We start from the raw sequence: 288,358 nt of genomic DNA, 5'->3' as shown, positions 1-288,358 counted from the left end.
GATATGGAGGAAGCAGGATCTATGTGCAGCAGTTTTATTAACAAACGAACTCAAACTTAACAAAATAATCTCAGCACAAGAACAGAACAACCTAAACATGCAACGTTAAGAACTGACAAAGAACCAGACAGAACACAGGGTTTACATAGACAGAACTGAAGAGCAAATTTACAAGACACACCTGAACTGAACTAACAATCAATCAAACACCATAGAAACAAACAGGCAGGGGGCGAAGAAAGACAGAACTGAACTAATTGACAGAACACAAAGACAGAAATCAAAACAGACTGGCAATGTGACATACGGTACAGTCATACCACTTATTATTTCACCACATAAATAATTATGGGAATAAGAGATAATGATTTGAGAATCGTACCGATTTGTTACCTTATAATCCATTACAGTGTACAAAACAACTGTCGCAAAACGGCAGCTGTTGCGTTTGTATGAAACAAGAGAGAGCGAGTCCGCCACACCGGATGACATAATTATATAACCGTACACAAAATATTGATTTGAGTTTTAATATTTTATTAGCTCACCAAACGCAAAACTTCCACGAGGAAAAAACGTTCCTAGCAAGCGTAAAGTGCTGACTTCAGTGACAGGTACCCGGATAAGCCTGAGTTAAGTTTTCACCTGTTTTTTTGGGGGGGGATAAAATACCATTAGATGGAGTGATTGACCAATCAGAATCAAGTATTCCACAGAGCCATGTAATAAATATTTATATATCTATACACATGCATATGAGTACACACACATTATAAAGTCACAATTACCTAGGTAAGATATTTCATTCCACAGTGACAATTTGGCTTCATAGAATAATACAAAAATTGAAAGATACAAAGTATTGTTAATACATAAAGCACTGGTGAATGTTCTTGGGCCAAATACTAATAAGTACAGTGATGTTGTGGCCTAGCGGTTAGCGGTGATGCTCCTACACACAAGCCCTTATGTTCATGTGGGCAAAGTCTGCCACAAACAATGGGTCAGGATTGTGAATTAATGAGATTGACTAGTGAGATCATCTTGGGTTTTTTTCTTAGTGATGCTTTAAAACAGTTTTTTTTATTTATCCTTTATTTAACCAGGTAAAACTCATTGAGATTAAAATCTCTTTTACAAGAGAGACCTGGCCAAGATGCAGCATAAAAAACATAGAACAATTTCCAACATATATAAAAGAACACATCAAATACACATACATATATATCACAAGACCCTGTGCTGAAAAATGCTTAATACTTTATGAACAGTTACACTGACCAATGTTCACCTGCTCCACATTTTTCAGAGTTGAAACAAACTGTCTATAAGAAATAAAGGTAGTCATTTTCAACGATTTCTGAAGAATGTTCCAGGCAGAAGGTGCTGCAAACATAAAGGCTTTTTTGCCTAATTCTGTTTTGACACGGGGGACCAACAAGTGTAGTACATCATTTGAACGTAATCCAGTTGAATTTAAAGACATTTTTGCTTCTTGGAAAAGGTTTAGCTTTTAGCATGCTAATAGTCCAACAGTAACTGTTATGTTTACACTGGAAGTGAGTAGCATGTCACACATGATGTTTGTTATATGTGTAGACAAGACTGTTAGCATGCTAAAATGCTTGTAACAAAGTTGCTAAATTAAAAAGCATTAAAAAAATACATTTCAATACCATTACTGTCAGACTATGACAATTATGTACAATAAAAGCTTATAGGTATTTATTTAGCCTACGTATTTAATTACGTTTTTAATTAAGTCCCTTTAATCCGTTCACTTGGCATCCATCTTGTTAACAGTTGTTTTCTCTAATAGAAATACAATACAGCTCCCGTTTTCTTAAACTAGGACCAAAATGTCCAAAACTGTTTGTCAGAATTTTAATCAGCAATACAACAATTGTATCATAAATCTGGCGTCTTTCTTGGCTTTGGGGGAATTTCTCTTTTCTTTTCTTTTTTTAAGAGAAGAGAAGATTTTAAGTTACAAAAGAGTGATCTTTTATCCATAGCCTATTAAATGGATCTCAAAAGTCTGGGTAATGTTCAGGACATTTCATGGTTCAACAAAAATCTCAATCTCTGAGCATTTGCAAAAACAGACACAATTCCAGAAAATTGCTTGAAACTCATGAATCTCATAATTGAGCAGACCGCTCCCAGCGCTGCATACAGAGAGCCCTTCAAGTTGCTCAGTCTCCCTCTGGAAGAGAATGCATTTGGGTGTTGAAGACCCAGCAAGGGAAACGCTCAAAGGTTTCAGTCAGTCATTGGTGGAGAGTCTGTGCGGAGGCTTTAGAGAGGGTTTCTCCGGGTGAGGGCAAGTGTGCTTGAGGAGCTATGAAATGAATTTCAATTCCTTTTTCTATCCCTTCCCCTCATTTGCCCACAGTCTCTGAGTGAAGCTCGCAGACTCAAGATATGTGTCCCACTATTACAGGACTAATCCATCCATGACAGCTTTCAATTTCCTCCGGCAATTTTTTTGCACCCCCTCAATGAAGGTGCAGTACTGTCTGGATTAGAAATCTCTTTGAGTTCTTACACATTTCCAGGGACCCCCTCCAATTTCTTATATATCCTACAGTATTCCAAGGAATAATTTTCTTTGCAAATTGCATTCAAAATCCAATTGGAATACTGTAGGATATGTACTGTATATATAGGACACTCTTAAAAAATATATATAGACTATATAAAGAATCTTTTATGGGATGGAAAGTTTCCATGGATGCTAAAGGTTCTTGCGACCGTCGATACCAATAAAGAACCTTTATTTTTAAGAGTGTACATATAATGCCCTTGCTGCTGGGTTATTCAGAAAAATAAGGAAGTGAAAAATGGAGCTAGAATCATGACCTAAGAGCTCTGAATCAATTTAGTTGGCTAATGGAGTGGTGGTCTGGTAATCCAGTCTATCAGAACAAATCAACAAATCCCTCAAAGAGCAAAATGGGAATCAAATAAAATGCTTTTGCAGGCCAGAAACAGCAATGCACATCTGTATGCTAGCTAAGCAAATCTGAAGTCATGCAACATCTCAATGTCTGCAAAAACACGAATGCCTCGAAAAACCTTTTGACACAGACATGTTGATGCAATTTTGCACGCTGCACCTACATTATACATCAGTATATATATATGAAAACATTGGTATGTATAAACGCTTGTGTACCTGAATAAGGACATTACCCATCAAAAGACACAACAGCCCCTGACACATATCTATTATTACATAGCAATCACAAAAACACTTTAATAAGTTGCAAGATAAGCTGTCATTGCACAGCAGCAAAACACCACTTCACTAAACCTACATTGGAGCAAAAAACCATTGTGCATTCCTAGACCTGTACTGATGCATGTAAATTATTGATCATCTAGACTTCAAAGAGGGTTAGGGTGAAGATGAGAAGCGGAAATTGATTTACGTCTTCTATTTTTATGATGCTTTACATGTCTACACACACACACACACATGCATATATATTTCTCGAAGTATATATCACACCCCTATTACATTTAATCTGTAATGAGTAACACACTATCCATTTATTCTAAATTAAAGGAGATGTTAAGTAACCATCTGTACATGATCGTATCCACTTTGAAATCTACATGTTGGTTTTTATCTCTAACAATGGGAATAAATACATCTAATTTATTTTCAGAACGCGTAAATCATTTTATTCACGCTGTAGCATCACCATATGGACTGTGAGCAAACCCAAAATATTTATATATAAGAAAACAATCTTTGTCCATGTGGATTCTCATAAAGCTTTGCAGCTTTTAAACTGATATCAAACCTTGCTGATATTTTCTATATGAAAGCCACATTATGTAAGCACTGGCCTTATAAACTGCAATCTTTAAGAGGAAAAATGAACATCACTACTACATAAATAAAAATTTGAATGCCATTTCTTCAACATTAATGGGGACTAGTCATTTTGAATGTGTCCTCGATTTACATGGCTCTCGAGTATAGCTCTAACACAAAGTAAACTGTTTAAATAATAATACATTTTAATTGCCTTTAATAGTAGGCAATATGTTAAACTAATGCCTTCGACATTTGCAGAGGAAAATGCTTTTTGCACGAGAGAAGATAACAAATCCACAAAAGCTGATATTATCATATTTCTGTCAAACACGCACATGAGCTGTTACATGCATTTCTCTGCTGAAATGTGATAACCTTACAAAAAGGGGAAATTACGAAAACAATCTCGCTACTGTTTCAGGGACAGTGTTCTATAGTGGGACAGATCTCTTTGTTAAGATCTTTGATATTTTTAGGCCGTGTTTACACTTCGTATTAAGATTCATCTCAGATGATCTGTTCACAAGTGGTCAGGTGAAACATCGCCGTTTACGCCTGGTAAAATGCATTTCCTGTGACCCCTTGTGATCGGTTTTACTAGTGAAAAAGTTTTTAAAAATCCTGGCGGAATAGATCTGCTACGCTGCTGCTGCTATTATTGCTGCTGCCTCAGAGCAAGAATGGGATTTGCTAATGCCAAAACATACACAACACCTGCTGTAAGCAAGTACTGCTGCTGTACAATAACATGCATGAATTACCCGTAGCAGATCTATACAGGTGGAGCTGGGGAAAGTGGAGGGTTTCTGAAAGTGCGTTGTAAATGCTAGTATTTGAAGATTGAGCAGTGAGCTTGTTGGCTACTGATTCAGCTGTGCCCTATACAGTCCCTCCAGAAAAACGCGATTATGCGATCGCATAATTCAATGCATAATCAGCCAAAGTCCGCATTAGTATTTTTTCAAATACGCCGCACTTTCGCCGCATAAATTGCTGATTTCCGCGCGCAAAATATGCGGGGCTTGCATGATTTCGTAATACCCGCATTTTTGTTGCAAAAAAGTCACATATATCTTAGCAGAAAGTTGAAAAATGTTGCGTTTACTTCACACAAGAGCAGCCATTTTCCCCTGTTGCCGTGGGAACGTTATGAAGTGACGTTATTACAGTTGTAAGTATATTAGTAGTATGTAAATTTACGTTACAGTAAGAGATTGCATTTTGTGCATTGTGTGAACAGCCCCTTAAGGATCTATCAGCCTGTGCCATCTAGAGTTTCATGACAGAATTTACATTTTTATCCGAGTAAATTTTAACAATCACAAAGAATCATTTAACCAACAATTGACAGGTGAGTAGGTTGTGATTTGATATTGTCCAGGATGTGTCAGGTTAGTGTTTAACATGCAAAATTGTGTTTTGCATTTCTGACTACTTCCTATCAAAAATGTTCCTCCTCACAAAATGTTTTGGACCCCATTTACTCCTGTATACTTAGCATTAACTGCTTGTGATGAGATTTCTAGAAATTATGTTAATACCAGGTGTATGCACTAACCTAGTGGGCGGAGTCAGCTCTACTTACACCATGAGATCACAATATGTTACACATACAACTACCCAGATACATGGTTCAACACAGTATTGGCATTGCAATCATTTAGCAATCACATACAACAGGCTTCATTTATTAGTCGTCATTGATTTTGTCATTGTTTTTTGTCATCGCAAGATGAAAGGCCCCAGCGCACTCCAGTCTCCACAGCGATGAGTTCAGCAGCCAGGTGATACAGAGACCACGAGGACCAGAACACAATATAACAGTACAAACTTTCTCCAACCGATACACAGATTGATCCTATGGCACAGTTTACAACCTACTGAAGTGAATCAGAGACCTATAAATAAGAAATTAAAAGATTTCAGTCATATTTCAGAAGTGTGCTTACAAAACAATATCAAAGCAGCTGCCTAGGAGAAATCTACAGTCTGAGTTCAAATGCATTGCATGTTGGCATACTCAAACGTTATGTAGAAACGCACACAGATACCAAGTCTATAAGTCATATATCTTTGGTGTGTAGAAGAAGAGCTCTATGAATGATAATAGATGAAGCTGGGATTCTCCAGCTGCGCAAGAGAGTGTTCAAATACCTTCTAGTGCTCCTGCTATCAGCTCAAGGTCGGCCCAAATCAGCCATAGATTGCTTCATATCACTGCCATTGAATCTTCAAGCACTAGCCGCTTTCATCTCATCAAAAAGGTCGGAAGATTTATTATTTTACCCTTCCTTGGTGAACAAATGGTGATTTCTCCTTTGAAACTTTGTTTTAGCCCAAAAAAGGTCTTTGCGTGTGGTTTAAAGGCTTTTAATATTCCGTATTTTGCCCAATTTATACTTTAGACTGGAATATGATGTGCAAAAATGGAGTGACAAAGGCTGGGACACCTCACTTAAAGACAAGATGTTGAATTCTTGAGTTTCCAGAAGCTCAAGAATAGGTGAACAAGTAAGAAAAAAAAATTAACTGTCTGCATAAAATAGTGGATTTAAGACTAAAGATAAAGAAATTATGACTAATGGGCAAATGTAATGTCACCTTAGTCTTCATAAAGTAAACAATGTAGATGTAACACAAACTATGAGTCTATGGGTAAAAGAAAGGATTTCGGGTAAGAAGTGTTGCATAAGTAATGCATTTAGTTTTAGAATGATACACTAAATTTACCCAACATGGGTTTGAGAATGTATAAACTTACTTTTTTTACTTTTGTCAAGTGGACCTTTGAGTGCTAATTTGGATTTGGATTTTTCTGCAGATCCCCTGGGTTGCTAGCTAATGATAGCTATCTGCATGCTGACAGACTACATTGTGCACTTAGAGCTTGTGTATGATTGCAAACCAGGTTTAAAATAACTGCATAAAAACTTAAATCATAAAGCTGAGAGGACTAGATGAACAAAGTACAAAAATACTAACTTTTCTAAATATTCACACTTTTGCAAGCAATATTTCAACGTAGAAACCTACATCTTATTTAATAACCTCCTGCTATTCTCTAGGTGCTATCTGCACTACAATAGAACTGTTACTGTGCCATGTATATTAATCAAGTTGGATGGAGATGTAGATGTAGGATGTAGAACTGCAATTCAAATTCCAGTGCAAGGGAGAAGAATTAAAACTAATTGAAATGCAGAGAAATGATTTTTTATAACAAACATTAAATATAGGTTTAACAAAAGCAAAAAACAAAAAATAAAATAATTAAGTGAATATAAATATTTGTAAAAAGTTTCAAAGTTTATAGTTTATAGGATAGATTGCTAGCTAAATTAACTGATTTGCATAATTTCTTTAGTTTTTCACTTCTCTATGTTTTTCGGGACTTAAATTTACGGGCAAAAAAACCCCACAATTTAAAAAAAAATATACTGTAAAAAAAACTACGGTGGCAATCTTTTATGTTTTACGGGACTTAAATTTACTGGCAAAAAAAAACGTCAGCTTGGTTGCCAGTATTTTACCGTAAAAAAATATGGTAGCAACCTTACTTTGACTTAAAAAAAAATAAAAAAATAAACATCAGCAGGACTTGAATGTGTGGTAAAAACATCAGCTGTGGTTCCCAGTACTTTACCATAAAAAAATACATTCCGTATTTTTTACGGTAAAGTACTTGCAACCACAGCTGCCAGTTTTTTACCGTAATCTTTAGATCACTGCCGTAAAACCTAAAATATTACTACCATATTTTTTACGGTAAAGCACTTGCAACCAGCTACCAGTTTTTTACCGTAAACTTTAGTTCAATGCCGTAAAACATAAATATTTCTACCGTATTTTTTATGGTAAAATGCTGGCAACCACAGCTGCCAGTTCTTTTTACCGTAAATTTTAGTTCAATGATGTAAAACTTTGTAAAAATTGCTACCGTATTTTTTACGGTAAGGTACGGTAAATGCAACGGTAAGGTTTTTTTTTACAGTGTACTTACAAAATCCATACATTTAACTGTATTTTACTGTAAAATTACATGAAATGTCCTGTAAGAGCTATTACAGTTTTTCACTGTATATAGTAAGGGTACATACTGTTAAGCAAATAACATGTCTTCTCAGCTGCTTTTTTACATTTTTTTACCGTTAAAATTACGGACATTTTTTACAGTGCCATCTGATGATCCAAACCTCTGAAATGAAAATTACAGACACTTGACCATGATTAACAGCATCCCTGTCAATTACCAGAACTCAGCAAAACTGCATGCGTCCTAATTAAAATCAATTGAATGAACTGAATTAAGCTGAATTCATTTGTCACATAGAAATGACCAGATGCTGTGGAATCTGGCGTTTGTTTGAAGCTGCAGGAGTGTTTGATTACAGTCACTCTTCCAAGAGTTCTTTGCATCACCCACAGGAACAGAGGAAGCGGAGGCAAGGCAGCAGTGTTTGGCTCGCTGTAAACAGCGCCATATCAATTCTTACGTTTTCTTGAGGAAAGTCGATGCAGCAGTGCCTCGGGAAGACTGACTGGCTCATTACTCCATTGATATTCTCTGACCATGGTCTCATGCTGAATGCTTCACTCAGACAGGAACAACATTAAAGAGCCTCAAGTTTCTCTTCAGCTGCCCAGGCAGAAGATGCCTGGTACGGTATAACACTGACTCACTCTTGGATGGTGGTCTGAAAGCCTGTGTGCCACCTCATTAAAGGCTTGGTCATCAGACACAGCTCATAGATACAATGAATACAGAATGTTAGCATGATGTTGCAGCTGGTTGTAAACAGGTTTAAACCCAGCACAACAACATGTTTTTTTTTCTTCTGTGTAAATCAGTAAAAAGAGACTGATAAAAAATAAAAAAGGCTTTTACTCTAGTCTTTAGAGGGCCTAAAGGAGCTATATGTAAGAATTTTAATTAATTAATTAATTTTATTGCCAATATCTTCCCTTACTTCCTAGGTTGTCTGTGAAAGCCCGTAGACTGACTCTGTTCAAAGACACATGAAAGTAATGCTTATACAATGTTCAGGATAATGCCGATATTCTGCATTGTCAATGTGTCATGCAAAGAAAAGGGATTAATTCAAACTTTAGTCTCACATAGCCCTATATTGTTTATTGCCTAAAATATATTTTATAATCAAACTATCATAACAGTGTAATTTTAATTACCTCATCTGTCAACATGATGTCTGTAAATTGCAGAACTGGTGCAAACATATCCACATTGCTATGATCCGATGATTTACTCAACCTCAAGCCATCCTAGGTGTATATGACTATCTTCTTTCAGACGAACAAAATCGAAAATATATCCTGGCTCTTCCAAGCTTTATAATGGTAATGAATGGGACCCAATATTTTGAAGCCCAAAAAAGTGCATGCATTTATCATAAAAGTAATCCACACGGCTCCAGGCGATGAGTAAAGGCCTTCTGAAGCACAGCAATGGGTTTTTGTAAGAAAAAAATATTTCGAATTTTATGAACTATAATAACTGACTTCCGGCAACTGCCATTTTGCAGCCTTAAAAAATTTTTTTTTAAAAGCCACAAACAACTTTTTAATCTGTAGTTGTTTAGAAAAACTGTGAATGTACTGGAACTTTAAAGAAACCAATATGCAGATCTGCATAATGTAACATCAATAACCAAAGAACAATATATGCAACTTTTCTTATAAGGGGCTTTCACACCGGGTTATAGGAACACAGTTATAGGAACTAGCCACCAGGGTGCTCCCTTGAGAACTAAATGTTCTCCTAGGGCCATGTTCCTTGTTGCATTCGCACCACCAGTTGGAACTCTAGCTGTGTCCCAATTCAGAGGATGCATCCTTCGATGTTCTGATCCAGCTTTGTTAAATGGGATGGTCTTGCCTAGATGTTTATTCTTGTCGCCTGGCATCTGTGACAGCTGCCATTGACGAGCGGCAGTAACTTCTGCACTGGACTTTTTTTTAAAGTTATATTCAGCTGTGTGAAAACAAAACAGGGTTCACAACCTGTCTAAATACTGTACGTTCACCTTGGTCCATTTCTGTACATACCTGTAATAAAGAGCAGAAACTATATGAAATCGCATCTTAGTAAGATATAAGTCAACATTTGAACCGCCTTATACAAACATATTCTTTTTTTTTTTACATTTGTATTATTAGATATTTGAGTAAGTTGTAACCCAATACTTCCATTTAAAAGTGTAATCTGGCAATTTCTCTCAAAAAATCCTTTTGTCACCGGTGCACAATGAATTCTAGGGTAGGCAGCGAAGGATCCGTCTGTTGAATCCTTCATTGCCCGGGAAACACAGAACGTATTTCGAGGCCGCATTTGAAGGAGCCATCGAATTGGGACAGCCTTCATCACGGTGCAATTGACGCAATTGGCCTAATGTGGCCTTTGAAGGATGCAGCCTCTGAATTGGGACACAGTGTCTGAAGTGCCGGCAACAGGTCAAAACACAGGTAGGCAGTCCAAACAAACAAAACACACAAGGTTGGGAACAAGGCAAACAGGTAATCTAAAGGCAGACATTGAGTCCAAAAAACAAAATACATGGAACCAGAGAAATACTCAGAAATGCAGCGCAACAACATACAAGACTTCGCAGGGAATGAATGAGTATGGGAAGTACGGGCAGTGAGTTATGGGAAATGTAGTTTGTGAGGGAATGACAATAGTCTGATGTGGAGTGCACTCTGGTGGCTCTCAAGGGCACTACAGCTGGTGACTGTTACAGTGGCATTTAACAATTGGAGGATGGAGGACGGCGTGATCAGAGCTTTGTATTTGTTGTGGGTTTCGTGGTAATGGAGATGGAATGTAGATGAGTTATGTGATTGAAAGAGCGAAAAGGAGGACTAAGTGAAAAAATTTCCTACAACAACTTGCAGTGCAACATTTCATCGTGGCTAAGAAAATAACACAACACCACAGACAAAGGCGACAGGTAAATGCCATCTATCGCTGTTTTCCATGTTCGATGAGTTCATTCAAGTCATGTGTGTAAACTTTTTAAAAATGGCGTGAATCGGTGTTTCGTATGGCATGTGTTCATCCAATCAACTTACACTTGTGTCACTGGTAGTACCAATTGTGCTGGGTTAGATTCTACTAATTTAGTCCCCCGAAAAGGTGTTCCTTAAACTAAAATCATTTACAGTTCCTGCGTTTTGAATACGCCAAAAAGCAGGTACATTTCCGCCAATAGTTATAGGAACTATGAAAACATTCCTCCGGTGCGAAAGCTCCTTTTTACAGAGATGCTGGACCTAAAATGCTTTAAAGAACCTATATTTTTAAGAGTGGAAGGAGGCGGTTTGGGTTTCCCCTTCTCCTCTGCTGCACAGCAAGAGCCAGCTGACTGTTATAAATACAGCATCCTAATGGTAACTTTATGATGTTGCCTGTGTGAGTCTATGACCCTCCGGGGGCCACTTGCCTCCAGCCCTTCTCCTCCTTACCCTTCTTACAACTTTCTCTCTCTCCCCCCTTCCTTTCGTCTGTGGATTTACAGCCAGTGTGTAGAAAGACGGGAGCAGTAAATTTTCCTCTTGCGTTGAATAATTCATAGCAAGACCTATAACACATAAATAACAGATGAGGACTCTGGTTTAGGAGATAAAAGCTGGAAAAGTGTCGGGCTAATTGTCCATGATGGCTATGTAATAGTGAAATTTTTGGTGAGTGGGACACATAAACGTGTACGTATGTCCACATATGTGATTCTGACAGGCATGATTGTGAATATATATGAGCGTGTGTATACGCCAACCTTCATTTAGTTTAAACCCTCTGGCCAAAAAGCGAGCTGTGTTTTGTGGTTTATGAAAATACATCTAATTGTCTCTTACACAACTTTCAAAGTCTCCTGTTGTGGTGTAAATAGATTTGTTACAAGCTTGCCCTGGACCACATGGACGTTCCTGTCTTGTAATTGTTTTATCCCATGGTCTGTACAGCCGTTCAAATGATGAATGGCGATAAAACAAGGCCATTAGCACAGTAAAAAGAACCTTGGAAAGGCCACAAAAAGAGTGTGATTCACATAAATTGTCAATTTTCATTAGCTCACGGTGAAATCTAGCTGTATCAGAGCATGACCTCTGAACTTTGTCCTCCTAATGTAGTTTAAATGCAGTTGTCACTGGAAAAACTTTGAAGTGTGGCCATTCCGGAATGGTAGATTCTCTTCCATTTCACCTCCAGCATCCCTTGAGGAAAAGAAAGAAGAGAAAGAGAGTGAGAGTATCGGGCCCAAAGTCAGGCTCCCCTGTGAGGGCAAGGAACGTAGGATGTAAGGAGGGAAAGATCTGCAACAACAATAGATTCTTATCTGACTCTCACCATTGCCCTGAAAAACACCACGAGCAACATGTCCACCAAGATAAATAAAGGAGAAAAAGCAGCACGCAGGGCCTACGGATCGATCCCGGATTCTGGAGCCCTGCTCTAACCTTTCTCACTGATAAGGCGACCGTGAAGGTCAGGAACGGGCGCGCTGAGGAATGGACCTCCCGGCCTGCTCGCAACCGCTCTGGGGACCGTCCTACAGATTGGCAGAAACGGAGCCGCCCACTTGACGAAACAACGCCTGTCAGCTTGACCTTTTTTGCAATGCATCGTGGGTCAAAAGCCAGAATATTCTCTGTCCTTAACCAAGTATCACTGTCTCGTTTCTGCTAAGGCTCTCAGGGGGAGCGTCAAAAGAGCAAAACTGAAATTGTGTTTACTTTCAGTCATAGCTCGTGCAAACATTTACATATAAGCACAACTGTATATGCATAAGGATGCTTAAAGGGACACTTTACCTCTGGAAAGATGAATGTGTATTTAAAATAGGTCATTTATGTAGAAGAAATATGAAATTATTTTTGAATTTGGAGCTTTCTAGACTAAGAAAAGCCAGAAAATGTATTTTTGGCTGATGTGGATGAAAGACAACAACTCCCAGAATGCACTTGCTTCGCTGCCCTAGGAGGCCACTCCCAAGCCACGCCTACTGGTAAGAGAGGGCAGTTGACAACAACAAAGCTAAGCTACTAGCGAGTCTCCGTGATGAGTTTGCCCTGGATTTCGAGATCGCCCAAAATGTCCGGGATTCGGCTTTTGCGTTCTACAGTCGCCATTCATCATGTTTACTGTGGCGAGCAGGACGAGGCTGAGGGGCGCGGGAGAACGGCGCGAGGCCGGTGGCGTGATTACTGATGACCGACACCTGTGAGGCACTGTGTCTCTCACGGAGGAGCGGGAATCTTCTTAGCAATGGTAAAACGCACATCAACCGATCACTTGTTTAGCGTTCATGTAAACACTACATTCAGATCACCAATCGGAATGAATTCAGCTAGATTGAAACAAAAGGTGTGCATGTAAACAATGAATGGCGACTGCAGAAAGCAAAAGCCGAATCCCGGACATTTTGGACGATCTCGACGGCTGGACATGTCCAGGAAAAAGAGGATGACATTGGAAATCAAACGCACTGGCACTGATCTGTGATAGGTCTGTTAGCGCATTAGGTCCAACCCCCTATGGGCGGGTTTGAAAGGGTGGGAACTAGTGCTTGTAGTCTCAACAGAAATCCCCCCCTCTTACACTTCCTCCGACAATGACGCAAAATGACGATTTTTGCGTCATTGTGGGAGGAAGTGTTAAGAGGTAAATACGGATTTCTCCCGTCTCAGGGGAAAATGAGAGAGTGTTGCATGACCATTCAATAGTATGACTGGGTTTCTAACAATGCAAAGCTTAATGCAAATGGGTGGAGTGTTCCTTTAAGAGAGATATAAATCTTTAAGTACATTATAAGTTTACATGCCCATCTTTGTGTATACGTTGATTAAAAAAAAAAGTAATCATACAACCTGCAAACTCGAAAAGCATTTTAAAATATATAATTATACAATTTTAAAGAATAAGATTTTGTTTTAATCATTTTAATTACTTTTAATATTAATTTATTATTTTAATTACCACCTGCAGAATCTGAAAGACGTTTAGATGGATGGATGGATGGAGGGATAGATAGATAGATAGATAGATAGATAGATAGATAGATAGATAGATAGATAGATAGATAGATAGATAGATAGATAGATAGATAGATAGATAGATAGATAGATAAACTTGTTTCTTCTTTCTCATTCTTTCTTTATTATTTTGTCTTGTAGAATAAGGACAGGTCAAATAGCAGAATCAGGGCAGAAAAATGCGATTTACTTTTTTTTTAACTGATATTTTTTGTATAACAGGCTAAAGAAACAAGCAAGCGAAGCACTGAAAAACAGAGATGGAAGAGAAAGTCCCTGTCTCCCTGACCCACCTCAGCAGCATAACCTTGAAGGAGCAGATAGCTAAATATATAAATAAATAAACAAGTGCATTTTTTCAGTAAGCCAGATTAGACCTTATCTTGAGTAAAGTGTTCCTATGTGTCAGCTAAGAAGCAGCTGATCAAGATAATAAGCTCCCCCCCCCACCCTACCCTTTTTCTTTCTCCCTGCCTTCTCTTTTTGAGGTCTGGGAGGGGGGGGTTATAAAGCACTCATCTGTTTTCTCCTCTCTGGCCTGGCCTCTCCCCTGGTGAGCAGCTCACCTCTAGGCCTATCTGTGCTATCACAATCTTTATTTAGCTGATAAAAGGCCACGTCTCATGGCTATATATATATATATATATATATAATGTGCACATCTCTGGTGGTACTCGAAATTGGAGGCACATCCTTCCAATGCATTTCTATTATGGTCAAAAATATTAAACAAGTACCTTTAAGCTCTGTGTGGTTGCCGGGATTTTGCTATGCAGCTGCTAAGCTGGCTTTTAGAGTGTTGCTATGTGGTTGCTAGGGGATTCTGGGTAGTTCCCATGTGGTTGCTTGCTGAGAGGCCATCCTGAAGTCTTGATATTCCAGTCTCTCGGATCCCTATGTCAATACAAATATAAGGGATATAAATATCAGCATGCAAATGAGAAGACTGGGGCTGCACTGGCAAGGCAACTTAAGTTTCCAATGTTATAGACTCTTTTAAGTCAGTTTAATCTAATTTAAGTTGAAATGACTTGAACAACCAAGTTGATTACTTGATACTTAAAAATTGAAGACAGCAACTGAACTTAAGTTTTTATGTTGAAATAGATGGAAGTTTATAAAGGTCTAAAAAAAAACAGTGTAAAAATAAAAAATAATAATAAATCAAAAACATTAAACTATGTAAATAATAAATTGAATAAAATAAATAAAACATTTGATCAAAATAAATAAATTGATTTAAATAAACAATACATCTACAGTACAGCACAGTTATTTTCCAAATACTATTTGACGCATATTTATAATATTAATGTTTAAAATATAAATTCAATCTTTATGCATGAAAATACATAGCTGCCTTTTAAATTTTAGTATGGGGTGGTGGGGGGTGGGTGTCATATTTGGGGGTCTAAAAGATTGAAAACCCCAGCACAATATAATCTTAAGAATAAATTCTTAACTGCTATTTTTTTTCTTATTTTCTTACTTAAGAATATTTTGTATTGCCAGAAATACTTTCTTTCTTGGAACTGTTCTTGAGACAAATCTTAAGAAGAATCAAAATTCTATCTCAAAAATAATAAAAAAAAGAATCTTCTTCAACATCATCATAAATAAAGTCTTACTTTAAAATTAGGTCCATAGATAGTTTTCTTCTTAAGAAAAATATATATATATATTCTAAAGAAAATATTTTAGAACTTCTTAAGATTTTTTCAAGAACTGCACTCAGGAACATTCTTAAGAACTTCTTGGAATTTATCTTAAGGAATTTCTAATCTTGACAAGCAGCACGATTTGATGCATCATTCTGGTCCTTTTAGTGTGGAAACAGTGCCCGAAAAAGAAGAAAGGAGAGGCATAAGTATAAAAAAAAGTCAAAATTCTGCATTAATACTGGAATTTGAAGCATTTTGTTGGGTGTATTGTTTGAGTGGCATTCTCGTGTTTAACGGGGAAAAGAAAATGTTTGTTTGTTTGTACAAGAGTATCCGTGCGTGGGCTTTTATTTGGGTGAAAGTCGTGCGCCGTTCTGTGCAGATGAGCGTGAGGACACAAGCAAACAGAAGTTGGAGAGTAATTGGAAAAGACATCGGGTGTATATAAAGACGGATCGGGCTGCTATCTGGGCCTCCTCCCCCGAGATTTAGTCTATTAACACTGCCACTCTTATCATCTGTGCTGCACCTGACAGGCCTTAATCACACTCTAATGGATTTAATTACCTTACACAGGTATCCTGCATACAAGCAAGTCTGCTGTCTACATGGTTAAAGAGACAGACCAGGGAGATGATACAGGTGGCTTTGGTGATAGGCTTGTTTTGTGCTAAAAGGTCACAAAACACTGACCTGAAGTGTCTGTGGTCACACTCACACACACACACACACATACACACACACGTTGGGTTTTCATGTTTTATGGGGACTTTCCATAGACATATTGATTTTTATGCTGTACAAACTGTATTATTATATTCTTTAACCCTACCCCTAAACCTACTCATCACAGAAAACTGTCTGCATTTATAAATAAATAAAAACCGTCACAGTATCATAGTATGATTTATAAGCTTCCTCGTGAGGTGTCATTCTGTCCCCACAATGTAGGGAACTACACACACACAAACTCGCACAAACACACACACACAATGGGTGGTAAATGTGAGAGATGGCAATGTAGATGTTTAAGATGAATAGTTTGTATGGTGTGTATGTGCGGCGCGTGTGTGTGTGCGCATTCATTTGAATCTACGATTCAAAGACAGGAAGAACTTCAGAATGTTATTCAGGCAAACATAACTTATTTTAATGTGTTAATGCTATTCAGGCTGCATAGTCTTTTATCTGCCATAGACATTTGACATATTCTACAATTTCTGTGACGCCTCAGGCAGGAAAAACATAAAGGCTCTGTAAATATTTATATTAAAATGGCGGAATTGAATGCTTTTTATATTCAGATAAAACAGACTGTTTGTTTTGTCATATATCATTAGCTTTCACTTTTCTTAAACCCTTAAAAATGGGTTTAAACCCCCTTTTTCAAGCAGGGTTTTTATAAATGAAACTAAAACTAAAACCGTTTAAAAAAAAATTGTTACTTAAAATAAAAGATAACTAAAATAAAATAAAAATATAAAAAAAAACTTTAAAAAAAACATCCCATTTTCATTTATTTTAACTTGATGTCCAAAAAAGACTCTAAAGCTAAAACTGAAATAAAAATTAATAACAACTATATAGACATACTAAAACTTTTAAATCAAATTTAAATGAAAACGAAAATTATAAACATAATTGAAGGACAGTGAAGATAACAAATCCCCTACGGATGTCCATTTCCACCTCAGAGTAAAAATAAAAATAATTGTGAAAATAACAATAATAAAGTCACACTGCGAAATATGAAGTCACATTGCGAGAAATAAAATTGCAACTACGAGAAACAAAGTTGCAATGTGAAATAAAGTCACTTTGTAAGATATAAAGTAACTATTTCAAGATATAAAGTTGCAATTATGAGGAAAAAACTGAGATGGAAAATAACACTTTAAGTTGCAATAGAATAAAGTCACAACTTAAAAAAAAAAAAAAAAAAAACAGTTGAAAATTCCAGTTGAAAGAAATTAAGTCGCAATTACAAGAAATAACTTGTTTACTCTGAGACACAGAAACAGGCTTTAACATAAAACATATAGTATAAAAATTCAGAGTGCATGTATGTGTGGTTCAGGTAAACCCTACATTATGGGGACAAAATGTCGCCAATAAAGATGGCAATATCCTTGTCTTTATGGGGACATTTTTTGGTCCCCATTAGGAAAAACGCTTATAAATCACACTAAATTATGTTTCTTGAACATGTAAAATGCAGAAAGTTTTCTGTGATGGGTAGGTTTAGTGTAAGGGGATAGAATATACAGTTTGTACAGTAAAAAAAAAAAATCATTGTCTATAGAAAGTCCCCATAAAACATGAAAACACAAAAAGAAAGTCCTTACTTTGACAGAAATACAAACATCCACATGCTTGTTTGAGGTGGATTTGGAAGGAGGAAGCTGCTGTAAAGAAGCCATACAGAAAAGAGAATTCAAAACATGACCACTCCATCTAGCGCCAATGACAGCAAACATCATGAAAAGATATGGAGAGAGGGAAAACGAGAACTGTAAAATAAATGACATCTGAAGCATTTCCTGCGGGTTTTGCCATGCTGTGCAGATTTGAAACTTTATGGAGTTATGTGGCGACTTAAATTTCCATTAGCTGAGGAAGAAATTTAAGTTTTCTGCGATGAGAGATTTTGGCATTCAGTGTCATCTAAGATCCTGATGGATGTGTGCAAACTTACTCCCAAAGAAGGAACCATAATGATGAAAAAAAATTACCATTGTAATGTGAACCTTTCCTTTCCTGTACAATAAGCATTGTTCTGTATTACTGAGTATGCCTTTCGAACAAAACAACCTCGGACACATGGCTGTGTTTCACTAGTGAAAATGGAAGTCTGCACATCTGTGGGCAGCTGTTGAAGGAGCAGTTTTCATCAGATCCAGCTTTCATCGAGCTACCACTGTTATTCCCTCGGACATCAGCACGCATGCAAGAGCACAGCCTCCAGAACACCCTACGGCTTTAACCAAGGAAATAAAATGCCTTTGCAAATCCCTCACACACTGCGAAAAAGGATGATATAACATCAGAGAACTCAAGTTGGATATCACATTTTCCTCACTGCAAGTCTCACGTGATGTGACATATATAAAGCATGTTAGCAATGCAGCAACTGGTGTGTTGATGAACTGATAAGTGTTACAAGACAATTAAAAAAACTAATTGAGATTTTTTGTGACATTCACTTTAAGGATTGGTTAAACTAGGCGAATCTTTGAAGATAATTATGCACTACAGTTTTTCTCCATTGGTTTGGACCATTTCTTGAAACAGAAATTACATTCTCAAAACTCTAAGATCGTTTGGCAAAACAGTCTTACAGTTCAGCACAACACTATAGCTCACTTGCAAAAGCTCATATCTCTCCTAAAACTGTTCACTCATGCTTCAAAACTAAATTTGTTTCCCATATAAAGAGTCAGTGCCACGAAAATGGCAAAGATCCTTCTCAATTGCTTTGGCTCATTTCTTGAAACAGACCGGACGTTCTCAACACTCTTGGTGCTTTTGCCAAAATAACGTGGATGGTTCAGCACAACACCATGGTTCATCTGCAAAAGCTCATACCTCTCCCAAAACAGTTCACTCATGTGTCAAAACTAAATTTCCTTCTCATTTAAACAGTCAGTGCCCCCAAAATGCTTCGTCCCTTTGACATTGTGTAAGCACTGCAAGTCAAAATGTTTAGATGTTTTGTCACTATGGCAGAGGACCATTGAAATATCCCTCGTGTCCACCTTTCAGTCTTAGCCCAGTCCTTCATTGACAATGGTTACTGTACTGTTTTCTGTCTAGCTAACAGAATACAATTGTGTATAAAACTGAAAAAAAGAAATAGGATTTTAGGGTAAGAGTAGCCTCCAAGGTTTGACATCACACACTGCACTCATACTGCCAAGGAAATTGTAACCATTATCATTCACACACATAAAGTAATAAAGTAACTTCCATACATCAGAGTAAAAAGAAAATGTATACAGCATAATATACTGTAATATAAACACAAACAAAAAACAATGAAAATGATATGCAGCCTACAGTGCTGTAAATAAAGCTGGAGTTTCACAACTAACACTGGTCGCTGTCCTCACCTTCCCTCTCCTGGCCACCGTCCTCACCCTCCTGGCCATCCACGCTGCTGTCTGTCTGGCCACAGATCCTCGTCCACATCACAGCGTATATTCTCCCTTGCGATGCAACGAGGGAAGAAACGGCGTGCATGTCACAACCATCCCCTACACTGAGCTTCTGTAATATCCTCACACGCAGCGTCCATTGCATGGAGCAGGGACCTCTGATCTTGAGCCCGATGCTCTTGAAACAGACCGGACGTTCTCAACACTCTTGGTGCTTTTGCCAAAATAACTCTCCACCTCCAAGCAGAGAAATACTCCTCAATAGGATTGAGGAAAGGAGAGTAAAGTGGTAGGAACACCATGACCATCCTTGGATGAGTAGTGAACCAGGCCCTGATGAGCGAGCCACGGTGGAAATTCACATTGTCCCATACAATGACATATTGTGGTAGGTGAGGCCCTACGAGGCCTCTCTCATTTTCAGGGATCAAATCAAAATGAAGGCGGTCCAAGAAGATGAGGAGCTTCTGCGTATTGTATGGGCCAAGACTGGGGATGTGAGTGGCCACACCATTCTCAGATATGGCAGCACACATAGTTATATTGCCCCCTTGCTGGCCTGGGACATCCAACGTGGCCTGGTGGCCAATAATATTATATATTCTCTCTTGGACTTGGATTATATACACTCTCTTGGAGGTGGAGAGTGTTTGAGCATAATATTCATGGTATTATGTTCTTGACTAATTTTGACAACTGAACAGACTATTGTGCATGTGATGACTTATACAATGAAATGACGCTGACATGTTTTGGAGCGAACAACCATTAGACTGAGAATCAACAATCAGTTTAGATCAACAAGATCTATTCACTTGGAATTTGTGCTAAATGTAGGCTACCTGTACTTAATCATTTGCAAAGATGTACTGAGACATTGAGACATGTACTTAGACATTTGCAATTTGATGAAATTAATGAGAAATTCAATTCTGTTGTGAACAATTGCCAAGTGGTTTGGAGGTTTGTCCATGTTGTTTTGAGAATGTCATTTCTGTTTCAAGAAATGAGCCAAACCAGTGGAGAAAAACTGTAACATGAAAGTCAATGTGAACTGGCACTAGCAACCCATTTTATTTTTGTAATATAACATTTCCGTGTAAAACTTGATATTCTACGGGGTGGGGGGGTGGGGGGGTATAGTAGCACAGGGATTTAAATTGTATCCATTGGGAACTGATTGGACAGTGAAAAATGGGCATTACATATATCAGAATGAATCCAATGAATTCACTGAGTTAGCTAAAACAATGCCTAAGTTAGCAATTGGTTAATGTTATCTAATAGCGGAAAAAGGAAAGTAGTAACAGAATTTCAGAAGTACAGCGATTTATCAAATTTCATTAAAGGGTACAAAGACACATTTTTCTTTGGAATAACTCACACCAGTGAATTATTAATAAATAAGACGATGTAGGAAAGTAAACCGGGACAGTTTTAATTTCATGTTGACTTTACATCAGCATTTCTGTGTTGAGAGCCACAATGAGGTTTTTTCCTTTTGTTTGGATGCAACACTAGTGTATGTACCAAGAGGGACCTGACGTTGATGGAGAGGGTGATTTCAGGCCTTGCCGTTAGCAGGAGGAGATAGAATATCTTCTTAAGGCCCAAGGATAGCACTTTTTATGAGATGTTCATTGCAGAAGCTACATCAACCTGTCTAGAGCTACTGCACTGCAAGCCCATCGCCTCCTTCTCTCCCTCTCTTTCATCACTCCCATTCTCTTGCCCATATCCACTACCTCTTTCCTCTGCCTCTTTCATTGAACCTTTCATGCTCTGAAAATATATATATGTGTGTGTGTGTGTGTGCATCACAAGGAACATCCATGAAAGCTTTCCATTCCACAAAAGGTTCTTTATAGTGAAAAAAAAAGATACTTTAGATTATGAAAATTGTCTTCACGTTAAGAAAAAAAATGGTTCTTTAAGAACTGATCACTGAGAGGTTCTTTGGGAAACCAAAAATGGTTGTATGGCACTTCTGCAAAAAAAAAAAAAAAACATTTTGGAACATGTATGTGAAATATTCAGGACAAACGTCCCAGCCGTGTTTTGTCTCTGTCTAAAACCATTCAACTAATTTAAACATTCAAACGTTTGTTTCAAACTAAGCAACAACATCCATCAGCAACTTCTTCCAAACCACAGTCCTTTAACACGGCAATCTAGTGTGTGTGTGTGTGTGTGTGTGTGTGTGTGTGTGAGAGAGAGAGAGAGAGAGAGAAATAGAAATAGAGATAGGATGGCAGGTGGCTGTCGACACAGTGAAAACACAGCCCTGCGGAATTGTTGTGCCTCAGTGAACACTACCCCCCTCTCCACCACCACCACCACCACCACACACACAAACACCCTTCATCACCACCATCCTCTTCTCCCTCCTTCCCTCCTAGCCTTCATCAGAGAAGAGCCGTCAGCATTTACACTTCCCATCAGCCCCCAGAGACTTGCCATCATCACACAGCTTGGCTCAGTGACCCCCAGCTCCTATCTGCCATGTTCCTCCTCCATGTGAGCGCAAACACACACTCACACACGCACTTGGATGGCACAGGCGATGGGGGATGGGGCGGCACAGGGTATAGCAACTGTAAAGCTAAATTATTGCCAATCAGATTTTGTTCACAGCTCAACTGTTAGACAAATTGCAGCTTGTGCTATTTGCCATGGGTCAGAGAGCTGAGTAATTTCATTTTAATAAGTCATATTTGATGGAAAGATGGCACTACAAATACACACAGATATGTACACGTGTATCAATGTATCCCATCCACACTAATACAAAAACAAAGAATTCTCTGACTGACTTCCCCTGTATAAGTTGTTCCCTGTAAAGAGTTTCAGACAGACAGAGATAGATGGATGGACAGACAAACAGACAGACGGACGGACGGACGGACGGACGGACAGACAGACAGATAGATATTTGCACTGTAGTCTTTTCATAAACTTTTACAAAAACGAGTAGAAGGCACCTACAATTCTGCACCTATATTTCCAAAGGCATAGTTTTATTTTACATACATGATCTGTCTTCAGTTGTCCTTGAAATGTCTTTATAAACCCAACAATGCATGATCAAACTCATCTCTGCCTCAGACAGCAATACTGCTGTTGAATTTATATAGCCATCTGATTTATTTAATTTTTTTTTTTTTTAAATGCAGTCTCTCCGTCTATGCAGCCAATCTAAATTCTGCGCTGGCTGCACAGGAGGCAAGTTGATTAAATTAATATATATCTGAGCAAATAAACAACTTCTACCTTCAGGGCTTATGGTCGGTATTCCTTTAGAACTCCCCCGAAATCAAAGCGCCTGATATCCACAGCTGCCAAAATGGCATCAAAATCAGCCTCGGTATAAACACATCAGCCGTTCCAGGCAACGGCAGCACAGATGTACAGTAAAAGGAAATCTCAGATGATAAAAAATAATAATTTGGAAATAGACAGTAAATTTCTCTCTAAACTGGAATTGGTCTCAAAGGGCTCGGCGTCCGAGGCCTGTCATGTTGAATGGCGGTGTCTTTGAAGTCGCCCGTCAGTGGCGCTAGCAGAACCCACTTCTGAGGCCGGCTTCCCTTTCAAGTGTTCATCAAGTGTCCGGGTGTTGCTACATCTGCTGTGAAGCAGATAACCGGTGTGCCGTCATGGAATTCTATTAAATCCAACAATATTTTCTATGCTATAAACATATTCATTAAAAGGGTTCAAGATTCCCAGAGTAAGGCACGTTCAGACTATTACTGTTAAATAGTGCTGTGTGACAGATTGAATATTCATGATATATTTATGCTTATATATATAATGATGATTGTGCTGGCCTGGCAGTATAAAATTAAGAAACATGTGAATATGCGTCTTGCTTCTTGAGATTAAAATATAAGAGCATTCAGTGGCTTTTCTGACTCACAAAAATGTTCACAAAAAAGTCTTTGTGGGGCATCTTTTATATATTTTTATTTAATAAATACATTTAGATTGGGGTCAGTAAGATTTTTAAAAAAATAAATGAATGCTTTTTTTTAGCAAGGATGCATTCATTTAATTAAAAGTGATAGACTTTTACATTGATTAAAATGTCATCATAAATATTGATCAAAGAATCCTGAAAAGGTTCCACAAAAAGATTACCACAATGTTAGAATGAGTTCTGAAGGATCATGTAACACTGGAGACACCGGAGACTCCGATCTTCAACCAGATGGAACTGGATAAATATTCTGAATGTTCCGATCCAATCTGACTTCTGACCTGTAATGCTGTAATGTTTGTTCATGGGCCAGAGGAGAACTTATTATGGGTTTATGTTAGGATTGTTTTAAGTTCACTTAAATTAAAAGTTGTTATATTTTTTGAAGCCTAATAAATGTAAAAAAATAAATAAATAAAAATAATGTAAAAAAAATTACACTGTAATGTTAAATGGCTATAATTAATGTTTAAAAAAAAAAAAAAAATTCATTGAGACATCATTAGCTTTATTAGTATCAGTGATACTGGCCTTCATTCATAAAAAGATGCCATTAAATGTTTGTACATTAATGTTTCTACATTAAACTGTGAAATTATTACATTATAAAATGTTAAAAACATAAGTGTTTTTAAATCGTGATTAATCGCGATTAATCAGATTTTCTTTTATTAATCTATTTAATTTTTTAATCGATTGACTGCACTAATATATGCGATATATCAATATTATATATCAATATTAATATATTGACAGCACTAATATATATATATATATATATATATATATATATATATATATATATATATATATATATATATATATATATATATATATTATATATATATAAAAAGTTTTGTCCTTGCAGGGGTGGTTTCAGTAATACACAGGATCAATACTCAGAGAACACAACCACAAATAACGCAAACGAGACCGACAACTGGACAAAGGAAGCTAAAGGGTTTAAATGCACAGGGTAAAATAATTACATGGAACAGAAACAGGTGCACAACTAAACAGAAACCATAGAAACAAACTAGTTGTGGCCGGTGGGAAAATGGGAACAAAGGAAACAGGTACAGGGACTAAACCAAAACAGAACATACACGTGACAGTCCTAAGAGTTCAAGTTTTTTTTACATACAGTATAACACATCACAAATGTGCAACAGTGCTCAACCCCCGGTCCTTCTGGTTGCCAAATATTTAGCCCTTGACAGCCTATTACCGCTTCCCACACAGTATAATTACACAAAGTGATTTCAGAGGGGAAAGAAGTAGGAGGTCCAGTATCTCACAAAAATAAAGACAACATTATCTTTTAATTAAATTCACATCGTTTTGCAAAAACGCTTTACTGTATCATTTGGGAAGTCCTTCTGACTCCACGGTTCCGAGCGTGTTGATTGGAAAGCTCATTTTAAACTTAAATGTATTTCTTTTAAATAATCAGATGAAACTACAGATAATCAGTTCCACACTACCTGGTAATTGAAAAACTGTTTAAACTGACACTTTAATAGATTATTTCTTTGAAGCACCATTAAACCTGGTTTTTCAATCTACAACTGATGCAAGAACTGCAGCAGCAAAATTTCACATACTTTTATCTCATTCTTAAAGGGACAGTCCACCTAAAAATTATATTTTTGTCATCATTTACCCACACTCATGTCGTTCTAAACCTGTATGACTTCTTTCTCTGAAGAATGAGCTGGTTGCTCTTTTCCAAACAATTACATAAATTGGGAAAGGATGCAGAAGCAACATAAGTATCATAAAGGTGGTTGAACTTTATTTTAATCATCCACTTTAAACATTATACTAACTATAAGTAACTTTGCAACTACATGTCAACTAACTCTAAAAAATGTGCAACTACATCCCAACCAAATCTCATTAGAGTAATAGTAAACTGTTAGGTTAAGATTTGGGTTATAGAATAAGTTGACATGTACTTGCAAAGTTACTTATAGAATGTTTGTTGGGGAACCATCAAAATAAATTGTTAGCAAATATTAAGCAGACAGTTTTTATTAATACTCTAATGACTGGTAGTTGACATGTTGTTAAGTTACTTATAAGTTACTTATAGTTAGTAGAATGTCTAAAGTGGACTAAAATAAAGTGTTACCTTTTATTCCAAGTTTATAGATGTCATAAATAGGTATGTGTGAGAAACAGACTCACAGTTTATGACATTATTCAAAATAATATATTTTTAAAAAACTCATTCGTAAATGAATCATTCAGACCAGGCATAGAATTTAGATATTTCCAGTATTGCTACTTTTTTTCTTTCTTTTTTTACAGAATAAGGGAAGTTTTGAAATGGTTTAAAACTATTCCTTTAAATGCGGATTAAACACAGGCTGGGCCAAATGAGGCAGGGATTTTAATGGTAAAGGCTTACAGTAATGATGATGTAGATTTTACCGCACCACGCCGTGATGATGAAGATCGGAGTCAGGCCGTGTAAAGCCAGCCCCCGCTCTCATGATTGATGGCCCAGGTGGCGAGTCAAGGGGCTAAACACCACTAAAAATGCATAGGCACTACACCCCACGCCCACCTCTCAGCAGTCATTCGGTGAGGCATACATCACCTTAATGAAAATGAGATGCTAATGCACTAATTAAAGAGCGGAGTGTAAGCCGACCCACTCTGAGGAGTTTCACTAGGTTTGGCTTGCCATTGTGCCTCAGTTCTGGTCTAAAGAACCCGAATTGAATTCCAAAGGGGCACAGCCACGAGGACAGGATAGAAATTCAACCTTTGATTCAACAAATAAAATGGCTTTCAGTTAAGAGATGGGCCAGTGTTGGTCTTAAAGCTGATGAGTTTAGAAAAAAGACAATAAGAAATTGACGTAAGTAAATATACTGATACAAAACAGTACAAAGAAAATCCTAATATTCCCCAATTTAAAAAAAAAAATATATATATATATATATATATATATATATATATATATATACATAATTGTGGATAATATAATAAAAAAACAAAAGATTGAAAATATTTTTTAAACAACAAATATACAGAAGAATACAAAAAAACAAAACAAATTAAAAACAAATTTACTTGAAAACAAGTAAAAAAAAAACTTTTTAAAAAAAGTCTCAGAAAGTAGTAGCCTAATTATACTTTTTGTATTTTTTCTGAAAAAGAACAAAAAATGTTCACTTGAAATAAAAATTGTGAGATTATTTACTCACCCTCATTTTGTTCCAAACCCACTGCCCTTCTTTTTATTTGTTTTCCCCATGTTTTTACCAGAAATCCACTGTATGCATTCATTCCAAAATGGCATCTGTAAATGCATGTGGGCATTTAAATGAATGAGATATGAGAGCCACAGCCCAAAAGAAGTTTATAAGTTAATAATCAATTCAACTTCTGTCCATTTTCATTTTTGGGTGATCTGTTACTGTTTTATCTGCATTTCTTCATAAAACCTTCATATAGCACTGCTTTATATTAGCCATAATGTACTACTACAATGCTCAAACCAATCTTTTGTTCATATATAATTTAATCAAGTTTAAAATAGTAAAACAAACAAAACAGTTTCACATAATCTGAACTCTGTGGAACAATGCATACATAGGAAACGACTTAAACTCTGCATAATGTCACCAAATTCAGAAATATTCTCTACCCAATTCAGAGTCCGAGGGGACAATTATGTATCGCGGATATGAGAATTTCACTTGTCTCAAAGGTTTGTCTGAAAACTGGAATGCAAATTGTCTATCTTCTAATTCTTAAGTCTCTGTAAGGAGACAACCACTCCAAGTTCTTCAAGTCATAATCAGGTTCTGTTATAGGTTTACCCTCCGCTAAACATTATTGCTTTCTCTCATCTCTACCTGACCACAAAAGGTCAATGGTGTGCGAATAAGTGCGATTACATGAAGCTTGCAAATGAGTCTTCTTTTGGACTGGTGAACAAAACCGAAAAGAGGCTGATGCATGCCGATGTTGCATGAATATGATGACTGATTTTAGGAATATGAGAACATTCGTTATAATATATCTTGACCTATGCAAATGGACTCCTGCAGAGAGAATGAGGACAGGCTCTGTGGGGGTCAAGACATAATGGAGAGACCCTTTGATATGGAATCATGATTGGAAGATTTAGTATGACTAAAGTTATAGCAAGTTTCTAAAGTTCCCAAGGCATGTATGACATTTAATAGCACATCTATATTTAAATTTATTTGCATTTATTCATTTGGCGGATGCTTTTATCCATAGCGACTTACAAGTGAAACCAATGAGTCTACTGATGTTTGGAATGCTGCAACTGTTCGCTTTCTCAACTTATGCACTCTATATGGATGCTGTAGGATATTTATTTGAGTCTTTAAAGGTGATGTGTGTAATTATTCATTAAAATACCTTCTTAATGTGCAGAGAGAACTACATTGGCCATTGCCAAGTTGATTTCTGCAAAATGTTTAAACACAGCGGTGGCATCAAAACATTGAAGGACGTTTGAGCATCCTGACCAGCTAATGTCATGAGATTCGGGTGGGACCATCAATTTGTCCAGCCAACAGAAGATGGAAAGCCGACCCTGTTTTCCTGTTAAAAAACAGATGAAAGCGAATTCACAAATTGACAATGCTTCACCTTCATTTTGAATGTGTAGCTAAAAAAAGTTGGCATGAAACAGAAGTTGCGATAGTATTTTCTACCCTATTGTGACATATCATGAAACGGCTTCTCAGAAAAGAAAAATGAAGGGTGGGACTTGATTTTGTCCATTGTGAATTGATTGGATCATTGTGGTTTGCTATTGCTGCGATAAGAGGAACTTGAGTGATCACCGTGCCAGTAAACATGTCATTGCATATTGGTGCGCTCAAGTCCTCCAAAGAAGTTTATATTTCCCACATCCCGCATTTCTTACTAGTAATTACGGACATTGCAGTGGCATTCATGTGTGTTCAACACGTAAATATGATTTTTCCAACATGACTTTTAAGACACCATAACAACTTGAACAACTTGAATAACTAGTGTTAGTCAACCGATGAAGAACTAGTTCAGCACTAACATAAACCAGCTTGATATATGGCTCATCAAGCCTGGTCATTTCAGTAGGCAAAATTGAACAGATCTGGAGGGCTGGTGTAGAAATGGGGTTTTGCCCAGCCACCTTTGTCTTCTCCCTCCAGTGTTCCCTCACATAAGAGCCTGTGGAAAGACAGCATTGGCTTTTCCTCATGGACTAGGATGTGCTCAGGCAAGAACCACCTACATATTCATGATATCTGTGTGTGAGAGAGAGACAGTTTCCATCCTGTAGAGAGCCTCCACTTCAGTGATCAAGAGCGAGGAAGAAAGAAACAAAAGGAGGGAGGGAGACAGATAGGAACGGTGAGAAACAAGGAGAGAGGGAGAGAGAAAAAGGCGAAACTCAGGGAGAGAGCGCAGCCATCCAATTCATCACCGAGCCCTCAACATGACTGCCGGGCCGTGAGATTGGGAATAAAGACGCTCGCCAGTCTGCATCCAACACAGACGGCAGCACTTCAAAAGCATTCAGCTTCACACTCCTACATACACATGACTGCAAGCATTCCCCACCACGAAAAAAAAGACATTCAAACAAACACCGAAACTGGAAAGACAGAGAGAACAAACTCAGAAAGCTCACTGAAGTGTGTAGCCCCGCCCCTTTTTGACTACCATCTGCAAATGACTGCTCGGATATCTTTGTGATTTGACATTGCTTTGTCTCTTTCAATAAAATGGGCAAAAGCCCCTTTTGCTAATTAGATTTCTTGAAATAATTATAGTGGGTAATGAAAATGACCCTGAGGACCTTGGTCATATGAGATAGAGGTGATGCTTTGATTGCATTCATCCACACCATTAATTGCAGTCAGATTTGCTGATGCTTCCGAGCGTGATTTCATTCCGAACGTGATTTTTACCTCGATTCTGTATGATCAGACAGGGCGATTGCCAGAATTTTCTCTCTCCATCTCTCGGTGTCTGATTCTGTCTGATTTGCATGCTTGTTGGTGAATGTGCACACGGATCAATCCCATATCTGCTTATTTAGCCGAATCAATAGGTGCACGTGGACCAGGTGTGGGGTTAGAATGCCGCCGGACCTGCCAGACTGGCGCTCTCTCCGTGCCAAAACAAGGCGATTAGATATTTAGCCGTTCCTTTTTAATTCAAATCTGTATATAATGAGACAAATCTAGTTGCTAATTTGATATAGCACACCTCTCATCAACTAGCCATTTTTAAGGTTTAAGGTATAATTTATGTCCATTCTTACAAAAAAGAAAAAGAAAAAAAAGAAACGTTTTTAAACCAAGATGAGATGGTCTTAGCTGGTCTTCCAGTCTGGTAAATCGCCTCTATCAAATTCTAGTTTTAGTGTAGGCCTATCACTCAAGCCCTATTTTAATTCAAATCGAATGGATTTTGTCACAAACTTTAGCAGCTAGACAAATTTAATTGCTAATTAGCAATAGCACATCTCTGCTCAACTAGCCACATGGTTTAAGGTATTATTTATGTCCATACTTGCTTAAACCAGTCTAAGATGTGTTTATGGTCTTAATTGGTTTCCCATGCTGGTCAAATAGCTGGTTTTAGAGTTGTTTTTGGGCACTTTTCAATTTAACCAGACTGGAAGGCTATAGCGAGCTGCTATAAACCAGATAAATGTCAGTTTTGCTGAGAGACACAAGCTAAACCAGCTGAAGACCAGCTTGGCCAGATTGGAAGACCAGGTAAGACCATATTGTTAGTGGTACCTCTGGTTAAAACAAACAAACAAAACCTGCATAAACTGGTTTACTGGTCTTAGCTGGATTAAGCAGGGTTTATGTAAACGCACAAACAGTGTGTTCATGCTGACGTTTAATACTTAGGGTTTGGAGTTTGTTATCCATTCATCTTGACAACCAAATCATCATTTTAAAATTAGATACAAGATTCAATATTTGAATGATATTTTAAGTGACAGCAATGAGATTGCCCCCCCCCCAAAAAAAAAATTAATCAAGAACGTATATTATAAAGCAAAGAGTTATGAAATGCACTTTCTTACTGTCATTCCAAACTCTCTTGTCTTTTTCTCTTTCACATATACACATTCACGGCAACTCACTTACAGATCTGTGATGCCCTTGCAGAGGTCAGTGGTGAGAGAGGTACTCCTCAGGAAAGGGCCAGCAGGTTGGGTTTTAGTGGTCTGATCTGTGCTTATTTAGAGGCTGTGAATAATGCATGAGACGTCGGTGTGCATGGCTCTGCAGGGATAAAGTGGCTCTCAGCCCGATATCCCAGCATTCCCAGGCCCTCCCAGTCGGCACCGCAGGTGAGCTTCAGCCGGCGCTCCGGAGGTAACTTTCATGCTCTGCTGGGCAAACATTTTCCAGGTCACATTTTCAATTACTCTGAGAGCCGTGCCGACTCGCATCCCTCAGGCTCCCTATCACACACGCGCACACACACGGCCGACGCCCACTCTAAACAAGCTTTGCTTGAGGAGGAAATGAGGAGCGCGAGAGGACAGGGATGCTGGGCTCTCGTTGTGTGACACCTCTGACAAACAACGGGTTTGTTCCAAGTGTCTGCCAGGGTTCTGCCAGCTTTCAGTCAGTGCCAAAACTGCAGAGGGGGGAAAAAAACAATCGTGTCAGTGAAATCTGTCAAAAACATCAGGCTTCAGGGAGGAAATGAACGGACAGTTTTCCCGGGATTTACTAAAAGACTCCACGACCTTTTCAAGGACCTAGACTTTTCAACAAGTCTTGAATTTAAAGGGATAGTTCACTTGAAAATGAAAAAGTTGTCATCATTTACTCACTCTCATGTTGTTCCAAACCCGTTTGACTTTCCTTCTTCTGTGGAAAACATACCAGAATGAAAAGTGAAATGACTTAAATGTGTTCACAACAAGGACAATTCACACATGATGATTTGGTTAAATATTGAGACATGTTTCATTTATAAAATGTTTGAATATTTGGTTTCATTTCTTTCTAGTCAAAGATGTTATTTTTGCTGGCAAATTAGATCCAATAAAAAAGATGAATACCTAACTGTATAACTCTAATTAGTAGGGTTGTGACGATACAATTATCTTACGAGATGAAACGAGACACGAGATTGGGTTCACAAGAACGAGACGAGACGAGATTTTTGCACAATTATCCTCAATGACAAAGTTCATGACTGGAAAAATAGTCTGCAGGTACATTTTGAAATGTTTTAACTAATAATATTGTAATGAATGTCATTTCAGTTCTACTTTATGAGTATGAATTATCATATGCATTGAAAGACAACAATATACAAGCACTGTAAAAGGTTTTGCCACAAACTCAACTGACTGGCTTTTCTCATGTATGATTTCACGAGTCACTTCAGACCTTACTGTACATTAATGAGCTTCCAGAACTTCTGATTGAGGCTGTGTGTGACCTCCTGATTGAACTTCTTTCCACAAATTGAACGTAGAAATAAAAACAGTATAAATAACAAAAATAAATAACAATTTTCTCTTAGTCTTATTAAATGTAAACAATAAGTGCAAGTGCAACCATAATCAAAGTACCGTAGCGTACATACCCTTTATAATTGTTGTGAAATTGCTGTTTTATTTTGCACCGGCAGTTATAGGGTTAAGGCGGTGAGTTCGGATAGTGGCCGGGTAGAGTGAGTGCGGCTGGTGCGTTTGTAACAGTTATTGCGTTCCGATTAAAAGTTCAGAAACGGAGCCTCCCTTGTCTTACGTTCTTCAGACGTTACAATACTCTCTCAATATTCAAAGTGAAAACAGAAGCCATAGAGCCACAACTACATTTATCAGAAGTTTAGGCTCTGTTGCGCAACGAATCGTCACGCGATCAGTGAACTGTGATTCCTGCTGCACTGTAGTGTGTGCGACTGTAACTCGTGCTGGATGAGCAGAGCAGACGTTTACAATAGTTTACAATGGTTTTCATTTTGATAAAAAACAGCAAAACTACAGTGCTGGCATGTAATGTGAATGTAGCCGTGGCATATTCTATGCTAATTTCAGCCTCACGCTCCGTCATGGCGATACCACGCGACGCAACTTTTCACTCGACGAGAAATCTCATCATTCACATTTTAGTCTCGCGAGATCTTGTAACAAGACCTTGTCACACCCCTACTAATTAGTGTTACTCTAATTAGAGTTAGTTGGCATGTAATGGCAAAGTGGCAAAATAATGTCTAAAGTGGACAATCAAAATGAAGTGTAGCCTAAGGATTTAATGTAAACTAGTTTAGTACTGGTTTGATAAAGCTTAACTACCATAAATAATGCCTAACCATATGTTCAGGTATCAACTTGTGGTGTGTTAATACTTGACTACTGCATAATTATGGATAATTAAAAAAAAATGTGACTCTCAATGACCCCAAACTTTGGAACTGTAGTGTGTGTGGAAAAAAGCTTCTCCTTTTGTGTTCTACAGAAGGAAGAAAGAAAGTCACACAGGTTTGGAAAGACATGAGAGTGAGTACACGATGACAGAAATTCATTTTGGGGTGAACTATTCCTTTAAATGTAAGACTGCCTGTTCTCCAGATCTGCCTTTGTCTCTCTTTCCCCGTTTCTGGTGTACATGGCATGTGCTCCTGCTCTCTCCTTCTTCAGTTTGTTCTTTCTGACAGGGTGGTGTCACAGAAGGGGATGTCGAATGTCAGCGTACGGACAGACTTACACTCCTCAGCCTGAACACAGTCTTTCATTAAAGCTAGCATCTCTACTTCGCCATCACGTCATCTTCACACCCACTCCATCACCGGTTTTCACACTCGTTCCTACTCACTTCCTCTTTTTCTCTCTGGGATGAACTCACTAAACAGTTGCACTTTTTTGTGTGTGTGCAGTATTTCAGTACAAAAACCTGTATATTGTTCAGTAAACCCTCACAATCAATTTGTTGAAAGGCATAGTTCACCCAAAAATTTTTTATTCTGTCTTCATTTCCTCACCCTCATGTCCCGTATGACTTACGAAACACAAAAAGTGTTTCAGAAAGTACAGTAAAAAGAAAGTACAGTATTTTGAAAAATGTCCATAAAATAAGTCCAATGTTGATTTGGATAGAGAAAAATAGCTGAGGGTGAGTAAATTATGACCATTTTAAACTTTTTAAATCTCTTCAAATAATAATTTGTTTTGCTCCAGGGTTATTATCATTAACTAAAACTAAAATAAGTTTTAAATAAAAAAGTTTATAAAAAAGAAATTATAAAAATGTAACCTTATTTTATTTCAGTTGTCAAGGCATCATTTCTGATTTTTGTTTAATTTAACTTGAAGTACTAAAATAACTTTTTAAATGTAACACTTTACAACAAGATTTCATATGTTAACATTAGTTGACTACATTTGTTAACATGAACTAACAATGAAAAATACTTTTAAAGCATTTATTCATCTTAGTTATTGTTAATTTCAACATCTAATAATGCATTATTAATATCAAAAGTTCTTTCTATTAACAACATTATTTAATGCACCTGTATGGGATATTGTCTGTATGGGATGTAACTCATGTCGAATGAGAGGAAAGAGAGAGAGCGACAGCATCACATTTCAGCGTTGAGCCTAATGCTGCTTGTGTAGCTAATAGTCCAGAAAAGGCGGCGTCGCATGCCCAAGCTGGCACTTTAAATTATTCATTCTGTGCTGTCTGTGGCACGGGCGCAGGCGAAAGCAGCGGCGCTCAGCTGATACACCGACGCTCATAATCTCTTGCTGTCCACGGGAGCAGAGACGAGAACTGGATTTGAGCAGCCACAGTGACTCCCAGCAGGATGGCGGACTGGAGGCTGAAGCGCAGGAGGAGGAATCTTCAATTCAATAACTCAATTTGTGAGAGGATGGGAAGGCCGTTTCAAGACAAAGGGTGGAAATGAAATCTTTGTGTTTGCAGGGTGTAGCCTACTTGAGTGAAATGGATTATGGGTAGGCAGCTGAGTTAAAGGTAAGGTAGATCAAGGAGGTTATGAAGAAGGTTAAATCAAGGGGTCAAGTCTTGGCTGGTTAATGTGACCCATTAGCCCACACGAGTTGATGCCATAACCATCTACAAGAGAAAACAGCATATTTCGGTAGCACTTTATTTTACAGTCCTGTTCCCCATGTACATACTACGTACTTATTGTAGTAATTAATTACAATAACTAGGTAATAACTAGTTACTAACCCAGAACCTACCCCCAAACTTAACCTTAACCCATGTAGTTACCTTATATTACCCAGTACTTTCTTAGGTAGGTACACTGTAAGTACACGTATTGTAAGTGGAAGTACTGTAAAATAAAGTGCAACCCATCTCTCTCCATTGACAGACACTTAAAAGTAGCAGTGCATTGAATTCTGACTAATAGATGTACAGTAGAGGTTTTGCCAGTTCCTAAATCTTCAGCCAGTCAGGATTGTGATGACTTTTTTTTTCTCATGACTCCAGAATGAGTAGTCACATGGCATTTGCATGGTTCTGAAAATATCAAATTAAATGCAATTACTGTACTGTTGATGAAAATAGGATGAGAAAACAAAAAAGTATTACCAATGCACTTTTTTAATTTTTTATTGTTGTTTCTGTTTTAAAGAGAACAACAATATCAAACCCGTAATTTATAGGCAATGTGATTTCCCCTACTAATTTATTCAAGAGTAAAATTGCACAGCAAAATTTAAAATAAATAAATAAATAATTAAAAATAAATCTTAATATCGTTTAAGTGTAATTTTGTCTTGCTTTCCAGTAATATAATGTATGTGTACTGTATGTGTCACAACACAAAACAATCCTCAAAAAAAAAAAAAAATTGTATAAAAATAAATAACATTTTTACTTTACATAGGATTAAAGAGAGTATTTTTTGCAGTGACTAAAATGAATGAATATGACATGAAAATATCCTTTAAATTTAGTCAGTATTTTGCCATCAAAGGACAAATACTACAACTAAAACAAAAAAACTTTGTAAAAACAAAACAATACAATACAGTATACAATAAATGGGTATAAATGGAATATAAACGAAAATACAATCTCCAGGTATTATAGACCACCTGATTGTTAAACAACCACTTTATGTTCAACATATCAAAAATCGGGAAAGATCCAAAATGGAAATATTCTTTGCCCCACAGGGTGACACATCTTGCCAAGTCTTTGAAGGCCTTTGAAAGACCAGGTTGTTTGGCAGTGGACAAAAAAAGAGGGTCAAGAATGGCCAATAATACAAGAGAGAAACTCGTGAATAAAAAAAGAAAAAAACACTGTAGCGTTTTAACATTCTCAAACCCAGCAACCCCCCAAGCCTTTCTTTCTGGAATGGAAGAAACAGCACAAGTGTTATGTGTGCTTCTCCTGTTTTTCCTCACCTCCTGCGCTCAGTATTTCTGTTTATCACTCCTGCTCAGACACAGTAAACAACACCATAAACCAAACGACAAAAAACTAAAACAAAGAGCTTTTATACGGTCCAGCTACCACCTCCGCTCCCTGGTATACACTTATGGGTAACTTTCTTCTCAGACTTACAAAACTTAACAAGAATTGTATAGATTCAAGTGTGATGATCATCTACAGTACCACCCACCCACGCAGACACTTCTGTACATACACGGACATATTCGGGCTGACAGCAGCTCTCGGAACGGGGTGGGGGGTGGGGGGGACAGGTGTCTAGGTGTCTGGGTATCTGGGAGCCAGACACACACAGGTGTTAATTAGACAGACAAAAGTGTTTGCAGAGTCTGACGCAGCAACCTCAGGTCCACCGTTGCCAAGATATAGCAGAGTGTCAAGGCCTGCCAGAACTTTCCATCTCTCCATCAGTCACAGGCAGACTGAGGACCTGCAGACAAGACAAAAAGTTGATTGAGTGAATGCTAATAAGCTATCAGTTGCTGTTCTACTCCATTTTAAGCAAGTCAATCTATTTGATGGCCATTTTGGTGCTGCCCCAGGGCAACTCCTTTCTACTTGATTGGGGAAAGACACATTTCGGGTCCTTCCCCAATCAAGTAGAAAGGAGCTGCCCCAAAAGCTGCCAAGCGTTTATATAACATAATAAATGTAGCTTCTTTAGCTCAAAAACACTCTATCTCGCAGGCTGGTCCAGATAATTCACTGCATTCTGAGATGTACAAATAAACCTCCCACAAAAGCTTGATGTATCATATTTAATACTCACATTTAAATATGATTTTTCTTAAAAATGGTATATAAAAAGTAATGCTAAGTTGCTTCCATCCAGTAAGTGTTCATCTTGATATTTCACTTACAGTGCAAAAGTTATTTTTACTTTATAAAAAACATCAGTAAAATTCACAGCATAAAGACATGTACCTGGACCTGATTTACAGTCATTTTACTTACTAAAAAAGAAAGAAAGTATAAACTATCAATCAGAGGGCAGAAGGCATGTAGTAGATTGTGTACAACAGGTTTTTAAATTTTGATCATGTTGATAATTTAGAAGCCTTAGAAATGTGCTTGTCAAATATGATTCAGCAGGCTTTATAGGTCTCCTATAGTCTATAACCAGGGTTTAGACTGCCAGCCGGCTGTTCTCCCAACCTAACTCTAGCTGAAAAGATAAGAATCCCTTAAAACTAGCCAACTAACCTGACCAGGCTTGGAGACCAGCAAACCAGATTCAAATTTAAGATGATTTTAGCATCGTGGCTGTTTGCCACTGACCTTTCAAAGCACAGTTACACATTACTAGAGAATTTGCATGACATAGACTGGCCAAGCTGGAAGACTTTATAACCATCTTAGGCTGTTTTTATAGCTGGTCAATGTATGACTGGTCCAGCTTGTAGGCTTGTGATTTTCACACATGACTTTAGCTCACTAATGATGTCTTTTTGTTTTACAAAGCAACAAGAAACAAGTTAGAAACAAGAGAAGCAGAAGAAGTTCAATCCTGAAAATCTCCGGAACCTGCCGTCATGGTGGCTCAGTTCTTATTTACAGAACTAATTTACATTTAACAAAAAAGCATGCTGAGGCAGAAAAGTTTAGTACACCCACGTTCAACAAGTCCTTTTTTCTGTCACTGATGTATCTAAGCCATTGCTAGGACTTTTTTTAATGTTTTTTATGGGTTTTTTTTAATGGCTCCCTTTCAATTTATGAGCTGAATTTGCCAAGATGGCAGTTGGAAATTTACTGAATTACAATTCAAAGAAAAATAAATAAATAAATGGTCCATGCAATGAAAGTGAATTTATTACTAAACATAAAGAAGTGCATATCAATTAAGTACAAATTTCTAACATTTCAAAAGATAGGATTTCACAATTAAAAAAAAAAAAATCTAATTTAAATGGCGCGAGTCACATGAAAAGGCCTAAATTTGGACATGATTTCCCTTACTTTCATGTTGAGCCTTGCATTTTTTTTTTTTTCATTCATTTTTCAACAGGTTGCCTTTTTCAGCAAAACAGAAATACTGTCTGTAACCTTGTACTCTCAAAATTTTAGTTCAGACTTGAAACATAGAAACAGGCCAAGAACTCTCCATGTGAATCCATTCACAAGCAGGTAATACAGATTCCCTAATTACAGATAATGGTAAATAAGTGTTCTGAAACTTACGGCAGCAGCTGTGGCGATCGGTTCCTCCTTGTAGAGCGGCTCGAGAGACGAAATTCACCAGAGAGTAATTGGAGCATGAATTCGCTCATTTACTTTGACTTAACGAAGCAGGGCCATGTACAGCAGCGCAGCGCCGGTCCTCTGATAATAAATAATGACCTGTCAATTATTCACAAGACTTTCAGAGGGATCTGCGGTGCATTACAAAGACTCTGTGTCCTGCAGAGATACACACAAACACACACTTTGTTCTACCTCTCGCTACGGATACACAAACTAAAAATAGTTCCCCTTTCTCTGTCAATGCCACATCTGAAAAATCCACATCCTCTCTCACATCAGTGTGTACAGATGGAGCTGTGCTTCCTAATTGAAGGTGTTAAGTGGACAGCTTCTTGCCGGAGGACACATTTAATTAGACAGTGGATGCCAGGGGAGACATGGAGGCAGACAGAGACAGTAAAACGTGGATGCAGAGGGACACTTAAACGTCGCTCGCGTTTCACTCCCTGACCAGACACAGGCTGTTCACTCTCATGTACACAATTATCTCTGCACTCTGTTGACGGGACTCTCATTCCACAGTCCGGCCCTCCATGATTGAGCACCAAATCCGGTTGTTCACGCTCTTATGCACCAAGGAGACCTAAAATACCTGGGGGTACCTGTCCTTTAGCATTCCCATTCATCTCAATGGCTCCCCGGAAAAACACGATTTCAAATCTGTCATCTTTGTTACCACAGGACATTTTAATGACACAACAAATGGCTAATTTACATTGGTCATCAATGGGGACTGTTTTATTATCGTTAACAAAAAGTAATTGAAAACATTTTTGTCAACTGAAATAACTAACCAAAACTAACTCAATCACAAATCATTTATGTAAAATAATAATAAAATTAAATAAAATAATTAAATGAAAAACTATAATAATGGAGTACTTGCAAACCATGTACTGTAGTTATAGCACTGACCCGCAGACGGTGCAATGCTATTCAGCCAAACCTTGACCATTTGCCAGGAACGCTCAGACTGGCGCCCCGCTGCATGCCTGACTTTATTAGAAGATGGCAAGGGAGATTGTGAGATGCTCCAGCCAGGCCCATGTCTCCAGAGTCTGTGCTTTAATCAGGATGGGTCACGTTTGTCGCCGTCTGCTTAGGGTGCCCTAAAGGAACATAAAAGTTTTGTACTTTATCTTATTGTCTGACAGATTAAAACCTAGAGGGAAATACAAAGACAATGGAAAAAGGGGCATAAGCAGGTTCTTCTGTGACAAATTCTTTGACTTGTGCTCCTGATGATAATCCTCCATCGCGGAGCTAATGTTTGAAATTCACTGCCGTGAAAGCTATTATTTTTCCCAAGCGTTATCTACCTTTCAGTGCAACGGTGGTCTCAGCAAGTCAATGGACGATTGGAATCAGAGATGGGGAAACAGCTGTTTGCTCCGATCTGTCGGCCACTGGGATAAATTTTCACATTCCTCTTAACCATAAAATTGAAGCTATCAAGGCCTCATTGGCCTCCCATTACACTTCAACCTGCAGGAGTTTTATCATATGTCAGCATCGCTCCTTCCCATCACTGTCTTCACCTCTCCTCCTTTCTTCTCTCATCTTCTCTCCACACATCTGCATATGTCTCGATTTTAACGGGATGGGATCTTATCTTTGACAGGATTCCAACTAGTCTGACTCAAATCAAGGTTTCAAATATTTGAACTCAAAATAAATCTGTCAACTGTGAATTTCTCTAGCCCCGATAAGCTCCAAATGATATAAAAGCCCAGTATAAATATAAATGTGATCTAATCATGTCATTCCGCCAAACTTCGGAATGAAGAGCAGAGCAGATCTTTGACCTTTGCTCTTCATAAAAAAATAATCTTGGATCCATTCCTCAGGAAGAGGAAGTTTTAATGACATCTGTTTCTGGAGCAAAATGCCAGGGGTAAAGACGAATCAAACAAAGGCAGCAAATAAATCTAATTAGGGGAAAATATGCTTGTGTGCCTGTAGGTTGAGGATTAGCCAGATGTTGTTATGTAATCTATACTCATCAGAAACTACATTTTGACTTCTGTTTCTAAGAATCGCGGATCGCACGGTAAACCTGGGGGTTTATCTTGTGACGGATGGCAATCTGTTCCCGTTATCCGTTCCCCCTCTCTTTCTCTCTCTGCTTCTTTTGCATACTTTTGGTTACAGGCACGTGTTTGAGAAGGTCAACTGAAGAGGAGCGCTGGTTAGAACGCTGTCACTCAAAAAAAAAAAACTTTTTTACTGTGTTACAACTGCAGTCCTTCTCATATTCATATGGCCCTAGTTCTGGATGTCATTTACAAGTACAAGTCTATTTAAGAAACTACGCCACAAAAAGTCACAGTCACTCTACTGTGGGTGATTGTCAGGGCATTGCTTGTCTCTAAATATGTCTCGGGTCCCTCTTTCAATGTAAGTTTATTAGATTATTTAATCTGTTTTATCATCTGACAGGCCAAAATAGTAAGACTATAATAATAATAATAAATTCTTCACGCTTTTTCTCGCTCATTTACACTGTTTTATGTAGAGCTGCTGCTAATGAGCGATAGAAAGACTTTGAAGAGATCCATTACCATTTGAAAGGCATGAAAATAGAAATCCCTAAATAGAGTTGGAGTTTAAATGAAAATAGGGAAGCTTTTAAATAACTGCAACATCATGAGCAAAGATGTCCACCTGACACGTTTGATCGTGTTCCTGTCATTGTTCACGCTGAAATCTTTGAAGACTTGGTGATTTTAGATTTAGAAGTTTAAAACGATACCTTTGAGTTTTGGTCCTTAAATTTTGCATGCTTTAATCTTCCATTATTTAAACATTAATGAAATATTCGCCCTGCTTAAAAGATTAACATCATCAGCAATCACTATGTGCATTTAATGAGATGTCACCTAAATCGACTTTCTCTTTTGAGTAATTGTCTTTTAATCATTGAACAAAAGGTTGGAAATACCTTTTTCGTGCTTTCAAAGGATTAGTCCACACAGAAATGAAAAATAATTTATTCACCCTTATGTTGTTCCAAACCTGTATGGCTTTCTAATTCTGTGGAATACAAAAGGATACATTTTGAAAAATGATACTGAAATTAATGGGAAGTGGAGTTTTTAAGCTTCAAAAGCACCATAAAAAGATCATACAGTATAGAAGTGAGCGAAAAAAAAACTCAAATTAAGTTAGTAAGTGAAAATATTGCACTTCAGTGAGACATCAGCCTTACAGTGAGTTGAACTCAACTTTATTTATTCAAACTGGCTTTGGAATCTGGATAAACCGATTCATTGAAAAGATTAGACTCAAGAATCAGACAATGGCTACGTCCGAAATCGCATACTCTCTTGAGTAGGTATTTATTTTGAATAAGTAGACTTACATTGCGAGCGCTAAAAAGGTATGTTCTATATAGAATGAATAATCCGGACGTACTACATTCACCATGTTGTCATTATCATGTGACTTAACCGAGTCAAAAAAGTATCTTATGTCACACAATTGTGTGCTTTTAAGATACTTTTGTGGTGCTTTTTTGTCATTTTGTTAAATTCAAGGAATGTAATGACATGAGGGACTTTGGTTACACTTTATTTTACTTATTAACTTATTATTTATTTATTTTATTTTTTATTATTTATAACTTATATACTTATTATTTTTAAGTCTCTAATGCTCACCAAACCAGCTTTTATTTGAGCAAAAATAAAAACAATGTCATTGTTACATTGTAATTATACATTTAAGTAGGCCTACTGAGTAATAATAATTAACTACATGTACTTACTATAGGGTTAGGGTAGGATTAGGATTTGGTTGAGGGTTAGTTGCATGTAATTATGCATCATTTACTGTTATTACTATGGTAAGTACATGTAACATATGTAACAAGGACACTGTAAAATAAAGTGTTACCGGGACTTTTCATTTTTGGATGACCTATCCCTTTAAGACAATTGCAGAGCTGATCCCTTTCCCCACATGAATTACAATGTGCCTGACCATCAGCGGAAAGGTGGGCGTTCTTTATTCAGATCTGACTCTATAAACCGAAGTCTCTGAGATTACAGACCCCAGAGATTTCTAGAATAAGAGGAGAGCAAAAGCTATACATTTTAAACAGACGGGTGTAAACAGGAGGCGTATAAATTATCTATAATTGTAGGAAGAGGCACATCATATAGATGAATGCATTTCCTCTCTGATGGATCTAGCTGGAGTGTCAGACAGCGCCAGTGGTCATCAGCTGTGCCGGGCCGACACCACTCAATAAAAGCAGCCGGTCTTATATTTACATTCAAATATGCTTAGATCAAAATGGACCCCAGGGAGACACGCGCCGTCAGATTGAAGAAGTTTCAATTCTCACTTTGCCTCCGTCTCTCTCCTCAGGCTGTCTTCCTCCATCACTCCTTTTCTCCCTCCCCCTTCCAATCTTTTTATTTCCTCCCTCTCTGTCTGTGCATTCCCTCTTTCATCTTCACTTTTTCTGAAACCACTTTTTTATACTCCTCACATTATTCATTGTTCTTAAAAAAAAAAAAACTTTTCCCCTTTCTGTCATTGCTCTGGTTACTAGAGTGACCAGATGATCAAGATATACATCGGGACAAGTTGCAAATGTTGCCTTTGTAGGTAGCCCAAGTTAAGGGAGTCACTTTGGTTTTATGTGGTTTTCACTTTCAAAATGAACCAAACTATGGGAACATGATTGTATTTAGAGCTCCAGACTGGACCATATCCAACTTAGCCTCTCCCTCACTCCCTGTTTCTTCTTCGAGCACCTCTTTCTTTCCTTCTCTCTGAATATTGAACACTCTCGTTCAACATCCTCCAAGAAAAAACTCTTTGCAGGACAGCAATAGCAGAAGATTTCCCTCCTTTTCTTCAGCATGCATTCAGGCACCATCTCCGATAGCTGTCATGTTAAAATCAATAATTGACACCATTGAGGATATGGTGAGAATGATGTTCCTGTCAGAGGTGTGTGTGCGTGGTCGGCGCCGGGTTTGACAGATGGACATGCGGGTTTATCAGGCGCACCGGCTTCAGCACCGTTATCAATTCCTTAGGCAATTAACGGCTGAACCGGGTGCTTGCATGCTGGATTCGCACAGATAAGGAGTGATACGAACCGTCTCCTTAAACAGGAAATTGTCAAAACACTGCACTGTCTTGGCATGCTCATATTTGCATGCTTGATTGAAAAAGACAGGTAAAGTTTACTCAGGAATGGCTGGCCAAGATACTCATACCAATATTGCATTTTATTAGAGTTCTCGATATTGGTATTATTCTTACTTGTGTTATTAGTATTCACATTCACGGCCGGCAGATTTTGAAAATACACAACTCAAATGGTCCTACCTTCTTTCCTTTGACTCCACCCATTCAAAGAACATGAGGGGGATGGGGGGAGGGGGGATGGTACGACCGTTTGATTGACGCACTTACTGTCCAATGATTCTAGGTGGTCTTGGAAATGATTGGCTGGAGTTTTTCGAGTCCTGCCCGTTCCACAGATGATTAAATTGCTTAATTTTCATTTCAGTGCTTCTAACTCAGTGGCTGTAAGGGGGTTAGGAATAGGATTTCAAGTGATTTTGAAAAAATGGCCAAAAAAGAGAATTACATACCCCACCTTTAAGGTAATACTGAGATTTGTATTAATTATTAGATTAAGAGTAAGACAAATACTTATAGGAGGACTAATAATACTACTAAGACTAATTACTGAGATTAAGATTAAAATAATACTAATATGAAGACTAATAGGCCTAGTATACTACTACACTACCATTCAAAAGTTTGGGGTTTTTAAACATTTTTTAAACTCTAATGCTCACCAAGCCAGCTTTTATTTGATCAAAAATAAAAACTGTTGTGAAATATTATTACAATATTAAATAACTGTTTTCTATTTTAATACACTTTAAAATGTTATTCAGTAAGTTAAACAAGATTCAAATTTAAGTTGAAATGACTTGAACATCCAAGTTGATTGTACTTTTTACAGTGTAAGGATTATTGGAATTTTCAGTTCTCCATTCAGACCCAGGTCTATTTAGCTGCCAGCAGAGCAGAGATAAGAGCGGAGACAGCCGGCTCCACAGCATCCGCAGAGGGACGGCCTTGTGTGATCTTTACATGCGAGACCTTCTATAACCCCTATATCCAATTCAACTTGGTCACCCTGCACTGCACTTTATGATGAACATAATGATCTGCATGCTACAGCTGAGTTGTATGTATTTTGCTAGACAATTCCCTTAGAGTCACAATGTGATAATGCGCAATGTAATTGGACAATTGCGAAGCAGATTAATATTCCAGCCACAAAGTGGATCGCATTTCCAACATTACCATTAGTGAGGGGGGAAAAAAGACCATCACCACCCATTTCCAAAATGGCCCTTGCGCATGGCTCGGGATGATCATATAATTTGCAGACTTAATTGGAAATATAAATCCCAATGCACACAACATTAGGGAGAGCTTTAATCCACACCTCTGCACTTGATGCATGATGACACATCGCAAATGTGCAGGGTCAGACATGTCACTTTTAAATATCACAACGTCCTGAGGGGCCCAACTGGAACCGGGAGACAGCAAACATATTAAAATCCTGCTATAGCCCCCTGTCTCCAAACAATTACTCTCTCCCTCTCTCTCTCTCTACCCATCTCTCGCTGTCTTTATATCATTCTCACACTCTCTCTCACCGTTGGTGTGTTGGTCCAACATCTCCAAGTCACCAGCAGATCATGCAGTCTCACAACATAGATGTCACTGTAGCATTGTTTCCGCTTGCATAACTTAAATGAAGGGGGGAAAATGGCGGTTTGGTCATAACTCTATTAACTAAAACTAAGACTACTAAAAAGCACTTTTGTTAAAGCTTAAATAAATTAAAATATAAATATTATGCTATAATAAACTTCATTTTTGAGATCTTCGACGTCCACATCATTTTTTTTACTTACAATAGCTTATATATATATATATATATATATATATATATATATATATATATATATATGTGTGTGTATATATACAGTGCAATGCATAAGTGAATACACCCATGCTAAAGTTGACTAAAAAGAGGAATAAAAAATCATATTTTGGAAATTGAACTTAATGCCTTAATTTAAAAAATTAGGAAAAATCCAACCTTTAAGGACACCAATTTTCTTTGTGAATGAATAATGTATCGTAAATAAATAAATGTTCTTCCTTAAAATACATGGTGCATAAGTGAGTACACCCCTATGTTAAATTCCCATAGAGGCAGGCAGATTTTTATTTTTAAGTTTTTTTTTTTTTTTTTTTTTAGGATACTATGCATCCTGATAAAGTTCCCTTGGCCTTTGGAATTAAAATAGCCCCACATCATCACATAGCCTTCACCATACGATTGGCATGATTTTATTTCAGTTAGCCTAAAAGCTAGTTTGATTTGCATTGAGAGATGATCTTATGGAAAGTACCCCATGCCAATCTCTAGGTATGGTGAATGCTATGTGATGATGTGGGGCTATTTTAATTCCAAAGGCCAAGGGAACTTTATCAGGATGCATAGTATCCTAAAAAATACTTAAAAATAAAAATCTGCCTGCCTCTATGGGAATTTAACATAGGGGTGTACTCACTTATGCACCATGTATTTTAAGGAAGAACATTTATTTATTTACGATACATTATTCATTCACAAAGAAAATTGGTGTCCTTAAAGGTTGGATTTTTCCTAATTTTTTAAATTAAGGCATTAAGTTCAATTTCCAAAATATGATTTTTTATTCCTCTTTTTAGTCAACTTTAGCATGGGTGTATTCACTTATGCATTGCACTGTATATGTGTGTGTGTATATATATGTGTGTGTGTATATATATGTGTGTGTGTATATATGTTAGCTTTTATTTTATATATTTTCATCTTTATTGTATGTTTTAGTAATTTTTTTGTATCACAATGGAACGTATATATTATGCACACAAATATTTAATCAATATTTACTTTAATTATTTAAACCAAAAATGCTGCTTTTAAACAAAATATATTTGTTTTTAATCAGAGAGTAAGCAGATCTATAGAAATAAGTAACAAATACACATTTTGACTTTTTAAAGTGCAGGCAGGAAAACTGTAACATTGCTGTAAAATGTTAAAGACTAAGATTTACTTATTAAAAATGAAACAAATTAAATATAAAAAAAAAAACACATTTATGTTCGAGTACGACCGAGAAGTTTTGTTGGTGCACAAGAAACGCTTCATTGACATTTCACTGTAGCCACTAGCTACTGCACACTCTCTCACTGAACAGCTGTTCTGCCGTCCCCTTTTACATTAATATGTTTTTGCTTCCTTGTCATCAAAGCTGGCGAATTACAATGTTGGACCATAATGGCATTTAATCTGGATAAAGGCCTCTTTTTTTAAGGCGCAGCAGAATCTATCTGATGTGCCACCAGCCCTGTGTACATTTCCACACCTCCACACACGTAATGCCTTATCAATAAACCACCCAGGCGTTGGCTGTTTTTATAATGGACTTGCGATTGCACGCTTTGGGTCCTAATTATCAAGGCAAACAGAGCTTGGCAGTCTTTCAAATGGAGGGGAGAAAAAGAGAAGCAGGGAGGGTAGGGAATAAAAAGAGAATGGAGAGTGAAAAAAACAGCCTTTTAATACTGCCCCTTTATTAATAACACATGAGGATTCTTTGTTTGGACACCAGCAATTTTTTTTTTATTTGGAAGAAATTCCTGTTTAAAGCAAGGGGGGTAAAACACTGGGTCTTAGGATATGCAAATGTGACACTGTCATCATTTTTACAGGCTTCTAAATGTTACGGTGAAATGTTAAAGGATTTTATGTGTCCTATTATCTATGGAGATATGATTGCATGTTAGATGTATGTGGATTAGCATCAAAGCCTCTAAAAATAGAGAACATATTTCCTGCAACAGAAAACAAAAGCAGATTAATACGGTACATATTTCCTTGCCAGTTGTTTTCAATCATGGCATCATGCGAGCAGAGTCCCAATATGGTTTTAATAACATGAATCATAATAATAATAATAATAACCCTGAGCCTTCGACCAAAACTAGAGACCCCCTGACATGCATGATCTTGTGGCTTTCAACTAATTCACTCTCAAAGGAAGCGTTGGCATTGCTTCAGCTTAGTGCTGCTATCTGCAAATGCCCTTAAAGACCATCGGAGCACGTTTACCTTTGAAGATACCTTCACACTTAAACCTGGGGGGGCTTGGTGTCAGAACATGTTACTTTGTGTTTATCTCTCACCTGATGAGTCGACCTTATTTACCCTCCGTTCCGAGATGATGTACACACATTTGTGGGAGCACATTTCTGGCTCAGGGCAAGAAGGCACTGGATGCCGTTTCAAACAAAACAAAAAAAAGATGAAGCCACCAGTTCAAGGAAACTTGAATAAAAAAAAATGGATTTTAAGTGTTATTGAATAGTATGTTAGTGACATTATTCTATTATTACTATTATTTTTCTCTCTGAAGATGTAACAGGGCTCACATTTTCAAAATGGCACAATCTGAGAAGTTAAACACTCTATGAAATCAAAAATTGGACTATTGTTAGCTTACAGTTAGCTTTAACGTATACGATATGTGCTAAAACCTTAAACTGATTTTGAAGGAAATGACTGGAACTGGTTTATTTGAAGTCCTTTAAATCCTATTTTAAGTCCTATTTTTTTTGCATGATGTGTTTTTTACCATGCTGAAAACACAAGATCAAGCTAAAACATTTTTTTTTTAAATAAACAGCCATTTACTACTGCCCCTTTATTAATAACACAAGAGGATATTTTGTTTGGCCACCATGCAAAGACACAAGAAATTCCTGTTTAAAGCAAGAAAAAAGCTGGATAAAACAAACACAGACGCTGCATCTGAAATCGCATACTATCTAAATAGGTACTACATTTGAATTTGGACTTCACGTCCGTTAAAAAAGTATATTCTATATAGTATGAATGTTTGTAGTATGAATGTAATCCGGACGTACTACATCCGCCATGTTTTCATTATCATGTGACCTACCAGCGTCAGTTGTGTCGCTTCACCTCCATTCATAAATCCTCTCCCGTGGCATCATGGGATAGTAAAGTTCCCATCATATACACACTTCAGAATCTCGGCGGAAGTCATCCGGCTATTGCCTACTGTTTTTCGAACACTACTGTATGAATTTGGGCATACTACTCTGTTGGTGTGCTGTATTTTGCATACCATACAGCAGAGAAGCATCGATTTCAGATGTAGCCTTGGGATATGCAAGATTTTTTCTTGCTTTTCTTGCATATCCCAAGAGTCTTGGGATATGCAAAAGTGACATTGTTGCCACCGTGAAAACCGGCTTGGACTATTGTGGCTTTTAGAACATGTCAGTTACACTGTAAAAAGTGAACAGTTGGATCAACTTAAAAAAATTACTTAAATTGGTAACACCTAAAGAAAAACGTGATAATTTAAGTTGAGAAAACTTAATTTCTTTAGGTGTTACCAATTGAAGTAATTTTTTTAAGTTGATCCAACTGTTCACTTTTTACAGTGTAGCTTTAATGCTGTGTATATGACATACTAAAACCATAAACTGATCTTGAACAAAATGACTGGAACTTGTTTTTAAGTCATTTTGGCGTGCTCCCGATTTCACAGACGAGGCTTAAGCCTAGTCCCATGCAGACTAAAATGCATGTTTGAGCCGTTTTAACTGAAAGTGTTTAATTGTATAATTTAGTTAATTCTGTGTTTGTGTTGTTAATGTGTGATGTGATTTTAAGCTGTAATGTGAATGTATCTATGTCAAAGATAAATTTCCGCTCTGTGACAAACAGAATGGACAATAAAGTTCAACTCAACTGAAAGCAACTTGTACTGACATATCTTAAGATATGCACACCAGGCATGTTTATAAAAACTACTTAAGCGTCCTAACTGAACTAAGGCCAAATCCTGGCTTATTCTAAGCACTGTCTGTGAAACCAGGCCATTGTTTCATATACAGGTCTTATTAAACCAGGAATAGGTCTTAGTGAAATTGGAACATTTAACTAGCTTTTATAAACATGCCTTAGAAAAAAACATCACAGGTGTGCATCCTCAAAATAATGGCACTGACATATTTTAGGGTATATCAGTGCAAGTTGCTTTCAGCTAAGACCGCTCAAACATGCATTTTAGTCTGGGACTACAGCCTTGTCTGTGAAACCGGGCATTTGAGACTTCAATGCTTTCTTGAAGGGTGTGGTTTTGCCATGTTGAGGACACATAAAAAATAATAAGAAAAAAATAAGACAAATGCAAAACAAACTTAAGCAAAGCAAAAAATAAATAAATTTAAATGTAAAATTTAAATGCAGTTCTGTTATTCTCACTTCTTTTCAAGCTTGCTTCCAGTAGATGGTTTTAGCAACCTCTAAAGTGCATGTAACACAAGGCCCCTGTTGTTCAATGGGGGTCTCCAGCAGTCTCTAGTGGTGGATTGTGGGATACCTCAGAATTTGGGATATAATAATATAATAATAATAAATAAAAAAACTACTACAGCTAATGGCTCCATTTGCACTTAGTCTTCTCTTCAGTTAATCCTTCAAAAACAGTATCCCAGTCAGAAATTTAGTGATTCACAAAAACAGAGGGAGTGAGAGAGCCCGGAGGAACCACCCAGAGGACAAACCGCTATATTCTAGAGTTTGGCAGAGGGAAGGAAAGATGGATTTGAAAGCAGGCATCCCTACCAAAGCCAGAGGCTAAGAGAGGAATGAAAGACACAGCTTCTTCTAATAAAGTTTGCCTGACAGGATTGGGAACAGGAGTGAGCTAATTATTGGGAACAGGAGTGAGCTAATTTTGAACAGGAACATGAGCTGTAGCATGAGATGTGAAATGTGTGCAAGTGAGTAAGTGTTTTTCTTTCTTTTTTTCTTTTTTTTTTTGCTTACAGAACTACTTCTAAGATTCTAATAAGAAACCTTGCACTGATAGCACATGAACAGTGTCAACATGAATATTCAGTGTGTGCATTTATTTCTGATGCCAATTATTAGTTTTCTCAGTTGCAACATATTGATAAAAAAAAAAATAGCTGCTGATGGATTTTAGCTCACAGTTAATCAGATTTGTAATTTAAAACATTATTTCTCCATTTTTAAGATTACTTGTACACAAATATATATTTTTCGGGTGACATCAACGATTTTTTTTTCTTTTTTTTAAGGGGGGGGGGTATATTAAATAAATATGCTATATAAAAAATATAACTGTTATCTTAAATGCAGATTTGTATGCAGATACACTAACATTTAAATGTTTAGGGTTGGTAAGATTTCTTAAATGTTTTTGTCTCTTAAGCTCACCAAGGCTTGTTGCTTATTGGATAAATGCTAAATGCTTATTGGATCAAAAACACAGTAAAACAGTAATATTGCACAATTATTACAATTAAAAATATCTGTATTTTAATATATTTCAAAATGTAATTTATTCCCGTGACAGCAAAGCTGAATTGTCAGCAGGCTTCGGTGTCACATGATCCTTCAGAAATCATTCTAATATGATTCGCTGCTCAAGAAGCATTTCTTATCAAAATTTATGTTGTTATGCTTCTTAATATTTTTATGGAAACCGTGATGCATGATTTTTCAAGAGTGTCTGATGAACAGAAAGTTTAAAAGAACATAATTATTAAGAACATATCATTTTTTGTATCAATGTAAAAGTCTTTAGCAATGTCACGTTTTATCAATTCAATGCATCCTTGTTGAATAAAAGTATCTGAGTGGTAGTGTAGACACACATGGCGGTCATACGGTGCATCATGGGTGTGAAAACACACACACAATCCATGCATCTAGGTCCAAATACAGTAAGCGTTTATGCTAAAAGCCTGCGGGATGCGTTTTCGGGCTTAGCTGGTCGATGGGGGGACGTGGGCGGACAGGTCCCGTTAATGGAAACTTAATGGGAGCCGTGTGAACGTACAGCCAGTGTGGCATCCTCAGCTCTATAGCCATGTGACAGAAGGCGCAGAGAAGTGACACATAGCAGCAGGGAAGGATGGGGCGACAGGGAGTGGGGCGCTAAAAAAAAAGGAAGGAAAAAAAGTCGACATGACACCTTTGACAGTGACCATGGAGCCCGGCCTAATCGTGACGCACTTCGTTTGTTTTGTGTAAGCCATGGCAGGAGGAACAGACTGCACCCCTCCGCCTCACCACAGCTGAGATCTGAGGGCATGCGTCACTATTCTGTGTGTGTGTGTGTGTGTGTGTGTGTGTGTGTGTGTGTGTGTGTGTGTGTGTGTGTGTGTGTGTGTGTGTGTGTGTGTGTGTGTGTGTGTGTGTGTGTGTTTCTTCTCCACAGCTTTCAAACGAGGTGGAGGTAGATAAAGGGAGAGCGAAGGGAGCATAAACACAAGAAACTCTGGGGGAAAAAAACAGCTCACACCTCTGTTAATTAAGAAACAGAGAGACTCAACCAATGAGAAGATCCAAGACAACAACCTGCCAGCTATTGGGTGACAAACATCTGAGGAGCTATTTTAAGGACGGATCAGAGTGGTGTTCCCTCCGAGTCGAGCGAGTAAGGGCCCACGACACACGCAATTAAAGTTTCCTCAGAAGAGAGAGAAAAATTTTGTCTCCTTTGTAAGAGGCTCTCTTAAGTTTGTAGAAAAGGGCCTTTTTATTTTATTTGCCTTTCATCCTTATATTTTCCAATGGCTAATGGGCGACCAAAACAGCACCAAAATGTTTCAAAATGCATCTTGATACGGCTCAATTATAATGATGGAAGGATGTGAGATGCAGATGTAGCTGGGCCTAATTATTGATCTCTCTCTCTCTGTCTCTCTCTCTCTCAACATGAATGTGGATATATAACTAGAATTTTACATTTCCAGAAGAATATGTGCTTTTTGCCCACACAAAACTCATCAAATCAATGCTGGTTGTGGGTGGTTCATAGGGCGTCGCATTACAGTTGCTGAGGGTTTTTAGCATGTTGCTATGTGGTTGTTATGGCATTCTAGGTGGTTGCTAATGTGTGGCTGGGTGGTTGTTTTCTCTAGATACAACTTGTGTCCCATGCACTGTCAATGTATCCCTGCTGAAAAAACTTGCTTAAGCCAGCCTAAGTTGTTAAGTTGGTCTTCCACCCTGACCAAGCTTGGGTTTAAGTTGGTTAAAGCCTGATCAGAGGAAAAGTGTCCACAACTAAACCTAATTTCAGTCATTGAAATAAAACTGAAATAAAACAAAATATAAATATTAGATGAAAAACTGAAATGTTTAAATGTTGCCATGGCTGAAAACTGAAAAAAGCTTAAACTGAAAAAAAAAAAAAAGTTTAGGTTGAAGTAGGCCTACTCTAAAATTAATAAACTAAAACTAAACTAAAAATAAAATGTTGAAATAAAGATTTCCTGGCAAAGACTGAAAAAAGTTCAGGTTGAAGTTTTAAAATTAAAAAATCTAAAACTAAACTAAAAAACTAGAAGAGTAATTGAAATAGAAAAAAATCCCTGGCAAAAAAGTTAAAGTTGAAGTACTAAAATTAATAAACTAAAACTAAACTGAAAATCTAGAAGAGAAAATTAAATAAAAATAAAAAAATCCCTGCCAAAAAAAAAAAAAAAAAAAGTTAAAGTTGAAGTACTTAAATTAATAAACTAAAAATAAAATTAATAAACTAAAAATTAAAAAATTAAATATATAGTTGAAATTTAAAAATGACTGCAAAAACTGAAGAAAAAAAAAGTTTAAGTAGGCCTAAAATTAATAAACAAAAAAAAACTAAAAATAAAGTTGGAATAAAAAATGACCAGGCAAAAGCTGAAGGAAAAAAAAGTTTAATTAAGTTTTAATAAATTAAAAAAAGAAAAAGAAAATAGAAAAAGAAAAAGATGAATTAAAGTTATACAGAAATGTTGAAAAATGACAAAAGCACATAATTAATAAAACTATAATTAAAATGAAAAAACTAAAATGTATAGAACAAAATAAATATTAATAGTAGTATAGATATAATACTAAAACAACACTGGCTGGGAGACCAAGAAACCAACTCCGGCTGATTTAAGATGGTCATTTGAGACATTCACACACACACACACACACACACACACACACACACACAAAACCCTGCTTAAAAACAACCTAATTCGCTGATTTGAGCGGATCTTCCAGTCTGACAAACTGAAAAGTACCCCAGACCTCTCTAAAACCATCAAATCAGATCCGTCTGACCAAGTTGGGAGACCAGCAAACCAGGCTGGTTTAAGCAGTTCTTCTATTAAGCCAGGAAACAAACACCAAAACTACAATGGATGTAACAAATTTAGGGCAATGAATCTGGCGGGTAATTAATGATGATAAGTCTGATGAGTTATAATGATGTGTTTTCTGAAAGATAAACCTTCTTCAAATTAGCAACAAAGCATTTAGCGCGTATGCGTGTGTGCGCGCGCTTATTTGGTACAGAAGAAAATGGAGAAAGAAAGGATGAGGTATGAGTGAAGATAGAAGGCTAAAAATGATATCAGTGAACGTCTCGGGGGGCCAGCACAATGCCACCGTGATCGAGGATGACAGCTTCCTGTTTTTAATTGCCATGGATGCGGTTGCTTAGCACCTGAGGGGACAGGAATGAGGCTGATACAGATAGTCTCTAATGAGTATTAATCTAATCATGCACAGACACAAATAGAGCCAACACATAATCACGTAAACCCCCCCCAAACTCTGACATTTAGGTAGGGGGTTATTAACGGATCTTAAAAATCACACCGCTAAAAAAAAAAGTGTCACTTTGAAATGGGGACGAGTTGAAAAATACAATATTTGCCTAACACAGTTCAAAATCATCCAATAATTGCAGTTTCATCAAACCGAGATGACTACATGTAAGCAGGGTCAGCGAGTGAAAACGCCGTCAGGTAACGTGTGGGAGAGAAAAAAGTTTGAGTTTTGAAGTCAAAACATAATCCAAAATGCCACCCTCAAAATCACCAGTATCGAATCAAAGCGGGAGACATTTAACATCCCATATTAAAAATAAACAGCAATAGATATGAGGTATTCGGTGTCTGAGGCGACCTTGCAGGTCTTTTCACATTTGCCGCTCCTCTAGGAGTCTAGACTGTAAATATCCTTTCACAGCCACAAACATCTAACGGAACAGCGATCTCCAGCTTTCAGCGCAGTAGTGCATGCTGGGGGTTTTATTTCTTTATAAGTCTCATTTAGCCGCATTGGTTTATTCATAACTTACACTCTCTTGATTTTTATGAGAGGACAAAAAGACAAATAACCAGGAGGAATAGCCCCTCAAATACCTGCCGTGTATTATTGAATTGTAAATAAAGCAAGGAAAAAGCTCATTCTGAAACAAGGGCGAGGAGAGCTCTTGCTTCTGAAACCGGCAGAATGTGAGCTCTATAATAGACCTGTCAGGATTGTTTGGTGTGTTTTTTCACACTGTTAATTCATTTACAATGCAGATTGAGAGTCTGGTCATTAAGGTGCTGACTATACATGAGTAATGCACCGCATCTGTACCTGTTCCCGTGTCACAGAACTTTGGAAACGAGCTGCCTAATTAAAGCGATTAGTATTTTGGAAGCAGTTCCGAGCCTACGGTCCGGCCTTAACAAATGAAGGCTGGGATTATCCAAACAAATAGGATGTCTGCCATCTTGTTTTACATGCCAACGCTGTTAGAATCACAACAAAATGTGCTGGTATCTGTGTGTGATGCTTTTTAAAACTCGGAAATCTACAACAACGGTGACATTTGACCCTAAAAAAAATTGCTAGATTTATGGGCGCAGACCGCCATTCTTCAGACCTTTGCTTTAGGGTCAAAGGACAATTAGAGCAGCAATATATTGATATATTTAAATGCAGATCACATGAAAGATTTTAGAGTATCCTGTGGTCTACTGTAGCATTTTCATTTTAATAAATCTACCGGTACGGCAGGCTAGGTGAGTGTAAGAGACTTCTTTTAAAAACATAAAATCTTACAGACTTCAAACTTTTGAATGGTATAGTGTAGCTTACTTGTAGCGATCTTTACATATTATGCTAAAGTAAGATAACAAAAAAATTACACACTTTAATGTATATTTGCACTGTTTCTTTACTATATAATGGGACACTAACCTGGAACAAGGACAGTCTTCATTTTTGTGCAGCCAGCAGCCTCAATCCTCCTCGTATGCTTCTATTAGCACTAACTATTTGGCAGTTAGCAACTGCGTCGTCTCTTGTTTATTGCCTCTCATTTTGCTTCATTTCCGAATGTGCCATTTACCTCATATTAAAAAGATGCCTACCTCCCTTCCCCTGGCATGAAAGCATACTTTTTCATCCTTACGCCCCACCATCATGAGCGAATAGCTAATTGGTAAAAACCACCACTAAAGAGGCTAATCTTAGCAGTGTTTAGCGTGAAACAAAAGGCCTCATTAGGGAATGATTGGTTAAAATAATAGTCACGCAAAGTGCCCAGCTTGCTTAACAGGTGTATTTATATTGATTGTGCAACCTCAATTTCCTGCAGTGAAAAGAAGTAAACAATAATTGCTAGTGCTTTTTTAGCGTTCGTCGCACAGACGATTATTAAATAGCACTTTAGCCGTTCGGTGAGAAGGAAAATAGCACTTAAGACATCTGTTTGGTCACCGCAATGGCCCCTACAAGGTTGGGATTATCTCTCCGATGAGTCTTGTCTATGTGTGTAGTTTCATTCCGTGGTCATTTCGGTGATGTGGACCATCCATTTGCCTCTTTTCATTTCCATAATTGTTTTCAGAGCGCGAGGCTGTCCCGCTCTTTACCGAGGACTAGGTGTGGACTAATGGACGCTAGATTGGATTCTGCCTTTATACATGGTGAAATGATTTCTTCTTCATTCTCTGTGCTGGATCACGTCTCTCTTTTGGACTCATGAATAATGGATGGGTTTAAAGCTTTGCCCTGCCCAGGCTCTCTCTTATTGAAATCTGTGCTCAGAGAGGTGCTTATTTACTGAGACTGATCCCACATCATTTGTGTCAGTTTCTATGCTCCTCTCGTCTGGCTTTCTCACGGTCGGTCTTTCGCTCTCCCTGTGCTGCCCTCCATCTCTTTCTGTGAGTCTCTTTCTGTTTATGACCCTATTCATTCCCTTACAGTCTCCTTATAGGCCTCTCTTGCTCATCTCTCTCTTATTAAAGAGCCACAAGTCTTTGAAATGTGTCCCATCTTTGGTAGCACTATTAAAACCGCATGAAATCAAAAGAGATTTGTGGCTTTTAGTTCATTGCTGAGTTTGGAACTGCATAGCGTACTAGAATGAAAAATGTCGTACGAGTAGTATACTAGTATGCGTATACTGTAAAAATACAGTAAAAACACTAATATTGTGAAATACTATAAAAAAAAAATTGTGGTATTTAAAATGGTGCTCAATAAATATTTCTTACTATTATCAATGTTGAAAACAGTTGTGCTTCTTAATATTTTTGTGGAAACCGTGATACATTTTTTTCAGAATTCTTAGGTTTATTTTTATGAAAGTTTATGAAAAGACAAGCATTTATTTGAAATATAAATCTTTTGTAACATTAATAATGTATACTGTCATTTTTAATCAATTGAATGCGTCCTTCTTAAAAAAAAAAAGACTTGAACAGTAGTGTACATTATTGGAGCTTTATCCTGTTTTTATTATAAACTGCACATGTACTTACTGTCCTACTCCAAAATGTACCTCAGAATAGCACAGTTAATCATGGCTCATGGCTGTAATGTAAATGTTTAGCTATTTTAAACCCTTCGGTATATATGTATATCCCACCACAGCTTAATTCATAAAAGAAAAAAAGAAAAAAGCAGTAGTAAAGCAATTTCTTTATCGCTGTCTTGAGCTGTTGCAATTAATAAGCTTTGTAAGCATTGCATTGGATTTCTTCTTAGCAAAATAAGTCAATACAAGTTGTCCCTTTCTAGAGCGGCATGACGCACAATGAACGCTACAATTACCCATTGCTCATTGTTGCTTTTTACATAACCACATCCAGCGTTTTATGTGACAGTCCCTGCATCGTCTTCACTGAAGAGCCTCTGCATCGAAGCCTTACATGTCCTTTCTAATCATGTGACTGCTTATTTCATGCTCTACAAACATTTACCACACTGACTGAGCCATAAAAGCAGACCCCATATCAATGAATGGAACTAGACTTGTTCCCCTGAGAAGCCATTGTTATCAAGTCACCTTCCTTGGGCATCTCCCCTTGAATTTTTAGTGTAAATGCACCACGCTAACCTGGGAATTATCTTCAGAAGAAATGTACCACAATACCACGAGTCCTATCTCTTCATGGCTGAAGCTTTTACTGCTTTTTTCTTCCTTTCTTTCATCTTGTCCCCTTCATTTTCCCTGGAAATAATAGCTTCCATTTAGTCTGCCCAGCTCTTATGCAGAGTCGATCAGACCCAGCCTTAATGAAATGCTGCTACCCAGAATCCCTCTCACTGGTGGAATCAGGGCCCAGGGCCATTACTTGGCTGTCTTCGGGAAAAAGGCACATCTACATAAGTTATTTCATTATCTCCCTAGGCTGTGAAAGAGGTAGCGGCGTACTCACTCGCTCTATCTCTCCGTGTAGATTGCACCATGGGGAGGTCATTGGAAAGCCAGTGGAATTATCTGCAAAATAAGGGGAGGCATTCTTTAATGGTGTCCCAGTCCAAATATTTAAAATGATCACCTAAACTTCCATTCGGCTCCTCCATTTCGGCTGATAGAGCTCAAGTGAGTTTGTCTTCATCTTGCCAGCAGCTTATAGAAGAAATTGGTGTGTGTGTGTGTGTGTGTGTATGTATTTTGCACATCACTGCCAGCAAGAAAATAAGGAATACTCTGTATTGCCTTTCTCATGAGACTCGACCATAACAACATAATGGAAATCAGCAGTGAGAGTAGCCTGTTGTGAAATAAAAATAAATTAATAATAATCTACAAAATGGGACACATGGCAAAACCTATATTCGTAATCTTTATTTTTGTCTTGCTTTGGGTATGTTTTTGCTTGGGAAAAACATAACATTAATTGCATAAGATGTTAAAACTTGTTTTCAGAGAATATTCTTTTTTTTAATCCATTGCCAAAATGTTATTTTTTTTAATCTGACAAAATTTCGCAAGTTTTTAGTATAAACTAAAAACAGTTTGACTCTCAAATTAAATGTTTCAATCGTTTTTATTCGAAAACTAGACAAAAAATATTGAATAACATATGATGAACAGAACAGAAGTTAACTTCAGGCAAAGTCTATGCAAAGCTCATACGAGGCGACGAAAAAACATTGCAAGATGCCAAAAAAAATCTTAAATATCACAGTATTTTTTGCAAAGTCAATTTGAAGTCTAAAAGAAATTATATTGAAATGTGTGCAAAAAGTTAGCGTTGACGCTTTAAAGAAGATTAGAGACACAACTTCTCTTAGAGTTTTAACTGACAGTCTAACAGCCTGCTATATTTCAACACTCTTTGAGAAGATACATCTCCAAATTTCTCCTTTTAAAAGCACCACCACACACACACACAAAATCAAAGCTAAAACAAAAATTACAAGAAAATCTTGACAAGCTAGCACCCGCTAATCAACTAGTCAGCCTCCAGACTAACTACAACATTCAATGGTGATCAAAATACCAGTTCTGAAGCGTTTAGTCATAGCTAAATCTCTCCAGGAAGGACTGAGCCAAGCACAGAGCTAAAAGACAATCCTTCTGGTAGCAGAGAGAAACAGCATGTTTTGCACTACGGAGCGTGGAGGCTGGCTCCGCGCTGCAGTTGGCTTTACAGATAAGTGAGAACAGACCCATCAGATACCAACTGCCAAGAGCAAGTTCTGCCGTGAAGCTGGCACTTTCTACATGTACGCCTGAGGAAAGACATAGAAGGCACAACCTATGCAAATGAGGAGTCATTCGTCAGTGTATGGGGAAGTGTTTGTGTATGTAGAACAAGCAAAGGGTTTGCACCGAGGTAAACGCATGCACGAGTGGGTGATCTTTTTTGCCTGAGTGAGTCTGTTCATCCTCGTATGCGTACGTCTTCCATTTCCTCTGATCTGTGACCATTCCCTTTGATTCGGACACGGTGATCCGGCTTAAACGCGAAGCAAACACAGGATTAGGCCTCAGTCGCGCAGATAACGCGCTGATCAAAGTGCCCTCTGAGCGCCTACAGAGGGAGCGAAAATATGTTAAAGAAAACAGCGTGCTCGCCTCAATCCGCATTTTATCTCCACTCAGACAGGTGGAGATCACCCCCACCCCCCTTCATTCCAGAACTTTCCGTGGCTGGCGGAGAATGCTCCCGCAATCAATCTTTTTATGCCAACTCTCTGGCAGCTCGAGATGAAACAAAACCAATATGATTTCTGATGAGCTTCTATTTTAGCCTTGTTGTCTTTGCTTTTCTCACACTCTCTGAAATGTGGAGTCGCATGTGCGACTGCGTTACACGGCCCTGTACAGTACAGACTCGGGTTCCTGCTGGTTGGTTTATTTCAAGACGTGCCACTAACAGCTCTTGTCGTCTTTTCTATCTCTACTCGCGTGGTTCTGGAAGGGGGTCTTGGCCCAGAATTGCACGCTTTACAGTGGACGAGTGTCCTGTGGCACTCGTTTGTCTGTACATTTTGTCATTTTATGACTCAGAAGGGACCTGTGTGCCTGCAATGGAAGCCTGCACTGGTGCGAACTGACAGCTGTTTCACTAATTGATTCATTTGTCAATTATTTCTTATTTGTTGTGTTATTCCACATCTTGCCAAGTGCTTTACTTTAAATAAAGTCCAAACGGAAGCCTATGAAAAACAAGTGAAAATGTATGAAGCTAAGAGGAATAATTTAAACCTAAATTCAACTTCTAACAAAAAATATTACATCAAAGTGAAATACTGCTCTCCCTTTCTCAGTGGCATTCTGTTAGAAAAATACGAATGCACGCACATGCTCCACACAGTCTTTGAAATTTAATCGTTGACTTATTTGCCGTTAGGACAAGCAGTTTTGTGGAATGGAAATCCTTGCATGACTTCAAATGTATAGCATTTACTGTTAAGAAAGTAATGCATTGTGGAAAACACCTATAAAACATAATAAAAAGCATAAGCACCTCTGTCAAAGCACAAGGTGTATCAACCTGGTTGTATAAAACTATATTCTAATCTGAAGCGTATGGTTATATGGTTGAACATTTTGGGTCATGCACTTTTACCTTCTGCAACTTGCTGTGTGGCTATGGAAGTTTTTGAAGATTTCTCTTCTACAGAAACGCAGTTTTTCAATAGCGCACTATGTACAAAGACCCAAACTAATTGACAATGAAATTCCTTTTCGACTATTTTCTTTATCGACCTTTTCCCGACAGTCTGTGACATTGCGTCACCAAAGTGAATTCAGAAGTAGACCACAAGGGTTTTGTGCCCTTCAGGGTCCTTGATGATTCATTCCAGGAGGTCCCTGATTGAATGACAATATTTTAACTGATTTATCCCCAAGCAGAAGTCCCGTCCCAAAGAGTCCAAATCAAGAGTCGACAACCAAATGAGTCAGACTGTGCTTACAACTGTTTTAAAAGGATAGTTCATTATTTTTTCACTCTTATGTTGCTCCTTTTATTTTTGAGCTTGTCAGAAATATCTCCTTTTACTCGTGTGGAAAATAGACAGAATATTCTTCGAAACGGAATCTTTTGTCTTCAACAAAAGAAAATAGTCAAACATGTTTAGAAAGATATTAGGGTGAGTAGCTGATGACAGAATGTCATTTTTTAGGAAAAATATCATATTAAAATACATTTTAACCAACCATATAGTCAGAGTTCCAGGGCATGACATGGGCAGACCTTTCTCCACTTCGCTGATTGATGTGTCCACTGTTGACGTAGACTAGTCCTCATTTACGCCGGTCGAGTCGAGCCTAATTAAAATATTTCCTTCGCACTGCTCAAACGCGTTTGTCAATGTGGAGAAGAAGAAGTGGTGCGTGACGACATGCTCTGCAAGTGCTTGTGACGTCTTGACAGGGAGCCTTGAATCCATCCATGCAATGCTAACTTTAGCGGAGTTCTTTTCCCAACAACTTTGATGTCAAAGTTTTTTGACTTCTCGGCGCAGTGGCAGGAAGCTCAGCCAAAAATCAACTCTGATCTGCATCAACCTAAACCGAGTTTTAACAAGAGAGAGGTCTGAGATGTAAATCATCCTGGTAATATTACAAACATCTTTGTTATAGCATGCGTTTGAATTACATAATACAAACAAATGCATCGTGATTATATAAAGGATCAGACTGTCTATTCTTTTTCCCTATAGTCTTGAACTTTATACTTGTTTGCGTGCGTCGCTGTTGATATTGTTTAGAAAAATGCTGCCATTTCACTTCAGTTCTTTGTTCTGTTTCTTTTGTCCTATTTTTTAAAAGTACTATTTATTTCTTCTGTTGTAAAACTTTGTAGACCTTTAAACAGTGATGAAATTTTTTTCCAGAGTTTTCCAAACTGTATTCGTGAGAGATCATGGGGGTATAGAGATATAAAAACTTGGATGTTTTGGCACTTTGGCACGTAACATTTCAACTAGTCAACTGTGTCTGTATGAAAGTGTTTGGCGGGTTAGGTATATTAAGTTTAGTGGCACGAGAGATTAATCTCTTATTTTAATCACACCCCGTCGATAAATAAAACCTTCACAAAATATCATGTAACAACAAAAGAAACTCTAATTGATCAATGTGCATGTCAGGGTGGTTCTTAGACAGAATAAAACACAATGTGGAATAGACTTTATGCCAAGTCCAAATATGGCCAAATGAGACTGCATTGCCACTAAACTTTGGTAAACCACCAGAGAGCAAGAATCGTTTGAAAGCTTACCGGAAGCAAAGCCCACAAACATTATTTATCACCATTATAATCAGAGGAGCTGTATATTTATAATTATATTCAATGCTGGTCACATCTTTCCCTATCGAAACAATTCAATTCTCATTATAAGTATAAGAGAAAAAATCAGGAGACATGGAGAAAGAAATCGTGAAAGAGAGAGAGGCCACTGTGTGATATCTTGGGCTGCAGAGCCACTTAGCAGACAGAGAGGGAATAGCAGAGGCTGAATCAGAAGAAAGATGGAGGTGATCAGAAAATCATCACTTTTGGACCCCAGCGGTTCTCTTAGACTTGATTTCATTGTTTATACTGTACCTGTGATTAACCAGTTTGTTGCTCTTTTTAAGAAAAAGAGCTCCCAAGTACATTTCTCTTCATATGTCAGGATGGCTATCAGGATAGAAAAAAAGAGAATCATTGTTTGATTATCGCCAAACCATATCAGATAAATCAAACAATCTGTCAGTCCCAAGGAAAGTGTATTAAGAAAGGCTAGCAGTCATTATAACCTTACCTTCCGAACTTTTAGAAAATACTTTTTTTCATAAAACTTTAATCCAAAAATAAACAAAAACCAAACCGAAATTAAAGCGACAGCCCCTCACGGACAACTGCCGCAAAAACATAAACAAAGCACAATGTAAAGTCCAGGCCTGGTCCTCTCTCCTTGCACTATCGTCACTCCTCCTTTTATCCTTCAGGAGCTCCTACGTGAGACTTGAGACCGGTGGTCACTTTTACTATGGTTCCTTCTTATGGTATTATCCCAGACAGCAACATAGTGTCGGCCCAGATCTGGTCCACATCTGGTATGTGTGGATTCCACGTGTACCAGATGTGGGCCGGATGCTGTCTGGGATCATTCTGCACAAAACCTTGCTGCTGTTTTGTGCTACGGACATGAATGACACCTAAAATCATGTCTGCTATTGAGGAGAGGTGTGCTATAACTTTATGAAGTGATCAGACTTATGGTTCTAATAAAATGGGGAAAAATATCTCATAGACTTACATTGAAAAGAGGCCACTCAGACATCTAGGGATCAGAACAGAGCAGGAGCCTTCAACAAGTGGTCCGTAGTGATGGGAATCCGCCATTCATTTGTATATCTTAAATTCTGGGAGGAAATGAAAATAATAAGTAATAAGAAGTTCAAAAGGGGTCAACCCTTCAACCCCAACCCCAAACATTTGAATGGTAGTGTACATATACTGAACTCCTTATACAGTATGGGCAATATGTCTGGCTTGGTGACTTATTTTTATCTACTCTTTATGTGTAGTGGTTAGGAGGTCTTGATCACTGAGCCTGACACTGACAATCATTTTAGTAATCAAGGCCCAACCACCGTTCGGCATTTACTGATCTCAGTTAGGACCTCACCTCGAGACACCTCAACTACGTTTCTGGTTTGCATACAAATCAAGCGCTGACTCAACCAGATGAGTCAGACTGTGCAACAGCAGAGTGTATTTATTTGTGACTGCTGCTGCAGGGGCGACGCAGAGATGTTGAGAACGTGGGCGTTGTTTGTGCGTATTTGTTTGTTATTCATAAACCCACATGTCTCACAGTCGTTCATGGGCACCGTACTCCACGAGGGCGTGTACTACTGGTCAGGAGAGGACGTGACCCTGACAGCACTCTCTAAATTAGGAATCAATAGGATCACATTAACGATCAGGCGGACAATGGAAAATGGAGTCTTGCAGTGTAGATTCGTTTAACTGCCTACATGATCAATCGCATAGGAAAAGAGATTACAGGAATAGTAAAATTCAGTTAATCACTCACTCTCATGTCATTCCAAACCCATGTGACTTTCTTTCTTCTGTGAAATACAAATGAGAAAGTTTAGGCGAATATATTTTAAATATAATGAAAGTGAACGAGGACTTAGAAGTTTAAGCTCTGAATTTACCAAAAACAAATGATAAAAGTAGTGTTAAAGCAGTACGACTCGTTCGGTAAAATCATCTGAAGCCGTATATGATAGATTTATGTAAGAAACAGCCAGAAATTTAAGTTGCTATTCATTGAAAATCTTTCAGGCTGGTGAAAAAAAGTGTATTCTCAAAGATTCTTGGAATCAGCCGTTTAAAACGTTTGGGAAAAATTCTTATATTAGAATAGAATTGTTGTTTAGGTAGCAACGTTCTGAAACACCAATGTCCTTAGTAACATCCTTAAAGGTAAAATGACTGTAAAACTATTATTTAAACAACTTTACAGTTCAAACAATACTAGTTTTGAAAAAAAAAACTAGGTTCCTGTGGTCACCTTGAAATGTTAGTCAGTATTGTTGTGTTAAAAACAGTCGTAACTTCAAATTTTGATAACTCAACAAAACTTGGAGACGGATCTGCAGTAACCACAAAGCCACGAGAACAATCTCTACTGATGGCTTTAACTGCTGCCTTTTCATCCAGAGAGGAAGTTAAGATGGTGCTTTAAATAAAATATATATCCCATTCTTCAACAACTAGTTAAGTAAATTTATACAGAGGCCCAAAGGCTTCTGCGATTTGTAATGCGAAGTCTATTTATGTCTGAAATGCATGGTCTCGCTGCGGACGCCATTAACAGATTCCCAAGCCGTTTGAACAGCAGCTGATGTGTATGTATAGATGGGACTCAAGCAGATAACTCTCGTTTACTGTCCAGCCCACACTATTACAGGGCTGCGTGGGGAAAGCACACGAGGACGAGAAAGAATGTCAAATCAATATATAGGAGAATAATATGTCTAAGGGAGGAGATGAGTACAGAATGGCATTTCATTACAGATCGATGCGAGAGTGCTTTTCATTGCCTTGATGCTATAGAACATCCCACTGGGTCCACAGAACCAGACCGGCTCCCTTCCGCCACGCTGGATGAAGAATGCATTGATGCTATGGACAGACTTGTGGGAATGTATTGAGTGTATTAAGTAAGTATCACAAACCAACTTGCCCTTAAAAAAATACATGAATTAATGTTCTGAAGTGAAGTGAAATTCAAGTAGGGAGTAGTGAACACTGTGTAGGGACCCTGACAATCAAAATGCAGTTCATGGTTGCTCTCTCCTGATGGTGTTAAATCGGGTTGACGTCAGAACCCAATGTCAGACTGATGTTAACATCCAAAATCGTACGGACGTTGCATTTTGGTTGAACATTTTATTCGGGTTGACATCAGAACCCAACGTCAATCTGGTGTTGGCTTCTGACGTCAACCCAGTTTTCATTTTCATCCAAAAACCTCCAACGTTGGACAGATGTTGCATTACATTCATGTTGAAACTGGCCATTACCTCATTTGTCATCAACCTGTGGAAATGGACGAGGATTTAAATGTCCAAATAATTAATTATACATAACACATTAGAAACCGGTTGTTATAATTTGTTAGGTATGTCATATCTAATGAAGATGTCACACTGGTTCTACTGTGGTGCTCGATAGAAGGTCATAGGCTCACCCAAACTGCCAAATTTGTATCTTCTAGCAACACAACTGACATCACGCAATTTCAAAATCTAAAACCTTCCTGGTGTTGATGCTAAAGGGCAGTAAGGATGTGAAAATGTAGTAAAATCTTTAACATTTACTTATAAATATGTACAGTACACAAAAAAAGAAAGAAGAGTAAAACAAACAAACAAACAACAACTGACTGAGCAATATATAACTATTAGATGGCATGTCACCAAAAGCAATGTTTTGGGAGCACACTACGAATTCAGTGATATCACCAGTCTGTAATAATTGTGCAAAAAGTTGGCAACATTGGCACATAATTGCAAACAGGGCTTGACATTAACATAGAATCGTCCTGTATTTAAGGCATCAAAATTGCATTCTGCATTAAATCAATATGAGCGCGGTTTGTCCCAAAATGCTTTTTTCACAACTGAAAATTATTTTTTGAAGTTAAATTGAGCTTGAAATTATTTATTTATTGAATCATTTATTGAATTTCAGTCAATTCTAGGACACTGACGTTTGAAAGATGCTTAATTTTTGTTACTTTAAAACACAAATTAAAACCAACAAAAATATCAGCGTCTAATAATGTTAGAATTTCATGTTGTGTGGATGTTAACATTATGAGGTTTAGCAGACGTTGGGTTTTGGTCATTATCACTGTTAAAAATTAAATAAAAACAAACCTGCCAGCTATGGCTGCCTAACAAAACCTGTACAATTAAATTAAAATATCTTAATTCAAGTGAAAAAACAATAATTTCACAGAAATTTTCATTAAAAATTTTAGTTGGCTTGATGTTGGATTTTAGTTAGTCAATACGACAACCGTAAACTAACAAAAGATTAACGTCTAATGATGTTAGAATTTGACGTTGTGTGGACGTCACGATTATGTCGTCAAAGAGACGTTGGGTTTTTGTCACCATACCTCATGACTAAATGTCAGTTTTTGATGTCAAATTGACGTTGGATTTTGGCTAGTAAATACCACAACCTAAAACCAACAAAAAATCAACGTCTAATAATGTTAGAATTTGAGGTTGTGTGGACGTCACCATTATGAAGTCAAAGAGACGTTGGGTTTTGGTAACTTTACAACAAAACCTAAAAACAACAAAACATCACCGTCAGCTGATGTCGGTATTGGACGTCAAATTAACGTCACCATTAGCCGTTGAACTGACGTTGAATTTTGGTCACCCGACGCCGCGACCAAAATTGAACCAAATATCAACGTCTTATGAAGTGGTGTGCCTGCTGGGTTGCTTTAATTATACGCTCAGGCCATCCGTCCTTCTCAACCCCTGCCAAGCCTCTCTTTCTCCCCCCATACCCTCCAGGCAATGGAACGGTCCACAGTTATGAAGCTTCCTCCTTTACCAGTCTCTCTCATCGCCTTGGCCTGGTACAATGAGAACGACAGATAAGAGTTTTCATTATCTGGCCCCTCTCTTGGGACTCTCCCCACTCTATCTCTCCCTCTCTATCAGACTCAAAGGGCTTTTTTAAATAGGGAGACAGTCCAGTTGATGGCTATGGCATCTTTTTGTCTTTTGTTCTGATTTCCCACTCCCTTCATTTCTTTCCCCCCAAAAAACAATCACAGCAAGAGGGCATGGGAGGCCTCTACAGTCCATTGCTTGCTCTCCCTCGTTCTCTTTCTAATTTTCATCCTGCTTTTCCTTTCCATTTTCAACAATGTGGTGAACGTGCGAGGGTGATAACTGCACGCAAAATGGACAACTCCCCTGTTTCTGCTCCTTTGAAATTCACTCCATTGTCTGGGCCGTGGAGTTATAAAGCCAAAGCAAAGGCAGCCTCTCTTATCTCGCTCTCTCAGTGAAAGGGACTTTCCTTCATCGCCACGGTTGTTGCGCATGTTTGCTGTGCGTGCGATGCTACGTGAGGATAATAGCCTCAGACAATGCCTCTCTATTCAAAAGACTGTTCGGACCATGCTCCACATCTCCCGCTTTGAAACGGCCTGTCCTCGCAAACAGACAATCAATCGCGGACAAACTTATTGCATGCATTTTGTCTAATCAAGGTATTAGAATAATAATAGGAGGCTTGTTTCTGAGAAGTTTACTGAATTCGATAATGACAGCAGGCGAGTTGGCTCAGGATGGTGAAGGCAGCATCTGCTGTCAGTTTAGTTGGCCTTTTTGTCATGGATGTGACAAAAATAGAGCCTTCTGCCATGAAATGCTTCTCAAAAATTTGCATCATTGGAAAAGAATGTCAAGGAAGGTTATGCAATACATGGGCAAGCCAGTGACCACCTACTTTTAGCAGTATTTTTCGAATTAATTTTCTCCATAGGATTTTTAAAAACCTGTTCATTGAACCAATGAACCAAACCAACCAGTTGTAGGATTAATCACAACAAATTTGAAACAAACATTACATAAAAAAAGTAGAAAAAAGACAAAGGTGCAAGACTAATACATTAATTTATGAAGAAATGAAATACTCATGCCATAAAGCACTGTGAATTATGTAAAAAGCAATATATTTGAAATATATTTCAGCAACAAAATATGTTGGAAATAAAATTATTGTTATTTAAGTAATTTATAGTTTGCTAGTGGGACAGAAATGACATACAGTACTTCACCTTTATGTTTATTGTGAAGTATTTAAAGAAAATACTTCAATACTGCTCAAAAACACTCATGGTAGGTCTGTCTTGAAAGGTTATGTTATCGTTAAAGTCAGTCTCTCAATGGAGAAAATCAATGAACGGAACCCATCCATAGAGTTCTATTGCATGATAATCGCTAGAGAGTATTCAGCCATTAGTTCAACATAGATAGCTAAAAAAAAAAAAAAAATTTGATTATGACTAGAATATCTGAAGTTCCAAGAAATCCCATTTTAGTATCTGAGTGTCTCTGTTTATTCTGGTACACTGGCTTTAATGGAATAACCAGTGATCCCTGAAAGAATGTTCTAGAATTCATCCGAAGCACAACAGCAAACAGTGAGAGATAACAACATATGTGGACTTCAAATGAGCTGAGCTCCGCTGGAGACGGTCATGTGTGCAACCTTCTGTCATTAATTTCATGTTTGAAAATGTCTCAGTGGCAAATGAGAGACATCTTCAGCACCATCATTACATCCGGATATATGGAGGAGTGTCAGATTTTGTCATTTATTAGCGTCTGAGCTGATTCCATCAGACAAATGTTATATTATGGAATCAGCTCTAAATTATTAGGCCTTCAATCGTTTCCAGAAAGCTGAGAGCATGAGGTGATTAAGAACAATTACTGAATACAGCACCGATCATGCAAACAAGAAGGTATGGGCCTGAGGAGACGTACTGTAGCATGTGTGTGCGTGCGCAAGTGGCACACAGTCTGTTACACTAATGAATCTCTGTGCTGATAGGTCTGGAGATGCAAGGTGACAGATCATAAATAATCATTTATGCCATTGTGTTTCTGTACTGCATAGCAGGCCACCAAGCACTGACACACAGCAACCAAGCACAGCTGCTCCGCTAATGCCACCACACTAGAGAGAGAGAGATGAGGGGGGAAAGATTGACTTAAAGTCACTGAGTGAAAAGTAATATATTTTAAATATGCACCGTGTATTTTCTGCCCCACTAGAAGCATCAAATAGTGTTTCGAAACAATCATTTTGTTCATTATTTTTTTATTATTTATAGCTCGCTAGTGGGACAGAAATTAATGCACACTTCACCTTTTTAAAAATTATATGACATACTTCATAGTTTCACCTTCACCTTTGCAAAGTTTATTGCATTTTAACAAATAAATAAATATAATATTTAATGTATTATTTATTTTTGAATAAATTCCAATACAGTATTTTCTACACAGTAAAAAGTCTATAAAAGTCTATAAAAAAATAAAAAATGTTTTTAATTCTTTCATCATTTACTCACCCTCATGTCAGTCCAAATCCACATGACTGTCTTTCTTCTGTGGAACACAAAGGGAAATGTTTATCACACTGTTCACGCTGATTTTTTCCATACAGTGCACAAAGATGGAGACTAATGGATGTCAAGTTTCAAAAAGTATGAAAATTAGTCCATGTGACTTGTGCACTATATTGCAAGTCTTCTGGAGCCATATGATGAGTTATTCACTGAAAATCTTTTTCTTTTTAACTATTGCATTGCATAGGCTACCTCATGAAAAATGACGTTCCTCATTTGTAAGTCGCTTATTTCACTGAAAAAAGTAAGTACAATCAACTTGGCTGTATAAGTCGTTTCAACTTAAATTTAAAAGAATTAGTTGAAAAAAAGTTCAACTTAAAAAAGTTGAAAATTGAAGTTATTCCATCACTCCAGTCTCATGCTAATACTGTGTAATGTTTTAGTGTCATGGTGAAAGTGATTGTGATTTTATATCTCCATTTGTGTCTTATGTCATAGTTTGACAATTTTATTTTAAACCTTAACTTACAATTAACTTGTTTTAATTTTAATTCTTCCATATGAAACAGTGTGATAACTGCATATTTTACACATTTATTCACAGAGCTGCCCACTTGCACACTGAGCTTCCATTATAATGCCTCGTTTCCACTGAGCAGTACGGTACGGTACGGGACAGTACGGTACGGTTCGGGTCTGTTAACCATGATCTGGCTAGCGTTCCCACTGCCAACAGTACCCTTACTTGATAGGCGTGGTGTTTCGATCGACGTCATTTTCGCGCGAAGAAGAACATAGTAAACTACAATGGATGACATGCAGCAGATCTTGTTCTTGCTCCTCGACATGTTTGTCACAAGAAGACAAGCGCCGACATTAGGCTTTTTCTCAATATCAAGTACGCAAAGTCTGTACTTGCCATGTGCGACTCCTACATGCAAATGGTACAGCGCGTTTTTAAAAGCGTCACTCAGCTCGCTCTGCTACTCCGGTTATCTCTGTTACTCTGTATGTACATTTTAAAGCAACAATAAAACGAAATCTGTTATAAAACACCACTCTGCCTCTTTTCGTTTTCATTTAAATAAATTAAACATTATAGGGACACAAATGTGGTTCATGCGCAACGCATATTGATTATTCACTGCACGTTATACGTTATTCTATTTATAACAAAACGAAATTTAAAACACAACCCTAACGTTACCTCTTTTCGTTTAAATAAAAAAAATTAAACATATTCCAGGCAATATATGCGTTTGTACAAATGTTGCAATAAACATCAGTGATAATCTTGTAAAAAAAAAAAATGACAAGAAACCATATTTCTTTTTGTAAAATTTCAGTTTTATCAATAATAGCCTATATAAAAGTTTAAGTAAAAGGTACAAGAAGCTATACAATAAGAAATAAAGCAAACAATTCAGTCAAATATCCAAATGCAGCGCTCTAGTCTAACATTACAAGTAAAGTTAAATACAAATAGCCTATAACGTTAATATGAAACTAAACTTCCCCTCAGCCAAAACGATTGACAGGGAACTCATTATATATTCACGAGACCAAAGATCGCCCGTTAGGTCTACACAAGACGAAATATCTCATGTTTAACCACTACCGTCGGAGTCAGCGTCTTAGCGACGAACGTCAGAAGACTAGCCGAGGAAAGGCTCATCCAGCCAGAAAACATGAGCGCCGAGCGCCCGCTGACCGCATGGATCTCACAACCGGGAAAAAAAAAATCATCTTTATAAATAAACCACAGATTTGAGCTTTAAACAACTACATTCTCGCCTGAAAAACTCTTAAAATAACATTTCGTGATACAGTAACAGTAGTATTATATTAAACTGTATATTAAAAAATGGCGCTTCTTATGTTGTCATTCCCCTTGTAGCACGCGCAAGTGACGATTCTCTGTCAACCAATCAACGTCCCGCAGTGAGTCTAGCTCCACCTTTTAGTACCGTTCCACTGTGCTAGGTACCCCAATGGAAGGGTACCTAAAAAAAAGTGGTACGGTACGGTTCGGCATTTTGGTACCATTCACAACTTTTGATAGTGGAAACGCAAATAAATGCGTACCGTTCCGTACCGTACCGTACCGTACTGCTCAGTGGAAACGAGGCATAAGTGTACTTGCTGTAATGCTTTTGACGCATATACTCACTGAGGGATGAGTCAAAATGAGTGTCTGTGGTAATTGACAGCAGGACTTGGATACCGTCCTGAGACATTTTAAAAGAGTTTAAAAGAGCTCAAAATATTCCTTTAATCTGAGGTGAGACGACAAAAAACTGTGAGATGTTAATACACAGCACAGCAGAAGAGAGAGATCTTCAAAAATGTTCTCTCCAAATCACAAAATATTTCTACAGGTTGAAAAGCATCAGGCAGAAAACCTGCGAGAGAGAAAGAGTTATAAAAAAAACAAAGCAGATGAGGGTGGAAAAAGAAAATGGCACCATAAAAAGCAGCTAGAAAAGAGGTGTAATGAGAGGTAAAAGAAAATCAAAGGCCTCTGTATTGTAATGTAGGTTATTTACACTATAATCAATAGTTGACATCCTATTAACGTTTAATGTGAACCTCCGGTAGATGGCAGAAATTGGAGATAGCACAGAGGATTCCCCAGCGCTTGATCATTAAGCAGAGATGTGCTTCTCACTACGAGAATCATTAATTAAAAAAGGGAAATAGATTTAAATGCTAGTTTCTATCCCGCAGTCTATAAAAGTGCAGCGCCGATTTCTCAGAGGAGGCCAAGGAGACACAAAATGTAGGATTAGAAATTAATCAACAGTACAAAAATAAAACTAAATAAATATTACAACAGCAAAAAACCTCCATGTTACTGTGACAGATTACCTTATAAATGTTAATAATGACCACCTTTTATGTTATTTGGTCCCACCCACTTTATATTACGTGTCTTAAAGTGTACTTAAAGTGGGTCAGAATATTTAAATAAGATGAAATAATATTCAACATTTTGTAACAGGATTTTCTACATTTGAATGAAAAGGTCAATATCACTTATTAGCTAAGCTAATGGCACAGCTTACCCCAAACTATCTTTTACACTTCACCCCACAGTTAACTTTTTTGAGAAAAATGCTCCCTTTTAGTAATTTACAACTAGTCTTTATCCAAATGGTTTTATACATCACCAATACAATTACATGCTTTATATTTTTAGACCTGGAAAATTTGCTTTGGCATAAATTAATTCTAACCGTCATGTAGAAAATTTCCTCTGACATGCAAAAACAGTTTTAGCATAAAAAAAAGCTTTTACTCAATCACAGGCAGCTGTAAATGATGGGAATCTATGGTGACATGACAACAATTCTGCTGCACAGTTTGCTAGATTTAGGGGAGGCGGCACATCTTACCCCACTCCCCTTTGCCTTTTTATTTTTCCTTCTGTCTCTGGAATAAATCGCAATCTAGTTCTGGGTGAGACGCCGCAGTATGATTTATTCGTAAACTGGATCACTCTACAAAGAGACTTTAAATGAGAGGAGTCACATATGAAAGAGAATCATAAAATTAAATGCAGTCAGGATTCATGAATATATTATGACGAGAGTCACACAGCCTGTATTTGGAAAGCCAAGTTTTTGCAATAGATCTCCTATCTCCCTCATCATCTCCATTCTCCTTCATTTATTTTGAAAACTAAGCACCATCGTTCTCCCGCATTAATACGTTTCCGTTGTTCTCTCTCACTTTTCACTTCCTCTCCAAGTGAAGTGAATAAGGGGGAAAAAGGGTTCAGAGCAGAAGAAACATTCTACTTTAATTTATAGCTTCCGCCACAGTGGTGGAACACGCCTGACTACAGCGCTCACTGGCGTTTATGATGTATAAAATTAAATTACACAGGAACACCAGCACACACAAAACCCAACACACCTTCTTTCTGTCTTCACTTCGATACCTTTTAAAAGGTGTCTTATTATTGCAGTGGATTATTAAAGTCTTCTCTCACTCTCTCACATACACACACATTCACTAACCGTGGATGTCCATACAGAAATCAAAATTCATTACCAAGTCTTACCTATTTCAACAAAGTTAGCCCTATCTGAGAACAGGTATAAAAAGCTGCCATATAGTGTAGGCCTACAGTGTTTATTAAGCTTTGATTATAAGGTGACTAATGAAAATGCAACGCATATAAAGTTGGTTAAAAGACCAAACAACTGGATGACCTACAACTGCACAATGCCAAAACGTCCTTCCACGCAGTGCAGCAACAGTTTTTCAATATCTTTCAGGTTTTTTTTTTACTCGCTACTAAATCTATGAGACCTTCTGGCAGGGTGAAATCTCAAACCACAATCTAATAAAAAGAACCATGATGGATCGTAAATATTTTTGATTGGGTGACTATAGGACAGGGAAGCCCCACAGGTCTTCTAGACTCAGCTCCAAGTAATATAGCAAAACATCAATTGACAGCTCCTATTGATGGGAATGTTTGCACGCATCAAGCCTGAGCTGTGATTAGAGAAAGACTGAAAAGCAAGATCCCATCTTCAGTATTATGTCATTTTATTAGGGCTGACAAAATATGAACTTATTTAACACAGTAAATGCGTTTACTTTATCTGACATAAGAAGATATTGCAATTTTGTTGAGAGACATGTTTTATATGTTATAACATTTATATACATATATCAAACATAAAATGAAGCTAGCATTAACGTTACATTTGGTCTAAAACTAGCAAGTAATAAAAAAGAACTGCTCATATAATATTCAGTTTGACCTCGCTTTTACGATCAACATTTGATAAAGGTTAAGCACCTCCTTTCATTTTTTTTTTTGTTGCATTTTTTTGCATTTTTTAAGAGTACCATGCTCTATTTTGTACACATTTCATGGAACACCGTTGTTTCGTTCTGTTCATTGTTGGTGATGAGAAAAAACCTTTTGACAGCTAATTTATTTTTAATCTAAACTGGACTTTTAAAAGTGCAGTATTTCTAATTAAAAACGTGGTACACTGAAAGAAAGAAAGAAACAGTACTTTTGATAAACGTGTAAAGTACACTCACATGAGATGAAGACTTCTGCCATATCAGCAGCCTAGACAAAGCCGTTTTTCTCTTCCTTCTATCATGGTGGCCACCATGTTAAGATCACATGACCAGCTGAATTCTTCTCACTTTATAATTGGTAATCCCCTTTTCGAATACAGAACAAAGCCAGCTAAACATTACAAACAAAAAATGACTTGCATGGCTGAACTGAATTATTATCAGAGCTCAACAGGTATGAAATATCAACTACGAGCAAATCAAAGGCTCATTTAACTCCTGGTGATATCAATAAAATCATTTTTGTTACATATAATGCTGTTGTCATTTATTCAAAAGGAATTAAAAGTGTATAAGCACAGTGGTTGTCAGACGTTTCATGCCAAGTACCACCTCTGATCAAATCAAAACCTCCACACAGTCACAACAATACTCATTCTAATTGTATTACAGGCAGGGTAGGCGATTTGTTCCAGAAACAGTTTTTGTTATGCTGGTTTAAAGTCTCTTCACATCCTGATAGAAATCACTAAGTTTACTGGTCTAAAAGTATTTATATGTAGCCTATATAAATAAATAAATAAATAAATAAAAGGTAATTTCCTGGGGGCAGTGCAGATTCCTCAAAAGGAGATGATTAATTACAATAGAAAAAAAATAATCATTGTGGTTATTTTAATCTACTGGCATCCCTAATAAACTATTTCACATTAAAAGTAGTGGCGACTGTGGACCATTGGTGATTTACAAGACGTGTCGTGCTCATGACACTTAGCGTGGGTGGATTGCAAAGGTGGCTTTGGGCCATAATGTCTAAGGTGTGAAGTAGACAGCCCATGTCATGCACTGCTGCTGTAAAGGCAAGGGATAAGCTCTCATCTGGCAAAACCCTGTCTGATTAACATCCTGTCTTATCCCGTCACCCTCCCCACCCCTCCTCCATCTCTCCTCATCTCGCTTACCGCAGGCCACTTCCCTGCCACTTCTTTCAAAAATCTGCTGAGTAATTCTCCCTCCCTCCGGTGCCCAGTTGGAGAGTAAAACAGAGAGAATGTGAAAGAGACAGAGAGACAGTAAGCGAGAGAAAAAGAGAGATCGAAGAGGGAGGGGTGGATAAGGAGCGGACGACACTGACGTTACCCTTCTCGCAGGACTTGTCCGTAAATTAACTCATTTTTCATCCTGCCTCCGCCGTTAATGACTGGCACTTTCCTCACGCAGAGCGCGGGCCTCTGAAGAGCGGCCCAAGTGACAGAGCTCCATTCATCTTCACATGACGGGAGCACAGGGCCACAGGACACAACGCCGCGCCATGCGGCCAGACACACGCTCACATGCGTCTGGACACGGACCCGGCGTGGGACCGCGGGGACGGCTGGACAGGAGAGGCACGGGACGACTGGCAGGGATGCTATCGCTGAGTGCAGCTGCACCAAAAACAACAGAAAGTCTGTCCAGGAGGCTGCCACTTCCTGTTTTCAGCAGTCGTTAACGCTCTTATAGAGCATAAATGCTAGGAAAGTGTCAAGATTAAGGTCGTCTAGTGTTGTTGACTAGTTTGACATTTTTGGTCATTTTTGATTTATATTAAGCATTTTTTTTTGATTTGTCAACTTTTGTATTTTTGCACCAGTGCTTTGATGGCAACTTCTCAGCGTGCAACAGTCTAGCGTGCTGACAGCGTTTTGTGCTTTAACTTGCTATAAACTGCTAAATTCATCCACTTTTAAAGCACTGTTACAGCCACCAAACATCGCTTGTGAAACAAATTCACTCACTGTATTAAAAAATTAGTTTACATATATAGTAAATATTGTTTGATATAATAGTGGCCACTTAAATAATTTATGTTTTTCTATTTGGCTGTTTGTTTTTTTCAGCCATTTGCACCATGAGTGTTACATTCATATGTTTAAAACCAGCTTGATGAAGTGCAAAAGAATGGAACACAACTTGGCAGTCTCAATGCATTTCAGAAACTTATTAACTTTAGTTACTATTACTATAGTTCTTTCAAATACATACAGTATATATTTCTGTGACTTGACAGGTTGCCACCTTAATGCCGGGTTCCAATATGTTTGTCTGTTACGATAGGCATTGTGTCAGACTAAACGATTTTGACTCTGTGTTCAGACTACACTGCTTCCTGACCAATCATCGCTTGTCGTCTTTAACGATGTGCATGATGTCATCGAGAAGGCGGAACTAGGGACTGACTGACTTCTGAAAACAAGGGTGTAACAAACAATGGCTACCAAAACGCTGTGTTTTGTACAGGCTGTCTTGTCATCAGAAAAGTAAAAAAAAGAAGAAAGAAAACCTGACAGTGGACACGTTCCTGGATTGCATGAAGAGGGCAGTGTGGACTGTCAATCCTTCAAAGAGAACTTGAGGTAAAATATCCACGAAACTTTCCTCCATTGCAAAATTCCACCTCAGCAACAATACCATTGCCTCAGTTTCGTTCCGCCACGTTTGAAAGCTCTGTACGAAAGAGCTTCTGTGCTCCTATTGGTCAACGTCACAGGTGTGACGAAGCCTGTTGTGGAGGACCAAAAAAAAATGATGCTAGGCTGCGTTTAACTCCACTTTTAGACATACACTCGCAAACTTCCCTAAGCACTCCCCCTCACGGGAATACCCACCGCCATTTTGAAATGCGTTCAACTTCATCACGTGGGCGAGAGAAGTTTATTTGGACAGATCCTTGATCCCCCGATTTTGACAGAGGGAGCAAGTCTACTCAATTGGTGCCTCTCATTACTCAAATTGATGCTTCCTCGTTTCCTCGCTCCTCCGTCCTCTAGCCCGTGACCCGCAAACCAATCGAACTTGGCCATCTTGAAGGACATATCAATTCTCTAATTGCACTGCGAGAAGGCGAGGAACAAGGATTGAGGAAGCTTCCTAAAGAGAGTCATGAGCAAGGATACACAGATGTATCCTTCCCTCGCATCCTAAGGGGGGTGGAGCTAAGACGCTCGGAAAGGAAGTGAGAAAAAAAAACAAGGATGCTCAAATAAGAAATGAGAAGCACCCAATATGTAAACTTCAGGCAGATCCATAAACCACAATGCAAAACGATTGTGACATCACAGCAGATCACGCTTAATTTACTCCCACCCCACACAGCTCTAGTTATTCTGACATTTAACCGGATGATACTTGTAGCTACCTCAAGCTGACAGTTATAGTTTATAGTATTGTTACCATTTTCGTTTGTGTAATTTTTTTATATTTTCTCCAACAGGCCAATATAATGGTGTGTAACACAAATTCATAAGGGAAAAAAACTGAAAAAATAAGGGTCCATTGCAGATTCCAAGTGATCAAGGGCTTAGGGTGCTCCATTTAAACACATTTAAATGTTCTGCCAGTAGTGGGCACTCGTGCAACGAAAGCAATGGCGTACATCCAAGTGAACTAGACAGAGGGAAGTTAGCTAGGGAAGGGAATAAAAAAAATTTTACTTAAATGCAGACATGATCTTTCTGTCGGGACGTAGCGAAGACGTGCCCTTGGACTAAAACAATGACCAAGTATACATTGAATCTATAGACTCACATTTTCTGCACTGACTTTTGGAGAAAATCCCATAGCCTGACCCAGGACTCTTAGCACATAAAGAGTAGAGAAAGTTAATCATCAGTAAGTAAATTAATATTTTTAAGCAATCACACATTATATAGCATGGCAAAATAGTCAACATTTGAAGTGGATCAAAAAAGTTCATCAAAGTTGTCCTATGACAACAGGTATTGTTCAAAATTTATGTTTAACCTTGATGAAAACACTTCAAATGTTGACTACTGTATTTTCACAAAAAAAATTAGCCAAGTCACTCACTAAAAGTAGGATGATGGGTTCTCCAAAGATCAGTCTTGCATGACCTTGATTCCATACGCACCTGCGTATCATTAAGCATATTACGAGAAAAATATTAAACGTGAAACAATAATTCAAACTAATGAAAACAGAAAACAAAATTGTTTGAAATATTATTAATAACTATTAGCCTAACTGTAATATCATGTTTTGAGATTTAGTATTGACTCATCTGGACCATATCAGAATAAATGTTTCATCCGTCTAACATTTGCAATTATGCATAATTTGAATATCTAAAACATGCTAATGACAAGGTCAACCACTGATCTTATTTTAGACCATCCTTGACTTAAAAGAGCAGACTGAGAGTCTCAAAGACGTTGGTCGGTGTGGGAGGGGAACTTGTATTAAGTATGCAAGTGTGCGAGGGAGACAAGCATCTCCCACTGTCAAACACAAACTTAATTGTGCCGCCTGTAGGTCCTCAGTATTATATTACCTTTTGGGTGAGTGATGAATCACTGCCATAAAAACAATGTTATTATGGGATGACAATAGCATAGGTCAGGGTTGAGGAACGACAAGAAAAACAGCACGCAATTCTTTAATTTAAAAGCTGCACTCATTATAAGATCACTTCTTGTTTTTTTCTTTCCGTTGGGTTCTGATGCCGCTCCAGTCTATCCATGCATGTTGACGCAGAACATTTGTTGCCCTTATATCTGTTCCTACAGGAAGCTCATAACCACAATGACAACAACAAGGGATCGCTGTGCACTTGTAAATTACAAAGGTGAAAGCAATGCTGTATTGTGGACTCACGTCACCATAATAAAACGATGCAGTAATGATGCTCTTTTATCAGTTTCATTATCATTATCAATTTGTTATCACAAATTTTTCGAGGTGGCTAATTCGTACGAATTCATCCGACCTCACTCGTACTAATTCATACAATTTTTGCTAAATCGTACATATTTTAAATCGTACATATTTTCGTACGAATGACCTACCCCTGACCCCGCCCCTAAACCGGATTAGACATCATACGAATTCGTACAAGTGAGGTCGTACGAATTAACCACCTTTTACTCACTCGTACAAATTGGTTGCGAGATAGCGTTGGATCATTTCACCATGTTCACAATTGTTTGTTCATAGCTCTGATTCTATAAAAACATAAATGTAAATTTCCTAAATGTAAACCTAAAATACAAAGAAAGTATTCATAAAAATAATTGAAAAAATAAATAAATATTTTAATTATTATTATTATTATTATTATTATATTATAATATAATATATCTATTTTATAAATAAATAAATATATATTATTAGACTATTTTGATGTTCATTAAGAATATAGTACTATGGAATAAATGTGAATAGCATACGTCAGATAATTTGGTCTTCATAATTTGGAGTTCATATCTCCAACCTTAGACTGCATTTTGATTTTGCCAAGACATGTCCCTGGATCAACCTTCCCAATCCGAAAATTCTGTCCTAACCATATCCCTACCCCTAAACCTATAACTTATCCCTAAAAACCCTGGTTGTACGCCTTGTCCCTCAAATCTAATTGGTTAATTGGAATGTTGTTCCAGGTTCATCAAAGATGTTGATCCAGGAACATTTTGCACTTGGTGAAATCATGTTCATCGGTTTAAGAGATTGTTGAGATGTCTTCTACAACTTGTTTTCACGTGTGAGATTACTGGGAAACAAGAAATTAAAGCAAGTAATACATTTTTCACCCAATCTCATTGCTGTCAAGGAAACGATTGAGATTTTAAAACAATTCTATATGACATTTCTTTTGGATATGGTTATTTTTCAAAACAGTCTAGTAGAGCGTATTAAGTGTAAAACTGCTTTTTATCCTGTATATGTGCTAAATCTGGTGGATAACCAGACATCAGCCCTGTATGAATGTCAAAACGAAAGAGATGAAAGATAGGAAGAGAGCAGACAGGAGAGGTTGGGATCTACACGACTTTCCACAGCAGATGGAAGCTTCTCAGAGTGACACTCAACAGTGAGGTTACACCTGGAGGAGAGAGACTGGCCACAACTGCACCTGTGGCCATCAGGAACGACCGCTGTCATGCCAGCCGTGCTGGCACCGGGGCCCGGTAGGGCAATGCCAACCTGGAGCAGTTATGTGCCAGAGCACATGGCAAACAAATCAACACTGAAATGATGTTTGAAATACATTAACAGCTGTGATAGGGGATATAACACACACACACACACACACACACACACACACACACACACACACACACACTGAGAGTTGAGGTGCAAAACCATTCAGAAAGGGTACACATTACTGATATTTGCTCTTTGAGCACATGTGTGCAATTATGATTAAAGTGGAAAACGTGTATCGCAGTGGATTATGGGTACTGGTCACGGTGATTCACAGCTGTTCGACGATCAGTCACATCATGCCAGAGAGGCTTTTGAATCATTCAAATTGTGATACCTATTAACTGAATACAAAACAAAGAAGCTATCAGCTAGGATTACCTCAAATATTTTTTAGCTGAAGTGTTTTGACCCCTTATCCTGTTCCTAACACAATTTCTGCTTATTATCTGCACTTTATTCACTTTAAAGTAATGTTATAGGTTCAATGCAAGTTAAACTCTTTTGAAACTCCACAGATGCTCATCGAAGACTGACTTTAATTTGTAAAAACAAGGAAAGACTGTGTTTACAGTAATGTACAACTGAAGTCTATGGAAATGAGATGCATAAATACCCCCAGTTTTGAAAATAATGCCATAAGATTATTTTAAAATTATTAACTTAATGTTATTAATAAAAAAAACTATATTAAATACTAAAATATTAAATAGAGAATTAGTAGACTGGTAGGCTTATGGTTAGAATAAGTTGACATGTACTTGCAAATTTACTTATAGTCAGTAGAATGTCTGTTGGAGAAGCATCCAAATAAAGTGATAGCAGATATTAAGCAGAAAGTCTGCTAATAGTTTGTTGACATGTAGTTGAAAAATGACTTATAGTCGGTAGAATATCAAATCGAAATAAAGTGTTACCTAATATTTTAGTATTTAATATTATTTAATAGTAACCCTAACCCCTTATTCTACTAACCCTAACCATCTACTAATGCTCAACTACAACAGAATGTCTAATGGGGAACTTTAAAATAAAGTGTTACTCTGACTTTAACTGAACATTCATACGTTCTGCTCACATTACTCCTCCACTGCATGATCTTCACTGGCCACCAGTGGCATCATGAATTCACTTTAATATATTACTTCTAACATTTAGGTATTAAATGGTATTGCGCCTCCATCTCTGTCAGATCTACTCCACCCCTCTGCCCTGCCTGGTCCCTTAGATCATCTGAACTTGGTCTTTTGTCCATTCCTCATTTTCGGGTTGTCCACAGTAGGTGGAAGTTTATTTAGTGTTAATGCTCCTAAATTATGAAATTACGCATCATAATATATCAACTTTGTTTACCTTCAAGAATCAGCTAAAAACATATCTATTTTGGATAAAAGGTGTGCAAATGTATTGTATGTACAATGTAAAGCAACCTTGAGCCATAGTTCGAATTACAGGGGGTACTGGGGGGTACACTGTAAATGCAAACATCGTATTTAATTAAAAATAGTAAATTGACCTTAATCATTTTTTTTCAACCTGCTATTAACACTCGCTTTTAGTAAGTTACTTGTACTTTGAGGTTGAAAAATTGTACCAGCTTAGTCTACTTGAGCTGGATTCATTTAGAAAAAGTAAGTTTATGAATGTCCTCTCTATGCTAGACGGTGATATATGGCCACGCCAAGACTCGCCCTTCAATAGCTACTATTGGCTGAAGGTGAAAACCGTAATTTTAAGCCACCATTGTGGTGATTAGTGTTTGTTTTAGTTGGGCTCTTGACCATTATATCATTAATTTAACCTTTTGTTTGACTGCTGTATCTGAGTTAAAACAGCCAGATGAACAAACAGAAAAGGTGATCTGATGTTGATGGTTGTGTTTTAAAATAATCGTTATTTCACAATCATTTGACCTGATTCACTTAACTCATATAGTTCAGAGGTAATTTCTGAGTTAGGTTTACTTTATTAATTATAGCAGCACTGTCCTGGTACAGGATATTTTTTTTAGCCATTTCAATGAAATCCAAATAATCAAAAAAAAAAAAAAAAAAAACTTTTTTTTTTTATGTAGGCACACACAGACATCAAGAATTAGCGTATGAATCTCAACAATGGTGACAAACAGATCACCCCTGATCATAAGCTCATTATTTATTCATGCAGCAATGCATGATGGGAGCCATGAATGAGTTTTGATTGGTTGCACCCAGAATGCACTGCAACATGCTTTATAATTGTCACCATTGTTGAGATTCACAGGCTGATTCTTGATGTCAATGTGTCTAAAAACTAAATTAAACAATTTTTATTTTATTTTTTTGTATAATGGAAACTTTTAAGAAATTCTAAATATTATGCTGTACAAGGACAGTGCTATAATTAATAAAGTAAACCTAACTCAGAAATTGGTTTCTTTAATTTAAGTGAACTTGAAAAATGAGTGAGCAGAACTAAAAGTGTTAAGTTGTAGGTATTTAGTAATTCTAAGTGGGGTTAAATTTATATCAAGCAATCCACACAAAATGAAAAACTAAGTTAACACTAATCATGACTATTAAGTTACATGAACATAAAAAAAACGTGCTAGTGGTACTACTTGATTTAGTACTGCACACTTAAAATAAACAAGCTTTTCTAACTCACTAATCTTAAGCTTACTTTGCTTAATTTTTTTGAGGCAACGAGTTTGCATACTTTTTTTAAGTAAGGTCAACTAATTACATTTTACAGTGTACTATACCTGATTTGATAAAATTGCTTACTATCATTGTCTGTGTAAAGTTATAACTTCATCACACCAGTAAACCTGTAACGTCTACATAATACACGGAAAAGACCATTGGTCTAAATGGTATTTTCCATGTATTATGTATAAGTTACAGGTTTGCTGGTATTTGCAGCTTGAACAACACAATCTGTATGGAAGATAAGCATTACAAACTGCTCATTTCTGCTTCTAAAACTTCTGGAAAAATCCAAAAATCCAATGTAAGTGCAATGCTGTAAACATGTTTAAAGGGATAGTTCACCCAAAGATGAAAATTCTGTCATCATTTACTCAACATCAAATGGTTCCAAACCTGTATGAATTTCTTTCTTCTGCTGAACACAAAAGAAGATATTTTGAAGAATGTCGGAAACTTAACAGTTGATGGACCCCATTGACTTCCATTGTATTTTTTCCTACTATGGAAGTCAACGGGGTCGTCCATCAACTGTTTGGTTAACCATATTCTTCAAAATATCTTCTTTTGTGTTCAGCAGAAGAAATTCATACAGGTTTGGAACCATTTTCATTTTTGGGTGATCTATCCCTTTAAGTGCAGAATTTTTATGCATCCTTGAAAAAGCAAATAAATATATTCACACCACAAGCGTTCTACAGACAATATCGTTATCTTTTCAATATTACAGCGGTTTTCCTGAACTTTGCCCTTTAGTGCTTATCTAAGAACGAGTTTTCCTTTGCTTGTGTTTCGTGTGTGATTTGGAGTGGCTGATCTGTGTTTAGATGGCTGTATCTACACCGAGGACATGCTGCTGACAATTGAGTATATCCACCGCCTGACTAAACGGACAAAGTGTACCGAATACTCACAAAGGCGTCCCTCTCAGAACAAAGGACCACATTAATGTAGACAGGAATTGCCATTTGATTTCTTTCAGGTCTCTTTCTCCTCTCGCAGTGGGTCAGATAGGTCCCTGAATAAAAACAGACAAAGGCAGCTTTTCCTCTATTTTGAAAAGGAAGGGAGGGGAGAGAAAGGTTACAGGCAATGATAACATGTTTAATAAGACAAGGCCACAGCGGCAAGCTCTGTTATCTCACGCAAGACAGCAGAGAGAGTCAGAGGGAGAGGGAGAGAGAGAGAGAGCGAGCGAGCGAGGAGCCGTATGGTGCGTTAACCCCTCCCCACCCCTGCTCCGGTGGCCCAGCCCGTGGTCCACTCCAGAGCCCGGTCAGTCAGAAGCCATTACACCCACTATTAACTCCTGCTCAGCATCATTAAGCATGCAAATTGAAGGGGGACGACGGCTCGGAAAACTTTTTACTGCCGCCTTCCCCCCTCCCCATCACGCCGTCAGACCTTCTCACGTCACAGAGCCGAGGATCTTAACGAGAGGTGCCCTGATCACTGTCAGTCCAATGTTATCCTTAATTTAACTCCATTCCCTCCCTCCTTCTGCTTCGCACCGTGCACGATCTGTTCTTCTATGAGATCTGGCCTTCTGCGATAAACACAAATCAAAGCGTCGAGTGCACAAAAAAGTGAAACGTCAGAACATCACGGCCTTTTGAGAACAAATATTGATTGCGTATACACGCTTGGGTCTCTTTTTTGGGTTGGCATTTACTTGAAAGAAATCTAAGCTTGTCTGGTGCAAAAGGGGCTCGTAAATTCAGCAGAGATAGAAAGGATCGAAATCACCCGACATTACCAGTTTGAAACGTTCTGGTTGCAGTTATGAAATTGGATTTAAAAAAACATGTTCATGATTGTTATCAACAGCCTATAGTTAACATTGAGCATCTTTATATATATATATATATATATATATATATATTACCTGTCACATTAATCTTTTTTAATAAACTGCCTGAAATGTAAAGCAGAAAAACATTAATAAAAATCTAGCTCAGCCCTATAGTAATAGTAAAGTATATATATATACACACAGGCTACACACATCTAGAAAAATCTTTTATCTGTCAACGTAACTCATCTCTCTATAGCTTCATCCTTTGGGATTCTGAAGCGTGCTAGTTGACATTTTGCTATGAGGACATTGACAGCTCTTTTTGAGTGCTATAGGTAATAAAGAAAGGCATTCCTTGTGGTTCAGCTAATGATTTCATAGCAGCATATTATTTCATGGCTGTTGTTAATACGTCATAGCTCAGAAAATACAGGTCAAAGGAAAATGCCAACCTATTTATGCTACAGACCTTCATAAATACAGAACGTACATCATACAGTCAAGAAATAAGGACTTCAACAATTTCTGGACATATTATGAACGTATGGTAATCTGGAAGCAGCTTATCAGCAGGGGGAAAAAATCATATTGGCTCATTCTTTCCATTTAGCCTCATAGATGGAGTAGAATACATGCATTTCATGGGACACATCGCCCTCCGTTGGTGGCTGGTGGAAATGTTACATAATACTGTATGTTTGAAACTATAACAATAATGACAAATATTATGCTGTTTTGTAATGAAGGCTGTTTAAAATGCATTTTTCTAATTACTTTTTACAATGGACAATAATAGGCATTTAAAGAGGTGAACTTTGTGGTTGTCCAAGTTGGGATTTTATCTTTTATGAATTCGTTTTTTTTGTTCTTATCTTATGGTAAAATCATTCTCAATCTTCTTTTCAGCGTTCGTATTATAATTGACTTAATTATTTATGGCTTCATTAAGGCAAATGACCTTTTAATATTTCTGTGCATGTTTAATTTTGACGATAAGCAAGCCAAACAGAGTTGACTGGAATTGCAGACGAAAGATAAACAGCTTTCAAGGCAACAACGTAGATAAGTAGCATTTCATTTACTTCACTGACAGGTAGAACTTCCTTTGAGAGAAACTTTTTGAGTAGATAGAAGACAATTGATGTTGGCGGCCCCTCCTTTTACTGATTCTTTAAATAAAAACACTCTAATTAAATGGTTTAAATAGCATCTGATTCAATAATAGTAATTTTCACTTACTAATTAGTTATCAATTATCTGCTTAAACTATCTCAAACATTCTCAAGCCCTGTCTTCAACCTTTATTTAGGACTAGTCCACCTTCATGTTGTCCCAAACACAAAAAGAGATGTTAAGCCAAACTCCAGAAAGAACAAAAAAAGAAAACACTATGAATATGGTCCATACAAGTTGTGTACTATATTATACAAGTCATACAACAGCTTCATGTGAAGAAATTAAATCTTGCCCTCCATGTCAACGTCTGGTCCTCATGTGTGTCAGCCAAATGCAACATGGCAAGTTTTGAATATGACTTAAATTTTGGTCTGTTCCTCACAGCAAGCCATTGTTTGGAATATAGCATATGAGTTTAATATGACTCCATCTAGATAAATTGCAATCTCGTTATCTTTTCTGTAACCTGATAACACAAACACCTAGTGCTTTTAGCTTCATTGACAAACAAGTGTAACTTTGACAAGACCATCCGTCTCTGCTTGGACAAAAACGGTTGTTCTCCTTTATCTTTTCACTTGTTTCCCACGACACAAATCAGAATGATAAGACTGAGCGAATCTACAAAAAGTGTTTTGGCACTCCTAAGTCATGCCACTTACAACAGGTGTCAAATTTGCAACAACGAGGGCCAGCCAGATTGTTTAGCTCATTGGTTCATTATACAGGGGTGAAATTAAAGGCCTGGCGCAGGTCCTTTCATTCTCTAGCAATTTGGTTGTGGGCCAAAAGAAGCCTAAATGATATTTTGGCAATTTGAGGGTTATTATGCATTACATGGACAGGTTTCAATATCAGATTAATCAGAGATGGAACTGAAAAAATTAATTACAAAATGCATGTTTGCTTGAAAACAACAAGATTAGAAAGCCACCGTGTTTACGGCTGAAGATTTTAATAAAGCCGCACAAAAAGTGCAGTTACAGTAAGTATGACTAAATGAATGCCTTTCAACTTCATATTTTAATTTCATTCTCCCTGACTTTTCGGTTTCATTTTGATGTGACTCAGCTAGAAACTTGCTCGTGTTAATTGACGGTGTGTTCAGAGCTCAGGCGAGGGCCAGGGGCCAAGAGCAGGACAGGTGGAGGCCTAATCATGCAGAAAATGAGGCCTTTGGTGGAATGGAGGAAGAGAACGGGGAGGAAGAGAGGAGTAGACAGATGAGGGGGCGACACACCTGGGACCTGCCCTGACTGGAACAAAACCAGCTCCACTGCTTCATATCCTCATATTTCGGAGATGAGCCCAGCCCACCAGTCCTCTTCCATCCGTCCACTAGCCAGACCATCTGACGGAGGCTGATTCAGCTCATTGCACTAAAATAAAAAGCATAAGAGAGCAACAAGAAACCGAATTATGATTCTTGACAACCAACAAATAATGCAGATCACTTTTGAACTGATTTCATCTTAATCAGCAGATACAAAATTTACTACTAAAGCTTTCGCCAAGAGTTGCAACACGACTTAAAAACTAAAACGTTTTAGGGTCGTAACGTGACTTTATCCATTTGTTTCTAGACCCACAAAGACTGAACATTTCATTTCACAGTATATAATTATAAACAATTTAAAATATTTCGCAATTGTGAAAGTGACTACATACCCATACACAGCCTGTTTTTTTTTATTAATAAACATATTTTTTTACAGTCCCCGTTTTATGTATGGCATTTATTTATTTTTTTGTACAGATTTTTTTTTTTGTACAGATTTTTTTTTTAAATGTTTAATTATTTTACCTTGCGATTCAATTAACATGCTTAAATAATTGAATTAAAACACACACACAAACTGCATTTATATTAGGGCTGTAAAATCAAATAATTGTGATTAATCGTTTCTAACATAAATGTTTGCGTTTATATACGTGTGTGTATATATATGTATATGTATATATATATATATATATATATATATATATATATATTATTATAAACAAACTTTTATGTTAGATGCGATTAATCACAATTATTTGATTTTTTAATATATATTATAAACACAAACTTTTATGTTAGATGCGATTAATCGATTTTACAGCCCTCATGTATATGCACATGCTAAATTTAAATTGATGTCCATGTTTTCTAAACCAGTAGTGAAGTAGGTTGAGACAACAGGACTCTTTCTGTTTTCATTCATTTACACAGCTTTGGGATAAGTTATACATCTCAAGTCAACATTAATTTGTAGCAGACAAATGTGTGAAAATGAGATTAAAATAGTTCAAACAAACACTGAGTTGCAGATGTTACAGTAAAATGTGTTGCAACTACCCGCTACTGTTATTTAATGTTATAGACTAATACAGCACTTTCAAAATGACCCTGACCGTCTGCAATCCTGTCACTCTCTGCAATTCCTCAGCAGCTTGTTTAGAGTATTGTACATGACATCATATTAATCAGAAAACTAAAATTCACACCGGCTATTGGGCTCTATTACATTAGCTGAGAGAGCATATTTGTAATATGTGGAGAAATATCCTCTAAGATGGCATATGCATTGAGAGAACGTCCTTATTGGTGCAGAGATGGAAGTTGACAGCGGTAAATTGGTAATCAGCTTCCTGGATATTGAAAAATTTCTCATTTATCAGGTGGCAATGGTAGAAATTTTTTCACTGCATGTTTGTTAGTGTCTTCCAACCGTGGGTGTGTGCAAGGGGATATTGTATTATCCTGATAAGGTCTCCCTTCACACGCTTTGGATTTTTACAATGAATATGAAAGTATTGATTTTTACAATACATAATATGAAAGAAGATATTTATCTGTGCAAAAGGCCCGAACGTAAACACACGAGATGACACATTAAGACAAATGTGATAATGTTTTTGTAGCTAATGTATGCATAGTCAACAAAATAAAACCTCACATCTTGGGCTGCCAAGATGAAGGATTAAGAAAAAAATGAATGCTATGAAACACTTGGGGGGAAAAAAAAGAAAAGACTGGAGTTATAAAGGACGACAGAAAGCAAATCAACTTCCTCAGCTGTGGCCATATGTTACCAAGGTGATGTTCCATGAAATCGATCCCAGTCTTAATATCTGCCAGCTCTTGGGCTTCCAGAGTCTTAGCTGGCTCTTTGCATGCTGATCTGGGCATGGCTGAAAAAGTGAGAGTAGGCGTTACAGGCTACTGAGAAAAAAAAATATGCAGCTCTGGAGGTTTTTTTTTTTTATAATTTATTTTTAAAAGTTGTGTTAGATGTACTGATATTTCACTTGAACTGTCTTCAGAAGATCATTTTAAATGTATTTGAAAAAAAGTTCCTCCAGTGTTTTTGTAGGAAGAATCATCTGTCACGCTTTATATACTGTATCATTGCGTATGCACAGAGATAGTCAGAGTAAGTTCCAGCCTCAGTGTCCAAAAAACACACAAGCCAAGTTAAAACACATTGGTTTCCTTTTTTGGATAATTTGATAATTTGGCTAGAACATAGCATTCATTTTGAGACCTTTACAGAGGAACGGAATGCTTTTTCATTGATTTTTAGTGTTTTACACCTGAATTCTCGATATAAGAAACCAACTCAAACCTCTTTTGATGGACCAAAAATGATCCGAGGAACAAAGAACCCAGTTCTTTTTGCATTCACACTGTCGCTGCCATTAAAAATCGACTTTTGAAAGTTGTTTAGTCATAGGTGTTATCACGTAATGTTGTTATTGTCGTTGTAATATTAATTATCAAATCATATTACTTTTATTAAAAAAAATAAAAAATACATTATTATTATTATTATTATTATTATTATGATGATTATTAATTATCAAATCAATATTACTTAAAATGTATTTATTAAAAAAATTATATATATATACATATACATATATACATATATATACATATATACATATATATACATATATATATACACACATATATACACATATATATATATATACACATACACACACACACACATTTGGAGTAATATATATATACAGTCGTGCCCAGAATTAATCATACCCCTGGTAAATATGATCAAAAATGGCTGTAAAAAATAAATCTGCATCATTTATCCTTTTGATCTTTCATTCAAAAAATTGGCAAAAATCGAACCTTTCATTGAAGTAAAAGAATTGAAATGGGGGGGGGGGGGATCACATCATAAAATAAATGTTTTTCTCCAAAACACGTTGGCCACAATTATTCATACCCCTACAATTTTTTATGAATAAAATATCTCTGAAGTATATTCCCATTAATATTTACCTTTTTTAGCACACCAGGGTGACTAGGAACATGAAATTGTCCAGCTATGACTTATTGTTTCACAGGAGTTTAAATATGAGGAAGTACAAAGGCCAAATTCCCTTAATCATCCATCATCACAATGAGTAAAACCAAAGAAAATAGTTCTGATGTGCATCAAAAGATTGTTGAGCATCACAAAATAGAAAGTGGCTGTAAGAAAATATATTTTAGCTATAGCTAAAGAATTGAAAATCCCCATTTTGACCATCAGGGCAATAATTAAGAAGTTCCAATCAACTAAAGATGTTACGAATCTGCCAGGAAGAGGACGTGTGTCTATATTGTCTTAATGGATGGTGAGGATGAAAGTTTGAGTGGCCAAAGACTCTCCAAGGATCATAGATGGAGAATTGCAGAGATTAGTTAAATCTTGGGGTCAGAAAGCCTATTAAAAAAAAAAAAATCAAACAACCCCTACATCACCACATGTTGTTTGGGAGGGTTTCAAGAAAAATGCTCCTCGCTCCACCAAAAACAAACTCCAGCATATTCAGTGGTCAGACACGACTGGATCTTCAAACGGCACAGGGTTCTGTGGTCAGATGAAACTAAAAAAAGAGCTTTTTGGCAGCAAACACGCTAGATGGGTTTGGTGCACACAAGGATAAAAAGTACCCCATGTGTACAATTTAATATGCCATTGGATCTTTAATGTTGTAGGCACATTTTTCTGCTGGAGGTCCTGGACTTCTTATTCAGATACATGGCATTGTGGATTCTATCAAATATCAACAGATAAAAAATCAAAACCTGATGCCTTCTGCTAGAAATCTTATAATGGGCCATGGTTGTATCTTCCATCAGGACAACGATCCAAAACAAACATCAAAATCAACACAAAAATGTGTTAGGGAGCACAAAATGAAGCTTCTGCCATGGCCGTCCCAGTTCCCTGACCTGATGAGTGGAGTGAACTGAAGAGAAGAAGCATCAACATGGATCTGGGAATCTGAAGGATCTGGAGAGATTCTGTATGGAGGACTGGTCTCTGATCTCTTGTCAGGTGTTCTCCAAACTCATCAGGCATTATAGGAGAAGACTCAGAGCTGTTATCTTGGCAAAAGGAGATTGCAAAAAGCTATTTAATAAAAGGGTATGAATAATTGTGGCCAACGTGTTTTGGAGAAAAACATTTATTTTATAATGTGATTTCCCCCCCACTTTCAATTCTTTTACTTAAATGAAAGGTTAGGATTTTGCCAATTTTTTGAATGAAAGATCAAAAAGATAAACGATGCAGATTTATTTTTTACAGCCATTTTTGATCATATTTACCAGGGGTATGACTTAAAATAAATTTATTTAAATTGTATTCATTTTAAAATAAATAAATTATTGTTATTATTACTATTATTATTATAAAATCAATATTAAAATCAATCTATTTTAAAACAAATGAATGAAAATGTATTATTATTATCGTCAAATCAATAGAAGCCTACTTTAAATGAATTTATTTTGAGATAAATAAATAAATATTATTAAAACCTTTTTATTTGTGTGTAGGTTTTTAATATACTCATTCTGTAATGTCATTAGAAACAGAAAACACAACATCTCCTCATTTTGTGTCATCACTACCTTTGAATGTTAACCTGTAACAGCTAAAACTATTTGAAATGATGCAAGTGTGAGAATAAAGTGAGCTTAAAGCACTCTGCATTCACAATACAAATAAGTAATAAGTATGCTCATATACCCTTCCCCCACACGAATCATCACAACGGTCAGTAGGATTACACAGCCTCGGGAAGTTACAGCCTCATTCCTTTATATTGCATCACGCTCAGAGTTTATCAAATTCAGCAGATATCCGACAGTACATCTCATCACAATGCTAATACGAGGAGCTTTTGGATGCAAGTCTGTGGGAGGCATGAGAGACGCTGTCGGGGAGGGCCAGGGCCTGGAGACATGCAGCCAGACAGCAGGCGAAAAAAGGCCTTTTGTCCCTGTCCCTCTATTAATCTGAAGACTGTAGAGAAATCCCAAAGGGATTAAATGTGTTACTCCTAAAGTTTTTTTTTTTTTGCTCTTGCCAGTCTGACTGCAAATTAAAAGATGGGGAGAGGGGAATAGAGAAGAGGGAGGGACTGTTAATTGCTCGCCAATCGATAATTCTATAATTACTTTGTGACAAATGGCTGGCTTGCAGTGCTGGAACTGCTGAGGAAAGGGAGGGTTCAGGTGTCGGTAGGGACGTGTAAAGGGGGTTGGGTACGACCAGAAACGGAAATATTTGCTTTTGTGCCTGCAAGCGCCGTCACTCTGGGCATTGTGACATGGAATTTGTGTCAGGTTTAAACTAGGAAGCAAAAGTCTCCAGGGAGCTTCTGTCTGGGGCTTCAGGGAGAGTGAAAAAGGGAAAGAACTGCAGCAGGCCTGCATCCCTGATGAAATCACAGGGTGAAATTCATTCACAATGAGAAACGAGGTGGATTTAAAAGGGAATAGTTTACGCAAAAATGAAATTTGTGTCATCATTTACGCACCAGCATGACGTTCCAAACCTGTTTGACTTCTTCAAAGAGTTTTACTGAGCTTTTCCTTGCAATTAGTCCCCACTGGAACTGAGGCTTTCAGACTTCACAGACAATGCAGAAGCATCATAAGAGTATCATAAACCTGGTCCACATGACATAAACCCTATATAAACCCTATGTGTCTTCTGAAGTCGATAGCTTAACAGTCTGAAAACTAAAGAACAGGGAATCCATGAAATTGTGATAGAAATGCCAAAATAAGTGTATTAAATATAAGTATATTAGTATATAGTATATAAAGTAGAATAGTAGAATAAGCTTATTAGTATAGTAGTATTACACAAGTATCTTGGTAGCCTGGTAATACCAAACTCTGCTACTTCGCTTTGCTTCGTAGACAGAGTCTGGCATGGCATAATTGAAAAGCGTTTTCTTTCTCGCGGGGGGGGGGGGGCGCTTGTCTGAAGTTTAAAATCATTGGTTACCCGTAAGCCAATCACATAACGTTTGGTTATGGCGTGTGTTTTGCGCATGCTCAGCCGCATCTAACTTCCATTGTAAACACATGTATGATGCGAAAACAAAACCATCGAGCGAAATCCCGGAGTGAACATGGCTGTGAACGACTTTTGCAGATTATGTGAAGTAAATTTACGCATCCACGGTACAATCAGCGTCTACGTCACGGCTCTCAGCCCGCCCTCTGTTCGTTGATTGGCCCGGCTGCTCTGACGCTGTCTCAGACTGAGTACAGAAGCGAAATGAAATTGAGCGGAAGTACGAAGTCTGACGTAGTCAGGCTAGTATCTTGGTATATTAAATTAAAAACTATTCAAATAGAACAGGGTTACATAGAATAGTCTATAAATTATTTTATAAAAAATATTAACTTATTTGGTAAGATAAAATTCTTTCACAAAACATGAATTTGTTATTTACACATTTATATTTTATGTAAATTCATATTTACTAAAAGGTTAGCATAATGTAAAAACTCACTTGACAGGCATCTAAAATTGGCTGTCCAAAAAAGAAAAAAGAAAAAAATAAATCATCTAAGAAGTTACTGTTGTCAACTTTTAGAAGTATAATAGCATATAGATTTCCTCAAAGCTAGCAAAAAAAAAAAAAAAAAAAACTTATAAAAAAGATTATATGATCACTGGTAGAATGTATTTAAATTTAGGTTTAAGATATAAATTTATTGTTTTTTTTATGGATGGATGGATGGATGGATGGGTTTTGTTTTTTCAATCCAGGGCCTATATTTCTATGTCAAATCACCGGTCAGCTTGCCTTTGAAACCAAATCCATTATATTGTGTGTCACCATTAACCTTGGAGCAATCACATTTATTTACCTTCCCTTCAATCCGAACACTGACCTTTGTGCATTGTTACCAAAACCCTGTGTGATTTTTTTTCTTTTGTGTCTGCCTTTTTGCTTTCAGGGTTACATTTCCATTATAACACCACAGAAACAGAAAATATTCGATGCGAAAGCATTTAACTGAATACAAACTCTTTCAACTAACTGATTTGCATTCCTTTAGCTGACTCTTATGCATCTCTTATGTTTCTCAGCAAGTGAAAGAGCTTTTATGTGCCTAAAATCATCTCAATTTCAGATTTTCTGGTAGCCAACTCTTTTGAAAGAGTCTGAAAACAAGGAAAGATGTCAAATGCAAGATGCCAGCGTGGGCCAATTGATCCTGGACTTCTACAGACTGTTCAGACACCCCCCTCCCTCACAGAACTGTTTTATTTAGAGCTACTGTGTGTTTGCGCTTAAGTATCACAGGGAACTAATGAAGTGCGGTGGGAGGCAGTCGCACACACTGTGGCATAATAAAGCCGGCTATGGACCACCGATCTCCTGACTGCCAGACAGCTGCAGGAGAGTGGACAATGCTTGTCATTTAGCGCAAACCCTTTCTGGAATATATTAACCATAACCTTACTGCTCAGACAGCAACCATAAACCACAGATTCTGGAGCAGTGACTGAACATTTTGAGAGACTGAATGTTTCTTGCAACAATCAATCAATAATGTACAGTTATGTTATGTTGTGTATGGGATATTATTTTAAAGCTTCCACTAAGAATAAATACAACTTAACACAACTTGCTATTACTTGGTAGATTCTATTGGTGTTAGATATTTTTAAGTAAAGAACGTTGAGTAAACTCATATTTACGTGCATATAATAAAGGTTTTCTTGCTAGTTTTACATAAAATCATTTCAAGTTGGATTTGTTGTGATGCAAAAATGGTAAATCCAACACATAAGCAACTATATTAGAATAATATTAATACTGTGGTCATTTTCACTACAGTTTCAGTTAACCGCGTGAACGGTCTGATATACAACAATGTCATGGACAACATTGAATATTAAGAAATATCTGACCACTGGATGATGCGATTGACCGATCAGAATCAATTAGTGCCTGCCCACTTTTTTCATGAGTACTACTACTATTTTTGCCATTCATTTTTCCCATGGGGATTTTTAAAAAGTCTAAGTTAATGCATTGAACAAAGCCATGAACCAAGCCAATATATATAAGCCAGTATATATACATACTGTTAAAAATGATTATTTAAAAAAGAAAAATAGCTTAATTAATACAAACAGGTTGTTTCAACAAAAGTTTAGTTTTTACTTACAGAACCCTACTTTTGCACTCTATAAGATCCAATAACAATGGATTAATTCAGAATATACTAGCATAATACTACACAAATAGGAAAAGTAGTAGTTTGCAACTAAGTAATTTCAAATTTAGCCAATATGTTTCGAGTCCCAACACTGTAAAATAAAGTAAATAAACAAATATTATTGGAGTAAATATTAAAAGAAAATACTATTTCAGTCTTTGTAGTTCAATTTCACATTTAATACAATGTGTTACTTGCCATTTCTTTGTAATCTTAGTCATCTTTGTCAATGGTTTGTAGCAATTTCTCAGTGAAATCTGTTTCAAAATAAATCCTACTGAACTTTTTTTTAGTGTATGATCTTTTGGGAAAGAAGTTGGGAGAGAACATCTTGTGCAAGAGTAGCAGCTCTGTGGCCTAAAACCAAAACAAAAGAGCTGCAGTATTAATAGAGAAGTTTACACTGGTCATTTCAAAGGCTTAAGGACTGTTGAAATGAAGGAAGTAACAGTATCGGAAAACTGAAAAAGGTTATTTGAGGGCAGAAGGTTGTGTACTTAGTGAAGCAATGATCAAAGACTCTTCTTCTACCTCTACCAGCAATTCCAGTGACTGAAACCATCTCACGGAGCAAAGAAGCCAGCACTGTAGCTCTAGGCCAGCTCTTGATGGATACTGATTACTGCGAGTGTAAACATTTTCACACTCTCGACATGGTCCCTTTGTATCAAACCGAAGATGGAATGATTATCTCCAATTTTTTCACCACTCCTTTGATCCTAAATTGCGCCACCTTTGGTGCCTTCTGTCCGATTATTGGACATTATTGTATCTCGCCTGTCGTGGCTCCTTTGAAACGTCTTGTGTGGCATCTTTAGAACTCTAATTCGCTTCCTCCAGGAAACCTCTAGAGCTGCTGCATGCATTTGCACATCCCTCCATTTTTCTAGCCCCTGTTCTTTCTCTTTTTCACACATATACTGCTCTACGTTTTTTGCTTGTCAAAGTTACTCATGAATAAATTGGTTCTGGCTCAACTTGTTAAAGCGAGCGAGCTGATAAAAGTAGTGATTTTGTTTCTTGCTGAACAAGAGACTAAACATCCTTACAAGTCCTTGTCTGTTTGAATTAATTACTGCATTTACATTAGAATATAGTGTATGAGAACTGTAGCTAAACAGTAATCAAGAAGTGGAGGTGTTCAGGGTAAACAGGCTAAGGGGTTTCTTTCTGTTGCAAAATCTAATCCAGTTACATTTTGCACACATTACTGCTTCATATCTTGGCAAAGATTGCAGAAGATTTATGTGCACAATTAAAATGGAAAAGATACAGTGGGGTTCAAAAGTCTGAGAACACTATAGTTAAATGTTTCTGAAAAAAAAAAATGTTTTCATAATTGAATACCATTTATTTTTTCATTAGATACTATATAATGAGTTAAACTGAAAAATGTACATGAATTACAGAATTGCTTAATATCCCTTAGTATCCTACTATAGGATTGTACAATAATAGTATTGTACAATACTAAGAATACAATGTGTGTGTGTGTGTGTGTTTATTTACTATATATATATATATATTACTATTTTCAATTTTAATTAAAGTTTAGATTATGTATTGGCAAAGCTGAATGTTGAAATGTTGAATGTCTTTACTGTTACTTTTGATCAATTTAATGCATTCTTGCTGAACAAAAGATGAAAAAAAAATTCTTGCTGAAAAAAAAAATCTTACTGACCCCAAACTGTGTATGGACCCCCCAAAAGGGACATGGTGGTGGAAAAAAAATATGAGATCGTTTTGCGTTCCCCCAAGAAACTTTGCGCTCGCTCGGAAAAGGTTTTGCATTCCCACGAAAAACGTTGCTTTCGCTCACAAAACCTTTGTGTTCCCCCAAGAAACTTTGCGTTTGCTTGCAAAGACTCAAAGTTTCTCGGCAGAGCGCAAAAGTTTTTGCGAGGGAACGCAAAAGCAATGACAAATTATTTTATCCTCTATCCCATTTTTTTTTTTACTTCACTCATGTTTTTTCCACCACCATGTCCCTTTAGGGGCTCTGTAAAAGTGTATATTTTATTTTTATTAAATATACAGTATATATATACACACACACATTTCATTATAAATGTTTCTTTACAGGTTAAAATTCAAATTTGAATGACAGATTTTGTCTCAGACTTTTGAACGGCACTATATATACACAGTCTTAATGCTCATTTCAAGGAACTCACTTCGGTTCCAGGCATCAGTTGTTGACCTTTACGCAGGTCAATATTCCCTGCATAGCTTAACAAGTGGTTGCAGCTGACCTAGCTCATTAATGTCAATAGTCTATTCACTTTCCTCCAGGAAAACATAATGAAAAGCAAATGATGTCTGAAATAACATCTGCCTCCTTTTATGAGACCTCAAAATTATGCAGCTAAAACGTATAGTGCAAATGGAAACCCAACAACCTCAGCACTGTACATGCAGTATATTTAGAACATATGCAAATCAACCTTATCTTCCCCTACCTGGTGTCTTTTCTCTAGCACTCTCCAAATGTAATATACAGATCAGAGTTTCCTATGAAGTTTTAATTGGAGCCCCAAAAGCTTCTTAGTTCCCTACCAGAGTCATTCTGCAATACATCTATGGTGCAACTAATTACTTTTCCAAGCCGACATAATCCCCAAGACAGACTCTTGAGCATTTCTAAAGATATTTATGACCTTTTTGAACTCGCAAATCACAAAGTGTTAGGTCACAGGGCCATGGACAGGTATCATCTAAATATTCAACATCCCTGGAATTAATTGAGGAAGAAAGTAAGTTCTACAAAAAGGTTATTTGGAAGGCTTACTAAAACACGAGCGTGAAAAGTCGACGGCAACACCCGGCATCTCTCAACAGAGAAGTCCTTTGTGCTGTACAATTTCCATTTTCTCATTTATCTTTTGGATACATCTTGCAGACTGACATGACATTAATGAGCAAAAAATTCTCTAAAACTAATTTGAGCCTCAAAGTTATGGGGGGTTTTATGCTAGATTTAGATAATGATGGAAAACCAGTTTTGAGTGGCACATCAAACTTCCCCTGGCTCATTTGTGCTCAGATCAGCACAGAACTCTCATTAAATGGCTTGCGCGCTGCAGACCGGAGTCTTTCATTGGCACGGGCGGCCAGCAGACAGCCTGGAAAATAGCTGCTCAGAAACTGAGCGAGTGTTGAATTTTGGCAATACTTACTGTCGGAGTCACTCACTTTAACTCTGAAGATGATATGCTTTGCTCTGACACAAATAATGTGTTTGGATTCACGATGGCATGAATAAAGAAACCCTCTCAATGAGGTTTCAATTCATTTACAAAGTATTTGAATTTTCTATTCGCCCTGATTCAACAACATCAAACATGGCCAGTTAATGTGGACCAAAGCCATTGCAAAGTACCTTATCAGCTTTTGATGAAAGTAAGTAGTCATTGAACAGACAAGCACAATCCCACTAGATCATTCCATGCTGAAATCAAACCAGCAACTGTGTTCAGCCAGGGCCAATTTCACCACAAGGACATGATACACAGTCCCAAATCCTTCACATGCAACCATCTTGTTCTGTGATATGAAAGACAGAAGACATGCACTACTGTTAAACAGTCTGGGGTCAGTAAAATATTTATTTTAAGAAATGGCCCCCAACCCCTTAATCCTTTATATATATATATATATATATATATATATATATATATATATATATATATAATAAAACTGTATAATTTAAATATACATTGATTCTTATTAAAGTTACTAATGTTATTCTGTGAAGAGCACTGAATGATTCTCTTGTTTTCTTTTGTTGTTTGATTAACATTAAATGACAAAGACATTGGAAGGTTTATTAGGCTGTTGTCACTTTAATACCAAATGCAAAGATCTAATATACTAACAAGCATTCGATTACTTTCCCAACTGTTTATGTTCACTAAAGACATAACTGAATGCGCTTAAGTTAAAAAGTTCCCAGGACGGACATTTTTACATATTTTAGTCCGTTTAAAGGAGAACTCCGGTCAATTTTAACATTGAGCTCATTTTTTTGTAAATTTGGAGTGCTGTCAGTACAGAGAACAACGACAAAAATCGGTGTTGCCTACACCGTGTTATCCTCTTTTTAAAATTTGCACCCTGTTGACTTCAATGGGGCAAGTTTTAAACCTGCTTTTAGCCTCTTAACATCCTTGATGTGTCATTACAAGTGCACAGCCAATGTGAGTGATTCCTTCAGAGTGAACACGGGTGAATCTGACTGATTACAAAGTAATCAATTGTCGAGTTCACGCGCATAGGTTTAGTTACCTATGATCAGGGGTTAAAGTGGGCCGGAACGGTCCGGAACTGCGTTCCGGCACCTCAGATTAATAAATAAATAAATAAATTCAAATCAAATCATTCTCATCAAATTCAATGATTCTCATCATTCATCAAATCAAAACGTAATATCACCCCCTGGCCCCGCCTTCACAAACACGCTTCATAGGTTCTACTACACCTAAGATCTACACCGGTTCAGGCATGCAGACAAAGTCATTCCTCCCTCCCGCTGAACGCCAGCGATTACTAATGCGTGAAATGCACTCACGGTGGTTTAGCGCGGTAAAGTTAGTTTTAGATTCGATATTCGCCCGACATTTGTTTTCCCTTGTATTATATTTTATTATTTATTATTATATTAGGCCTATATATTATATTTATACCTGAGAATGTTTTGTCGCGTTTCCACAGCGCATGCCTAAGGGAACGTCTGCTAGTTCCACCAACTGTGTTAAACGTAGACTATAATTAATTTCTTTTAACATTTAAAAACAGACAAATTCCAAAGCTTGTAAAAGGTTCCTATTGGCAATACTGACTTAGGCTACAGCTTTCCTGGTAGCCTTGAGTAAATTAACTTGTCTAAGAAAATGATTCATAAAACATAAATATCAGTCGAGCCTTTGTTTACTTTCTTCACTGACACAGACGAAAATGAAAAGACTATCAGTCAAAGTTCAGCTTTAGGGGAAGGAATAGGGCAGGATAAGGAGACAGAGAAAAAGAAAGATGAAGATGAGGAGCGAGCAGGTATTGACAAATTATAATGACAAGGTTTTAAAGCTATTTCTTATTTTAAAAAAATTTGGCCTTCAAAAGCCCTAAATTGCACATAATAATGTCAGAGAAATCCAAATTTTCTCGGGGGAGCATGCCCCCGAACCCCCCTAACAACCTTACATTTGAGTCAGTTTTGGACTTCACATTTTTATGTTTACATTTACATTGTGAAAAACAGGGTTGTGTATATCATCATATCAGTGTAGATGTGGACCAAAATAATACCATTAAAATATCAAGTAAATAAGTATTGTGATACTTGATGCCACAGTGACACTCTTGTCCCAAAAAGTATTGCTATACCACGATACTCAATATGTTGTCCCACGGTGAGTAATTTTTCCCTGTTGCACCTACACAAAATTTGAGGGTTCCCCCACCTGCCCAATCCCACTTTAACCACTGCCTATGATCACGCGTGTGAACTCGACAATCGATTACTATGGACTTCGACCGAAAACAGGATGTAAATACAGGTATGTGCGCTGGCTGAAATAACATCATTTTTATTCATATCTTTCACATCTACTGCAGTCAGATTGACCCGTGTTCACTCTGAAGGAATCACTCACATTGGCTGTGCACTTGTAATGACACATCAAGGATGTTAAGAGGCTAAAAGCAGGTTTAAAACTTGCCCCATTGAAGTCAACAGGGTGCAAATTTTAAAAAGAGGATAACACGGTGTAGGCAACACCGATTTGTGTCGTTGTTCTCTGTATTGACAGCACTCCAAATTTACAAAAAAATTAGCTCAATGTTAAAATTGACCGGAGTTCTCCTTTAAGCACACACCCAAAAGCCCAAAGTAGCATGTACTTGCCCATGTTTCTCTCCATTTCGGATCGCATGGACAGAAAGCCACCTGTTGAACAAAATCTCTTTCGCAGCTCAATACGCTTTTACACGTGACGTTACAAGATTCGACTGATTTGGATGTTATGTATGGTGACAGCGGTTAGGAAAGGAACGGAAAGCGACATCATGTTTTCATAATCGTTGGAAGACGAAATCAAAAACTAAACTAAAACACAGCCCTCATTCTTGACAGCAAGGGGGCCCCCTGGTGGTTCGGGAGCCCTACGCAACTTGCGTACTTCACGTATAGGGAAGACCGGCAGTGAGCATAAGAGTCTTCTTTCAAAAACGTTTTTTTTTTTTTTAAACAGTAGTGAAAGTACATTCCAAAAAGTACATTTCATAGTTCACCCAAAAATTAATATTCTGTCATCATTTACTCACTCGAATGTCATTGGAACAGAAAATAAGATATTTTGAAGAATGTTTTTGTCGATACACTGTTGTTTTGGATCCCATTGACCTTCATAGCATGGCCAAAAATCATTAAAAAAAATAAATAAATCTTATTTTGTGAGTTTTTTTGGTGAACTACCCCAACTTTTGTGAAAAACACCTACCATGATACATAACATGAAATGTTAGCAATAAGAGAATTGCAACAACAACAACAAAAAAAAATCTTATTTTGAATAGTCATCAAAGGAGAATAATGCTACTTGCCCCCCAGATGGTGTAGTTATTGCATCAACCAGCAAGGGCCACCTCATCAGCCAAACCTAGACCCCTAAGGCTTGTCTTCACAGGGACCACAGGTGGGCGACGTTCAGGAAAAGAGGGTGAGATGAATTCTGCTCAATGCAACATAGGCAATGTTGCACAATGGGAGAGGAACTGAGCTTGGAGGCTTGTTCGATATATAATGCAGTCAAGGGAACCATAGCAAGATAGATAAGCCTCTGGGTGCAAGGTGCCATCTCAGAGGGTCAGAAAGCAGATGGATAGGGGGTGGGGTGTGCAGGGAGGCCTGGCAGACAGACAGAGAGCTCAGGCTGTCACACACGCAGAGCTGAGTGACAGCCACCAGCGTGCAGGACCAATTGCTACAATATGGCACCTTGGCCTAAGCTATCATGGGCAACCTGGCAGGCCGTTCATCTCTAAGGAGATGTACAGTGAGACAGAACAGTGCCTTTTCTCCATCTTTCCCTTTACACAAAAACATATGCAATCCTAATTGTCCTCCAACTCGAACCTCCATTACCAACTGTGACCACTTATGTATGCTGCACTCTCCCTCACTCAATAAGCAGTTTTAATTATGTTGAGTGAACAAAAGCAAACTACAACAGATGTTTTTGTAGTGTAGCAGGGGTCTGGGTGAGAGCAGGAAATTGAAAGGTGAATAAATCTCTTGAAAACAAACGCAAATTACATAAAATGTATTTAAAAATGTGTTCTTTCAATAAGCTTGATTGGAGAAAACTTTTCAATGCAATTAAAAAAAGTTTAATTACCAAATGTAAACATAATTTTAGCAGAATACTTCATTTAAAAATCTACGAAATTAAATGGAGATATGACAATAAGAATGTTAAAAACATTATGGTCTGGATCTAATATTGCCATCTGAAAGTATCTGTTTATTCTGACACACAGAGGTGGAGGAGCCACCATGGATTGAACTTGTTGGTCCAGCACATCCCACAGATGCTCAATTGGATTGAGACCTGGGGAATTTGGAGACCAGGGCAACACCTTGAACTCTTCATCATGTTCCTCAAACCATTCCTGAACAATGTGTGCAGTGTGCATTATCCTGTTGAAAGAGGCCACTTCCACCAGGAAACACCATTGTACTGAAGGGGTGTACCTGGTCTGCAACAATGTTTAGGTAGGTGGCAAATGTCAAATTTACGTCCACGTGAATGGCCGGACCCAGGGTTTCCCAGCAGAACATTGCCCAGGGCATCACACTCCCTCCACCAGCTTGTCCTCGTCCCACAGTGCATCCTGATTTCACCACTTCCCCAGGTAAACAGTGCACACGTACACGGACGTCCACGTGATGTAAAAAAAACAGGACTCATTGGAGCAGGCAACCATCTTCCACCACTCCAAGGTTCAGTTCCAGTGTCCATTGTAGGTCTTTTCGAAGGTGGACAGGGGTCATCATAGGCACTCTGTGGATACGCAGCAGAGTGCGATGCACTGCGTTTTGACACCTTCCTCCCATAACCATCATAAAAATATGCGCAACAGTAGACCTTCTGTTGGCTCGGACCAGACGGGATAGCCTTATTTGCTCTTTGTGCATCGATTAGCCTTGGGCACCCAACACTCGCCGTTTTTTGTTTGTTTCTCGGACCACTGTTGGTAAAATCTCACCACTGCTGACTGGGAGCAACCCATAAGCCTTACATTTCAGAGATACTCTGACTCAGTCACCTTGCCATAACAATTTGGTCCTTGTAAAAGTCACTCAGATCTTTATTCCTGTCAATTTCTCCAACACACTGGTTACAAGAACTGATTGTTTGCTTTCCATCTAATCTACCCAGGCCCTAATATGTGGCCTTGTTAGGAGACGATCAACGATATTAGCTTTACCTGTGACTGGTCAAATGTTTTGGCTCATCAGTGTGTGTGTGTGTATCTAGTGTCAGAATAAACAGCTACTTTCAAATGATCAATGGAGAAAGATGATTTTTAAAACTAGATAGTGTATTTACGGTGTCTAGCAGCAGGAGCTAACCAGACCATGCTAATCAGCCTAACCCTGACCCCTTGGTGATGCATATAAAGTACAGAATGTACAAACTTCGTATTGAGACCAGAACTTTAATCGTTTCTGAGGGCTTGGAGTTTGCACAGAAACTGGCAGAGTGCTATTCTAAAGATTAATGTTGGGCAGGTGGAGTCTTACTGGTACTGTGGCGTTGCTTCTGCCTGTTTATTCACCCTCTGCTTTCAACCAACCTCATCCTCTCCAGCATGTCATTCGTTAAATTTACAGCCATCCACAGAGCCGGTATGCTAATGAGGTTTATCCACAGGCTCTTTGGAGGAAACTCCCACATGGTTCATCTTTAGTTTTAATCCCTCTGACAACCGTCATTCCATCAGCATGCGAGTCCCTCCCATTGGCTTTTACCTAAAAATAAACAAGGTGGAGAAAGAAGGAGAGAATCAGACAGATGGATGCATGATGGCACGTCATACATTATGGGGTGGGTACCACTGTCCAACCTGTAATAATCAGTTTGCAGACAAGACAGCCATGTTTGGATTTAATCACCTTCACATACTGGCAAAGCAGGAAAAGGGGCAGTCACAATGTGATCTAGCACGTTCTTATTAGATATAATAATAATATAAAAACACAATCTTAGCCATCAGAACGACTGACTCATTCATTAAACTCAGAGTGTTTCCAGAGTGCTTATTAAGGCCTCATCAAATCAGAGTATGCCCACGGAGGGCGCCGTCTCAGTTGAAGGGGGCTGAGAGATGCTCACTCAGTATGCAGCGCTGAATTCATTGCTAAGTCTGTTGCCTTTTATTTTGTGGCTTGCCCATCGATCCCCTGTGCCGCTGAACCTTTGTTTGGCCTGCAAAGCCCGAGACATAAATCAAGGTCTGACTACAGAAAGTTTCTCCACAGGAAGTGGAAGAGGGAGTGAACTGCATGAGGCTGTAACTAGGATGGAAACAAAGCAACCACAAGACATTTTGTGGAATAATATACCATCAGCTTTTTATAATGAATATGAAAAACATGCTAGGTGCTCTGACAACATCTAGCGAAAGCAGTGGAATGTTTTTTCATTCCGGTCATATTTCACTCAAACATAAAAATAAATAATAGTAGTAGTAGTATGATTAATAATAATAATAATAAATGAATTGTAATTGTTTAAAGTTGTATTTTAAAAATGTATGGTCATTAAAAATAATAAAAATCTCAGTTAAATGCGAAAAATATCATTCTTATAAGCGTAATAAAGAAAATTACAATGTATATATTAAACTTCATTGTATTTGTTGTACTGATTTTTTTAAATAAAAAAAAATTACGTTCATTTGTGTAAAAACATACTCTAATTAAAATCACTGTTAATAATAATAATAATAAAGTATTAACAGTCTTAAAAACAGGCTTTATTTTATGAAATGTGACCTGAAAATGATTTGGTGAGAATTATTTATAAAAAGTGGTCTAACAAGTTCCTTAAAGGAACAGTTTACCCACAAATTTCTAACTTGTAACGATGTATCACTTCTGTGGAACACAAAAAGTATAGAAATTTGTGAAGACTGTTAACTATGCAATGAATTTTTTTTTTTTTTTTTAAATGCAAAAGCCCCAAAAAAGTATTGTAAGGTGATCATACAACTTGTGTGCTACACACCAGGGGTAGCCACATGATTACTTTCAGGGAGGAACAAATCAAAAAATGTTATATTATTCACTGAAAAATTACAGAACTATGAACTATTCCTTTAAAAACTTCTGAATTTCTACATTTGCTGTTCTAACTTTGGATGGCATGACTACAGACAGCAACAGCAGTAGCAGCACTCACAGAGAGACCGCACATTTCTCCATTTGCATTGTTTCACGAGCAACCTAAAGCTTTTATCTCCTGGGCACAATCCGCAACACAATTCACCACTGCTGAAGCTCCAGGAGCTATAAAATCACCATTATGGCACAAGTTGAGCTGATAGGAAATTCATTTGAGAAGCACATTAAGTTGGAATGGTATGCATGTGTTCCCTCCCCCCGCAATCCCCTTCCTGGTTATCTTCAGCTTTGCTCTGTAGGAAACTCATTAGCTTCTTGGAAATAAAACTCTGGCACACTTTGTCTCCATTTCTGAGAAAATTAATTAGAGAGAACAGACACCATCGCCGATGTGCCAGCCTCTATTCTGACAGTTGCTCCTTTCCCCCCCTCCCCAAGTATCATTATTTCCTGCTGTTGTTGTCGCTTTAGAAATGCTCTGTGCGTCTAAGGGATTGCGGTATTGATCCACTCAGACCTGTTAAAAAACTCTGGATTAAATTTGCTCGTCTCTGTGTTTGCTGGTCATGCTTTTAAAAAATACTGTTTACTGTGTGAGGGGAGATGGTATTGAATTTTAGTGTCTTGGTAGTATATTGGGCCATTTACACATCGCGCACGCTCCATCTCTTTAACACAGGCGGGCAGAAAATTACATGGGATATCTTGGATCTTTTGTTTATTTATTTATTTATGGGTGTTAACAGAGAAGCTTGCGGCGCTACACAAATTGTGCTACAGCTTATCTTTTTGGTCTGTAATATTCCTTACTGGATACTCCAACTCTATCTGTGAATGCAATACATGTTTTTCCCGTATCGCCAAAACCAATCACATTCCCTCCCTCCTCACCGCGTGTGTGCACTTGTTAACAGATAAGGCCAAACTCCTTCACCAAAGGACAATCATAAAAGGAATAACAGTGTCGTCTAAAAATGCAGATACCATAAAAATAAGTTCATATTATTAGTAGGGCTATCAATTGAATATGTTCATATAATGTGATTAAGACATGTTCTAGCATTCAAAAACAGAGCACAAAAGAATGAATCTTCATACACCATCTGAAAACCGCACTGTTCACAACAATATGCTAGAGAACAACAAGACAAAGCACCCGGCCAAAGACATCTTCTGCATGTGAAAGTATTTTTTAGAATAATACCATGAGCTTTTTATAATCAATCACAAAATAGGTGTTAGGTGCTCTGATGACATCATGTGAGAGTTGTGGAAAACCCAAATAAATCAAATACTGGAAAAAAAATTATTAAATAAACTATTTTGCTTTTCTGCATTGCATTGATGTTTTGGATTATTTCCAAGACAACTAAAACCGTCAATTAAAAGGTAAATAAGTAAAAACTAAATCTAAATATAATTTAATGTTAAACTAAGTTTTAAAGTTAGAATTAGCATATATATAATATATATATATATATATATATATATATATATATATATATATATATATATATAGACATTATGGTCTACATTTGGGGCTAGAATTGTTGCATTTTTCTAAATAAATAGATTGAGATTCACAAAAATGTATTGAAATAATGAAAATGAAATTCACAAATAAATAAAATGAGATTTGCAAATACATTTTTTTTTTACAAATGTGTTTTATGTCACACAAACAACTCTGCCTGGTATTCATTTGTGAATCGCTTCCTGGGCATTTGTGGATCGCTGCTTGTGCATTTGTAGATCACAGCACGCATTTGTAGATTAGCATCAAGAGACATGCAGACAAATCCACAAATAAGTGGACTCCAACAACCGTTTACTCAAGCCAATCTTAATCTATTTATTTGGTAATGATAAATTTTTCCACACACACAAAAAAAAAGTATTATGTTTATACATACAGGAAAAAGAACAAACAATATAGACGTCTATAGTTATCTTTTGTAATGTCTATTTAATGCCTTACCCATTTATGTTTTGAGACTTCAGAATACAGTATATTGATGCATGTGATTCACTGACAAAGTGTGTTTTTAGTATTGGTGAAGTATTGCTTTGACAAACCTTTTAAATGCCAGTTGACTGTCCTCAGTTTCTCTTTATTGTTGTCCTCTTTTCTCACTCTTGATTGAGGGCGGAGTAGGTTATTGAACTCTGGGTCAAACACCAGAGGGACTTGACGCCCTCTTGTAGGAGAGGTGATTGGGAGGTGTTTTTTCCAGCGGGAGCAGGTCGAGAGGAGCAGCATCTCGGTGATATAAAACATTGATCAGCATTGATTTTGTGTGTCTGCGAGTGCACCGCCCTCTCCGTCTCTACTCGCTCGCCTCCTTCTTCCTGTCTTTCAGGCTAAGCTATGAAACGATGTTTACTCCACCGTTTCTTAGTGGGCGGCATTTTATCTGAACAGAAGATGGTGGAAAAATCTATACAATAGATAAATAGAAGAAAAAAAATGTAACCTTCTTAGGGAATGAAGGAAGAAGAGGGAACCAGGGACAAAGAGAGGGAAGAAAATAAAACTGGTCCATTTTCTGCCTCGTGCCACAAGGCGTGCAAGTGTCCTCTTAGCATCGGTCTGCAATTCATCCTGCAGAATGTATGAGTTCCATCAACACCATCCTAAACAAGACATTAATCAAAACTGGACTTCAACTGAATGTCTACTGCAAAACACGCAGTGGTTTTCAAGTTACAGTGGTCTTCTAACGTTGTCTTAAAGTCAACATCAGGAATTGACTGGATTGTGAAAAGAGGAGCCAGAGGAGAGGAGGTGTAGATGAAAGATTATAGACTGAAACCACAAAGAACCTTGAATATATGTCATACTGAACAACTTCATATAGTTAAACTTCATCGTTGTAAAAACTCTTGTATCTGCTCAACTGGACTCTGATAGAGGCTGGCTAGAAGCCCCAGGGGAATCTGAGTTCGAGACCCAGGGTTACAGCCATGCTTTGGCATTCTACAAGCACAGAAAATCTGAAGTTGCATTTCATTTCTCACTCTTGCGTAGCTATTAAATCCTGCGCTCTGGGTTTTCTTCTGCAAGTTCAGGCAAAGGTGACGCAATGTTAAGAGAGTCAGCGAGGGCATCAGCGCCTTGCTGCAGAGCTCGGGCGCCTGGCCTTAAGGCCCCGACCGCTCGCTAGTGAGGCATGGAGGCCACAGTGCTGAAAATCCCATCAAGCCGCAGTTCCAGGTCCACGCGCAAGAAAGATGAAGCATGCTAGCTCATCAGGGGACACGGCCAAGCCCTGATGCCTCTCCTCTTCTTGTCCCCCACCCCAAAACTCTCTCTACCTCTCTTTCGCATTCACTTCCCACCACTTCCCTTCAGGGAGAGTGTTGCAAGGCCAACAAGCCGGAACCCCATGCGCTAGCCTCAGGGGCTGTTGCTCGCTTGTTGAATAAAGGAGCTGACTAGCTGATTGATAGACCTGCACCAGTCCATGCCCCTTGCACGTTTCCTGGATCACTGCTTTAAATAAGAATCCTTTGCCGGGCGGCCCGGTTTCAGCATTCGTTAAATCTGGTTCTTGATGGATGGCACCAATTTTCTGCCAAACCCAGATGAGCCACCTAAGCATCCCCCTTTCCCTTCTCTGCCTCAGGTAAATCCCCCAGAGCCAGAGTGAACAGGAGTATTCTAAAACGGTATCAATCACACCAAAGGCCACTCTGCCATGGAGCAATGTTTCAATTATACCTCCCGCTCCCTCCCGACTATATCGGCCTGTCCCGACACCCCCGTTGTGCCCTCCGGCCAAAGCTGAGAGCTCTCCGTCTCCCCGGCAACAGGAGCCTCTTTATCTCTTTTAATTCATTTCAGGGTTATTTATAAGCAACTCTATCATCCCCCCAAGGGTTGTACCAACCCCAGAGCTGACAGATGCTGCCAAAGCTAGAGTAAGCCGCTCTTGCCTGCTAGCACACCACTCGGTCCGAAAGATATCGTCTGGAGCCCACTGGGCCCTGAGCTTTGTCAGTCTGGCGCGATGGGAGACAGACGGGTGAGAAAAGTTAAGCAGGTGCAAGCCCATAGTCTCTGGTGCGTCAGGGTCATTTGTTACCCAGCAAGGACAGACAAGTTCCCCTCAGACACGACTCGGCAGATGGGAGGTCACTCTTGCGAAGGCGGGAAACCTTCAACTGAGAGCGGTTTTAGCAGCCCTGCAATTTTACAAGTCTGACCATATCAAACACATAAACTGGATAGTGAATCATCAGGATGAACAATTCTGGAATTGACAGCTTATTCAACACAGCTTTTGCTCTTAAAGGGACAGTTCACCTAAAAAAACTAAAATTAAAGGGATGAAAATTAAATTTGTCATGTCATCATTTACTCTCACGTCGATCTAAAGAAATCAGAGATTTCACTCAGTACATTCCACAACAGTCTGTTCCACCAAAACTTTGTTTAAATAAGCTTATAAAAGGATTATTAAAAAAAATCCATATGAATCGAGCAGTTTCATCCAAGTCCTCTGAAGAAACAATCACTTAAAATGAAGGACGAAAGTCATATGGGTTTGGAACGTCATGAGAATTTTCATTTTCAGGTGAACTAACCCTTTACGCAGAAAGTAATTAATTAATAACCTTCTCTGCCTAAGCTCATCTCATTCAAGTTTGTGTACCTTTAAATATGGCAATAATGCCAAACACCATTGGTTCTTATGCATTTCATGACCAATTGAGAAGATTCTATCTTTTCCCCACATAAAGCTGGCTTCAAGACTTCAAAATTAGTTTAGTTCAGTGTGAGGGCAAGTAAATTATACTATTTTAAGTTCTGTGTGAGACATGCCTTAATTATAGCACACGGCCAGACTTAATTAAATTGCATCAGTAGATCTATGCCTCTGGTTGTTATGAGAAATTAAATGCTCCCCACCCCACCATCTGCATCTACCTAAAAATGAATAAAAAGGTATATTTACTTGAAAGATTTATAATCCACCATCGAAAATAAAAAGAAAATGTTATCCATTCAGTCAAATAAATTCCCCGCTTTTACATCAGTGTAATTCTGAATGTCATAAAATTTTATAATTAATGAAACAGTCCGCCATCTTTCTCCATTGCTCCCTTGGCTAATCAATGTCACATTCAATAAGCACCCATTTATGACATTTTGAAAGTTTCAGCTTCAGAAATTACAGCTAATTTTTCTCAATCTCCTCATTTTTTCAGACACTGATTTTGAGAGGCATCGCAGTTGGTGAACCAGAGTTTTACTTCGGCACAGTTCATAAAGTATGACATTACTCAAGGTCAAGTAGCACTCGAAGCAGCCAAGGTCCTGTTTCCAGCAGTAACCCCCTCCTCCCATTGCTTAGTTTCAAAGCTTAACATGCTCGTCCATCAGAACAGCTGGGTTCTCAAACATGAATGATCCACTGTGGAGATCCTGCCTATTATCAGTCTCATTAAATAGCCCAGTCTTTACGATCTCCTTCCGGCCATGACTACTGATTAAAAATTCGACACTAAATGAAGTTAGATCAATGCATATTTCATTAAATCATCAACCCTTGACCAGAACTTAAGTTTACCTTTCACACAAGGCCCGACATGCGTCATCGCTCAGGGAACTTGTGGATATGTGATGCTAAATGTGGCATGTCTGCCACAAGGGATCTTCATCTTCAACTGTGAAGCAAGAAAAAGGAAATCTATTAAAAGCATGCTTTTAACCACTCAAGTATTTCAGAAAGAGTGCATGTATGGAAATGGTTTAGCAGGGCCAGAGGTGCTCTAAAGTGTATCCACACAGAAGAAGTTATCATTTAATGTACCATTCCACCAGATGAGCTTTTTAGATAGTGATACTCAGTTTTCATTAGCTTGAGGATATCTGCTCGTTTCTTTTATTTGCTATGCACAACCGAATGTTCATTGATTTTGAAATAAAGAAAAAAAATTATTGCCACAATTTGGAGATTTCCACTATTCCACTCATGAAAAAAACAGCCTAAGGTGGGTTAGCTGCTGTCTCTGCCTGGCCAAGCTAGTTAGACTGGTCTGCTTTGATGGTTTTACAAGGTTTTTGGGCACTTTTGGGCTAACCGGTCTGGCTGCAAGACTAGATAGCCACCTATACCTAGTTTAAACTGTTGTTTTCAGCACACACTGGCACTTCTAACTCCATATGGCACAAACGCAAAGCACCTAATTAAGACAATTTAAACGTATCACAACCATTTGTTTTCAGTAACTGACATATTCTCAAGAGAAACGTGCCATTCAATTAAATATTAATTGAAGTGAAGTTAAAATTAATATTAATTGAAGTTAATATTAAGTGGTGGGAACAGAATGCATAAACAACTATTGGTACTAAAAAAGAGACTCAGTTCATCGGTTGTTGAAAGAAATGGGCAGCGTTTAAGTGACAAAATGATTAGAGAAGTCCGGCATACTGTACGTCAAGTCAGACATTTCACCATATTGAGCTACGACATTGATTAAATTACAAGGTCAAAAAAAAATACAAAAAATAATGCATGATGATGAATCACTTACAATTTAATCAACAATCTGCATTTGGAAAATAAATTAATTTCCATTTCACTAAATACTTAAAAGTATTTTAAGTAAATAGGGTCAATAGGCTCTTTTGCCTATTCTAGGCAATTTTGATGTCATGTTGACTTAAAGGTCAGTTTAGACAAATAGATATTTATGGACATGATATGAAAGCAATTTTGTTTAGGGGGAAAACAAGGATTTGTTGTCACTCTCAAAACTCTCATATTGTACATACATATATAAATATTGCATATATATAAAGGAGCATAAAACCCCATATTTGCTTCTCTGATGGCATACAAACTCAAAGGTTTGAAGCCAAAACTGCAGTTGGACCAGCCAGCACACAATCTGGTTCCATTCCTTTTCATAAACCACAATACAACAAGTGGACTTTTAGACATCTGATCACTGGTTCCTCCCAGAAAGACTAGTAGTATGGTATCAGGGGGTTGGGGGGAGTTGGGTACACACACAGCCAGATACACACCTGCAAGTGGAGCCGATGGGCTTGATTCACCCTGGCACAAAAACAGAACAACTGGCGGGGCTCTTCTGCAGATGGGCACGCAGGTGGGCATAAGGCAGGGCAGGGGGCCTCTGCCAGGTTTGTGTCGTCCTTGTAGCTCGGAGTAGGTGCACTTCTTTTTTTCCAGTTGATCACATCTGGGCTGAGGTCCACAATGCTTTCAAAAAGGGAATCAATGTGAAGCTGTACTGCCCCCTAAAGGAGCTTCATGGAACTGCATGGTACTAGCAAACACTATAGGCTATATTCTCCACGCAAACTTTACGCCTCCAAATACCTTGAACTTAGAGGAGAATTTATACAGCTCCACAGCAAACAAATCCATTTATAGCTGATGAAAAAGATATGAATGCACAGTTGGAGTAAATACTGAACAGATTTCGTCTAACAGGTCATTCCATCACCAAGCGGTGGAACGAGAGCTTCAATTGGGTCTAAATGAGAACAGCCGCGTTGTTTGTTGTTTTTGGGCACAAGTGCGCTTACTCACAATGTGTCACCATGAGTCATTGAGCTTCTGCTGGTATAAACAACAGCCGCGCAAAAACAAAACTATTTGTCAGTGACGAACGCGATGGCACGTGACGTTATCAAAAGCCAAAGCGTATCGCAGACTCCGCCCACTTCGTTAAAATGACCCTCTCACGACGCGTTACGCCTAATTTCAAACAATATTAGAACGCTGTCTTTAGACCCAAAAACTATATCATTGTAGACGGGCAAAGCCACAAACAGCATTGATTTCTGAGGAATGGAATACAGACAGCTAATCGATATGAGTGTGTGTCTTCTGCAGGCCGTGAGTGCAAATCAATGTCGGGCAGGCGTCATTGACAGGCAAAGTAAACCTGCTCTAAAGCACAGTTAGTGGTTACCGCCAACATTTTAGAAGGGGCACATGTTGTCAAAATCAATTTGGTAAAAAAATATATAAAAAAAATACGAACACTCACATTCACAACAAATTGCTTATTTTAAGCATTGGACCTTTAGATCTAACAGATCAAGGGGTTAGATCAGTTTCAACATTTAACGAGACTTTCATCAGGCTAGCAGCTATCTGTGTTGCGCATGAGGGTGAGTAAATCATGATAGAAATTTAATTTTTGGGTGAACTATCCCTTCAAGTAAACGTTCATGCTGTTAAATACTATTTTACTTTTGTAATGTGCATTTCAAAGGGAAATGGAATATTCAATACAAGATGATGCAGGGCAGGACTTATGCCGCATTCCAGGCAACCTGTAACCCGTGTTTTTCCAACTCGTAACTGGGAGTACATCGATCTAGTACGAGTTCACGGGTGGGAAGTCACGGGTTTGACTGCCGTTCCAGTGCACTTTCACGGGTATAAGGTTGGAAAAACACGGGTTACAGGTTGCCTGGAACGCAGCATTAATTTTATCCTGAGGCATCATGCACCTGTTTTTTAAGGGGGCAGCACTGGTTCTCTTGGTTCACCTGGAGCCCTAGGCAAGAAAAGACGTGACCAGAAGATAAAATACCTTATTAACTTGGCAGTTCTTAAAATTAGTCTTTAGCGGGGTTGTATACTGGTAGTTTTTGTTTAGCAGCAATTTATAAGCGTTAGGTGCGACTCGATTGGACTGAGCTCATTTAAATATGTAAATGTGGATAATTCGCATGTCTGTTTTTTTAAACAATCATGCAACTTAAAATAGTTCACCCAAAAATTTAAATTTTGTCATCACTTAGGCCTACTCACCTTAGAGTTTTGTTGACTCACCCAGTCTTTTGTGTTTTGTTGAACAAAAAATTATTTTAAAGAATGTTGGTAATTACAGTAACAGTTGATGGCACCCACTGACTACCATAGTAGGAAAAAATACTTTGGAAGTCAATGACTACCTTCAACTGTCTGGTTACCAACATTCTTCAAAATATCTTCTTTTGTGTTCAACAGAAGAAAGAAACTCATACAGGTTTGAAAACACATAAGGGTGATGACAATTTTCATTTTTGGGTGAACTATCTCTTTAATTATCAAGATATTTTTTTGGAAGCTGCATTTAAAATCAACATGGTTTTAAAAAAATCTGAGGGGTCAAGTAGGATTTTGTTTATCCATCGGAAATCGATTGAAGTGTGACAAGTAGTCTCAAATGTATTGGAGATGGGAAAAAAATAAGATGAGAGGGAAATTTATATTTTAAAGCGTTTGCGTTCTCTCACAAATGTTTTGCATTCCCCTGAGTTCTTTGCAAGTGAACAGTTTCTCTGATGAACGCAAAATGTTTGCAAGAGAACACATAATGAGTGAATTTCTTTCCTTATATTCTTTTCCTTCATGTCCCTTTAGGGGCTTTGTACAAATGATAGGTAGTCGGAGCAGAAAGATTAAAAGAAATAAGAGTGCTTGGAGACGTCAACTGAAAAGGAAACTTGCTTCAGAGGAGGAGCAAGTTATTATATTTTGATGACATTATGAAGACAAAATGTTTCTTCTTTGCACCAATGTATCGTGCACATCAAATCCAGAAACATTCAATAAAAAAGACAGCTTCTTTTATAATTATATGATTCAACTTTATGAAATATGTTTAAGTATTCAATGCATTATCTAATATATATATATATATATATATATATATAAGCCACAACAGAAAAAAACCTCTAAATTCTTTTAATGTGGTATTGTGTTGTAAGTCTCGTCCAACGAATGGGCCAAACAGATTACCGTCAGGGCACCCTTGGTCTTTGCCCTTTCCTGCTCATCAAATCACTACTCAACCTCTGTCCCAAACTCAACTAAATGATTTATTGATCCAGGGCAACCTCCATATAACCTGTAAATTACCTCAACACTGTGTCATTATCTACCAATGATGAGCAGGGCCCAAAAAACCAAGAAGATGCCTCTCAGGAGAGACTTCTTTCAATGCCGGACCAAAGTCTGATTCAAACTTTGATCAGGCTTAACCTGCTTTGCAATAATTACTATTCCTGTGAGAGACTAGAGGAGGCTGGAGGTTCAATGAATCCATGGACCCATGACCGCCCTGCCTGAAAGCCTCGTTTGAACTTAGCGAAGAGATGCGGCCCAATCCGCCAGTAAGGAAAATGAAATGGAGACTAGGCAAACCGGCACTCATACTGCTCCGTAACCTGTGGACTCCTAACTAACTAACTATAACTAACTATATCTAAATTATCAGTCACCGCCTTATGTTTATCATGGCACATGCATACATGCAATTAAAACACATACTGAAGAAGATTTACATGTCACAAAAAATTCAAATAAAACATCTTGCTCTTGATTATACTTGGAAACTTAACGCATTATAATTTGAGTGACAAAGTCAACAAAACCATGCCATAAACGTTATTAACTTTTTCATTTACTGTCCACAAATTAGAAACATGATGGAAATCCATACTAAGATACACAGAGGGCTGAGGCTAGCAGAACTAACTGCATAATACCAAATAAACTAAACTAATAACCACTGGAAAGACGAGCCAAAATTTGTATCGTATCAGTGCCAAAATCCATGAGCTGCATGTGCTGATAGTCCAGCAACACTATCAAATGGGAAAATAGTGAACTGAATAGAGTGGGTGGTACAATTTGTAGGGCAGTACAATTAATGCAGAGGAGAAAGTACAATTAATAACTCATAACTCTTGAGAGAGGTCAAAAGTTTAATGGTACCATTTTACTTCAATATCAGCCTAATTATATTCAGAAAAAAATACTGAAATAAAAGTACAGGATTTTCTTGTCATGCCAACACACTTCACAAGCTTAAAGTGGAGGACTAGAAAAGCAGGTGAACACTGCCCTCCTGTGACACTCTGGAGAACAATACTTTCAGGGCAGCTGGTCAAAAATTTTAAAAAAAATTCTGAGAGATGATTACATTTAGCATGGCTTTACCAGGACATATGAAACTCAAAATAAAATGTAAATTCTGCCCAGTCATGCCTGAAACACACATGCCTGAACTCAAATAAGCACTGGTTTAAACGACACAAATGTATATGCACAAAATGAATAAATAGTTTCATTCACTAACATGTTTTAAAATAAAATAAAACATTAGTGTATTAGTCACACACACACACACACACAGTCTATGAGATGTACAAACAAAGCATCTTTGCTTCTGGAAATGTATATGTTCATACAATCTGTTTTTACGACGAAAAAAAAGACAAAAAAAAGCATGAAATTCCAGTCTGATGAAAGCTGACAGTGGTTTTGCTCTGGTGAGTTTCTGTAACATCAGCAGTGTACAGTCTGACTGGGTCAACCAGGGGCCCACACTGTCAGGGGTCTATCAACAAGATGTCCTCAGGGTAGAATCCACAAGAACACAGTCCCAGCGAAGAAAATTTCCCAAACCGGAAGACATCTCTCTACAAGTAAGTTATTAAAATACCATGACGCAACACTCTAAATTGTTATTTGAGGTACACAAGTTCTGGAAAGGCAGCTGCCACATGTCTACGTACTCTGCAGCTTCTTTTAGATCAGACACATTGCTTGACAGATTCATCGTTTCACCGGAGTGTACGAGTGCGCTTTTGCAGTTGTGTGGGAAGAGCTAAAAATAAGCTTGAAGGTCGTAGATTAGAGAAAGCTTGCAGTGTGAGTCGATTGCCGGCATGCTGGAAGAGCGTTAAACAAACACAACAAACACAAAGGTGACCCTTGCGCAGCAAAAAATATAATCTGATAAAGATTAACTGACTAAGCTATTAGCATTGTGCCATTATTGCAAAACAAAAAATTGTCAGCACAACATAATCAGAACAAGATGAGCAGCACACTTTCAATTTAATATAAACAGGAAAACTAACTTCTGTAAATTATGCGGCAGGAAACTTTTGTGTAAATGTGGCAGTAATGGAGTAATGCTTGACCAAGGCCTGTTGGTGATGTATTTGGCACTACATGATAAAATAGTATAGCAGTAGAGCAAAAAAAAGACTGCTGGCCATTTCCAAAGCAGCCACAGACACCCATTACTCATACATAATTCTAATGTGATTATTAGTATGGCAGATTATGTGCAAACAAATCATGCACAGCCCAAGTTTACTGTAGTGTATACATATATATATATATATATATATATATATATATATATATATATATATATATATATATATATATATATATGGGTTTCAGAATTGGGATTGCTTGCGGTTAAAAAGCCATACATTAATGTTATATATGCATTCGCAAAATCGTACATTTCAGAGAAATCAATTGATTTGCTCTGCGGACAACATTAGAAAGTAATTCAAAGTACGCCTTGTTAGATGAAGGCTTTTGTGCATAAGTTTCCCTTTTTAAAAATGCAGATGAGAGAACATGAAGCATACATTGTGCAAAATTACCCATCACAGCCCCTCAATAAATCCTTAACATCCTTAAAATTGGTTCATATTTGGCCACATGCATATCAATGCTTCATTCCTTTAAGGTTTTGTGCCGGTCTTTTGAAGACATTCACTGTTTAAATGCAAGGCACGTATTAAGACATTAGCCTCAGATATGTAATGCATGTTTAACTAATGGTGCTTAACGATCATATCCAAGCTGATGAAGAATCATAAATGTGCAACTGGGACCTTGCTTCTTAAATTGTCCTCTTTTACATTGTAGAATTTAAACCCTGGAAAAATAACTTTAGCTAATTCCCTGAAAAGAAAAATTAACTTCAAACACTTTAAATGGAAGACATGCTCGAAACTCCAGATGCTTCCCATAAGTCACTGAACCCATTCAAAGTAAGCAATTTCATCAAGATCAACTGGATAATCTGTTAGATGTATTGGCTCTTTGTTGTCATATCGTTCTCCTTTGTAACTTTTCCATCGTCCAGCTGGTAAGTAGATATCCCTTTCTTGCTTGCCCGGCTCCAGGACTGGTGCCACCATCAGGTCATCTCCTATCAGAAACTGTGAGTCAACTCTATAAGCAGTTTCATCACTGGTGGCAATCCACCATAATGGGCGAATTATGGGGTCCCCGGTGTCCAGAACTTCTCCAGCCAGTTCTATGACCCTGGGAGCCACAAGTGTCTCGTGTAGCTCAGTGAACCGTTGAGCAATAGCCACCACCTCATCATCGTACTCCCATGGGGGAATGGAGAACTGCATGGAGGGCATGAAAGCAGCGAGCTCCAGCCACCGAATATAGAGCTCACGGTCTGGTAGCTTGCCGTTTCCATCTGTACGGTTAGGATAGGCATTGCCTCCAATCATGTCTGGCAAGATGAACTGGTAGCCCAGGATGCTGATGGTGAGGACGGTTGGGATCAGGGACTTCAGGCCAAGTTCGTAGCCCCACACGGAGTCCCGGTCGATCGGACGGAAGAAACAGGAGATGTTCTGAGAGCCGTAGCCAGACCGGAGCTCAGCACGCTCGTTGAAAGGGATGGCCATTTCGGTGTAGCGGCGAGTGAAGGTGCTTGGGTCAGGGAGGTGGGCTCGGGTTCTGAACTGCCAGGGCAAGTAGTTGGTCTCGCCTGCATCCAACTTGAAGGAGGAAATGGCGTATTTGTGGCGTAAAGAGCGAAGCTGTGTCGTGAACCAGTTGCGAGCTTCTGGATTGGTAAAATCTAGGATTCCACCAATGCCATTCCACCACTTAACCAAGGCAGGAAGTTGGCCTGTCGGCTCCATCACGAACAGGCCTTTCTGTACACATGTCCCAAAATTAGCCGAATCATAATTCACAAAGGGATGTGTCCACAGGGATACTAGGATGCCATCTGCTTTGAGCTTTTGAAACATGGCAGAAGCATTTGGGAACTTGTGCATGTCAAACTCAAACTCCCCATACTGACTGGAGTAACGATCATCAAGTTCTAAGTGGCTACAGTTAAAACCATATTTGCGTATGTTCTCTGCATAAGTTAAAAATTTTTCCTGGGTGATGTTAGTCTTGTGTAAAGCCCAGGTCGACCATATTGGGTGCCGGAACATTTCTTTGGCGGGAACTTTGTTAGGTTTGGGGAAGTATCGGCGAACCATGACCTTGTGGATGGAGGTCACATCTGGGCCCACGCAGACTCTGTAACTAAGTTCAGCATAGGGAGGTCTTCCAGGTGCAGGTTTGTACGGACTGTCCTGATACCGTGCCTGGAAGTACATGGTTTTCTCTGTATCATTCCAGCCCAGGTGGAAAGGCACAGAGTCATTGATCTTAATGGCAGTTGCATTGGATGAGAGCCAGTAGCGTTCCAGGATGCCACCAAAGTCATGGCGATTGGAGTACACGTCACTGGTGACAAAAGGTTTGGCTGCCTGCTGACCCGAGATGGCAATAGGCCAATGCTGAACCGCAGTCTCAGCACCACCATACCAGTATGATTCATTGTAGGACATGGCATGTTCCACTGGCCGATCCGACTCCAACTCTTCCCAACGCACACGGTAACACACCACTGTCTCCTTTGGCTTCACTGTCATAATGAAGAAGTTCACCTTGCCAGCAAACGAACGAGAGCAGCGAAGGATCACATCCTCCTTTGAGCAGGAGTCTAGATCAAGTGTACCAGACCTGAAATCAGCAAGCATAAATAAATTTATTTTAGGTTTATATTGGTCATGTTATTTAAAAAAAAAGAAGAGCTTTTATAAGTGGAAAAATGTATACTGAATTTAGTTATCAATAAACTGATTCTGCACTCAGACAGATTGTACAGTGTACAGAGACGACCCAAAATAAAATAAATCATTTATCATACAAAATACCAACAAAAATGTCCCTAAAACAGTTATGCATTATTTGTATAAATGTATTGTTTATTACATGTATTGTTAATTACATGTATTGTTTGTATTTGATCAATGACATGTTTTTTTTGTTTTTTTTAAATCTATTGGTCAATTAATGTATACAAAAATATATGAAAAATTGCTTGAAAAATATATTTAAAATCTTTTGAAAACAATGATTTCATGCATTGAAGTTGTTAAAAAATATGTTATTACTTTTTACTTGACAGAACATTTGGTTTGAGAACGTTTGGTTTGAGTCATTAAATTACCTTTATAAAAATGGTATAAACATTTTTCAAACCCATATGAAACCAGCAGGAATGCCGTGTCAACTTGGCACGCATGTTTTAAATTATTATTTTTTTAAGACTTAATGGACACTCTTAAATACATGTCAATGACCCATTTTACTTGTGTCTGCTATCAGAACATTTTGGGTCACAACCCACCAGTTGAGAACCACTGGACTACAACATTTCTCTCTGTGAAGATTTTTTATGGTATCAGAAGAATATAAGCACCATGTCGATGCATACTGACCTGAAGCCCATCTTCAAGACAATCCCCCCAGCCTGGTTGCGGATGAGAAAGCCATCCTTATTGAGATCAAGCAATTCTGTCTTCAGCAGGTCAGCTTTACGTAGGGAGGCAATATAGTAACACCATGCAGTCACTGCTGCAATCACTAGAACCACACCAATAACTCCAGCCCCGACCAGAGGCCGACTGTCCTTGTTCATCTTCTTGATGGACACACCATCCGTGATCGTTCCTCCTGCGCCTCCTGGGACTACTTGGTACATTCTGAGTCTTAGTTTTTTATTAATTCACAGTTAAAACGTTGTATAGATGAAGTTTAATTGATAACCTCAAGGCTTAAATGTTATATGCACTAAAATAGATATCATTTGGTAGACTTATGTGAGAAACTGAAGCGGAGATAACCAAAGTGGATATCTTGCTAAATATGTGCAAAATGGAGTCTTGCATCCATTTTTCCTTGTAGCATTTTCCTCTTGTTCTTTATCCTTTATGAGCCTGAGGGGAAAGGAGTGGCAAAGAGTGTCAATGTAAAAGGTTGAAACAAAGTCCAAACAGAAATCTACTTGTCATGCAGATGTAGGAATCACAGTACAAACTCCAGTATTAAGTATTCAGAAAACACTATAGTTTTAGCTTTGATATCGCCCTGAATTGGTCTATTGGGAGGTAAAGGCATAAACAAAAGCAGTTTATTCATGCTGCCAAGGTTTCTCGCTGTGGCAGTGTGTGAATTGACTGCACCAGAGGACAACACAAGGGCCTCCGGGTCTGCAGTATGCAACGCCACACCTGCAGAATTTTGAGACTGGCTAAGTGCCACAAGACACACTTGGTACAAATGAAAAGCACAGTTAACGGACAATGTTTTCTACTGAAGAAAGACCTAGAAGAGCTGAACTGCTAATTCAGATGGTCTCGCATTCTGTTTTTGAGGGATATGTACAACACACTGATAAGGCGCAACAGTGACTGCACTCTTTTTCAGGGGCCTTCATTCTGGAAGCGTCTCATTTTGTCAATAGTCACTAAATTTGAATTAAATCAATGATATGAATCACAACATTACAACATTTGAGAAATAAAAATGTTGTACTTCTAATCATGAAATTATACTATACGTATCCCATGAAGCACTGTGAATGATGAAGCCAAATCAAATCACAAGTTATTCTCTATAAATTATTGATAATAAATATAATGCATTATATATTTGAAGCTTATATAGTTGTGTGAGGGTGTAAGGAGACTGACTCAATGTTTTTTGCAATGATTTATGGAAGTGGGCTGTCACTTTTGAGCCTTTTGCTATGAACATTTCCATGGTAAGATTAACTTTAAGTTGATCTGACTGGCAGATCGCTTTTTAAGATTGTGGGTAGCAGGGGTGTGCAGGCCCAATGAAACGGGTTTAGCGGACTAAGTCCTGCGTATGTCACCAGAAAGAAGTTCCAGAGAACTGCAACAAAAGAAGCAGTTATAGCATATATGAAAGAATCATGCACAATAACATCTATACGATGCAAAATCATCAATTTTGCATTTCTAATTTAAAATCAACAAGTAGGTTGCCTAGTGGCTAATATAACTAGAACGACTAATGGCTAGACTAGTATAAGCTGTAGCAACAATGTTTTAACGGGGATGAAATTGGAAGATGTGACAGTACAAAAATTCAAATGATTATACAGAATTATAATCATGGTAGGTCTGTCTTGCAAAGTGTACACGTTGTTGTAAATCTAATTATTTTTGGAGAAAATTGTAGCTTGATTTTTGCTTCTAGAATGGACTGTTCTGCTCTGTTCAGAACTGCTGATTATGCACATGTTCACTGGTAACAAGAGGCATGTGATTCTGACAACAGTCACTTCAGTTCTTCCCTAAATGAAAGAAGATCTTGCAAAAGATCTTGGTCGACTGAATAAACAACAGTGAATATTTGACAATAGAAATGTTTAACAAGGATACTTCATAGAGGGATACTTTGCCAGGCAAATGATTAAATGTACGCTAATGGTTAAACACCGCTGAATTGTGACACAGTGTTGCAGAAGTCTATCTTGACAAGAAAACATTGGAGGGATGAAGCAATCGTGTACTCTCACACAGCACTCAAATAAACAACATTTTTTCTTATTCAGAACATGCGGCAACATGCGGCTTAAAAAACGTGTTCTTCGATCTCTTTGCACCCTTAATTTATTCCAAATAGACACTCAAACAGGGAACTGAATGCACATACATGGACAAATAGGTCAGAGAGAGTTGTATCAGGTTGTATGATAAGTGAACTTTAACTAAAATAGCCACAGCACTAGAAACAACAAGAATAATATTGGCTGAGCTGTTAAAGATATTTGCATGCTCGTTTTAATAACTCAGGAAATATGAGAGCTAGCACGCAGAAATTACATAGGTCAAAGTGTAACAAGTTCTAAGACATGTAGTAGTAGCCACTACAACCACATTGAAATAGGTCTAAAACTCCTTAAATGGTCACATTATTATAGGAAAACTGCACCAAAAAAAATTATAATAATAATAAAATAAAAGGTTTTAACAAAACAGTGCGGTATTTTATCGCATAAGGGTACATGTGAAACAACAAGACAGCCAATGGTCGATTTATCAGGCAAAGGGGTGTCGACTCTAAAACACACGCAGGACCTAAATTCGTCGGGTGACAGGACGGATTTGCTATTTAAATGCCTAAACATTTCTAGTTACATGATATAGCATACTTACCAGCTTTAGTAGGCTACTGTAGGTTTCGTGTGCTGTTTCCTTTCACGAACGGTTCAAGACGCTGAACCATAGGGAGGAGTTTATTGGGCGACTCGCTGTTCACACAAACTCTGCAACTCTGGGAAATTGAGTTTTACTCAGCGAGTGAGAAAGGTTTGCTTTTGTCTGTCTGTCAGCCGCTGAACATAGAAGATAGTTGTTTGTGGAAAAAACAACAGTCATAATTTGTGAGTGTTTGTTTTTATTAGTCTACCATAGAAAACAACGCTTACCTGTTTTCTGTCAGTCTCTTACAAAAAAAAACTACAAAACAAATCCCGCCAAATACCAGTTACTACAACTACTACTTTAAAATTAAAACACTGCTTTATATTAATATGTGGATCATCCTTTGAATTGCATATGGTGTACAAATAGTTTGCCTATTTTATGAAAAAGAGTTTTCTACCACTACCACTAGAATTGGCCCCCAAAAAACTAAAAACTAAAAAAATCTTGACTGATCCAAGCAGGTAGAATGACCTGCCTAACTCAAGAAACGGCTCATTACTTTAATACTAAAACTTACAATTCTGTCACACTCACAGCACTATTGTTGGCTTGATTGCTTCTGCTCACCTCACTTGTAAGTCGCTTTATATAAAAGTGTCTTAGACATAGACTTCTTTATTGTCATTGTAACAGAGTCACAACGAAATTCTCTGTGACCCAATCCAGTTTGCAGCATATAAAAACAACAATTCCGACAAACATTAAAATGGCAAACAACAAATGGTCTGCTAAATGATTAAAGTTCAAGCTTGAATTGTCGAATTTACATTGTATGCAAACTATGGTTACCGTGGTAATGTTGCAAAAATGCAAAAATAACACACTTAGTGGGCACATCATAAACGTAGTTTATTTGTCATGGTAATGCACAACATCCAAAAATACATTTTACAGTCATTTGAATGAAGTTGCACCCAAGCATATTTTACCAGGCAGGATCTCCAAACACGTAACGTATCTAAATAATACACTGTAAAATGACATTATCAAACTGAGAGAGAGAAAAAAAACACATTATAAAAAATGCACAAACACTGGCTTTCAGTAGTGCTTAGCTTCGGAAACAAACTCTGGGTGGATGATGTAGTGTCCAACTTTATATGGCTTCACCACATGGAAACAGCTGTATCCTTCACTGCAAACCAAAACATCTAGATTTAAGAAGGATAATCTCAGACATTCAAATGCATTGACAACTGAGCCATGTTTATGCTGAAACACATTTACAGCTTAGCGGAATGAAAGATTAAATTACAATTTTTAAGATTACATTGAATTATATGTCTGAAAGATCAGGCCTATATCAGATCAGTGTGTGTGTGTGTGTACATATATATGTAGGCTAATATATACATACATATATATATATATATATATATATGTATATTTAATTGGGAATAAAATACCTGCAATCAGCAGTGGACTTTGAGCATGGTCTTCTGTGATGATGGGTAACCTGGTGTTTGAAGGGTTTTAAAGATGGCATGATGTCCATCTGTTGGTTCCAAGCCGATCTGATACGATCTGTGTCTGAATATTTCCTGAATACAAAGAACAAATTACCCTAAGCCGTGTGCAAGATATGAAGATAACTTATTTGAGGACAAAATCATAGCATGATCAGTTCAGAAATTGATAGTATATTCAGAGAAAACACACATATCAGGTATGCAATGCATTGGATTGCATTTTACTTTTAAAGACACAGTGCTGCGATACAGGGTAATATCTTGTTTATTCAGATGCATAAAGTAAAGTCATGAAATAGCATTTAAGTTCAACTAAAACTATTTATGCAATGCCCATGCAAATATGATTGCAAAAGTTTTACCCTTGTGTGTTTGTTGCATGAGCAAAGTTGGTTTGTTGTGGTTTGAGAAGCCAGGCAGCAGGTGGCAGTGTACAAACTGCAGAGGAGACCTCAGGTGGTTTGGAGTCACTTTGCGATGAGCTCTGCATCGTTGGTTGGTGTCCTGTCTGCTCGTCTTGAGGGCAATGATAATAGTTTTTCAGTTATATTATATACAAATATATTTGATATATTAGTCTGAAGCTGGTGCTGTGCAACTGATATACTACACTGATTTGCTCAACCTCAGCTGACAAAGAATGCATTGGTATACCTGGATACTGGATAGATATGTGTCTGACTGGAGGTAGAAAAGAGTTTGGAGGAGCCGTCATCTGAAAGTGTTTCCTTGAGCCATATCCTGTCTGCAGCATTCTTGGCATCAGGAAGTCCTGGGTGGCAAAAGGGATTCAGAAACCAATCCTAAGTGGCACTTAATAGCCTGTAACACTGATCCCGAAGAGGTTAGATTGTTTTGCTAACATAGTGAGAGTCGATCCCAACCTCTGATCCCTGTTCAGTGGTTTGGAAACAGTGTAACCGGAGCCTCCTGTACAAAGCCCCCTACATGTAGGTTGTTTTGCAGAATCAAGCGGCTACAATGTTCCCAGGCCTGGTGAATTATTAATGATTTGTCAGGTCAGTTAATTGAAAAATGTTGGCTGTTGTTTACAGCACATTTCTTACCTCAATACTGCATTTTAACCCAATTGTTTTGCTCATTCAGCTAAAACATGTCATTCACACGTCAGCAATAAAATAATGCAAATCAAGAGAATGCAAACAAACACCACATCAAATTCAAGTAAATAATTAATGTAGCACACCAGTGCTTGATTCTCAATTTTCTTGTGGTTAGAGACTTAACAAAAAAGAATAAGGTGTAAATGCTTGTCACACATATCTGATATATCTAACCCCTAAAATCTGAATTTAAAGATTTATAACTTTTAATGCAGACATTAAACTGATCAAAAGCGACCGTAAAGACATTTATGATGCTGTGAAAGATTTTTATTTTAAATGAATGCTGATCTTTTGAACTTTTATTCATCATGAAAATACAAAATTATTAAGCAGCAAAATTGTTTTCAACTGTGATGATAATAATAAATATTTCTTGAGCTCCAAATCAGCATATTAGAACTATATTAGAAGGATCATGTGACACTGAAGACTGGGAACATGGCTGCTGAAAATTCAGCTTTATCATCACAGAAATAAATTCAATTTTTAAATATATTAAAATAGAAAACTTTTAAATTGCAATAATATTTCTCAAAATCACTGTTTTTATTGCATTTTTTTATCAGATAAATGCAGCAATGGTGAGAAAAAGTCACTTCTTTCAAAAACATAAAGTATGATTTCTTTCCTGAAAAGTTTTAAAATGAGACCATAGAAGAAACGTTCATTTATGCTGGCGATCGTGCTATAATTGTCCAGGAAGCTCTTACCGGCCGTGGATGAGGATTGTTCCTGCGATATGCAGAGGACGGCCTGGGCCGGGTGGGTTTGACCCGAGCTGGGTAACTGAACTCCTCTGAGTAGGTGCTGCTGAAGTGTAGCTGAGGACCCATTTCCTCTGTGTACAGTAAGAGTGTGTCTGCAGCTCCTTGACTGCGGTCAACCAGACCTCACCCCCTCCCTCTCTTCAGCACCTCTGCTCTTGTGCGCTCATGCATCTCATCCTGTACCCTAAATCCTTTCATCTTTCCATGATAAGTCAAATAAGTTGCCTCAAAAGAGAACATTTTGTCATCGTTTACTCAGGTTTGAAACTACATAAAGTTGAGTTAACAAAATGTCTCACTCTGCCCCTTTTCTATCTACACATTTCGGATGTCACTGGATTGCTTTGAGATCAAACTTAAGGTTACAATCACATTTGAAATTGTAGTACACACAAAGCACATCTGAAGCAATCATATGGGATGTTATTCTGGTATTCTGGCCCAGTTCTGTATTAGACGTTCCACTGAAGAGAGAAAAAGAGAGCTGGCAATTGGATAATCTGCATAGGCATCCGTCTGTCACCAGGATTGAGCTGCCATTGTTTTCATTTCCCTGTCGGCCAGTGATCAATAATTCAAGCCTTAGATCCTGTGTGTCTTTTGTGGCCCCTGTTCATCTGGGCCAAACTGAGAGTTAAACAGGTGAGGAGAGATCTGTTTATCGGTCTGGACAAATGCCCTAAATAGAGCTGGAAAGAATAGGGGCAGAGTGATACTTTTAGTACTGATTATAAGAATAAAAATAACTAAAAATGTTGATTCTAAATTTTAAAAAAGAAATCTACAGAATGTATCATTTATTTAGCATTTCATACATTTTGCTAAAAATTGTGATATTGTGAAATAATATTGCAATTTAAAATAGCTGTTTTCTATTTCAAAATATATTTAAAAAAAATTAAAAGCTGTATTTTCAGCATCGTTACTCCAGTCTTCAGTGTCACATGATCCTTCAGAAATCATTCTGATATACTGATTTGCTGCTCAAGAAAGATTTCTTCTCATTATCAGTGTTGCAAACAGTTGTGCCGCTTAATATTTTTGTGGAAACCGTGATAAATGTATTATTTGATGAAAAGAAAGTTTGTTTTGAAAAATTAGTTTGAATTAGAAATCTTTTGTAACATTATAAATGTCTTTACAGTCACTTTTGATCAATTTAATGCATCCTTGCTGAATAAAAGTATTAATTTTTTTAAGTATTAATTTGTCTTTAAAATGACTTCATTTAAGAATTTGAACATTAGCAAATTTTCCTTTCTCTGTGAATGAATCATACCACTATGCCATAACTTCAGAATGCTAATGTTCTGACATTAGACTCCACATTAGAAAATAACTCTATGATACATTAAGGCAATCTGCTCATGTCATTGTAGCTACAATATTGTGGATGACAGTAATTAATGTGTAATCCTATATGAATGAAAGGAGTTCTTCATTCATAAGAGATAATCAAGACAGTCATCATTTAACTGAGCAAAACTGGCACTTATCCACAGTCCCTGTCAGCACCACACAAAAAAAATCCTCCTTGTCTGTGCCAACACAAGTAAATCAAATATGTCTTTCAGCAACCTATTATGCAAAGGACAGCTTTCAGGTTACTCAGATAGTTCCACAGGGAAAAACGTTCCATTCATAATTATTGACACAAAATGGGTTTGAAGGGAGGTTTCTGTCCAGGTCTACTTTTAAATAGTCACTCAAATGGAGATATAACCTAATTATATTTGTGTATCATTAAGCTCCAACTTAAGCTGTTTGTTTAACAAAACAGTAATATTTATCTTTGAAACATTATCGACTGGTGTTCGTAATCTTCTCTCTCATATAGGTGTTCAGTGACCATAATTCCACTACATGTAGGTGACCACATTCAACAGATCCGCTCACTCTTACTTAGCGTCAGGTTCCTTTTTAAAGTGACTCATGATTTATCCATGAGTTCCATTCTACTCCCGACATATCGCATTTGCATGGGGCAATCTAATTTAGTCAGTGTAAACAAAGTATAGTTCGAGAAGGATTCCAGAAAGTAGCTGATTTTAAAAGAGAGGGGTGATCTTTAATGAAAACAGAAAAAACACACCTAAAAAAAAAAAAAAAAGAATCATGGCAAGGGAATTATTAAACACAAGGTAGCCACTTTAAATTCAAGTTTTCAAGTTTTCAGTCCTCACAGGAATACATCGGCCATGCTGTAGACTTCTCTGCACTGGTTCTTTGATGTGTCTAGTCCAGTTTATTGGTGCTTGGCTTTCATGGTTGCTTTCAGTTTGGTGTAGATAATCCCAAAGTTCTGCAAACAAAAAGCAGTGATCAAAACAAATGAAGGAAACCTCTGGGATTACAGATTGAGATTACTGATAGATATTCAGTTCTAGCCGACCTCAGGTCTCTAGTTTGGTATACATCACCCACGGCTCACCTGGATTGCGTAATAGATTATTCCAAGGTATCCAGCTATACAGCCACCCAAAAACAGGTCAAAGGCGGCCGGCTTCACCCTAAAAAAAAAAAAAAACAGTTATAAAAAAATCAAGGATCGGTGTTAAAAAGGAAACTGACTGAAAACATTTTCGCTTACTAAAATTAAAACTACTGGAACATTTCTAAAAATGACTCCAAACCTTACTAAAATAAAGGAAAAAAATTACCATGAGTTAATTTTAGTTTTAGCTTGTGTATTATTAAACTAAAATTAATAAATAAATACAAATAATACACTGAAAGTAGAAAACTGAAAATACTAAAACTAAAGTAACCAATTGAAAATAAACTATTATACCCCTGGATCCAAGAGATTTAAGGTCTATTTTAACACTTTTTACACTTTTTACAGGGATTTAAACACTATTTACTTAATTAATATACATTTATGCACAGAGTCTGTAATCGAAAACTTCCCTACTGTATAGAATACGAAAAACAGGATGCCTAAAGTGTAAAGTCTGAATACATAGTATTAGAAAAATAGAAGGCGAAAAGTCCCTGAATGACCTACTTCCGCGAGATTCTGAAGTGTGCATTCGATGGACACTTTACTGTCCCATGAGGCCACGGGAGAGGATTTATGAGTGGCAGTGAAGTGACGCAACTGACACTGGTTGGTCACGTGGCAGTAACAGTATAGAACGTACTTTTTTAACTGTCGTGGAGTAAGCTTAAATTCAATTGTAGTACTCAGACAGTATACAATTTCAGACGCACCGACAGTTGTAATCATTGGTGCAAATTCCGTCTGTAATTTTGGTATTTATAATCTTTCATTAAAAGGTAGTAACTTCCGCTCCACCTTTGATGTTTCAACCTCTCCCCTGCAACCATCTTTCATTTACAGACCATCAATTCTCAATGGATAAAATTCATCCAAACCTCTTTTACTAGCTGAATATAACATTTCATTTGGAAATGCATCACATCTCTAAATTGTTTCATCACAAGACCAATCATAACCAACCAATCACAAGACTTACTCACCTGTACATCATCATTGGTTGGCTCATTTGATCAAAGAACGTGATTTCAGGATCCCTATAAAAGTCAGACAAAACAAGCTTACTATGTCTGTATCTACTAGTGTGTGTGTGTGTTTGGGTGGGTGTGAGCTGTAGTTTTGCTTTTTGCAGAAAGTGTGTCGGTAAACATTGTTTGAACTTTTTTGCTACTGGCAAGATAAAAATATGAATATGAGTGTATGCGTATTTGCAACTCTAGTACAATATGCATCTGTAAACCTGCTACAGAAGTCTTTTGAAGTCTTGCTTCAGGCCATTGATGAGGTGAAATACTGTGTCTGTGTGTACCTTCTGTCCAGGTTGAACGTGTGTCTATGGACCTGCTTTAGATAGTGTTTGAACTCCTGCTCCAGGCTGCTGATCAGGAGCAGTTGTCCTGGTTCTCTGTCCAGCAACTGGACGGCTCGGGGAACAGACGTCATCATGCTCATCAATGAAGACAAATGGCTGTCTTGAATATCCTACATAGCACATAAAGGTTACTTGATGAACTTTCAACTTGATGAAAATTCAGCTTTGCCTTTACAGGAACAAATTTCACTTTAAAATATGTCAAAATAGAAAAACGTTATTTTAAATTGGAATAATATTGACAGTTTTCACTGTATTTTGACCATATAAATGCAGCTTTGGTGAGCATAAGAGACTCATTTCAAACTTCCAAATTTTTAAATGGTAGTGTATCGAAATTGTACCAATACAAGCCTGATAAAATAAAAACAGAGCAGAAAAAAATGATTACCAAACTGCCCTTGAAAACCTGCATGTCCTTAGCAGAGCCCTACAGCACAAAAAATATGATATATATTAATGAAAAGTGGAAACAAAGACAAAAGTGGTCTGTATGTGCTTTCAAGGTTGCCGTGAACATTTAAATTTGGCGAGACCCTCCAAACGTTTGCCTCACCTTGTCTGAAAGATTGTACATGAATCTTGCCAAGGACTCAGCAACTATAATGGCGTTCCGCTTGAGCTTCCTGATGTCCACTTGTGCCCTAAATATACAAGAAAAACTGTGAGATGAGAAATGGTGCATATGTCATTTTAAAATGTAGTCTGAAATGTCTGCTATAACAGAGTTGCATTTCATGTAGTCCAAAACAATTGGATAGGAAACTTGATTCACACTGGTTTCAAGGATAAAAAATGGATTTAAAGGTCCTGAAAGAGATTGTTTTTGTGGAATGGTACTGGAAAATATTCATCTAACCTGACAGATGTCACTGACAAAAAGTGACCGCAGGCCACACTCAGAAACTTTGTTCAGCCAATCAGAAGACTTTGAGGCTCTTTCCACCTGTCAATTATTTTGCACATTCAAAAGGCAGCCAATATATGGGAAGCAGGAAGCTGAGTGGTAGCTGGAGTGAATCATTCAGGTTTACAACATATTCAGCTTCATAAGCAGGTGTCAGTTTTTAGTTTGTTGTGCAAGAAGCTGTGGGTTTCTTTGTGGGGTGGTTTTTGAAAAGAGTGGACGTGGCTAATTCACTGGCTCCATCTGGCAGACGTTCCAGAATGGGATTTGCTTACAGAACTTTAACTTTGGAAAATTTTGGTAGATTTTTCTCACATGGTGTCCAGGATAGATCCTCTCAGCTCTGATTTAGGGTTCTCAATATGCGACAGAGTGAATCCTGGGATATGTTTCATCCCATAGCGCTCATGCTCCCAAGCCACGTTGGTCTCCTGCAGGTTGATCTTCTTATGGACTGTTCCAAATCTCACCCAGGGGAACCTGGCAGAGATTATCTGTAAACACAGAAAGGGAAAAGATGTACAAGAGGGTCAATTGCCAATCACCAAAGATTTGATTGAACATAGACTGACTTCCACTTCATGCATAATTCAACTTAACCTGCTCTAGCTGCTGAATGAAGCTGTACTGAGGCGTTCCAGGCTTAGGTGGCCGTGAAACGTGTAGGAAAAGCTCATCTCCGGTGCCAAGAGAGTCCAGACATATAACGAATGCCACATTGTCATGCAAAAGGCTGGATTCTGCATAGAGTTATAAAAAAATGAATGCCGTCAAGATTCTTATCTTGTTTAAATACCTCTTGCTTGGATTGACAATACTGACAATAGTGTGATATTATCAGGCAATAGTTATGATGGCAAACTGAATAAGATATAATTTTATTCCTTGTCACAAAGGAAACATAAAAACTTTTTGAAAATTCAAGAAACAAAAATTAAAATATATGTAATATATCAAATTCTCACTATTGACTAGTTTCTTATTAGCATGCATATTACTAGAATATTGGCTGTTTTTAGTACTTATAAAGCACATATTAATGCCTTATTCTGCATGACCATATTCTACATCCCTTAATCCTACCCAATCCCTAAACTTAACAACTACATTACTAACTATTAATAAGCAGTAATTAGGAGTTTCTTGAGGCAAAAGTTGTAGTTAATAGTGAGAATTGGACCCTAATCTAAAGTGTGACTATACTGTATATCATGTTTTATAGTATGAAGGCTCATACTTTTTACACTCTTAAAAATAAAGATTCTAAAAGAATTTTTTCACAGCGATACCATAGAAGAACCGTTTTGGGTTCTCCAATAAATCAGTGAACAGTTCTTAAAATAACCATTTTCTTCTTAATGTGAAGAACATTTTATATAATCTGAACTACAATTTTCTACTATAAAGAAATTTTTGTGCTAAGTAAAGTTTCCATGGATGTTAAAGGTTCTTCATAATACCATAGATGCCAATAAAGAATCTTTATTTTTAAGAGTTTTGATTGGAGAGTAAAATGTGTGTAAAGAATACATATTGGCATTAATTTGCTTACCTGCATGGTCCATATTTTCCTCCAGCCAACGCTTGGTGCCAAGGAAATTATATTTACCACCACCAGTCAGGGAGAATAAGAGGTGGTATCTAAAAGATTTTGGAAATGTGATGCAAAATTTAAATGCAAAAAAAGAAAAAAGAATGAAAATGAATCAGTTGATCTACACATCTATAAACTACTGTGTTCATGTTGCCAGTTTTTCAATTATTTTCCTAACACAAATATTTTAGGTGGTAAAACACAGAATGAACTAACGGAGCCTGGTTTCGTGGATCACTGTAGAGGTGATGAAAGAGTCGAACCAGCTCGAGAAGAATGGTGACACCACTGCCATTAGAATCCGCACCATACGCCAGCCCCTATGGCACACACACACAAATCACTCACACATACAATTTCATAATACACTTTAAAATGGGTAAATAAATGCCCTTCAGTAAATACAATTTCAAAATTATCCCTATTCTTTTGGCCAAAGGAGAGATAAAGTATCAATGATATGCTAAGCATACAGCCAAGTACATTGTTTTCAATGTATAAAACGCCAATGGAAGTGATCTGGCAGGTGGTGACTGTAAAACTCATTACCAGTGGGAACATTTTACCATCTGAACCCGTAAAACACAGTGGTAATGAAATGCTTTGCTGTGATTACAAGATTACCACAGCATCATTACAGGTACATAACTCAAAAGTGTAGGTCTTTATCAAAACATAAATTCAATAATGGGAATCATATGGAATTTAACAATCCATATTTCAATTTTGAGAAAGTTTCCTTAATGGCTCCATTAACATTTGAAGGTGTGATTACACAAACGTTATAATTTTTTAGAGATTCTCAAACAAATTATTCTTATGAGCCTGTACTTTTTAACAAATCAAAAAAATTCCCGTAGCTCAAACAGTAGAGCATCGTGCTAGCAATGCCAAGGTGATGGTTTGATTCCCACAGATGGGAATGCATGAACTGATACTTTTCGTTATTTTTAGTGAATCAAACACACAACTTATTATTTACTGCATGATTAATATCTCTAAAAACTCTGAAGTTTCCAGCTCATTATTTAACATTATCATCACATAAGATTCATTATTTTGGGAATTGGTATGGTTGCATATTTTTTATTCACTTAAAAGGGAAAACTCATAAGGCTCATTCTTTCGGGAATTGGACTGGTTGTGGTGCATGTTTTTGATTCACTTAAAAGGGAAAATTCATAAGACTCATTCTTTCGGGAATTGGACTGGTTGTGGTGCATGTTTTTGATTCACTGGCACCACTTTTACATAATGAAAAGAGATTTGGAAGTTCTGAATTACAAGTTACAACCACTTGTCAGTTCCCAACACAATATTTCAATACAATTTTCATTGGTGGGGCTTTGAGATGCCGGTTATATGAATATGTTAATTTCTGACCGAAGTGTTTGAGTAAAGGTCAGTTCCCACAGCAAGTGAACCATGTCAATTGACAACATGCATAAATCATTCGGAATCATGTTTTAGGGGAGTGTGATGTATTATGTGACCAAAAAATGATTAAGGATATATTAATGTACACTGAAAAAAGGTTCCTTCGATCTTGATCTCCCAGTGTGTATGTGTGTGGACATTAATGAGGGTGACTTACGGGAGCAAGACCAAACGTGTCATAATGGGCAGTAATTACAATGGTGGGTGGGTCTTCTCCAGCTCCAGGAAGTACTCCCTTGAAATGAAGCAATAAATCCACTTGACTGACAGGTTTAATTATAGCTGAACAGTTTTACGTTGTACAGAAAAGGATAGAGTTGTTGTGTGTGGCCAGCTGCCATTCTCACCTCTAAAGTAATGATGGTGGTATCAGTAATAGGCTTGATGGGGGAGTTGTTGCTCACTAATATTTGGAAGCCGGTGGCGGTGATGATACTACGGAGAACTGAGAAAGAGCGAAAGTTGATTCACATGGCTTAAAATTTACAGTAAATCCAATTTCATGAATATTTACGAATAGCAATTAGTACATGCAAAAATATTTAGGCCAACATTTTTTAAAGATTTATGTATTTGAATTGCGTATTAATTCCATTTATTTGGATTACACCGTTTTAACCTAACTAATAAAGTACCTTAAATTCATTGAAAGTCTTTGGGATGTGCTAGAGTAGACTTTACAGAGTACTCGACTCTTGCATAGTCAATAAAAGATCTTGAACAGAAATTGGAAATAAATGTTGTGATGTTATTTCCATCAAGAGGTGCAACAATTTTTGGTCAAGATCTTGTTTTGACAATGCAAGAGTCCAGCACTCTGTAACGTCTATTCCAGCACATCCCAAAGACTTTCAATGAATTTAAGGTCTTGGACTCAGAGGTGCCAATTCATGTATGGAAATGATTCTTCATGCTCCCTCCCAACCATTCTTTCACAGTTTGAGCCTGATGAATCTTGGCTTTGACATCATGGAATATGGCCACGATTTGTCTTCCTACATGGTTATTTAAGAAATGAAAAGCTACACACTCCATCAGTTAGGGTTAGAAGAACTGTTGCAATAATGATCCAGTCATAGACTCTTAAGTATTTGCCTATTTAAATCCAAACAGCGACTTTTTTTTTTTTTGGCCTGGAAGTGTACATTTGAGTGTCTTCAGCTTTTTACAGCAGGAAGGTTATTTCGTAATTTTTATGTCTGCTGGCACTCTGCAGTTCCCTCTCACCTCTCACTAGCACAGAAGCAGACTTTGTTGCTGCAGCCTGACTGACTTCTTCATACATACAGAGCAGCTGGTCATCCTCTGGGACCACATACACAGGCATGAGGGTCTCCTTCTGCAGGACCTGAGATTCCGCCACCATGAAGCCCTAGAGATGGTTGGGGAAATTTTCTGACCTTTAGCTAACCAGGTTGGGGAATTGAGGGGTATCTAATGTAATCTGCTTACTTCGCTAATCACAAATAACCTACAGTTACTGGAAGAAACAATGAATCAGCAGTAATATATCAAGCGTAATTGTGCAAAAATGTTCCTGAATGACCTGCACTATATCCTCTGGTACAGACGAGAGATTTTGGGGTAGCAGTATCAAAACCGCTGCTGCATTCTGATTTTTGGCCTCTAAGTAGCTTTCTGTGGTGAAATCAGGCAGCTTCATGATCACACAGCGGCGAGTCAGAATCGTGTCCGCAGCCGATCGTGCCTCTGCCACCACAATAGCTCCACGGCAACCTGAGGGTCAAAGGTCAGAGTCTAAATGTCATGATCACCTTTGCACATTTGATATAGTGACATGAGTGTGTGCATTCTTAATTAAATCAGAAAAAGATCATTTCCATTGGTGCGTTTCAAGTCTTACTACATCAGTAAGGAATTCAGAATAAGTCAAATTCTGTGGTATGGCATCTTATTTAAGTGTCTCTATTATGCTTTTTCAGATATTACCGTGTTATATAGCTGTTTGTGAATGTTTAAGGTTGGCAAAGTTTCAAAGATCAAAGTGCATGACAAATAAAGTTATTGTCTCCCAAAAGAAAGAACCGACTGCCTGAAATGAGTCATCAGTAATTCCAGTCTTACTTCCTGCACAAACCTATATAGGTTTGTAACAAATTCGCATAATGCCAGCCTATGGTCTTCATTGGATGCCCGCCAAAAAACATCTACTTTGACCCGCCCTCAAACAATAGTTGTAGCTGAGGCCTTGAAGAGTTTGGTTTTTGTTATCGAGAACATGCTGTTTTCTGCGCTGCAAAATCAAATCCACTTTGCATGCACTTCCAAAGGATGAGAATTTAGGCTCAAATTGATACAGTAAAACCAACACAATCGTTACTGTTCGTATCACTGTGTATCAAGTGCTGAGGAACCCTCAACTAGGCTGGGCCGTCTAACCAATCAGAGCAAAAGGAGAGGATGCTACAGTGTATATTATGAGAAAATTACAGTTGTTTGACCTTGGATGCATGTAAACCTACTGAAGGAGGCCAAAACATAATTAGGAACCTTTAAAAAGCATAGTAGGGGAACTTTAAAAGGATATCAAGGCTATGTTTGAAGTAGCATACTGCCTGTTTCCCATAATGCATTGTGCTTGACTTGTAGACTTAAAAGAATAATTCACGGCACGTTTTGAACGGCTTAAGTGTGAGTAAATGATAATAGAATTTTCATTTTTTTGGTGAACTATCCTTTTAAACTGTTGTGTGTTACCATGTTTGTCCTGATGTAAGTTGTATTGCTGCATCCTGTAGGCGTTGAACCCATAGGAGGATGCTGCGGGAAGGGCAGATGCATGTAGGAGATGCACTGACAGCAGCAGCAGTGCCGCCACTTTAGAGGTTCTGAGAGTCATGTTGATACCCCACATCTGAGTTCGCCCAAAGAACCAACACGTCTATTGAAAAATGCAAGATGGAATATTAAAAAACAATAATAAACCCTTTTTTTCCCCAAGTGTGTGAACACAAAGACATTACAGGAGGTCCATAGACAAATTTATAATAAAAAAAATATAAAAAAATTACTAATACACTCTTAAAAATAAAGGTTCAGAAAGGGGGTTTCCACACCGGTGCCATAGAAGAATCTTTTTGGTTCTCCAAAGGAACTTTCAGTGAACAGATTTTAAAAGAACACAGTTTTTTCTTAGTGTGTAGAACATTTTAAGAATCCAAAGAACATTTTGTGCAATCGAAAGTTTCCAATGGATGTTAAAGGTTCTCCATAGGTAGCCTAAGCAATAAGGTACTATAGCGTCGTGCCTGCAACCCCTTCAGATGTCACTTATGATACAATTCATGATACAGCACAAACATTGAGTAGCCTACTGTATTGTTTTTATAAAACGGTTACCATACAATACCATTAAAGCCAAAAAAATATGTATAATGCAACTTTCATGAAGTAAAATCACTGAAAGGCTTCCTTCCGCTGGAAAAAATAGCGGTTAAAAAATAGTCCCTGACCAGCAACAGAATTAGGCTACATTGTTATGACAAAGACTGTCTTTATGAGTGAGTCACTCAGTAGCGAAGATTCTTTTTAATTGAAAGGACTGAAACTTGTTGTGAACACGGAACAACTGACAAATGCTTTGACTAGCGCTGTCAGTGTCATGGCACGGGAAAACCTCTTAATTGTTAAAAGGACAAGATATAGCAGCAGGCATTAAAACAGTTTTTTTTTTTTTTTTTTTTTTTTATGAACATATAGGACTGACCTTAAGGAAAATCCTACATCTGAATGTATACACTCCATCACTCAATCTCTCTCACACAATACTCTTCTACATAATACAGTAAGCTTCAATAAACAATGTCAATTGAGAACAAACAGTTTACTCGGTCATAGCCGTGTTTTATCGTGAATAAAAAACATTGACCAGTCAGAATCAAGGACTAGAAATAGCAGTTTTCCAAATGCCAGTAAAGAACCTTTATTTTTAAGACTTTATATATTTCTAACTACTTGAAAAAACTTTAACGTGTATAAAACAAATTTAACTGTAACACAATTTATTTTTTAGATAAGCTATTTTAAATGAAAATTATTTTATATTGGCAGTCCATGTGTCGGCTGTGAGTCTGAAAAAGTATTTGGGCCTTTACAATATAGGCTAATCAGCCATAAAAATTGCAATACTGTACATCTAACAGCAAAAAGCCAGTTTTCACAAAAAGACGCAATACATGCGTCATAACTTCTGTAATCATTCAGAATATGGACACAACGTAATGAGCAATAACAATATTTGCTGAATATCAACGCCACCTTTGCACTTGAGATTTGCTGCCATGTGTAAACCTTAATTAAAAGTACAACAGATGTACTAGAATTATATTAGCAGAATATAAAGGCCCAAGCCGCCAAACACGGCCCTATGATAACTCACCCTATGTCCACATTAGATCTTCCGCAGTGTGAAAAAAACGATCCGTCTTGTGGTTTGAGCAGAATGTGGTGTCCAAAGCATGGCCGGGGAGAAGGCTTAGAGAGGCCCTCAGGTAAGCCTAGTGTACCATATGGCCCAGACGGGATAAAGATAAGATTATCAGTCCTCCCCTCCAATCCCAGACAACCTACAACATTTCCAAACCCCTCTTCCCAGCTGGAAGAAAAAATTGGAACAAAACCCCAAAATTGGAAGAAATGTGGCTAAATGTCAATGTCAATGGGCAGTCAATGTTTATTGACATTGTTTAAAAACAATGTTTATAAAATAAAATGTAATTATTCTACTATATATATATATATATATATATATATATATATATATATATATATATATATATAGTAGAATAATTACATTTTATTTTATAAACATTGTTTTTATAAATTAAAATTTAGCATATAATTACTGTCAAGCGTGTCTGTTTTTTTTTTTTTTTTTTTTTTTTGGTGGGATATATGCATAAAAATACACAGGACAAGAGAGTTGCAATTGTATATTTCAGATGTATTTACTGGTATGATTCACTACACAGAACAACAAACATTGTTAAATACTGGTATGGAAACTGTTCATGTCTTTACAATCATATTTATCGACAGAAGGGGGGGAAATATGAAGGAAAGAAAATAAAACAAAAAACAAAATGTTAAATAAATGAATGAAAAACATACCACTTGCAATAAATAACATGACCCATTGTATAGCTTCAATTAAGGCATACTCTACTTCAGTGTAGTAACAGAGAATGGACAATGATTTAGTCGTTACACAGCGGAGTGTTTATCTCGAACCAAAGCAGACGCAGAGGATGACAGACATGTTCATTCATCACATACACAGATCAGTCAGTCTTATGGCACGTCTATAAGTACCATGAGAGAAACGGCAGACAAGGGGCTTAAGGGAACTTGCAATCAAATTATTCACTTACATATCTATTGAGAGCTTATAGAACAGGCATTTTGTAGGTTATCTATTGCTAAGCTAAGAGCTATACCACTGAAACATGGCATTTTCCCTTGTCAAATAAATTAACAATGGCATTGGCAACTGAAAACATCTGCATGATGTTCAATCCCCTAGTTGACACCATAACATACAAAAAAAAGAAATACTTAGTGAATGCACCTTTACTCTTCAGTGTAGTATGAAATATTTGCCTGCATATTAATACAGCAAAGAACGTTTTGGGGAGTTTGCATTGTTGTGTTCCGTATCCACTTGAAAAGCAGTAAAAAGAAAAGATGTCATAATACTGTTCTGAAGTTATAGAGTGATATAATGATCCACATTAAAAAGACTGTCAATTTATACATCAGATCTACATTATTGTTCAAAAGTTTGAGGTCGGTACTATTTTTTTAAATGTTTTTGAAAGAGGTCTCTAAAATACAGTAACTGTAATATTGTGAAATATTATAACAATCTAAAATAAATGTAACTGTAAAATGTCATTTATTCCTGTGATGGTAAAGCTGAATTTCATTACAGTCTCCGCTGTCACATGATCCTTCAGAAGTCATACAAATATGCTGATTTGATGCTCAAGAAATATTTATTATTCTCATTATCAATGTTGAAAACCGTTGTGCTGCTTACTATTTATTGTGGAAACCATGATACTTTTTAACAGGATTCCTTGATTATTAGAAAGTTCAAAAGCATTTATTTGAAGTCGAAAACTTTTGTAACCGTTAAAGTCTTTATTGTCACTTTTCGATCAGTTTAATGCATCCTTGCTGAATAAAACATGTCCTTACTGATCCCAAACTTTTGAACAGCAGCATATAAAACATGCTATATCATAATCTCCCTTCATACATTCTCTTAATTTACTACATCAGATAAATACTGGAGTGTTACTAGGGTATGTGCTTGGTGCAAAGGGGCATCTAAATACAGCTGGCAACGGCGACTGGGTGGCAATGTACATGCAAGACGATAAGGTGCTCTGAGTGTTCTACAAAATCAACAACAGTTTCATGACACACAGAAGACAAATACTCTACAGAACAGTACAATCTTCAAATCGACGCAAGGACCTTCATACTCTGAGTGTTCGATGTTGCTTAACAGACGTGATAGAGATTTAGCCACACAGCTGAGATGAATTTATAAAGATGTTTATGAAGAAAGGCATTCAATTGAAGCGAAACCGCAAACTCAGAGTATTCTATCCCAGGGTACAACACTTAATGTCTGACAAAATGGTATTGCACTTTAAAAATTACCATAAAGGCGAGAGCACTGAAGTGTAAAATTGATTTCTGGCATCATTTTGAATGTTGGCCAAAGGCTTTTAATGCCCGTTCCATCTATAAAATAAAGAAACAATGCATTTTGGCACAAATCAGATGAATAAAATCTATTGTATGGTATCTATTATGGCATATGTATCTGGCAGCTGCTATTATCTTCAAGTAAATTAATGCAAGCGTTCTTCCCTCTCTAACAAACCTCCAAAATTCTCAAAACAAGGAGCTCTCAAAAATGAAATGCACTGAATCAGAAAATTGTACCGAATAATCTTATCTGTCTTATCTAGAGGTACATTTTTAGTTTATCTTGGAAAACTAGTATTTAAAGGGATAGTTCACCCAAAAATGTCAATTCTGTCATCATTTACTCACCCACAAGTTGTTCCAAACCTGTGCGAGTTTCTTTCTTCTGTTGAACACAAAAGGAAGATATTACCGAGACAGTTGATGGACCCCATTGACTTCCATAGTAGGAAAGAAAATACTATGGTGACAAAATTTGAATTTTTGGGTGATCTATCTCTTTAAGGTGATTACAATTCCCTTAGTCCAGTTTAACAGTGTTAGGTTTGTGTGCAGCAACCCTGATCTAAACCTTACAATAAAAACAAAAAATAAGTTCTATAAAGAGTCTCCATTAGTAAACACATCTCAACTATTCAATGAGATTCCCTGACGTAAGAATAACACCTGCTGTCAGTATCGTAGCAGATTAGTGTCTTCTATATCTCAATTTCAGGGTGTGTTCACACTTGTAGTTCAGATCAATCATACATATAGCTAGTCCTGGTTCACTTAGCATTCACACCGTCATTAAGACCGAAACTAAAGATACCAAAAAAACAGCTTTCTGAACATCCAAAACAATGCTCGTTGTATGTGCATACAGTAGATATAATGGTATTTTTACCAGTTGATAATTCTTGACCTGCTTAGAAAATGTGTAAAGGAGTCAAAACATAACTAGTAATTTCTCTATTAAACATAAATGTAGATCTGCTGCAAGAAGGATATTCTGACGCCTGTATAGAACTGTAATGGGCAACTTCAGTGTGCATGGCATTCTGTCCTTTTTAGGGTCGCAAACTGACATCATGTCCTGTTTTTGGTTCGTTTAGATGCCTTTGGTCCATGTTGCGTTCATATTTCAGTCGAACCTCGTCAGAGTGCGTTTGGAGGTTCGCTTTTCAGGGGTCTCGGCTCACTTCACACTTGAACCGCACTAACAGAACAATCGCAGCAGAGTTTGTTTTTACCAAACCAAACCTGTCAAGTGTGAACACAACCTAAGAGTATTCCTTTTATTAGTGTTTGCTACAAAGCTACTGATAATATATTAATACATAAGTTTAAAATGTAAATGATCTGAGAATTCACCTGGTCACTATACACTCCCTTTCATTAGAAAACAAGCACATTTGTCCATATATATGTCCTTATAAAGCATCAGCTAAACAAAGGCAGATATTTTAGAGCAGTGATACCCAAAAAAGATTTTCAATTTCGCTTGGTTAAACCTATAAACAAAAATGACTTTAAATAAAAAATAAAATGATTAGGTCTGACGAAAGTTCAAAATAATATTATTCTATAAATTAATATATATTTTTTAAATAAGTTTAAGTTAAAAGGAACACATTTCTGGTTTGCTGTAAAGAGGCCCTTCCTGTTTGACTGTGTTTTTTTTTAAAGGGGTCATGACATGAGAAATCAGATTTGCCTCTTTTGACATATAAGAGCTCTTTGTACTATTAAAACATCCTGCAAGTTTCAGAGCTTAAAATGTCCTTCTCATTATAAACTAAGCATTTATTTAATCAAGCTCCAAAAACAACTTGTTTTGATATGGGTGGACTTGTGATGTCACACAAATACATTTGCATATGCCTGCCTCCAGAGCATACATCGACGAATAGTTATACATCAACGTCCCATAGGCCCCGCCCACTGGCATTCAGACGCTTAACAGTTGACATTTGCCAACACTGGATGTGAGCGTTGCGTCAAAAGCAAATAGAATCCATTATAATCACTGACGCTGTCTACACTGGAAACAGTACACAGATGCCCGTTCAATTTACTTGAGTCTGCCGACAAGACGACAAATCGAAGAGTAAATAGAAGCGTTAAGGAACGATCCTGTTAAAACACTGGTTTGCGTCTCTGTAAAGACTTTAGAAGTGTACCAGCATCAGGAACTACTGGATGGTTTATCTTTAAATGGCGTCCTGGATCGCGTCGGAGGGTTATATGTTTGTTCAGATAATTTGACTGCAGATTGTTTTGTAAACGAGGCACAGTGTAATGGAGAGTTAAAGATGAAGCAGTCAGCTGTATTGAATCTGACAGCAGTTGCATCACAACCCGTAAGTAGACCTAAATGATTTCATAATGCTTTGTCTGTAAATGATAGTTTTATATGGACAATGTTTTCAAAACACTTACTCACGTGCAATATCGAGTGACCGCTCGTACGATTTCCTATGCAGTGACTTTAGCCAATCATAACAGAAGCTGTTTAATGACAAGCCTTAAAGAGGCCGCCCTTTAAAAACAGATCATTTCAGACAGAGGGTCAGAATGAGGGTTAAAAAATAATTGTTTTTCCACATTTATATATATATTTTTTTTTGTGTGTGCAAAAAACCTTTATTAACAGTGAACCTTAAGGAACATATTAAAATAATTTAAAACAATCCATGTCATGACCCTTTTAAGACAAAAAAGTTTGGGGTATTGAGGAGTCTATAGTGTGAAATGGTAATTTTTGTTCTGTTTTAAAAGATACTTGAGCAGCTGTATCGTTTTTAATGTTGCACCATGCATTTATATACACTTCAACAAATCTTACAGCTATCCACACCTAAGTCTAGCGCCCTCTGGTGATGATACAAAGACTCGCATCCTACCATAGGAGGAACCAATGACAGTTACATACTTGTGCATTTTCATTCATTATTTTTCCCCTATTTTATACTCATTTTAATTCACCCATTCTATTGTTTTTAACTTCTTTAGCAGTTACTCTATGCTGAGGATACTAACTGTGAGCTTAACTCACAGGGTTGGGACAAGAGGGGTTCAAGTGAGGGTGGGGTTACTGAATTTGACAGGCTGTGGAGGAAGTGGCTTGGCAGCACATGCAGGTAGGGTTGACTGATTTAGGGGGGATGAGGTCCAGGTCTTCATCATCGGGGATTTCGTCCAATCGGTAGCCATCCTTCAGAAGCTGAATGTTTAAATCTTGGTTTATTTGCTGTGGCAAAAAAACAGAATTAAACTAAATTGTTAGTGATCAGAGAATTTATATCATTTTGGTACAATTATAATATAAAAAAATATATAAATTAATAATACAATTATAATTTTTGTGTGAACTAAACCTTTAAAACATTAGGGTTTATTCTATGACAGGACATGCTCTATGACATGATGCCACTTTAAAATAAAAAAAAATAAAATAGGCGACTGTAAATATGCCATTGAATTAGCAGTCAATTTATTGTAACTGTGTACTGTAGAGAAGAGTTTAAGGCTATGGGATGGCAAATGGTTAAGTGACTATTTCAGTGCATAAATACCTGGCCCCTTAGACATCTCACCTCGGCTGAGGAATATCCAGACGATGAGTATCTGGACATATCGAAGTCATCGTCACTAAAAAAAACAACAACAGGAGTTACACTGTCACAATTGGACACCTTGATTTCAGATAAACAGCAACAGACCAATTAATCTGTCCCTTTGCAGCAAACCTCATAAGAAATTGCTCACATAAACTACACATAAATTACAAAATTTCTAAAAGCAATCTACGGAATGGCTCCAGAATATTTAGTTGAGCTTATTAAGCCTTATAATTCAAGAGTGCGTCTCAAATCCAAGAGTGATCGCGCCTTTTCTGTCGTTGGTCCAAGATTATGTGAAACCTGCCCAGTGGGGTAAGATCTTCCCCAACTTGAAATATTTTTAAGACTGTTAAAAGTCATACCTGTGCTCACTTGCATTTTGACATTATTATAATGGTTATTTTATTGTTTTGTAGTGTTTTTTTCCGTTTTCTTTATTTTTTATATTGTATTTATTGTTGATTGTTTATATTTTTTGCATTGTCCAGCACTTTTGTAGCCTGAAAGGTGCTATATAAATAAATAAATACAAAAATATATACAAATACATAAAATGAAGAGTCAGCAAACTTCTGTTGAGATACATCAAATAAAGCCGTCACATTAAATGTTGTGATTTCTTTCAACATGTGGACTCCTCTTATGTTTCTAGTCATATTAGACACATTTTTATAATTACAAATGAGACTTTATTTAGTCACAGTTGAGCAAGAGAGAGAGAGAGAGAGAGAGGAATGTGAAGATGACATTTCAGCCAAATTATTTTATCAGGAAAAATCAACAGCGACAATCTGGAGCCTTTTGTTGATTTATGCTGTAATTACAAGCTGAGCTCTCCAATAAACGAACAAGAACACAGGCAAGAATGAGTGTTGGAAGAGTCTGTACGAGGCTTGTGATGGACAGAACGTCTGAGCATGTGACAGACAGTGGGTGTACGTACTAAATGTCAGGGAATGAGTGTTATATACAGCAAGGCTGAAATAGAAAAACAGAGAGAGAGAGACAATGAAGGACGGGTGACCTAAAACATGACTTAATCGCAAGTGCAGGCAGCTGAGGTCACAGATATCCAGTAGACAGCTGGCAGCACAGAAAACATCACCCATCTGTGTGAGACGCTGCACGCTGGGCCTGATCATCTGTACTGAACAGCAACCACGCTATTATGGCTGAACACATGCCGTGACACATCTCATTACAGAAGGGTGTAGGCCACACAAATGATACCGATGACTTCAAGTGCTTTGGACTGCTGTCAACAAACATGTTTACTTGCTTTTTCTCAACTCTCAGGGCTAGAATCCTAGACACAAGACAAATCCTGGCCAGAACTGTACTGTTAATGGTGATTCTGCACCGAGAGCACAAAAGAAGATATTTTGAAGAATGTCGGTAATCAGACAGTTGACGTGATTACCGACATTCTTCAAAATATCTTCTTTTGTGTTCAGCAGAAGAAAGAAATTCATACAGGTTTGGAACAACTTGAGGGTGAGTAAATGATGACAGAATTTTCATTTTTGGGTAAACTATCCCTTTAAAGGGTTAGTTTAATTAGTTTAGTTTAATTAGCCCATGATTTACTCACCCTCAAGTCATCCTATACTCTTAAAAATAAAGGTTCTTAAAAGGTTCTTTGTTGGGGTATATGGTTCCATGAAGAACTTTTAACATCCAAGGAACCTTTTCCATTGCACAAAAGGTTCTTTAGATTATAAAAGGGTTCTTCACCTGTGACCCCACATTGTTGGAGTAAATTTGTATAGGTGTACATGACATTCTTCTTTCAGACAAATTTAATCGGAGTTGTGTTCAAAAATGTCCTGGCTCTTCCAAGCTTTATAATGGCAGTGAATGGCAGTTTCTGTTTTAAGTCCATACAAGTGCATCTGTCCATCATAAAAGTGCTCCACACGACTCTGCGGGGGTTAATAAAGGCCTTCTGAAGTGAATCGATGTGTTCATGTAAGAAGTTGCATCCAAAAAATGCAGAAAATGCATGGTTTTCACAAAAATATGAAGCACATTTTGACATTGATAATAATAATAAAAAATGTTTCTTGAGCTTCAAATCAGTATATTAGAATGATTTCTGGAGGATCATGTGGACAATAATCATGTGAAAACAAATTATGAAAAATGATGTTAATAATAAAGTTAATAATCAATGATCTCAGAAAATGCTACAACAATTTATAATATGTCCACTTGAAGTAAAAGTGCTCCTTAAAGTTTAACGCATGGTGTAATGAGACTTTCTGGACAATTTTGTTCATCTCTGTAATGACTTTTTGCAAAAGCAAATGATGATTAATTTTGCTGAAGTTGAAGGGTCTCGCTTTGCCATCAGGAAAGCACATTCATTTTAAATCTTTTATGCTTTGCCAGTTTCTCACACCAGTCTGAAATCGCACCAGCTTTAGTCGCTTTCAAATTAGCTGGTATTCTGATTAAATGTCAGGTTCTTTTCAGATGGAGATGGCTGGCTTTACATCTGCTAGGAAAATGGCATAAAGCTTTAATTAGAGGATTTATTTCCATCTCATCGTTTGATACATTCTAATCCTTCCCTAGCAGTGAAGCATTCTGAAATAATCATGAAAGATTTCCAGAGCATTTCCCAGAGAAGAACAGGGTGAAGTTTTTAATGTGAAGTGTGTCATACCTGTCAGTGTCCAGTGCTACAAGCGGCTTCTCATCTGGACTCTGGTCTAAGGAGGAATACCCTTTATTAGGTACAACCAACCTGTAATGAAAGTGGGAAAAAGGAAGAGGCTGTCAGACCAGTGAAATCAAAGCCCATGTCTATTCATATACATATCAATGTATGCAATTATAGGTACTTATACACATTGCTTTGATGATGATCTGCCACACAGTGATTGACTGGAAAGGTGATATGGGTTTTTCAATAGCCATTATCTTTCAATAGCCAATATCTAGAAAGTTGTGTTGCTGATGGCCACTAGAGACAATTATATTCTTCTATTTTGCATTTGTATTATTTAAAACAATTTGTCATTTATATATATATATATATATATATATATATAAAATCTAATTAAAATTCTTTATCTTTTCTATCCACAGGCACAATACCATTAATCTAAAATGGCCACATATTACCTGATATATCTACATGTCACTATTAAGAACCCGCAAAAAACAGAAGCAGTCATTTCTTTTTTCTTTTTTTTAGGTTTTATTTTTATCTATTAACCTTTAATTTTAGCATCCAATTTTTCCAAATCCTTAAGTACTAGGACGATTTGTCCTGGCAAGGGAAATCATATAAATTAGGGGCATGGCTGAGTTTAACATCATCAAACCCTGTTACATTAGCCAGAGCTGGAGAATCTTTTGTTCCTCCTCTCAGGATGAAGTTAATCTCTGGCCCTCAGGCTTTTAGAATACCGTAAGCAGGCCTGTGTGCAGCTAATCTTCAGGCCTAAAGCTATATGCTCTAAAACAGGCCTGCGGACGGGTTCTAGCATTTGCGCTAATCCTAACAGGACACCAGGGACCGGTGAGATGGCAGAAGGACTGCACTAACACTAATTAACATTCACAGATCGTACAGCCTTCATATAAAACTGCTGTTTATACGATTTGATGTTGTTGCTGTTCATATTTTTAGATATACTAAAATCAACCATTATTATGAGGCCATAAATTTGTTTTAATGAAAATGTTTCCAATAATAAAAACATATATGGTGTTTCTCATGCACAAATGTTTCATCTGAGAACCATTCGTTGGTTTGGTAAGAAAGTAGTTTTAAGTGTTCACACTTGGCAGGTTTGGTTTGATTAAAATGAACTCTGGACCAAGCCCTCCTGAAAAGTTGGGTCTCGGTCCACTTGTTTGGCGCACACCAAAGTACGGATGGCAGCGTTCACACTTATAAAAAATGAACCATAAGTGTGAATGCTGCCATCCGAACTTTGGTGTGCGCCAAACAAGTGGACCGAGACCCAACTTTTCAGGAGGTCTTGGTCCGCTTCCAAACGAACTCTGGTGTGGTTTAAATGCAACACAGACCAAAGACATCTAAACGAAACAAAAACAATGTCACAGGATGCGACCCTAAAAACGACATGCTCAAACATGTATCTAGTTCTTCTCGTCATTAAATCTATGTTGACCATTACATTTCAGTACAGGTGTCAGAAGCGCCGCAGCAGCAGATCTTCGTTTTTATATGTTCCTCCAGGAATGGAGGAATTCCTGGCACTGTTGTGTCTCCTTTACACATTTCATAAGCTGTTCAAGAGTTCTCAGCTGGTAAAAATAGCACCATGTGTACGCACATACAACGAGCGCATCTAGCCCAGCACATAGCATTGTTTTGGATCTTCGGTAAGTTCTGTCTCAAAACTAACCAAAAGAACTGAATTACAAGTGTGAAAACACCCTTTATAAGTTATAACTCATGAAAATGATGGTGGAGAAGTCTCACCTTGTTCTGGCCATAACATTATTTTTCTTGGGTTGCTGATTGACTGGACTACCCACAGTTCCATTCTTCACCGAGCCCTTCCTCGCGAGTTCTCGTTGTTTCTCTACCAAAAGAATGAATTAAGAACAATTAAGATCAATTTTGAAAACCTCCCATTGACTTACATTGATAGAATGTTCAGCATTCAAAATGTAACAAACAGCGAAGGTGTCATCATGATATTTGCATACGGAATTGTGATTGGTCTTCATTCTTAGAGCCAACTGCATACTGAAGACAGATGCTGCATCAGAAATCAAATACTTCCCTAATATATAGTATAGTACCAAAAATAGAAGTATATCTGTATACATAGTAATTGAAAAACAGTAGATCCTGAATTCGAAAAAGTACCCAGATGACCGACTACTTCTGCAGAGATTCTGAAGAGCGCATTTGATGGGCACTTTACTATCCCATGAGGCCACGGGAGAGGGTTTATGAAAGGCAGTGAAACTGTGGAATATTTCTTCCACAGACGTAAATAACACGGGTGGGTCATGTGACAGAAGCATCATGGCGTATGTAGTATGTCTGAATATCATTCATATTATACACATTCTTAATATATAGAACGTACTCATTTAACAGTCGCGAAGTAAATTCAAATACAAAAGTAATACCTAGTATGTAACTTTGAGTCTCCTCTGCATACATATTTAACCACAGTGTGTTCTTTTAAATCCAGATCAATACCATGGCAACACATACAGTTTTATTATGCGTTGAGACTAGTCTTATTAATATTCTCCATTCTGCATGGTTCTCTGGCTGGAGAACAGTTTCTTCAGGCATGAAGTCTGAGGTTGACTTCTGCTTGACTTACACACACTGGCCTGCATGTGTGTGTGTGTGTGGGAGAGATTTCTCTGCGGTGCCGTAAGTAATACGGCTGTCAGAGTGAGGACTGTAAAGTGAAGTTTAATTAACAACAGCAACTGCTGTATTTCAGGAAGCCCTAACCGAACATGTCTAAACACAGAAACAGGGCTGAGCAATAAGCAATGCTGTTTTCCTTTCTGCTGTTAGCCAATGAAACAGTGAAATATTTTTTTAGTGGGGGGAATTTCTTTTTCTGAAAATCATGGAGGATCTAAAAGTTCAAGACATTGTTCAAGACATAAAATAGACTTTATTTCTACTCCTCAAAGCCTCCTTTTTTAAACTTTTCTCTTTGGACAATACTGATAGCAAACAATAACCTTAATGTTAAGGTTTGCAATGTTGTTAATGTTCATTAAACTTACACTTTTAAAAACTTAAAACAAAAAAATTGAAATGTTGCTTTGGCAACAGACTGAAATAAGTACTAAAATTACTAAAACTAAAATTTAAATAAAAATAGACTAAAGCTAAATAGAAATATAAAAAACAAATATATATAATAAAATGAATAGAACTTAAACATTACAATGAATTTAAAATATAAAATTCAATGAAAAAAAAATATATAACACCTTATAGTTGAAAACTGTTTTTTCCCCCAATGCAGACTACCAATAATTTTAATGTTATGGCTGATAACTAATATGATGTCTATTTATAATATATGTTTTGCATTATATATAAATTACTACTATTATTAAATTATTGACAGTTAAATTGAGCTTTTTTTAATTCAACAGAAGGATATTTCCCCCCCAAATTACACAGAAATTAATGTTATTTATTTAAAATTTCCTTTAAGAAAAGGAAAGCCCACAAAGCTCCACAATTGTATTTGAAAGACTGCAGTTACATGTTCTCTGAGAAACTCTGACTTGAAGACTCATTACACTTCTGCTTATCGAAAACCATGGCCATCTATTTCACACGGCCGCTTCTTAAATCTCGCTCCAAGCCATTTGCTTCACAATCACAGTATCAGCGGGAAAATCAATACAGTCACTTTTACAATCAAATGGACAAATTACACTGGTGACGATATGGCGTAGTCAGATCCCTGGCTGAATGAGAAAGTGCCTTACCTATCTTCACTTGCAGCGGAGAGGGCTTGTAGTTGATAGCGACTGACTCCGGTTCTCTCGTTCCTGTTTCAGCCTCCAAAGTGGACGTTTCCGCAGGATCCTGGGAAAAAAAAGCACAATCAGATGTAACACTACATTCACGGGCAGACCCTAGTTATTAGCAATGTGCAAAACTACATATTTCCAAAATCGATCAATTGACAAATGGATTTGGAGGAAGCGGTTTCAATATGAGTTCAGAGTGTAAACAGAAAAACCTTCCAAATCTGAAACAATGTAGAGGAGAAGGGCACTCTCTGATGCAAAACTATATATTTCAACCATGCTCAGATCAGTGTGCTGATAAAAAAAACAGACAGCAAATATCGGATTGGTAGTAAATAATGGTATCTGGTGAGTCAGAGGGTGTATAATTCTATTGGTAAAATAACACGAGTCAGCACAATGTCACCATGCTGTCGCTGGAACGGGTCATTTTAATGCATCTCTATCAAAACGTCTCAGATTTGCTTTCACAGCTGTGCTCCAGCGACTTATTGATTCTGAGACCAGAGATAGATGTTAGGGCCTGTGCAGTCGAAAACTCACAATAGACTGTGTAAACACAGAAAGTCACAGCAAATTTTTTTACTTAAAAAATACAATTAAAACTTCTTACAACATTACATACCAACTATATGGTCACACTTTAGTTAAGGATCTAATTCTCACTATTAACTAGTTGCTTATTAGCATGCATATTACTAGGATATTGGCTGTTTATAAAGCAAATATTAAAGGATAATTCCGGTATTTAGCACTTTGAGTCTCTTTTCTGGTTTGTTTTGGATGAACTAGAGTGGTGGACACAGAAATTTTGACGATGGGTCCTGTCTCGACTTTTTGACTCGCCTTTGACCGCTTCAGAGTGGCTGTCTATGGGCATGCACGAACATGTCCTTAAAACAACCCTTAACGCTCGTTTTCAAAACTGTGCAACTCACCGAGTGGTTATGCTGTTCGTTAATGATTAAAAACAAATATATCGGCGCAATGTATGATTTCAATCCGTGTTATTTGCTATAGTGGAACTATTTTTTCAGATACCTCCGCGTATAAACTTCCGCTCGATATTTGAGTCTGAAGCGCAGTAATATCAACGAGCAATGAGTCCTCCAACAGAAATCAATTGGATTTTACAAAATGCCAAATAAAACACGACAGAAACTGTATTTCGCTACGCTACTTGTTTTGGAACATCAACGAACAGCATAACCACTCGGTGAGTTGCACAGTTTTGAAAACGAACGTTAAGGGTTGTTTTAAGGACATGTTCGTGCATGCCCGTAGCCAGCCACTCTGAAGCGGTCAAAGGCGATTCTAAACGAGTCAAAAAGTCGAGACAGGACCCATTGTCAAAATTTCTCTCTAGTTCATCCAAAACAAACCAGAAAAGAGACTCAAAGTGCTAAATATCGGAATTATCCTTTAACACCTTATTCTGCATGACCATATTCTACATTCTTAATCCAATACCTAAACTTATCAACTAACTTACTAACTATTAATAAGCAGTAATTAGGAGTTTATTGAGGCAAAAGTCGTAGTTAATTGGACCCTAAACCAAAATACGATTTTTTTTCCTATTGTACCGAAATAGTACCAAACCGTGACTACACCCCTATTATACATATTATATCAGACAGACGGATGGCTGGATATATCTTACCATCTTATTGTACAATGTAAAATTTACAAGCCTTCATTACTACTCAAACTTGAAGTCTGAGCCACACCCTCTCTTCTCCACAGCTTCCTTTCTGCACAGCTGCTCGGATGAGAGATGGAGGAAAGGAGGGAGATTCTAGCTGTCATGGTAACCGACTGGTACTTCCTGCATAGCTGGCTTGCATGACACCAGACATGTTTTGTTGCTTGAGCCTTTAATATGTAGGGTCTGAGTGCTCAGTGACATCACCAGGGACCGGGAGAGACAGAACAGAGGGAGCTTGTTGGAGAAAATGTTGAGAGCACACCCAAGCTAACAGAGCGCCTATTGTGACCTCAAAAAGCCTGCCTTCATTGGATGTGGCCACTTGAGACTCTTTAGGCCATCATCGTGTATCTTTTTAGATGAAATATAGTTACAATTTACATAAATATATACATTCTAAAATAAAAATACTACAATTACTAAAAGGCTATACAGAAATATTTACTATTAAAACTGCAAATTAAAGAAAATATTAAAAAATAAGCTAATTAAAATATAAATACATACTATATAAATGCTATAAATAACAATTTCTAAACTTTTCCACTGACCACCTATCAGAAATATCATTATCAGAAGGCAATATGAAATGCCTGGAATGGATCAACATGACAAACTCATGTTAACGGTGAGTAAATGATGCTAAAACCTTTGAAGGGGTCATTGGATGTTAAAAAAAAGCTATCATAAAGAAAATTGCTTACCAAACATGGAGGAGGAAGCAGCCTTGTTGTTGAAGGCAACCTCTTTGCCCACTGGCTCAGCGGTGGCATAGTGCCAGCTGTAGGCCTGGCAGGGTTCTCACAAACCCTTTAAGCTCAGCACCAGCTAAAGAGACCAGCTGGGGATTGTGGGTAATAGCCCAGCAGGATACCATCAAGCTCCTAAAGCATCTAATCATATGCTGAGTATAAAGTACACTGTCATCTCGATCTGAAGCTGTTACTGGAACCACAGTATCATTTTCATTTTTCCGAGCATCAGAACACAACACAAGCAAGGGGTAATGCTTCACATCAACATAAATAACAGAAAAACAACTATCTGTCTTTTGATTTTGCGGTCTACAAAGGACTTTGTTGTGTAAGCTGACGTATTGGGCTTCCCAGACAGCCTTTGTTAGATTACACAGGCTACACCAATCTCAGAGCAACACCACCTAGCACACCATCAAAGTCACGCATATTCCACTGGCTACATGTACAACTGCCCGTGAAATGTATGCAGCATCTACTGGAGAAAACCAAGAGTGAGCACTATAGAGCCATGATATCTGATGCAACCCTAATCTCTGTTCTCATGGTTTAAAGCTGATTTAGCATGTTGTCACAAGATTAAATTGATCAGAAATCTATAGAAACTATCAGCACTGAAACCATGAAGTGAGTCTACATTAGAGCAATGCAAGACTCACAAATCCATAGAAACACATCAAAAACAAGATTGTGGCTAGTTAAACATGGCGAATCCACACTGCACACCTGTAGGTCTTGTGCTAAATCACAACGTTTCAAGGATTTTAAAATGGGTGTCAATGAGAAGGTCAACTTTTAACATCAAGCAAACATAGGCTAATGATGTCATGTGGGATCTTATGATCTGAACACCAGGATCCTTATGCCCTCTCTGCCCCCATGTCATGTCAATATGGCATTTTGGTGATGCAGGTTGATGAACTAGAAGAAGATGAGCGAATGCTGACACAGCTGAAGAGATAAAAAAGGATTGGTGGGATTATATGACATGATGTACTTGGGACCAATCACAGCAAAGCATGATCCATAAGGTGACTAACAGTTGCTCTAGCCTATATGTCCCATATAGGGACAACCGATAAACAGATGCCTCATAAAAAAATTTCATAAAAATAAAACCAGAATATATATTAAATTTCCCACTCATTTAAAGGGATAGTCCACCCAAACATGACAATTCTGTCATTATTTATTCACCCTCATGTCATTCCAAACTGTATGACTTTTTGTTCAGTGGAACACGAAAGAACATATTTTGAAGAATGTAGGTAACCAAACAGTTTCAGTTCCCACTGACTTCCATTGTGAGGACAAAAAATACAATGTAAGTCAATGGGAACCAAAACTTCTTGGTTTCCAGCATTCTTCAAAATATCTTCTTCTGTGCTCTGCCGTCATGCAGCTTTGGAACGGCATAAGGGTGAATAAATTATGACAGATTTTGAATTTTTGTGTGGTCTGTTCCTGTTAGTTTGACAGGAAAGTTGTTCTAGGACTAACAAAAGATTCTCATCCAGGAAAATGCCCTACTTGCAAAATCTAGCAAGGACCGTGGTAGCGTACTGTTATTACTGACCTCCTTTTATCCAAGCACATGACATTCTGAAATTAAAATGAGTGCTTCTTGTTTTTTTTTACTCATTTAGAGCTCTAATAGAATGTCATCTTCATCTATGTATAGACAAGACATCTAAAAAAAAGAAAAAGGTGTGATGATTACAATAAACAGGAAAGTCTAAATACTAAATTCCTGAAAGGAAAAGCATTCTTCTTTGAAAAGCAGGTGCCATATTGCAGTGGGTCTGTCCTTTTCTGCCCACAGAAGAATGAATTAGCATGAGAAAGCACAGTTTGTTGTATAGGGTAACAGCTGGGTCTGCAGCACGTTGGGAATAGTGAGGCGCCAATGAAAAAAGAATGACAATATCACTCCAGGCCGGATCTCACCAATCCAGCATATTCTAAGGTGCGGATTTCAGTTCACCCAGAAAATACAGGCTACTAACTGAATGAAAACCTACTTCACTGGAAATCAATGCATTAACAAAAGCTCTAAAACAAATAAGTAATTCAAGATGTGTCTGCTGCTACTACTGTCTGAATGGGAAGATGAGAACAAATCTATACAATTCAAGTGCTTTCAGACTTGTATTGTTTGTGATTATCATCCTTGTGTTTTCTTATATACATATGTTAAATTCTACAGTATTGTGTTTAACTTAATATACAAATTGAAACTGATGCTTAAAAGAACTGATACTTTGCGTTTACTTTGTGTACTCCCTGAAAAAGTAACTAATTGCGTTATAAAGTTACTTTTTATGGAAAGTAATGTGTTACGTTACTTTTGTTACTTTTCCTCACTTTGGCTGGGCTTGCTTATTTGTTTTATAATAACAAAAACATTTTTTTGCCAAGTGTAAAGGTCATTTTCACACTGAAATTGAAATGATGCAGGAGAAGAAAATTCAACACTTCAGCAATAACAACAAAAAAAGAAACACAAATGTGCTGTTTATCTAAAGTCATTTTTGCTTATCTGTATGGTTTAACTGGATCATCAAAGGTCAGCAGCAAAGACATTGAGATTAATTAGGCTACATAAAGTATATTTGTGTTATTTAAAGGAGAACTCGGTAACTCTAGCGAACTCTAGTCACTTCTTTGCTGATTTTCCCTTTTGTTGTCGCATGTTTTCCCCACGAGCTCCCCCTACAGCTGTGGGAGGGTGTATGTTTCACAACACGGTCGTAAAAAACTCACTTGCGGCGGCCTCCTCCCCCTCTCTACCGCTGCTCATGTGCGTTTGTTTTGATCGGAGCAAGCCAACTGTATCGCGTGGAGCTATGTCTACCGAGGTGGGTAATCTGGTAATACATCATACATGCGTGTGTGTTAATGTCGAATTGCCGTAAAGCAATTCGTGTTTCGCGCTCGTTCTCGTTCTAGTTCTCGCTTCTCACGAGACTTCCAATTTCTATCTTGCCGGGACGGTAGTGAACAAGTTGCAAGGTTGGTTTTCCGCCTGAGAACGCTGGGGGGAGCGGGGAAAGTCACCAATATCACCAGAACATGTTGTTTAACCATCCAAATGATTTCTAGACAGTTTTATTAAGTTAAAAAAGTTACCAAGTTCTCCTTTAACATATATAATTACTGCAGGTTTGCGTAATATTCTAAGTTTGCATTTCAGTGTTTTGAGGAATATTTAATCTGTTTTTATGCAATTTTTGTGTGCTGTGAAATGAGTAAATGCAAGCCCACATTTAGTCTAGAAATACCATAGCCATCATGTTAACAAAGCGCCAGCGCACACAACTCTGAACCTCACTCCCTTTTTATCTCAACATGGGGACAGGAGAGCTGCCAGTCAATAAATTGGGGGGGAAAGTCATTTACATTACTTATTTGAAAAATTAACTCAGATATTTTTGTTGTGCATTTTAAAGTAATGTGTTACTTTACTCGTTACTTGAGAAGAAATCTGATTATGTAACCCACGTTACTTATAATGCGTTAGTGACAGGTTTGTGTCATCATGACGTATGGGACCATCACGTGGTCCCTGACATTCAGATGAGGCACAAAAAAAAAACTTACAGTGTAGATAATTAGAAAAAAATATTTTCTATTCAGTTTGTAAAAGTAACTAACTTAATCACAGAAATGATATACAAGCATAATCTCAATCAATTCCTTCTCAGCGTATTATGAATCTGTTCTATTATTTTGAACCAAACCGACGTTACTGGTCCAATTCATAGTGAGTCGGACCGATTCAATCCGAATCGTGATCAAACAGCGCAGACCGCTTCAATTATAAGATCCGATTCAAAAGAACAAACGTTTACGGATTGGACATCGATAATTACGAACAGGTATTCCTGTCAAATATAACAATATAACATATATAACTTGTTAATGTGAGACTTGTATAATGTGAGATCAATTATTTAGTCTCATTAAAGGCCGGAACATTCTGCACATATTCTGTTTATTACCTGAGTCAATGTCAATAACAGCTGGCATTGTAACGTTATCAATCTATTCTAGACAAACTGCATTTGTCGGTTGTATCTAAATATCCGATGCTTTGGATGACATCTGTAACCCACCAGCGTTTGTGGGCTAGGTTAAGTTAGATAGGCTAATACAGAATTACTGTCTTTACACATAGTGTCATTTAGCACGACATGTAAAGGTACACAGTGTTTTTCTCCATTCAAGTGAGAGTGGCACTTACCAGCAGCTTTATCTCTGGGTTTACTGGTGGCACTTGAAATCTGTCAATTTCTTCCATCATTTTGATAAAACGTCAGTCTTGTAAATTGAAGCACAAATGCTTAAGGCGATATCCTAATTGAAACCCGCATTTATTCACTCTCTGGATAGGTTCAAAGATGCCGAGCTCTCCAGCATCATCTCTAGTTGTTTTCCGCTATCTGGCTGTTACCAGTCAGGGGTGACTCAACAACAGCAACATCTGACTTCCGGGTCCGGAACCCCTCCTATACTGACGAGGCGCTGAATAATTAATCAGTTCGATAACGATTCGGTCGTGCTGACAAAACATCAGAATCCACAGCTACTGTGAGATAAAGGGATAGTTTACCCAAAAATGAAAATTCTGTCATCATCACCCCCAAGTTGTTCCAAACTTGTATGAGTTTCTTTCTTCTGCTGAACACAAAATAAGTTATTTTAAAGAATGTGGGTACGTTAAGCAGACAGTTGACGGCACCCATTGACTTCCATAGTATTTTCTTTTTCTTCCTACTATGGTGCCGTTGACTCTGGTCAGGTTGAGGGTGATTAAATAATGACAAAATGTTAATTTTTGGGTGAACTATCACTATTAGGTCGATTTTCTGATCAAAAGCAACACAGCAAAGCTTTGGATTAATGGCAAATCAAATATAATAATCGTGCAAATATTGGTATCATAATAAATTAATACTGAGGCAAGTGCTAAAATATTACTTTTATAGTTTATTGTTATTTATACATTCAATCTTTTATTGTGTTAAATACTATGGTTTTATTTTAAATTTGCCCATCAGGTAAGAATGGCAAATGACAACGTTGCTGTTGTTGTTGTTGTTTTTGTGTGTGTGTGTTAACAAAAACAGATTTTTGCATTTTTCAGCTTTTTGAAACTTTGAAAGACAAGTGTCAAATAAAAAAATAAAAATGCGTGTCGCTCGCTATCACCATCTTGTCTTTCAGGATTTCCTCTTTGCTCTTTAAATGACTTTTATTTTGAAACAATCTTCTCCACAAGAATCAAGAATCAGCAAGCCTTGATTATGTGCATGCCAAAGATGTGAAATAGGCATTATTTATATTGTGGAAAACAGTATATAGTCAAAAGAAAAAGATAAACAACAACACTGAACGATAAGTTACCTAAATCTTTTTGAACAGTTTGAGATGTTTTACAGTAAATTTTAAATTTGACTTTAAAATTAATTGCTTTTGTTATTTTATTTATTCATCTATTCATTTACACAATATCAATCAGCTTTCATTTTACATATTAAAATAAAATAAATAATAAATATATAATTAATTCCCCTATCTAGTTTCAACGCTTTTATTTTGAAAGCCAACTCTTCACAGACATTAGGCTACTTCTCGTTTTCTCATTTTCCTGCAGTTGTGAGCTCTCCAGCGTCGGTTTAATAACGGACAATGAAACCAAATAAGAGATAGCCCTTTCAAGACATGTTTGTTGTCTGGTCGGCAAAGATTATCACGGGAATGATATTGCTATCCTTGTCATTCTACCTTGACAACAACTGTAGCTTGGGTCTTTGTTAGGCTTGGTTTCTAGGGACACCGTTGCTATAGACAGCGTACTACAATAACGTTGAGCAAGGTCAGGCGATTTCCTCCAATCACGATCACGCACCGGCAACGAAACATTTTGAATCAGCCAATCAAATGAAAAACCGATTACCCACCGGAAAATGGTTTGGAGACTCTGGGATGACAAGAAAACTCAAGTAGTTCGCAACTATTTTTATGTACATTTTACCCATATCGTCGTTTGAATGTTTGTAATTTCGCATGGTAAGATGGTTTGCAAATAAATACGTTTCACTTCATTATTCATCTTCAAACTATACTTCTCTTGGTGTATGGACAATTCTCCAGCTGCATTTGCAGCTTCTCTGTTTTATTCATGATTTCTACTTCATTTCTGTTTCGCAGTCTTTGTTTATATGTTGTGTGAAAGCTATCTTCTGCTTCCTAGCAGGTATATTGCCTCTCAGCTTGTAGCTCAGTGTTCTCTTTGGCGTTCATTCACTTCTGAATCCATTGATGGTGCTAAACGTTATATGGTTATGTACATACACTTGCATATCTTGAATTTGTTGTTACCTTTAAGTTACATTAAACCAGATGTCAGTCATGATTGTAAGAGTCTCTGTTGTGGTAGTCTCGGTTTACCTCTGATAGTCTTGAGTACTGAACTCTGAAACATGACCTGAAGATGTGTGACCAGTCAAATTATACTTTAGCCATGAGTTCCCAATCCATAAACAAAGACCTGATGAATATTTAGCCATGAGTTCCCAATCCATAAACAAAGACCTGATGAATATTTTATTTATATGTGTGTGTGTGTGTGTGTGTGTCTGTATATATATATATATATATATATATATATATACACACACACACACACACACACGTGTTTTTATTTTATATTACATGCATTTTTAAGAGTGCAAATATTATGTGCAGCCTCTTAAATAATATATGATAAAATGGCATGTATATTAATAATTATAACAGTGCTTTTCATGGAGATAGATAGTTGACCTGATGTGCAGGATTGTATGTTGCCTTATTATTATCTTTTTAATGCAGAAAAAAGCAACGAGAACAAGCTCCTCCTCCCCACCTCTGCACGTGCATGTGAACGAGACCACACCTGTGCACGTGCATGTGAAGAAGAGCACAAAATGCAGCCCTACCAAGACAGCCCAGGTATAGCATCATCTTGTAGCCTGTGCATTGAAACCCATCCTTGAAATACCCTTGAATTTATGGTAACCTATTATAAAACCAAAATGTTTTGCAGTTTCAGTTTCTTTTCCACGTTAGTTCCATGAGACTTGTATGTCTTTTATGTTCCAGGTTAAGACAAAAAGTGGCTTGCATCCTACTGCTAAGGTAAAGACGAGGGTCCCGTGGATCCCACCTGGCAAGGCCTCAACAAGAGAGACCTCATATAAGTGGGAGGTCAGTCAAATATTACAGATACATTCCCATTTGTGCTTGTGCTCAATTCATTTACAATCTTTCACACTGCGGTGAGTGTAATTTTCTTTTACAGAAGAAAACCATTTTCTGTTATTTCAGATGTTTTAATGTTTATGTGTGTTTTAGGGACAGACTCATCGTCTGGAGATAACGCCTCCACAGGAACCTGAATGCTCCCAGTCTCCTCTCCGAATAGAAGATCTCTCCACCGATGAGGAAGAGGCACTCCATGGACGCATCAATCAGTACGAGAGGAAGATCGACAGCCTGATGACAGAGGTCAGCTCTCTGAAAAATGAGGTGAGAAAAGAGAGATTGGAGAAATGGATAATTTATCTGTCATTCTTTTCTTTTAGGGAGAAATATTTTACTTTATATACTGGGAAATATTCATTCATTTATAAACACACTATTACCTGTACTACTGTACAGTTTGGGGGTTGGTAAGATTTTTTTATGTTTTTGAAAGAAGTTTCTAATGCCAGCCATGGCTGCATTTAATTGTTCAGAAATATAGTAAATACGATACTATTGTGAAATATTATTACAATTTAAAATAAACGGAGCAAAAACAATAGGGTCCTCTCACCATCGGTGCTCGGGCCCTAATAACTGTTTTCTATTGTAATATATTTTTAATTATTCCTGTGATGGCAAAGCTGAATTTTCAGCATCATTACTTCACATGATCCTTCAGAAATCATTCTAATATGCTCTGGTGCTCAAGTCAAGATACATTTTCTGTTGTTGTTCTGTTATTTTTGTGGAAACTGTGATACTTTTTTCTAGATACTTTAGTGAATAGAAAGTTCAAAAGAAGTGAAGTTATTTAAAATACAAATCTTTTGTAACATTATAAGTGTCTTTCACTTTTTTAGCAATTTAATGCACCCTTGCTGAATAGAAGTATTAATTTCTTACAAAAAAAATCTTGACCTCTTACCCCAAACTATTTATTGGTTGTGTGTGTATACACACATGTACTTAATACTAACAGTTAAAGGCAGGGTAGGTGATTTGTTCCAGAATTTGTTTTTGTTATGCTGGTTGAAAATCTCTTCACATCTTGATAGCAATCACTAAGTTAAGTGGTCTAAATGTATTTATATGTAGGCTATATATTGTCTGTGGAAGGCATAGGACCATCAAATGTTCGTCCAATCATTATATTTGGTCCGAATGATACAATGTCCTACCTGCCTGTCAACTTATTGTATTTCTATACCTCCGCGCACCCTGCTTGCACAGACATCACACGTCATAAGCACGTTTTATGTACCGGTATGCAGAGTTAGACCGACGTCAGTCACCGAGCACCGCAACTGAAACAGTTCCTCCTGAACCAAAACAATGAGCTTATGCTGCATTCACGCCATAACTACTGTAATTTGGAAGAGATGGAAACCCGTGACGTTGGTGGTGTTTGTGACTTGAATTTATGCGTTTCAATGGCAATTCTATCAACGCCGAAATGAATGTGCAGCAGTCAGGTGGTACAGGTCAGTGCTCTTTAAAGGGATGGTTCGGTGTAAAATCAACCTAGGGTCCTTTGCACCATGACCTCGAGCCTAACACCCCCCCAGAAGCCTTTTTTCCCTTGGTTGAACATTATTAAAGTTAAAGCTTATTTAGAGAATTCAGCCGGATGGCTTAGTGCAGGCGCTAACGGATCCAAGGATGTATCTCCTAAATTACACCACTAATAATGTCCAGAATGGTACCAAACTTCTACAGTAGTACAAATAGGTTCTGTACTCATAAAAAGAGGCATTGGAAAGTTTGTAAGTACATCAGGAGTTTATTTAAATAACACTTGTCTGACGGCTCATGCTACTGCTAACCTGCACGTCGACGTCACTTCAGGGGTTTGGGAAAAGCACGTAAAAGTCCTGGCAGAAAGCGATGCTTAAGGATGTAGTGTAACGACGTCTAGTTCCAGGAATGCACTAATATTTTGTTGGTAGTACCAGTTTGCAACAATTATTAGTTAACACTAATTTGTTAACACTTCGAAAAAAATAATAATTCGTCGTTACACTACTTACCTGAAGTGACCTTGACATACGGGTTAGCAGTAGCATGAGCCATCAGGCAAGTGTTATTTAAATAAACTCCTGATGTACTTACAAACTTTCCAATGCCTCATTTTATGAGTGCAGAACCTATTTGTACTACTGTATAAGTTTGGTACCATTCTGGACATTATTAGTGGGGTAATTTACGAGATACATCCTTGGATCCATTAGCGCCTGCACTAAGTCATCCGGCTGATTTCTCTAAATAAGCTTTAACTTTTAATAATGGGAAAAAAGGCTTCTGGGGGGGTGTTTTGCTCGAGGTCATGGTGCAAAGGACCCTTGGTTGATTTTACTCCAAACCATCCCTTTAAGTTGTTTGTTCATTATTATTGTAATGTTATGTGCTGAGACATGAGGTAGTTTAACGGCGTCTCTCGTGACGTTTTTGTTTGCTCCCTGCTGTACGCGTTCATGTGTTTGAGGAGGCGTGGTTTTAGAGAGCGCACTGAAGGGAGGGTGGGATTTTATGCTTTCAAAGCTAGCTCGCTATTGCTAACCTCTCCAAAAATTACCTACCCCACCTTTAATTTGTTACACATGTGAACAAATAAAAGCAAATGGTGATGTTTGTGTTTGCAGGTTGAGCTTCGTAAGAAGGAGCAGCTGCTAGAGCGTCAGTCAGAGAGGTTGAGCGCATCACAGCGTGTCATTGCTGAGCAGGAGGAGGAGCTTGCAGAGGTCGCCCGGGAGCTGGAGGCCACAGAGCAGGAGAACTCTCGCCTACGGGAGTCCATGGGGAAGATGCTAGTGGAGAATGATTTTGGGAGGTATGATGAAAGCATTGACTTTTAAACATTTTATTACACATAACTAACTATATTTCTAATATAATTTGAACCATTTCTTCTGGTCTAGACTAGAGAGGGACAGTATGCAGCTAGACAAAGATGTTCTACTCAGAAAGCTGCTGGAAGCAGAGATGGACAGCAGTGCAGCCGCCAAGCAGGTGTCGGCTCTCCGTGAAACGGTCAGCCATATGTCCAGGAGTGCGAGTGTGAGCAAAATACACCTTTCAGAACAGTTCTGGGTGGATTTTTCTCTATAGAACTTTGAAACAACTTTGAAACATGTTGTACGGTATCATGTACAATATCAGATATGCTTTAAAAATATTTTTTATATATTTGTACAGGAGAAAAAGATGTCAGGGTCAGACTCAACACTCTTGGCCCGACAGAAAGAACTCTTGCTTCAGAAACTGGAGACTTTTGAGATCACTAACAGAGCCCTCAGACACCTTCTCAGAGAACAACATAGTCGAGAGGTACTGCTTTGCCTCTAACCAATAAATTCAAAGTATATTATTATTATTAGATAATTACATTTCACTGTACTAAAAAACATAAAGATTAATAACCTTTTTTTTTACTACTTGTTTTATAACAGATGGACTCACTAAGACTCTTGGAGCAGAAAGACGAGCTTCTGAAAAGACTTTCTGATGTGGAAGAAGACAATTCGGTTTGTGTTGCGTTTGCATAAAGTATGCTGTGCTATTTTTGATTTCTTAGTTTTAACGCTGAACTCATTTCTGTCTTCCAGCATATTCTTGTAAAGCTTCAAGACAAAGAGAGAGAGGTTGACCAGCTCACTTCATTGTTAGAGAGCGAAAAGGTAAACTATAGGGCTGCACGATATATCGAAATTATCTAAATATCGCGATATGCATATCGCAACGGCTTGCGATAACTGCTTGAATTTAATACCCAAAAAGATAACAAAAAGTCCAAGTTTTGGATCGCAGAGAGTAAACTGGACACATGACTGTTACATACATGTGACATGCTTAATGTCATTAAATGCAATAAACTAAGTACTCATACTCACAGAAAGCCACCTGTCGGACAGCGCATGTTCTCGAATTCTGTTCTTTTCCGCAGCTTATATGGCCAAATACACACAAAATTATGTCAAAATGCCCGTCTTGGTGAGTATTCACATAAACACAGTCAGTTATGTCTTAAGTGGACTAAACGGTTGAGAAAGAAAGCGCGCTTGTAACAAAATATTGGATCCGTGCAGCTCTTAAAGTGACAGCAGCCCAATAAACCTTCTTCCCTCTGTGTGCTTAATGTTAATCAAACAGCAAAAGACAAATAGGAATTCACTCACTGCTCTTGACTGAATAACTTCTGTAGCTTTAATAAGAATCAGTGTATTTAATTCATTTTAAAATTAATAGTTTTATTTTTACATTTGATTATTCAATTTCTGTTATTAAATAAATCTAATGTAGGCCTACCCAAAATCCTAAAGCCCCTGGTTTACACTGATGTTAAAATGACACAGCTACAGTAAAACACTGCTGTTCAATTTCAGAAGTTGTAGTGATGCTTTCTTCTCACAAAAAGAATGCGAAACATGTATGTTGGTTTTCAGTTTTTAAATATATTTAAATATATGTTTTTATTCAATGTCGTGCAGCCCTAGTAAACAATATTTTTTAGAATGTTTTAGACATGGGACTGTCATTTATTTGAGCCCTTTTCATTTCCCATTGTAACAGGAGAGTGCAAAGACCACCATTGAACTGTCCAAAGTCTTGGAGTCCACCCGAGCCCATCTGCAGGGTCAACTGCGCAATAAAGAGGGAGAGAATAACCGCCTTAATGTTCAGATCAGGGTAATGCATACAGCATCATTAGTATTCAAGCAACATCTACCACTATCTTATTTTATAGTGTTTATTCTACAAGACATGTCTAGACGATTTCAGATATTGTCTATATAATTCATTCAAATATTGTCTTCATATATACTAAAATGTAAATAATATGTAAAATCCATTTGGTTCAGAATCTAGAGCGATCCATCAGCCAGCAGCAGGGGGAGGTAGATCACCTGCAGAATCAGTTGCGAGACCTCAGGCAGCAAGCAGAGGCTGATAAAGAGTCACTGAAGAAAGCAACGCGGGCTCAGAAACAGCGGGCCCAGCGCAGTGAAGAAACTGTTGGACAGCTCAGCGCCCAGCTCATGGAGATAGTGAGTGGAATGAGCTCAATGTGTATACTGCTTACAGGTTTTTAAAATTACAGTTTGCTATGATAAATGTTTCAAACAGTAGTATGCTGTTGAAAAAATTGCATCTGACATCACTTCTGATTAATTTGTCATTCTGGAAATGGAATGTTTACAATGTACACTACTGGTCAAAAGTTTGGGGTCAGTAAGATTTTTTTTTGCAAGTATACATTAAATTAATCAAGATTGAAATATATAATGGTATAAAATATTTGATTTCAAATAAATGCGGTTTCTATTTATAAAAAAAAAAATCCTGAAAAACATGTATCAGGGTTTCCATAAAAATATTAAGCAGCACAACTGTTTTCAACATTGACAATACAATTTTTTTTATTTTTTTTTGCAAATCAGCATATTAGAATGATTTCTGAAGGATCATGTGAGACTGGAGTAATGATGCTGAAAATTCAGCTTTGCCATCACAGGAATAAACTATATATTAAAATAGTTATATTAAATTGTAATAATATTTCTCAAGTTTTGATCAAATAAATGCATCCTTGGTGAGCAAAAGAGACTTCTTTCAAAAATATAATAAAATCTCACTGACTCCAAACTTTTGAATGCTAGTGTAGATTTTGTCTTATATGATATAAAAATATAAAATAATTAATCTTTTTTTACAGGAAGCACAGTTGTCAGATGCTGTGTCAGCTGCAGAGAACTGGAGCAGTCGCCACACAAAAGAGATGAAGGATAAAGGACAGCTAGAGATGGAGTTCGCATTGTTAAACAGGTCAGCAGGGATTTGTGTCTCTTGTATGATTATACAAATCCTAATTCTGAATAATTGTAAACAGATGTAAAAAGCCTCCCAGAAAGCCATGCAAACCATTCTTGTGTCTTTTAGCCGTATTTCGGACCTGACGGAACAGTTGCATGGGCAGGAAGAGAAAGCCCGAACTGAGAGAGAAGGACTCTTAGATCGCCTTCATGAGCTCAATAACGAGAGCACTACTATACGCCTGGAGAACCAGAGCCTTAAGGTTTGTCCATTTGCAGCCATACTGTACAAATCTCCAATTTGTTATTTTTTCAGTTGATTGCCATTTTACTCATAATCTCTCAGTTGTCCTCGTGCCTTTATGACAAATGAATACAGATGAAAGCTGAATTGCTGTGCTTGTGCAGGCCACTTCGTCTGCCTTGGAAGAGAAGTTGTCATTGTCCCAGTCTGAGGTCCAGCAGGTCAAAGTTTCCGTGAAACAGTATGAGAGCTTAGTGGACAGCTATAAAGCCCAGGTGTGATCCTCAAATTCTAACAAACTCATTGATTAAGATTATGAATTTCAGGTACTACATTACCAGTTAAAAGTTTGGAAAAAATAAGTTTTGTTTTATGTTTTAGAAAGAAATCTCTTACGCTTACCAAGGCTGCATTTATTTGATAAAGAAATGCAGTAAAAACATTAATATTGTGAAATATTACAATTTAAAAGAACTTTTACTATTTTAATATATTTTAAAATGTAATTTATTCCCGTGATGGCAAAGGTGAATTTTCAGCATCATTACTCCAGTCTTCAGTGTCACACGATCCTTCAGAAATCATTCTAATATGCTTGTTTGCTCAGAAAACATTTCTTATTATTATTTAATGCTGAAAAAAATGTTGAATGCTTAATTTTGTGGAAACCATTGTAAACTTTCATTCAAAAAGTTTGAGATAAGAGTTAAAAAAGGAAAAGAAAGAAATTGGCGCATTAAATTGATCAGAAGTGAAGTGACAGTAGATTTCTATTTCAAATAAATGCTTTTCTTTTGAACTTTCTAATCATCATTTTGGTTTCCAAAAAAATATTAAATTATAATAATAATAATGTAACACCAAATTATCATATTAGAATGATTTCTGTAGGATCATGTGACCCTTATGATTGGAGTAATGCAAATGAAAATTCAGCTTTGTCATCACAAGAATAAAGTACATTTTCAAACATTAAAATTGAAAACCGTTCTTTTAAATTGTAAATATCTTCAGAGAAATCAGTTGTGTAATTCTTACCACTCTGTGTATTTTTTTATTTATTTTTTTGAGTGTATGTGTGTGTCCGTCTATAAACTCTGCTCTGTTTCTTTGAATTGATAGGTTCAGAAGACCCGTGCCGAAGCAGACGAGTACTCTGCACGCCTGCAGGTGGCTGAAAGTGAAGCTCAGACTGTAAGAGATGAGCTAGACCAGGAGATCCAGCAGGTCAGGAAGCAGCTTCACGGTCGTCTGGCGGAACTGGAGCCACTTCCTGAAGCTCTGAGACATGCCGAACTCCAGCTGCAGGAAGCTCACGAGAAAGAACGCTTGCAAGAAAGAAGAAACGTAGAGCTCAGCACCTCCCTCGCAGAGCTACGCATCAAGGTGTTGTTCGACTTAAGTCCTTGAAACTAGTTTGCATTAATATTAAAAACACGGCCAGTTATTTCAGAAAAAAACACTGGAAGAACATTGTTGGTGGTGCAACAAAAACGTCTTAACGACAACACTACTATGAGATGTGACGTGTAAAGTAACTCATTACTTTTAATTTACACATTAATATTTGAGGTTTTTTTAAATTAATGCATTTTACTTTTCACTTTTCAGTACATTTTTTAAACTACTGAATTTAATTAATATTCTCTCTCTTTGCCATGACATTGTCAGTTAGACACTCATGCGTGCCTGGGAACAGAAGTACAAAAGTAACAACACATAACTTTCAATAAAAAGAATTGTACAGTAGATAATATAAACAGTAATCTTTTAAAAATAGATCTTTTGTATGGCATGCAACGGACAGGAAATATTCTAAGTGGTCAGAATATAATAATATTTTAAATGTGTTTTTAAAACAAAAAGGCTATGTTGTTAAATGCATTACTGCGTTAAACACTGGCAAACCCCTGCAAGGCCTGGAAGAGAGTTAGGCTCAGCAAGGTGAGAAAAAGTAGCGCAAAAGTAACAATACATTATATTGTATAAAAAGTAACTAGCAATTAGTTACTTTTTAGGGAGTAACGCAATATTGTCACGCGTGACTTTTAAAAGTAGCTTTCCTCAACACCGCATGTGACTGCTTACATTTACCATATCAATGGCTATTCAGAATTCAGCAACTTGGCAGGGCTGTTATTTCTCATTTCATATGCAAATAGGTTAGACATTCCTCACAGATGCTGTAAAATTTACATACATAAGTACCAAGTACAGTAGCAGGAAGAGCCCATTTGATTCTAAAGGGTCAGTGAAAAGGGTGGAAAATGATTGTGTATAGCTAAATTATGAAGTTTCTGTTGCAAGAAACCTTGACTAACATAAGTGGGGCAAAATTAGTTCCTTCGATATGGTCAATTTGGTCAGTGTTATTTATTCAATAAAAAAATTAAGTAATAGCAAAAACCATCTGTAAAAGAATTGTATTTTAGTGACCTTCATCAGTACATAAATTATGTTTTTATTGATAGAATGTTATGTTTTCTGGTTGATTGTGTGTAGGCAGAGCAACAGGGAAGTCTGGCAGAGATGTTGAGACACAAGAACATGTTGTTACTGGAGGAAAACAAGCAGCTTCAACACAAAGCAGAGGGCCTTGAACGGTCTGTCGCTTCGTCCTTTTATCCCTTGTTAATTGTCTGTCATTTATTTTAAAGTATTTTAATCTCTTAAAGGTATAGTTCTGTCAACATTTACTCATGTTGTTCAAAAACTGTATGACTTTCTTTAGTTCCAATGTTTGGTTCCCAACATTCTTAAAAATTCTTCTTTTATGCTCCAAAGAAAGTTATACAGGTTTGGATTTGAACGACATGAGGGTGAGGAAATGATGACACAATTTTCAATTTCCCATTAACATGCTCTATCCCATGTTGTCAACAGCAAGCTAGAGGAGTCCAACTCACAAAATCGAGACCTCATCCAGGTGATTTCAAAACGTGAAGAGACTATTCATAGCAACCAGGTGCGTCTGGAAGAAAAGTCTCGAGAGTGCAGTATTCTGACTCGACAGCTGGAGGAGGCCCTGGACGATGCTCGTCGGCAGGTCTGGCCCCAACTGCCATGAACTCATGGATTCAATCATCTATGTTTTCATCTTGCAAAGCTTTTGTTTGTTTCATTGACTATTCCCTGTTGATTGTCAGGTTACCCAGACCAGGGAGCGAGCAGTCTCTAAAGAGCGTGTTACTCAGTCCAAAATTGTCGACCTAGAGACTCAACTGAGCCGAATAAAAACTGAGCTGAACCAGTTACAACGAGCCAAAGAGGAGGTCAGTGAAATTTCCCCATTTGTGAATTTCTTTGAAATATTCTTGTCAAATTCGTCAAAACACCCATGAACTTCCTTACAGGCTGAACGGAGATACCAGAGCCGTTTACAAGACGTCAAGGACAGACTGGAGCAGTCCGACAGCACAAACCGTAGCCTCCAGAACTATGTCCAGTTCCTAAAATCTTCTTACGTCAATGTGTTTGGAGATCCTGCTCTCACTGGGTCCTCGTTCCGCACGCCTTCACCAATCTGAAAACTCTTTCAGAAATCTTTTAAGACATGTATTAGTCTACTTTTCACAACTGATGACCTCTTGACTTTGCTGTGCTTTGTACTTTACTCTTAAAAGGCTTATTTATTGACAGGACATGGTCATTCTGGTGAGTACTAAGACAGTTATCTTTAGTATTACATATCCATCCTAGAATGAGAACAGTGGTCTTATAGACAAATTCTTATCTTGTCTCATTTTGCCCTGTCTCAAGGTGGTCATTATGCGATAAACAGACCTCAAGCTATTATTATCTTCATGCATAACTCTTCTTCCTTAATTTACACGGCAATAAGGAAGGCTTTACTGCATTTACAGTAAGTAATATGGCTATTGTCGATTTAGTCTTTGATCTTTTTTACTTTCATCTGGTTATAATACATACTATTTGCTTTTTAGTTGTAGAATCTGATTTGACCCACTGTATTATCTGATTGCTTTCAGCTTAAATAATATCAGTATCTACAGTATGATGATGGTTGTGAGAGGCACAGTAAGAGTCTTAATCATAATCTTTTATATCCATAAAATCCCATTTAAAACGTCATGATCACCTGCTCATATCTGAATTTGCTTAGTACTTGAATTGGTTTAAGAGACAAAATGACAACAAACTCAGGATTTATCATTTTATTTTTTTAGCCAAAGTTTGTATTTACTATAGCAAGTTCATTATGTGAATCTTTCTATATAATAACAATGTAGAAAGCATCTTTTGAGTCAAGATGTATGTTAAATTGTTGTCTTCCTTAGGCTGAGAGCATATAATTCCAGTAATAAAATGTTTATTGGTGCTATACACTTTTACATTACTGTAATGATCCATCTTTTTGTTGTTGTTTAAAGTCATACTTGTATTTTTGTTTTATTTATCTGATGTACCATCGTGTAAGATTAACCAAACCATAATGCTTCAATGTTTGTGCTTGTATGAAATGCAATGGTATGTATTTTTTAATTGGTAAGAATATTTATATATACATATCAAGTGTATTACACTGTACTGATGTATATAAAGTCTTGTGCTTTATTAACCCACTTTGTGTGATTGAAGAAAACTGATTCAATTGCAATTGCAACCAAATCAAAATATAATGCTTTGTTTCTCCATGTAATCCTCAATGTCCAAATATATTTCAGTCCTAATTATTAGTTTTAGGTGTAGAAGTTTTTCTTGTTGCAGGTATTATTGACCCCCTTTGTTTCATTGCTCTGATTGCACTCTGCAAAACCATTGCTCTCTTCTGCCATTGCGTTGCTTTCCGTGACTCCTCCACCAGATTCTTTTTGTACTCTTTTATCTGAAGCTGAGCAGCAGCTAATTTCAGCTGGTAATTTCTTTCTGTGGCCTGAAGACGTTTATAACAGTCACAGCAGGGTGATCTGGATGAGTCGGTTGACTCGGATGCTCCTTGGTGGGGAAGGATATTTTCAGTGTCCTTTAGAATCTGATTCTGAAACACAAAGAGTGTTATAATTTATAAAATATAATGTTTACATTATTGTTTGTTAAACCAGAACCTTCTGTACAAGGTTCTTCGTGGATAAAATAGTACACATATATGTGACCCTGGACCACAAAACCAGTCACATGGTTCATTTTTTTTTTTATTGAGATTTAAGCTGAATAAATAAGCTTTCCATTGATGTGTGGTTTGTTAGGATAGGACAATATGTGGCTGAGATACAATTATTTGAAAAACTGGAATCTGAGAGGGTGCAAAAAAATCGAAACATTGACAAAATCGCATTTAAAGTTGTCCATTTATGTTCGCGATTGTGCAGCATTCACTCACAAAAATAAATGTTTTATATGTTTACGGTTGGAAATTCACAAAATAACTTAATGGAACATGATCTTTACTTAATATCCTAATGATTTTGGCATAAAAGAAAAATCGATAATTGCCATAATTCTTAATTCGATAATTGATCTATTGCCATAAATATACCCTTGCTACTTGTGACTGATTTTGTGATCCAGGGTCACATATAGGGAAGGCAGGGACTAGACTAGTTGTCACAATATTTCAGTGTCAATTACAGGGATTAAAGTTCTCCGTCGCTACGACGGATTTCCGTTAATTGCAGCAAGTCTATGACGGATTTCCGTCAATATGGTTCCAGTCTTACCTTAATGTCTTAAATTCACTTTTCATAATTTTAAGGCCGTAAATAGGCTTTCATTTCTCAAATAGTGTAATAAATGTCTTAACTTTAGTTTGAATAGTCTTAAATTAAGGAAAGACGAGGTGTATTCACCCTGCTGAGTGGGATGTGATCAAAGCCTGGAGTGGAGCAAAAGCACGTTCCTCTCTCCACTCTAAGCATTCTGTAATCACTTCGCTGATGGTCCACTCCGGGTTTTCAATTACCGCTCACGGAAAGTGCATGTCAGGCTACAGCTGAGCGCTGAGGTAGAACTATATTTCAGTTATCATGGACACACTTATAATGCAGGTAGGGCTGGGCGATATATCGATATAAAAAATATATCGATATAGTTCAAATTTGCGCTGTGATCCTTGCTCCCCTCTCCTCCGCTCCTCCTTTTCCACTCTGCGTGCGTGTTAACTTTAGAGCGTTATGTTATGAGAGGCGAATCATGACTACTTCAGAAAACCCAGCACAATAGGAACTACCAGGCAGTGACATAAGTGTACGCTGAAATAAAGTTTTTCACCTCAGAAAAACGGACGTTCTTGTCCTGTCAGCCGTTATACTGTTCTCGTAGCGCACACTCAATTGCACGCGCAAATGCGGCGGCGCGCGCTGTATCGCCTCACTGATCAAGTGCAAAAGAAACTACGAGCATGCAACGCCGTTACGTTGTAAATTACCCTAAATAAAAGTAATGCAGGGATGATTTTCATTCTATTCACCAGGAGCAGTTTCCATGTTTCATTAATAGTTATTGTTAATATTGTGTATTCACCATCGTAACTGTCGTTTCCATATTAACCCCAAAATGCCACTATTTTTCTTTGTATTATTTTTTATATTTTTAAATGACTGTAGTGGCTCATACCAACATTGTATTAACAAAAACTAGTTTGGGACTGCTATTTAATAGCTTTAGCATAGGCCTAATGTTTATGTATTAGTACTAGTCTTTACTATTAGTCATATTCTTACAATTTATGTGAAGTAAAGGGGAAAAGTACTTTTTTTAACACAAATTTTGTGTAAACATGTGTTATAATTTGCCTATATATAATATTTTCCCCTTTACTTAACGAAAGTTTAAGTAAAGGGGAAGGCTTAGCGAAATGGGGGGAGAATGGCAAGCCTTTTAGTTCGTGGACTAAAAAAATCAAACAGCCAGGTACGTCTTTGCACAGTATGTCACAGGAGACTTCAATATGGCAATAATGGTAAAAAAGTGCTAGGTCACCATCAATCAGAAGCTAGTCACAATGCTGCCGTTCGTGCTCTACAGTAGCCTACACATGCTCCCTGCCTGGTTTTCATAGAGTAAAATAGCTTTTAAAATACCCCTACTGGCAATATTAAAGCGGTTTAAAACGTCTCCCCTTAAAACGCTATTGGTCTCGACTATGTAAAAAGTTAAAGGAATATGACTTGGCCTAAAAAAAAATTTCAGTCAGAAGAATTTTTTTCACTTTAATCCCTGCAATTAAACACATAGGCTACATTACTCAATTAGGCCTATACCAAAGTATGTCCTCCATAGATAAAAACATAGACTTACCGTGGACTGTGTAAAATTAAATATAGTCGGAATCGCTTCTGAGTGTAAACGCGCAGATCCAGATTCAAAACAATCCGGACTGAAATGAGCGGAGCACAGAGAAGAGGATTCAGATGGAGTCCATTCAGCATCCCTCCTCATATTGACTAGCCAATGGCGGCGATGCTCTTCTTGTAATGGGAATCTGAGAGAAACAGGATCATCAGTAACAGAAAGGTGTTGTTTTACCATCAGACAAACTGATCACATGCTTACTTGTAGAATGAGATACCGTCGATATTCTCATCCGGGCCGTATCCGCAGAAATCACACGCTGGCATCTCCTCAACTCTGCTTACAGACGTTAACTGAAGTGCAGAGATGAGAGTAATGAAGGCATGCTGAGGAATCTTGTGCTTTATACACTGGGAGGCTATTGATGGTTCTCGTTCATGTAAGAGGTGGTAATGGCCGATCTAGATCTACACAATAAAACCGTGTATAGAGACATTTGTGTTTTATTTACATAATGGTTGCAGGATTGGGCTTTTGTTTGCTGCAGCATTTACCACAAACCAACAAATAAAATAATTTTGATAAAACTTTAAAACTAAAAGTCTAAGTAGTAATATTGGTTATTTTTCTGTTAGGAAAACTTAACTTAGTTTTAACTTAAACTTAACTTAACATTTAAATCATAAATTTGCCCAAATTGATTTAAACTTGTGTCTTTAATGATTCCATTTATTTTTAACAAATTGTTCAAATGTTTTCATCGATTGTTTTTTTTTTCGACATTGTTTTCTCAAGGAAGATGTTGCAACTATTTTGCTTCTCCTTGCTACATTCTCTGTACCCCTCCCTTCCCCTCCTAGTTTCACACACATTCATGACATGGACCTTTTAGAAACAAAACAGCATAAGTCTCCAAAACAATAGACAAAATTGGGCCATCAAAGACAACCACTTTGAACGACTCAAGACTTGAGTGATTTGCAATTTAAGGTTGCGAAAGATGTGCGAATACAGGCCTTAGAAAAAAAAAGAGGACTGAATTTCATTTCAAACATGGCTATTTTAACTATTGTGGGTCATTACAATTTCTCTTTACAAGCCAAAGCTCTTCTTGCTTCTACAGACCTTCTTTATGATATGTCTGGCTCTTTTGAATTCTGTGTTCTGTTTCCCTCCTTGGGAGATAATTATATTTGCAAAATTGTCTTCTTTAATTTGTACTCCCTTCCAGAAGGTTCTACTTGAACACTGTGTTTTGTCAGACTCAGGAAAGAAAATGATGTAATCTGTCCTCACTTCTGACTACATAGCTGTTTTGCCTCAGAAACTGTTCCAATGTATCTCAGATTTTTATTTATCATCCTTATATTAGCCTATACAGGCATTTCTCAACAATTTCATCTGGATGTGCCAAGACACTGTGTTACAGCAGAAACCAGATACCAAATTTATAATGGCAGCATTTTTCCGGACCAGGAGAACTGCAGTGCCAGGAATTAAAAAAAGATGCAGAATCAATTAAATTAATTAGGTACAGTCAGGAAATTCACCAAATGATAGCTATTGATCAAACATGTTAAATTTTCAGCAGCAAATTGCAAAAACCAAATGAGCCAGCATATATATATATGTTATATGTCTATGACTATAAATAAACGTATTTTGTTTAATGTAGAACACAGAGCTTTTAAATCTAATTTGAGTGGGAGGGGAGCACTATGGGTCGCACTAGACCGCTTCGGCATTTTCCGTCAGCGTTCGGCTGGTTGCTGCAGTGCATGATGTCACTGTCTCGCGCAGCTCGTTTCATTCGATAGCTCGGGCTACGCTGCTATTTCATTCGCTCAGGTCGCCACCCGTTGCCACCCAGCCTCAGAAAAATAGAGCAAAACCTCCAGCAAGGTAGGCTATTACACAAAATTTCATTTGTACAGGTGTTTATTTTTACAAACAAAACACAAATACAGGACGTTTTATTGCAAACTAAAACAATGGTTCGGTTTATTTCGCGTTTGCTATGCTGAGGGCCGTGCTGGGCGTTTTAGCCACCATTTCCATCTGTTTAATGTTATCTAGAACAGCACATTTCTTTCTTTGTATTATAAATATACTGTTATTACATTGTTGTGCGAACATCACGCGTTAATGTTTTCTCAGACGAGCTTTCATTGCCCTGCCCAATGGAGTCGTTAGCTGCAGAGCTAACCCAGATACTAAGTTATACACGGCTAGATTATAAATTAAACATCACACACGGATATTGTACAATGTGCAACTAGATTAATTTAAATCTATAGGACTACAGAGACGTTTTAAATTATTAAATAAAACCTTATTTAATTATATTAATTGGGTTTGGAAGGCATTTGTACATACAAATAAACCAGCAACCTCCTCCAATTCCAAATGCTCCTCCAAAGAAAGACATTTATTTCAACAACGTATCTTGTTCTACCGATACAGAACACGCAATTTGTGTATTTTCATTGGGTTAATGTACATTTATAGACGTATATGCATTCAGGCTATAGAGGATCCGCCCAGCGCCTTTTTCTCTCTCGGTCTGTCATTGGATTATTGCTCTGATAAGAGGCCTGGGCTTTGGCTCTGCTTTTATTGTTTTCTGATGGTCTTCTTACCATTTATTATTAACACAGTTGCATATTTAACTTAACCATAGCTGTGTGTTTTTAAGTGGATGATGGTTACTTTGAAATGAATGTTGGAAAACAGTTAATAACAACAATGTTTAAATTATTATTAATAAACTAAGTATGCTATATAAATTCTGTGACGTAAAGTCATAATTATTTAAAAATTGCACATATCAGGCTTAATCGTGTAAATGGATATAAGCAGGCAAAGTATAGTCTTGCGTAGTCTTTGTTATATTGTCAGTAAGTTATATTAAATTCTCCACTTCATTGTCTTCTGGCTTATGTTAACTCTCTGGGAAAAAAATATTACAGCCTCTGAACATGCCTGCAAGGTTTTAACGATTTATACCATTGCTTTTTGAACCCATAGACTTTTATGGTGAAGCAGTGAGTGACTTAATATGCATGCCAACTGCTGACATGCCAACAGCCCTGCTGAGCTTATGAAAAAGCCCCTGAAGCCAAAAAGATGAATGTTTTTTTGTATTCAGACATTAGCATGCATTGCTTTTAAGCTGTTCAATATTCACAGTTTCACACTGGGCCCCTTATTCATTGTAATATGTAGAGAGAGATAGACCAAAAATTGGTTTGATCAGTATTTTATTTTTACTGATATTTGGGCATTAGTTGTTTTGGTGTAATGATTAATTATTGTGCCAAAAAGCAGAAAAAACAGTAGTTAAAATTTTGTTCCGAATATCTTTTATCAGACACATAACTAATCTATATCAGTCTTAAAAAGCTATATCGGTCAATCTCCAATAATGACTTTTAAAGTCAGATTTTTAGTTGGTTTTAATCAGCACTTCAGGCCTAGTTTCTGTTTTCAGATCTGGTGCATTAGTGAAATTACGCATTATGAAATAACCTTGCACTGTCCGTCAGCGTCTGGAATTTAGCACTTTTGTCGGTCTCTGTTTAACCTTGTAGACAGTCTAGTGTTCACTCCCCATCCTGTTTCCTCGGAGCCTGATGGCATGCATGCTGAAATTGTTGAGAATCTTTCAAAGGGTGTGGTCTCCTGTCTCATAACGTAACTCATAACACGCAGGGTCTTCGTAAGGGTGGGGGGTGTCCTCTGGGACGTGATGCCATTGCAAGTGCAGCTGCGTAACTATTTTGGTTGACCCCTCCCAAGTGCCAGGGTCCCATACTTAGTCTGTGCTGCTTATTGAAAATAAATGAGGCAAATAGTTGTTTGACACCACAATATTATAGAGATCTTGGTTTAAGATGTTAAACCAATCCTGATGATGATTTTTTAAAATTTCCTTATGACTATTAGAGACAGTTTGTGCAGGTCATTAGGGTGCCACTTGAACAATACTTTATTAAATTCATAGCAGCTCTGTGTTCATAATGATGCAGATTAATAATCAGTGACCAGTCATTGACTATGTTTACATCATACACAGTCACATTTAGGCAATATTTAGATTAAACTTTAAACTATACTCATGTAAACAAAATACTTCGACTGATCGAATGGAATTGATGTGATTAAGCTCATAATTGTAGCAACCATAATCGTAGTAAAACGTTTCTTATTTTATTTAGGCCACTTTAATCACATTTATTCCACTCTGACCATAGTGCGCATGTGCAGTTTCGGGGTGCTGAAGAAGCTGAATTCATGTTAAAAACGTTGCACGTCAACAATAAAATGTAGTATCAAAAACATTGAAATGGAGACATTTTTAGGAGCGTCACCAAGCCGGATACCAAAGAGCCGGCGAACAAATCTGTGTGTATAATCAGAATAATGAAAATTGCATGTAAATGGGAGTGAAAAGGTAAGTCAAAGCTTGTGTAAACATATTCCTCGATTAAGTCCATACTCTGTTTTTTTTAAATAATCACATTATTGGTGCACATTTAAACATGGACGGTGTCTTGTAAGGCTGTACATGATAGAAAACAGACCAAAGCCTGTGTGTCGTGCTATTGTTCTGGTTTCAGGTTGCATCCTGGTGGTGTAACACAAACCTGAAGTGGTCTACGTTGTCACTTTGATATGTATCAGATGGTCTCTTTCTTGCGGTCTGTGTTGTGTTATTGTGTTGCGTGAGCTGCTATAAGACCGCATTTGGCTCACATAAGCAGTGAATTTTGAATATTAAATGGTTCATGTGCATTTGTCCCAGTTCTATTTTTATTAACCAGTCTCAATGTCTTAATCAATAATAATGTTTTGCATTACGCCTTGTAGCCATCCCCAAGACACCTGTTACCATGTCCACGTTTCTTAAACCCAAACTGAAGGTAAAATATGTGAGTTTGCGTCTCCAACCTGATCTCACAGGAATACGTGACTATTTTACAATTTGTGAATCGTTCAAAAATGTATGATTATTAGAAAAAAAGCAAGCTTGAAGGTCCACCCATAAACGTAGAATAATAAGATAATACGAAGATAATGTGAAAACGTACGAATGAGATCACACGAATTAGCCACCAATTTGGCAAAATGTAAAATAGTTACGAATTGCCATGAGATTGTGTTGGTGTCTTTGTGTTCTGCCCTGATTTGCTGTGTAGTAGCAATGAGAAAATAATTGTAAAGTGTTTGCATTGTCAGTGTAGAAAGGAAGTCTTATTCTCTCAAAAAGAGAGACGCATGGGTTGGGCTGTACCTTGGCTGTCTCCCCACAGAGGCCGTCACTGCAGCGCTGATGCTTTTGTCAGCACTGCAGCGAGAGGGAGAGGAGATGGTTAGACAAATGCAGTGAGAGTGAGGTTTTGTTTTCTGCATACTCATGCACCCATCTTCATCTTAAGAAACATCATTGCACATAGAACCTGGGCTTAAAGTAAGTAACAAGATATGTGACAGGATATTATGAATTTGTGAGGTCTTTGGGTGCTTTTTTTATATTTAATGCATGGAAGTGCTGGTTTATTATAGGTTGTGTGTGTTTGTTGCATGGTTTGAGTGGGTGTGTTCTGCATGATGGTACCCTAGTTGACATGCTGCCACGGATTAAATCTCTTGAAATCCGCCTGCGTGTGATGTTTTGATCCCTGGGCAGCTGTGATAGGCTGCAAGTGAACCTTTTTTTTTCCTGCAGCTCAATATAATCATAAATATTTCATGTTTAGGATGGGCTCGGTTTGAGTGCATCATCATTCTCGGGGTTCGTGGAGCTTTCAAATCTCAATCAATAAAGAAGCCTTTTCGAAACGAGTTAACAGGATAAAGGACTGAAATAATATGAGCATATCTCTGGATCTCCCTGCAAAACTGCTATTATTTCAGCTTTTTGGACTCTTCGAACAGTTACTATTAGCCAAACTAAATCCTTGGAGACATCCCACCCGTTTCCTCTAAATTCCTTAGGCCTGCATCCTCCCATTTAGACGTCAGCGCCCCTCGGAAACAGATGTGTTACCATGGAAACTTCCAGGCTTTCAGCGTGACCTTACTTAGTTCTCGGTATTCCCAGGTTGATGGTGGGAGTGAGTTTAATGATGATATGTGCTTCACTCTTGCTGAACACTGATGTTTGGAGTATGGTATCCATCCGTGTTATGAAAAATGAATGCTTGAGGAAATGGGTGTCTTATTACATCATTGCATTTTTTAACCTTGTGATCTGATAATAATCTTGTTGTCTTAGCAGTGTTACCTTAAGCCCTGTTCACACCACCAGCGACTTCGTCGTTATATGTTGCTATTCTCTGTTCTGTGAAGACTCTTGTGGTGGGCATTCCCAGTGCTGTCGCTCTAATGTTATTGGTAGACTGCATGTCTTTCCATATCTTTAGAAAATACAATCACAAATGATATATAAAACTTAGCTATCGTTCTAATTTGACTAGGAATTAGAATTAAAAGTAGCATTTTGCTGTTAGAGAGTGTTGTGATAAACTACAGCAGTGCTCGGTTCATTAAATCATTAACTAGATTAACGATCGATCAAGCAACGAATTAAACTCACTCATACTTCCAAAAATGACTTTCGATCATTCGAAACCGTCAAATAATACATTTTCTTATCGCTAGTAATAATAAACATAATGCCCCTGCAAACTGTAATATGAACTACAGCAGTGCTAAACTGCTCGCTGCTTCATATTGACAACACAATTAACACAAACTATCAATATATGAATCAAACTCACTACTTCCACGTAGTAGACGTAGACGTTCCATGTCTCGTCTTTTGCACGCTCAAGTTCGTATTTTACATGTAAACGCATGACAAGTGCGCTCAAGTAGAGAGTGACGTGGTTATTTTTTCCTCACTTGACATGCCTACAATTCTGCCAATGGTCACTCGCTCGTGTCGCCAGAAGTCGCCAGCTCTCCATTGAAAATGAATGGGATCATGTCGCTTTATCACTGTGTGTCCTGACTAGGGGTGTCCATGGTTAACCGGTTAACCGATTAACCGTTAAAAATTGCGTAACCGAGTGAAACATTTTGCTCGGTTAATTTAGGTGTAATACATTTTTGCACCACCAGAGACCGCTAGACCAGTTTTCTAATATGAAGCGGGCAAAGAAAGCGCGCGTCCGAGAGTGAAGGCTGTGCGCGAGCCAGAAACAAACATAGTATCCGCGCTACTGATCGCAGCACAATAATATCTGTCTGCAGAGCCGCAGAGCCACAGCTTTACCCCAGCAGTTACCCGCGCATGCGTTTACCGTTACATTAACCCATAGGTACATTTTGTATTATGCATTTCCTAAACATGTACTTGCTAATCAAACACTTTATATTAACAAACTACTAATCAATAAAACACAATCGGTCTTCCGACCTTTTACTATTGTGTTGATATGCGCGAGGGAGAGAGAGCAATACAGCGCTCGTGTTGTTTGAAGGCGGTGAGAGTGCGCGCGCGCGGCCGGGGCTCTCTCTCTGTTTGTTCTTATGCGCCCTGTCCGCTGATCTAAATAATTAGTTGTTACGACTTATTTGTTCCCTCGTTTTAATAAATCGTGGACACGTTGAACTAATTCCCTCCCTTGATTAAACGAATTACAACGTGGCCAAAAAACAGACTTTGATATTATTAATTACAATTAGTGAATGCTAAAGACCTATTTTTTGTGAATTGGTGAATATTCAGGTGAATTATTTCGTGGCCACGAATTAATAATTATTAAACTGTTTTTCTTACTAGTGAAAATAGCTCTTCAGTGAAGGCCGACTATTCTCGTACATCTTTTTATTCCTTTTTTTTTTCGTGTATGTGTGAATTGGTGAATATTCAGGTGAATTGTTTCGTGGCCACGAATTAATATTACCTCAGCACGTTTTACAAGACCCTTCTCGATCGCAGCGGCAACGAGCACTTTGATCACTTAAACAAAACATTTCAGCGCTAGATCGCCTAAAAAAAAAACGAACGAAATGAATGCTCTGCTAGTTAACTGGAGATGTGTTTTTTTATTTGTATTGGTAACGTTATTCATCCCGCGAGATGTTTCAAAAGTGGTGGGGACAATATCGACCTTAGAAAATAGTGGTGGGGACATGTCCCACCCGCAAATTACGCCTATCTCGTGGTTGCGGCGCGCACACTATGGTTAACCGAGTATTAACCGCTAAGGGCCTCGGTTAACGGTTAATGAAAAACTTGAAAACGTGCAGCCCTAGTCCTGACGGTGTGAACGGGGCTTTATAATTGACTCACTTTGATGTTCTAGTTTTACCTGATTGGTTCAGTCTCACACATTGTTACCATCATATGTATACTGCTTTGGAAATCTGTGTCACCTTCAGGCTTGTGGTTATTAATATCCCAGCTCTTCTCTGAGAGAATCTTAAGAATGTCTATCAGAGGACAACCTCATTATCAGGAGAATGGGAATAACAGTCTTGTCGCTATTAGAGAGTCCTGATTGTCTGGGTGGAGTGGGAATATCCTTAAAGTGATAGTTCACCCAAAAATAATGAAAATTATGTCATCATTTATTCACCCTCAAGTTGTTCAAAACCTGTATGAATTTCTTTCTTCTGCTGAACACACAAGGAAGATATTTTGAAGAATGTCGGTAACCAAATAGTTGATGGGCCCCATTGACTTCCCATAGGTTTTTTTATTTTTTATTCCATTGACTGCTCATGCTTCCTTTTTTTGGTTTGTGGTTCTGACCATAATGGTTGTAAAACAGCAAAGATGGTTGTTGTTTTTTTATTACACAAACCTCAGAAGATGAAATGGTTTTCAACATGTCATGTTCTAAAGCTGTAATGGTTGCCTGTTCATAAATCATAAATGGCCACTGTATTGCAGGAGGGCGAGAGGTTGGACTTTGCCTGTGTCATCATGTGTTGGGAATGTAAGAGGCAGTTACTGAAGTGCTGTGCTCAATGAACGAGCTCGTGGGAACGAGAGGGGAATATTCCAGAGAGCTGCTGGACTGCCGTATTCAGTTGGATTCAGAAGCAATAGACTAAGACAAATGATAGAGAGGAACGAGGAGGGAGAAGAAAGTGTGAGTTTGTGTTATCACTAGTACGCAGTCACGTTTAGAAGCGCTATCTGTTGCTACAGCTGGACTGCAGTGAGGCACTCGTGAGCGCGTAGCTTTGTATTACAGTGAGTTTTTATTACATTGTTTGTGTATTTAACTTTGTAACTCTTATTTCATGTTTAAGTATTTTAAATACAATGTCACAAAATGAATACTGAGATTGCATGGTTTTTAAAGACATATCACGGGTTGAGTGTGCACGTCTGCTGACTTTTGATCTGCACATGGGTGTGACCTATTGCGTTTTTTCCAACGCACAGTTGCCGGCTTAAATTTAACGGTACAGATCCGTGGTCATGGCACCTATCCCCACAGAGCTGTCGGACTGAAACCAGGCTGAGCTGGTCGTAATCTCCTGTCTGATCTGAGCGGACATTGAGATGGGATTGTTTTGGGAGAGGCTGGGAGGGGGAAGGGCAGCATGCATCCAGCTGATCTGGACTAAAACAGAATGTTTCAGTAAAGCGCAAGCTGTGCATTAGATATTCGGTCGTTCATCACGTTTCTCATCTGGATGGGTTGAAGTTATGATTGAGTCAAGGACCTCACTAATGGACCAGCCATTAGCTAATCACTTCCTTATCTGCTTTCTCTTTTCTATTCTCCCGTCATTATATCAAGCGGATGTTTTGTACATAGCAGCCACTGATTGGGCTGATCTCCTGTGGTTAATTCTCTTCATAAACCTTTGTTGTTTCTGTCTCTTTCATATTTAGCATGATGACCACCATCTTCTCTCTCCTCCCATTCGGCCCCCTGTTCCACCATCTTTCCCTTTATTTCCCTCATCTCTTCTATCTGCATGGGGGGTTATAATGGAAAGATGGCAGTTCTGGCCAGCATAACAAAAGACTGTATTGATCCAGGCTGACAGTGCATTACATGGCTGACTCCATAGTCTGGCCACTCTTCACATTGTTAAAAATGCTGTTTTGTTAGTTTCTCTGGCCTTGGATTAGCCTGAACCCTCCCCAAACACGTCCTATAATGGATTCGCTTCAGCAAATGGAGCACACGGCCCTCAAATGATCTTAGCATGTGATGCCTGACAACATCCACATGCAGTCACACAACAATGCTTTTGTCAAATTTAGAAATTGAATGAAGCTTTTTTTATACATGACTTTTGCACAGATTTTTGTCCCGATTTGCAGTCTGGATGAGCTAGTTGTCTAAAGTCATCACCAGTCTGAAGATTTTGGGCCGTTGGAATTGACAGATTTTGTATTGTGTATGATGGCCACAGACTTTGATTCCATCCAGTTGGAGATATAAAACAGGTTTGATATTTTGAGCGATTTTAGAACATATTAGCTGCTTTTCCTCCATCAGGCCAGACCGTTCTCATTGCTTAACCGTTCCATTCCGTGCCGATCCGGCCCTGCCGGTACAGATATGGTTTAATTTTCCACTGTGGGGCACAGAGCTCTTTGGAATGAATACAAAATTGAACAAAATCATTGCTTTGCAGACGATATGAGATGTAAATAGCAACCATGTTATGGAGGCTGATCAAATATTTATTTTTATTTTATTATTAACTTCACTCAAATAGTGCGCTTGGCCATTTATAGAGAAACTGGCTGCCAGGCAACAAACAAGTGACCAATCCTGAGTGGCGACATCACTACACACATTCTACCAGCACGGGTATGCAGTGTCGTTTAGTGTATGATCAGATTTTCGGCAAATGTATGAAGCCTAGTGTTTTAAAATCTGTTCTGGTTTTAAGTGGTGTTGTGTAATTCCAGGAGTTTGTTTATATTTTAAATTATAGTTTATTTGCCATGAAAATAGCATTTAGCCTTAAAAAAATGAATAAATAAAAACACACAGAAAGGGTTAATATGTTGCCATGCTATTACTGAAACAGATGAAGAATGCTCATTTGTTCACACATATCTGTGTGGAATGACTCCAGATGTTCACACCTGTGTGTGAAGTGAATTCTTCTACTCTTTGTCCTTGGTGAGCTTTTTATCACTTAAGACTCTTCTTAAATGGATCAGCAGCAGACCCTGCATTCCAAGATATCCAGTCAGTCTGGAGATCGAGATTGAACCTATCTGAAAATCAGCTCATAACAGCTTTTATCATCATATTACCTAACTACAAATAAACATGACACATCATGGTCTTTATTTATGAGTACAAAGATTTTTGAGAATATAATTGATTCATTGTCCAATGTTTCCAGTGTCAGCAACAACCTAGTTTTGTTTCACATCAGAATGAGATGCTGTTGAGATTATGCTGTTGAGATCTGCTGTGGAAACATTTGGAGCTGTTCTAGATCATCCAGCTTCTTGCTATTGGTAGAAAAAGAGCTACAGAGACATTTGCTGTAACCTGGGTGGGACCCATCTTTGGTTCAGTCATTCTGGACACTAACATCCCCTCCACCCTCAAATGCAGCTGAAATCACACCGCCCCCACCCTACTGACAGTATGGGACAGATGCAATTGGATTGGGCTTTGGATTGGTGGGGGTTGTGTTCAGAGTCAGTGGGGGGCTGATGGCAGCACTCTCTTTGTGCTGGTTTGCTCAGAAGCGCGAGGAATGTCCGCCTGGCCCCCCATGTGCTCAGCTGTTGGCCATTGCTGGGGAGAGTTGTGTCTTTTAACTCATAAAATATCCGCTTGGTTTTAGGTACCTCCCTCGAGTGAGTGTTTGTTTCATACAGACTTAGTGTTGTCATTTTTATTTATTAATTTGCATAAATATAATATACAGTAGTCAACATTTGAAGTGGATCAAAAAAGTTCATCGAAGTTGTCCTAAGACAAGAACGGGTATTGTTCAAAATTCATGTATAACTTTGATGAAAGGTTTTGATCCACTTCAAATGTTGACTACTGTAATTTTATCGTGAAATATTTTTTAATTGGTCCTTTTATTGCTATTACCTGGAAGTTATTCCTATTGTTTCCTGTTAGAGAACTCTTTTGCTGTACTCTTGTTCTTTTAGATAGCCACACTGAGGTTCTTCAAAAATTGATTTTTTGCTTACTAAGCCCAAATTCATGTGGAAGGGCATTTGGCATGGACATTTGGCATGTGGAGAATTTATTAACAAAGTCTTTGCCCTCTTTTAGAAAATGGATGTCAGTGGAGTCAAAGTTCTAGAGTCGGCCGACGACATCCAGGAGCGCCGACAGCAGGTTCTGGACCGGTACCGTCGCTTCAAGGAGCTGTCTACTGTGCGAAGACAGAAACTCGAGGACTCTTACCGGTTCCAGTTCTTCCGTCGAGATGCAGATGAGCTTGAGAAATGGATCCAAGAGAAGCTACAGATTGCCTCTGATGAGAACTACAAGGACCCCAGTAACCTACAGGTGAGAGAAAAGCAATTTAGAAGTTTCCAAAGTGACTCTTCTACTCAAGTTTTCAAGTTGTTCATTTATATATACATACAGTATATATACATATATGAACAACTTGTAAATCACTCAGGGAAACAAATAAAAAATAAAGTACTAAAATGTGTTATCACACATTCCTGTTCCTGAAGTGAATCCTCCCTTAAGCTGTAAATTCCTTGACTGGGTGTCTGCTGTAATCAACAGTAAATTTATGTGTAGAGTCATCAGATTATAATAGCTTGAATACATATTGAACACATGCATACAATGACTTTTATCAAAAGTATATATTGTGACATATGCAGATGATTATGGAGTTGGTTGAAATTAGGCCAGTTGCAAAGCTCTCTTAAGAAATGCATCTTCACAAAATACATTGTTTAAAAACGAGAAGTTTAAGAGCTACATAGCATGCGTCGACTTTACCATTATTTTTGTCTTACAGAGCTTTCTTTTTTTCCATCTCTTAGGGAAAGCTCCAGAAACATCAAGCCTTTGAGGCAGAGGTGCAGGCTAACGCTGGGGCCATTATCAAACTGGACGACACCGGCAACCTCATGATATCTGAGAGCCACTTTGCATCTGAAACCATCCGAGTAAGAGACTCTTTCTTTTTAATACCAAATGCTACATTTCCATAACGATGAAAAGTGTAATTTGTAGTTTTTTAACATCATCCTATATGGATCAGTCTTTTACGCCTTACCGGACCTCTCAGCGACCAATAGTTAAAAGTGTCAATTATGGCGCTTTCATTCAAGTAGGTGCTTGAGTGCGGTGAAACATGTTTAATTTTAATTTCTTCTGCTTCTTTTAACAGTGCATGTCCCTTGAAAGAACTGCGTGCAGTGTTTTTTTTCAGTGTACCTCAACTTCCTTAGGCTATGTTCACACTTAGCGTCTTTTTTGACAAGAAAAAGTTGACAACGGCATTTTTTTAGCAAAAAAAAACGCTGGCAGCGTTCGGTTACAAATAGCAGCCGAGCGCGTCTTTTGTTGCTATAACAACAGCTGCAACAGTAGCCTTACCTGAATAACCAAGGATCCGTCCAATCTGTGCCCACACAGCCTCTTTGTGATGTATGTTATGATAGAGTTGTGTACTCGTATCAAACAGCTCCTTGTGCTCCGAAACAAGGACGATTAGTTTTATCTACCGGCACCGTCTCCATTTTTTCTTGTTGTTCTTGTTGTTATGGAAACGACAGGTCTCGCTACTCGCTTGTCATTGGTCAGCTGTCAAAAAGGCGCTTGACGTAGGGCGTTCTTTTCAGAAAAGTTGAACTTTTTTCAACTTAAAAAGACGCTCTGAGCTGCAGAAAAAGACGCCGGTGGCGTCTAAAAAAGCGCTCAGGACTTTTTTGAAAAAACGGTTTACTCCATAGGGTTATAATGTAGAACAGACGCTGGCAGTTTGAAAAAAGACGCTAAGTGTGAACATAGCCTTACTCAGTCTTTCTATTACAGTCCAAGCTGACTTTCTATTTCAGAAAACAACATTTCTAGACTTCATCTGAGCTGTCCTAGAAAAAATATGTGTGACAAGGAGAGCATTTTGTTTTGATCCTAACTCTCTTGTCTTTGTCACCTCTTTAAACTCAGACCCGTCTAGAGGAGCTTCACCGTCTGTGGGACCTCCTACTGCAGAAGACTAAAGAGAAGGGAGTGCGTCTCCTGCAGGCCCAGAAATTGGTGCAGTATCTCCGTGAGTGCGAGGATGCTCTGGACTGGATCAGTGACAAGGTGAGAAACAATAGTAGGCGTCATATATTGTGCTATAGGCGTGTTTGGTCAATTGTGAAAAATAATTTCACCCAAGATATTTGAAAACGCATTGACAAAACTTTCTTGCAGGAAGCGATTGCCACCTCAGAGGAGCTTGGGCAGGACCTGGAGCATGTGGAAGTTCTACAGAAGAAGTTTGAGGAGTTCCAGACAGACCTGGCTGCCCACGAGGAGCGTGTGAACGAGGTGAACCAGGCAGCTGGTAAGCTAACCCAGGAGAACCACCCAGAGGCTGAGCTCATCTTGAAGAAGCAGGAGGAGGTGAACGCTGCCTGGCAGAGGCTGAAGGGCTTGGCTCAGCAGAGGCAGGTCAAACTGTTTGGAGCTGCTGAGGTGCAGCGTTTCAATCGGTAAGTTCACACCAACGACGATAACTATAAAGTTTTAATAATCTTTAAAACGTCCACAGTGGTGTGGGAAGTCCACACCACTTTCAGAACAATTTCTGAAATGTTTTGTTCTGGCCTACAGGGATGTGGATGAGACAATCAGCTGGATTAAGGAGAAGGAGCAGCTGATGGCGTCTGATGATTTTGGTCGTGACCTCGCCAGCGTTCAAGCCCTGCTCCGGAAACACGAAGGGCTGGAAAGAGACTTGGCAGCCTTGGAGGACAAGGTCAGTCTCAGCCTATCCACAAACTTTGTTTTTTTCTATTTCACAATACAGGCCAAATCAAATTTATACATTTATTCTCTCTTTGTTTTTTTTATGTTCATTCAATTTAATGCACTCTCTGTTATACGCCCATGTTTAAGCAATGTGCAATCATTCTTTGTGTATGATGTAGACATGCTCTCCTGTCTTCAGGTAAACACTCTTGGTGGTGAGGCAGACCGTCTGCAGCAGACACACCCCCAGAACGCCACTCAGATCCACCTGAAAAGAGACGAACTCATTACCAACTGGGAGCAAATCCGTACCCTGGCGGCTGAGCGACACGCTCGCCTCAATGACTCCTACAGGTGGGTTAATACACACCTTTTTGCTTTTAATCGCTTCAAATTGAGATTTTAATGTTAAGCTCAGCTCACACAGTGCTAGCTTGTGATCTTATAATTTTTTTTTTTTTAGGCTGCAGCGCTTCACTGCAGATTTCCGTGATCTGACCAGCTGGGTGACCGAGATGAAGGCTCTGATCAACGCAGACGAGCTGGCCAACGATGTAGCTGGAGCTGAGGCCCTGCTCGACCGCCACCAGGAGCATAAGGTATTATCCTAACATCTAAACAAGTAGAGCAACATGGGAAAATTATGTTTGGATTGAATATTGGATGTACAACCTTTCTTTCTATAATTTTTTTTTTATAGAAACAAACCTATTTGAGTGTGATTTGCTAGTTAAGTATTGCTATTGTAATTGCTCTTACAGTGTTGTTCTACCAAGGATGCTTGGCATTGAAAGACTGATTGTGTCCATAATGTTTTATCAGGGCGAGATTGATGCTCATGAGGACAGTTTCAAATCTACTGATGAGGCTGGGCAAGCTCTGCTGAACACTGGGCATTATGCTTCTGAGGAAGTCAAGGAAAAGGTGTGTCTGACCACAGATCTGTGTTTTTGTAGACTATTTGCAAACTCATAATTGAAAATCTAAAGTGAGTAGCACCTGAATGACTCCCCATTTTGTGTTCGTCGGTGTAGCTGGGCATACTCTCTGAAGAAAAAGTGTCTCTTCTGGAGCTGTGGGAGCTACGCAGGCAGCAGTATGAGCAGTGCATGGACCTGCAGCTCTTTTACAGGGACACCGAGCAGGTTGACAACTGGATGAGCAAGCAAGAGGTACGAATTTGTGTAGAAATCATTCATCTTATATTGTGAAGATCACACTTTCTCTCAAACGTGGAACAAAAATTTAGTTTTAAAGATTTTAAAGGTCTCAATCTGTCTTCCTCAAGGCTTTCCTGCTGAATGAAGACTTAGGTGACTCTCTGGACAGCGTTGAAGCTCTTCTGAAGAAACACGAAGACTTTGAGAAATCCCTCAGTGCCCAGGAAGAAAAAATCACCGTAAGAAATCACACAGTCTGATGTACAATTCAAGGCCTGGTACAATTTATTTTACAAATCTTACAGTTTTTAATTCTTTTAATTCTGTATTGAAATGTACAGGCCCTGGATGAATTTGCCACCAAACTGATCCAGAACAATCACTACGCCAAGGAGGATGTGGCCACCCGCAGAGATGCAGTAAGTGGAGATTAGCACCCTGAAATGTCCTTCATTTCACGCTCGCAAGCACTTTCCTCCTCTCAATTATTGCTGACAGAAGTGCTGAGTCACTGGTAATACTATCATTTAAACGCCTTTTCTTCTACTTCAGCTGCTGAGCAGACGCAACGCTCTTCATGAGCGTGCTCAGTTTCGCCGTGCCGCCCTGGAGGACTCTTTCCATCTGCAGCAGTTCTTCCGGGACTCTGATGAGCTCAAGAGCTGGATAAATGAGAAGATGAAGACCGCCACTGACGAGGCCTACAAGGTATGTTGTCCTAGAACTACTACAAGTTGTGTTGCACATTTGGATTCAGTTGTCTATATTTCTTTATTTCTCTCATCCTCTTTTCCTCCCCATCTCTGTTCCTTCTTTTTTTAGGACCCATCCAACCTGCAGGGGAAGGTACAGAAGCACCAGGCCTTCGAGGCCGAGCTTTCTGCTAATCAGAGCCGCATTGATGCGCTGCAGAAATCAGGCCAGGAGCTGGTTGATAGGAAACACTATGCCTCCAGCGAGGTGTCCACCCGAATGGATGAGGTCAGCTCTCAGTGGAAGAAACTTCTAGAGGCAACTGAGCTCAAAGGTGAGAGAGAATTGCTTGAAGAGACTATCTGACTGACAATTAATGTAACAACCACTGTTCATTTAGTTCTACCAGTGTGTTTTGAAACCATAACCTTTTTTGTCTCTAGTTCAAAACTGTGGCAAACATGTAACACAAGTAAAAAAAATTATTTTTTAATGATATCATATCCTTTACCCTTGTAGGGATTAAGTTGCGTGAAGCAAACCAGCAGCAGCAGTTCAATCGTAATGTGGAGGACATCGAGCTGTGGCTGTATGAGGTGGAGGGACACCTGGCCTCCGATGACTTTGGAAAAGACCTGACCAGCGTCCAGAACCTTCAGAAGAAACATGCTCTGCTAGAGGCTGATGTGGCTGCCCACCAGGTAACAATGTCTGAATGATTTTGAAAATAACTGATATAACATATGCAGACTTTCATGTATGATTCTGTACAATTGGCAGTTTTACTAAACATCTAAACTTCCTTTATCTTAACTGACAGCTTGTTTCTCTCCTCTTGACAGGACCGTATTGATGGCATTACCATCCAGGCCAGGCAGTTCCAGGAGGCCGGCCATTTTGATGCTGATAACATCCGCAAGAAACAAGAGGCTCTGGTGGCACGCTACGAGGCCCTAAAGGAGCCCATGGCCGCCCGTAAACAGAAGCTTTCAGACTCTCTGCGCCTTCAGCAACTTTTCAGGGATGTAGAAGATGAGGAGACCTGGATACGAGAGAAGGAACCTATTGCTTCCTCCACCAACAGGGGTCAGTGTAATTAAATTTCATGAAATGAGGTCTTAGTCAAAAGAAGTTGGCATTCTACAGACTATCTAAAATAACTATAAACTGTTGACATTCATATAACAATGATCTTCTTGTACCCTCTCAGGAAAAGACCTTATTGGAGTCCAGAACCTTCTGAAGAAACACCAGGCTCTGCAGGCAGAAATCTCTGGTCATGAGCCCAGAATCAAGGCTGTTTCTCAGAAGGGGGAGGCCATGGTTGATGAGGGTAGGATTTATTTCTAAGACATTGACTTTGTATTAGGCTTTGTTTCAGAATTAAACACCTTTAGTCAATGTAGAAACAATAAATTTGAAGTATTTATGAAAATTAAAAAGCTTTTTTTTCCCACCGTTTCAGGTCACTTTGCAGGGGAGGATGTGAAAGCTAAGCTCCAAGAGCTGCACAACCGCTGGGACGGACTAAAGGGAAAAGCGACCCAGCGTAGACAGGATCTGGAGGACTCCCTTCAGGCTCAGCAGTACTTCGCTGATGCCAACGAGGCCGAGTCCTGGATGAGAGAGAAGGAGCCCATTGTAGGAAGCACTGACTATGGCAAAGACGAGGACTCTGCAGAGGTAAACAGGAAGGGGGACTGGAATTTATCTAGAATGGACCTCTTTTGGGTTTAGAGGCCTGAAATTATTATTAAACCTCATATTTGAGCAAAACTTGCAAAATAAGGGGAAAAAGTAATTCATTTACTGTTCTGGTGTTCGTTTCATATAGCACATCTCATTCACAAGATGTTTAATTGGCAGAACTAAAATTAATTTGCTTTGTAATGTCTCATATTGCAGTTTTATGTTAAAAATGGATGGACACTGAAATCTCATTGTTATCATTTACAGGCTCTGCTGAAGAAGCATGAGGCACTGATGTCTGATCTGAGTGCATATGGCAGCAGCATCCAGGCCTTAAAAGAACAAGCTCAGGGCTGCAGAGTAAGACCACATAACAACACTACTACATTGACCAAAAGGAAATAACATATACTGCATGTGCACCTTTGTTCATTTCATGTCAATTAAAATGTGGTCCTTTTTCATGGATTTCATCAACAGCAACAAGTGGCCCCCACTGATGATGAGACCGGTAAGGAGCTGGTTCTTGCTCTGTATGACTACCAGGAGAAGAGTCCACGTGAGGTCACCATGAAGAAGGGCGACATCCTCACTCTGCTCAACAGCACCAACAAGGTTATTAATAGGGCATGCTACATGTTACTTAGCATGATAGTTTGGATCTAAATGACAGTTTGAACTCATTCAAATAATATATTTATCTTGTCCTCAGGACTGGTGGAAAGTGGAAGTGAACGACAGGCAGGGCTTTGTTCCCGCGGCGTACGTGAAGAAGTTGGACCCAACTCAATCTTCCTCTCGCGAGAATCTGCTAGATGAACAGGGCAGCATCGCTCTGCGACAGGATCAGATTGACAACCAGTAAGAGTCATTCTGCTTTCAGTTTTCTTAGCAAATGATTGTGGGCAGATTTTTCACTATATGTTTAATATGCATTTGGGCTGTCAATGTAAGTCAGTAAGATTTTTTTTAGGGATGTCCAGATCCGATCCACGTCATCGGTATCGTGCCGATACTGGCCCAGAACGCTAGATCGGATATCGGAGGGGAGAAAAAAAAAAAAACGATACCTATGATCCGATACCTATTAGGGGTGGAACGGTATGTGTATTCGTATTGAACGTACGTTCGGTACGTGCGTCACGGTTCGGTGCATGGATTTACACGGAGAATACACGGTATAAAAATAAATAAAACTCGCGTGCACATTAATTAATGTAATGCGGAACTACTGTTAGATACGCGCATAGACATATGCAGGTTATTTAGGGACACCTAATCTGTAGCCCCACCTTAGCTCTGAACGCGCGTCTATTTCGCTTCAAACGCTCGCGCGCGGCGCGTCCTATTCACTTTGGACGCGCGAATGGATTCAAACTGTTCAAGCATCGAACTAGACGCGATAGACGCGAATTTGACGCTCTGTTCGCGTTTGGTGTGAACGCAGCATAATGAACAGGCTGCGATGTCAAGATTGCAATGCTGGAATATATGTGTGTGTGTGTGTGTGTGTCAGAGAGAGAGAGGCACGGGCGCGATCGAACAGTGGAAACATAAAAACATACTCCGTCATTTTGTTCATACAGGACATCATTAAAACTGCAAAGTGTTTAGCCTACTTATATTTGTGTAAAACACAACATTGTGCTTTTGTCAAACTGTAACCTACAACTGTCACCCATCAAAATCACACACGCTGTTTAAAAGCAAAAATTATCTCATCTTTTGGACATTCATCATATTGCATTGGTTTTCATTTCTTGTCCTAAAACAGAGCACTAATGTTTATTTTGAAGTTGCACATTCTACATTGATTAAAAAAGAAAATCAAATGTGTTTTTAATGGTAGTATTATTTTATACAGAAATAAATTATTTATAATTCAGATGAGAATAACGTTAAAGTTAATTAAAATTTTAAGGAAACAAATATATTGATTTGAAATATAGCAAATTAATTTTAAATTCATTCAGGTACAATTACCGAACATATCTCAAGGTCTTTTGAATAAAGGGTGGCAGTCTTTCGTTATCAACTGTTGTTGTGGACTATATACTGGAGAAGTATTTGTTCTTCATTTGAGTGAGATGTTTTTATGTGGCTAATTGAGCAAAGTGCTTCCATATATTTTATTATTATTAGTATTAGTTCAAGAATAAAATAAAAATATCGGATTGATATCGGTATCGGCAAATAGCCAAAGCTGCGGCATCGGTATCGTATCGGAAGTGAAAAAGTGGTATCGGGACATCCCTAATTTTTTTTATTAAATAAAAAACTATTTAATTATTTTATTCAGCAAGGATGCATTAAATCGATTAAAAGTCACAGTAAAGAACTTATTCATCAGGATGAATTCATGTATTCATGAAAGAATCCTGAGAGAAAAAATAGTTTTCAGCATTTACAAGAAGAAATGTTTCTTTCTCTGCCATCACAGGAATAAATTACATTTTAAATATATTAAACTGGAAAACAGTACAATTGCTACATGCAGTTTCATTCAACTAATTAATCTGCATAGCGTGTAATTCACTAAACAATTTTTATCGATTGAAAGTGTGAAATGTGAACATGTATGTGTACTTGCTTTTCTACCTCACATCTTACATTCCAACAAAATCATTTCTCTTTAACACAAAGCCTCTTAAGATCTTAACATCTTTATTCTTCCTGTAGCTCAAAAATGGCATCTGTTAAAAACTAACCCTCAATAATGTTTCTGACCCCTCATTCCTCCTCTTTTTCCTTTATTTTCTTTCTTGTTTTCTTTCTTTCTTCATTTAAATGCTTGCATGTGTCTGCTTGCCCTGCCCTGTGGCAGGACTGTGGTCACCAAGGAGGTGTGCAGCGTATCTATGCGCATGAAGCAGGTGGAGGAACTGTGAGTAGGCCTAACCTATGTCATTCCTTTGATCAAAGAAGCCTTTGATCAATCATTCCTCTCATCCATATGGCATTTCTGTCACTTTAGGTCCTCTAACATTCTATCCTTCCTATTATATATCCCTCTGTCCAGATAATTCTCATTCCTTCTCAACTCTTCTATTTCATCAAGGGATAGAAGTTCACATCTCTTCTGAACTTTTTCCATTCGTAGAATTGGTGTCTAGAATTAATTCTGCATTTTCAGTGGCTGACTATGCAGATTTCTTGTCAGTAATTGAACCCCTGTCTGTGCTTCCACCTCTCATTTCCTCTCCTAGAGGGAGATGCTTCAGTCTCTGTGTTGAGGTGGGAGTTGCATTTAAGGTTCTGACTTCTCTCTTTATCCCTCTCTTCAGGTATGGTACGCTTCAAGACTTGGGAGAGAAGAGGAAAGACATGCTGGAGAAGAGCTGCAAGAAGTTCATGCTTTTCCGTGAAGCGAACGAACTGCAGCAGTGGATCAATGAAAAGGAGTCAGCGCTTACTAATGAGGAGGTCGGCTCTGACCTGGAGCAAGTGGAAGTGCTGCAGAAGAAGTTTGATGACTTCCAGAAGGTTTGTTTCTCCTACACATCTGTAACACATGTATCATCAGAGACTAGCATTGGCTTGTACATAATTCCTAATTCTAAACTCTTTGTTTTGTCTTTTTGTGTTTTTGTTATATTGTTTACTAGGATCTGAAAGCAAATGAGTCTCGGCTGAGGGACATAAATAAGGTGGCATCTGAGCTGGAGTCTGAAGGACTGATGGCAGAAGAAGCTCCGGTTGTGCAGGCCCAGGTGAGAGGAAAACACTTTATACACACAGTGAATTTGATTAAACATACACTACTGTTCAAAAGTTTGGGATTGGTAAGATTTTTTTTTTTTTAATGTTTTTGAAAGAAGTCTCTTATTCTCACAGAAGCTGCATTTATTTAAACAAAAATATAGTAAAAACAGTAATATTGTGGAATATTGTTAAAATTTAAAATAGCTATTTTTTATTTTAATATATTTTAAAATGTAATTTATATCAGTTGTATTTTCAGCATCATTACTCCAGTCATAAGTGTCACATGATCCTTCAGAAATCATTCTAATATGCTGATTAGGTGCTCAAGAAACGCTTATATTATTTTTGTCAAAACTGTAATTAATTTTTTTTTCAGGATTCTTTGATCAATAGAATGTTTAAGAGAACAGCATTTATTTAAAATACAAATCTTTTGTTACATTATAAATGTCTATCAAGTCACTTTTGATCAATTTAACAAAAATAAAACTTTTTCAAACTTTTGAATTGTAGTGTGAATCATGATTTTTTCTAAATTAGTCATTCCGCTCATCATCATTTACATCGAAATGTGGGAGTATACATACATCAGAGTAGTATGCTTATTTGTATGCCTGAATTTATGAGCATCATAGATGTGGTGACCTTGTCTATTTTTCCCTTTCTCCTTCCAACCCTCCATTCCCTCCTCCCACCATCCCTTCATCCTACCATCAGCAACTAGAGATGCTGGGCTCAGCTCCTGGCAAGGTCATTATTATTTTATATCATTCATATCGTCTCTACAACAGTTGGAGTGTCTGCATGAAACAAACACAAGAATATCATGTGATGTTTTTGTGGGTTGAACTGATTGTATTCCTATTTTATTTCACAGGATGAAGCTGACTCTAAAAGTGCATCTCCATGGAAGGTAATATAGCATGTTGAATTTCAAATGCTTTAGACATAATCTATTATATCATCTAATCTTTGGTCTTTGATGCATGTGTAGTTTTGATGCAGGATCTTGTTTGACCTGTATGTTAACCACAGTGTTGTTTGTTGACTGTGGTTACAGAAAGAAAAGAACAGTCTGGTTCTTTTAATTCACATGGTGATACTCTCTTGATTGGTGTGTTTCTTATCTGTTCTTTTGCAAATTTTTCAACTCAATATAGTCTGTTCGCTTGGCTGTTCAAACAACGGCCAACTTTAATACTATTAAGGTAAGATCCTAGGTTCTTCGTTGCAATCTTTAAATCGTCCCACAACCCATTCCACTAAATCTGCTTTGTGGCCTGTGTACCTGGAGGACAACCTCATTGTGGTGGTCTTGTACTTTTACCATGGTCTCTGATTCCCTTTGTCTCATTACTGAACCATCAACTGTGCCGTTGCATCCCCCCACCCCCCTTTTCCTTTCATGAGTACATGTTGCCCACTTGAAATAACTCCTTTATGTCTTGACACCATCTGTTTTTTGGTGGAGGTATAACAGCCATTCTAGAATGCATTAACGCTTCTTTTTTTCAGTTTGTGGCAGATGCATCCACCCCAGTTTCCATATTTGCTGACTGCCATCACTCATCCTATGTGCTTAAATGTTGTAGCCTTTCTGTTTGTTCCACTCATCCATACTGTTGCTTTTGCTGCTGAAATGAAGAGCAAAGTATGACACAAAGGATTTAGAAGCATTTATGTAGTGCTTTGGATAGTGGATTGGCTGTTAAACATATTTCTAAATATACATTGCCAAAACATTTTTGTTTCTCAACAGTCGTTTTATATCATTCAAGATTAATCTGTTGCCTGCGGTCAAGGATCACATCATTGTCTTATGTAGACCAATAACGTAAGCTCTGATTGGCTGCTAATGGTTTTATGTTGGTGTATAGGAGCTGAACAACCGCTGGAGGGCCCTGCAGCAGCTGGCTGAAGACAGAAGCAACATGCTGGGTAGTGCTCATGAAGTGCAGAGGTTCCACAGGTACATATATGGCACTTACAGAACAGATCAAAACTGTCTGACCATATCTGTCATTCATACGGTTTGGTTCTTGTTATACTTGTACGATACGAGCCACATGAAATGCAGAGAAATTCAGCTAGTGTGTGATTCACAGGGATGCAGATGAGACCAAGGAATGGATTGAAGAGAAGAACCAAGCCCTGAACACCGATAACTATGGCCATGACCTCGCCAGCGTGCAGGCTCTGCAGCGGAAGCACGAAGGCTTTGAGAGAGACCTGGCCGCTCTAGGAGACAAGGTAAAATTCATCTTCATTGTCTTAGTTTGAGTTTTCTTGGTTCATTCCTTGCCTAAAACATCAGCTAAATATCCTCTTCTCCCTGTGGCAGGTGAACTCTCTGGGTGAGACTGCAGAGCGTCTGATTCAGTCTCATCCTGAGGCTGTGGATGATATCCAGGAGAAGTGCACCGAGCTGAACACAGCCTGGAGCAGCCTGGTGGGTCGTGCTGACCAACGCAAAGAAAAACTGGGCAACTCTCACGACCTGCAGCGCTTCCTCAGTGACTTCAGGTGAGAAGGATTAATAAAAAGAGATGAAAATACGTGTTGCAAAAGGAACAACTTCGATAAACTAGATGGTATCAAAGCAGTAGTATAGAAGTCTCTAAACAAATCTGTGCTTCTTTCTCACAGGGATCTCATGTCCTGGATCAATGGCATCAGAGGCCTCGTGTCTTCTGACGAGCTGGCCAAAGACGTCACTGGAGCTGAAGCCTTGTTGGAGAGACATCAGGTACTGAATGCTGCCAAAAACATCTGTGATCTGTATTTTGTAACATTACCGTTTTACTTTTAATACTACGATTTAGTTGTTCATGGACTAAACACAGTTTTGCAATGGAAACAGATTTTTTTTTAAACACGCACATGTTCCCATTCTCTAGGAACATCGTACTGAGATCGATGCTCGTGCAGGCACCTTCCAGGCCTTTGAGCAATTTGGACAGCAGCTTCTTGCCCGTGGCCACTACGCCAGCCCTGAGATCCAACAGAAGCTGGAGGCTCTTGACCGGGAGCGAGCTGACCTGGAGAAGGCCTGGGTTCAGCGCAGGATGATGCTGGACCAGTGTCTGGAACTGCAGGTCAGCAGGGATCATGTTTACTTTTAACACACAGAACATTGACATTAGGAAATGTTGCAGTCAAATAACATATGTTTCTTTTTTGTCTTCTGCAGCTATTCAACCGTGACTGCGAGCAGGCTGAGAACTGGATGGCAGCTCGCGAGGCCTTCTTGGCCAGCGATGACAAGGGAGACTCCCTGGACAGTGTGGAGGCCCTCATCAAGAAACATGAAGACTTTGACAAGGCTATCAATGTGCAGGTCAGCAAGCGCCATTGCGATATAACAATGCAGTCGATCTCAACATTATTTGATTTTAAACGTGAATTTTTTTTTTTGTGCTAATCTTTTCGATTTGTCTGTCTTTGCAGGAAGAGAAGATTGCAGCACTGCAGTCTTTTGCTGACCAGCTCATTAGTGCTGACCACTACGCTAAGCCTGAAATCTTCAATCGCCGCAATGAAGTCTTGGACAGGTCCGGCTCCTTCTGTTTTATACTGCTCAGTGAATCTATACCATGTAAATATTTGTAGGTTTCGTGTGATTTTATTTAATTCTGACCTCCAGGTGGCGCCGTCTCAAGGCTCAGATGATTGAGAAACGCTCTAAGCTGGGTGAGTCGCAGACTCTGCAGCAGTTTAGCAGAGACGTAGATGAGATTGAAGCGTGGATCAGTGAGAAACTACAGACCGCCACCGACGAGTCTTACAAGGACCCCACTAACATCCAGGTAACGTCACACTTCAGGCATCAGTCTCAGAACAGATCGTGCCAACCTTTTTTCAGACATGCTAAAGTTCTAAAGATCAGTATCCCGCTTAAATCTAACCTTGTAAATCTATTAATACCATAATAAATTCAAGTGCAAATTAAAATGCATTTCTCTTGTTATCCCCGCCTCAACCAACCCCAAGTGTTTTATTATATAGGAAATTAAACTGAACTTCTGTCTGTGTTCCCATTGTCTGTTTCTAGCTGTCCAAGCTGCTGGTAAGTGCAGTAGTGCCAAAGCTAACTAACCCCAGTAGGGTCTCTCCACTTGTCTATTGTCTTATTGTTTTGTCTGTAAATGTGTATTTGAGTTCCGTATGTCTATTAAATGTCTTGCTTTGTATAGCATCATCAGCTGTTTGTCATTGTTCCTTCCCGTGACCCATTGTTGCAGCCTTTCATTTTTAATTGCTGGGTGTGGCCTCCATTTTCATGTTGTGTCACTGAAGTTGGGATGTTTTGATTTTAAATTCGTTCCTCACAGAAAACCTGTGCTTCTCATTGAGTTGTGGATCTAAAAGCAAACTTTGACAAAAGTAAAAGGCTGTGTTTGGAATAGCATAGTAGAATACTTCATACTATTCATTATGTGATTTTAATTAAGTAAACATATAAGCTGTGTTTTACAGTGAAGCGCAGCTCTGTTCATTTTGATGGTTTTTAGTATTTGAAAATGAAGAATTGAAGACAGCCATACATACTATTAGTATTTTAATTTCACAGGTATACTATAAAATACAAGTATTACATGAATATTCATTATTTTATTTTACAATAAAATATTAAAATAAAAAAAAATCTTATTTGAACATTTTTATTTATTACATGAAAGGTCAAGTTGAGCGCATTATCCACAGTATCCCACACATTGTGCTCTAATTGTACTTGTACTAACACATTTTGATAAATGTAGTTAGTCTTTCAAATATTGATATGGTAGGGTGCTATTCCGAACATAGCCACAATAATGTATCAATTCAGAGAGATGCTGGAGAAGTGCTTTCAAACAATTAATTTTGCTTTGCTTTTTGTGGAATACTGTGTTAAAATAACAGAATCAGTTACATGTGTGCTACGGCCAGAATCTATATGCAGTTATGGTATCAGCAGCCCGGCTTATTTTGAGTGTCTCAGCAAATGCTTTAGATGAGCCGTTTGGAAGTGCTTTGTTCCTTCTCTCAATCTCTCTGAGTAATATAAAATGTGGAATGATCTTAGACAAAACACCCCAACTCCTAGATTTCTCCACAGAGTTTATTATGTGCTGGATGGCGTCCACTTCATTTTATTGAATGTTTCATCAGGCTTTGAATGTCATGTTTATAGATTGAGTTCCACGTTACGTGTTTGGTCCTTGTTTGGTGGTTTGTAAATTCACAGTCACTTCACATTCTGTTTTTTTGTGTAATGTGCACATTTTCATTTTATTTGGAAAGGTGTGCACTTTTGTGATTTACAGATAAGACATCACTTTTCACAGACAGTCTAAACAAAGGCATACACATAAAACGCACACATGTATGTTACAGTAGCGTTAAATATGCACTGCTTTCATGGATATTGAGTTTTTACACAGATGTTTATATCAGTTTCCTGTCCACATCTACAAAGGTAGATACAAAACCAGCTATTGCTTTTTTACACCTGCACCCTTGCACGACTTCACTGTGTGGCTCAGTTTCGCTGTATTTCGCTTTCTTGCCACTTTCAGAGCAAGCACCAGAAGCACCAGGCTTTTGAGGCTGAGTTGCACGCTAATGCTGATCGTATCCGCGGGGTGATAGACACGGGCAATGCTCTCATCCAGAGAGGTGCCTGTGCTGGAAGTGAGGATGCTGTCAAGGTAAAAGTTTCGGAAGTGTTTCAGAAATAGGCAGCTGCTGCGTTAAGGTCTGTGCTCATTTTGCTGTGGTCGCGCTCATATTTGCTCTCAGGCTCGTCTTAACGCTCTGGATGAGCAGTGGCAGTTCCTCGTCAACAAATCTGCTGAGAAGAGTCAGAAACTAAAGGAGGCAAACAAGCAGCAGAATTTCAACACTGGCATCAAGGACTTCGACTTCTGGCTGTCTGAGGTATTTATGTGACTTAATAGCTACTTAGGATAGTTCTTGGTACAATTTATTTTTTGGGGGGGAATATTTTTATTGAATTTTTTCCATTTTTTTCCAACAGAACAAACAAAGCATACCAAAAAAAAACAAAAAAACAACAACAGTTCAGGCAGACCTTAAATGCACAATTCTCAAATCAATTATTGATAAAATAAATAGGTTACAAGGGAAGATACATCAACACTTACAGGAATAGGCTTCTTGTCGTTAGCCATTACAACAGTTTTCAAGAAAAATATAAGCAATTGTCCAAAGTAAGAGAAACATAGTCCAAATAGGGTGTCCATATTCGTTTGAAAACGTCTGTAGAAGAATGTAGTGTACATGTTAAAAATTCCATTGGGATGAGCTCTTTCACAAGGCTATGCCATTTTTTAATTGAAGGAGTCTTCTCACTTATCCAAAACATCAAAATGTTCTTTCTTGCAGCAAAAGTTATTGGTACAATTTCAATTCCAAAAATTCTGACGTTCTTCCTCTGCTCCTAGGTTGAGGCTCTTCTCGCCTCTGAGGATTATGGGAAAGATCTGGCCTCAGTCAACAATCTGCTTAAAAAGCACCAGCTTTTGGAGGCTGACATCTCTGCTCATGAGGTAGCTCACCGACTATAACTCCAGACATGCTCATGATTTTATTTTCAGTTAGCACATTCTGATGGCTCTTTGGTGTCTTTGTGCTCTTATAGGATCGTCTGAAGGATCTTAATGGCCAGGCTGACAGCCTGATGGCCAGCAATGCCTTCGACACTTCCCAGGTCAAGGACAAACGTGATGCCGTTAACGGACGCTTTGTCAAAATCAAGAGCATGGCTGCCGGGCGCCGTGCCAAGCTGAACGAGTCGCATCGTCTGCACCAGTTCTTCAGGGATCTGGACGATGAGGAATCTTGGATCAAGTATGGTTTACATCATTCTGAGTGGTCTAAAATTGATCACACACTAACCTTTTTTTCTTTTAAGGCTGTATACTAGATCTAATTAATTCTGTTCCATTAGGGAAAAGAAGTTGTTGGTGAGCTCGGAGGACTACGGACGTGATTTGACAGGAGTACAGAATCTGAGGAAGAAGCACAAGAGGCTGGAGGCTGAGCTGGGAGCACACGAGCCGGCCATTCAGGTAAAGAGACATCTGCAACATTGTTGCATATCGATTTATAGAAATGAAAAAGTCTTGACTGGAGCGTATTAAAGTCAAGTGAATCATAATTCTGAATGCTAACGGTATTTTTTTTTTTTGTCCTTGCAGTCTGTGTTGGAGACTGGGAAGAAGCTGTCTGACGACAACACCATAGGACAGGAGGAGATCCAGCAGAGGCTGGCCCAGTTTGTGGAGCACTGGAAGGAACTGAAAGATCTGGCTGCTGCTCGGTGAGAACGGTTTTCACTATTTTACTTTTTTTCAACCCCCAAACATTTGAACAGTAGTGTATATTGCCTTGGACAGGAATTTGAAAATTGTTTGGTTTGCCATTTTTTAGCGGGCAGAGGCTTGAGGAGTCGCTGGAATACCAGCAGTTTGTGGCGAATGTGGAAGAAGAGGAAGCCTGGATTAATGAGAAACTGAACCTGGTCGGAAGTGAGGATTACGGTGATACGCTGGCAGCTGTGCAGGTGTGAAAAACTGTAGTATTCATCAGATGAGCTTAATGAAAAAAAAAAAAATAGCTTGGTTTTGGACACACCTTCATATTGCTGTTTTTTATTTATTTTTTGTCAAAACTTGGCTCTTCGTTTTCAGGGCTTGCTGAAGAAACATGAAGCATTTGAAACCGATTTTACCGTGCACAGGGACCGAGTGAATGACGTGTGTTCCAATGGAGATGAACTTATCAAAAAGGTATAGTTCAACTATTAGAAAGTCCATATACTGTAAATTTGGCCCTTTGACCCTTTAATGCTTAAACACAGACAAGTTTCTATGAAGTTTAATGTGAGCTGATAGCAATATCATTGTCATATTGTTTCTTTTTTGCAGGAGAACCACAATGTGGAGAACATCATGGCTAAAATTAAGGCCCTGCGTGGGAAGGTGTCAGAGCTTGAGAGAGCCGCAGCTCAGAGGAAGGCCAAGCTGGATGAGAACTCTGCCTTCCTGCAGTTCAACTGGAAGGCTGATGTGGTGGAGTCCTGGATTGGTGAGTTAACGATATTTCATGCAAATGAGAAGAAACTTTCATTTAAAAGAAGGATTGGCAAGAAATAAACTGTTATTTTCTCTTTTCACCCTTGTAATCTGTAACCCATTTGTGTCTTCGGCTTGATCAGGTGAGAAGGAAAACAGCCTGAAGACTGATGACTATGGTCGGGATCTCTCGTCCGTGCAGACTCTGCTCACCAAACAGGTGTGACATTGCATATGACAAACATATCTACAACTAGGGCTGTGCTCAGAATATCGATACAACGATACATCGTCATGAAGTCCTGACGATGCGCGTATCGATACAGCAGCTGCCGTATCGATACTGTTGTGCTTATGTAGCCAATTCAGGGCTCGAATTTTGGCGCGGGTATTGCGCATAATTTTAATCATTCCTGCACTTTAGCATGTAGATTGTATGAGTAAATTAATCCACACAGACTATACAATCAGATCAGTCACTTTAAAACTTTCTGCGAGACGCAATTTCACAAAGAGCGTGAAGCCTTGTTTGTACTTTCGCCTGGCTCCGCAGCGCGAGTCTCCGCTGCCTGCACGCGCACCTCCCCAAACGGACGAGGCGTTTATTCTCGACGCGCTCACAAACAGCTCGCGAGTAACAAAAGTTATTTTTCGCGGAAACAAAAACACGCAAAATTATGTCAAACATTTCGGTCTTGTTGAGTATCCTCTAAACACAGTCGGTTATGTCTTCTTCAGCATAAAACGCATGATGGGACAGTATAATGAAATCAGGATCCGTGCATTAACGTTAGCTCTTAAAGGGACAGAAGCCATATGTGTATGTCATTAATATTGTTGTCAAAACAACAAAAGATAGTTTTAATTTGAAGAATTTGGATTAATAGCCTATGTATTTAATTTAGTAAGGACTAAAATACTACCCAGTGTTATTTTGCATTTGATTACTTTATTCAGTTTCTAGTAGCCTATTTCTGAATACTATGCTAGACCTATTCAAAAAGTTTTCTCTTTATTGGTAGGCTATCTTTATTCTATTGTATTTATTTGCGCTACTGAAGGAAGAGTTTTTATTTCATTTAACTCTTAGTTTTTTTATGACAAAAACTAAATAGTTTTTCAGTGATCACAACTGTTATAACACTGGTTATACAATAAACATATTACTGTTACTAAACTCTGAAATTCCAAATTGATCCATATCGTGATACGTATCGTATCGTGGCTTTAGTATCGTGATGCGTATCGTATCGTGACATTGTTGGTGATACACAGCCCTATCTACAACACATTCGTAAACCATATTCTACATTCAGCACATCAAATCCTTTCAAGCTTTACTGTTTTACTGTAATCTGACTGTCTTTCTTCTACCCATAGGAAACCTTTGATGCAGGGCTTCAGGCTTTCCAGCAGGAGGGCATCACCAACATCACAGCCCTGAAAGACCAGCTGTTGGCAGCCAAACACGTGCAGTCCAAGGCCATCGAGGCTCGTCATGCCACCCTGATGAAGCGCTGGAACCAGCTGCTGTCCAACTCAGCTGCACGCAAGAAGAAGCTTTTGGAAGCCCAGGAGCACTTCAGAAAGGTGTGAAGAATGAAATTTTGCCTAAAGTGAGGAAATTAAATTCTGTTTTGTATGTCTGTAACTCTTGTTCTTATGTTCACCACTCAATCCAGGTCGAGGATCTTTTCCTCACCTTTGCCAAGAAGGCCTCAGCCTTCAACAGCTGGTTCGAGAACGCTGAGGAAGATCTGACAGACCCCGTACGGTGCAACTCTCTGGAGGAAATCAGGGCCCTGCGGGACGCCCATGATGCCTTCCGCTCTTCTCTCAGCTCCGCAGAGGCTGACTTCAGCCAACTGGCAGAACTTGATCGCCAGATCAAGAGTTACCAAGTGGTATCCAACCCATACACTTGGTTTACCATGGATGCTCTAGAGGAGACCTGGAGGAACCTTCAGAAGATCATCAAGGTGACATTGGGATCCTGAAGCATAATTTTTTGTGAAGTAGACCAATATTAATTGGATGACATTTGACTTTTGAGATGATTGCTGAATATCTGAAACAAAAAATGTGCTTTGTCTGGTGCCAGTGACATTTTAATGTATGGTAACACTGTACAATAAGGTATAATTAGTTAATTCATTAGTAGCTAACATGAACTAACAATGTGTTTTACAGCATTTATTAATCTTTGTTAATGTTAGTCAGTATAAATACTAGGGCTGTCGCACATCATTTTTGGCTGAAAAATGACCCCGGAAAAGCCATTATTGTGTTAGATGAGAAAAGCATTGAATACACACAACAGTTCTGTTGTGGCTTTGTTTGGAGCTATTTTCATTGGCAAAATTGAGCAAAAACGGAAAATACTGACAATATTGTGTCCAAATATAACAGAATATATACTTACAGTTCAATAAACAAGATCACATTTGTAACCGTGCAATAATTCGATTTTCTAAATCTATTATTAAAGGTTGAAATTAACATTTTATAACTGACTTAATTTGTCTCTTTATAGGAGCGAGAGTTGGAGCTACAGAAGGAGCAGAGGAGACAGGAAGAGAATGATAAACTCAGACAAGAGTTTGCCCAACATGCCAATGCTTTCCACCAATGGCTGCAGGAGACCAGGTACAGGGGACCATCATGCACTACTTAAGTGTTGTGTTCTCTTTCATTATAGTTGAGTTATGCTCAAGGATTAAACGCACACATAGCATGCAACACATTTGACTCCACTGCATGACATCACACACATCTGTGTGCGTTTAATCAAGCTTTCCTGATCTCCATGTAACTGTCATAGACGGCCATTTTCATTCGTTTCATCCACTGTTTTTATAGTCTGAAGTCATTGCCTGCTTTGCCATGTTGTCTGTTAGGGTGAAGCTCTTCACATGGTCACACAATTTAAACCCATCTGGGCTTGATATGCAACAGTAGTGCTTTGCGCTGGTCACATGTGCTTTCATGTGCGTATTGAGTAGTGGCATTAATGTCACGGCTCAACTGTTCCTTTCTCTCCCTCCCTTATTTGTCTCTCTATCCCCATTCCTTCGACCTACTCGCTGCTACCCTGATGCTTGGAATCATTTCTCTTATCAGGACATACCTTCTGGATGGGTGAATATCACAATTTTTTTCTATTTTACTGTAGTATGTGTGTGTGTGAGTGTGAATGAATTGTTTAATGGGATTTACTTGTCAGCAAATGGATGTCTAGGGACTGGCATGATAGAAGCACACATTTGGTGGAAAATTTTGGGAGTTTCAGGGCAGAATAGACCAATGATTGGTTAGAACTAATACAGGGTGCCATCAAGAAGAATCTCACTTTACATATATTTTGCATATTTTACAGTATGTTTTGAAAATATATTTCCAGATGTATTCCTTTGTTTTTTCACACTCTTTTTCCATTCCCTCTTCATCTCCCACCTCCCCCATCTCTGAATAGCATAGCCTATCGGAGGGTAATCCGTGTCTATCAGTATGAAGTCGATGATGATCTTTCTGGAAGGTCTTCTCCCTTTTTTCCTCCTCTGATTGGCCTCTTACCCCTCACCCCACACACTTTTTGGGTTTTTCTTCTCCTCATGCACTTGAGTCTGATCCCCACTGTAAAGGCTCTGTGTGTGTGTTCAATCCCTTTTACTAACATTCACTGCGATGTGAGGCTTTTTTGAGATGACCCCTTCCAGCTTCTTAATCCAACAAGCCTGGCTACATTCGGCACCAGTGTTGAGGAGTGTGAACACTTCATCTCATTCTTTAACCTTTTTTTTCTCTTCTTTTTTTCCCCCCCGTTTCAGTTATTTAAGTTTTTTTCTTCATTTTGGGGAAATGTTCATGCACCAGATTCAGGGTGGAAACTGCAATGTGATTTCCATGATTAGACTTTTTCAATATCCTGATCTGAATTTGAACAGCTGTGCATTAACATTTTTGGACTCTTATAATATGGCCAGTCAAGGAACTCTGAATCTTTGATTTTGCACATTTCGCAAGATCTGTACTTTAAACTAAAGCTAAGCAGTGGTACAAATATAGCAGTTTCTAACCCTGTTGACAACAGCCCTAATCAAGCATGGTCTGGATTACCATGGATATAAGTTGGCTTTGTTAGCATGACTTGGTTATTGTAGTTGCATTCTGGGGTGGCTTATAGTTTGTACTCTGTATCTACTACAAAACAATTGGTAAGTCATTGTCATGTACAAGAAATCCAGGAAGATGTAGGTTACAGCTCTAGAAGTAATGACAGAGGTTGTGCAAACCCATTTTAACAATATAGTATAACTCATAGTCATAAAAATACACCTTTTTAACTCTCTGGAAATTACATATCTGTTTAATGATAGTTGACCTTATAACTGACCTAGTGTAGTGAGAGCCACTCTTCTAAGGTGTAGACTGGCATGTGGAGTGAGTGAGATGTTTCTGGGTGGATGTGTCATGTGTTCCCGGACCTCTGCTGTTGGTTTCATTGCTTTTGTGTGTGGGCAGGTCCTGCATGGTGGAAGAATCCGGAACTCTAGAGTCGCAGCTAGAGGCCACCAAGGTGAGTTTGGGACCAGTGAATGGGTAATTCAATTTTGAATAACACTAAATGAATCAGTATTAGTGTTTTAAATCATGCTGTAGTTTATCAGTAATACACTACAATTCAAACGGTTTTGGTCAATACGATTTTTTTCAGTGTTTCATGCTCACCAAGGCTGCATTTATTAGATCGATGATAGAGTAAAAACTAATATGTTATATGTTATAGTGAATCCATTCTTTTGTTAGTGCTCAAGTGTTTTATGTACAATATTGTGAACTCCAGGCCTGGTCATACAAATTGATAAAATCTTAAAAAGTGGAATTAAAAGAGTGAATTAAAATAAAAATCTAGTTATGCTCAGCTCTAAATGATTTTAGCTGCAAGACATTTCTTTTTGTCAGTGCAGTCTTTGATAAAATTGTTTGTCAAAAAAAATCCTTATCTAGTCTTAAAGTAAATGTGCACATTTCAATATTCAGCGTTTCAACATTACTAGAAAAAAATGTCTATAGTCAGTATAATGTTTTTCTTCAGCTAGAAGTTACTCTGTGTGTGTCCTATTTATAAAAAATGGTTTCCAAATAACCTTTATCCATTAATCACAAATAAGTCATTTTTCATTTTCCATAAAATGTGTGAACATTTCACTGTTTAAGCCTGCAGGAAAGAGGACATTAAAACACTTGCATAAGCCTCAAACCTGAGACTGTAACTATAAATGGACACCCTGCTCTGTTCTAAATGTCTTTTCCCTTTGGGTTCCTCTGCAGCGCAAGCACCAGGAGATTCGTGCCATGCGCAGTCAGCTGAAGAAGATCGAGGATCTGGGAGCAGCCATGGAGGAGGCGCTGATCCTGGACAACAAATACACAGAACACAGCACCGTGGGTCTGGCCCAACAGTGGGACCAACTCGACCAGCTGGGCATGAGGATGCAACACAACCTGGAACAACAGATCCAAGCCAGGTGACACCTCAGAAACCAGTCTGCAATGAGAAATTAAGACTATTATATTTGTATGATCTTTTTTAGATCAGATCAGAGTGAGATTAACCTAATTAGTTCTGACTCCATAACTTATTGAACATTGCGATTGGAGCAGTTTACCTTGACTGACTTGTTCTCGCAAATCTGTTCTAGAAATACCACAGGAGTCACAGAGGAGGCCCTGAAGGAGTTCAGCATGATGTTCAAGTGAGTTTTCCACTTAAATAAGAAAACATTACAATGCTAATCTTAAGTGTTCTTGAAAATGTAATGCAAGTTTTGTTCATTTCTCAGGCACTTCGACAAAGAAAAATCTGGACGTCTAAACCATCAGGAGTTCAAGTCTTGCCTGCGGTCTCTGGGCTACGACCTGCCCATGGTTGAAGAAGGAGAACCAGACCCAGAGTTTGAGTCCATCCTGGACATAGTGGATCCAAACCGGTGAGAAACCTCTTCTATGGATGTGATTTAAATATTGTGTTCTGTCTGTTGATGAGCTAACATAAAATTTGTTTTATTCAGGGATGGAAACGTGTCCTTGCAGGAGTACATGGCCTTCATGATCAGCCGAGAAACGGAGAATGTGAAGTCAAGCGAGGAGATCGAAAGCGCTTTCCGTGCTCTCAGCGCTGAGAACAAACCTTTCGTCACCAAGGAAGAACTCTACCAGGTACAATGTTATTTACAACTGGTATTGGACCATTTTGGCCTCGGCTTCATGTTTGGTGTTAGAAAGATGACCTTAATGACCTTCTGTGTTTACAGAACCTGACGAAGGAACAGGCGGACTACTGCATTTCCCATATGAAGCCGTACCTGGACAGCAAGGGCCGCGAGATCCCGTCAGCTTTCGACTTTGTGGAATTCACCCGCTCGCTTTTCGTCAACTGATTCCCCGCCCCCCCCCGCCTGCCAGTGACCAATCGGGATGCGTTTTCCCCCTCACAATAACACAAGGCCAAACTGCATGGATCTGAAATGAAAATTCTCTATAGCATCCAGTATAGCAATATCTGTATCTTGCTATCACTCTTAACCCTGCGTATTTATCTGACACTTCCTCATGCTTCACTGATAATAGTGTAGTGGATCTGTCTGCATTTTATTGTGATTGTTTTAGCTGTTAAGTGCTTTGCTTTGTTTAACACACCTATAGAGAGGATATGCTGTAACATCACCCACAAGACTGCAGTGTGCTTTAATAAACGCTACTGGTTATAACTGGAAAGTGTTGCTGTTGTGTTTTTATTTGGAGCATAAGCATAAATACATAAATTTAACATGAAATGCATATATACAGGTTACAATACATTATAAATTCTTGAACAGTCTCAGTCTGTCACCTCATTGGCCAGCTGTTCCAGTACTGCCGTCTCCTTCGCACCTTGTTCCGTTAACTCCGCACTGAGCTGCCAGATGTTGACGCTACCATCTGCATTGCCCACTGCCATCAGATTTGTGTGTTTGGGGTTGAACTCCAGGCAATAAGCTGGCTGACCTCCTGTGTTCTGGTCAATTGTGGAGGTTGGCCTTAAAGACCTTCTACCCAAATCAAACATTTGGACCAAACCTGCGAGAGGTAAAATTAAATTAGAAATGATTAAACGTGTAATTGAAATAAAAATCAGAGATCATGCTTTAATTTTACTATATATATATATATATATAATATATATATATGGGATAATTACAAACGTCCCACCTTGTCCTGTGACTGCAGCAAAGACTAGAGGGCGTGTAGGTGACCACCTCACCCAAAACACATATGAATCGGACACCCGTATAGACAGCAGGGGGTGTGGCTGGAGCACACTGTGCAGATGAGCTAAACCATCTGTCCCGACGCTTACAAACAGATTCCTAAAGTCAGAAACACCCAGAGATGTTACAATTACTGCCGACTAGCCTTAAAGTACGTATTACACAAAGTAGAAAACACAGTGCAGGAAAATAGCACAGCGCTCACCTGTGGAAGGGTGAGAAGTGGACTGAGTGTATAGGACCCCCTCGTGGTGAGAAAGAGAACTGCATTGGGTTGCGCAGAGTCACGCTCTCACCATCAGGGGGCACTGCTGCTACTGTCCCACTGCTGAAGGAACATTTGAGCACAAGGCCTCCTTCTGAGCCCACCAAGAATGTGTCCAGGTCCCACGGGGAAAGTGCAACAGAGGTTACTCCTATAGTGGTGCTACCTCGGGTCTTCAGGGACAGAATCAAAAGCATTATTAGGTTGAATTGCACAAAAAAAACCCCGTCAAGGTCATATTTAATCCTAAAATCGAACAATTATATTACTTTTTTTATTTTAAATCTGCATGTTTTCTGATTTAGCTAGGATCAGATATCATTTTACCATATTATGACACCCACTTTGCTTGCTGCTCCACTCTGAGGCATTTGCTGTGGGACAAAGGCATATCCAGAAGTCAAGGTGAGTTTGGCTTCGGCTCCATCAATAGTCCACAACAGAACTCTTCCTCCTGAACCGGCGCTCAGAACAACAAACTCCCCTCGGCGAGCTCCTGGGACCCAGTTTACCTGTTTACACGTAGGAATACTGTGCATTCATATATCACTGAATGCTTGTTCATCATGTCATAAATGTTTCTATACCTGATAAACTGGTTCACGGTGGGTGTCTGCAGACATTCCCGTCTGAGCCAAAATTAGGTCCTGTGAGCGGCTGGTGTCCCAGACCACCACCTCGCCACTGTACAGCCCCCCTAATGCCACAATAAAGAAGAAGGGAAATTATCTTGATGAAATGAGCCATTAAAAGGTATTTGTCCCTAATAAAAGTGGCTCAGAGTACTCGGAGAATAGCACTTGCACAAATTCGATTTTTTGAGACGGTTGATTTCCAGACTTATTTATTGATAAATGTTTGGTTCTTATGGCTCTTTTCAGGATGCTTAGTCTATTTCCTATTTAGATTTTTGCCATTGTTGCATTATTTTCATGACAATTAAGCAAATTTCTTTTGCAAAAATTTAATTTACATTAAAAAAAATGCAATGTCGTTCAACAGCTTGGAGTCAGTAAGATGTTTTAATAGTTTTTAAATATGTCTCTGGTGCTCACCAAGGCTGCATTTATTTTATTAATAATACAGGGGAAAAAAATAATATTATGGAATATTTATACAATTTTAAATAACTTTTCTATTGTAATATATTTATAAAAAATGTAAAATGTAATGTATTCATGAATTGTAATTTATTTCTGTGATAACAGCTGAATTTTCAGCATCATTACTGCAGTCTTGAGTGTCACATGATCCTTCAGAAATCATTCTAATATGCTGATTTGCTGCTCAAGAAACATTTTATTATCAAATATTGCTTCACTGCTTCATATATATATATTTTTTTTTTTTTCAGGATTCTTTGATGAATAGAAAGTTCAAAAGAACAGCATTTATTTGAAATAAAAATATTTTGTAACATTATAAAATCCTTTACAGTACTTTTGATCAACTTAATGCATCCGTGCTACATGAAAGTATTAATTTCTAAAACTAAAACCTTCGAACATTAGTGTATATCTATATGTTATATTTAATAGTGCTATTTTTATACTGCTTCTAATATTGACAAATTGCTAGAAGAAGAAAAAAAAGCATTTAATTCCATATTATTTAACTAACATGATAAAAATGATTTCACAATGCCAAAAATTTCCTTCAATTTAATTCAATGTCTTTATGCAAAACACTTCACATTTTATGTTTTTATATTTTCCATTTTGAGATTAAATATAAACCTATAAATGTATGTGTCATTGACAAGATATGTGTCAAATCTTAAAAGCGTTTTTTAAACACGTGTCCATACCAGCAAACACAGACGGCCTCACAGGATGGAAGCACAAACACATGATGGGAGTGGCCACATCAATGATCACGTCTGGCCGCATTGGGTTCAGGTTCTGCCGGTCCAGGTTCCACGTGCACACAGAAGCCTTCTCATTACTCCAATCACCATCATCCATGCTACCCCCAGAAATACATCATTAAAACTGCTTTTATAAACACTGCAGGTGGTTTTATGTATTTGTATGAGGAAAGGACTGGTACCGGCCAAATCCACAGGCTATGACTGAGCCAGTGCAGTTCCAGGACACACTGGTGACTTGCAGACCCCTTTCCTGAGCATCAACATGCCGAAGACGGTACATGCAGGACACCTGTGAAAGAAATTCCCACGAAGACATAAACTCTAATTTAACTAACTCAATTATTACTACTATTTACTATGAAAGCTTGTTTACACTTTTTAGCTCTATATTTTTCTCGCAGTTCCAGGTTTATAGCTCACAATTCTTACTTTTTTTCTCAGAATTGTGATATAAAAATTTGGAATTGCGAGAAAAAAGTCTGAATTGTGAGATATAATTTAAAAAGGTAATTGCGACTTTTTATCTCACGATTCTTATTTTTTTTCTCGCAATTGCAAGTTTATATCTTGCAATTTAGACTTAAGTCGCAACTGTGTTTTTTTTCTAACAATTCTGACTTTTTCACAGAATTGTGAGATTATATCTTGCAGTTCTGACTTTATAACTCGCAATTAAGAGTTTATTTCTCACAATTCAGACTTTTTCTCAGAATTGTGAGATTGAAATTGTGAGAAAAAAGTCAAGATTTGTGAGATATAATTTAACAAGGAAATTCTTACTTTTTTCTCCTAATTGTGAGTTTATATCTCAAATTTCTGACTTTATTCTGAGAATTGTGAGTTTATAATTTGCAATTCGGGCTTTATAACTCGCAATTGCAACTTTTCCCTCACAATCACGAGTTTATATCTCAGTTCTGACTTTATAACTAGCCATTGTCAGTTTATATCTGACAATTTGAACTTTATATCTCACAAATCAGACTTTTTTATCAGAATTGTGACAAAAACTTGGAATTGTGAGAAAAGAGTAAGAATTGTGAGATAATTCAAAAAGGTAATTGCAACTTTTTATCTCACAATTCATACTAAGTTTATATCTTACAATTCGGACTTTATAACTGGCAATTGCAACTTTTTCTTTCACAATTATGAGTTTATATCTCAGTTCTGACTTTATAAATAGCAATTGTGTGTTTATATCTCACATTTCGGACTGTTTTTCCTCAAAATTACGAGTTTATATCTTCCAGTTTAGACTTTTTTTTTCTCAGAATTGCGAGTTTATATCTCACAATTTCGACTTTATAACTCACAATAGCAAATTTCTGTGGTGGAAACAAGCTTCCATAATTTACTATTTAATAATCCATTATTAATACTGCATTCAAGGCTCTCACCGACTCATTCTGATCCTCCCAGTTCACCTCAAACCCATCAAAAGCGTGACTCTTGGAGTTTTTCACCAGCTCTCTGATAACCACGTCTTCAACTCTACGCAAGAACTCCACCAATCCAGGAAAGTCCGAAATGTCTCGATCTAGGGCGAGTGTTTGGCTGATCTGGTCTTGTGTCTGGGTGCTGTTTTCCAACACATTTTTGGCTTGAGTTTTAGCCTCTGCTGTGTGAACTGGAAGAGTTTGACAGCTTCTCTGGGCAGGAATAAAACGAACACGATACACATCACACAAAACGACTGATATTTCATCAAGCGTATGAATATTCTGGTTTGAGAAGTTGTTAACTTACTGATTCTTGTGATTGCTGATGTGACTTTCTCCATGTCGATTCAGCACCAATTAAGTCAAGGGTTTCATCCGTAAACATGTTCAAAGTTTGCCAGCAAGCTAGAGTACAAAATGCTCTTCTTAATCTCAATAAGACGTTACAGTTAGCTGGGAGCTAGCGATTATTTTTTATAAAGCAAACGGTTTTTCATCATATTGAAGGACTGTTATGTGTTCGACGAATCCAAATCTGCTTCTATGATGGGGGAAAACAACAGCATCGCTAATTTTGTGAGATATTTTATTGTGTTTGGCCACTGTATAGCGCAGTTCGTTCCTCCATGATGATCCTGGATGTGACATCCGTGACTGCGCTGCCATAGATACCGAGAGCCAATCAATAGAGCCAGAGCGCATTTAGGCCACGCCCACACTGGAGGGAAAACAAACCAACCGTCCCCATTGACTTTGCATTGCGAGAGGCTGCCTCCTTGTCATTTCTTGCTTCTAACAAAAGACAGAAAAATGCCTAAAAGCTGCTGTGTGACAAGATGTACAGCAAACAAGCTAAAAAAAAACAGAAATAAGTTTTTATTAGCTCTCGACCCCCAAAAACGAGTGTTTAGGACATAAAAGTGGATACAGGCAGTTGAGACAGAGCGTCACGTGTCTCATTACTCTGAGAACTAACGTACGCCCGCTGGAGGAGACCGTAATCGGCTACACAGGATAGTTTATCTTACAGAAATGTAATATATAAAACTGACATTTGGATATTTGACTCACCAGTGACCAAATGTTTAACTTACTGCACACGTAGTGTATTTTTAGTGCATAGTGAGTGTCAGGATCCCACAATTTACCCATTCGTTCCAGCCTGTATCCACTTTTATGTCCTCAAACGCTCGTTTTTTGGGGTCGACAGCTTATGAAAACTTATTTCTGGGTTTCTTAGCTTGTTTGCTGTACACCTTGTCACATAGCAGCTTTTAGGCATTATTCTGTCTTTTCTTAGAAGCAAGAAATGACAAGGAGGCAGCCTCTCGCAATGCAAAGTCAATGGAGACGGTTGGTTTGTTTTTCCCCTTGGTGGGCGTGGTCTTCAGATTACGACGCGTTGCGCTGTCTGTGTGCCTAACGTCACTGGTGTTAGCTTCTGATTGGTCAACCTATTTTTCGCACTTTCATTTTGATAAAGGCCCCTTTGTACTGGGTCATTCGTACAATTCGGTGCCTTTTGGTCTTTGAACATTTCCAAGAAAGAAATCTAGTTGATAAAGGTTTTTTTCATAAAAAACACACATGAACGTGTCGACGACTGCTCTGTTGATTTCTAATAAGTTATATTGTTTAAAAATATACATTGTAAATAATTGACTGCCACAAACCCTGTTGAACAATAGCATCAAACGTCTAATATAAACTTTTTAATACTTTTTTCTTTCTTTTTGTTTTTATTTGATATTACATTACTGATCACAGAACATTTTCACATATGTGTGCGATCTAAAATGTCATGTGATCTGTTAAGATAATAAATGCGTAACTAGTAGAACTAATCTTGTTTCTGAAAGAAACATTTCTATATCAGTTCATTGACAACAAACACATTTTTGCTGATATTATTAAACTATGATTTATATATAAGAAAACATCAATACATGAGGGTGGACAAGACACCGAATTGTGATACATGCTTTTAAAGTTAAATAAATAACATTTAAATGATTGATTTTTCACATTTTAGATTATTTTTCAGTTATCCTTTAAAAAAAAATCTTACCAAAAATGAATGCACTTTACAAAGTTACAAAAGACCATGAAAATTGTTGTACCTTTAGGATTTAGCATAACATCTGAAAACATTACATAAATTAATCATTTCATACTTTCATTGACACACAAAGTAACATTTCATTCAGTCTTCAAGTTCAGATGTAGACTCTTTCATTTTAGATATGGATTGCTTCCTCCTCTCACCGTCAAAATCCGAAGTTCTCATTTGATGTGCCATGGTGGACTCATTGATTACATTTGTGTGAATAAGCCACCATAATTTGTAATGATTAAATTAGTTGTATTTCCTGTAACTGGAGTATGTTATGCTTGACCATAAATAATTAGCATCACAAAATCAGATTATTATTTTCTTTTTTTACTGAAAGGCTGATGTCCTATCCATGTTGTCAATACATAATTCTTAAAGTATCAGGAAAATATGAGGCGGACAGTAACTCAACACAGAATTATAAACTATGAAAATTTAAATGCTTTTAAATTTTCACATGCCATTCATGAAAATGTAATGATAGTGCTTAATATATCAATCAGTATAATAAATCAAGATGACTTAAATATCTAAACACTTGCATTTTATACCCAAAACAATTTAATTATAAGCAATTATAAGCAGCAAAGGTAACGGATGCATTTCTATGCATAAAAGAATTAAACGGCAATAAATTGTATGAATGACCTGTCTGCAATAACTCAGTACTTGTACCAACATTAACCCTACGGTCATGACTACTCGGTGACAAACCACTCAAAATTACGCTAAATTGTCTAGAAAAACCTGTTAGATATAAAATTCAAAAACTTTCAAAGATATACCAAAACACAATGTTAAAAATCACAATATGTTAAAAATAAAACTACATAGACACATTTGACTCAAATGTGTTCATTTGTATATCTCCAATAAAGAAAACAGGTGGAGAAAAGACAAGCTATAGAGTTCTTTAAGATTCTACAGGCTTTATTATCTCATTTAAATAATCCTTTAATTAGCCAAGCTCAAAATTACAAGAGGAAGTTTTTTTGTGTTTTGTTTTTATTAAAAATGTTTCAAACCTCATGGGTGTCTGTAAAACATTACAATGAAAAGTCAATCAACATAAACCCAAATGTTGATGTGTCAAATGCCCACTTGCCCCACCCGACCCCATTGAACTGTCAACAATAATAACTGCCATACCCTGATATTGACCCCAAATCATTTACAAGAGGTGACAGGAGCTAGCTGGTGCTTTCCTTTTGTCCAATATTATCACATAGGAAAAACAGTGTCAACTCTTTGGGGCACACCTCTGCATTAAAGAAAATATACAAAAAGAAAAAAAGTGGCTAGGTATGTACGCTATGATTAGATCACTGCACCATGGCTTATTACTTCAACTCACAACCATTCACAGAAAGAAAAAAAATTCATTTATATACTTAATATATAAACTGCTATTTACTTCAGTTTAGTCTACAGAGGATGACGTGCAGATTGTTAATATTTCGTGTTTGTCTTTGGAGATGGTTGTAATTAAAGATGACGCAAGAGGCTTCAGAGCAACGAGATGCCACTAGTTTTCCAATGAAGGTATTGTATGTCCAGGGAACTAACTGGGTTTAGACATGGTCAGGACAGGCTTCAGTAGAACAGAACATGGAGCACAAAAAAAATAAAAAAATAAAAACAAAGCTTTTTTTGCTCCCATGATTGGAGGATGACTTCAAAAAGGAAAGAACAGGTACAAGTGATGGAATATGTCCTTATCAGCCTTTAGTCGTCCTCACCATCATCCTGAAAAGGGGAGGTAGAGAGAGAGAAAAAAAAGAAAAAAAAAAGATTTGTGATCCGTGTCAGTTTCTGAATTTTATGCAAATAATAAATGCAACATACTTTACATAAAATTTCCATGTCGTAAACCACACTAACAGACATGTATAATAATGCACCATAAATTGTATAATTTGCCTTCATAGTAAAGCCAAAGCTTTGAATAAAGCGTATCTCACCTCACCGTCTTCTCCATCATCCTCTTCATCATCCTCTCCTTCATCCTCATCCCCCTCTTCATCAATGTCCTCCAAACCCTCCTCCTCTTCCTCATCGTCATCATCCTCACCTTCACCCTCTTCATCATCCATATCAGGCACCTGAGCGCAGAAAGAGAGAGACAGGTTAAATACAAGTTCTGACTGTCATTACAGCAAGTGTTTACCAGCGTATAATAATAATAATAATAATAATAATAATAATAATATTTCCTACCAGGTAGTACTGCAGGGGATTGGGCCAGATGTCATCTTTAATGACCTCTCCGAGTTCATCAGCCCCTGCGTCAGAGTGATCGGTAAACCAGGTGAAGAAGCTCTCTGGCTCTTCATGTTGCCTTTTCTTCCCTGCCTTGTTCGGTGTCTGTCCAGTACGCTTCGTCAGGTCCTGCATCATACATAATTGGTTAATAGACATCCAAAACAGGAACCGCATTAGTCCAAAACTAACCCAGAAAAATTGTTACCCACCTTTCCAGTCTTCCATTTGAGTTCAGTGGATTTTGAAGATGGGTCACCACTCTCATTCAAGTGGAACTCTTTTGAGAGGACTTTGTTTTCAAAGTATGGATTTTCATCAAAGTACTGGAGAGAATTTAAAATTACAGGTCAGGCAATTTAGTTGTGCACTTCTTTTAAATTTGACCAGAAGAAAAGTTGAAATAATTTACTTACAAAATCTATTCTGTAACCTGATTTGATGTCCTCAAACTCTGTGACCTCCACTCTAGTCAGGTAATGAAGTGCTTCTTCATCCTCCTCACCGAGCAAGGCTGAGACTATTAGTCAAATCAAAAACAATATATTAGAATTGAATATATAGACAAACCAACCAAATTTAATAACACCAATGATGGGTTTCAATATCTGACCTTGTGGATGGTTGACGAATGTTGTGACCCAGAAGTTTGGAATTTTGGCTATGAGTTCTGATCTCTTCTGGAAGAATGGCTGACGTAGCTTGTTGTACTTCTGCTCTACTTTTAAAATCTCCTCACTCGCCTGCTCGTTCAATCTGTGGAAAGCAACAGAAGCAGCATTAAACAAATGCATTAGATGTGCACTTACAAACGATACTTCAGAGGCACCGGTAAGCTTACCTGTCGATTTCATTCTGTACTTCATCAATGTGTTCAATTGCCTCCTGTTGCTCTTTTTCTGAAATGCAATAAAATAATCACTTATTAACCATGTTCTTCATGCGTTATATAATGTAGTGGGATAAAACAGCACGCGTATTCAGTCCTTTATAAGACTTTATAAGTTACTCAAATGCAACTATATATATATATATATATATATATATATATATATATATATATATATATATATATAATAGGAACAAAGTAAACACGGTGCATTTCGTAAATCACAAGACAAAAAGCAGCATTATTTTATGCTAGTTTGATCTAATAAATAAATTTAAAAAATCACAATGGAAAAGTTAAAGCAAAAAATAAAAAGTTTAAGTCAAAGCTAGGTGTAACACCGGACGACCAGCTCAATCCGGTAGTTTCAGCAGCAGCTGCGCGAGGCCGCGAGGTTTAAACGGTGGAGGCCACGCGCTGGGCCACATTTACCGTTCTCTCAATGAATACACATTACCGCCGTGCATTAAAAGTTAAACCAGTTCAGAAAGTAATTTCGACCCACTTGAGCGTCATGAAAACACGTCTACGGTGATATGTGATGCAGCGTGGTTTAGCAACACATGTGGGAATGGCTCATGATGGCGGGTAGACACAATAACCAGTTAGCCTATTAGCACACAATATGGGCTCAATACAACGCATGCATTATTTGAGTCACTACGGGTTTAAAACGACACGCTCGAGCACATAAGTGGAAATAATCAGGAAATTTGAGTTTTGATAAACCAAAAGGCGCGCGAGCGCAATGTTCGTCGCGCGTGGCACAATAAAGCCGTCGCGCGAGGAAACATCATGGCCTCCGGTGCGCGCGGCATCCTTTTACTGAAATTGCAACTCAAATTCGACTTATGTTGGATTAAATGGTCACAGGTTCGGGCTTTTATTAAAGATTAAGATAAAAACTAGGCGAATAATTAAAATTGCTATTCGTGCTTTAAACGCAAGAGGTGTAAATTACTGAAAATGGCGGTGCGCAGGAGGCCGCCATTACTTTACCCGAGGTCTCGTCCGCTCCGTCGTGATTCGAGTTCTGCTCCTTTCGGCTCACTTTCGCCGCCGACGCCGACATTATTCCCCCACAGTCGAGGATTTGCCTTCTTACTCCTGAAACAAAAACTCCGGAACGTCCTCCTCCGCTCGAGGAAAGCGAAAGAAGGAGAAATAAAGTTGGTTCTAGCTCAGTTTAGAAGTGCGAATATCACAACGTGTGTTGCGCTTCCCCTCCACACATACAACACACACACTCAAATGAGAGATGCGTATCACACCACGCGCCTCCTCTTTTCTGACACCCGCCACTGTGCTCGCATGCGCGCCCCCTCTGGCCGTCCCTGGAACGCGCTTTAGAAGAATTAAGAGCCACGCCTCCTCCATAATATAATATAATATTATATTAGTGCACAGAACAGGATTTATAAAAGTATGCAGCTCTGGATATAGAAATTAAATATCGAACATTGGTTATAAAACTATAATTCAAAAGTGGTACGATTTTTCATTGTTTTTGAAAAATACAGTAAAACCCCCCCAGTAATATTCGAAAATATTATTACAATTTAAAATCAGTTGTTTTTCTATTTTAATATATTTTGAAAATATTTTATTCAATTTATTCATGTGATAGCAAAGCTGAATTTTCAGCATCATTACTCAGTTTTCTGTGTCACAAGATCCTACAGAAATCATTGCTGATTTGCTGCTCAAGAAACATTTCTTATTATCAGTTTTATTTCCTATTTTTTGTGAAAACCACGATACTTTTTTCTCCCAGAATTCTTTGATGAATAGAAAGCTCAAAAGAACCGTATTTAGGCTATTTGAAAAAGCAATCTTTAACATTATAAATGCATTTACTGTCACTGGTCAATTTAATGCGTATTCGCTGAATAAAAGTATTCATTTCTTTTAAAAACAATCTCTCTAAAAAAACTTGTCCCATCCATCATGCTGCTGAGTGACAAAGATTAGACAGCCTTTCTAAAGCAATATCAAGTCCAGTCCTATGTTTTCTTTGTTGTCCTATCTCTTTACCCATATTTTACACCATTATTTCATATATATTCATATCTTTGACACCATATTTCACATTTAACCTGATATTAGTTGAATAAGGTTACACATGCTCTGAGATTGAATCCAAAATATCGAGCTGTAAACCGGTTTGAAAAATCCTGTGATATCAGTTCAGTAATGCATTAATTGACCTGAATGCCAGATTTGTCAGTGTTTATATATTTATAGATATTTGCTCTTTTGTATCTGATGGTGCTTACTGTGTTATTGGCAGAATACTTTTGATGAAGATAGGCCTATGGATTTTGAGGGAAATTATGCATGCATCAATGTTTATAAATATTTAGCTAAGACTAAACCTCAGACATAAGATTAGATATAAACGCAAGAGTTACACTGATACGCTTCAATGCTTTTTTCAGAAGGTTATGTCTATGTATGTTTTACATGCCTTTATTTTTTTATTGCAGAACTTACATATAACTACAAGCTCAGGGAAGTGAAGCAAGGTTGTATCTCTTACAATGAACAAACAATGATACGAAAAAAAAACCAAATATCCCAGATTTGCATTCACATGTCTTTAGTTTTACAAAGCGCGCGGCTGATAAAACTACGTCACGCAAAAAGCCTACTCTTGTGAAGCCAGAAATCATAAAGGAAGGAGATGCGTGTTTTTTTGTGCAAATTAATATATCATTTAATTCCCTCCCCACTTGCTCCCCAAGTACATTTTTTATGCAGGTATATCACTTGATGTTAACAGATAGAGGTTAACTATGATATACACTTAAATGTGTAGTTTTTAGTTTCTTTAAATTACAATCACACATTAGGTAAGTGTACTAATGAAAGAGAATGTTTGCCTTTAATTAACTGTAGCTAAGCTTTTCATTTAAAGTGACAGAATAAACTAACTGAATTAAAGCTTGAAGACTGTAATACTAGTCTTCTGCAACCTTTGTTTAGTGGCCCAGCCAAGGGCGTAGATTTGGTTTGAACATTGGGGGGGTTGAAGTTTGGGTATGCCTCCTGATGCCTCCTTTTCATGTGATCATGGTATAAATATTGGGGGGGTTGTAATGCATAGATTTAAATATTGGGGGGGTTATCTCCCCCAACCCCCCCACAAATTACGCCCCTGGGCCCAGCTATACTTTACTGCTATACTTCTACAAAAAGCAATTGTTTTTGAAGTTACTAAACAATCCTCCATTTATTTCCTCTTCTTCCACCACCCTATATAACTGCTTAACGTTTTAGTTATTAATACCAATCTTCAAGAAAAGCAAATTTTGTCTAATACTTTTATTTTGAAAAATATAGCAATGTTACTAAAAAAGGCGTGGCCGAATATTGTTCCCTGCTTCACACGTCGCGTTAGGCTTGGTAGTAGGACTGGGAAACACTTGCATCACTCCGCTGCCGGGGAGTCGGGAAACTGAGATTTATTTATTTTTACAAGATCAAATCATTTGTTTCGTTTTCTATAATGATTACGTCAACTTGCTTTCATTCGGATACACCCTAGGAAGTTCTCCGATATCTAGGAGCGCAAGGTAAAATGTCATTTAAGTAAATCTGTCTTCTGTTCTTCTGAATTGTGTCTCAGTTTGATTGTGGTCAGTTGTGTCGGGAAACAGTGATTTAGGCCCACCGGGAGAATTTAAAACTTTTGTCATATATGGTAATTATAACAATGTATCCTGCCAGTGTATTTTCGTTTGATGTCATCAGTTATAGCCTACGGTCGCAGTTTGCTTTGACAAGTTTATGTCTTGATGGAAAAGTAATGTTGCATTTGTCATAAGATAAGTAAGTTTTATGCATGATATGTGAATTATGTATCCTAATATCAGCTGACAGTGTCATGGATACAGTACACACTTTGGTTGTCCATGACTCTTTTTTTTTTAAAGTTTAAAAGCCACTAATCTCAAGGTTTTTTTTATAGTGAGATTTATTAGATATGTTTGACAAGCTATTGTCATCCACTTTAATTAAGTGGTGATTTTGGGCCTGTCCCTCATCTGAGCACTTCTGTCAAATGTCATCATATTGATTTAATCCTATTGAATAGATACAATGTATTCATTAATAAAAATTGTATTCTATGGAAAGCTATTTAGAATTGTTTTACGTGTATAGCATGCCACACCACAGGACATGTCAACTTCTCAAAATATTTTTTTTTTGCCAACTACACATAGAGTTAATTAGAAGTCTGTATCAGTTATTTAAAAAGAAAAATTCCAGTCCATCTTCAGAATGTGTCATTAATGGCAAGAAGATTTCCTTTAATGTTGTTGGGAATAGTCTCCGCTGAGTCTATGGCATCCATAGCTTTTTCCCATGAAGGCATTTGATGAGCTGTTTTGAATTGATTCTAGCAGGCAGCAGCACATTCCAGTCAACCCAACGCCCCCAAACATCCAAAGCATTTTGGGGAGTGCTTCAGGGTAGAGTATATGGGAAATGGCAAAACCCTCATTTTGCATAAGGTTGTAAAAAGGATGATTGCAGTAGGAATTCTCTGATTGTTATAGTTTTTTTTTTTTTGCTTTGCTTTTTTATTAAAGATTTCTCTCAAAAACATAGCTTGTTGATTAACTGGGCTGCATGAAGTAGGCCTACTGTATGTGAATTTTAGTTTTTTTAGGGGAAGGGCACTTGAGGAATATTTTTCTTGGTCTGTAACAGATTCATGTCACTTTTAGTGCGTTCAGATTCAGAAGTCAACACTTCCCACAGCTCAGCAGTGATTGAAATCATCAAAATCAATAAAAATTAAAGTTTTAATTTAGCAAGTATTTCTGTTCTAGTGCGTCCGAGCTGCTGGGATGTTAACTTGTAGCTTATGTCCCTCTTGCCAGAGCATATTTTGATGGACTATGATGTGACTTCTTGAACTCCTTTAGGACTCTTTACTTTTCAGTTGATTCTCATGAAAAGATTTTTAATTGAGGGTGAGACCAGATTTAGTCATAGAATTATTATCAAAGATAAACTTTATTTTTTACTTGCCTTTTTATTTTGCTGTTTTATATTATTTATTTATTTATTTATTTACTTTTTATATCTTTCACTTTTTCTCACCCATGAATATAGCTGTGGTATTGCTGGCATGGTGTTGAATTGAGTTTTAGCTTATTCACATAGTTTGAACCAGACTTTGACAGTCAAAAGCACTATGTTTCGTTTGATGATTTCGATCTTTTAGAACTATTTTGGCCGAAACTGATTTTTTTTTAAATTATTTTTTTCTGCTGTTTTGGCTGAATGTTTTTGGTTGTCGAAATTTCAGTGCGTCGCTAGTCTTTATAATCTCAAACACTCAAACATTATTATATGTAACAAAAAACATCCCTTCAACCTTCTCGCTCCATGTAACGTCCCTTTTCACAATCCAATCAATTCATGGTGAATAAAATCATATCCCGTCCTAAATATCCTGTATCGGAAATAGGGGTTGTGAAACCTGTTTCCTGTTAACTTTAATAATTTCAAAACGATACTTATGAAGTCAAAGAAACATTTCTAGTAGCTCAATTTTTTCTTTATCTTTCTCATATGTTTTGGTCCTTGTATGAGCGCTTCATTAGAAATTCGTATTGGTTTTAACAGATTTGGGTGGAAGCGACTGCCTGCATGCCCAGTGGGACGTCCTGTGGACCAGGCGGAGAGACACTGACCCAGTTGTACCTCTCTTGAGCTGACTGCATTCTGCTTGATCACATTAGCAGCTCTCAGAGGAATGATTTCATTGAATGGAAGCTCTTATTAGTAGCGTCATGGTTCTTATGTCTCAGACCCTTGGACTGATATCTCACTTGATGGTAAAAAAAAACTTTAGTTTTCCTAACTATGAGCCGTTTAGTGTTTTTTTTTTATATAGGCTTATAGCTTATTTACAGGTTTCGACCTCCTGCTGTTATAATTGCAGACTGTTCAGTGTGTGTATGTGTAATCAACTGTCCAAACAAACACATTCCTCCCATCAGGCTTCATACTGATGCTCAATTAACAAGCGGCTGCTGCGTCAGGTCTGCAAGGAATTTCCATTAGATGTGTGTCTGAAATAGCCCAAAGAATAATCCAAACACGGAATTCGAGAGATATGGTGAAGAAATTGAATCCCTTGAACTTCACAGGACCATCTTGCCTGATTTGCATATCAAACGGTTTGTTTAGGCAGAGCGTCAGTAGGTCAGGATTGTGGTCACCGTTTAGTGGGCCATTAGAGATGCTTGGACTGTTCTGTCCTGCTTGGATTCCCTCTCGAGAGAATTAGTTTTTGTTTTTCAAAAGCTTCGTATTATTCCCCACAAGGTCTGCTTTCCTTTAATGTTCGAGAAAAAAGGCCGAACTTCACTGTGGCCTTCCTGTCAGATGCGGACAGACCAATGTCTTTACCACATGGATCTCCCTCTGCAATACAACATCTGTTTTTTTTGTTTGTGTGTGTGTGTGTGTGTGTGTGCACTGCTGTTTTAGGATTTTTGTCTTATATTCCTATTTTCGCAGATTTATTTAATTTATTTTGAAGAGAGGGTCCATTTATTTCTTTTTTACCCACAGCACTGGATGCATTTTCTCATCCTGCACTATACAAGGGCCAAATAACTTTCCCACCATGTTGCACATATTTAAGGCACCGTCACACTCTGTTGCTTTCAAAGTAAACTAACCACCCAGCAGGAAGTTTAAACATGACCATTAAGTCTAAAGGCCCAATCACACCAAGAAATATAACTTAGTATGACAATAACTATATTAGCATCGCATTCCTACCAACGGGCGATAACATTCTGTTTATATTAGCACGTGCTACAGTCACATCTTTTACTGCTTTAAATGCTCAAGCTCTTCAAAGTCAGGTGGATTCTGATTGGCTGTCAATGTTTTTATCGTATAGTTGTGGTGTGGACTTCATATTCTCACAGAATTAGACTGATTGATAAGTTTTTCAGTTATAGTTATCGTTATAGTTGTTGTTCTTTGTGTGAATGGGCTCTAAAGAAAAGCGTAGTTTCGGAATGTTTACGTTTTCAGAATTTTGAAACATTTTGAAATTTTGTTTTATTGTAGTAAAGTGTTCTATCTGTTCCTATCAAGTGTGCTGCACGAGTTCTGAAAAGTGAAGCCAAAAAGTTTGTGTGTGGGACCTCCACCTCACACTCGCTACTGTGCAGACCCGGGTTCCGTAATCAGCACAATATGTCAGTGTCATATTGGGACATTGGTGGCTTCACTTTTCTACAATGCGTCGTCCATCTTTTTTACAGTCTATTGTCCCTATACAGGTTCTGTTTTTATTTGAACATCTGTGTTGAGGACCACCGTCTGAACAGATGATCAAAGGTCTGAACAGATGATCAAAGGCTTCTTTATGTACCTGGAATGACCCTTGACCCCAAAAGACATTGAAAGTCACACAATTCCTCCACATAGTCAGAGTTGAGTTGAAAGAGAAACCCACCCCCATCCTCAAAAGCTTTGAAAGTATTTCTATAACCTCTTTCCCATTGGCCAATGCCTAGACAGACTAATTTTGGAGTCATAGAGTGTGATTCTTTATGTTTTCACCTGAAATATTTAAAATGGATTTCATTTTCCACTGGCTATTTTTGAGTTTCTCTTGTTACCCGATATGAATTTGCTTGTGTAGTCCCGCATGTTTGAGGCTGTGTGTCTATGAATTGTTTTTAGAAGCGTGTCGATGGATATGACTCTGTGTTGAAGTGTTGGGGTGCTGCGGTTCAGCGCTCAGATTTGTGCAAATGCCCGGAAGCCGTTTTCATACTGAACACTGAAATCAAGTCTGGATGGAACGTTTTGTGTTTGATAGAAAGTTGGCCGCCATGACCTCTCAAGTTGGAAGTTAACTCAGGCAACTAACTGCTCCGCTGAAGTATTTTACTGCAGAGTGTCTTTTCCCTTTAGGGCTTGTACAATTACGTTTTTATTATTATTTTACTGAGAAAGAAAGTGACCATTACCGTTGTGCACAACTTCATTGCTAATGCTTGTTAAGAAACACTCACTGGATTTTCTGTTTTATTTCAGTTTTATTCTCTTTACAAACTATTATCACTATAATGGAAGTTAGCATTAAATTTGCACATTCGTTGTATTTAAATATGAACGATATGGATGTCTATGTTCTTTCAGTAAGCATGAGAACTGAGAGTTGTGGTCTGGAGTTGGGTGTGGTGCTTTTTGTTTTGACTCCTCTTCAAACATATCAACTTAAAAGGCTTGTTCGAAAAAATGGGGGTGTTTAGGCTGGTGTCAATCCGGGCATTCCTCATCTATTTGACATCAAAGTATCCAAATCGCGTAGTTTCGATTTGCAAAGAGAGACCACATAGGGACAAGTAAAGTGTCAGAGTTCACTAGCTGCTCGAGCATGCACTGGAGTCTCTGGTTCTTGATTTCTAGTACATCAACACTTTACTTCTAGATCTCTGTTGCCCTTAAATTTATGATTTTTATAGCTAATTAACCTTTATAGATGTGCTATGGTATTTTTGCATGCTTATTAAGACATTATAGATGATTATATATATTACTAGTGTGGACCTTCTTCACAAGTATACTGTGAAGGGAAATTTACTATATAAATTCATAGAGCTGCTGTGTTTTTTCTAGCCTCAGACCTAGCCTTGTTGCTCTAGACTTTTAAAGCCTTTTAAGGCTTGACGCAGTTGGTCAGCTCTTCCAGCGGGCCTGGCCTCCACCCATGATGATGTGATAAGAGAGGCAGTTCCATCCTCTTCTGACTCTCCTCCAATCACACAGTGTTGTGTGCATTCAAACACTGACCAATGACTGTTTTCCCCTAAAGTGTCTGAGTTTACAGTGTGTGTGAAGCTGCATAAATAGAGTCCTCTGAGACCGTTATGTTACATTACAACTGTCTAAAAGCAAAAGCATAGACTTGTACATAATGTGTTCCCCGAGGAAAATAACCAGTGCTGGAGTAAGGTAATGAGATATTTCGATTAAAGTTGTGCATGATTAAATGCTATTGAATGCTACTGAGCAAAAAGATAGGTCTGAAGAATAAATTATGTGGCAGCGATGTCTTTGTGATGTATATTTTTATCTATGGCTGGGTTTACTTAGCACTGCATGCCATAATGTTCAGAAACTTCTTTCTTTAACACTGTTTTGTATTTTCTGAAGGAGTGGGGTATTTTAAATGGTAACACTTTATTTCGATAGTCCACTTTAGACATTCTACTAACTACAAGTACTTTGCAACTTCATGTCAACTAACTGTCATTAGAGTATTAGTAGACTGTCTGCTTAATATCTGCTAACACTTTATTTTGTTGGTCCCCCAACAGACATTAGTGGACTACTGACTATAAGTAACTTGGCAACTACAAGGTCAACTTATTCTCCTAACCCGAACCCTAACACCTAACCATAACCTTCCAGTCTACTACAGTCTACTAATACTCTAATGAGAGTTAGTTGACATGTAGTTGAAAAGTGACTTATAGTTAGTAGAATGTCTAAAGTGGACTATCGAAATAAAGTGTAACTTTTTAAATTGTCATCCAATATAAACTTGTTTCGCATTTTTGTTAGTTCCATTTGAATCTGCGTAAATACAGCCAAATTTATCCAAACGACTCCTCGTCTGCATCCTTTATTTAGATTACGCTGTAAATGTATCAAGAACTTGGAGCCAAGCATGAAAAAGGCGACCAAGCCCACGGCCGCCACCTCCAGAACCTCAGCGGGCACTAAGGCCCCAGGCAGACCAGAGGGAAGCAGCATTATGGGCACGGGTGGCAAGATGACAAACAAAACCCATAGTGCAGCTCCACTGTCTAAGGTAACTGTTTAGTATGGAGAAATTGGAAACATGTTTTTAATCATTATCATAATGTTGAACCAAGTGCCAGGTAAAAATGTTAGCTTGTGTTTTGTCTGTAACAGATCATTAACTTAATGTTTTGCATGCTAACCAGGCAAAGAGCAATGATGATCTCCCAGCGGTCAGTGCAGGAAGTGGAGCAGTGTCCATTAGCAACAGTAACACTACTGCTAGAAACAAGAGAGGAACCTCCTCTCAGAAGACCAGCAGCACTGAGACCCGGTCCAAGACCAGTTCAGGTAGCGCTAAGCATTAAATCAAATCAAATAAAATCAAGTATATTTGTATAGCGCTTTTCACAATACAGAGCCTTTACCTTGGTTCTGAAGATGTTAAAGAAAAAGTGTGTTGCAAAATGACTTTGATACCCACAACACCGTTAATGAAATGTCCATAATATTTATGTAGTTGTGGAATGTTTCAGCTTACAACTTTTTTTTTTTCTTCCAGTAGGTCTTTCAGGAAGGCGTGCCATGTCATCCACAGCCAAGGATCCAGGCACGACCCGAGAGAACTTGCGAGATCGAACCAGAGCCGGTACTGCCAAAAAGCTCGCCGGACCCACTGATGCCATGCCTCAGAAGCGGTCACGATGCCATACTGTAGCTGAAACTGAGTCTCGCATGACCAAATCTCGCTCAGACAGCCAGATAAGCCATAAAGCAGCGCTGGAGTGTCAAGTGAACGACCTGCTGGGCTTAGCCAAGAGCAAAGACCTGGAGATCCTCCATCTCCGCTCTGAACTTAGAGGTATGAAGGCCCAGCTTGGTCTTGAAGAACTTGCCCCTGATCCAGAACAAGGTTCTCAAGAAACCAAGCAGCCTCAGGAGAAAGAGGTTTCTCCTGTGATCAGTGCCACTGATGTGGAGTCCACTCTCCTCCTCCTTCAAGACCAGAACCAGGGCATCCTTGATGAGCTAAATATGCTGAAAAGTGAAAACCGAATGCTTAAGGATCGCCTCAATGCTCTTGGCTTCTCTTTGGAGCACCGTTTGGACAGCCCTAACAAAGGTCTGCGTTGCCCGTCCCTTAGTCCTGAGCCTGTAGCTTCCGGCAGCAGTGGAGGTCCGCGTGAAAGCAGGGGAGGTAGCTTGCGCACGTCTTCCGCAGAAGGCTCTGCCCAAGGCTCTACCGAGGACCTTCTGTCAGAACCGAGACGTGTAGGTTCTCCTGATGCAGTGGACAGTGAGTGCAGTGAGGCCTACCAGCCAATCACCTCCAGTGATGATGCTCTGGACGCGCCCTCAGGTTGTGGATCGTCTTCGGAATCAGAAGGAGGGCCACCGAGCCGGGAAAATTCCCGCAGGGGCAGCAGCGGGAACACCAGCGAGGTTTCCGTGGCCTGCCTGACTGAGCGAATCCATCAAATGGAGGAGAACCAGCACAGCACATCAGAAGAACTCCAAGCCACCCTGCAGGAGCTTGCTGATCTGCAGCAGATCACACAAGAGCTGACCACGGAGAACGAACGCCTGGGCGAGGAGCGCGCCATTCTTGTTGACTCCCTCTGTCAACAAGGGGAGCGTCTGGAACTGTACGGAAGACAGCTGGACTACTTCAGGGGCCTTCTTGACGAGCACCGGGTGGCGTATGCCAAGGATGACGAAGATGCCAAAAGCGGGCGCTATGTGGAGCTGGAGAGGCGCTACGCCGAGCTGAACGAGGGCTCACATTTTGAGCGGGAGCAACTGCTGGGTGTGCAGCAACAGCTAAGCAGTGCTCTCAAGATGGCGGAACAGGAGAATGCAGAAGCCCAAGGCCTGATGGCAGCATTGAAGGAGCGTGTCCATATGGCAGAGAGAGCTGTGGAAATGGAACGGAGGGAGCGGGCCGTCGCCAAAGCGGAGTTGGAAGCGCTGAGGGTGGTGTCTGAAGGGGAGCAGGTGGAGCTGAACCGCTGCAGAATCCAACTTGAGCAAGAGAGGCAGAGAGTGGCCCAGCTCCTCTCCATCCACAATGCAGGGGATAAGACCGACATACGCCACCTGCTGGACAGCGAGAGATTAGACAAGGAGCGTGCGGAGGCCAAAGCAGCTCAGTTACAAGAGGAACTGGGGCACACGCGCAGTGAAGCTGCCCAGCTACAGGAGGCAATTAGTAAGGTGAAACTGACAAACACATATCTTTGATTATTTTAATTTGTCTTAAACCGCATCCAAGGTCTGAATATGTGCTACATTTGATGAAGAACTTATTTAACAACTGTTAAAAAAGTATGTTCTATATAGTATGAGTGTGTGTAGTATGAATGAAATTCAGACGTACTACATCTGCCATGTTGACACTGTCATGTGACTTAAGCCGTCAGTTTCGTTGCTTCTCTGCGATTCACAACTCCTCTCCTGTGGCCTCATTGAATAGTATGACAATCATATGCACACTTTAGAATCTCGCCAGAAGTAGTAGGTCATCCTAGTACTATTTGCCTACTGTTATGAATACTATGAATTCTAACATACTCTTTTCACACGCTGTTTTTTTTTTTTTTTTGCCTACTATAGGCAAAAAAAGTAGGCATAATCGGACACAGGGGCTACATCCGAAATCGCATACTCTCTGAGTAGGTAGTTATTTTGAAGAAGTAATTATTTCATGGTCACTAAAAAAAGTACGTAAGTATATAGTATGAATGTAATCCGGACAAACTACATTCGTCTGTTGTCATTATCATGTGACCTACCAGTGTCAGTTGCGTCCTTCAGTGCCATTCATAAATCCTCTCCTGTGGCCTCATGGGATATTAAAGTGTCCATCATATGCACACTTCAGAATCTCATAGGTCATCTAGGTACTTTTTTTCGTACTCTTTTATGAGTACTGTGAATTTTGACATACTTCTTTTGTCACATCCTGAATCCACATATTGAATCTCCAGGTTAACTAGTACATTTTTGTATTGCAACATGTATTGCAGGTTTTCCTTCTGTTTTGTCTTTAGCTGATTACATGCCTGATGTATCCCTGCTAACATGTATCCTTGTGTTCGCTATAGCTTGAGGGTGAGTTCCGAGCGTTTCGCGTCGATATCCAGGCACAGTTAGCGGAGCAGAAGCGGCTCCTGGAGCAGCAGTGCTCTGAGCTAGAGGAGAAGGATACAGAGATCGCTGACATGAAGGAGACCATCTTTGAGCTGGAGGATGAAGTCGAGCAGCATCGGGCTGTCAAGCTTCATGACAACCTCATCATTTCCGACCTGGAGAGTAAGTCACAATCATAGAATGGTTTCCATGGCTACTGGTCACTTAACACTATTTATATGTAATTGACACATTAAATATATTTATACAATTATATTTAATTGATGTATTTAAAAATATTATATATATTTATCAAAATTATATATTTATCAAAAATATTATGCCAAAAAATTCTGTAGAGCGAAGGCCCGTTCACACCAAGGACTAACGATAGCGATAAAGGTATAATTCTAAAAATCGTTAAATATAAAAGAATAGAAAAGTCCACACCACAACTGTGATGATAACGGCACAGAGAAACAATTTCATTGGAATCACTTTCAGAACGTTTTTTTTTTTTTTTCAGCTGATGAGCGATTAAAACATTGACAGCCAATCAGAATTCAAGTGGGTGGTGACAAAACTGCAGCACGCGCTTACAATAAACAGAATGAAATTGTACGTTGGTGTGAATGCTAATATATCGATATAGTTATTGTTCTTGGTGTGCACAGTCCAGACTGAAGAAAAAACTAAGTGAGAATAGTTTATTGTATTGGTATATACTTATCTATAAATATATCAAATGTGCGTAATGTAAGATAGATCTCAAGTAAAGAATTGTACAGAAAACTTTTCTCTATGTATGTAACACAAATTTGTCTGGTGTTGACCAGATGCCCACAGTTTTGTTTTCATTATTTTGTAGTTATGCAGGCTGTCCACATAGAGGCGGCATCGAGCTATCTGAGTATGAAATACAGACATTATCCTGACTTAACATTTGTTTAGCTTTCAGTTTCATTTTATTGGAATGATAGTTTTACTGTATGTATTACCAAAAATCAATACTAAAAAAACATATTTCAAAAGATAACATAATTGTATAAAATTAAAATTAGGCATTTGAATAAAAAATAAACTTTCAGCAACACATTAATGAACATTTAACTTAAATCTGTATTTATTTCTGCCATTTCCCCCCCCCCCTCAGATTCCATCAAAAAGCTTCATGATCAGAAATATGATATGGAGAAGGAGATTAAGGTTCTTCACCGTAAATTGCGGGTAAATTTTCCCTTTTTATGTGCTGTGTTTGCACTGTGTATATCAGGGTTCTTATAGTATTTGTAATCTTCAAGATGGTTTGAAATTCCATTGACTTTTCACCCAAGAAATTATCTCCTTGATTCTCCAAATGAATTTAACTGACACCTGTCACTCACAGGAGGAATCAGCCGAGTGGCGTCAGTTCCAAGCTGATCTGCAAACGGCCGTCGTCATCGCCAACGACATCAAGTCAGAAGCTCAGGAGGAGATTGGAGACATGCGGCGCCGCCTACAGGAAGCTCAGGAGAAAAATGAGAAGATGAGCAAAGAGCTGGATGACCTAAAGAGCAAGAAGTAAGAGAAGATGTAGTGTAGATTTACAACCCAGAGTAAAACAGGGATATTGATACTCAGACACAGGTTGTGTGATTGTGTTTGTATGTGCAAATATTTGCATATCCAGGATCTTTGAGTGTCAGGGTGTCTTGTTTTACAGGCAGGAAGAGGAGCGTGGTCGTGTGTATAATTATATGAATGCCGTGGAGAGAGACCTGGCTGCGCTGAGGCAAGGGATGGGCCTTAGTCGACGTTCCTCCACTTCCTCTGAACCATCGCCCACCGTCAAAACACTCATTAAGAGCTTCGACAGCGCCTCGCAAGGTTCACAATACATGCAGATTTATGCAGATGCATTGCATTCTTATATTTGGAGTGGTGTGGCTTTTTGTTTATAGATCTTTGCTGGTAAACAAAAGGTCGTTGGTTGTTCGAACCCCACAAGGGCGATTGCGCTTACAAGTGTTCTGCAGGTCGCTTTTGATAAAGAAATTACAAATTAGTAATATGATATACTAGCATGTAGGGCTGCACGATATATTGAAATAAAATCGATATTGCAATATGGTTTAGTGTGATTGTCAAATAGCGCAGGCTGCGATAAAATGTAATAAATATATGAGCTACAGGTTTCAGAGTGAAGCGCAGTGTTTACATACCTGATGTAAATGAACACAGTGCTGCATTTCACAAAATAAAAGCTTGATGGATTACTGTTTGAAAATGAAGAAATTAAAATGTAAACATTATTGTAATTTACAGTAAAATAAAATAATTTTTATTATGCAATTTTTTATTTTCTTACAGTACAATAGTATTATTATTATTATTATTATTATTATTACAATATATTTCTTATTTTGTTTATTTTTATTTAATAACAATATCACAATTAAATCACATTAATAATTATTTTATAGTCATATTATTAATTGGTCAAAAATAGTGGGAATGTGGCTTATGAAAACTCAAGTGGAAAGATTTTAAATTCAACTCTAGAAAAGATTTGGTGTACAATTTACTTTGTAATCATTTGTGAAATTTTCTATCAATTTCTGAGTGAAAGTTGTTTCAAAGAAACCTCAATTAACACATTGAATGCAATGTTGAAGTATGGAGACTGAAATAGTATAATGATAGTCAAAGGTGCTCCAGTTTTTTCTACAACTTCAAAAAATATTTTTATTACAGTGAAGCTTTTCCATTCAGCCATAAAAGGATTTTGACATTTAAAAAAGTTTCTGAAAAATTACTTTTTACTCTGAAGGCTTTTTTTTTTATGCAAATGGACTCCCCCAAAAAATCCCCCCACTCACTCTAGAATGATTCATTCTTTTCAAATTGTTAGTGTTATTCCAGTATCGTGCAGCCCTACTAGCCTGCAAATACTGTATATGAAACCTTATATATTTTCTTTTACAAGTCGCACGTTCTCTGTGTCCGTTTGTCCATCCATCTCTCTGTACAGGTCCTGTTCCAGCCAGTCCTGTTGCTGCTGCTGTTGCTGTTGTTGCTGCCACCGCTATTTCCAGAACCCCCCTCAGTCCCAGTCCAATCAAAACCCCTCCAGCCGCTGCTGTCTCTCCTATACAGGTATAAACAATCAGTATTAACTAATGGATGGATATAGTCCTATAATCAAAACCTTAAATTACATGAGTAGTTTAAATCAGGTTATGAATATATTATAACAGTGTTATATGTATCAAAATAAAGTTATTTTTGCTGGCTATTTAACCCCTAAATGATTTATATATTACATAATTATAAAAAATTATTTGATTTTTAACTCCAAACAAAAACTAAGATTCTTCATAACAAATAAGTTTGTCATCTGTGCAAAAAAGCGTTATTTAACCTTCACCTAAAAACAAATTAATCTAAACAGTTACAGTACCATTCAAACTTTTGGGTCAGGAAGATTTTGAATTTTAGTAAATCACTAGTAAAAAATACTGTGAAATGTTATTAGAATTTAAAATAACTGTGTTCTATTTAAAAAAAAAAAAATTTTTTTAAATGTAATTTATTTAATTATTTTCAGCAGCCATTACTCCAGTCTTCAGTTCAGTGACACAGAAATCATTCTAATGCTGATTTGCTGCCCAAGTAACATTTATTATGTTTATCATATTATTTTTATTATTATTATTATTTTGATCAATTGAATGCATCTTTGCTGAATAAAATAATTAATTTCTTTACTGACCCCAAACCTTTAAACCTTTGTATAATAGCCTCATGTTAATAGTAAACTGATTTTGCCGTGGGATATATGGGTCCGTGTTTGATAGATGCATTAGGATGGATCTCTGATAACTCTAGCAGATGTCTGGATTCTTCTGTTTGGGGATTTTCTGACCTAACACCCCTGTCTGTCAGATGAGATCTCCAGACCTGGTGTGTGTGTGTGTGGAGCTGGAGTAGGGCCTTCCTTCTTTTTCTCACCCACCGTCCTCCACGGATGTCCTTTGCGGTGTTGCTCTTTTTGAATAGGACATAGAAGTCTCCTCAAAATGTGCCAAAACAGGATGTTTTTGTAAGGACAGAAAAAAAAAGTTTGACGTACTTTGAGTTTGAGGCACAGAGATTTAGTTTGTTTATTTGTGGTGAATTTTAGAACATGTTTTAGAACATGAGAAAAAACGATTTGAGATAAAACAGTTTAAAAAAAAAGAAATCCCTGAAGCAGGACCAGAAAATCACTTTCTTGGTCTGGGATTTTTGACTTTGGCCACCAAAAATTTGCCTTGCAATAGACCTCAGTCAATGTAGCGCCATAGTTAATTTTTGACAGGAAGGAAAATTAGGTTGTGAGAGATAGAATACTATAATAGAATAGTTCAATGACTGTACTGTTTTTTAACAACAAACTGTTGGCTCAGCTTATGAATTGTATTTCCGGAAAAAAAAAGTACCATTGTAAAGACTGTACGCCTATCCCTCGCAGCCTTTCATCTGCGTTAAATTCAATATGGCATCTAACCTTACTAAGGTCTATCACCCTCAGCATCATGGCAGACGAGTTTTGTTCGGCAAGTTCGACTTTTAAAATATTTGAAAATCTAGTTAAATTTTGATATCTATGATTGGATATGTGGTTTTAGAATTAAATTGTAACGATGTTCAAGTTCAGGGAAGAAGGAGGCGGGAACTTTTAATCACCAAAATAAACAAAACCAACCAAAACAAGCGTCAGCCCCTCATGGACGGCTGCAGCATATTAACAAAATAAAACGCAACATAACATCCCAGGCCTGGTCCTCTCTCGTCTAGATAATACTAGCTCTAGAAAAAAATTCCAGAGAGATACGAGATATGTAACTTGCATAAGGTTTTTGAAATTGTGTTACATAAAGAAATAATGTTCTTTCTGCAGACAGCCAATATTTTCTTGCTTAAGGATGATTGTATTTGTGAAATTGTGTTATTGGGCACAAGAAAGAGCCTTGAATTTTTCTAGAAATTATATTTACCGACCATTTGTTTTTGCTAGGACTGGACTGTTTATCCAATTAGGTTGTGAAAAATAACAGTGCTTTAAAAGCGTCAATAATTCACACCTAGCTGTTGATGTGTTGACCACCTGAGCTCCATACATCATTGAATTTATTAAAGTTGAGTAAAGTAGGGCTGAGTAATATATATTGTATATTCATGATATATTCATTCAAAATTGAATTTTTCAATTTTGTGGTATTCAAAACAGCATCATCATGAACATCACAGATTTTCATGAGACTAGACTCGCCATCTCACGATTTGTATTTTCAATAGTGTCTGTGTTTTAAACTTCAGTAACAAAAGCGGCTTTTGAGTTAAGTTGATTCATTTCTTTGAGTTGAAACTGTCCGTTTCAAAGAATCGCTTTAAAACTTTGCTTGGTATTTTTTTCATGTTGTAGTAAAAAAGTACAATATTAAACTGTAAACATTTATTTATGTTGTTAACTATGTATTATTAAATTGGTGCATACTGTCAGTGTTACTATTGTGAACTAAAACTATTTAAAACCATTTGCATTAAATAAAATAAAGCTGAAATAAAATATAAATATTAGATGAAAAACATATAATTCGAAAACTTAAAAATTAGTAATGTTGCTTTGGCAACTAACTGAAATAAAATAAGTTGATGTTTAAGTATAAAAAAAAAAATTATATAATAAAAAAAAAAAACATAATAAAATTATTAAAACTGAATATGAAAAAATATAATCCAAATAGAAATATAGAAATGTCAAAGCACAAAAATGTTTATTTTAAAACTTAGAATGAAAATATAAAAAATAAAATCTAATTCAAAATATTAATACATAAATACGAAGCCCCTAAAGCAGGGATAGGCAACTCCGGTCCTGGAGGGCCACTGTCCTGCAGAGTTTAGCTCCAACCCTAATTAAACACACCTGAACAAGGCAATCAGTGTTTTCGGGATTACTAGATAGATACAGGCAGGTGAGTTTTTATGAGGGCTGAAGCTAAACTCTGCAGGATAGTGGCCCTCCAGGACCGGAGTTGCCTATCCCTGCCCTAAAGGGACATGGAGGTGGAAAAAAAATATGAGATGGGAGGAAAAATAAAAAGTCAATGCTTTTGCCTGAAAACTCTTTCCTCCAAGAAACTTTGTGTTCGCTAACAAAAATGTTGTGTTCTTTGCGAGCGAACGCAAAGAAAACTTTCCCGGGGGAACGCAAAACATTTGCGAGAGAACGCAAAAGCATTGCCAAATAATTTCTTTCTTTTTTTTCTTCACCATTTCCCTTTAGGGGCTCCATACATATATGATTGTATAAAGCTGAGGCATATTAATGAAAATGATTTTATGAAATGAATTTATTCTTATTTTAGTGAGTTTTTTGAAAAACATCTCTAAAAAAATTTGTATTATTATTTGAAATCTGCTTAGCAAAAAAGGTTTGGTTGACATGAAGGTTCTTTCAAAATCACCTTGGTCAGCCACTTCATAGTAAATAATACTGCCCAGCCCTATTGTTGCCTTAAACTGTACAGTATATGTCCCTTCCCTATTTTACAGAGACACACCATCAGCTCAGCCAAACCCCTGTCGTCAATGCTGGACAAGAGGTCGAGCTACACGGACCTGAGCATACCAGGTGAGCTGACGTTAGTCACACTGGAAATCTAACTCCTTGATCTCTCAGTCTTCCCTCACTCCGGTTTGATCTAGTTATTCAGAGGCCAACTCAGAGTTAAAGGTCATGTGTAATCGTGCTGTACCGTTACCCTCGGGCTTAACATTTGCTGTTAATGACCAGAGATTGTGTGCCAGACCTTGAGGAGGAAGCAGGATATTTATTTTAGAAGAGCACAAGCTTAGTCATGCCGCATAAAGCCTGTTGTTCTTTTTCATGATTGTGTGTGTGATTTCATGTAATCCAATAGCAGACCACCACCTCCGGACCTCACCTGTAACGCGCCCCGGCTGCGGCCTCCAGAGGATGACAAACATAGACTCGAATAAATCCATATCAGGTACATTTGGACCTTGAGTACTCGTTCTGCAACAACCAGTCAAGTACTCGACAATACAGTTTCTCACTATCTCAACATTAAAGAAGTAGTTCACCTAAAAATGATTCACTCACCCTCACGTCGTTTCAAACCCATAAGACTTTTGTTCATCTTTGGAACACAAATTAAGATATTTTTTAATGAGATCTGAGAGATTGAATGTCTATTCACCCAAAACTTTCAAAACGTTCATAAAGAGATTGTAAAATAAATCCATATAAATCAAAGTCTTCTGAAGAGACATGATCGCTTTATATGATGTACAGATTTAATTTGGCCTTTTATTCACATATAAACATTGATCAGCGGACATAAACAGAATTTCAACCGCACTTGCTTGACGTGTGAGAACAAACCTCATTGGTTCTTGCGTAACCTCAAAACTTGCTGCATAATGCGAGAATGAACCTCATTGGTTCTTATGCTTTCATGACCAAATTTGAATGCTGTAAACATTGTTCGCTGGTCAATGTTTATATGTGAATAAAAACCTATTCAAATAAATCTGTTCATCATATAAAGCGATCGTGACTCTTTAGAAGACTTGGATTAAATTGCTCCATTCATATGGGTTTATTTTATGATCTTTTTATGAACGTTTTGGGTGAATAGACTTTATGTTGAGGGACATCTTAATTTGTGTTCCGAAGATGGACGAAAATCAAATGGATTTGGAACGACATGAGGGTGAGTAATTAATGACAGAATTTTCATTTCCCTTTAACATCACACAGAAGGTGTAATCATTTTCATAACGTCCTTGTCAGTTTCTGGCAGAAGCAGCGAAGAGTTAAAGAGAGATTTGTCGGTGACAGACGCATCAACGCCATCTTCAATCATCGCTTTGGGCTCATCCTCTCCCCAGCTTTCTTTGTCTTCAAACTCCTCCTCCCCGACCGCCTCCGTGACACCCACCACACGAGGACGTTTACGGTAAGCAGCGGCCCTTCCTTGTTTGTCTGTATGCCTCCATCTCTTTTATGTTCATCTCTGCTCTGGCTCTTCTTGTGTTGACTTTCTAGAAGACTCTTACTCGCTGTCAGGTTTGCCAGATGTCTCTCTGTTTCACACTCGATCTCTGTCTCTGTCTGATTACTGCGGTGTTGACAGGCCAGTGTTTCGATAATGGATGTCACTCGTTTACCTGTCCTGAAACCTGACCGTGGGTCCACCGTGGCTTTTGAATAGGCCATTGGTGGAAGACGAATCATTCTGCACTTTCCTTTATTATCAGAGCATTTCCTTCTGGTCGTAGCATTAACTTCCTTGCTGGAAAAATCCAGCTAGAACCAACTTCTGATGGTAGCTGGTTTTGCTCAAGTGCTGGTTGGTTGAAACTGGACATTTATGCATGAAGGAAAAATACAAATATTTATTTAAGAATATAATATTTATTTATTTATTTTGTTCCTAATTTATTTTGTATTATTATGTATATATTATAATTAATATTATTGTTATTTTTTATATAGTGTAAAATCCAAATCAAGTGCTGGCTGGTTGAAACTGGACATTTATGCATTTGGGAAAAATATGTATAAATAAATATAAACACATTTAATTAATAATATAATATTTATTTATTTATTTTTGTTTTTAATTAAATTTTTACTTTTACTATTATATAGTGTCAAATCCAAATCAAATGCTGGCTGGTTAAAACTGGACATTTATGCTTGAGGAACAAATATATTGAGGAACAAATATATATATAATTGTAATTGTATAATTATTATACACTTCAGTGCAGTGAGTTGACATTTCTGTGTGCCTTTCTTTCATATTAATAAACCTTATAATTGCTTCCTTCTAAGAGTCTGGTTATCTGTTTTTACAATGCAGAATCATTGATCAATTTATTAATATTTACACTGTGAGAAACGTCTTAAGAAAGTTGGTGCATCTATCAGGTTAATGCAGCTTGGTAGAATTTCCACTCAAAAAGAATGAATGATTGTTTTTGCTATTAAAGTTGAGTCCAATACAAAGGAACTGTGATGTTAAAGTGATTGATGTCTCTCCAGAGAGGAAAGGAAGGACCCTCTGTCTGCGTTAGCCAGGGAATATGGAGGATCCAAGAGGAACGCTCTGCTCAGGTGGTGCCAAAAGAAGACTGAGGGTTATCAGGTACATGTTGTTTTTGTATCTACATTTATTTGAGTCACTTGTGATATTAATATAGTCATGCACAATATATATTGAGACCATATCGGTATGAGCTAATTTTAGCTGCTTTTCTATTATCGGTCTGATTAGGCAAATATTAGACGTATTATTATAAAATAAATATCTGCATTTATAAGATTGACCATCATATTGGTTATCGGTCATAACATGAAAGTGTATATTTACCCCTATCAATAAAATATATTGGCCTGCGGTGAAAAAAAAAAAAAACCTCACACACACACAAGTTACGACCACAAATTGAAGACCAGTGTATAAACACTACAACCAAAAATGTTTGGGATCAGTATGATTTTTTTATTTTTTATTTTTTTATGAAATGAAATGAAATGAATACTTTTATTCAGCAAGGATGCATTAAATTGATGAAATGTAACAGTAAAGATTTACATTGTTACAAAAATAAATGTTTCAAATGCTATTCTTTCTTTATGAACTTTCTATTCATAAAATAATTCTGTGGAAAAAAGTATCACAGTTTCAACAAAAACTTTGATAATAATAAGAAATGTTTCTTGAGCAGCAAATCAGCATATTAGTATGATTTCTGAAGGATCATGTGACACTGAAGACTGGCGTAATGGGTACACAGGAATAAACTAAATTTTATAATGTATTAAAATAGAAAACTTTTAAAAGTTGTAATAATATTTCACAATATTACTGTTTTTACTGTATTTATTTTTGATCAAATAAGTACAACATTAGTGAGCATAAGAAACTTCTTTCAAAAACATTAAAGACTAGGGAAATTGTGAAAATGCTTCATAATGCAGTTTAATATATACTTTTTTTGTTTTGTTTTTTGTTCTTTGTTCAGTGTAGCTTAAAATTCTTAAATTCACTCTCCAATTTCACAGTTGTCAGCATTCACGTATTCGTGTTTGAGTGTGTTTGATTTTTAAACAGAACGTGACCATGCATAATACACAAATTAATTTTCTATCGCAATGACTCCTCTGCCTTCAAGCGTAAAAAATGTTTACCATTCAGAGAGGGTTTTGGGCCATGATGTTACCATGGTTTCCCTCAAGCCAGGAAGTGTGCTTGCTACATTTCTCCCGCTTCATGTCACAAACAGAAAACCTCTGAGCCAATCAGAGCACAGAATCCTTGTGGGCTCAGATTTGTGCTTTTGATGACCTTGTGATTTAAAGTTGTTTTTTCTTTTGATTTTATAGATTCCGATATTAGCAGTTTCGATTTTTGTCTTTTATCACCTCAGTACAGCTTTCCCCCTTTCAGTTTCTTTTGTCTTTTTGACACCACACTCCCGAAAAAAACACAGTCTCTGTCTCTTCCTTTCTCTCTACATCTTTGTCTGTCTCTCTGTAAGTGTGTGTGTGATTGATGGTAATGTCCACTAGTGGATAAAAGCCATTTTTCACTGCAACTCTAATGTGTTCATTACAAGCGGCCTGGCTTTACTTGAGAGTGCACTTTTCGCAGAGAGCGCAGCGAACGGGCCTCTGTTTCTCTGTTTTCAATGTGATTAGCCTAATGCTCTCTCCCCTGGGCCTTTCTGCTTTTGCACACAAGACCTCTTTTCATTAGCTGCTCACTTTGAACACTGGCGCACAAACGAGAGAGGACACGGGAAGGATGTCTCGATGTCTTCGTAACCCTGTCTCTTCACACGGTTCTGTTGTGCTGACGTTCATTTGGCTGCAAACAACATGGCTGGAGCTTGTACACTGAATTGTTAGGGAGGGTCGTGGACATAACTGGCTACAATGGTATTTAAAGGGATAGTTCACCCAAAAAAGGAAATTCTGTCATCATTTACTCACCCTCAAGTTGTTCCATATCTATATGAAGTTCTTTCTTCTGCTGAATACAAAAGAAGACATTTTGAATTATGTTGGTAACCAAACAGTTTCTGGTCCCCATTGACTTCCAATATATTTTTCTATTGAAGTCAGCGGGAACCAGCAACTGTTTGATTACCAACATTCTTCAAAATGTTTTCCTTTATGTTCTTCCTTCCTTCCTGTACTTCATACAGGTTTAGAACTACTTGAGGGTGAGTAAATAATGACAGAATTTTATTTTTTGGGTGAACTGTCTCTTTAAGATATTTACAGTAAAAGTGAAAACAAAATTGACCTTTTTTTACTTCAAGTCAGTTCCTCAAATTCTAAAGGGGTTTTAGGAGAGTAATCAGAGGTATAGTTCATCAATTATATTTGGCAACCATTAAGTGTCTATACAATATATTGGATGGTCACTTTGAAATATTATTAACTTCATTACAATATTTTAAAAAGTAATTTATTCCTGTGAGGCAAAGCTTTATTTTCAGCATCATTACTCATGTCACATGATCCTTCCAAAATCATTCTAATATTCTGATTTGCTGCTCAAGAAATATTTCTTATTATTATCAGCGTTGAAAACAGTTGTGCTGCTTAATATTTTTGTGTGACCCATGATAGTTTTTTCAGGATTATTTGATGAATAGAACGTTCAAAAGAACAGAATTTATTTGAAATAGAAACATTTTGTAACATTATAAATATCTTGACTGTCACTTTTGATTAATTTAATGCATCCTTGCTGAATAAATTATTTTAATTGTAGTTTACAATTTTAACAAATTAAATAAATTAACTTTAATTTATTATAACCCAACATGAATCAACCATTTATTTTAAATTTAAACCTGGGTTAATAAATGTGCTAAAAGTAGTGTCCATTGTTCATTGTTATCATTGTCATGATACCTAATGCAACTTACGTTAACAAATTTACCCTTATGGTAAACTGTTACTATTTCTTTGTCCTTTTTTTGCTATGTTTTTTATTGATATTTTGTTATTTAAATACAATGACATTCACACATCTTTAAGTGTGGCTTAAGTTTCCAAATCCTTTTTGGGGTCATTGTAGTGTCTTTAAGTGGTACGTGTGCTACCGCAGATCTCTGGATAAAAAGCAGAGCATCGTTATCAGTGTGAGACCACTTTGGTGCTCCACAGACCTCAGTCTTTTCCTGCCTGTCGATCCCCTGCTGCTGTGACCCACTCTGATGAGCTCATCACTTCCTTCCACTCCACTTTCTATGGGTTTCCAGAAAGCCGAGCGAGCGCTCTGCCAATTTACGCCATCCCTTAGCACGTTTACACTGGCCTGCCACATCTGATAAAGGCTGTTACTCGTTCTTTAAAAATCGAGGGTCCTTTTTGCTAGAGGACGTGGGTGATAGTGTAATCAGAAAGGGTGCTTTTGTTTCTTTTGGAAACTCTTGAATACACATCAGAAGAACCGCAACGGGTGAACAAATATCAGTTCCAGTAAATTGCCACCATACAGCCTACATATATCATTCTGGATTCCAGATACAACAAACAAGACAATGGGTTAAAAAAACAGAAAACATACAGAAAAGCAGTAGTTAATGATACTCGCTAGTCTTGTTTTACCTTATTATTACACCTGCATTACCATTCAAATATTTGGGCTTGATTTTCTTTTTTTAAGAAGTCTCTTATGTTCACCAAGGATGCATTTATTTGATCCTAAATGCAGTAAAATAGTAATATTGAGGTTATAAATATTATTACAATTTAAAATAACACATTTCTATTGGATTATTTTGAAATGTAATTTATTCCTGTGATGCAAAGCTGAATTTTCAGCATCATTACTCCAGTCTTCAGAGTCACATGATCCTTCAGAAATCATTCTAATATCCTGATTTGCTGCTCAAGAAACATTTCATGTTATTACTCATTTTGAAAATAGATGTGCTGCTTAATATTTTTGTTAACACCGTGATTAATTTTTTCAGGATTCTTTGATGAATATGAAACATTCCGAAGAACAGCATAATAGAAAGAGATATCATTTTTGATCAATTTAATGTTTCCTTGCTGTATAAATGTATTGTCTTTTGAACGGTAGTGTATAATGTGTGAATGCAACACGTGAGAGCTGTAGATCTGAGCATTAGTTGAGCAAACGCTGATGCATTAATGAACGCAAACCCTCTTTCCCGGTCACAACAAAACCATAAATGGCTCGCAATCAGTCGAATGGCTTCTTCCGTGTATGGATTGAAGCATGTGTGAAGTAGGTTGATGTAGATAAGCAGGGCTGAACAAATACTTCAGCACGAGGCGAGACTGTCAGTCTGTGAATGTGTCGTGAATGTGAATAAGTAGGTGAACGCTGGTCTCAGTGAATGTGAATAAGTAGGTGAACGCTGGTCTCTGAACAGCATGAAAGATACTTTTTGTGGCAGTGTGCGAGAAAATAGTTGTTTGCATAACAGTGTACCAACACTCAAAAAAATTAACAAGGAAGGTTGTGCACTTTACATAATATATTTATATTTAGTTTACTTATAATAATTGTGTTTGTTGATTTGAAATGTTTTTTTCTATTAAGGTCCACTTAATTATGTCTCAACTTAACAGTACAAAATCCTAACGCGTTGTCTAAACACAAACCATTTATGTTAAGTAAAAAATTCTTACATCCAGATGGTGGCAGTATAGTGCGACGCCAACTGCCATTTTGCCCTAACTTAATTTGATTGTGTTCAATTTGCTTATATGTAAAATTTAAGTTTACTTAATCCGTTTGTGTTGGATTACATGAATGATTTGTGTTGCATTAACTGAAACTTGGCGGTGCTTGTTAGTTCCCAGCATGCTTTGCATATTGTTGAATTAAGAGAGAATAAATGTTAAAATTAAGTTTTATTTTATGTTTTTTTGAGAAAATGAGAAAAGGGGAAGACTTGATTGTGTGTAATCGTGTTTAATGTTCAATTACATTGGAATTATTAGAACCATTTAAATTACAGTGGGTTACCATTGTGGAGAAGACTGGAGCATTTTGTTTGGCTGTGGACTGATTCAGTTACTTTCAAATGCTTTGGTTGAAGGAACATGTAAATCTTAGCATTTAAGATGCTAATATGTGTTGCTGCTAGCTGCTGGCTATTTATAGTCTATCAATTTAATTATGTGTCACTAAAATGAATGAAATATTAAATAAGTCGGATTTAACTATATTTAATTAAGTTGAATGCAAATTAAGTAAATTAGTTGGTCCAAAATATTGCAAATTAGTTGGGCTGACACTATTAAATTAAGCTGTGCCCAACCATAGTAAATAAGTTGAATCAACCTTAATAAATTAAGTTGACCCAACGCAAGTACATTAAATTGGAATAACAGAATTGCATAATGCTGAAATAAAGCAAGTTAATCATGTGGAAATCCTTTCCATGATTTTTTTATGTTCATTCAAAGAGTTATTTTTTTGAGTGAAGAATACATTTCACTCGTCAAGGAAATGGAGAGCTTATTGTAAACAAATGCATTATTTTTTAAATTATAATGTATGTAATATGTAATGAAGCAAGCCTACACAGAATGTGGCGTATGTTTTCACAATTTCAGTGCTGACTGTTGGGAGGATAAAAAAAGCTACATTTTGCAAGATCATTTTAAATTCGACATTAACCGCAAGTTGCAATATAATTTTCTTCTTTATTGTGATGTATATCCAAGCTTTTCGAACAAGAAAAAATGTACGGCGGGACTTGACTGTGTCTATCGGGAATTGATTGGATGGTTTTGGTTTGCTATTGCTATGATGTCATGTGAGTGACAGGTTGTAAACATGTCATCAGCAAAGAGAAGAGATGAGGGGATATTACTTATGATTAAAGATAACGAGGGCACATGAATGAAAAAAAATGCACAGATAAATCATTTAAAATAAATACTGCAATAGATTTGTCCATTTGGATTTCATGGTAATTTGAAACTGTGAAATGTGTTCATTCTCAGTAAAATGGTCTTAGCTGTGATTGAAAGCACTATTAAAATAGGCAAAATATTTACTAAATAAACAATGTAATGCTTAAGTGTAATGTAACGAATGTAGCAAGATATGGGTTTTTGGTCAACATGCACTTTAAGTATAATGTACACATCACCTCCAAATAAGGGAGGTGTGTTTAACTGTATGAATAGCAGTGTTTGCCAATGTTTCTGTAAACATAGAAAAAAGTCATTATTTCTGACAAGATTTACAGTTGTGGCTTTTAACTACAACCATAATGTCACAGAGACGCCGAAAGATTCACTGCTTCATCAGTCCCTCTGAATCACGCACCCAATCCCCTCAGTTCATCTACTGAAACTGTAATTATTGATCTTTCTCTCCCCCCTCCACACAAACACAGAATATTGACATCACCAACTTCAGCAGCAGCTGGAATGATGGGCTCGCTTTTTGTGCCATTCTTCACACCTACTTACCGGCACATATCCCTTACCACGAGCTCAATAGCCAGGACAAGGTCTGTACGTGCACACACGAACGACACAAATAGGGTGAATTCAGGTCAATCGGAATGTCTTAATGTGGCCCAATTTACCTGAATTCACTCTATATGTTGTGTTCTTTAATATCAGTTAGCATAAAAAGTGTTTAAAAAGATATGCATTCACTTCATTTATTGACATCACTTCTTCCTGGTTGTCTTTTGCAGAGGCGGAATTTCACTTTAGCCTTCCAGGCAGCAGAAAGTGTGGGAATCAAATCAACACTGGTGAGTTTAATATGAACGTCACAGCTAATTCAGATATGCATCATATTACAATGCCTCAACCTAATATATACACTGCCACAAAGAATTTAAATTTCAGAATCGTGAATTTTTTTTATAATATCACAAAAATATTAAGCAGCACAACATTGATAAAATAATAAATGTTTCTTGAGCAGAAAATCAGCATATTAGAACATTTACATTTACATTTACATTTATTCATTTAGCTGACGCTTTTATCCAAAGCGACTTACAATTACTATACATGTCAGAGGTCGCACGCCTCTGGAGTAACTAGGGGTTAAGTGTCTTGCTCAGGGACACATTGGTGTCTCACAGTGGATTCGAACCCGGGTCTCTCACACCAGAGGCATGTGTCTTATCCACTGCGCCATCACCACCCACTATACGATTACGAATACGATTTCTGAAGGATCATGTGACACTGAAGACTGGAGTAATGATGCTGAAAATACAGCTTTGACATCACAGGAATAAATTACATTTTAAGCTGTATTAAAATAGAAAACACTCATTTTAAATTGAGATAATATTTCAGAGTATTGCTCTTTTTATCGTGTCTTTGATCACATAAATGCAGCGTTTATGAGCGTATTTATAGATGTATCTTTATTATCAGAGGAGGCATGTTTTCTTCATGTCTCCAGGTGCTTTTTTTATCTTTCCTAATGAAATTCAGTTGTAAACAAATGAAATGTTCTCAGTATGAGACATCAAATCTCTTTATTCAGATCTGTTAATCAAATCTTCTTTTGTTTTGAATTTCCCTCAACAGTAGAAGATGTTTTCAAATTGTGTTAGCCAGCTGTAAAACATTAATGCAACAAACTATGACATCACTTCCCTGGCGTAACATCTTATATTGAGAAAAAATAAATGATGGAGACTTCATAAGCTGCAATGATCTTGTGATATTTTGGATGTTTACAGATAATTTAGTCATTCCTCACAGGAATTTCAGTCATTCTTAAAATGTATTTTTCAAATAAATATTCCTTCCACCCTTTATTGCCATTTCATAAACATTAATTTTAAATACATATTCAACCCAGCTGTTTCGACCCACCCTTTGTTGTTTTATCTTGTTCATTTTCTTTTATTGGTTTAACCTGTCATGCAGTCAAAAAGGCGACATATACAAAGAATTACCCAATTAAAGGGATAGTTCACCCAAAAAATGTCAATTCTGTCATCATTTACTCACCCTCAAGTTGTGCCAAACCTGTATGAAGTTCTTTCTTTTGCTGAACACAAAAGAAGATATTTTGAAGAATGTTGGTAACCAAACAGTTGACGGTAGCCATTGACTTCCATATTATTCTTTCCCATACTATGGAAGTCAATGGTGTCCAGCGACTGTTTGGTTACCCATATACTTAAAAATATCTTCTTTTGTGTTCAGCAGAAGAAAGAAACTTCTGGAAACTACAGGTTTGGAACAACTTGAGGGTGAGTAAATGATGACACAATTTTCTTTTTTTGGTGAACTAACCCTTTAAGCTTTTATTATGTAAATAGATGATTAGTAATGACTTTGTTTGCTAGTTTTAATGGTGAAAACTGTGACTGCTAGCTGTGCTGTTTGCTCAACAAGCTGTGGCATGATACTTGTGTAACATAGCACACAACACCACATAGGTTGACACAAACATCTTTTTTTTTCTGACCAATTGCTCTTGCCTTCCCGTATCTGACTCACTCTCTCTGTCTGACAGGACCTTGGTGAAATGGTGCGCACAGAGAGACCCGACTGGCAGAGTGTCATGACCTATGTGACGGCCATCTATAAGTACTTTGAGACCTGAGAATCTCCTTAAACTGGACTGTATTGGCAGCTAAGCTTACCTCGCTTCGCCTTCCTTGCTGTGGAATGCTACAAGATGCTACAAATTTCCCAGATGCCTTAGCTGTGCATGGAGGAAGCTCCCACACAACTTACAGTTCTCTCCCAATGTGTTTTCCCAGAATCCTCTATGGCTGCAGAAACAGGCCAGATCCTACTAAGCTTCTCTGAACGTTAATGCTTTGGAAGAGGGGAAGTGGGAAACACGATTTTAAGTGTATTGTGCCAATCGATCAACAAAAATATGTATCTCGGAATAGAGATGCCTTTGAAAAATGCCTTTTTTTCTAGTTTTATCATAAGGACGCCCTCTTTATGCCAGTAATGGTCTTAGATTATCAGTATTTATTCCAAAGAGTGGCGACACAACAGGTTTTCCTTAGCCTGAATAAGCTCAAACCTGATTTATTTAGCCTTTTTTTCCTAATAAGTAAAACAGGGATCCTTAACATTCAACCTATTTGTGTTGCTGTTATAATATTGTACTGTTTTCATACGCTAAATGAAAGCTAATATGTAATTTGCAATGAAGCTGTTAGGCCAGAAGTGTATTTTTCCCTCAATATTCATTCCAACTGATCACTGAAAATGCTGCAAGAAGTTGTTTTTTTTTTTTTTTTTTAAATATCAGCACAAATGAAATGCATGGCTGCTTGTTTTCTATTTTACTGGATATTTTTCAGCATTTCGGTCCTTTTTGTCTACGCACTACTAATTCTTATTTGACACGTGAGGCCAGCTGGGTTCTGGAAGCTTGCTGATTCAGATTGAGTTTGTCTTATGGGTGTTAAAGCACAAATAAAAAAAGACTGAATGTGTATTCACTGAAATGAAATGTGAAATAAGACAACTACAATCCATCCACACCGTCAGCTCATGGTTTGCTCATGCACTACATACTGTACGTCTGTCAAAGATAAGCCTCTGCACACAAAACTGAAGCCTTACATGGAAAAGGAAAAGCCAAGAGCACATTTCTTGTTTTAGGTTAACTCTTCAATGCACTGCTCTTTTAATATGTTTGTTTCGGGGCTAATTTGCCCATTTGAGACCTCTTTGAAGGGATCAAGTGGGTTGCAGCAAGGTTTATGCTGCTAATGATGACAGCAGTTCAAAATGAATTTTATGTCAAGGGCAAGTCATGTTTGTTGCAAAACTAACTTATTCTATTTACGCTACAGAGAGCCCTGTCGTGTTTTAAATGATAGATTTTGTTTATATGTGGAAATGTCATTGATACTGACATTGAATTTCCTAGAAAAGGTCAGTAGTGACGAGTATTATTTTTGTTTGGATCTTCTTGTGAGATGTAAGCTGTTTTGCTACCTAATCGCATGGAGTTTGATATGAACACACTGATTTGAACAAAATCAGATCATATCTTTCCTTAAAAACTTGCCATAATTCATATTTGTGTAAATCCTGGATTGTATTCCTTGTTGACACTACAAATACCTTGTTTCACCATTAAGATTCCTAGAGCACTGTATGACATGGAGGATTTTGAAAACATAAGGTTTCCTGTTAGCAAGGTTTTGTGAGAACAGGATCTGTGAGCACAAATACAGTTTGATATTTTCAAATTTGTTCAGTGTGTGTTGATTATTTGTGCGAATGGGCTTGTGCATGGAATTTGACAATAAAGTCTCATTGACTGAAATATTTGTTGAAACCAGTGTTATTGTAATCTAAAATTAATTTAAAATATATATATACTTTATTTGAAATATGACTGAAATGAAATAAAATATAAATATCAGGTGAAAACCCTAAAAATGTTGTGTTGGGAACTTGCTGAAATAAATACAAATAATAAAACAATAATAACTAAATAATAAGCCGATTCGAAATATTATATTAGTATAATAATACTAAAATAACACTGGTTGTTACTCCCCTCAAGCTATTTTCTTACCAAATGTCCCTCGTTTATTTAAACATTATTGATATATTGATCTTATCTTGGTCCTTGGTGGGTCATTCTGTCACCAGTTAACAATTATTTTTATGGTACATAAATTCAGTACATTACCAGCTTGAGTAGGTTTAACCTTTAGATGTAAAATGTTAAATCAAAGACACCTTTGTGTAGACATTAGAGTTTTACAACACACTCACTGTTTTAACTGGTAGTATTTAAATTAATCCAAGGGCACATGACCCTGAAACTGTACACTGTATAAACAATACTGCCTTAAATTTCTAAGTACAATCAACTTGGCTATTTAAGTCATTTCAACTTAAATTACATTAAAGTGACCTAAAAAATGGTCATATAATTTTTTACTGTGTTTAATGGATGGATGCTAATCAAGATTCTATATACTTCTTTTATAAGTACACCTTTTCCTGGAAGTCGTAGTCTACTTCAGGGAAGGAACAGAAATGGGAAAAAAATAAACTATACCCTTGTCTTGTGGAAAGAAAGAATTGAGCCAGCAGAAAATGTCTATTTAAACAGCTGTACTCAAGAACTTCCTCTTCCTACGAAAATAACCTTTAATTTTCACACCGATTGTGTCTGGCATTCTGAGGTAAGTGTCTATTTGTGGCGAATGTTTTTTTTGCATGCATAAACAAGGCTATGGTAAATGGTGAGCATAGAGGCTGTGATTTGATTAAGGGCCACAAAAAGGCTTTGGCTTATGTATTAGATCCAAAACATTAAGAAATGTCATTGCAGTGTGTGCTGCGTGCTTTAATGAAGTCCTTGGTGGGTGGACCTCAGCCTCTGCTTTGCTGATTACATACATTTATCTTCATGTGGCCCTGAGGTGAAGCAGGATGTTTCGACTGTACGTGAGAAACAACACAACCTCACGGTAGGCTACCCATCACAGGTCCCTCATTTCCTTATCCTCACGTTCACATCAGCTATTGTGCTGGCTGCGTACATTTCAAAGCGTGCTTACTAACGATCAAATTAGCATACAAACTAAACGATTCGAACTAAATTTCTCTGATAAAACAACGTTTGTAAAAATGCGGTCGTTTACTACGGTATAAAACGTCAGATCAAAAATATATTTTCTTAAAACAAGATTATGTGCACTATAATCTCAAAAGACTAACTAAGTTTTTTTTTTTTAAAAAGTCTAAAAAAAGTCTTTGTTTGTATCACTTTAATGATTCTTATAGCCTACTATTGTAAAAAAAAATATATATATATATTTTTAATTATTTGTTTATCCATACATACATTGTTGAGTGTATATGCTACAGTAAATACATATATATATATAAAAAAAAACTAATTTCAATTAAGAATTTTTAATCATTGCTGTGTATTTGTTTACTTATGTGCTGGCTAATGCCTTTTGACTTGTATTGCTATAACTGCAGAACTATGGAAAATGACAGTATGATGGAGAAGTTACCACCCACAATGGTTTTGTAGTGAAGGAAACATCATGTTTAATGTAACCACGAAAACCAATCAGGCGTGCGTCTCTTTCTCTCACAGCGCGCGTACTTCTCACAGTCACTGTGAAAGCGCGCGCACTTGTCTGTGGACACCACAACTCCATGGAGCGTTGAGGGAAGCTGCAACTCAACTTGCCATTTCCTCGACCAAAGACGTTCAGAGTAGTCTATAAGTGTACTTTGTCAGGGTGAGGAAAACGTGTGGAATGATTTGATTTGCATGCCTGGTATACATTCAGCAGTTTTGCGGTTGGACTTTCAGAAGCGGTGAGATGCCAGCGGAGAAACCTACAACTCAGGTGCGCGGTGGGAACACTCGTGTACACAGCCAAAGTGAGTAACGGAACGGAAGTGTTTTACAATGTAAAGAGTTTATAAATGTTTTTCTTTATTAATAATGTTTGGGATATAACTGAAAGTATTGATTTTGTATTTCGATTAAATAACTTTGTCAGTCGTCTATCCAAACGGAGACTGACACCTGTATTATTTCGCTCTTTCTTAATAATATGAATTAATCATTTTTGACAACACAGTGACAAAACAGTATTTTGATGATAACCTCACGCCTTGGCTTACTTTTCCTTATTTTTTTTTTTTTTACCATGGGAATATAAGTTACTTAGTTCTCATGACAAGGACAGTGACAGCACTCTCCCACAGTGTGACAAGTTTTGTGGTGCTACTAAAAACTACTATTACTAGAGCATTTTCTTTTCCTATTTTCTTTTATCTTTTACTAGTACCATGCTATGTACACGTTTTATGACCTCATTGTAATTGTGAAATTACTATATTTGATTTTTAAAGTGTTTCTAACTATACTGTATGATGTCATCCCACCCATCCAAATGACTTTTGGTGGTTACTTAGATACTTGCATCTTGACTAGGCTAAAATTATTCCACAATGAAATAACTGTTACGCATGCTTTTTAATGACAGATACACGCTTATCATAGTCCCCAAACTTCCTCACACCCAACATGACGTGACTCATGGGGGACCTTGTACATTCTTTTCTGTCCAGACATCATGTGCTTAATACTATGATACTTCATAAACGTTCAACAAGTTTCGGAAAGTACCTCATCTTAAAACACAGGAAGCTTTTGAAGAACGGTGCTTGCTAAAACTGTTAAAACGCAACCCTGTGCATTGGAAACATTTAGTCATTATTTCACTTGAGAGAGTCAACAGTCATACCAAAGTCACACTGCGCTATAAAAAGCAAACAGCAACACCAAATCTCAGAAACAGTGACTGTGACTTTAATCATAGCATTTTTGTGCCTGATCAAACAGAATGGAGCTAAAGAAGATAAGAAATCAAAAAAAAAAAAAAGTCTACCTTGGAAAGCATGCTGCAATTACTCAATTCTTTCTAGATCTACACAAAACCACAATAAAGAATCCAAAAGAGTCAAAGGCTTGGCAGAATGATTTAATTACACACACATACTGAAATATTTCGATGCTCTGCATGTATTTTCAAAGCCAAGCATACTGTATTTGAACAATTCAGACTGAGTATTATCAAATCATGAAGACGTAGAGCTGAAACTTACACTATTGATCAAAAGTTTGGGGTCAGTAAGATTTAAAAAACAAAAAAAACATTTGAATACTTTTATTCACCAAGGATGCATTAAATTGATCAAAAGTGACTATGAAGATTATATATATATATATATATTTAAAATAAATGCTGATCTTTTGAACTTTCTATTCACTAAAGAATCCAGGACAAAACATTATCAGGGTTTCCACAAAAATATAAATCAGCACAAATGTTTCTTGAGCAGCAAATCAGCATATGAATGATTTCTGAAGGATCATGTGACACTGAAGACTGGAGTAATGATGCTGAAAATTCAGCTTTGCCATCACAGGAATAAATTACATTTTAAAATACATTAAAAATAGAAAGCAGTTATTTTAAATTGTAATATTATTTCACAATATTACTGTATTTTTAATCATAAATACAACCTGAGTCAAAAACACTTAAAAAAATCTTACTGACCCCAAACCTTTGAACAGTAATGTATGGTTGATTATGATATAAAAGAAAGCTAATAACCATTTAAAGGGGTGGTTGATTATGATTTCACTTTTCTGACTTTAGTTAGTGTGTAATGTTGCTGTTTGAGTATAAACAACATCTGCAAAGTTACAACGCTCAAAGTTCAAAGCAAAGAGATATATTTGCTTTTTAAGAAATTGCTTTTTAAAGGAGAACTCCGGTCAATTTTAAAAAAAAATTGTAAATTTGGAGTGCTGTCAGTACTGAGAACAACGACAAAAATCGGTGTTGCCTACACCGTGTTATCCTCTTTTTAAAATTTGCACCCTGTTGACTTAAATGGGGCAAGTTTTAAACCTGCTTTTAGCCTCTTAACATCCTTGAACATTCCTTCAGAGTGAACACGGGTGAATCTGACTGCAGTAGATGTGAAAGATATTAATAAAAATGAAGTTAATTAAGCGCTCATACCTGTATTTATTTCCTGTTTTCGGTCAAAGTCCACAGTAGTCGATTGTCGAGTTCTCCACTGTTGCTTAGTTACCTATGATCACGCGCGTGAACTCGACAGTCGACTACTGTGGACTTCGACCGAAAACAGGATGTAAATACAGGTATGAGCGCTGGCCGAATTAACTTCATTTTTATTCATATCTTTCACATCTACTGCAGTCAGATTCACCTGTGTTCACTCTGAAGGAATCACTCACATTGGCTGTGCACTTATAATGACACATCAAGGATGTTAAGAGGCTAAAAGCAGGTTTAAAACTTGCCCCATTTAAGTCAACAGGGTGCAAATTTTAAAAAGAGGATAACACGGTGTAGGCAACACCGATTTTTGTCGTTGTTCTCTGTACTGACAGCACTCCAAATTTACCAAAAAATGAGCTCAATGTTAAAATTGACCGGAGTTCTCCTTTAAGTACTACAACGAAACGGCTGGTACTGGTCTACACAAGCTTCCTCCCGGGTTAATGACATCACTAACCCTAAAATTTACATAAACCCCGCCCCCTGAACACGATTTATAGATTATCAAGACAGAATATGCTAATCAATGACTAGAAGATAACTACACATCAGCTACGTAAATTCATCAACTAACCATTCAGAAATGTCCTGTTGCATTCTACTTGTTGTCACGTCTTCTTGAGTCTCTCCATCATTGACTCCGGTTTGAATATAAAAGGCTAAAAAAAAATACATTTTCAGAGCATGTCTGTGTGAGGTAAAATGACACAAGTTCTTGAAGCTCCGCCCTCTGTGCTGGGAGCAGCAGCTCATTTGCATTTAAAGGAACAGACACAAAACGGTGCGTTTTTGCTCACCCTCAAAAAGTGACAACTTTAACATGCTATATAAAAATATCTGTGGGGTATTATGAGCTAAAACTTCACATACACACTCTGGGGACATCAAAGACATATTTTACATCTTGTGAAAAAGGCATTATACCACCCCTTTAATTATCGAGAAACTGATGCATTTCATGTAGTCCATGGAACATGAAAGTAGAATCACATGAATGGGTACAAAAGAATACTTGTTCACAATTCTAAGCCAATAATAGCAAAGTTCAACTGTACACATCCCATAGACTAATGGAGGAAGTGCTGGCCGGGTCTTGTGATAAATAGCAGGCGTGCACAAATATTTCATTCGTATTTGTGGAGTCTTTCTTAAAATAAAAGCTTATTGTTGGATTGGTCTGTCATCTTTTGATGGAGACCTCCTGTTTAGAGATGGATTGCTTTTGTGACCCAGAGAGGTTGATATTTTATTGTGCGATGTGATTGTTCTTTCTACAGAATAAGAAGTCCCACTGAAGGTCTACCGGTTCTGCTTCATGAAATCTAGCAGCTGTTTCCTTTAAGACTTTCAATGAAAGGCTGAAGTGAGCTGGACCTAAGGGACAGGCTGGTGAACGGGTAAATCAAGATTTATGGAGGGGTGTCTCCGTTGACCTTGACCCTGCAGTTACCACAGTGAACCCCAAAGTGCTGCTACCAGCTGATACTAGATTCATCTTACCTCCTCTTTACCTTGAAAAAGAGAGATATTTGGTTAGAGCAATGGTCGGACTGGCTTATCCTCACACCTATTGCAAGAGCCACTGAGCAATTATCGGGAGCACAACTATGTGTGTCTTTGAGGATGTCCTTTCACACTGGTTGATGGTACCATGTCTTCTCTCGTGTACATTGTTCTTGAGCTGCTGATTGCGGTTTTGGCCGTGGCAGGGAACGTTCTAGTGTGCTGGGCCGTCTGCCTCAACAGCAATCTCCAGAACATCACCAACTTCTTCGTGGTATCACTGGCCGTGGCGGACATCGCAGTGGGACTCCTGGCCATTCCGTTCGCCGTCACCATCAGCATAGGCTTTTGCAGTCATTTTCATGGATGCCTCTTCATCGCCTGCTTCGTGCTGGTCCTCACGCAGAGCTCCATCTTCAGTTTGTTGGCCATTGCTGTGGATCGGTACATTGCCATCAAGATCCCATTGAGGTGAGTGAACGATTGTGTCGTGATTTTCAGTTTCTGAGTTGTAGGCAAACTTTTAGTAAGATTACTGATCATATGGTTGCTTGAAAGAACAGATTACATAGTCGCCCCATAGCAAGAACATAGACAAAGTTTCCTCTTTCACATTACCAGTACATTTATAATTAGTTATTGTTTATGGTAAAATTGATCAAAACTTGTATTAAAGACCAAACGGAATTGCAATCTGTTTGTTTGTCCAAATAATGGCAAATGGGCCAGGGTTATTCTAGTAAAAAAAAAAAAAACTAAAACTGAAACTAAGACCATAAAAAAAAATTGTAATGGTAATAAAATATATATGTTAACTAAAATATAAAATAATAAAAACTATAGACATTTAAAAACATTAAAAATATATTAAAAATGATATTGATGGAAAGATATAAAAAAGCAAAAGATATTAAAAATGACAAAAACAACAAAATTAATAAAACTAACTAAAATTTAAATTAAACTGGAAAGTATAATAATATAAAACCTATTCAAAATATTAATAAAAACTATAATGGTATCTCAGTGATACTAAAATAACACTGGATAGGGATGCGATACAGTCCTTATTTTTAAACTGGTTTGTGATGCAGAAATTACACCCAAACCCTAAATAAATATATATTGTTCACTCAAAAATGAATAGCCTGTCACCATTTACTCATGTCATTGGGGTATAAAATATTAGATGTTTTGGACAAAGATAACTATTCAAAATATCTTCTTTTGCATACCACAGAAGAAAGATTGTCATACAGGTTTAGAATGACATGATGAGAGCCATTGTGCGTGTGTTTGTGTGAGTGTTTACATGTGTATATTCAGTAAAACATTATGTGTTTGCAGATATGTAATCCTATGTAATCTTTATTAATGTGTGTTTTGCAAATGTTTTGATATGAGGTTAAAGGCTGCTAGACTGAGTGACTCTCTGCCTTTCTCATGATAATGACTTGATAATGGGCACAACATGCACTGTAATTCCCTCAGATACATGTAATTTCCCCTTTAATCACTCTTTCACTGCTTGCAATGATTTTTGCAGTAAATAGGAGTCATGCAGCTTCACGCTGTTGACAAATGTTTCAAGAATAGTTTGTTTCAGTAGAGCCAAATCAATAATCAATACTCAATCTGGCACCATGTTGTAATATAGTGACGTACAAAAGAGCAACAGACAAGTCACACCCCACAGGAAGGAGAATTGGAATTTGATGTAAAATGACACAAGGTGGAATTTACTGAATTGTAAATGTTTATCTATCTATCCATCCATCCATCCATCCATCTAGACTTGCTTCAAAACTTTTAAACAGCTACAAACATTCAAAGAAAAATTCAGTTTTGCTCTTTTTTAAGTTCAAATTCCAACTGAAATTATGCATGCTGTTTGCTACCTCAGTTCAAATTCAGGAATTAAATTGTAATTCAAAAGCCATTCTCAATTCAATTCTAAATAGCACACAACCCCGGTTGCTAGATATTTTGTTTTGTTTACTAACCCCAGTCTAGATATGACTCAGGTTCCTCCTTCAGTGTAAGCCTGGGGGATTTTCAGCCGTTTTATTGTCTGTCAGGTGTAAATCATAGGTCTGATCCGTCAGAAACATAATAGCACACCTCTGCTCCACAAGCCACATGATTTTTGGTATCATTCATTGCACAAATACTTATTAAGTTATTTTTTACTACTAATTGTATAATATAGAATGATATAAACTTGGGTTTGGGTTGTGTTGGGTATTAAACCTGGGACATTTTGCACTCCAGTTGAACATCGTAATGATTATTCTTAAATCCTCTGGCCCAACAGTTCTCAGCAGCACTTTTCGGAGGCTGAAAGGTGTGGGACTTTACCACCTGCCTGCATACGGGGTGTGATGCACATTTCTGCTCATGGTGTAGATTGAGCCGCACAAAGCGTTGTAAGAGAACAGCAGTGACAGCAAAAGCCTGGGCAAGTGTTGATTACATAAGGTCTGCCGGCTTCCAGTCTCTGTGGGCGTGTGAATGAGGTACCAGTAGTACTGGAGCCCTGTAAGTCCTCTGGGTTTAATGAAGCAGCCACTGTTGTTCTCGATGGGCCTGATATAAGCCCAAGGATTTTTGGAACAATTGACATTTGACCACCGTTTCCAACTGTTGCCCTTGGCAAAGGAAACATGTAGCAGGGCTGTCTGCTCGACGGGATGTTTGAAATGCATAGCGGTTGTGGATTTTGCACAGCTGTATTCCAAACTGTTTGTAAACTGATGCTTTTACAATTGCTAATATGCTTCATATTATGTATTTTAGTACCAGCCAGGTTTTTTAACCAGGGGTCTGTGTGGGGGTCTCAATGATGTTCTTAACAAAATTTATTCTAATGTTACCATGAATATTTTTTTATATATATTTGGGGCCGGTGGGCTGGCTGGGAGGGGGTGTTGTGGTATTAAAGTGCCCCTATTATGCTATTTTAAAGGTTTCTAATTTTGTTTTGGAGTTCTCCTACAACAGGTTTACATGCATCAAAGGTCAAAAAACACTTTCATTTTCTCATAATATACATTGCACATCACCACATTTTTCAGTGATTCTCAAATGACTCGACGGATGAATCAGTCTCTCTAAATCCCTCCTTTCTGTGAGCCTACTCTGCTCTGATTGGCCAGATGGCCCAGTCTGTTGTGATTGGTCTACCTCGGAAACTAAATGCCCATTACCATAGCTGAATTTCAGCACCAGAGGCTTCCTAAAGTTCAGCGATAGTACACACTGTAAAGACAGTAATGCTGGCATAAATTTTACCATATCAATCCGAGTGCGAGTCTGATTATGAAACATTGGAAGAACTACTCATTCAGCCCGAACCTCCATCGCAAGGACGACTTGAGCAGGATGCTCAGTGATACGCTACTCATTTTGACATACATTATTGAGATGTTGCAACTGTAATTCCTCACCATCAGCATTAACAAGTGTATGTCCATCAATAAACCGATGTGTATATTTCTAATTTATTGCATTGCACATGCGGGAACTGGATCATTAACTGTATCAATAACTGAGCACTAATGTGGATTACTGATGTAACATTAAAGTTTGCAAAACAAATCTTGCTCCATCTTTTATCTTTACTCAAAGTAGTAAGAACAATTACCATTTTATTGTGATACATTTATTGGTAATAGTGAACCCACAGCTGATTAGCAGAACTATAACACATCGTGCACTTTCGACTTTACAACTTTGTTGACCGTTTACGTTCTCAGACAGCTATATTACACACTGCCTGAAAGGTAATATTAAAAAAAGCACAATAGGGGCACTTTAAAAATTTTTTTTTTAAAGAATAACATAACCAAATGACGCCTGGTTGCATTACCATTTCTCACATGCATCCTTCTGCCTAAGTGGACAGAACCAATACCGATTAAATAGCCTACTCTGACAGAGTTCCCTGCAATAAGTCCCCGCAAAACCACTATTGAATCTACAGAGTGAAACGTACAGCACAACCAGTGAAGTCCAACTCTCGAACGAATGACTATTATGAGCCGATTTTTTAGTGAATCAAAAACATACAGCGTAACCAGCGTTGTCTGACTCGAATCACTCATGTGTTAGCCAGTTCTTTTTAGAAAAACAAAACAAAACAAATAAACAGTGCGACCAACCAGTGTAGTCCAACTCGCGAGCAAATGAACTTTGAGTCGGCTCTTTTTAGAGAATCAAAAAACCAACCAGTATAATCCACCTCGTGAACAATGTCTTGCAACCTGGCTCTTTTTAGGGAATTAGAGAATTGAATTTATGCCACCTCTCTGTGAAAAGTTTTTAATTATCTTTTGCAGTCGAAACCCCCTCATTTAATTGAACAATTTAATTCTTCTTGTTTTATAATTGGAAATAATGTTGTTTCCTAACCCCGCTGAAAGTTTACAGCCTCGTTCAAAGTTGTACAAAAACAAAGCCTCCAAGTATTATTTTAAGACTAGGCACAATACAGGTGAAATATATGCTTCTTATTAACACATATCCTGGTATTTTCCATTTTGGCAGCAATTACCAGGGCTTAACACCTAAACAATAGACATTTCCCAGGAGCAGTGCATGCTTGTGTAGATTTGGGAAAATAACCCTTTTCCAGCCCTGACAGTGAACAATACAGAACAATACAGCCCACTTCAGGATGGGTTTCAGGAAACATCAGCATATTGTTTGAGGCAGATAGAGTTGTAATATATGACCAAACTTGGCATGCTTATCACCACAGTGCTTCATAGCATACTTCCTTCTAAAATTGCTGTTTCATATTTGTTTTTGTTTTGTCTTTCTAAGGTACAACAGCCTTGTCACAAGCCAGAGAGCCAAAGGCATCATTGCAGTATGCTGGATTCTTTCAGTGGTCATCGGCTTGACCCCCATGCTAGGCTGGAACAGTCGCGTTGACGCGGGCACCAACAGCTCCTGCCCTCAAGGTATGACAGAATGCCTGTTCGAGAAGGTGGTCACCATGGGTTACATGGTTTACTTTAACTTTTTCGGCTGCGTCTTGATTCCGCTAATTGCCATGCTGACCATCTACGCATGGATCTTCATGGCTGCCCGTCGTCAGCTCAGACAGATGGAGCAGAAGCTAGTGCACGGACACACTCACGGATACGGATCCTCCTCCCGGTCCACACTGCAAAAGGAGGTCCACGCGGCCAAATCGCTGGCTATCATCGTGGGCCTTTTCGCTATTTGTTGGCTCCCGTTGCACATCATTAACTGCTTCACATTGTTCTGCCCTCAGTGTGATCGACCTCAGGACTGGGTCATGTACCTGGCCATCATGCTTTCACATGCTAATTCAGTAGTGAACCCGTTTATATACGCCTACCGAATACGTGACTTCAGGCACACCTTCCGAAGGATCATCCGACAGCACTTCCTGTGGCATGATAGCAGACTGGCCATTGGTAACAGTAACGGAGGTATGGCTACTTCTTCTGCTGCGGTCAGTGTGATTGAGAGTTCTTGTAAGATGTCCAATGGCTTTGTGCTGGATCCCAGTCCCATTCCCGGCATGATTTCTTGCGATGAATTCACAAAGCAAATGGCAACAAAAATCAGGCCAAAAACGGAATTCCAAGACTTAGGATACAGTTTAAATGGAGCTTTGGAACATTCCTTTCCCGCCAGTTCGACACAGATTTTTTCATTACATACCGGGGAGGAAGTTCCCTCCATCAAAGACCATGTAGAAATCATGACGGTAAAAGACTGCAGTGCTATTACTAATGTACATGTCAAATGTCTGCTGCCCGTAAGGACAAGCAACTCATCTGATCTTGCAGAAGTGTCATGACACACATTCGTTCTTCATGAAGCAATCACTGATCTGAGTTGCTGTGCTAGTGAGGATGACTTCATTTACAGTACTATCTAGGCCAGGGTCAGGAAAGATAAAGCTATGAGAGGATCGCATAGCTCCAGTGGGAACCCTTACTGTACAAATTCCAGGAATTTTTTACTTCTCTTTGCTTCCAAACACCCCTGATGGTGTTTGCAGATTTTCAGACCTCATAAAGAACTTGTTTGCTGACATTGTAGAGGGTTTTTTTTTCAAAGCTTATACGATTCTTAGGAGCTTTATTAAAAGAGCATTGTTCCTGGTCAAAGTGGGGGAGGCCTAATGGATTAAATCAATATTCTGGGGAATTCAGCTAAACCTGTTGTGACCGCGCCATACGGAACTATCATCTTTCTGTGCTTTTTTAGTAGGAGTATGTCCAAACTTAGAACATGCACCATCAATATACCTGCCGGAACGTCTGTAGCGCTTTAAAACATAAGGCTGCACTATTTCTGAAAAAAAAAAAATCTATTTGCAAAATTGTGAATGCGACTTAAAATGTGATTTTAAGAAAAAGCTTGTTTGTAGGGCTGCACAATTTGTCCAGAAATGTTTTGAGATATGAAATATTTTAATATATTAATAGGACTATAGAATAATAATAATTTATCCTTGAATGAATAAAAAAATTTTTTTTTACTATTGTATTATTGTATTTTTTCTCCTGTGAGACACTGAGAACACCAGATCATGAGCTGTTAGCTTGTACGCTCTTCACTCTTAAACATGCAGCACACATTTATGTCATTAAATCGCAGCCTTTGCGATTTGATAATCGCACCAAGCGATATCGTGATTCCTTTTTTATTTCGATTAATCGTGCAGCCCTGTTAAAACATGACCAAACTGAATTATACTGTACTGATTGTAAGCATGTGTTAATATTTAAGGAAATGTACTAAATAAAACAAAACTATAACCAAATTTGCACAAATAGAGTGTTATGTATAGTGGTGTACACTCTCTCTCAAAAAAAAAGTACAAGTTGTTACTGGGGCGGCACCCACAAAAAGTACAAAAGCCAAAAGGTACATCTTTCTACCTTGATTAACCCTAAAGGGTAAATAAGGAACCTTAAAGGTACATATTAGTACCTAAATTATACATTTTAGTACCTTTTGAAAGGGTATTGCCCCAGTGACATCTGTTGTACTTTAGGGTTCTACCTTTTTTACTGAAAATGTATTAAACCTAATGTGCTTAATTAGAATCACACGCAGGCATCAATTATGCTAAGAGTTTAAGCCATATACTGTCTGTGCAACGTCAAGTGGACTTATTGGTGCTCAATAAAGTGGACTTTGATTCCTATATAATGATCGAATTTGCAAGAAGAATGCAAGTATAAACTGTAATGATTCACAAATACTATATTAAATGTGCAATCGTTTGTAATAGATTTATTTGTTATTCAACACAACATAATGATTAGGGATCATAAAATTGTCAGAAGATGTAGGACAGTGGTGTATAATCCTCTCTTGTGACACACACGCATACAAGCACAATCGTGGACTATACACAGACCAGCTATGATTGTATTTACAGAGAGGCTGCTGACGCCAGCGGCTGGCCTAATGCAGTGGAAATCAAATGAAGGGGCATTTGATGATCCCTTAAACTGTACCATTACACTTCACTTTTCCTCATTAAGAAGCTCTAGAGTGGGAAAATCTTGCACTATGATACATAGTATTGAATTTGTCACATGGGAGCTGACATTTTTAGGTTTAGTAGTGTGTAACGGTCCGTTTATAGAAGGAGTGAGTATAGAGTGACCATTCATAAAAATGGAACAAGTAAGCTAGATTTTTATTTTTTATTTACTTTGATCAATATTGCCTCTATATTTGGTCTACGCTGAAGGATCATAGACCTGGGTAGTCAACACATTATCATTTGCTGTAAATCAGCAGACGTTCTCATATTTACACACACACACACACACACACACGTAGTGTTTTCATGTTTTATGGGGACTTTTCCATATACATAATGATTTTTATATTGCACAAACTGTCTATTCTATCCCCTTACATATATATGTTTAATACATAGGGATCATATGTATTAAATTACATTTTTAATATTTACTCAACAAATATTAATGTAATTTTATATATATATATATATATATATATATATATATATATATATATAATTGCATTAATATTTGTTGAGTAAATATTAAAAATGTAATTTAATTAAAATAAAAATACATACAGTTCATGCATATTTAAAAAAAAATAATAATAATGAGCTTATTGAAGCTGTGTGCATTGTTTTATTATTTATGTTATTTTAATTATATTACTACACTTTGTCAGAGAATATCACTTCAAATCTACTGGTTTGTTGATTCTAGCTGAGAAATGCCAGTCAGCGCAGCAGTGGCATGGTTTGATTTTGTTTTGACAGCACTATTTTTTAATGAGACAGATGTCCTTTACAAAAACGGATCTCCAGGCTTACGCAGAAATTTATCTTATTCCATCATGAATGCTTGTGGTGTAAATCAGATCGGAGTGAAGCTAACAGACTGTCAGCATGTCACATAGATCAGCAGCAGCTGGCAGGTTCATTCTGCTGGTAAAATGAGGTTTGAAGACATTGCAGAGAGTTACTGTGTAATCAACAGACATATGCCCCCACCTATTCCACTGGCACTGTTTTGTAATTGGTTGAATTGAGTTTTTTTCTTTCTCTTTTGTGGATTCGATGCAGGTGAAATTCTTCAGAATGTCAGGTTCAAGCCCATGGGGTTCGTTTCAGGTCACAGAAACTGCCTTTGTTGACTTTTTTTAATAAACGCTTACATTTTCCTGTTAATGTTGTTAAAGAATTGTATTTTTCATTTTCCTTCTTACCAATGATAAAATTCCTTAGATAGCATCTGATACAAAATAAAAGAATAGGTTAATAAATGGCTATGCGGCAAACTTAAATAAACCAAATGTTTAACGTTCTGCGCTTTGACAAACACTATTTCAGACCTTTATTAGTTTGTACCACTTCCCTTTATTTCTGTAAAACAGGAACATTCAATTAATAAAGAGAATTGGCAGACATAATGGTTTACTTCCTGTCTTGCCTCAATTCAGCCAATTTTGAACATAACATGGTCCACAGACAAAGAGGAAGAGACTACTGCTAAGAATAGACACAGAATCAGTCTATCAAGCACCTGGATGACAGAACAAATTTAGACTGTATAATGCTGCCTCGCACAATTCCTGAGAGTAGAGCAATGAATCTTGATAATGCCAAAACCAGACAAATGACTTCTCCGAGCATTTTCCAATGTTTAATAATTCTTCTGACCATTATTGTTTTATATGTGCCATATAGGCTACTGTATCACACACACACACACACACACACACACACACACACACACACACACACACACACACACACACACACACACACACACACACGGTTTTAGAATAATTTATAAGACCTGTCAAAGATGGATTTCATGGACAATCTCTCTCTCTCTCTCTCTCTCTCTCTCTCTCTTATAATTAATCAATTAAATCAATTATTAATTAAGTAATTAATAATATTAATTTGTATTAAATAATAATTAATTAATAACCAACAAGCAGAAATAAGTGCTGAAGAATGAAAACATCAAAGAGACACCTATTGAATTTGTCACATACAGATTTTTTAAACAGTTTATTATAATAATTGCTACCTGTGACATTGAATTGAAAGATTAAATTGAATGACAATGTTTTAGTCGTATCCACAATTCAATACCGCCCTCTTCTGTCTTCTGCTTGTTCACACTGACCTGAATTGTCCATTGTAATAGGACTTCAATTCCCAAAATGCAACAGGGTTTCAGGAAAAGGCGGGGTTTCTGATTTCAGCTGCATTGTGGGAGCGGGAAAACGCCGCAAATACTCACGTTGTTCAATACCGTGGATTTCTACGAAGCCGTCGACTCAAGGTATTGTAATGCTTGATGGCAAAAACTTACTAGCCTACTTGTAGTCTGTTGTTTGGTCTTTCACTAAAATATACAGTCCTATTTTATCTGTTCGAATCTGTAGCGTAGCAGCGTCCATTTTATACGTTCATTGTTTGCTTGGTTTATGCATTCGACTCGTTTGAGATCATTCTAGATATTTATTGTGAATGTGTTAGTTAGGTACTGAAGTCAGTATAAGCTAACTATAGTTAATACCAGAACTGAATGATTTTCATGACGTTTATTTTCGAGCGTGGGTTGTGTCCTCCAATACGCACAGAACACGATTTCCAAACGAATGATTCTGATGAGCCGGATCTTTTTAGTGAATCGCAGCTATAACGCGTGCGTGGTGACAAGTGTAGTCCGATTGCCGAACGAATCGTTCTAATGAGTCGGCTCTTTTTAACTGACACACTCACTGTACTGCTATCCACTAGTTATTACTTTAGTCGTGTCTGATTCGAAAATAATCTTAACTTAATTAGCTGTTAATTAACTTGTCTTTTGCCCCCCAGATTAAAACATGTCTATTGGTGTTCCCATCAAAGTCCTGCATGAAGCAGAGGGTCACATCGTGACCTGCGAGACAAACACTGGTGAGGTGTACAGGGGCAAACTGATTGAAGCAGAGGATAACATGAACTGCCAGGTACTGCTAAAAATGTGTTGAACCCACAAAAATCAGAATTCATACTTGATACGTTGTTCTTCTGTTACCCAAACATTTTCCCTAAACTTGTATTTTGCAATGAGTCGTATGTGAATAATGCAACTAACTGCACTTATGTTGTGTGAATCAGATGTCCAACATTACAGTGACCTATCGAGACGGCAGAGTGTCCCAGCTGGAGCAGGTGTACATCCGCGGCAGCAAAATACGCTTTCTCATTCTGCCCGACATGTTGAAAAACGCCCCTATGTTGAAGAGCATGAAAAACAAAAACCAAGGGGCAGGAGCCGGAAGAGGCAAAGCTGCTATTCTCAAAGCACAAGGTTCGTCATCAAACATCCTTTTTATGGTATCGTTGACTTTATTACAGTAACTGCAGTTGTATTATTCAGTCGTTCCAATGTCAAGTGCACTTTAGCTACTAAATTTAAAATAAATATAAATTTTTTTTAAATATTCACAAAATACAATGGAGAAGATGCACTGAGCACTTTTTGTCATTTAAGTTTCTGAACAAGTTAAGGCTTTTTTTTTCTTTTTTCATGGCAAAAGCATAAGATGAAACCACTAAACTGTTTATTTTCCCCTTGCAGTCGCAGCAAGGGGCCGAGGTCGAGGAGGACCAGGAGGAAGGGGAAATATTTTCCAGAAAAGGCGATAATGTGAATCCTGTTTCTATCACAATGTCATTTTGTACAGTTTTATTTTCCTTTTGAGAAATTGTGCGCTTTTTTTTTTGTTTGTTAAAATTGATGTTGTTTTGTTGATTTTGCAATAAAGTTTTTTCCACTTTTCTCATGTAATAAAGCTGTTTAATTATATAAAAAGTGTTTTATTAATGCATCAATTAGGTGAAGGACTGATTTAGCAGCGTGTCATTCTGTTTATTAACAGTGCAATATCGTAACACCTCGGCACACACACAGTTTGCATTAAATTATTGATTTAATAAGAACCTTTTTGTTCAGTATTTTCCCAGTGTTCTGATTATGTAATGCTGTGTTTTTAGATGTTATGGACCACCAAATATGATTATCCTTATGTAAGGGTCTGCAATCCTCAAATTTAAAATAAATGATTTTGTATAAAAACTCAATTTATACAATAAATTATACTACACTGCTCAAAAAAATAAAGGGAACACTTTTTAATCAGAGAATAGCATCAAGTCAGTTAAACTCCTGGGATATTGATCAGGGGTGCGTTTCCCGAAAGCATCGTTAGCCAACTATGGTCGCAAGTTCCCTCGTTACCAATAGAGTTCAATGGACATTGCGATGAACTTGCGACCATAGTTGGCCAACGATGCTTTCGGGAAACGCACCCCTGGTCAGTTAAGTAACAGAGGAGGTTGGTAATCAGTTTCAGTTGCTTTAGTGTTAATGAAATTAACAGCAGGTGCACTAGATGGGCAACAGTGAGACAACCCCTAAAACAGGAATGGTTTTACAGGTGGTGGCCACTGACATTTTTTCCCTACTGATCTTTTCGGACGGTTTTTCACCAGTTTTGCATTTGGCTAGGGTCAGTGTCACTACTGGTAGCATGAGGCGATACCTGGACCCTACAGAGGTTGCGCAGGCAGTCCAGCTCCTTCAGGATGGCTCATCAATACGTGCCATTGCCAGAAGGTTTGCTGTGTCTCCCAGCACAGTCTCAAGAGCATGGAGGAGATTCCAGGAAGACAGACAGCTACTCTAGGAGAGCTGGACAGGGCCGTAGAAGGTCCTTAACCCATCAGCAGGACCGGTATCTGCTCCTTTGTGCGAGGAGGAACATGATGAGCACTGCCAGAGCCCTACAAAATTACCTCCAGCAGGCCACTGGTGTGAATGTCTCTGACCAAACAATCAGAAACAGACTTCATGAGGGTGGCCTGAGGGCCCGACGTCTTCTAGTGGGCCCTGTGCTCACTGCCCAGCACCAGGTAGCTCGATTGGCATTTCCCATTGAACACCAGAATTGGCAGGTCCGCCACTGGTGCCCTGTGGTTTTCACAAATGAGAGCAGGTTCACCCTGAGCACGTGACAGACAGGAAAGGGTCTGGAGAAGCCGTGGAGAATGTTATGCTGCCTGTAACATCGTTCAGCATGACCGGTTTGGTGGTGGGTCAGTGAGGGTCTGGGGAGACATATCCATGGAGGGACGCACAGACCTCTGCAGGCTAGACAATGGCACCCTGACTTCCATTAGGTATCGGGATGAAATCCTTGGATCCATTGTCAGACCCTATATGCTGGTGCAGTGGGTCCTGGGTTCCTCCTGGTGCACAACAATGCCCGGCCTCATGTGGCGAGAGCATGCAGGCAGTTCCTGGAGGATGAAGGAATGATACCATTGAAGGGCCACCACGCTCACCTGACCTACATCCAATAGAACACCTCTGGGACATTGTGTTTCGGTCCATCTGACATCACCTGGTTGCACCTCAGACTGTCCAGGAGCTCAGTGATGCGCTGGTCCAGATCTGGGAGGAAATTCCCCAGGACACCATCCGTCGTCTCAGTAGGAGCATGTCCCGACGTTGTCAGGCATGCATACAAGCACGTGGGGGCCATACAAACTAATGAGAACCATTTTGAGTTGCTGCAATGAAATTTCAGCAAAATTGACAAGCCTGCTGCATCATTTTTTCACTTAGATTTCCGGGGTGTCTTTGAATTCAATCCTCTGTAGGTTGATTATTTTCATTTCCATCAAACGATGTGGCATCCTTTCATTCATAACACATTACCCAGTCCATATTAGTATAGATATCCAGCGTGATATTTTTCCCCATTGAGATCTGATGTGTTTTCAAAGTGTTCCTTTAATTTTTTTGAGCAGTGTATATATACTTTTCTACTTACTATAGTACTGTGCTGCTAGATTTATTATTTTTGTTTTAACACATTTTAAGGAAGTTGTTTAAATCTTTATATTAAACTTTTATATTTTTTTAACCAATTTTAAATGAAAACCCCTGCTCTAGAACACATCAGATAACTTTAAACCCGGTCGATAATTTGTCCACCTTCAGCAATGTCTAAGTTTATTTCTTTAGGTCCAACACTGTTGTGGTAAATGATGAGATGTCTCTTCACAAGAATAAATGCCCTTAGTTGTGTCCAAATACAGTTTGCACTGAAATGTCAATGGCTATGAAAGTTCAGCCAGGAGCATAATTGTATTGGCTTGTAAGATCAATAGTGCTGTAAAATTGATTAATTACATCTCTTATAAAAGTTTGTAAATATATATGTGTATGTCTGTGTGTGTGTATATATATATATATATATATATATATATATATATATATATATATATATATATATAAACTTTGTTAGATGCTTTGGTAGACAGCACTAAAGATCAATAAAATGATACTTTGGGGATTTACATGAAATTGTAAGAATGAAAAGTTTAATTTGTGATTGACTCCGTGTCAAAATGCAACTGAATAAGAGTGCAGGAATTCGAGTGAAGTACAGCAATGAAGTTCAATTAATCAAGGACTAATAACCCCCTGCTTGTCAGTGGATCATTAGGCGCAGTTCCCCGTGTGAGCGCTAGATGTCGCCACTCCTCTCACATTCACTCAGCAGCAGAAGCACCTCGTCCCCCGCTGCCTGCACATCATACCATATCATAAACCGCTACCATTACTGCCAGCGAGCTAACAACATACCCTTCAAAAACAGGATCTCATAAACGCCCGAGGTAAGGACATAACACTGAATTAACGATTTGTATTGTACTTCTCTATAGCGACATGCGTGAACATACGAGATCACAATCATTTTATTAATCCTCGGCTGGATTTTCCAAACATCTGTTTCGTAAGAGATGCGTTAGCCAGCTTTAGCAAAATAACAACCTGCCTTAAAATTATTCTCCAAACGGTATCAGCTCTTCGAGCCAGTCTCAGTGTTTACTTGACGCTTTTGCAGATTATGTGGCACGAAATTGCGTTGCATGTCAACTGTAAAACTGGAGTGATATATAAAGCCTATACACATCTATATATTCACATATGAGAAGTTGGGTTATTCTACGAAATAGACGCATTTTCCAGTTCGATAAGGGGATTTAAATTAAAAAAAAAAAAAAAAAAGATTTTTTATATTCACTGAGACAATTAGTGTTAATGAATTGCATTGTGCTATATCAAGCAAAATTAATGCATTTCAATGCATTATAGAACAGTCAGGAATGATATATTGTAACAGGGTTGACAGTTTTTAGTTAAAGTTGATATTGCAAGGTCGTGAAACTAGAAAGTGTTTATTAGGAGGATCATTTAATACTGGTATTTCAGCAAATATCCATATTTTTACATTACATGTTCAGGTAAACAGGATTGAAAATTAAGAATGAACTACTGACAACGTTGGCAAAAAAGAAAGAAAGAAAGAAAATATTGTAACTTGTCCTTCAAGAAATCACATTTTGAAAGTTTGTATATGTGTATTTTTTCTGTGTTTAAAGTTAGCATTATCCATTGATTGTTAAAATAATTTTTTTCCCACATAATATGAGAGACAAAAATGGCACCTATTTTGTAGAATGACCCAGTTACTGAAGAATTCAGCATCCTTAATTCATTTTCATCCTGCCTGTTTGACAGCTGACAAGTGAAACCCGTAAAATCACTGGCTGTGTGTCAACATCTTGTGAGCTTCCTGCCTAGACAGTATTTTTGTGCATCAAAGGCACATTTGAAAGGTGCACATGTCCAAAAATGCTGTCTAGTTTGATAGCTCACCAGGCTTCGACAGTTATTGTGTGATGCTTTAATCCGTATAATATAATGAAAGGAGATGCATGCATGCAAGTACATTAGATGTCAGTTGTGCTTTATTATTAACAAATGATATTTTGTATCCACTGACTTGCTTGGGTGTTTGGGTCTAAAATAGTTTGCCTTGTAGGCATAAGAAGGCCCCTGGAGGGCTTTTCCCTGTGGAATGAGCCATTCGGGTATGATTTGAAATCTAGCTTTGGATGCGCTCGATCAAGTTGTTTATTTATCAGGCTTTATTTGCAAAAAGTATGATTGTGGTTGCCATAGTTACTTTTCATTTCTTAGTTTATGGAATGTGATCAGATGCAACTAACATAACACGGTAAATATCCACCGACTTGGCCTTTTTGTTTTTAAACTGCTGTAAAATTCCAGAAAAAAAGAATTACAACAAAAAAAAAAAAACAGTTTGTAAAAACAAACAGAAATTTTGTTTTAAGTAATGCACTTGCAATAGGGGCAAGGCATTGCACTGGGATAAACTATAAAAAAAAAAACACCCATCATTTTACAGTTAAAATAAAATATAATTTTGTACAGAAGTTTAAGCACCAGAATACGAGCTTCACATTTCTGCTTTTTAAACCCTGCTGAATATTTTGCCCCATAGACCTTATTCAGAGCAGCGCCATCACAGGAATGAAAGCGAGGCTGTGAAGGATAGACTTACCGTGTTTTCAACGGCATCCGCTGTAAAAGCAGTATAAAGCTCCAAGATCACTTATAATTTTCTGTACTTATAATGACTATCCCTCACAGCCTCGCTTTCATTCCCGCTAATGAAAGATGGCGCTGCTGTGAATAAGGTCTATAGACTTCAACTGTCAATGCACTATAGTAAAACTGAGTAAATAAACATAATTATCTGTGGTCATCATCGAGACTGTTACAATGGTGTTGAGGGAGCTTAACTCATTTTCCACCCAGAACTTGTGTTTAATGTGTTCGGTATAACATGGTGGTTTAATGTTGGAAATTGAAAGACGAATGTGTATTTAAATTGGGTCATTTATGTAGTAGAAATGTGAAATTATTTTAGAAGTTGGTGCCTTCTAGACTGAGAAAAGCCAGAAAATTAATTTTTGGCTCATGTGGATGAAAGACAACAACTCCCAGAATGCACTTGCTTCGCTGCCCTACGAGGCCACGCCCAAGCCACGCCTACCGGTTACAGAGGGCAGTATCGGAAGAAATTAAACAACTAGGCTACTAGTTGACTCAAAACTGAAAAGACGCCGTTTTATCGTGAGATCCCACCCCCTATGGGCGGGTTGAAAACATGCGGAACAAGCTCCTACTATTGGCTGTAGTCTCTAGACTCTAGCCAAAAAAGCCTCTGATGACGCAAAATTGCGTTTTTTTTCCAGACACACTATACAGAAATCTCTCGTCTCAGGGGGACATGAGGGTGGGAAGCACGGTCATTCGAAAATACTACCGGGTTTCTACTGATACAAAGCTTAATGCTAATCGGTGAAGTATCCCTTTAAATCACACTTTTAAAAAAAATCTGTGAAATGTACAGTAAAAAACTAAGAAGAAACGGATTCAGCACAATGAAAAACCATCAAATGCGAAGTGTCACACTGGGAATGTCTGGGAATTTACGTTTATTTCAGTCAAAACTATAACTTCTTTTTCACTTCCAAAAACCATAAATTTAACAGTATTTTACTGTAAAATGACATGAAATAGCCTGATAGATGTATTACAGTTTTCAATGTATAGACCTGATGCGCCAGAGAAACAAGCACGCCGCCGTCTTTAGAATTTTGTCTTTGAACTTTGTTTTGTTTTTTGCGGTAGCTCTGTATATTTCTATGGTGTCGCTGTCGAAGAGTATATGGTGAAGTGGATATACTTATTGTAGAATTAATGAAAGTTATCATGAGCATTGTAATGTTTGAAGCGGGTGTCTTAACAAATGTCTGCAGACCGGGAACATTTTAAAACAAGTGGTTCATTCATAAATCCGAAAGATCTTACCAGAAGACAGAACACAACGAGCGCAGCGCTGAAAAGGGGCGGGGCTACATAAGAACTGTAATGGAACTTACTGTTAACCAATTAACAGGTAACATTTTTACTATATAAAAATTATAAATATTTTTTTACACTGCATAACCTCTTGTCATCATTACTCTTGACCAAAGATTAGTACTTCCCTGTTAAAGCGTACGTTTCAAAGAATGCTGCACTCCAGATGGTCCCATACGGTCAATCCTCTCTGGACCCTTTTCCCTGTGGATGCCCTATGTATCTCACCATAATAATAACAACCAGGGAGTGGAAAGTGTGTGTTAAACTCAGTCATCTGGTGTAAGGCTGCATCTGTTTGTTTCTATCGGATGATTGGTTTCTTCCAGGAGGTTATCCAAGGGCTCGATTGAAAACGGTGGATCTTTCTATGCGTTTGATGTTGTACTTTGTAGAAGCCCTTTAATGTAGACCCCTTTTGTTATACATGTGGTCAGTGGGGGACCAGGCCCCAGGGATTGTTTCCGTGTGAGTCCAAGTCTCAACAAATGAGGTTTGTGTGTGTTTGGATGGTTGCGGGGACATGGAGGAGAAACACTTGGTTTGCAATCCATCAAAGATCGAAGTAGGTCACAGAAGAATGTGGAAACTGCTCTCTGATTAAAATAGCTCAGCCTACCATTGCAGTCGGGTCACATCTTGCCCGCATCTACCGTGTATTTCCTGTTTTTGAAAAGAGGATGTGATAATCTGCTTTGTGATAAGGTATGCTTGCAACGTACACATAATTCTACCGCGTCAGTTTCAAAGTCGCTTGCCGCTCGGACTTGATAAATGCACATCAATCCCTCTGAGTTTCTGCACACTTTCATCATCCCGCCATCAGCACCTGGTCTGATAAATGTGTCGTACATGCATGGTCGCTCTGTGCTCAGCTGGGCTGTCTCTCTTGTCTGCGAGGTTGAGAGATGTGAGGATGGGAAGTCTCAAACGGCGTCCACACCAGTGATTCAAATAGCTGATTCATTTTGTTGCGTGCTACTTTATTAGCCAACATGTACTAATAAGAAAGGGGTACAGTAATGGCATCAGATGTCATACTTTGATATGATACTGAATGATTGTCATCAGAGATAATCAATTCTTCTGATGTTGTACCAATAGTCACACTTTTTAACGCAATCAGTTTCTTTAATATTTTTAATAATGATTTTGAAATAAGTCTCTTATAGTCTCCAGAGCTGCATTTATTTGATCAAAAATACTGTAAAAACAGTAGTAAAAATATTGAAATATTGAAATAATGTGAAATATTATTACCACTTTAATATTTAACCAGTTGTATTTTAATATATTTAATATTTTAATATTTTTGGTGCTCAAGAAACATTTCTCAGTACACAATATTCATATATAACAAATAAATATCAGGGAATTTTAAATTGGTGTAAGCTTGTAAGTTTCATGACAATTAAAAAATATTTTTTGCAATTATGCTCAATATTTTGCATACTATTTATATAATATTTAATAACAAATTTAAGGCTATCATATATATATATATATATATATATATATATATATATATATATATATAAAATGTACATTATAAAATATTGCTCTTTGTGAGAGATTGGCAATATCAGGAAATATCAATGTTGAAAACAGTTGTGCTGCTTAATATTTGTTTTGTGGAAACTTCATTAATTTAATGCATCCTTGCTGAATAAAATTATTAATTTCGTTCAACAACAACAACAAGAAAAAAATCTTACTGTCCCCAAATTTTTGAACAGTTTTGTAAAATGACATTTAAGATTAAAATAGAAACTGCATAAATATAATGGCAGTAATATATAACTTATTAAAATGTTTAATAATGAGCATAATGGTACTTTTGTCTGCTTGAATGATGATGTATGTTTGAAAATGTTTAGAACACAGGATGCTGCAAATATCATGTTACAATCACTTGGCTGTCACTTGTTGTCATATTGATGTCATGTACAATCCATCATTCATTCTCCTGCTGGCAGAACCTCTCAGTAGGTGATGGATGGAGAGAGAGACAGTTCAATAAACAAAATAAACAACATTTTTGCATTGTATGCCTAAATATGAATGGTGCTCGGCTTGCTTAATACAAAGGTTGACACATAAGTTGTTTCTTAGGTGCTCTGACTGGTTCTATCATGTTGCTATGTGGTCGCTAGGGTGTTCTGGGTGATTATAAAGTGGTTTAAAGTCTAGCCCCAAGTGTCTATGGTATTCTGGTCTCTGGATATGACTTGGTCCTTCTTTCGATGTGATTTTCATTGAGGTTATTTCCAGTATGACTGACATTTTTAGCTAGAAAAGCTAGAATCCTCATCAGCGTGTTCTGATTTAATGTGAAAATGAGTGTCAGGGACGTAATAACTTGAGAAATGGATGCGGGAGGGGTCAAAGGTGAGGAACGCTGAGAAAAATGTGCTTTTTTTTTCGCAGCGTGTTCTTGAAAGAGGGAGAGAGAACACCATCTTCCAGCTGTGTGGGTGTTTTGACAGGAGAATGCATGGAGGCCAGGGCCCCGAGATGATATTACAGCAAAAACATCAGTAGAGATTCGATCGCAGATGAAGAAATGACAGAGACAGAGAAGAAAAACTAAGCTGCATTGAATCTCTGTGAATGTGAGAGATAGATAGAAATGAGGACGCATGGAGGGGGTGGGCACAACCCACACAAGTTCTCCTTTCTGAACCCCTCGGAGTAATGAATGTCTTTTTTTATTGTACTTGCTTATATTTCTCTCGTTCTGAGAGACCCACACCTCTCCCACACACACAGTGTCTCTAATGTTCAGAAAATCTGCTTTCCAAAGAAACTGCAGCACTTTGCATGTAAATCAAGGCCATTAGAAACAGAGCATTAGAGCAGAGCAGAATGGAGATATGTAATCTTTTTCCAGAAGGCTTTACTTTGAGGAACGTTTGAAGCATCTTATATTAAGCTTATTAGCTGTATACAGTCATTTAATTTGTACAGATAAGGAGGACAAGACTCAGAGAATAAGGACAGAGAAAAATAGAGGTCAAGCATATGTTTTTGAGTCCGTTCCCATTTATGCTTTATCCTAATCAGCATCAGGGAAGACCTGCAAATCTTGGTGTTTTTTAAAATGTTGACTTTGTAGGATTGTAAAAGGTATGGAATATATATATTTAACCCTATATTGTCAAAAGTTAAAATGCATAAATGGTAAAATTACATAAATACATACAATAGTAAAAATGATATAATACATTATTAATTTTAATCAATAAAAAAAAAAAAAATTATATATATATATATATATATATATATATATATATATATATATATATACAATTTATTTTTATAATTAATAATTATATATTAATTATAATATATAATTATTTTTATTTTTATGGCGTATACTTTTTGTATATGGCATAGACTTCAAAGTCATGGGAAAAAATATAATAAAAAAATTAAAAATATATTTAATATATTGAATATTATAAATGAATACCAATTAATTAAAAAGTAAATGTTAAATATAATTATTATATAACAAATATAATAAATATATTATGTATAAACTGTACATTACAAAATATTGGGGATTGAAATGGCTCTTTGTGATCTATATTAGGGGTGGGCAAATGTACAGAAAAAGTACAGAAAATATAATGTCCTTTTGACTTGACTTTTCCTAATTTTCATAAAGCCACTTCCCAAATGATACTCAAAATCAAAGAAATGTATTGGTCAAAAGCTGTGGGAGCCCTGTGAGTTGACATTTCTGTATGTTCTGTATGACACCTAAGATTTACCAAATCTGTTTTTCTTGCCAGGTGTTGATGGAGGGACTACTGAGAGGTGTTTGGGAAGGACACTATGTTTCCCTGTGTCTCCTCCTGGCCCTCTTCTGATCCCCCTGCCGCTCTCGGCCATGCTCCGCCCATTCCCTCGGTACAGCCACTGCCTGACCTGCTGCGGAGCTGCGTTGTGTTCCCTTCCCCATCCACGCGCCTGAGCCCTTGCACCAACGAGATGGAGTCCATGATTGTGGTGACGGAGTACGAGCCCAGTGATGGCTCAGGGCAGGAGGGCGGAGAGGAGGAGGAGGTGGAGGACATGGACAGCTCGGAAACGCCAGAGCCGGCATCGTCAGGTCCGGTGCCGCCCTTCCGTATAGCCTCCTGTGATCTCTTATCCCACACGTTGGGCCGCCCGGAAGCGCTCTTCCCAGAACCGCAGGAGCACAGAGGTAGACTCAGCCTCTCCGACAGGAAGCTGTCGCTACAGGAACGCTCACAGACACTTTCGTCGCCCTGTGGCTCTCCGGGGCTGAACGGACGCTATATTTACCCATCGCTGCCCTACTCGCCAATCACCTCCCCTCACTCGTCTCCACGCCTCCCTCGAAGACCAACCGTGGAGTCTCATCGTGTGTCCATCACAGACCTGCAGGTAGGTGGCCCGAGTTAACCAAGTGTGTTTGGAAGTGTTTGAAAGTCTCTTACAAACAACAACACAATGGCTACCATCATGCCTAATAATTATGTAAGACTACCTGTCAAAAGTTTGGAATAATTTAGATTTTTATTTATTTATTTATTTGTTAAGTCTCTTATGCTCATCAAAGCTGCGTTAATGTGATCCAACACACAATAAAAACAGTAATTGTGAAATATTATTACTAAATAAAATAGCTGTTTTCTATTTTAAGAAAACAGTTTTTGCTGCTTAATATGTTTGTGGAAATCATAATAAAAAGATTTCAGGATTATTTGATGAATAGGAAGCTCAAAATAACAGTTTTTATTTGAAAAGAAACATTAAATGTCTTTACTGTCACTTTTGATGCATTTAATGCATTCTTGCTGAATAAAAGTATTAATTTCTTTTTTTTTTATTCTTAATTGGTTGGTTGTGCATCATGGTTTCCACAAAAATATGAAGCAGCACAGCTGTTTTCAGCATTGAAAATAAGAAATGTATCTTGAGCAGCAAATTAGAATGATTTTTGACAGGTCATGTGACACTTAAGACTTTCACATGAAAAAAAAAAACAGCTTTCATCACAGGATTAAATTACATTTTGAAATATATTCACATAAAATCAGTTCTTTTAAATTGTAAAATTTCACAATGTTACTGTTTTAACTGTATTTTTAATCAAATAAATGCAGCCTTGGTGAGCATTAGAGACTACTTTCAAAAACATTAAAAAATCGTAACAACCACTAAAAACGAGACAATGCTATTGCCTGAGATTTGAGCTGCTTGTTTGAGAACTGATGTTGTCTTTGAGAAGATCATTTCCTTTTCTTCAAGTCTGCAAAGTCAAGGTTGAGAAGGTGTGTAAGGTAAGGTTACTGACAGGAGCAATTGCCTTCCTCTTATTGGTGCTTGTCAAGAGAAAATGCCCCAATAGATGCTTCTGCTTTTCCATTAGGACATGAAATCAGTAAGAAATGTGTGTAGCTTTAGCTTGTGTGCCTTTCTCGGCTCAAATACTCCCTGTAGTACTTCTTTTGCTAATGCTTTTGATTCTTTGAACCTGGAATGTTGCGAGCATCATTCTTGATGAGAGAATCAAGTTTGCGTTTGCTGTTATCTTTGGCCACACTGGCTGAAGTAGTTGTTTTTCAGTGACTAAAACCCCCTTAAAAAGACCTCAGTGTCACTGATCAATGAAATCTGTGTCTTTATTTCAAAAGGACTGCGTGCAGCTCAACCAGTACAAGCTGAAAGATGAGATCGGAAAGGTATGTTTATTTTTCATTTATTATTTATGCATAGATCATTCCCTGCTAAGAGTGAGATGAATGAAAGCTCTGCTGAAATATTAATTGTGCTGTTGTTCTTATTTCAGAACAAACTAATATCTCCCATATTTGGTATAGTAAATAAAAAATGCAAATGATTTCTGAAGGATCATGTGACACTGAAGACTGGAGTAATGGCTGCTGAAAATTCAGCTTTGCCATCACAGGAATAAATAAATCTTTAAAATATATTAAAGTAGGAAACAGTCATTTAAAATGGTAATAATATTTCACAATATTACTGTTTTTACTGTACAAATAAATGCAGCCATGGTGAGCATAAGTTACTTCTTTCAAAATTTCTTGGTAAATTCTTACCAATCCCAAAAGTTGTATGTATAAAATAAAAAAATAAAAAATACAAAAACAACAGATTGACACTATTGACCATTCAGAATTTAAGTAAAATCATCATGTTTTTTTTTATGGAATAGAATAGAATAGAGAATACAGTTTGTAACTGTTTGTTCAATGTTGTACACTTCAAAGATAATTTAATTCATATTTTAGTAGTATTTTTGCTTTATTTCTTAACATTTCTAAAACCAGGTAGATTTCCTTTTAGGCACAATTGCTTAATATATTAAAATTAATTAAATAAATGTTTAAATTATCTTGGAATACCATTTATTAGAATTGAACAGAACAGAACAGAATAGACATGTACCATGTTTTGAAACAAAGTATGTTTTACCATGTTTGTTTTGTTTTTGCTATGGGATATAAATATGGTGATCATAATATATATAGCAAAGTACCATGGTATTCCCATCTGATGCCATCAATAAACCATAGCACTACCACCATACATTATTCTAAGAAGCATAGAGTAGGATAAGAGCATGAAATGAATTTTCTACAATATTTATAGTAATGCAGCAATGAAATTTAAAGGAGCAGTGACGTGTTTTCACTGTTGCTGTTCCACTAAGCTTCATCTTGATACGAGGGCATGGAAAACTGTCAGCTTGGATGTGGAGATTCCTGCTCTGCTCTCATCTCTGGTGTCTGAGGGTTGGATTCCCTGCTGGGATGGCAATCTGCTCTCCCAGCTGGGACCTGTGTGTGTGTGTAGGTTTGAGAGAGATAGAGACAGAACAGAAGTGGAATCATGCCTGTCTGTGGAGTTCATCATGACACCGGCTGTTGCCTACTGGCTCGGTTTGGTTTACATGTTCTCCAGTTAATCAAATGGCAAAAATGCTTGGACACTTTAGTTCCTGTTTCCCTCAGGTTAATGCCTGTTACTGATTGTGTTTGCACTGCAATTTGTTCCACTTACAAGTTGTCGTGAATGACGCACCTTGTTTTTTGGATAAAGGGCTCCTATGGAGTTGTCAAGCTGGCGTACAATGAAGACGACAACACATACTATGTAAGTGATGCAACCCGGTCTCTTAACAATCTCGCACACATATATTTACGCACTTCATTTCAGTTTTATTTAGGCGAGTAAAGAGCTAACATCCTAGTGTTATTGGTAATCTTTGAATTATGATTGCCTAGTTGAGGTGCCCTTCAGCAGCCAAAAATGGTCCCTTAGACACCATCACAGGCTGCCTTCAAATCGTCTCAGGAAGTTCCTCCTTTCGGGCTCCAAAATCATAATTATGATGTACATTCTAGTGATTTGAATTGGAGTAAAATGGACATGTTTCATTCTATTTTTTGCATTTTAGCTCTAGTGCAGAGGTAGGCAAGTTTGGTCCTAGAGAGCCACTGTCCTGCAGAGTTTGGCTCCAGCCCTGAAAAAGTCTACAGGACAGCGGCTCTCTAGGACCATACTTGCCTACCCCTGCTCTAGTGCAACAATATAAAGAGAAAAGCATACAGATTTGGTATGCTGTATTTTTTTTAAAGAATGATGGAATTTGTAGTTTTTCTGCACAAGCCCATTGCCTCATAATCCAGCTAACTCCTCTATTAACTCTTTCCCTGCCATTGATGGAAATTTCCGGTTTGCCGTGTTTTCACTGTTATACGGTAGGGGGCGCTATGACACATCTTCTGAATGAGAACTGAATCTCCTGATCAAAAAACATGTGAAGAAGAATTAGAAACAAGCAGGGGGGCAGCGTTTCATTTTATGTTGAAGCTTCCCCGGGCGCCGCCATTGGCTAGCAGACCATCACCTGCTGTTAGCATTCCATTGACTCCCATTCATTTTGGCGTCACTTTGACAGCGAATAACTTTACATCTGAGGCGTTTAAAGACTCCATTTGTCCATTATTTATTTCTAAAGAAACACGAAAATGTATAAAAGGCTCCATTACCTTGTATCTTACGTTATGGCCCCGTAGAAGCAGTTTTTGTAAAAATAGGCTAACGATTGCGTCATAACCACGCGACTCTCTGTCGCACAGTTGAGAGATTACCGCATGGACAGGAGGAGAAGCTCGCGGGCAATCGGGGGGACGTGGAGGCAAAATGGCAAAGTAATTAATCAGAATACTTAGCAAAAGTTTCTCCTGCTCCTATCTCATGGACACCTCCTACTCACACTCTCCGTCTATGCAAGTTTCGGAAGGGAATGATTCAGATTTCGCTTGGCACAGCTACTAGAAGACAGACGGGTTGCTCACGTCACATCTACGTCGTCAAGCTCAGTTTGAGTCTGCGCAGTACGCTCGACCATCAGGAAGTTAGTGCTTCTAATTGACTTCACTTTCCTCCGTTTATATACTGTCTATGGAAACAAGCGATAGCATATCTAAGCAGAGGCATGTAAAATATCACGATCATCAACATTAAACAGCATATAAATCAAAACTGCCTAATGATACTGAATGAAATGTCGACCCAGGACGAGCTATAGGATTGTGAAGCTTTGGGGGTGTTAATGGACTCAATCTACTCAATCTATGTTTTGATCATCGTTCTGAATCCGATCTGGATGTAGTCAAAAACCAGGCGGCAACCTTCCTGTCTCTCTCTTGAAACCAACACGGAAGTGACTTAAACTGCAGTTCATCGACTGGCCGCTAGAGACAGGCTGCAAAAGAGAGTCAATCCCATATACCCCCCATGTTAAACATTATAGCAGAAAAAAATGTGTTTACAGCCTGGTGCAAAAAGTGGTTTTGGTCTAGATTGCTAATTTTGCCCTTCATGACAACTGTGAGGGGGGTGAATTTTTTATAACTCATCCGTTTAAATAATATTAAGCCTTAAAGTTCTGCATAATTAAGGCGTGGCCACTTGAGTGACGGGTGGATTGCCGCTGCTGTCACTACTAGCTTTTTGTCTGCTGTTTGTTAGTTGTTACTTCACCTTAGCTAATCCTGCTTCTTACCAATTTCCGTTTATCCGGGAGTGACGCACGGTGACGCGCTACCAAGATGGCGACGGCCGACTCCGCCCACTTTGGGCTTCAAAAATGCTCTTCAGAAACCTATGGGTGATCTCACGGACACTACGTCCATATTTTTTTTGCAGTCTATGACAAAAATGCGATTTTTCTCAGCTTTTTACTCCAAAATTTTGCTTTTTTATGAAACTTGCCCACATTCAAGTGTTGATAAAAAAACTAAAACGGATGCATTAAGAATATTTTTTTGTTGTTGTTGTTTAAAAGCAGAGGCTCTATTCTTTCTTTTGATATATTGCATGTTCAGATATTCATACAACAAAATATTCTGGGGGCCATGAAAATTTAGTGAAAATGTTGGCGGTGGCTGGCATTGGCAACTTAAAAAAAAAAAAAACGCTGGTGGGGAAAGAGTTAATGTTTGTGATTTTATATATTTTTCATATTCTTGCCACTGTGTATTGTTGAGATTTGATAAATCTTGATAATAATAATATTATTAACATGCTGTAGTAATGATAAGAATAAGAATATAATATGTTGTTGTTGAAATAATTTGATGTTAACTTAAATTTGCTCCTTGCTCTGAGTAGTTATTACTACTTTTTTATCCCATTTTTTGGTGTAGTTGTATCACAGTGCTGGTTGTAGAATGGGGCATATGTTACCCAGCACCAGTAATGACACTGGATATCTGCTCTCACTCTCTCATTCTCACTGCTCTCCACAGGCCATGAAAGTGCTGTCCAAGAAACGACTGATGAGGCAGGCTGGGTTCCCGCGTAAGTGTCTGCTTTAAAGCAGATGGAACGCACAGCGGGGTTTATGATTTGAGTGTATGTGTGTGAGGTTGGGGGCGCACTTTCATCAGCTAGCAGAACGCCTAATACTTCAACCTTTCACATGATTTCCTCTTTGCTGGTTTAAACAGGCAGACCTCCTCCTCGTGGGGCAAGATTGGCCCCTGAGGGCCCCCCTCAGCCCAAAGGGCCTCTGGAGCGTGTTTACCAGGAGATAGCCATCCTCAAGAAGCTTGATCACCCTAATGTGGTTAAGCTTGTGGAGGTGGGTGCTTCTATTCTCAGTATGCAGTATTCTCATAGACTTAAGTCAGCGTGAAGTGTGTAATTTATGCCCAACTAATGGAAGTGGAATTTAAAAAATAATGACTGTTTTCGAACGGGTTTCCCAAAACGCTTCCACCGTCGGACAAACAGAAAATCCACCTATGCATTTATTAAACTGGGATGGGGAAAGTATTTTAACCATGAATGAATGTGAAACAGTGAGAGATAGATATACAGTTTGTTAAACACTGAAAAAATAAATTTTGCTTTGTTTCTAGTAAAATGTTTAAACCTTTCTGAAAACAAGATAATTAAAATAAGACAATTTTAAGTATAAATCTAACAATATGTAGTGAGGTTAATGCAAAAAAAAAAATATATATATGAAGAAGAAGAAACAAACTGTTTTTTAAAAAATATTTTACTGGAAAATTAATTAATTTGCAGTGTACTGATATGTACAGGGCAGCTGTTATTTAGTCAATAAAACACTGAAAGTAAGCCTTTCCACGAATTTCCATTGGACAAAAAAGTCAGGAAAACTGGGTTGTCATAATTAGACGTTAAAAGTTAATGCAGTCCATCATATCAAATGAACTGAATTTTTTTTCCTGAAAGCCTTGTTTGTATTTGCATCAAATTAGATCAAATTTTTATGCTGACTGGTTTCGTTCTCTTTCTAAACAGCTTTGGGTTGTTGTTTTTTTGTAGGTG

General features: G+C 37.7%; 13 protein-coding genes and 1 long non-coding RNA gene across 32 annotated transcripts in view; 6 read left to right on the top strand and 8 right to left on the bottom strand.

The window, feature by feature from the left end:
* Positions 1 to 62,090: 62,090 nt before the first annotated feature.
* Positions 62,091 to 84,664, bottom strand: LOC311097682. Its single transcript, XR_014609297.1, has 5 exons — positions 84,386 to 84,664; positions 69,754 to 69,790; positions 63,376 to 63,481; positions 62,679 to 62,753; positions 62,091 to 62,586 (listed from the first exon to the last, which is right to left on the bottom strand). It is a non-coding gene; the product is annotated as an uncharacterized lncRNA (long non-coding RNA).
* Positions 84,665 to 117,116: 32,452 nt separating this feature from the next.
* myorg (myogenesis regulating glycosidase) lies at positions 117,117 to 124,621 on the bottom strand. Its single transcript, XM_084137182.1, has 4 exons — positions 124,513 to 124,621; positions 121,765 to 122,262; positions 118,595 to 121,003; positions 117,117 to 118,538 (listed from the first exon to the last, which is right to left on the bottom strand). The coding sequence occupies exons 2-3, from the start codon at positions 122,025 to 122,027 to the stop codon at positions 119,209 to 119,211; spliced, it is 2,058 nt and encodes a 685-aa protein (XP_083993308.1). The 5' UTR covers positions 122,028 to 122,262; positions 124,513 to 124,621; the 3' UTR covers positions 117,117 to 118,538; positions 118,595 to 119,208.
* Positions 124,622 to 125,393: 772 nt separating this feature from the next.
* LOC311097425 (uncharacterized protein) lies at positions 125,394 to 130,126 on the bottom strand. Its single transcript, XM_084137084.1, has 5 exons — positions 130,110 to 130,126; positions 126,687 to 126,804; positions 126,395 to 126,548; positions 125,970 to 126,104; positions 125,394 to 125,698 (listed from the first exon to the last, which is right to left on the bottom strand). The coding sequence occupies exons 2-5, from the start codon at positions 126,793 to 126,795 to the stop codon at positions 125,605 to 125,607; spliced, it is 492 nt and encodes a 163-aa protein (XP_083993210.1). The 5' UTR covers positions 126,796 to 126,804; positions 130,110 to 130,126; the 3' UTR covers positions 125,394 to 125,604.
* LOC311097422 (BOS complex subunit ncln) lies at positions 129,958 to 140,254 on the bottom strand. 3 transcript variants are annotated; one of them, XM_084137078.1, is made up of 16 exons: positions 140,136 to 140,254; positions 138,455 to 138,638; positions 137,283 to 137,473; positions 136,964 to 137,108; positions 136,084 to 136,181; positions 135,894 to 135,971; positions 134,516 to 134,619; positions 134,258 to 134,346; positions 133,306 to 133,445; positions 133,021 to 133,199; positions 132,355 to 132,442; positions 132,190 to 132,228; positions 131,736 to 131,908; positions 131,410 to 131,463; positions 130,358 to 130,436; positions 129,958 to 130,228 (listed from the first exon to the last, which is right to left on the bottom strand). In XM_084137078.1, exons 2-16 carry the CDS (start codon positions 138,609 to 138,611, stop codon positions 130,172 to 130,174), a joined length of 1,671 nt encoding a protein of 556 aa, XP_083993204.1. In that variant the 5' UTR covers positions 138,612 to 138,638; positions 140,136 to 140,254; the 3' UTR covers positions 129,958 to 130,171. The 3 variants fall into 3 exon arrangements, 1 of the variants encoding a protein (XP_083993204.1); XR_014609256.1 differs by having other exon boundaries at positions 129,977 to 130,228; positions 131,667 to 131,908; XR_014609257.1 differs by having other exon boundaries at positions 129,977 to 130,228; positions 131,768 to 131,908.
* Positions 140,255 to 140,678: 424 nt separating this feature from the next.
* Positions 140,679 to 159,573, bottom strand: fam219aa (family with sequence similarity 219 member Aa). 6 transcript variants are annotated; one of them, XR_014609258.1, is made up of 8 exons: positions 159,302 to 159,543; positions 152,551 to 152,650; positions 150,545 to 150,647; positions 148,751 to 148,831; positions 146,056 to 146,110; positions 145,515 to 145,709; positions 142,826 to 142,862; positions 140,679 to 142,510 (listed from the first exon to the last, which is right to left on the bottom strand). XR_014609258.1 is itself a non-coding variant. In XM_084137079.1 (8 exons), the coding sequence occupies exons 1-8, from the start codon at positions 159,359 to 159,361 to the stop codon at positions 142,469 to 142,471; spliced, it is 633 nt and encodes a 210-aa protein (XP_083993205.1). In that variant the 5' UTR covers positions 159,362 to 159,564; the 3' UTR covers positions 140,679 to 142,468. The 6 variants fall into 6 exon arrangements, 4 of the variants coding, with proteins under 4 accessions (XP_083993205.1, XP_083993207.1, XP_083993206.1 ...); XM_084137079.1 differs by having other exon boundaries at positions 145,555 to 145,709; positions 159,302 to 159,564; XR_014609259.1 differs by having other exon boundaries at positions 142,410 to 142,510; positions 146,035 to 146,110; positions 159,302 to 159,516.
* Positions 159,574 to 160,716: 1,143 nt separating this feature from the next.
* On the top strand, positions 160,717 to 172,982 carry odf2a (outer dense fiber of sperm tails 2a). Of its 2 annotated transcripts, none has more exons than XM_084138170.1 (19): positions 160,717 to 161,130; positions 161,935 to 162,054; positions 162,205 to 162,309; positions 162,457 to 162,630; positions 164,988 to 165,175; positions 165,264 to 165,375; positions 165,541 to 165,672; positions 165,795 to 165,869; positions 165,951 to 166,022; positions 166,915 to 167,031; positions 167,205 to 167,390; positions 168,059 to 168,168; positions 168,283 to 168,418; positions 168,564 to 168,674; positions 169,522 to 169,785; positions 170,902 to 171,002; positions 171,283 to 171,445; positions 171,546 to 171,671; positions 171,753 to 172,982. In XM_084138170.1, exons 1-19 carry the CDS (start codon positions 161,128 to 161,130, stop codon positions 171,924 to 171,926), a joined length of 2,469 nt encoding a protein of 822 aa, XP_083994296.1. In that variant the 5' UTR covers positions 160,717 to 161,127; the 3' UTR covers positions 171,927 to 172,982. The 2 variants fall into 2 exon arrangements, with proteins under 2 accessions (XP_083994296.1, XP_083994295.1); XM_084138169.1 differs by having other exon boundaries at positions 165,264 to 165,402.
* Positions 172,983 to 173,086: 104 nt separating this feature from the next.
* On the bottom strand, positions 173,087 to 176,015 carry LOC311098092 (THAP domain-containing protein 2; the record flags this gene model as incomplete). The annotated part of the gene is made up of 3 exons (XM_084138171.1): positions 175,912 to 176,015; positions 175,657 to 175,840; positions 173,087 to 173,398 (listed from the first exon to the last, which is right to left on the bottom strand). Exons 1-3 carry the CDS (start codon positions 175,974 to 175,976, stop codon positions 173,087 to 173,089), a joined length of 561 nt encoding a protein of 186 aa, XP_083994297.1. The 5' UTR covers positions 175,977 to 176,015.
* A 1,406-nt stretch (positions 176,016 to 177,421) lies between these two features.
* On the top strand, positions 177,422 to 212,655 carry sptan1 (spectrin alpha, non-erythrocytic 1). Of its 8 annotated transcripts, none has more exons than XM_084137490.1 (56): positions 177,422 to 177,552; positions 187,893 to 188,132; positions 188,630 to 188,755; positions 189,762 to 189,902; positions 190,014 to 190,294; positions 190,416 to 190,560; positions 190,753 to 190,907; positions 191,017 to 191,152; positions 191,376 to 191,477; positions 191,588 to 191,725; positions 191,842 to 191,952; positions 192,055 to 192,132; positions 192,266 to 192,421; positions 192,536 to 192,740; positions 192,926 to 193,107; positions 193,249 to 193,492; positions 193,617 to 193,739; positions 193,872 to 194,089; positions 194,363 to 194,455; positions 194,576 to 194,710; positions 194,808 to 194,956; positions 196,920 to 196,979; positions 197,380 to 197,578; positions 197,701 to 197,805; positions 198,518 to 198,550; positions 198,678 to 198,713; positions 198,961 to 199,008; positions 199,678 to 199,769; positions 199,906 to 200,050; positions 200,142 to 200,323; positions 200,447 to 200,546; positions 200,698 to 200,895; positions 200,991 to 201,137; positions 201,248 to 201,351; positions 201,444 to 201,606; positions 201,852 to 201,866; positions 203,359 to 203,490; positions 203,582 to 203,719; positions 204,247 to 204,351; positions 204,444 to 204,652; positions 204,753 to 204,873; positions 205,003 to 205,124; positions 205,235 to 205,367; positions 205,495 to 205,593; positions 205,732 to 205,891; positions 206,022 to 206,098; positions 207,259 to 207,468; positions 207,561 to 207,857; positions 208,412 to 208,524; positions 208,999 to 209,016; positions 210,400 to 210,454; positions 211,210 to 211,406; positions 211,581 to 211,634; positions 211,722 to 211,868; positions 211,950 to 212,097; positions 212,193 to 212,655. In XM_084137490.1, the coding sequence occupies exons 2-56, from the start codon at positions 187,896 to 187,898 to the stop codon at positions 212,316 to 212,318; spliced, it is 7,443 nt and encodes a 2,480-aa protein (XP_083993616.1). In that variant the 5' UTR covers positions 177,422 to 177,552; positions 187,893 to 187,895; the 3' UTR covers positions 212,319 to 212,655. The 8 variants fall into 8 exon arrangements, with proteins under 8 accessions (XP_083993616.1, XP_083993620.1, XP_083993614.1 ...); XM_084137488.1 differs by lacking the exon at positions 177,422 to 177,552 and adding an exon at positions 180,525 to 180,572; XM_084137494.1 differs by lacking the exon at positions 196,920 to 196,979.
* On the bottom strand, positions 212,654 to 218,145 carry dync2i2 (dynein 2 intermediate chain 2). Its single transcript, XM_084137498.1, has 9 exons — positions 217,073 to 218,145; positions 216,724 to 216,975; positions 215,503 to 215,612; positions 215,261 to 215,418; positions 214,041 to 214,150; positions 213,798 to 213,965; positions 213,394 to 213,626; positions 213,130 to 213,287; positions 212,654 to 212,997 (listed from the first exon to the last, which is right to left on the bottom strand). The coding sequence occupies exons 1-9, from the start codon at positions 217,148 to 217,150 to the stop codon at positions 212,759 to 212,761; spliced, it is 1,506 nt and encodes a 501-aa protein (XP_083993624.1). The 5' UTR covers positions 217,151 to 218,145; the 3' UTR covers positions 212,654 to 212,758.
* A 1,583-nt stretch (positions 218,146 to 219,728) lies between these two features.
* On the bottom strand, positions 219,729 to 223,329 carry setb (SET nuclear proto-oncogene b). The gene is made up of 8 exons (XM_084137077.1): positions 223,026 to 223,329; positions 221,979 to 222,036; positions 221,751 to 221,893; positions 221,554 to 221,657; positions 221,350 to 221,463; positions 221,096 to 221,266; positions 220,840 to 220,980; positions 219,729 to 220,624 (listed from the first exon to the last, which is right to left on the bottom strand). Exons 1-8 carry the CDS (start codon positions 223,096 to 223,098, stop codon positions 220,604 to 220,606), a joined length of 825 nt encoding a protein of 274 aa, XP_083993203.1. The 5' UTR covers positions 223,099 to 223,329; the 3' UTR covers positions 219,729 to 220,603.
* Positions 223,330 to 225,438: 2,109 nt separating this feature from the next.
* Positions 225,439 to 254,234, top strand: specc1lb (sperm antigen with calponin homology and coiled-coil domains 1-like b). 3 transcript variants are annotated; one of them, XM_084136726.1, is made up of 16 exons: positions 225,439 to 225,601; positions 231,711 to 231,891; positions 232,028 to 232,172; positions 232,384 to 234,035; positions 234,926 to 235,133; positions 236,104 to 236,177; positions 236,338 to 236,513; positions 236,656 to 236,819; positions 237,964 to 238,088; positions 241,533 to 241,611; positions 241,901 to 241,990; positions 242,797 to 242,962; positions 244,054 to 244,156; positions 250,419 to 250,535; positions 250,728 to 250,787; positions 252,524 to 254,234. In XM_084136726.1, exons 2-16 carry the CDS (start codon positions 231,748 to 231,750, stop codon positions 252,611 to 252,613), a joined length of 3,393 nt encoding a protein of 1,130 aa, XP_083992852.1. In that variant the 5' UTR covers positions 225,439 to 225,601; positions 231,711 to 231,747; the 3' UTR covers positions 252,614 to 254,234. The 3 variants fall into 3 exon arrangements, with proteins under 3 accessions (XP_083992852.1, XP_083992851.1, XP_083992850.1); XM_084136725.1 differs by lacking the exon at positions 225,439 to 225,601 and adding an exon at positions 230,915 to 231,029 and having other exon boundaries at positions 232,387 to 234,035; XM_084136724.1 differs by lacking the exon at positions 225,439 to 225,601 and adding an exon at positions 230,915 to 231,029.
* A 1,836-nt stretch (positions 254,235 to 256,070) lies between these two features.
* Positions 256,071 to 266,953, top strand: adora2ab (adenosine A2a receptor b). The gene is made up of 3 exons (XM_084138300.1): positions 256,071 to 256,407; positions 259,910 to 260,606; positions 264,960 to 266,953. The coding sequence occupies exons 2-3, from the start codon at positions 260,284 to 260,286 to the stop codon at positions 265,969 to 265,971; spliced, it is 1,335 nt and encodes a 444-aa protein (XP_083994426.1). The 5' UTR covers positions 256,071 to 256,407; positions 259,910 to 260,283; the 3' UTR covers positions 265,972 to 266,953.
* A 2,908-nt stretch (positions 266,954 to 269,861) lies between these two features.
* snrpd3l (small nuclear ribonucleoprotein D3 polypeptide, like) lies at positions 269,862 to 271,478 on the top strand. Its single transcript, XM_084136529.1, has 4 exons — positions 269,862 to 269,977; positions 270,517 to 270,650; positions 270,802 to 270,994; positions 271,265 to 271,478. Exons 2-4 carry the CDS (start codon positions 270,525 to 270,527, stop codon positions 271,330 to 271,332), a joined length of 387 nt encoding a protein of 128 aa, XP_083992655.1. The 5' UTR covers positions 269,862 to 269,977; positions 270,517 to 270,524; the 3' UTR covers positions 271,333 to 271,478.
* A 2,764-nt stretch (positions 271,479 to 274,242) lies between these two features.
* Positions 274,243 to 288,358, top strand: part of camkk2 (calcium/calmodulin-dependent protein kinase kinase 2) — a 20,853-nt gene continuing 6,737 nt past the window's right edge. For both annotated transcript variants that reach the window (XM_084137486.1, XM_084137487.1), the window contains exons 1-7: positions 274,243 to 274,371; positions 281,290 to 281,908; positions 283,162 to 283,209; positions 284,591 to 284,644; positions 287,308 to 287,359; positions 287,509 to 287,642; positions 288,356 to 288,358. The exon at positions 288,356 to 288,358 is cut by the window's right edge and continues 34 nt beyond it. In XM_084137486.1, the coding sequence (XP_083993612.1) occupies positions 281,333 to 281,908; positions 283,162 to 283,209; positions 284,591 to 284,644; positions 287,308 to 287,359; positions 287,509 to 287,642; positions 288,356 to 288,358 (867 nt within the window). In that variant the 5' untranslated portion in view covers positions 274,243 to 274,371; positions 281,290 to 281,332. The remainder of the gene's footprint in view (positions 274,372 to 281,289; positions 281,909 to 283,161; positions 283,210 to 284,590; positions 284,645 to 287,307; positions 287,360 to 287,508; positions 287,643 to 288,355) is intronic.

Source organism: Abramis brama (genome assembly GCF_963993115.1).
Source record: "Abramis brama genome assembly, chromosome: 15".
Taxonomy (NCBI): domain Eukaryota; kingdom Metazoa; phylum Chordata; class Actinopteri; order Cypriniformes; family Leuciscidae; genus Abramis; species Abramis brama.
Note: the sequence above shows the minus strand (reverse complement) of the source record. Positions and strands in the feature narration are given on the sequence as shown.

Coding starts and splice junctions, on each gene's coding strand:
- fam219aa (XM_084137079.1), bottom strand. CDS start 159,361: ATGATGGAAGAAATTGACAGATTTCAAGTGCCACCAGTAAACCCAGAG. Junction 150,648..152,550: donor TCCGCTGCAAGTGAAGATAG/GTAAGGCACTTT, acceptor TTCTTTTGGTAG/AGAAACAACGAGAACTCGCG. Junction 148,832..150,544: donor AATGTTATGGCCAGAACAAG/GTGAGACTTCTC, acceptor CTTTCATTACAG/GTTGGTTGTACCTAATAAAG.
- sptan1 (XM_084137488.1), top strand. CDS start 180,543: ATGTCCACGTTTCTTAAACCCAAACTGAAG. Junction 196,980..197,379: donor ATGAAGCAGGTGGAGGAACT/GTGAGTAGGCCT, acceptor CCCTCTCTTCAG/GTATGGTACGCTTCAAGACT. Junction 201,138..201,247: donor ACAAGGCTATCAATGTGCAG/GTCAGCAAGCGC, acceptor CTGTCTTTGCAG/GAAGAGAAGATTGCAGCACT.
- setb (XM_084137077.1), bottom strand. CDS start 223,098: ATGTCGGCGTCGGCGGCGAAAGTGAGCCGAAAGGAGCAGAACTCGAAT. Junction 221,464..221,553: donor CAGGTTACAGAATAGATTTT/GTAAGTAAATTA, acceptor AATTCTCTCCAG/TACTTTGATGAAAATCCATA. Junction 221,267..221,349: donor TCAAATGGAAGACTGGAAAG/GTGGGTAACAAT, acceptor TGTATGATGCAG/GACCTGACGAAGCGTACTGG.
- LOC311097422 (XM_084137078.1), bottom strand. CDS start 138,611: ATGTGGGGTATCAACATGACTCTCAGAACCTCTAAAGTGGCGGCACTG. Junction 137,109..137,282: donor TACCAGAGGATATAGTGCAG/GTCATTCAGGAA, acceptor AACCATCTCTAG/GGCTTCATGGTGGCGGAATC. Junction 132,443..133,020: donor GGATCTATCCTGGACACCAT/GTGAGAAAAATC, acceptor TTGTATATTTAG/GGCACAAGTGGACATCAGGA.
- LOC311097425 (XM_084137084.1), bottom strand. CDS start 126,795: ATGCCAAGAATGCTGCAGACAGGATATGGCTCAAGGAAACACTTTCAG. Junction 126,105..126,394: donor CATGCAACAAACACACAAGG/GTAAAACTTTTG, acceptor CTTTGTATTCAG/GAAATATTCAGACACAGATC. Junction 125,699..125,969: donor AAGTCCACTGCTGATTGCAG/GTATTTTATTCC, acceptor TTTGGTTTGCAG/TGAAGGATACAGCTGTTTCC.
- snrpd3l (XM_084136529.1), top strand. CDS start 270,525: ATGTCTATTGGTGTTCCCATCAAAGTCCTGCATGAAGCAGAGGGTCAC. Junction 270,651..270,801: donor AGGATAACATGAACTGCCAG/GTACTGCTAAAA, acceptor TGTGTGAATCAG/ATGTCCAACATTACAGTGAC. Junction 270,995..271,264: donor TGCTATTCTCAAAGCACAAG/GTTCGTCATCAA, acceptor TTCCCCTTGCAG/TCGCAGCAAGGGGCCGAGGT.
- dync2i2 (XM_084137498.1), bottom strand. CDS start 217,150: ATGTTTACGGATGAAACCCTTGACTTAATTGGTGCTGAATCGACATGG. Junction 216,976..217,072: donor ATCAGCAATCACAAGAATCA/GTAAGTTAACAA, acceptor ATTCCTGCCCAG/AGAAGCTGTCAAACTCTTCC. Junction 214,151..215,260: donor GAGGCCGTCTGTGTTTGCTG/GTATGGACACGT, acceptor TTGTGGCATTAG/GGGGGCTGTACAGTGGCGAG.
- odf2a (XM_084138169.1), top strand. Junction 168,419..168,563: donor TGGAGAACCAGAGCCTTAAG/GTTTGTCCATTT, acceptor GTGCTTGTGCAG/GCCACTTCGTCTGCCTTGGA. Junction 171,446..171,545: donor TGGACGATGCTCGTCGGCAG/GTCTGGCCCCAA, acceptor GTTGATTGTCAG/GTTACCCAGACCAGGGAGCG.
- adora2ab (XM_084138300.1), top strand. CDS start 260,284: ATGTCTTCTCTCGTGTACATTGTTCTTGAGCTGCTGATTGCGGTTTTG. Junction 260,607..264,959: donor GCCATCAAGATCCCATTGAG/GTGAGTGAACGA, acceptor TGTCTTTCTAAG/GTACAACAGCCTTGTCACAA.
- specc1lb (XM_084136724.1), top strand. CDS start 230,992: ATGTGTTCCCCGAGGAAAATAACCAGTGCTGGAGTAAG. Junction 238,089..241,532: donor CTGCTGTCTCTCCTATACAG/GTATAAACAATC, acceptor CCTATTTTACAG/AGACACACCATCAGCTCAGC. Junction 244,157..250,418: donor AGAAGACTGAGGGTTATCAG/GTACATGTTGTT, acceptor ACACAAACACAG/AATATTGACATCACCAACTT.
- myorg (XM_084137182.1), bottom strand. CDS start 122,027: ATGTACCAAGTAGTCCCAGGAGGCGCAGGAGGAACGATCACGGATGGT. Junction 121,004..121,764: donor GTCTTGAAGATGGGCTTCAG/GTCAGTATGCAT, acceptor TGCTGATTTCAG/GTCTGGTACACTTGATCTAG.